Below are 288358 nucleotides of genomic sequence, written 5' to 3' on the forward strand. Positions count from 1 at the left end.
GTTCTTATGAAACAATATTCTGTACAATTGTCATTTTATAAATATAAATAATACAGGGCAAGGATCAACAAAACCCCGTCTCCCCTCCCCTTCACCTATATCCCCTCTACTATCAAGAAAACTGAATAAGCCAAATTATTACAGAATGCTACACAAATATCATGCTAACAGAATATCACAGTCACACATGGCAGGAATGGTGTTAGGGGGAGTGCAACTAGGGCAACTGCCTCCTGATCAGAGAGATCCCTAAGCCAGCTGGAAGCTAAAGATGCACTGCCTGGGCTTTGCACTCCCCAGTTATGTCTAACATCAGCTCTAGCAGGATACATATTTTAAATCTGATATATTCTAATCACAAGATAGAAATAAAATTATTTTTTTCTACCTTTTGTCGTCTCTGGTTTCTGCTTTCATCGTCTTTTCACTCTCTTCCATCCAGCATCTGCCCTCTGTCTCTTCAATCCAGCATCTGCCCCTTCCATCCACTGTCTGCCCTCTATCCCTCCCCCTCCCATATGATATCTGCATTCTTTCTATGCCCCTCTCTCCTACACCAGATCTAGCATCTTTGTCCCTCTTTCCTTATTTCTCATCTGACCACCCTTCCCAGCATCAATCTCTCTGTCATTCCTCTGTCTCTCCCCTTTCCCTCATCTGATCTCTCCATTCCATCCTGACTCCTTCCCCTCCTCTAATCTCCCTGCCAGCTGTTTCCTTCCAATGTTCCTCCTCCCCTGTCCAGCAGTACCTTTTCCCTTTCTTCCTCTCCTTATCCAACAGTAACTCTCTTCCCTTCCCCTTCTCCCCTGTCAGCAGTATTCCCTTCCCCTCCCTTGTCCAGGAGTACCCCTTCTCCTTTTCCTCCTCCCCTTATCCAACAGTAACTCTCGTCCCTTCCCTTTTCCTTCTCTCCTGTCAGCAGTACCCCCTTCCCCTCCCTTGTCCAGGAGTACCCCTTCTCCCTTCCCTCCTTCCCTCTCCAGCAAATGTTTCCTCTATGTAGGCTAACGGCAGCTCTGTGTGCTTTTAACTTCGGCACACAGCTGCCCCTAAGCAGTATTTTAGCCGCGGTTTAATGAGGCAGCCTCGGGGCCTTTGGTAGGCCGGCCCGCTTCGATGATGCGATGTGGGCCGGCCTACCAAAAGCCCCGAGGCTGCCTCATGAAACAGCGCTAAAATACTGCTTAGGGGCGGCTGTGTGCCGAAGTTAAAAGCAGCACTAGTAAAAAACCCTAACTGGATCGTAGCCAATAAAATCCAAAGAGTAAATAAGGTACAAAGAAATTGGCTAACTCACCTGATCCTTGGGGTGAAAAGTCTAAGGAGATGGGGCAAATCTGCAGATTAGTAAATGAATAATGGACATCAGTATGAGCCCTTCGTACATAAACGAACGTAAACCTCTGGCTCAGGCAATATTTCAAGAGGTGACCAGCACCAGACCACAGTCTAATTGAGAATAGCCTCATACATCATATAGTCCATATGTGTCTGAAAATGCAAACTGCATTACACAACCTCCCAAAACTGAATAGACTTTTTTACACCAAGGAAAAGGGGTTTAAATGGGCAACACATACATACTGTCCCTAAATACACACCTTGTGAAAAAACATATGCACACAATAAATATAATAAATACTATGAATATGCATATAAAAGAATATATATAATATAACAGTGTCTGTGTGTAAAGTGCGAATGAGAGAAATAAATACTCAATAATTAATAAATAATCATGCAAGGTGCTTCATAAAGTACAAAGTGTGTGGCTGGAATAAGACATAAAGTGCAAATGCAACCTATAGCACCATAATGAAAAATACCTGGTCAATAAAAGTCACAAAAATATATATAAAGTGCAAAAAATAATATGGCAAGAATGGAACATAAAGTGCAAATGCAGTCTATAGCACCAAAAAGCACTTATACATATGAAAAGGAATATAAATATAAAGTGCAAATGCAGATCCTACCGTTTAGAATGCAAGTGCAATTTCTCACTAACTATAAGTTATAAGCACCATAAATGCACACACACACGCACCAAGCAAAAATAATAAATGATAAATACTTAACTGGCAAATGCTAAACATTCACACATGTGCCACACGAATACACACGTACACTCACTCATACGCCGACTCAGATAGAGCCCAATCAAACAAATATATCACTGCTTAAGAAATCACTCATAAGTATCACCACTCGACAGAGCTCCGTTTCGCCACTTCGTCAGGAGCGGAGACAGGTTTAGATGAGTATATCTATATAAAGTAGATGAAGAGCCCGACATAAACTGTTTAGTTTGTCGGTGGAAAAAATCCTGGGGTTCCCAAGCGTGTTGCAATCAAAAACGCTGGGACCGAAAAATGAAACATGGCGGCTTCGGGCTTTAAAGACGCCCTGAAGATCCTGCATGGCCGATGCCCAAACACGTATCAGCGTGAAGACGTGATGACGTCAAAACGAAAAAATCCTAAAGAGAGAATATATGGTAATACGAATCAAGTGATAAATGAATGAACCAAAAAAAGGGGGAATAATTGTAAAAAAACTCGATACAAGGAAAAAATAAAGAAAGATATCAAATAACAAATGAAAACGATCATGTACCCATTGGCCACCAGCACCATCACACAATAAAACATCTGTCCACGTTTTCATTCAGTCCCATTGGAGGATAGGATCTGAGAGAAAAAATCCAGAAATTTTCACGTTTGAAAAGGTAGGACTGTTTGTCCCCGTCAAAATTTTCAGGAATCTGTTCTAAGATACACCAACGAAGCTGAGCAAAATCATGCTGATACATCATGTTATGGGGCACCATGGGAGCAATAGTTTTGCCAGTTTTTAAGCAGCTACGGTGTTCAATAAGCCTTGTCCTTATATTGCGAGAGGTACAACCCACATATGTAAGGCTGCAAGGACAAGTGATCACATAAACCACGAATTTGGAATCACAAGTGGTGCACGAGGTTAGATGATAAACTTTCTTTGTCCTTGGATGCACCCATTGATTTCCAGTCGTGGACATGTTACAAACGGAGCACTTGCCACAGGGAGAATGATGCCCTAAACCTCTACTATATAGAGGTCTGGGGTGAAAATCTGAGGACACGAGGTGTTCAGCCAAATTTTTGCCCCTCGAAAAAGCTATGCAAGGGCTCTCTTGAAAGATCTTATGAAGTTGTAAAACATGCCAGTGGGATCTGATGCTGGCAGCTATAGCCGCAGACTGCGTGGAGTGGGATAGGATACAAATTTGGTTAGAGGAACTTTCCTTCCTACTTCCCTTAAGCATCAGATCCATGTTTGGCCCTTAAGTAGGCTTTGTGGATGACATTAGTAGGATAACCCCTCGCTAAAAATTTCTTTCTAAGGATAGACGCTTCTTTCCTGAATTCCTCTTCAGTAGTGCAGATGCGTCTGATGCGTAGGAATTGTCCAATGGGAATAGCTGCCTTTAAACGCTTGGGATGACAACTAGAGAAAGACAAAAAGTTATTCCTCTCAGTTGATTTGTGATGAACCTTGGTCACTAATCTACCATTTTCAAAAGAAACCACCGTATCTAAAAAGTTGATGGATTGTTTATGATAGGTCAAAGTAAAACGTAAGTATTGAGTGAGAGAATTAAGCCAATCCACAAATCCCAAAAGTTGTTCTTCAGAATTAGTCCAGACGAAAAAAATATCGTCTATGAAACGCATCCACCCCTGTACGTTTAAGAATGAGGGACTGGAATATAAGTAGTCTTCCTCGAATTGACTCATGAAGAGGTTGGCAATGCTGGGAGCTGCAGTAGTGCCCATGGGCTGTTGGTAAAACGAGCTATCAAACCTGAAATAGTTTCTAGTAAGAACCAAGGACGCCATGCTCATAAGAAAAGTTGTAGGAACTCTGCAAGGACCCTCGTGTAAATCAAGAGTCTTTTTGACTACATTCAGAGCCTGATCTTGGGGAATGCTGGTGTAAAGAGCCACGACATCCAGGGAAACCAGAAAAATCTGAGATGCCGTAAGTTCCAGAGACTGAAGTTTACACAGGAAGTCCGTGGTGTCCTTAATGAAAGACCTAGCATTACATACATGAGGTTGGAGCCTTACATATGTGGGTTGTACCTCTCGCAATAGTTTTGTTTTCAGTCTGTATCTGACCCTTAGACAACTAGCTTATATTTTGTAGTTATTATCCCAAAGTACATTATGGTTACTCAAAATATCCAGGAAGGAGGAAGACTCTGCCCCAATCATAAGTGTAGTTTGCCTACTTGGGGGGGAGGAGGCCATATTGACGGTAGGAGAAGGGTCAATTCAGTATTCATAAATGAAGCATTTTGGAGGGGGGAGCACTGCCCCATTGCCCTCTTCCAAACCATGCCAAACTATGCTTAGTACAATAGAGTGTATTTGACTCATTTGAATGGCAGCAATCAAAAATTCAACTTGCTGAGAAAAATATGACAATTTCTGAGTATAGTTGAAATTGGACTGGGAGTTTTCGGTTTAAAAAAGATTTTAGCTGCCCATCAGACTTCTAGAATCCAATACAGAAACAGGGACAGACAGGGAAAAATGCTTGAGTACCTGAATAAATTTGTGTAAACCGTTCTGAGCTCCCCTGGGAGAAAAGTACAACTTTGCAGTTGTGGCTTCATTTGATTTCACTGAGTAGTATTTCAGTGGCAAAGACTCTTACACTTCTTCTGTAGCATTTTCAAGAATGATGCATGGCCACATTACGAACAGTGTGTGTGGTTGTGCATGCTGTACCTTAGAGAGGGAACACTGGTAAGGACAGTTGGTCCTTGTGTCAGCTGGGAGCAGAGGTAAGCTGCAAAAATCTTAAAATCTACAAGTTGTCAGTTCCATACAAATCCAACTTAAGAACAGCTTTAAAAACGTAACTCGTTCTTAACCCGGGGACTGCCTGTATCTGTTTAAATGACGTGAAATCAATAGAGATTAATAGTAAACCACAGTGAGCTTTTCACATTGTTTTCACTAGGCGCGGTAAAAACAATAGCATTAAAAGGGTATTATCTTGCGTAATGCTAGGAAAACTGACAAAGGATCATAGCGTCCTATAAGGGACCCGACACAATCGTATGTTTTCATAATAAGAAGTCAGATACAGGTTGTGAATAAAATGGGATATATGAAAACTGTCCATCCTCCCTACTGGCAAAAGAATCTCTTGTTTCTTTGAATTTGCTTGGATGTCAGGATTAATTATTTTGTTTTGACTACTGCTGCCCTAGGCAACTGTCTAATGGTGCCTATATCTCAAGCACTAGATGAAAACCACTCAGAACTAAAAGGCTGACTGACAAGAAGACCAGATATATTAAACATATATCAAGCTACAGTTTCTGATATGAAATCCATAATGCAGTCTCAAAAAAAATATCCTAATCAGGACTTGAGGTGTTTTGGGTTGCAATATTTCTTGTAGGATCTCTTTACACTTTTGCAAGCAAGTCATTTTGCGTGGTTAATGCTTTCACACCAGAACTGGGCATTCGGCAGATCAACACATTACTGACACCTGGGAAAAAACTACTACCCTGAAAATCCCCAGAAGAAAGAGAAAGTCAGGAGAAGGCTACAAATGCAGAATTGTAACCTCGGCAGGGAGAGCTGGGTGGGGAAATGTTCCTAACCAATCAGAGAGGGTGGAAACAGGGAGAGGCGGAGTCATCAGTCCTATAAGAAAAAAGAAAAGACCGGAGCAGGCGCTAAATCTGTGCTGGAAGACTGAAGAGTCAGGAGCGCATGAATGGACTGTACAAAACAAGCACAAGGTATAGAGCTGTTTGGGGACTTTGCTTATTTGGGGTCGTTATAGTGAGACTAAACTGGGGGTCAGTACTGTTGCGGAGAAGGAAGGCGGCCGAGCCTGTGGCGCCCGGCATCGCCGCGCCGTGCGCCCCTCCCCCTCTCTTCGCCGCTCGAGCGTCCCCCCGCCCCGCGAACCTCTTAAAATGTTCGCTGGCTGCAACTGGGTCCTCTACCTCCAGTTCGCGCCGGCCTCGGCTCCCTTCTGACGTCACTTCCTGGTCGCGGGACCAGGAAATGACGTCAGAAAGGAGCCGAGCAGGAAGTGGAGATGCTGCTTGTGTCAGCGGACGTTTCAAGGGGGGCGTGGCGCCACTCCCCCCGAGACTCGCCCCGCCCCTTTCACTATGCTACATCTGGGAGTTGCAGCTTGGCTAAGGTGGTGGAGGGCAGACTAACGACCTTGGGCTTTTTTTTTTTTTTCCCCTCCTTCCTTTTGCCTATTTGGAATATTTTTGAGGATTGCTGCCGCTGTTTATAGACTCTGAAGTGAGCGTCTTGAAGCCTTATTGATTAGATCAGGACTAAGAGTTTTTTTTTGCAAATCCAAAGGGACCTGTCCTACAAAGGGCCATAAACTCATGGGGTTATCAAGAAGTTTAGGGAACTATTTTTAATCCTTTTGTTTTCTGAACTAAAGCATCAAGGATCATCAACCATTAACCAATGGGATTCCAGCGGTGGGTCAAATGATCCTAAGTTCCAGGCACAGTTAAAGCCTCGCATATGGTGTCAGGAGTGAATTTTCCAAAACCAGGTATCAAATCCACTAACGGATCCAAGGCCAGAATGATTAACACATGGACCTTTGAAAGCACTCTTGAGAGGGTATTATGATTCTGTGAGGTGAATAATGGAGCGGATGTAAACTCAACAGGATGCCATGGAACATTGACTATGCCACACTCCGGAGTAACAAAGGCTTATACTGGTGGGCCTCATGCGACTACTGGGAGGCTCACATTTGGGAAGTATGTTTAGAACCTTGTATCTGGATTGCAAAGGGTAGAGGTGCACAAAGAAACAGAGATGGGAGATGGATATCATAGGAACTTGGGTGAATTGGACCAAGTTGGGTTCAGACCAAGTTGGGTACAGATGATCTACTGCTTTTTTTTACATTGAGCAGGTGATTCTATTTGAAGACTCAGGCTGGCAGATTGGCTAGTGGGCTACATGAACATAACAATAGCCTTCTGGGGTCAGACCAATGGCCCATCAAGCCCAGTAGCCCATTCTCACGGTGGTCAATCCAAGTCACAAATATCTGTCAAAAACCCATATAGTTACAGCATTCCATACCACTGATCCAGAGCAAGCAGTGGCTTCCCCCATGTCTATCTCAACAGCAGACTATGCACTTTTTCTACAGGAACTTGTCCAAATGTTTTTTAAAACCAACTACATTAACTGCTCTTACCACATCCTCTGGCAACACATTCCAGAGTTTAACTATTCTCTGAGTGAAAAAATATTCCTCCTATTGGTTTTTAAAGTATTTCCCTGTAATTTCATCAAGTGTTCCCTAGTCTTTGTAATTTTTGATGGAGTGAAAAATCGATCCACTCATACCCATTATCCCAGGACAAGCAGGCAGCATATTCCCACACATGGGTGACGTCACCGACGGAGCCCCGCAGCGGACAGCCTCGAAAGCAAACTTGCTTGAAGATCTCGAACTTTCGAGTGCTGCACCGCGCCTGCGCGCGTGCCTTCCCGCCCGAACTAGGGGGCGCATCTCCTGAGAGGATCCTCAGTTCGTTTATTTCCGCGGAGACAAGAAGACACGTTTTCTTTCTCTGCAGCATTGCCTTCTCATCACCGCGGCTGTTTCTTTAATTTTAAGTCGGTCGCTGTGTACATTTATTCTTTTTATTTTCTTTTTACTTATAAAAAAAAAAAAAAAAAAGTTATTCTTTTTTCCTTTCAGTTCGGCCGTCGAGCTTTGGGCCTAGGCCTAGGCTCCTTCGTTCGACACGGACTTTATTTTTTCCATGTCCCGGCCTCTTACCGGGTTTAAACGCTGTCGACAGTGTAATCGGGTGATTTCGGTCACCGATCCCCACTGCCGTTGTTTACAGTGCCTGGGTTCCTCTCATTCCCCAGAAGATTGTCATCGCTGCTTTACCCTCACTCCACGAGCTTTTCGGCGGCGTTGTGCTCAATTTTTCCAACTTTTTGGTATGGAGCAATCTTCGGAGCCGGCCTCGACCGGGGCGGCTGCACCGGTCTCGAAGGCCTCGACTCCGACGACTTCGACGCCTGTGGTCTCGAAGGCCTCGACCCAGACTCCGGCTGGAGTTTCGGTCTCGAAGGCCTCGACCTCTTCTCCTTCGTTGACTTCGAAGACGACGACTTCCACGAAGCCTTCTACGGGGGGTAAGTCTCCGAGTTCTCTTTCAGGTGCCGTATCCAAGAAGCCACCAGAGTCCTCGGCGCGACCATTTTCAAAGCGTACCTCCAAGATAAGGGAATACTCACCTTCGAGGTCGCCCTCTTCGGAGCGTACTGCTGCACATACGAGGTCAGAACCTTCTGTCTCGGTGCCGATGCTGGAGGACATGTTAAAATCTATCCTCACCTCTCAAATTACTTCTTTAGTGGCTCAACTGGTCCCGTCCTCGACCTTGCCTCGAGTTGACCAGCCTGTGACTCAACCGGAGCTTCCAGTCTCTCGAAGCCGATCCCGGACACCGAAAAACATTTCTTCATCGGAGTCGTCTCCGGGCTCACCTCCTCCGAAGCATCGGTCGAAACATTCGAGACATGGGACCTCCAAGCTTCGGAGGGAATCTTCGCCGTTGGATACCGAGGCTTCTTTGTCTCGTTCTTCGAAGACGAAGCAGGGTTCTCGACATCGAGCCTCCACTCGAAGCCCTTCTCGATCCAGAACCCCATCGAAGCCAGTCCGTCGGGACAGTTCTCCACATACCTCGACTCAGTCTGTGCCTCGTACACCGGGTACTTCTCCATCCAGGGGTCTGAAGAGAAAACATTCTCTTACTCCACTTCACAGTACAGCTTCTTCTCCCACTGTGCGTATGGAATCAGACATTTCCACATACTCTAGAGAGGATTCTCCATCCTACTCAGTACAACACAAATCTCGCAGTGGCTCTCCTGAAGAATCATCTGACCCAAAATCAGTTTCTTTTGCCAAATTTATCTTTGATATGGGCCAGGCCCTCAAGCTGGACCTTCATTCAGACTCTAAATATACTCCTGAGTACTTGGCGGACATGGAGCTTCCCCATCCTCCTAAAGAGTCACTCAGATTGCCTATGACTCCTGTTCTCCAGCAGACCTTCACTCGCAATATGGAGACTCCTTATTCTATCACTGCCATCCCATCTAAATTGGAATCTCGTTACAGGACGGTTCCATCTAAAGGCTATGAAAAGTCTCAACTCTCTCATCAATCTCTGGTAGTAGAGTCATCATTGAAAAAAGCACATCCCTCCAAAATTTATGCTTCTGTCCCTCCTGGTAGGGAAGGCCGTACCATGGATAAATTTGGGCGACGTTTATACCAAAATTCTATGATGGCAAACAGAGTTTTGAATTATAATTACATTTTTACGTCCTATTTCAATCACTTTTTAAAGATTTTGTCTTCCTTTTACCCAGACATCTCTACTAATCGTCTTTCAGAATTTAAAAATATCCTTAAGACTCTTTCACAATTGAGACTTTTCATGCTACAAGCCTCCTATGATGCCTTTGAACTCTCGTCTAGAGTCTCAGCATTTGCAGTAGCCATGCGTAGATTAGCATGGTTGAGGATAGTGGACATGGATCCTAACCTTCAGGATAGATTGGCTAATCTTCCTTGTCAAGGGAATGAATTATTCGATGACTCTATTGAGGCAGCTACAAAGCGTCTTTCAGAACATGAGCGTTCTTTTGCTTCCCTCATCCGTCCAAAACCTAAACCTGCACCAACTAGAGGTTTCAAACAAACTCCACGTCGCTATCCACTAAAAACAACTCCTGCTTTTTCTAGACCTCCTGCTCGTCGTCCTCCTCCTCAACAACGACAACAAAAATCTCAGACTCCTGCTAACACTAAGCCTGCTCAGTCTTTTTGACAATCTCAACTTGAGCATTCAAATTTCTCTATTTCCAAATTCTCCCCTCCCCATAGGGGGTCGCCTGTCCACATTTTATCACCAATGGGAGCTCATAACATCAGATCTCTGGGTCCTTACCATCATACGAGAGGGATACTCTCTTCGACTCCTTCAGGTGCCTCCAGATCGCCATCCAAGAGAGTGTCTTTCAAACCAGTCGCATCTTCCTCTTCTTCTCCAGGAAGCTCGAGCTCTTCTTTCTCTTCGAGCAGTAGAGGAAGTCCCTCTCTCCCAAAGGAACTCGGGATTCTACTCCCGTTATTTTCTAGTTCCCAAAAAGACGGGGGATTTGCGACCGATTTTGGATCTCAGAGCTCTCAACAAATTTCTAGTCAAAGAGAAATTTCGAATGCTCACTCTGCCAACTCTGTATTCTTTGATGGATCAAGGGGATTGGATGTGCTCCCTCGATCTCAAAGAGGCCTATACTCATATCCCTATTCATCCAACATTTCGCAAGTACCTCAGATTCCAAGTGGGAAATCTTCATCTTCAATACAGAGTTCTCCCCTTCGGACTGGCTTCTTCCCCCAGGGTTTTCACAAAATGCCTTTTGGTTGTAGCTGCAGCTCTTCGCAACCAGGGTCTCCAAGTATTCCCATACCTAGACGACTGGCTCATCAAAGCTCCCTCTCTTACAGGGGTTATTGCAGCGACCCAACAGACTATTCTTTTTCTACAAAGTCTGGGATTTCACATCAATTTTCCCAAATCTCAGCTGACTCCTTCTCAGTCTCTCCAGTTCATAGGAGCAACTCTGGACACTATCAATCTGAGAGCATACCTTCCGCAACCACGTCAGGATGCACTCATTCAAATTTCTCAACAATTTTTCCAACTTCCCACTGTTCCAGCAAGAAAAATGATGATTCTGCTCGGTCACATGGCCTCTACAGTTCATGTGGTTCCTTTTGCCAGGCTTCATCTTCGCATTCCTCAATGGACACTGGCATCGCAATGGCAACAATCAGTGGATCCACCAACTCGACTGATTTCCATCACTCCTTCTTTAAAGAAGTCTCTCCGTTGGTGGATGCTCTCTTTGAATCTTTCAAAAGGTTTACTGTTTTACCCTCTTCCTCATCAAAAGGTCCTCACAACCGACTCGTCAATGTACGCATGGGGAGCCCATGTGGACGGTCTTTGCACTCAGGGGCTCTGGAACCAAGCAGACCGGAGGTGTTCTATAAATCTGTTGGAACTCAGAGCGATATTCTATGCTCTCAAAGCTTTTCAACATCTACTTCACGACATGGTGATTCTAGTACGTACGGACAATCAAGTAGCCATGTATTATGTAAACAAACAGGGAGGGACAGGATCTCATTCCCTTTGTCAAGAGGCTCTGAAATTGTGGCAGTGGGCGATTCCCCGCAACATCTTCCTCAGAGCAGTTTACATTCAAGGTCAACACAACTGTTTGGCGGACAAATTGAGTCGTCTTCTACAACCTCACGAATGGACACTCAATTCTCCTACTCTTCGCCAAATCTTTGCCCGTTGGGGTACTCCGCAGATAGACCTGTTTGCATCACCTCTCAACTTCAAACTGCCTCAATTTTGCTCCCGCATCTACACTCCTCAACGTCTCGAAGCGGATGCGTTTCTCCTGGACTGGAGGAATCAGTTCCTTTATGCTTTTCCTCCGTTTCCTCTAATTCTCAAGACTCTGGTCAAGTTGAAATCAGACCATGCCACCATGATTCTGATAGCTCCTCGGTGGCCCAGGCAACCTTGGTTCTCCCTTCTACTTCAACTCAGCACCAGGGAGCCTCTACTTCTACCAATTTTTCCTTCTCTTCTCACGCAGAATCAAGGAGCTTTGCTTCATCCCAATCTACAGTCTCTACATTTGACAGCTTGGTACCTTTCTCTTTAACAGACTTTTCTCAATTCTCTCCGTCTGTTCAAGAGATTTTACTTGCTTCCAGAAAACCATCCACTAGACAATGTTATGGTCAAAAGTGGACAAGATTCTCTGCTTGGTGTTCTACTCATAATCTACCTCCCAAAGCTGCTTCATTGACATCAGTTCTGGACTACTTACTTCATTTATCACAATCTGGACTTCAGACTACATCTATCCGAGTCCACCTTAGTGCTATTGCTGCTTTTCATCAGCCTTTGGATGGAATATCCCTTTCTGCACATCCTATGATTTCTCGTTTTATGAAAGGCCTTCTCAATATCCATCCTCCTCGTAAACCACCTCCTGTGGTTTGGGATCTCAACGTTGTTTTAGCTCAACTTATGAAACCTCCTTTTGAACCACTTGACAAAGCTCATCTTAAGTATCTCACTTGGAAAGCTGTGTTCCTCATCGCTCTCACTTCTGCTCGTCGTGTCAGTGAGTTACAAGCGCTAGTAGCTGATCCACCTTTCACAGTTTTTCACCATGACAAGGTTGTTCTACGTACTCATCCTAAATTCTTGCCTAAAGTCGTTTCAGAATTTCACATCAATCAGTCCATTGTTCTACCTGTATTTTTTCCAAAGCCTCATTCTCACCCAGGAGAGGCGGCTCTTCATACCTTGGACTGTAAACGTGCTTTGGCCTTCTACCTGCAACGCACTCAACTTCACAGAACATCTCCTCAACTTTTCATATCCTTTGATCCAAACAGATTGGGTCGTCCTATATCGAAGCGTACCATCTCCAACTGGATGGCTGCGTGTATTTCTTTTTGTTATGCTCAGGCTGGTCTTCCTCTTCGAGGTCGAGTGACGGGCCATAAAGTTAGAGCTATGGCGGCATCTGTAGCTTTCCTCCGATCAACTCCTATTGAGGAAATCTGCAAGGCTGCCACTTGGTCCTCGGTTCATACTTTCACCTCTCATTATTGTCTGGATACTTTATCCAGGAGGGATGGCCAATTTGGCCAATCTGTTTTGCAAAATCTTTTTTCGTAAATTGCCAACTCCCTCCATCCCCTTTTCCTTAGCTTGGAGGTCACCCATGTGTGGGAATATGCTGCCTGCTTGTCCTGGGATAAAGCACAGTTACTTACCGTAACAGTTGTTATCCAGGGACAGCAGGCAGATATTCCCACAACCCTCCCACCTCCCCTGGTTGGCTTCTTGGCTAGGTATCTGAACTGAGGATCCTCTCAGGAGATGCGCCCCCTAGTTCGGGCGGGAAGGCACGCGCGCAGGCGCGGTGCAGCACTCGAAAGTTCGAGATCTTCAAGCAAGTTTGCTTTCGAGGCTGTCCGCTGCGGGGCTCCGTCGGTGACGTCACCCATGTGTGGGAATATCTGCCTGCTGTCCCTGGATAACAACTGTTACGGTAAGTAACTGTGCTTTCTGCTCCACTCTGGATTTTGTAGACTTCAATCATATTTCCCTTCAGCTGTCTCTTTTTTTCTAAGCTGAGGAGCTCTAACCTTTTTAGTCTTTCCTCATATGAGATGAGTTCCATTCCCTTTATCATCTTGGTCGCTCTTCTTTGAACTTTTTCTAGTGCTGCTGTATCTTTCTTGAGCTAAGGAAACCAGAATTGAACGCAATACTCCAGGTGCGGTCGCACCATGGAGCGAAACAGAGGCATTATAATATCTTTAGTCTTGTTAACCATTCCTTTTTAAATAATTCCTAGCATCTTTTTTGCTTTTTTGGCCACCTCTGCACATTGGTTTCATTGTATTGTCTACAATGATATCCACATCCCTTTCTTGGGCGCTAACCCCCAAGGTGAACCCTAGCATCTGGTAACTGTGATTTGGGTTATTCTTCCCAATATGCATCACTTTGCATTTGTTCACATTAAATTTAATCTGCCACTTGGACGCCCAGTCTTCCAATTTCCTATGGTATGCCTTCAATGTTTCACAATCCGCATGCATTTTAACAACTTTGAACAGTTTAGTGTCATCTGCAAATTTAATCATCTTACTCGTCGTTCCAATTTCCAGATCATTTATAAATAAGTTAAATAGCACCGGTCCCATTATGGATCTCTGCGGCACTCCACTGTTTATTCTCTTCCATTGAGAAATATGACCATTTAACCCTCTCCTCAGTTTTCTATCCAATAACCAATTCCTAACCCACAACTAAACTTTGCCTCCTCCTATCCCATGACTCTTTAATTTTCTCAGGAACCTCTCATGAGGAACTTTGTCAAAAGCTTTCTGAAAATCTAGATACACTATATCAACTGGCTCACCTTTATCCACATCTGTATTCACACCTTCAAAGAAGTCGAGCAAATTGTTTGTCTACATGTTCTACAATTTTATTTTTTATAATTGTTTCCACCATTTTGTCCGATACTGAAGTCAGGCTTACAGGTCTGTAATTTCATGGATCTCCCCTGGAACCCTTTTAAAAAAAATCGGCATAACATTGTCCACCCTCCAATCTTCAGGTACTACAGATTATTTTAGCAGCAGATGATTTTAGCAGCAGGTCAGCAAGTTCCATATTTTGAATTCCTTTAGTACCATGGGATGTATACCATCCAATCCAGGTGATGTACAACTTTTTAACTTGTCAATTTGGCTTAGTACATGGTGGGAGACCTGGCCTGTTCCTGAAGGAGAGGCAAAACACGGTGAAGAAAGTGCCGGGAATATGCAATTTTTCTCTGTAAATGCTTGGAATCAGTGATTTCTCTATGCAAGCTGATGTAATTTGGGGGGGAGGAGCCAGCAAGTTAAAAACCGTGAATATCGAAACCGTGAATGCTGAAACCGCGAATACTGAGGGCGAAGTGTACTGCTTTTGTGCTACATATTTGGGAATTTGATAGTTTATTTTTTCTTGCTGACTACGTAGTTATTAAACACTTTTTTTTTTTTTTTTTTATTCTTATGTGTGATGTTTATTTTTGGGTATCCTGTATTCGTCCAGGTACTGTATATTTTTTTAATCCACCGTTTTTCTTGTGCTGTTTTCTTACATGACCATCTCTGCTTTCAGTTTTAGCTGGAATTCCCACATGTTCCTCCTCAACTTAAGTACCAGTAAACAGAGTTGACTTGGAAAATGCCGTCTGAGATGTGCCTCAGGTAATATACATTGTGCATTGATTTTAGAATAATTCAGTCCTTTATAGCCTGCAGGTCACTGAGCCAATTGGTAGTTTATTAGGCATAAGTTGGCATCTTTTACTGATCTTCGGGGTTTAATATTTAGGCTAAGCTTTTTAAAAAATCACTGGCCACTTTGGTAAAAGTTGCAGTGTTCATAGTATTCTTCTGAGCATTGGAGGTTTTACTGCAGTGGCTAGCAGCCTGTTGGGGCAGGAGCTATTCCCACTCATTCTTCCTCCGCAATACAAAATGGCCACCGGGAGCTCATGAGATTGCTGCTGGAAGTCCCAGTGGCCATTTTTATTATGGTGTAAGAATGAGTGGGAATTGCTCCTGCCCCAACGCTCTGCTAGACCACCAGGAGATCGCTGTAGGCCTGGGGGGATATCTGTCTCGCTAGGGAGGGAAGGAGCCCCTGCTGATGTTCCGGTTGTGTGCAGATGGGATGCGGGCGCTCCTCTGGCTTGGAAGGGAGCAATAGCTGATGTACTAGTATCTGATATGTAGAAACTAATCTTATGCCCTAATCTTACGGTTAGGGCTCTTCAGATTGGAAAAGAGACGGCTGAGGGGAAAGATGAGTGAAGTAGAACAGGTACAAGTGGATCGACTGTTTTTGTTTTTTCTTCACTCCGTCAAAAATTACAAAGACAATCGAAGTTATAGGGAAATACTTTTAAAACCAATAAGAGGAAATTTTTTTTCACTCAGAATAGTTAAGCTCTGGAACACATTGCCAGAGGTTGTGGTAAGAGCGGATATCATAGCTGGTTTTAAGAAAGGTTTGGACAAATTCCTGGAGGAAAAGTCCATAGTCTGTTATTGACACCGACAGGGTGGAAGCCACTGCTTGCCCTGGATTGGTAGTATGGAATACTGCTACTCTTTGGGTTTTGGTCAGGTACTAGTGACCTGGATTGGCCACCGTGAGAACGGGCTACTGGGCTTGATGGACCATTGGTCTGACCCAGTAAGGCTATTCTTATGTTCTGAGAACCCACCTGACCATGCAATTGCTAGGAGATGTTTTGGGAAGCTCTAATATGGCTAAACTTGGGTAAAATCTAGGTCTAGCTCCACTTGCCCAGATGTGTAAATATGTATTTACTCTAGAGTCTTGACCAATGTCATTTTTTTAAATGTAAATTTTTTTTATATTGAAATGTGGTGTCAACAAACAAATAAACAGCGTGATACAAGTACATCAGTTTTAAGTAAGCCATCCACTTAGTCTACCCATTCCTCCTATTCAAAGTATGTACTAATCCCTCCTCCCATTGAAATCTTGGTACATAATATCAATCAACAAACCCAACAGGCACAATGTACTTTTGCGAGGATGGGGTGCAGGCAACAGACTGATTATGACCCCCCCACCAAAGAACCTGCCCCCTAAATCCCTACTCAAGGAGGAGTAGCAAGCCAACTTGATTATAAACTAAACTCAGTCTGGAACCTGGACTCTTAGGGCCCCAGGACTAACTAAGGACTCCTCCCTCCTCAAGCAATCTCCTCCCACCCCAACAAAAGATCAAGCTAATGAGCAGAGTGGCTCGGGCTGTTCCAACCTAAAGAGTTTACGAACCAGCTGTCATATGGAATGTGAAGTAAAGTTCAGTATAAGACTACGCCCCCTGGGATTTAGAGACTTTAAGTAATAATCCCAAATAAGGAAAGTGTCGCCTCTTTACTTGACCCTCTACTTCCCACACCTCCCAAATAACCAAAGTATGGACCTGGGCTCTCCAATTCCAAAAGGAGGGCGGGTCTGGGGAATTCCAATGTTGTAAAATACTTTTGCGCACCAGGAGACACACCTTATGACAGAAGAAAGTTCTGCCTTTGGGCAGATCACAAAATGACCTTGGGAAATCAACACTTAACTTCTACCATGCCTGCTATTGGGCAGCCTACTAACAAACGCAAGTACTGCACCACTTTAGTTCAGAACACCTGAATATGCCAGCAATGTCATGTTTGTTTGTTTTTTAACATTTTTTTAATGAGATACAAGGGAAGTAGTTGAGCAGTTTTATCCATGAATACCTGCATCTGAACCTTGCTGTGTTGATGTAATTCTTTGTTCCTTTGGTGTTTGCAGTATTCAGGAAATGTTAACAGGTCAGAGGCCTTGCCAGTCAAAGTCGCATAAAGATGCTGTCCTGGCAGCTCTGAACCAGCAGAGGAATGATGGAATACTCTGTGATGTCACACTAGTTGCTGAAGAACAAAAATTTCATGCCCACAAAGCGGTCCTGGCAGCATGTAGTGACTATTTTCAGGTAAGTTCAATGCACTTTTCCATGTTCATTATTTTGCAAAAGTAGCAATGTTATCTAGAGCAGTGATTCCCAACCCTGTCCTAGAGGAACACCAGGCCAATCGGGTTTTCAGGCTAGCCCTAATGAATATGCATGAGAGAGATTTGCATATGATGGAAGTGATAGGCATGCAAATTTGCTTCATGCATATTCATTAGGGCTAGCCTGAAAACCCAATTGGCCTGGTGTTCCTCCAGGACAGGGTTGGGAACCACTGATCTAGAGAACAGTTGTAACATATGATATGCATTATTTATAAATTATTGTAAAGGTGAGGGGGAAGTCAACATCTTTAAAGTTATTAATGAAACAATCTATTTGAAATACAATTTATAAGCAACCTTTTTAATGTTTTATTTTCAAAAGTGCTTTTATAAATGTCAAATCTCAATCATACCTGTGGTTTCTTCCTCTCTAGATTTTCAAAGTTGGGTTTCCTACCCAACCTTTTGCTATTAAGCTTCTAAGTGCTTCCTGGGTTGGAGAAGGCTGTCTGTGTCTTAGCTCTACCTATCAATTGGCATGAAAGATCAAAAACCCAGTACAAATACTTTCTCAAGGCTTTCCATCATGGATTATTGAAATATTTTGACTTTTTTTTTTTGCTTTTCCCACTTACCCTACCCAGCTCTGCAATCTCGAGTTGTGCTTTGAAAGTTGGCCAACAAGTGCTGCCCTATCAGGGGCTATCAGATCGTTTTAGAGATGGAAGCTAAAACGGAGGGTTTAGTCTGGCTCTCTTGCAAGATAGTATGCTACTATTAGAATGAACCCTTTTGTTTCCCATATTTCAGAGATCATCTTTTTTTTTTTTTTTAAATATCATGTTTATTAAGACAAGAAACAGTTGGACAGCCACTGCCGTCTACAGCACAAAAGAACATTACAGGTGCAAAAGAAACCATAGCAGATAACGTGTAAATCCAAACAGAGGAACAAAATGCGTTTTCAAAAATATACAAGAACATGTGGTTGGGATTGTAAGTATACAGGAATATGGGGTATCGCACACCTGTAACAAGCGTATACCAAGCAGGAAGAGAGGACAGTGGACGGACCAATGTCCCCCGTCTGTAATTTCTATTGAGAGAAAACAGCAAAAACTAGGATCCCAAAACGATCCCTCTTATCTTCATAACATACGTATCCCAATCAACCAATTATACCACCATTCATACCACATTCAACTCAACAAACACACATATAATTATGTTCCTTAAGAGAATATGAACAAAGGCTAAGCGGTATCCAAATATGCAAGAGCCAACGCAGGGAAGGGTACAAAATACAAGTTGTAAAATAAACATAGTCAGAAATGTTCAATGCAGGGTTCATGTCTACAGTTCAACTAAGCAACCTGGGCTAAGGTGTCCCTCCAAAGTGAGCAATAAAGTTTCCGAGGGGGCTGGGGTCGAGAGGCATAAGTGTCCAGTTCAAAACGTGCCTGCATATGCATCCGTGAGATCCACATACTGTATGTCGGTACTTCTTCAGCTGCCCAGTATTTCAGGATGAGTTGTTTGCCCAGAAGGATCGCGAGTAAGAAATACTTATGAGCAGGAAAGTCCAGGCCCTGTTGTTTGAGATCAGTAATATCTCCCATCAACAGTGCAGATGGGTTCCAGGGTATTGTGCACTGCATGATGTTCGCTAAGTAGAGCTTCACAGAGTCCCAGAAATGTAGTTTGGAACAAGCAAAGAATGAGTGTACATAATCGCCCCTATGAGAATTACATTTGAGACGAATATCATTGCGCCACAATCCCATATGATATCCCCGGGCTCTAGTGATATATGAGCGATGCAAAATTTTATATTGTGTTTCCTGCAGGCCCGAGGCCCTCACATATAGGTAAAGTGTTTGAAAGAGGAGCCGGAGGTCATGAATAGAAACAGATAGTCCAAGCTCTGTGGACCACTCTCTCCCGAGTTATCTCTCCCCATTTTATACCATGTAGAAATCTTATTGGAAGCAGTGGGTGTGGAGAGGAAAACCAGATCCAAAAGGCCGTAATTCCATCTATCCCCATGAGCATGTACTAAAGAGTAATAATAGTGGTGAATTTGCAGAAAAGTATACATGTGTGGGTGGTAGTCGCCAAGAGATCCGCATCTGTGCCAGACATGGAAACTCTCCCCCTCCCATAGCCAGGACATCTCCCAGTGTCGTGTTGCGTGCAGTGCGGTCTCTCAGGCCCGCCAGTCCTCCCACACCAGAAGCAAAATCAGGGTTACGAAGAAGTGAAAGAAACGGGGAAGCAGTAGGCAAACGATTCTGTAAGACACGCCACCATCGCCATGCCCGTCTGAATGGAAAGAGGAAGGGCAGAACAGCGGAACGAGGCTTAGCGCCCCTACTCCCCGTTCCATGGAGAAAGGAAGAAAAGGACCAAGGTAAACAGCAATCCTCAAGTAAAGATTCAGGGGAATAACGGCGCAAGGATACCAACTGCTCATGAATCCACCGAAGGAGCGCGGCTACATTATATATTCTGAGGGCGGGCAGGCCCAGGCCACCTCAGTCTCGACTCTGAAAGAGCTTAGTGGTGTTGATACGTGCTTTTTTCCCCCTCCAGACAAAGGAGCAAATAATGGTTTGATAGGCTCGTTCATCTGAATGAGAGATCCAGACGGGTATAGTCTGCAGGGGGTAGAGCAGTTTCGGGAACATCACCATTTTGACTAAAGCCACACGCCCAAAGAGTGATAGAGGCAGCGATTGCCATTTAAGACAGAGCGTTTTTATCTGACCAATGACTGCAGAAATATTAGCCTCGTATAGTTTGCGCGGATCCCTATAAAGCATGATACCTAAATATTTCAATTTTCCGGGGGCTATACTCACACCCAAGTCTCTACACCAGTGCTCCGCTGGCAAACCTCCCAGCAATAGAGCCTCCGTTTTGTCAAAGTTGATTTTCAGACCTGAGAATACACCATAGTCTCGAATTATGGACATCAAGGTAGGCATATTCTGGTCTGCATGGTTGACGTACAAAAGCATGTCATCAGCGAACATGCTTATACGGAACTCATTTCTACCCACCGAGAGGCCCTCCAGCTGGGTATCCTGACGAATGCGGGCTGCCAAAGGTTCGAGCGAAAGAAGGAAGAGAAGGGGCGAGAGGGGGCAACCCTGACGAGTTCCCCGACCCAAAGGGAAGGGTTCAGAAAGGTCGCCATTCACTAAAAGCTGGGATGTAGGTTGATGATACAGAGTCTGTAGCCATGCGAGAAAGTCTCCATGAATCCCGAAGCGAGCGAGCGTCCGAAATAAATGGGGCCAGGAGACCATATCGAAAGCTTTCTCTACATCCAGGCTGGTGATGAGTGCTCTATCCGATGCGACATGGGGATGTTGTAACACTGCCAGAACTCTCAAAAGATTCATAGACGCGTGCCTACCGGGTACAAACCCGACTTGATCTTCGTGTATGAGTGAAGGTAAAAATTTATTTAGACGCGCCGCCAGGATACTGGCCAAAAGTTTCACATCCTGGTTAAGAAGTGAGATAGGGCGGTACAATCCCAAAGCGTCAAGTGGGCGCCCAGGTTTAGGGAGAATGATTACGTGCGCCCTGTTATGGGAGTCACCCCGGGGAGTGGAGCTACGGAGTCCCATAAAGTATTGTTGTAAAGAGGCCAGAGCCGGAGGGTCTAGTAACTTATAGAATTCCGGGCCAAAGCCATCAGGGCCCGGCGCCTTGGCCAATTTAAGCTTTTTGATAGCAGCCTATACTTCCTCTCCGGAAATAGGACCATTAAGAGCGAGAGATTGGTCTTCCATCAGGGAGGGCAGACAAAGGCTCCGGAAAAATTTATCACTGGCATCCGCGTCATAGGGTTGCGCTGCATACAGGTCAGTGTAGAATTGCACAAACTGCTCTGTGACTGCTGATTGAGTGACATGCATGACGCCCCTTTTGTCTTTAATAGAAATAATAATGTGACGAGCCTTGTACGGGCGCACCAAATTGGCCAGCAACCTCCCCGTCTTGTCCCCCCAACGGTGTAGTTTATATTTGAACAATAGATATTACGGCTTGCCCTTTGCTCTAAGAGACGATTAATCTTTTCTTTAACATCGCACATGGCTTTTTTTGAAGCATCATCGAGTCGGGAAATATGAAGAGACCGAAAACCAGCCAGGTCCCGCGACAGAGCCAGTAGTTCCCCATCCCTTTTTTTCTTCAAGGACGCCGAGTAGGCCAGAATGTGACCTCGCATGACTGCCTTGGCCGCCTCCCAATACACAACGGGGTCTACATCCGCTGCTGAGTTAGTGTCGTGAAATTCGGCCCATCTCTTGTGAAAGAATTCTCGAAATTCCACAACCTTGTAAAGGAAAGGAGACATCCTCCAGATCCGGCTCGTAGCTTGGGACCCAAAATTTAAGTCTAGGCTCAAAAGGGCATGGTCAGATACTAATGGGGCCGATAGGCTCGCAGCCGATAGAGACGGAAATAGAGAGGCCGAAATGAGAAAGTAATCGATTTGAGAGTGAGACGAGTGGGGGTGAGAGTAGAAAGAGAAATCTAGGTCAGTCGGATGCAACGTGCGCCAGGAGTCTATTAGTCCTAGCTCTTTAAGAAGGAAATGCACCCCTTTGGTAAAATGTCCCTTTGGAGCTGGTTTAGCCGGTCTGTGGTCCCACTGGGGGTTTGCCACAAAATTAAAGTCGCCTCCCAGTATAATCGGCTGAGGTAAAAATGGCGCCAAATGGCCCACCACTGATGTGAAAAAGGAATGAGAGTAAGTGTTGGGTGCGTAAACATTACACAAAACTAGTGGCTTGCCCCATAGTTCCCCTACTAGTATAAGAAACCTCCCGCTGGGATCATCATGCTGACTATGTAGATGGAAAGGTATGTTCTTATGGACGAGTATAGCCACCACACATTTTCGTGTAGTAAACGGTGCAGAGTAAACCTGGCCCACCCAACCCCTATGCAGCTTCCCATGTTCCACTGCACTCAGATGGGTTTCCTGCAGAAATGCTATGTCCGTGTGTTCGCGCTTGAGATATGCCAGGATTTTTGTACGCTTAATGGGCGAATGGATCCCATCTACATTCAATGATTTAACATGCAATTGTACCATAAAACAAACAGCAACTCATATAATGTGCAGTATAAAACCATAGGGCGAGCGGGAGAGGCCGTCCCAGCCTATGCCTCTCCCCACTCAAAAGATACAGATCTGGCGTGCTCGAGCAAAAATAATGGTTCATCATGTGTATTCTCATACATACGCCCATACCTTCTTCAGACATGCCCCCCACACAAACCCGATACAACCAGTACAGCCATACACACAGTCCCCCAAACATTCTATCCCACCCTCCCTTACTCCCTCCCTCCCTCCTCCCATCCCCAGCACGGAAAGCCATGCTAATTCAGAAAATAGAAAACAAAAACATTGAAACAACTCCAGGCCATGCCCCCAACAGGTAAAGCCTGCAAAACAGACAGAAATACTAGCAATAAATTGTAGCCGTGGTAAGGCCCAGGAAGCCAGAGATCTAAAGTGTAGTGAGATATGCCTTAAGGGGTTTGCTGGCTCAGGCCGTCCCCTGATCCCTCCCTCCCCCCAATTCCGAAGCAGAAAACATTAGATTTTACAGGAATTAGGGGAGCAATGCTTAATGTTATATCCACAGTTTAGGAAAGCAGTTGGCACCCTCATATCAGCTCTCGCCACCTCCGACAGCAGGTCATTACAATAAGCAAATCTCCGGGAAGTCGGATAAGAGATGCACGTTCATAACGCTCCCTGGGGAGGGCGCCTCGTGCCCCCAAAGGCCAGATAGCCCCAGCAAGGCGCAGGGGAAGGCACACCACAGGCCTCAGAAATCCCGTTCATCCCCGCTGAGAGTCAAAATCCGGTCGCGAGTGACCAAGTGCGCCAAAAGTAAGAGGCTCCCACGGCACATCCGGGAGAGGTAGGTGATGAATCCTCGAGGAGCAGGATATAGATATACCCCCAGATGGTCCTTGCTTGTTCTCCACTTTGCTAGCAGCAGTTATAGCTCCATAGTTCCCCAGCATTGCTATTGCGGTTACCATATGTGAGACGTGTCAAGCAACAGTCATGCCGACCCCGGTTCCGCCCGCATGGGCGCCGGTAAACTTTGCATGAAATGCTCAAGTTCAGACGGTGTCTCGAAGTACTGGATCTTATTGTTGAAGGAGACACGTGCTCTGGCCGGGTACAGCAGAGACACCCATATGTTTCGTTGGTAGAGGGTGTTGCAATGCGGTGCCATTGCCCTGCGCCTCGATGAAACCTGTGGGGAAAAGTCTTGAAAGACTAGAATTTTCTGCCCTTCGTAAGTAAATCCTGTCCCACGGTGAAATCGGGCGAGAACGCGCTCTTTCTGGGCAAAATTGAGGAAGCGAGCGAGGACAGGTCAGGGCCGCTGTTCATGTTCTCTCCTGGTCCCCACCCGATGGGTGCGCTCGATGATCACTTTCTCTCCCGGGGCGTACATCTCCATTGCAGCCGTGAGCCATGTCTCCAGGCATGCTCGCAGATCGACTTCTCTGATATTATTGGGCATGCCGATAAATCTTAAGTTATTCCTCCGGCCCCTATTCTCGTGATCATCGAGTCGCTCAAAACATGCTGTTTTTGCAGTTTCCAAAGAGCGCAAACGTTCTTCAAAGTTTGCGATGCGATCTTCCTGCTGGGCCATTCTGTCCTCCACTCGCTGTATCCTGCCCGCGTGGGTTTCGAGTGTTTCCCGAAAATCCTCCATAAACGTTTGAATTTTTGCAAGTTTATCTTCCATTACAAGAGTAAGCGATTTGGTAAGTTCCTGTATAGCCGCTTCTTGAATTGTAAACATCGGCACCTCATGGCCCTCCGCCATCTTTGTGTCTGGGAGTTTTGCTTTACCCCGGGTGTCCCGTTAAGCTCTCGCCGTCATTCCGAGCGTGGATTTCCCAAAAAAAGTTTCAGGGGCGCCCGACAACCCCAAGAAGTCAGCGGGGTGGAGGGGAGGAAGATAGATGGGCAAGTTTGTGCTAGAATACAAAGTTTATGGCAGCATGGCCCGGAGCTGTGCAGAGGCACGTCCGATCAACGACTCGGCATCACGTGACCCCCAGAGATCATCTTTATTTGATATACTGCCAATCGGATCCAAATATCTTAAGTGGTTTACAAACTCATGGATGGGAGAGGGAGGAGACACAGCAGATGGCACAAGTTAAATACATTTTTTAAATAAAAAGAAAATGCAGACAGATACTTTACCTGCCTTACAGTGAAAGATTAGAGAAACTGGGCCTTTTCTCCCGCGAACAGAGAAGATATGATCGAAACATTCAAGGTACTGAAGGGAATAGACTTGGTAGATAAGGGCAGGTTGTTCACCCTCTCCAAGGTAGGGAGAACGAGAGGGCACCCTCTAAAATTGAAAGGGGATAGATTCTGTAGAAATGTAAGGAAGTTCTTCTTCACCCAGAGAGTGGTAGAAAACTGGAACGCTCTTCCAGAGTCTGTCATAGGGGAAAACACCCTCCAGGGATTCAAGACAAAGTTAGACAAGTTCCTGTTGAACCGGAACATACTCGGGTAGGGCTAGTCTCAGTTAGGGTGCTGGTCTTTGACCAGAGGGCTGCCACGTAAGTGGATTGCTGGGTATGATGGACCACTGGTCTGACCCAGCAGCGGCAATTCTTATGTTCTTAATACACACCACCTTGATAGCTTTTGAACTTGCAGGCAGTATATAAGAAGTTAAATATTTAGTAGTTTATTTATTAATAAACGGGCCCTTTTACTAAACTATTAGACACTAACATACATCTAATGTAGCAAGAAATGGAAGTACTATGGACATGCTGCAGCATCATGCAGTAATTTGAGTATGTATAAGTCCCAACCACATGCCAAATAACTTTTTGTATTTTATTTTGAGGGGGGTGTATTGGGGCGGAGAAGGGGTGTTTCTGCAGGGTTCTACTCAAGTATTTTTTTCATACGAAAAAAGACCAGAGAACTCCATACAATTCTAGACCTCTGTTCTCTTAACAAATATTTGGTAAAGGAGAAATTTCAAATTGTATCTCTAAGATCCCTATTACCTCTCTTGGACAAGAATGACTGGCTATGTTCTCTAAATCTCAAAGAAGCCAACACACATTCTTATCCTCTTTTTTTTTTTTTTTTTTTTTTTTGAGTGGGAACATTCCATTTCCAATACAGAGTGCTATGTTTGGACTGTCTTCAGCACCCAGAGTATTCACAAAATGCTTAGTAGTAGCTGCAACAGGTTTCAAGTATTCTCCTACCTGGACAACTGGGTTGATAAAGGCCCAAGCACCTCAACATGCTCAGCAAGCCTTGAATGCAACTGTTCAGCTCTTAGTTGACACAAATCTAATCTACAATCCATTCTCTTCATTGGAGCACTTCTGGACACAACCCAAGCTTGAGAGCGTTTCTACCACAATGACTCGACACTCTTGATTCATATCTGACAGAAGGTCTCCTTCCTTAGACATATTGCAGCACGTCAAATGTGTCTTCTAGGTCCTCTACAGCTCAGAATACCTCGGACACAGTAAAATTGCAAACCTATGCTTGTTTCTCTTGTGGTCTCTTTAATAAAAATGATGTTCAAAAAAAAAAGAATACCTCGAACACTTGACCCAGTGGTCTCAATCCACCGATAGGCTATCCCAGAAAATACAAGTGACCTTAACACTTAACCATCACTGAAGGGATTGATAACAGCCAATCTGTTACAGGGGCCTTCTCTTCCATACGCCACCACATCAAAATAATATTAATGGATGCTTTCATGATAGGTTGGGGAGCTCACCTTGATGGTCTCCATACTCGAGGCAACTGGAATCCGTACAAGAGAACTCTCCAAATCAATCTCTAGAACTTCGAGCAATCTGTGATGCTCTATGCATATTCCAAGATCGCCTTCTCAATCAAGTAGTACTTCAAACAGACAACCAAGTAGCCATGTACTACGTGAACAAACGGAGGCAAAGGATTTTGCCCACTTCACCAAGAAGCGATCAGAATTTAGTCTTGGGCAATCCTTTTGCAATATATTTCTCAAAGCAGTTAAGCAGGATCCTACAACCTCGGTGGTCACTCAACTTAACCATTCTAAGGGAAATGTTCACTCACTGGGGGACTCCAGAGGTGGATCTCTGCTTTTCCCCACAACCACAAACTTCCTACCTTCTGTTCCAGACTCTTCAGTCCTGATCACCTAGTCTGATGCTTTTCTCCTCAACAGGACAGATTCCTTTTATGCTTTCCTTTCAATACCATTAGTCAGGAAAACTCTACTCATACTTCACGAAGAACATGCCACCATAATCCTCATAGCACTATGGTGTCCACGTTAAACTTGGTTTTCTCTCATACTGCAACTCAGCATACAGGAACCCATCACGCTGCCACTTTTTCCAACATTGCTTACGCAGAATGAGAATTCTCTTCCATTCCAATCTACACTAGTTGGTGCTCACAGCATGGTATCTATTTCCTAACCGTTAAGATACTTTTGCATTATCTGTACCAGTGTCGGCCATCACTGAAGCTTCTAGATAATCTTCTATACAGCACTGCTATCATTTCAAGTGGACTCAATTCACAGTATGGTGTAATCTCCTCTCACTGGACCCAAGCACTTGTCCTCTCTCATCTTTTCTAGACTGTCTTCTGTACCTTTCCAGCTTGGGCCTCGAGACTAACCTCAGAGTTCCTCTTGGTGCTATCAGCACTTTGAATGCACTACTAGCTAAAAAACCACTGTCTGTACATCCTTTGGTTGCTAGATTCATGACAGGCCTTTACCATACCAAGCCACCTCCAGTGGCATGGGACCTTAACATTGACCGCTTCTCTCAAAACATCTCACTTGAAAAGTAATATTCCTTGTATCACTTACATCTGCACGCCAAGTAAGTGGGCCAAATGCTTGTATCTTATCCACCTTTACACAGCATTCTACCACGATAGGGTGATTATTCAGACACATCCCAAGTTTCTCCCAAAGGTCATTTCAGAATTCCACTTAAATCAATCAATTGTACTTCCTGTCTTTTCAAGGCCACACTTGTACCCTGGCAAAGGAGCACTCCATACTTTGGATTGTAAACGTGGCCTTGCTTATTACTTGGATCGGACCAAACCTCACAGGATTTCTACACAACTGTTCCTCTCATTGAATCCTAACAGACTTGGAGCTCCTGTCACCAAATCAAATTAGGATTTCTTGATCACACTTTTCAAGTAAAGGTTCAAGGCTGTTTATAAGACAAGTCTCTTGGGGAAATATCTACAATTCAAATGTAGAAGAGGGTTACACTATTATAGCAGGGAAAAGGTTACAAGACACTAAAGATGAGAGAGAGAGAGTATTGCAAAAGAGAAGTAGCCATCTCATATGGCTGGCAGACTATCTCCTTTTGCTATGCTCAGGCTAGGCTGATGCTGGAAGGCCGTGCCACCGCACATAAAGTTAGAGCAATGGTGACTTCAGTAGCTCATCTACGCTCTACTCCCATTGAGAACATCTGTAAAGCAGCTACCTGATCCTCAATACATACCTTTATATCCCATTATTGTCTGGAGAATCCTTCCTGATGGAACAGTCGGTTTGACCAAGCAGTTCTTTTTTTTTTTTTTTTTGTTCAATAAATTTTTATTCAGTATTTTAAAAAATACAAGGAGCAATTCAAATACATAAAAGTAGTATAACATTTTGCATTAATATACAGTTAATTATAAAGGCCCATATTATTAAGAAAAGCTTAGAGTATTGGATTTGTTTGTGGTGATGTATGACAATAGAAAGTGAAACAGGACAAAGTAAAAATTGAAAGAGAGAGGAAAAAAGAAGAGAGAAAGGAAAAAAAAAAAAAATTTTTAAAGAGAGGAGAAGACAGGAGTGTCTACATAGTAGAATGTACATATGAATCTAAAAATGACCAGGGTGATTTTTTGTTTTTCCAATTCATGGATTTACGGAGTGAAATTTTATTTTCATATGCATATGATTCAAATCTGTGGTACATACATAGAGAGTTCCACCAAAAAGTATAATCTAATAACGAAGATGATTTCCAATTTTTCAGAATATGCATGAGAGCAGTCACAAACATGGTATCAATGAGTTTAGGAGGACAATTTGATTGCGCGAAACAGGGGTGTTGAGATCGAAGGATTATAATGTCCATAGAAATCTCTTCTGAGCAATTGGTGATAGATTGTATGGTATTCCAGATTTTGGACCAAAAAGATCGGACCAGAGTACAATGGAAGAACATATGATCAAGAGTTCCTTCCTCTTTCAAACAGTTCCAGCAGATAGAATCTTGTTTTAATTTGGCTTTCCACATACGAAATGGGGTCCATATTGCATTCCACATTACAAAGAGCATTGATTGTGAAACTCTAGAAGATAAAAGTGGGCGGTTTGTTGAAGACCAAAAGAGTTCCCAGTCAATGTCAGAAAGTGGAATGGTTATTATATTATCCCAGTGTTTCATAGCATGATATGAGAAAGTGAAGGATTGGTCTCTTAGAATATTATAAAAAAAAGATATAGCTTTCCCTTTTGATAGAGACCGTAAAGACCAATGGTAGATAGTATTTTTAGAAGATATGAAGTCATATTGTATCTGTACAGAAGACAGTATTTCATCGAGTATGATCCATTGTGAATAAGCAGAGGATGTTAGTAGGTATGTGGAGCAAAGTATATCAAAAGGGATTAGTTTATTAAGAGTATATAATTGATGAACAAACCATATACCTGTCCGTTGCCACCGTTTCCATGAAAGGGATTTGCCTTGGTTTTGGATATTGGGATTGTTCCAAAGGGACATGAGTGGGCTAACACTAATTGAGATATCAGCTATTTTATCTAAATGATGGAGAGCATGCTGCGTTGAATTCAAAAGAGAGTATTTTCTCAAATGTCTGGGTATTGATATCGTTAATAGGCAAGAGATGTGTAAAGGTTTGCATAGAAAACATTCCATTTCATACCAATTAGGGGGGTCTTGAGAGAAGGAGTCATTGACCCAGTAAGCTCCATATTTAGTTAATGAAGCAATATAGTAGTGGTAGAAATCTGGAAAGTTAAGACCACCGTTAATTTTAGAGGCCTTCAGCTTGGCTAGAGCAATTCGAGGTTTTTTCTTGTTCCATATAAATTCAGATAGCTTCTTATTTAGCCAATGGAAAAATGATTTCTGGCATAAAAGAGGAAGCATTGAGAGGATGTAATTAATTTGAGGTGCTAGGGTCATTTTGATGGATGCTATTCTACCCCACCAAGACAAATAAAGTGGAGACCACCTAGATGTAGTGTTAAGAACTAAATTTTTGATTTTGGATATATTAAGATCTTGAGCAAAGTCTGGATCTTTGTGTATTAAAATCCCTAAATATTTCACAGCTTCATTTGACCATGTGAATGGAAAATTAGCCAAGTCTGATTGAAGAATGTTATTGTTCAGAGGAAAGATTTCTGATTTCTCCCAATTTACAGAATATCCTGAGAAGCTAGAATATTGTTTGATGATATGTATAAGATGAGGGAGAGAAGATTGAGGGTTCCTTAGAAAAATTAATACATCATCAGCATATGCTGCTAGTTTGAAGTCTCGATCAGAGGAGGGAATACCATTAATTAGCGGGCATTGTCGAATAGCAGAGAGAAGAGGCTCCAACACTAAATTGAACAATAGTGGTGAGAGAGGACAGCCCTGTCTAGTGCCTCTGTGAAGGGGAAATTTATTGGATAAAGAGTTATTAATTAGAATACGAGCATTAGGACTATGATATAATGTTTTTATCCATTTCGTGAAAAATGATCCAAAGTTATACCATTTTAGGACACTGAAAAGAAAAGACCACTCCACTCGATCAAAGGCTTTTTCAGCGTCTATAGCTAGGCCTATTATTGGGTCTGTCATTGTTTTAGCATGAGCATTGATGTGGTGAAAAAGTCGTAGGTTATCTCCTATATATCTTTGTTTAATAAATCCCGTTTGGTCTTTGTGTATAAGATGTGGAATCACTATGGTGAGTCTTAATGCAAGTAACTTTGCCATTATTTTATAATCTAAGTTAAGGAGAGAGATGGGACGGAAGTTTTTGACCAAGGTGGCGTCTCTGTCAGGTTTAGGGATTACAACGATGGTGGCTTCTGTGAAATTAAATTGTTTATCTGGAGAGGAGTGGAGGAAATCATAGTATGTAAGGAGATGAGGAGCTAAGATGTTTCGAAATAGTTTATAAAATTCGTTAGTAAAACCATCCGGACCTGGGGCTTTTCCAGTTGGTAGGGAAGATATAGCAGTTTCTATTTCTGTTATGGTTATCGGAGAATCTAGTTCCAATTTAACAGGCTCCGATATGGTCGGGTGAGATAAGGAGGAAAGAAAAGAGTCTATATCTGATTCAGGAGCCACAACTTCAGATTTATATAATGAAGTATAAAAATTTTCAAATTGAGAAGAAATTGAAGATCTGGTTTTGACTAATTGTCCTAATGAATTTTGGATAGATGTGATATGTAATCTTTTGGATTTAATTTTAAGGTATCTGGCCAGTGGACGACCCATAAGATTATCCCCCATATAGTGACCAGAATTGGAAATGAAGATATCTCGTCTGGCTGTGCATGAAACTAAAGTATTATATTCATATTTAAGTTTTTGGATATGTTGGAGAATAGTTGGGTCATGTAAGTGATTAGACATATGTTGTATTTCTAATGTTTTAATAGCGTTTTCTAATTCTTTTTCTTTTTTCATGGACTGTTTTTTTTTCCAAGAGGCAATTTTTATCAATTCACCTCTAAGGGTTGCTTTATAAGCTTCCCAGATTATGGAAGGGCAAACTTCAGGATCTTTTGAGTTATTTTTGAAGAATTCTAATGTAAATGAGTTGATTTTTTCAACAGTTTCTTCATCCAAGAGTAAGGCGTTGTTTAGTCGCCAAGAAGGAGATTCATTACGTGGAGCCGAAATAGAAATATATAAAGAAATGGCAGCATGGTCCGTAAGGGAGATTGGATGTATACTAGTATTAGTAAGGTCATGAATGAGAGAGGAGGATATAAGAAAGAAATCAATTCTCGAGTATGTATTATGTGGTGGTGAAAAATGTGAATATTCTCTACCTTTCGGGTGAAGTAGTCGCCAAGGATCTACAAGGGAGAAAGCATCTTTTAGGGCCTGTAGAGCTGTGAAAGACTTGGTCTTGGATGGTTTACAGGAAGAAGATCTATCAATATACAAGTCTTGGATTTGGTTAAAATCTCCACCCAATATCAGAGAACAAGAACTGAATTCAATTAGTGCTAGTTGAATGTCTCTAAAAAAATCCGGGTGATCTTTAACCGGGCCATAAATATTGAGAAGAACAAAGTCTATTGAGTGCAACGCAGCATGTACCAGACACCATCTTCCCTCCATGTCTGTTTTAATTGAATGAATAATGGGAGAGAGTTTATCTTTAAGAAAGATTGAAACACCATTTTTCTTTTGATAAGTCGCAGGGGAGTATATATGAGCAGAGTATCCCTTTAGTTGAAATTTCGTGGCGGCAGCAGATGGGAGGTGAGTTTCTTGTAATAAAATTACATCTGGATGTTTATTGGACACATAATTGGATATCTTTTTTCTTTTAATGGGATGATTCAGGCCATTCACATTAAAGGAAAAGACATGTAGGTCAGCCATAATATATGATTTGCGTTGGAGAGATATGCAGTATATCACATTTGTCGAGAGAAGATATCTGATATATTAGTGAGATAAGGTAGACACTCCTGTCTAATAAGAAAAGTAGAAAAGACATTAAAATAAGAAAGAAGAAAATAGTAATGACCTCATAATAAGCAGTTCTTAAAAAAAAAAAAAAGTTCCATTTTTAAAATGCCCCCTTCATTCAGCCCTTTCTGTTTCACTAGGCTAGCATGTGACCCTAGCAGCTAGGAAGTCCCATGTGTGCGAATATGCTACCTGCTTGTCTTGGAATAAAAGCAGCGTTACCATTTTTAAAAAATAAAAAAGCTACTGTTAGACAAATTACAGTAAACGAACTGGAGGAAAATAAACTGCAAAACCTCACCGCAGTATTGGAAGATTCAATGTCTGAAGTTAGAGAGAGCTACCATGATTGTAAATTTTGTCTTTGAGCAAGACTTATCGTTGGTTATGAAATTATACTTCAAAAAAGGCAGAACTCCCTTTTGTAGTCAGAAACTGTGGCTTTAGCCTGATGTTACCAAATCCACACAGAAACGTTGTGGAGAGTTTCTTGCTATGAGAGAAGAAATTGGGAGCCACTTATCTCTTAGCTTATCCCTGTAAATGTGTCATTAGATAATTGGATGTAAAATATCTTTCTTTCTTCCTGAACATTTAAGAACCTTTTTATTTGTCAAGGGGTTGACCAGTAGTACGGCTAGAGGCTCAAATTATAACCGTGGAAATTGGTCCGGACGGTTTTTCCAATGACATTTACCATATTCTTTCCCCCAGTCTGTGCGGTCCTTTGCTAGCCTATTATAATACTGCTATCACTTGTGGCTCTTTTCCTTGCTGTGCCAATGAGGCTCTTATTACTTTATTGTTGAAGCCTGGTAAGGGGGCTGATGACCCAGGCTTTTACCGTCTGATCTCTTTGATTAATGTAGATCTCAAGCTTCTTTCTCGCATGCTGGCTGACCTGTCTCGCTCCTCATCTCCCAACTGTAATCCATGAGGACCAGGTAGGTTTCGTTCGTGGTCGCCAGTTGTATGTAATGTGCGGAAAGTTCTTTTCTTTTTGCATTAGCCCATTGCCAGCATCACCAAATTCCAGCTTTGTTTGTTAGTTTGGACGCTTCTAAGGCCTTTGACAGTGTTCATTGGTCCTTTTTGTTTCGTACACTTGAGTACGTTGGGCTTGGGGGCTTTTATCTCAATGCGGTGTGTTCTTTATATTCTAATCCATGGGCATCTTTGTTGGTTAATGGAACATATACAGATTATTTTCCTATCTTCCGGGGTACTCGGCAGGGGTGCCCCCTTCGCCTTTCCTCTTTCCTTGGAACCTTTGCTCTGTACGCTATGTCTTTTTGATGAGGTGTGGGGCCTTAGTGTAGTGGGGGTGGGCTTGAAGACTCTAGATTTTGCTGATAGTATATGTTTTTGATCCTTACTCAGCTGGAGGTCTCTTTACTGTCTGCGTTGGATCTTATCTCTGAGTTTGGGTTTTATTCTGGTCTCTCTTAATTTCAATAAATCGGTCGCCTTACCTTCCAGTCCAGAAGTACGCACCACTTGGAGAGGTTCGTTTCCCTTGAGATGGGCTGTCCTCATTGAAATATTTAGGGGTGCTCATTCCGCTTGACTTATCTCGGTTGTATTTTTTGAATGTGGAACCGTTCTTCCAGGCGCTCATTAACAAATTGCAGTTGTGGAGTAGCCTTCCATTCTTGGTTGGGTGAGCCTCTATAATATGCTTATTGTTCTGTGTTGGCTGTATGTTTTTCAGGTGCTCCCTCAATATTTGACCTCTCGGGATGAATGACGGCTGGAACGCTTGCTTCAGTGGTTTCTTTGGGCGGGTAGATGAGCTTGCCTATCTAATTGCATTGTAGTGACTCCCTGGTATAAGGGAGGCCTTGGTTTGTTGAATCTTTTGTTTCTTGACTATTGGTTGTGGCATGCGCCACATTAATGATTTTTGGGGGGTTCTTCTACTTTCACTAACACCTCTTTAGAACTTTCCTGTTTTAAAACTACTCATTTTAGTGCGTATTTTCAATCTGTTCCTTCCACTCAGCCTAGGCTTCTTCCCCTCTGCAGTGTATCTGGCATCGGGTCTGCAAATTTCACTCTGTCAGTCCTACTATTTCCCCTTTTTTATCTCTCCATTTTAATGGCCATTTTCTTCCTGGGGTGGATGGGGCCAGTTTTGCTCAGTGGGAAGTGAAGGGAATTCATTACTTATTTCAATTGGTGGAGGACGATAGGACGATCAAATCCTTCGCTCAGTTGTTAGGAGGCCTTTGATCTTCCTCGCACTGATGTATTTGCTTATATGCAGATTTCCTACCCTCTTGCCGTTTAACGGCTTCTTGCCAGGAGCTGTTGTCCACAGCATTCACCATTGGATCTCGGCTCCTTGTACCTCTCAGATTCCACCATCGCCACCTGAAGGATGAGTCCCCTCTGCTTGACCATAGTAGATTGCGAGATGCTTGGGCTCGTGATCTCAATGTTGAATTACCTGATGATGTGATATTAAAAGCTGTCAAAGTTGTTTGTCCTTCGCAAATATACCACTTTTTGGGAACAACTTTATAAGTTGATCTTACGCTTGTACATTTCTCCTAAGAGGGCTTATCTCTCTGGGTTCCGAGCGTCAGCTGCCTGCCTTTGCTGTCAGGCACCTGAAGCTGGTTTGGGACATATGTTTTGCACCTGTCCTACTATTCAGTCCTTCTGGGATTCCTTATTTCTTTTTGTGGAGCACTTCTGGAACGTTACTATACAACTTCTCCACTATTCTTATTGGGTGCTCCTTTACACTATTTTCCCCACAGAAAGGGGGCTGCTACTTTCCTCAAGTGGACGGTCCTCTGAAATGCGTTCTGCTCAAATGGTTGGAGGTGAGGCTCCTGACTATGGCCTATGGAGGTGTCACCTGATTATGCTCCTGATGTGGGAATGCAGAGATGTGCTGGATATTTCCTCTCTACGGGGTGCTCTTTTCAATGCACTTGGGAGCCCTTCTGGAACACTGACTCCCTTAGCTTGTAGCTGCTTATTGAACTGTTGATATGTGGTTCTGTGCACCTTATTGTGTTCTTTGCCTGCATATGAATCTATGTATATGCCCTTTCCTGCAGTTCGCATTGTGGTATGTTGCTTGGAGGACTGGGGGCGGGGGAAGGAAGGTGGGAGAGGTGATGTGGTGTTGTGTTGGGGTTCTATCTACCAAATTGTGAGCTTGTTTTCTGATGTGTTATGCTATGATTTTCTCCTTTTCTTTGACGAGCTCAATAAAATATATTTGACAATAACTGTGGGGATTAATAGTCGTTTAAACCAATTTCTTTATGTATTTTTGATCTTATTTTGTTGTTGTAAATTCTCCCTTACATTTCTAAAGTCTTCCCTCCAGTAAGTTAAGGAGGCCTAAGAAAGACTTTGAGCCCATTAAAAATAATATTGATATTTGAATTTCTCTTTTTTTTCTCATTGGATCTCTTGTTGAAATGGGACTGATTTGTGTAACAAGTAGTTTTACTTGTAAATTTGGATAAATGAATAATAAAAAAAAAAGTAAGAGTGATGTCTTGCCTGGTATGTACCCTGCTTCTTATATAATACATTTTTTATTCACCTAGAACATAAGAGTTGCCGCTGTTGGGTCCAGTGGTATATCGTGCCCAGCAGTCCGCTCACGCGGCGGCCCTTGGTTGAAGACAAGCACCCTAACTGAGACTAGCCTTACCTGCGTACGTTCTGGTTCAGCAGGAACTTGTCTAACTCGTTTCAACTTTAGAGAGTTAAAGTGGTTTCAAAATATTTAAAATAAATATATAAAGTGTCAGAATATTGAATGGGATCCTAAATGCTATCGGTACCTAATGTTCTTGTTTTAATAGTGGTGTAACATGATCTCATTTATGTACCTATAATAGTGTGGTTGTTTTTTTTTTTAATTTATAATTTCAGTAAGATAAAGAAAAACTTTGAAAAGGAAACCTATGAGATCAGAAGATAAGTTGCAAACAAAAAATTTACTGAAAAAGAAATTGAATAATACCTTACATAATCAAAAAATCCCTAAAGTCCAAAAACCACCTCTTGTCATTGCTTGGCCACCCTAGTCATTGGCATGTCCAAGTGCTGATAAACAAAACCCTTTTCCTGGACATCTAGCGAGATGTTTCTCACGCTGGATACATCCAGAGTTCCAGGAATATGCTGGAAGGTGTATTGGGCCGGGCTTAACTTGGACATCTTCAGGTTACCTTGGGATGGCCGGGGGTGGCACTGGCAACTCATCCAACTTAGGACCTGCCATGGAAACCATCACGCTTGTGGCAGCCCTTAAAAGCCATTCACAGCTTGGTTCATGTGCACAAGAGACAGAGGTAACTTGCTCTCTTTAAAATCCCACCTACCAGGAAAGAGACTTTGCAGTTCTGATTGACAAGTTGATGAAACCGTCCGCACAATACACGGCGGCTGCGAAAAGGACGAACAGAATGCTAGGAATGATTAAGAAGGGGATCACAAACAGATCGGAGAAGGTTATCATGCCGCTGTACCGGGCCATGGTGTGCCCTCACCTGGAGTACTGCGTCCAGCACTGGTTGCCATATATAATGAAGGACACGGTACTACTCTAAAGGGTCCAGAGAAGAGTGAATAAAATGGTTAAGGGGCTGGAGGAGTTGCCGTACAGTTAGAGATTGGAGGAACTGGGCCTCTTCTCCCTTGACAAGAGAAGACTGAGAGGGGATATGATCAAAATATTCAAGATACTGAAGGGAATAGACTTAGTAGATAAAGACAGGTTGTTCACCCTCTCCAAGGTAGGGAGAACAAGAGAGCACTCTCTAAAGTTGAAAGGGGATAGAAACATAGAAGATGACGGCAGAAAAGGGCCACAGCCCATCAAGTCTGCCCACTCTGCTTACCCACCCCCTATGCCCCCTGCTTACCCACCCCCTATGCCCTAATGACCCAATTTCCTTATCTGTACCCTACATGGGTATCCCATTTATTCTTAAAGTCTGGCACGCTGTCTGCCTCGATCACCTGCACTGGAAGCTTGTTCCAATGATCAACCACTCTCTCTGTGAAGAAATACTTTCTTGTGTCGCCATGAAATTTTCCGCCCTTGAGTTTGAGCGGGTGCCCTCTTGTGGCCGAGGGTCCCTTGAGAAAGAAAATATCATCTTCCACTTCGACACGTCCCGTGAGGTACTTAAATGTTTCAATCATGTCTCCCCTCTCCCTACGTTCCTCGAGAGTGTAGAGCTGCAATTTGTTCAGTCTCTCTTCGTACGAGAGATCCTTGAGCCCCGAGATCATCCTGGTGGCCGTCCGTTGAACCGATTCAATTCTGCGCACATCTTTACTGTAATGTGGCCTCCAGAATTGCACACAGTACTCCAGATGAGGTCTCACCATGGCCCTGTACAACGGCATTATGACTTCAGGCTTTCGGCTGACGAAACTTCTATTGATACAACCCAATATCTGCCTTGCCTTAGATGAAGCCTTCTCCACTTGATTGGCAGTTTTCATGTCTGCACTGATGATTACTCCTAAATCTCGTTCTGCTGAAGTCCTAGTTAAAGTTTCTCCGTTCAAGAAGTACGTCCTGCATGGATTTCCGCTTCCGAGGTGCATGACCTTACATTTCTTAGCATTGAAGCCTAGCTGCCAGGTTGAGGACCAACTTTCCAATGTAAGCAGGTCCTGCACCATATAATTCTGTAAACTGCATTCACTTACTATATTACATAGTTTGGCGTCATCGGCGAATAGTGTTATTTTACCTTGAAGCCCTTGAGTCAGATCCCCTATGAATATGTTGAAAAGGAGTGGACCCAGGACCGAGCCCTGCGGCACTCCACTGGTCACCTCCGATGTTTTAGAGAGGGTACCATTAACCACCACCCTCTGAAGTCTGCCACTCAGCCAATCATTGACCCATGCAGTTAGTGTCTCTCCTAACCCCATCGATTCCATCTTGCTTAGCAGCCTGCGGTGTGGGACACTGTCAAAAGCTTTACTGAAGTCCAGGTACACGACGTCCAAAGACTCTCCCAAGTCCAACTTTCTTGTTACCCAGTCAAAGAAGCTGATGAGATTGGATTGGCAGGACCTACCCTTGGTGAATCCATGCTGACTGGGATCCCGAAGATTCCCTTCATTCAAGATCGTGTCCAATTTGCTTTTAATTAGTGTTTCCATGAGTTTGCACACTATTGATGTGAGACTCACCAGTCTATAATTCGCAGCCTCTGCCCTGCAACCCTTTTTATGCAGAGGAACGACATTAGCTAATTTCCAGTCCAGGGGAACTTTCCCCTTACTTAGGGAGAGATTGAATAGCTCAGCCAACGGTTTCGCCAGGACATCGCTCAATTCTCTGAGCACTCTTGGGTGCAAATTGTCTGGTCCCATGGCTTTGTTCACCTTGAGTCTTGCCAGTTCACTGTAAACTTCACCTGGTGTGAACTCAAAATTCTGAAACGGGTCTTCTGTGCTTTGTGTTGCCTTCAACTGCGGACCGTGTCCCGGTGCCTCACAGGTGAAGACTGAGCAGAAGTATTCATTCAGTAGTTCGGCTTTATCGGAATCTGCTTCCACGTAACTTCCGTCCGGTCTTCTAAGGTGTACTATCCCGCCTGTGTTCCTTTTTCTGTCACTAATATACCTGAAGAAGGATTTGTCCCCCTTTTTAATGTTTTTTGCCAGAATTTCTTCCACTCGAAGTTTTGCCTCCCTAACTGCCATTTTGACCGCTGTAGACCTGGTCCTATATTCTACTTTTGCCTCTCTTTTCTCCGTGCGCTTGTAGGAGAGAAATGCTTTTTTCTTCTCCTTAATGAGGTGTGAGATCTCCACGGTGAACCATTGGGGTTTATTGTTTCTTTCCATACAAACATAAGAAAGTTCTTCTTTACCCAGAGAGTGGTAGAAAACTGGAACGCTCTTCCGGAGTCTGTTATAGAGGAAAATACCCTCCAGGGATTCAAGACAAAGTTAGACAAGTTCCTGCTAAACTGGAATGCGCGCAAGTGAGGCTGGACTCATTTAGAGCACTGGTCTTTGACCTGGGGCTGCCGCATGAGCAGACTGCTGGGCACGATGAACCACTGGTCTTACCCAGCAGCGGCAATTCTTATGTTATGTTTTTATGTTCTTATTTATTGTAATTTGATTATTCTAGTATTGGAAAACGCTTGTGTTTTTTGGTTTTTTTTTTTCTGTTTTCACAGGCAATGTTCAGTCTCTGTATGGTTGAAAGTGGAGCAGATGAAGTGAACCTCCATGGTGTTACCAGCCTTGGTTTAAAACAGGCCCTGGATTTTGCCTACACTGGGCAGGTATTGTATAATTAGTGACCATACGTCCCATTTTGAACGAGACCATCCCGTTTTTGGATCCCCTGTCCCGTTGTCCCCACACGCAGCTTCGGGATGCCGAAATGTCCCATTTTCGAGGACAACGGGACAGGCGATTGCATCCTCTCCCTTCCTGCCGCACCAAAGCTAGCCTCCCTCCAGCGCTCGATTCAACCCCTCCCCTCAGTCTGCTGCTGCTGCTTACCAGCCTCCCTCCAGCGCCGATTGAAACCCTCCCCCTGGTCTGCCGCCGCTGCTTGCCGCCCAGAAGCCGCCTTCCCGACATCAATTCTGACGTCAGAGAGGAAGTTGCGGGCCAGCCAGGCAGCAATTGGCTGGCCCGGAACTTCCTCTCTGACATCAGAATTGATGACCAGGGGGGGGGGGGGTGGCGGAGAGAAGACATGTAGGCCTGGCGTTTGTGCAGTGCAGTTGATGCACGTGCCTTGATGCTGCTGGGTCAGGGAAGCAAGGTGCATGGGGGCAGGGGAAGCAGGGTGGCTTGGCTTGTTGGGGAAGCATGGTGGCTTGGCTAGGGTGCATCGAGGAAGCAGGGTGGCTTGGCTTGTCTTGGGGCAGGAAAAGCTGGGTGCTTCAGGGAAGCAGGGTGGCTAGACTTGTCGGGTGGCAGGGGAATCAGGGTGGCTTGGGGAGGCAGGGAGACGGAAAGAAAGAGAAAGACATGAAATTGAGGATGCACAATCAGAAGGAAGTGCAACCAGAAAGTCATGAAATCATCAGATAAAGGTAGGACAAATGAATTTTATTTTAAATTTAGTGATCAAAATGTGTCACTTTTGAGAATTTATATTTTGCACTGTATTTAAAGGGGGGGGGGGATATTTAAAGGGGGATGTATCCGGGGGTCCTGTCCCATTTTGAGGAAAAAATAAATGGTCACGTTGTATATAATCCATCACATACAAGGACTTATAACAAACCATGGAGGAAGTGCTAATCAGAGGTGATATAAAAATAAAAAAAGGAGTCATTCCACCATAAATATGTTCTTGTGGAACTTCCTCTCTGACATCAGAATTGATGACCAGGGGGGGGGGGGTGGCGGAGAGAAGACATGTAGGCCTGGCGTTTGTGCAGTGCAGTTGATGCACGTGCCTTGATGCTGCTGGGTCAGGGAAGCAAGGTGCATGGGGGCAGGGGAAGCAGGGTGGCTTGGCTTGTTGGGGAAGCATGGTGGCTTGGCTAGGGTGCATCGAGGAAGCAGGGTGGCTTGGCTTGTCTTGGGGCAGGAAAAGCTGGGTGCTTCAGGGAAGCAGGGTGGCTAGACTTGTCGGGTGGCAGGGGAATCAGGGTGGCTTGGGGAGGCAGGGAGACGGAAAGAAAGAGAAAGACATGAAATTGAGGATGCACAATCAGAAGGAAGTGCAACCAGAAAGTCATGAAATCATCAGATAAAGGTAGGACAAATGAATTTTATTTTAAATTTAGTGATCAAAATGTGTCACTTTTGAGAATTTATATTTTGCACTGTATTTAAAGGGGGGGGGATATTTAAAGGGGGATGTATCCGGGGGTCCTGTCCCATTTTGAGGAAAAAATAAATGGTCACGTTGTATATAATCCATCACATACAAGGACTTATAACAAACCATGGAGGAAGTGCTAATCAGAGGTGATATAAAAATAAAAAAAGGAGTCATTCCACCATAAATATGTTCTTAAGTAGTAGTCAGTTTATAAGTTTTATTTTTTAGCATGATATACATGAATTTACATTTGCAAAACTAAACTAGGTGGCATGTCTGAGTACTTTATAGATATGAAATGAGCTGCTTTCTATTTCCAAATAATTTTCAGCAAATTTCTGCCCTAACTATTGTAAAATGAGGAATACTTTGAAAGTCCATGTGCATCCATTGTGGCTCAGACTTATAAGGTCTTAAAAATTTGACCACTGATTGAACATAAGAATTGCCGCTGCTGGGTCAGACCAGTGATCCATCATGCCCAGCAGTCTGCTTACGCAGGGGCCCTCTGGTCAAAGACCAGCGCCCTAACCGAGACTAGCCCTATCAGCGTACATCCTTGTTCATCAGGAACTTGTCTACTTTGTCTTGAATCCCTGGAGGGATTACCCCTATGACAGACTCCGGAAGACCGTTCCAGTTTTCTGTCACTTTCTGGGTGAAGAAGAACTTCCTTACTTTTGTAAGGAATCTAACCCTTTTCAACTTTAGAGAGTGCCCTCTTGTTCTCCCTACCTTGGAGAGGATGAACAACCTGTCCTTATCTACTAAGTCTATCACCTTCAGTACCTTGAATATTTTGATCATGTCCCCTCTCAATCTCCTCAGTTTGAGGGAGAAGAGGCCCAGTTTCTCTAATCTTTCGCTGTACGGCAGTTCCTCCAACCCTTAACCATCTTAGTCACTCTTCTCTAGACCCTTTCAAGGAGTACCGTGTCCTTTTTCATGTACGGTGACCAGTGCTGGACGCAGTACTCCAGGTGAGAGCGCACCATGGCCCGGTACAGCGGCATGATAACCACCTCCGATCTGTTTGTGATCCCTTTCTTTATCATTCCTAGCATTCTGTTCGCCCTTTTCGCTGCCGCCGCACATTGTGTGGATGGCTTCATCGATTTGTTGATCAGAACTCCCAAGTCCCTTTCCTGGGAGGTCTCGCTCGTTGTACCAATGTCCAGATTGTTTATAAAGATGTTGAAGAGCATGGGTCCAAGCACCGAGCCCTGCGGCACCCCACTGGTGACGCTCTTCCAGTCTGAGTATTGTCTATTTACCCCCCACTCTCTGTTTCCTGTGCTCCAGCCAGTTTTTTTTTTTTATTTTTTTATTATAGCTTGAATAGTACATTATCCAATTATATAAAGGAAAAAGATTGTCTACATTCACATTACATAATTCATCATACATAAATCCTTTTTAAGCCCACTAAATGGGGAGACAAGATACTATATTCGACTAAACATAAAGAAAAGATAAAGGAAATAATTCAGCCAGTTTTTAATCCACGTATTTTACCCTCGCTTCCATGGCTCGCAATTTTCCAAAGTAGCCGTTCATGCAGAACCTTGTCGAACGCCTTCTGAAAATCCAGATATACAATGTCGACCAGGTTACCCTTGTCTTATCTGTCTGTTTACTCCCTCAAAGAAGTGCAGCAAGTTCGTCAAACACGATCTGCCTTTGCTGACTGGTCCTCATCAGTCCGTGTTTGTCAAGATGATCAATGATGGGGTCCTTTATCAGCGATTCTACCATCTTTCCTAGTACCGAGGTCAGACTTTCCGGTCTGTAGTTTCCTGGATCTCCCCTCAAACCTTTTTTGAAGATCGGCGTAACATTCGCCACCTTCCAGTGTTCCAGAATCTTTCCCGATTTGATTGACAGATTGGCTATTAGTTGAAGCAGTTCAGCTATGGTCCCTTTCAATTCCGTGATGACCCTCGGATGGATGCCATCTGGTCCAGGAGATTTATCGCTCTTAAGCCTATCAATCTGCTTACACACCTCCTCTAGACTGACCGTCAATCCTGTCAGCTTTATTAGTGAAAGTGGCACCTAGAGATTGACACAGGGACAAAGTTTGTCACCCTCCTTGCTCCCGCAAACTCCTATATAGATATAGGAGTTGCAGGATGCCAAAGAGTGTGCTCACCTGCTACATTACATTTGACAGCCACGCTATGGTTAGCCAGCTGCATTTCCTGCCTTCTCTTGCCGTGACAGCACCTGTAACTGGACTGCATGGTAACTTTCATTGCCGACCCCACCTCCACCTGCCTATGTCATGCCCAGATCCTGTCCGCTCCTATTTTAGGCAGCTAACATGAGATTTGACCACAATGAATGCACATAAAATGGTGGATGCTGAGAGCTATTCTGTTATAGAATAAAGCATAAGTTGGCATTTAACAATGGCGCTAAACAATCGTTAAATGCACTTTATTTTACCTCCTGATTCTCAAAATGGCTCAACAAGGTCTTTTCTGTGCTTTCTCACAATCTCCATTTGTATTATACAAATGTGGTACAACAAGGCCATTAATATTAAAATGAGCTCTCCTTGTGATTCTCAAAAAGGAATGCTCCTCTATTTATGAGGAATCGGGGTCAATATTTACCAGCAGGGTCTAAGCTGTCGTAGCTTTACTCTTTTGTTTGTGCCTAAGTGCTGATTAGCTCAGGCACTGACAGAAAAATAAAGCAGCTCAGACTTGCCACTGAAAATGAATGGCCCTCGATTCTCTCTCCCCCCCCCCCCCCCCCCACACACACACAAAGCCTAGAAACAAGCCTGGTGGTTTAGTGCCCCCTGAACCCCATGCGGATGATCAGCAGGAGGGAGGCCCATTGTACCTGCCAACAAGCCTCTCTACCTCACTGTACACAGGTAGGGCTAGTCTCAGTTAGGGCGCTGGTCTTTGACCAGAGGGCTGCAGCGTGAGCGGACTGCTGGGCATGATGGACCACTGGTCTGACCCAGTAGCAGCAATTCTTATGTACCAAAGATTGGCAGGAGGGATGCCCATTTCCTCTTGTTGAAAGGGTCTTCCACCCTGGTGGTCTGAGGGATACTCATTCCTTCCAGCTGGCAGGCCTGCCTCTATGAAATGGCAAGCCTACCCCTTCCTGGTTCATCCTGGGATGCACAAAGGCCCTGATTGGCCCAGGTGCCTAAAACCCCCCTCCCTAGGTTCACTACTACTACAGCAAACGTATAAATAGGACTTTTTTTTATATATAATTGTAGTCAAACAATACCCCTCGGGAAACTCCTTAGCTCTCAGATGCCTACTCTGATATAAACCAGTGTAAGCCAGGGGATGGTATCTTTCATTGAGCTTAGGAGTGAATTGGGGTTATTTTAAAGTGTTCTGTTCATCAAAAACTTCTTAACATGTTAAATATATAATGCAATAGTGTAGCTAGAAGACCAGCTCTTACCTTTTTGTTTGTTTTAGTATTATGCCGGTACTTCTGCTGTTTAGACATAGCCAGTGGCGTACCAAGGGAGGGGCGGTCCGCCCCGGGTGCCAGCCCTGAAGGGGTGCTCCTGGCCTTGCCGTTCAGTCCCCCCACACCCCCGAAGGACTGCTTGCCCCACTGACCTTCCTGCACCACCTGTGAAGCAGCAAGCAGCAGGATCGCGAGGTCAGCTATCCCTGAGCTGCTTGGGCGCTGCTTCCTGCGCCGCGGTCCCGCCCCCTCCTCTGACGTCAGAGGAGGGGCGGGAACGCGGCGCAGGAAGCTGCGCCTAAGCAGCGCAGAGATAGCTGATGTCGCGATCCTGCTGCGGCTGCTTCATAGGTGGTGCGGGGAGGCCAGGGGGGCGAGCGGTCCTTCGGGGTGGGGCGGGTGGGCAGGCAGGCAGGCATTCAAGGGGGAGGGGGGTGACAGGCAAGCAGGCCTTCAAGGGGGGGGGTGTGCAGGCCTTCAAGGGGGAGGGACAGGCCTTCAAGGGGGAGGGACAGGCCTTCAAGGGGGAGGGACAGGCCTTCGGGGGGGGGTGCAGGCCTTCAGGGGGGGATGCAGGCCTTCGGGGGGGGTGCAGGCCTTCGGGGGGGGTGCAGGCCTTCGGGGGGGGGTGCAGGCCTTCGGGGGGTGCAGGCCTTCAAGGGGGGGGACAGGCAGGCAGGCCTTCAAGGGGGTGGGACAGGCCTTCAAGGGGGTGGGACAGGCCTACAAGGGGGTGGGACAGGCAGGCAGGTCTTCAAGGTGGAGGGGACAGGCCTACAAGGGGGAGGGACAGGCCTTCAAGGGGGGGACAGGCCTACAAGGCGGTGGGACAGGCCTTCAAGGGGGGTGCAGGCCTTCAAGGGGGGACAGGCCTTTGGGAGGGACCCTGGTTTAGAAGTACACGGAGGGAAGGGGGTGTTCAAAGAGACGTGCATATGCCAAACTTTGGGGGGGGATGAAGAAATAATGGGTCTGAAAATAGAGGAGAGGGAGAGAAATGATGGACCATGGGATTTAGGAAGGGAAGGAACTGAAAGGGAGAGAAATTGGACACAAGGGATGGTGTGGAGGAGGGATAGAGATACTGGATAGGAGGGTAATTGGGAAAAGAAAGGGAGAGATGGTAGACTCTGGGGTGGTGGGGAAGGAGGGAGAGATGCCGGATGAAAGGGTAGTTAAGAAAAGGTGGATCTGTGGAGGGAGATGAAAAAAAGGAAAGATACCAGACTTCCTGGGGAGGGAAGGGAAATGGAAAGGGAGGACAGAGTTGGCAGATGGATGGTTAGCACGCAGAAAGAAGAAAGAAGGAGACCCTGGCAAGCAAGTTATCAGAAGAAAACCAGAGCCTTGGACCAACAAGATTTGAAATATAACCAGACAACAAAAGGTAGAAAAATTAATTTTATTTTCTGTTTTGTGATTATAATATGTCAGATTTGAAATGTGTATCATGACAGAGCTGGTGTTGGACTGCAAACGTGAGCTAGGATTTAACAGAGAGAGGAAAAGTCCTTTTTGTTTCTTTATTTTATTTACACCACAGCGCCAGTGTGGTTAGGAGAAGCCAAAGGGGGTGAAAAAGCTATAAAACCCACCAGGAGTTTTGAAAAAAATCACCGAAAATCGAATTGAAAAACCAATTAAATAGGCTGAATCGAATTGAAATTTTTTTTCTTGAATCTGGCAGCATTAATTTGCGCTACTGTCTTAGACTTTAGGACCTGGGATTGGGGAGAGATGGCATCCTCAGTACTTTATAATGCAAGTGAAACGAGGATTTGGTCAGACTTTTGAAGGGTCTGCAGAAAAAAAATATTGTATAGGCCGGGGACATGAAACAGCAGGAAATGGGAACTTTTCTTCCTTCTATTTTTGTGAATGGAAAGGCTGAGGATGTCAGAGAGTTCAGTTAAAATATGTGCTTTATAAGAAAATATAATAATGTGTTTTATAAAGTTTATAGCATAGCTGGCCTACCCAGTGAGGTGTTTCTAGTGGTGGTGGTGGCAGCGTGTCAATGTGTTGAGAGGAAGAGGTGGTCTGGGAAATTCTGCTGAGCAAACTCCGGGCCCATTTCTACCCCCCAGTTAGTCCACTCCACTCAACTGGTTCACACACTGAGTGGGTCTTTGGGTGTTGTGTTGGGATCTCTTCCAGTGGATTATCAGTATCTCCTTCTGGTCCAAGGAAGGAAACTTTGTTATCCTTAGCATTGACCTACAGAATATGTTTGTACAGCACTGCTTGTGTGGCATTAGGCTATGTAGTGATCGAAAGAAAAAAACAGACCTTTGCACATTTTTGCACTATATGGTGGGTGTATGAGGAGATTCACATTTCCTGCACAGCTAAGTCCATGTGAAGTTACCTTGTGCTGTATTTGACATCTAGCAAGGTCTCTGTTTGAAAGGAAAGATCTAAACTTAAAAATGAAGTGGCCAGAAGTTATGGTAAAAGCAGATAGTGTAGCTGGTTTTAAGAAAGATTTGGACAAATTCCTGGAGGAAAAGTCCATAATTTGTTATTAAGACATGGGGGAAGTGTCTGCTTGCCCTGGATCGGTAGCATGGAATGTTGCTACTCTTTGGGTTTTGACCAGGTATTAGTGTCCTGGATTGGCTACCATGAGAATGGGCTACTGGGCATGATGGACCATTGGTCTGACCCAGTTAGGCTATTCTTATGTTATGTTCTCATCTGTAGGGGCCTTTGTTTTCACTTCTTATTTTAATGTATTTTTTTTCTGGGAACTTATCAGTGTTTTTTATAATGGGAACAAAAATGGAAGAGAATTAATGTGTGTGGGATGAGGGGGTAACTAATTTCTTCAGCTAAATAATTCAATCCACTTCAAACAGACATAGGAGAACTCACGCACCATTCACACACCCTCCAACCAAAAACGTCAAAAGAAAAAAACTGTTCGACAACCTCCTAGCCATTCGAGCTGCAACACTCGACCCCCAACCCTACAACCAATTGACATCGACCACATATTGCAAAACCTTCAAAAAGAAATAAAAACCCTTCTATTCAAAAAACACATAAAACCGAACTAACACAATCAGAACTGTCCCAAGCATCACCTGCAACTACTCCATATGTACTTCTGATGTCATGACAATTCAGACATAATTTATGTTATGTTATGTTTGGAATATAAGAAAATTTTCACTGCCTGTTTCTATTCTGACCATTTATTCCGTTTCATGGTCATTACAAAAAATATTTTTTTACATGGGGGGGGGTGTCAAAAAATGATGGGCCCCGGGTGCCACATACCCTAGGTTCGCCACTGGACATAGCTGTGTTAGCTTATAGCAGCAGAGGGAAGACAGCTCCTGAAGCCTATGACAACCTGCAAGAATTGCTAAAGTACTGGGAGGCCAGGGAGAAAGCCGGACACCACAGCTGACTTCCCGACTGACCCTCTCCCCATGCCCTCTAAAGCAGGAGCGGAGGTAGCCAGCCAGCAAGAAGCAGCGTTGCCGATCCTGCTTTAGGGGGCGAGTGGGGGGAAGGTCAATCACAGAATTGGGAGGCCGATTATTATTATTATTTTTTTTTTTTGGGGGGGGGGGGGGTTTAAAATCGTATCGATTCACCCAATGTGAATCGATTCAAATCGGGCAGCACTAAGAAGTCCTCAGCTCTTACCTCAACAGGCTTCTTTCTCCTCTAGTGCGCTACCGACCTTCACCCTGCCCTGCCAGCACTCTGATTGGCTGGAATTCTTCAAGAGGCGGGCCAGTCAGGACGGGAAAAATAGAGAAGGGAACCAGGATCTGTGATCGACTAGGGTTGCCTGAGTGATCGACCGGTCGATCGTGATCGACCGGTCGATCGTGATCGACCTATTAGGCACCCCTGTAAATAAACTGTATTTGTACCCAGTAGTTATAACTAATAATGTCACCCCCCTCCCCCATTTTCTGTAGATTCTGTTGGAGCCAGGTGTGATCCAGGATGTGCTAGCAGCAGGGAGTCATTTACAGCTGCTGGAGCTCCTCACTTTATGTTCTCACTATCTCATCCAGGTAAGGATTAATGTCTGGATGCACTAAAAATAATCTGTAATACTGACTGGATTTCTTTTGGCCAATTCTGGATGAGCAATAGATGCGCTACCAAGTAGTGCAAATCATTTGCATGGAAACCCGACAGATCAGTTGTTCAGTGAGCGATTGATACATGCGCTGAGCCCTAACAGCAGTGACATGGGAAGCAGCTTCCTGTCACTGCTGTTAGGGTTTCTTTCTTTTTTTTTTTTTTAATAAATCTTTATTCATTTTTAAATCTTACATCAAGTGAATTATAAATAATACAACAATTTTCACAAATCACTTGTAAATACAATCACATATTCTTATAAAATAAAAATAGATACCCCCCTATTATCAATATTTCCATGACCATATAATACATGTTTCCCACCCTAACCCAAATATAAACTAACCATGTGCTTAAGACATCTGATCATTAGAGTAAGTAGACAATGGTCCCCATATTTTTTTAAAAACATTAAATTTTCCTTGTTGTAACGCTATCATCTTTTCCATCTTGTATATGTGGCAAACTGAATTCCACCAAAATGTATAATTTAACTTAGTATAATCTTTCCAATTTTGAGTAATTTGTTGCATGGCGACCCCTGTCAATATTAATAAAAGCTTGTTATTATTAGCAGAAATCGGGCTCTGAACTCTCATTGCTGTACCAAATAATATAGTATCATAAGAGAGTCCGACGTGGTTTTCTAATAATTTATTAATTTGGGGCCAAATTAGTTTCCAAAAGGCACACATGGACAGAAGAAAATTAAATAATCTAAAGTCCCCACTTCTAATCTACAATGCCAGCATCTATTGGATCGAGTGTTATCTAACTTTTGTAAACGTGTAGGAGTCCAAAAAACTCTATGTAACAAAAATAACCAAGTTTGACTCATAGATGCTGACCTTGTAGACCTTAATCTCCAAGACCAAAACCGTGGCCACTGAGAGGCAGAATCTTTTTTTTTTTTTTTTAAATCACACAGATATTGTGCATGTGTTATACACATACAAGCTATACCATCATAAGAAAAAGAAAAAAGCCTCTCAACCCCTCCTTCTGATGGCCATCCCCAATGACACCCCATGGTAGGGAATATGGCAGGAGGGATGCCTACTCTCTCCTGCCTGGCCAAATACCCCCTTGCCATGCCCTATCTGGTCCTGGACCCCCGGCCCATGCCACCGCCACCGGCCCCTCCCTGAACCAATCCCCTCCCCATTTCTAAAAATAGGCAAAGAGGGATAACCACTCCCTCCTGCCATGCAGAACACCCTCGCGCCATGTCCCCCCCCATGCACCAGGCACCCCTGAGCCTTCTCCCCCCCCACCCTCCAAACAAAAAAAAGAAAGAAGACATACCCGTTCTCTGTACCTTTTTGAAAAGTTGGAAGCAGGAAGCCAAACAGTCCAAAATGGTGGGCTTTTCCTTCCTCGGTGCTTCATGTGATGCACCGGGGAGGAGCCAAATTCCCTGATTGGTTCAGATGCATAAGGCCTCTCCCAAGGGGTGGGCCTTAGGTGTCTGAGCCAATCAGGCCTTAGGCACTTCCTGTATCCAGGATACTGAGGGAGGAGCCTAAATCCCTGATTGGTCAAGCCAACAGGGGTGTGTGTGTGTGTACTGGAGGGGTGTATTGGGGATGGCTGGCATGGAGGGGTGCATAGCGTGGGGGTGTTCTGCTTGGCAGGAGGGAGTGGGCATCCCGTGTGCCTATGTTTTGGGAAGGGGAGGAGATTGGCTCAGGAGAGTCGGTGGTTTAGGGGGTCCAGGACCAGGTGGGGACATAGCATGGGGTATTCGGTCAGACATTTTTGCTGCTGGGAGGGGGGGTGTCGTGGTTCTGGTTTGTGGGGGGCTTGTTGGGGAAGGCCATCAGCGTGGGGGAAGCTTTTTTTTTATGGGTGAAATTGTGCCTGTGTAACATGCATAATCTATGCCATTAAAAAAAATGAAACCCCCTCCCCAAACAAACAGGTCTGAACCAGTCAACTATTTCGGGTTGGTAAGAGCGATTGCAATTCTGTGTGGGATTTTAGGGCATCAATTGGTGGGCTAGTTTGTATGGGATTTTAATATTAATGGAGTAATTTGCATGGCTGGATCGGAGAATGAGTGAACGCTCGGAGAAACACAACACATGGCTACCAGTTATGTGCATCGGGTCGGTTAATCCATTCGCAAAAATGGGTCACACCAATTAGCAATGATCATTTGGTGCATCCCCTAGTAAATACCTGGCCTGAAATGAGCTCTGGCAAGAATTCATGCTATTAAAGAAAAGTGACATAAGCATTGCCGATTTTCCTAGTAGGAGCACTTCATCTGAGACTAGTGAATGGAATACAATCCTCCCGATATTCAGCTGGTGGCAGGTAGTGCTTTGATTGCCCACTAATGATGTTAAACCTAGACATTCAATTCCAGGCTTTTTCTGGTGACCAACATTGTTGAATATCCAAGTTTTTGAATGCCAGCTAGCACATGGTCAGTTAAGTCAATAGTCAGACTTAACCAGCCATGGCTTAGCAGACAAAGATAGGCCTGCTTTTTATGTGGCCTTGCTTGGCCACTTAAGTTCTAATTATCGAGACTTAACTGGTCATGCCCTGGAATGTCCCCAGCATCACTGATTTATTTTTCAGCGTTAACTGGGCATTATCCCAGGACAAGCAGGCAGCATATTCTTAACGTATGGGTGACGTCACCGACGGAGCCCCGGTATGGACACTTTTAACTAGAAAGTTCTAGTTGGCCGCACCGCGCATGCGCGAGTGCCTTCCCGCCCGACGGAGGAGAGCGTGGTCCCCAGTTTCTTCGTTTCCGTGGAGTGAAGAAGATGCATGTGTTTTCAACGGCTGTTGAAAAATCTAATTTTTGCCTTCCCGCTCACAAAATTTTCTTCTTTTTTGTTTTTTCCCTTCGGGTTCCTTTTTCGTTCAAAAAAAAAAAACTTTGCTTTTTTCTTTTTTCTTTATTTTTCAGGCCGGCCCCGGCGGGGCCTGTTGCCACCATACAGGCCTCCGGTTTTGATTTGCGGAGGCCATGTTTCCCTTCATGCCCCCTCAGCCGGGCTTTAAGAAGTGCCAGCGGTGTGCACGCCCGATCTCTCTCACTGACCCGCACAATTGGTGCCTACAGTGCCTGGGTCCAGAGCATCGGGCTGACACCTGCACCCGCTGTGCTACTCTTAAAAAACGTACATTAAAAAATAGACAGATCCAACAGAATATCCTTTTCGGTACCGGATCTGCCATGGAATCAGCCGCGCCGTCGACGGCATCGCAAAAGTCTGCACCGACTACTTCGACGACGCCTGATCTTTCCTCGGGGTCGCTAGCACCAGGTAAGCCGGCTAAGAAGCCTTCCACTTCCCTTGAGCGCCCTCCTGCCACAGCGGCGACGCCGATCCTCCCGGCATCACGCCGACCCCGCAAACGCTCCGCCCCGATTTCGGTGAGTGCCTCGTCATCAGCCTCCTCATCGCCGGGGCATGGAGCGTCACCTATGGTACCGAAAAAGAAAAAAGCGGTGCCTCCTCTGGACGACCGCATTGCGGCCATACTCCAAAGCCAATTGCAGGAGCAGCTAGAGCAGCAACTCCAACACCTATTACCAGCAATGTTGGCCCCACTGCTTCCGGTACCGGACCGGCCCGAGCCTCGCACCATACCACCGGTGTCGACCCCATCGGTACCGTTGAACACGTCCATGCCTGTGTTCTCGGCTGAACCAGTCAATCCTCCTGTGCAACCACGCTCTGATGCCGACCCTCCCCGACATCAGGAACGACACCGGTCCCCCTGAGACCGGGACCGGCACCGGTCTTCCTCCCCCGGTACCGTCTCGATGCGCTCTGGCAAATCTCTCTCTAAGACTCGCCACGCATCCACACCACCGTCCCGTCCTGCACACACCGACGTCAGGGACCCGGACTTATGGGAAGAATCCCCACCCGGTACCGATGATGAGGCTTCATCAACGGACGAGGAACCCTCGATAGTCGATACCGGTTCCAAACCTGAACAGTCCTCATTCACCAAATTTCTACGGGAAATGTCGGCGGCTCTTTCTATCCATTGGAATCCGACTCTAAGAAGTCCCAGGCTTTTCTCGACGCCTTAGACTTTGAACAACCACCCAAAGAATTTCTGAAGTTACCCGTCCACGACATCTTAAGGGAAACTTTTTACAAAAATTGGGAAAACCCTCTCACGGTACCGGGAGCCCCTCGAAAACTGGATAGTTTGTACAGGGTCATTCCTATCCCGGGGTTCGACAAACCTCAACTACCCCATGAATCTCTTCTAGTGGAGTCCACCTTAAAGAAAACCCAGGGCTCCAGTGTTTATGCCTCCACCCCTCCTGGCAGAGAGGTCAAAACGATGGATAAATTTGGCAAGCGCCTTTATCAAAATGCAATGCTTGCCAACAGGGCTAATAATTACACCTTCCACTTCTCCTTCTACATGAAGCATTTGGTGCAACAACTCTCATCCTTGCAAAAATATATTCCTGAGCGTAAGATCCCCCTTTTTCAACAACAAATTTCCAGCCTTCTTCAACTACGGAAATTCATGGTTCGCTCCATTTATGACTCCTTTGAGCTGACCTCTCGAGCATCTGCCATGGCTGTTGCCATGCGGCGTCTGGCCTGGCTGAGAGTTTCTGACCTCGACATTAACCACCAAGACCGCCTGGCTAACGCACCTTGTCTTGGTGACGAACTCTTCGGGGAATCCCTGGACTCAACCACCCAGAAACTCTCAGCACACGAGACTAGGTGGGACACTCTGGTCAAACCCAAAAAGAAGACTCCGCCTGCTCGCCCCTACAGAGAGCAGTCTTCCTACCAACGCAGGTTCTCGGCCAGACCTCTCAACCCGCCTCAACAGCAGCCTCGCCGACCTCGTCAATAGCACCAAACTCAGGCTCGCTCAGTCTCGCCAACCTGCCAAGCCTCTCCCTCCGTCAAAACCATCTCAGCCCTTTTGACTCTTTTCTCCAGGGCATAGCCAGTCTCCCACCATCGTTGCCTCTTCCTCAGCCTATCGGAGGACGCCTCCAACTTTTCCTCAGCCGTTGGGAGGTCATCACATCGGACCAGTGGGTCCTCAACATCATCCGCCACGGCTACACTCTCAACTTCCAGACTCTTCCACCAGACAATCCTCCCATAGAGTCTGCTTCTCACTCCTCCCAATCCCCCCTCCTCCTGAGGGAGGTCCAATCCCTCCTTCTTCTCAGTGCCATCGAAGAGGTACCCTCAGACCAAAGGGGTCAGGGATTCTACTCCCGCTACTTCCTGGTTCCCAAGAAGACAGGAGACCTCCGTCCCATCCTTGATCTCCGGGACCTCAACAAGTGTCTGGTCAAGGAAAAGTTCAGAATGCTCTCCCTTGCCACGCTTTACCCTATTCTCTCTCAACACGACTGGCTATGTTCCCTAGACCTCAAAGAGGCCTACACTCACATCCCAATCAATCTGACTTCACGTCGCTACCTCCGATTTCAGATACAGCACCGTCACTATCAGTACAAAGTGCTACCCTTTGGCCTCGCATCATCGCCCAGGGTGTTCACCAAGTGCCTTATTGTGGTGGCGGCCTTCCTCAGGTCTCACAACCTCCAGGTGTTCCCCTACTTAGACGATTGGTTGGTGAAAGCACCTATGTCTCCACTTGTGCTACAAGCCACTCAACACACCATCTCCTTCCTCCATCTCCTGGGGTTCGAGATCAACTACCCCAAGTCGCACTTAATTCCCACACAGCGACTTCAATTCATTGGAGCAGTTCTCGACACCACTCTGATGAGGGCGTTTCTCCCCTCCGACCGACAACGGACCCTGCTCCACCCCTGCTGTCAGTTGCTCCTTCATCACTCCATCCCAGCTCGGCAGATGATGGTCCTCCTGGGCCACATGGCCTCGACGGTCCATGTGTTTCCTCTGGGGCGACTCCACCTCAGGACACCTCAATGGACTCTAGCCAACCAATTATCGCAGACCACGGATCCTCTTTCTCATCCCATCTCTGTGACATTGTCTCTTCAGCACTCTCTTCAATGGTGGTTGAACTCCTCCAATCTTTCCAGGGGTCTACTATTTCATCTACCCCCTCACTCCATGATCATCACCACAGATGCCTCCCCCTATGCATGGGGAGCTCACCTGGGAGATCTTCGCACCCAGGGACTCTGGACCCCTCAGGAGCGTCAACATCACATCAATTTCCTGGAACTCAGGGCCATGTTCTATGCTCTCAGGGCCTTCCAGCACCTTCTCTACCCTCAGGTTCTTCTCCTGTGCACAGACAACCAAGTCGCCATGTACTACATAAACAAACAAGGCGGCACCGGATCTCCCCTCCTTTGTCAGGAGGCCATCCGCATCTGGACCTGGGCCACGGCCCACAGTCTCTTCCTCAAGGCTGTCTACATCCAGGGCGAACAGAACTCCCTGGCCGACAATCGCAGCCGCATCCTTCAACCTCACGAGTGGACTCTGGATCCTCCCACACTCCGCTCCATCTTTGCTCGCTGGGGCACTCCTCAGGTGGACCTCTTTGCAGCTCCTCACAACCATGAGCTGCCCCAGTTCTGTTCCAGACTCTTCTCTCCTCATCGTCTGGCCCCGGATGCATTCCTGCTCGACTGGACGGATCGGTTCCTCTATGCCTTTCCTCCACTGCCTCTGATGTTGCGGACGTTATTCAAACTCCGCAGAGACAGAGCCACCATGATTCTCATCGCCCCTCGGTGGCCTCGCCAACACTGGTTCTCCCTCCTGCTCCAACTGAGCTCCAAAGAGCCCATTCCTCTTCCTGTGTTTCCTACTCTACTTACACAGCAACATCAGTCGCTACTGCATCCTAATCTGTCCTCGCTCCACCTGACAGCTTAGTTTCTCTCGGCCTGACCTCTCCAGAGAATCTGTCTCAGCCTGTCCGTCGAATTTTGAATGCCTCCAGGAAACCGGCAACCCTCCAATGTTACCATCAGAAGTGGACCCGGTTCTCCTCTTGGTGTCTACTACATCACCACGATCCCACCTCATTGGCGGTGGAAACTGTACTGGACTATTTGCTCTCTCTGTCCGACGCTGGCCTCAAGTCTACCTCAATCAGAGTCCACCTCAGTGCCATCACTGCGTTTCATGAGCCTATCCTCGGAAAACCGCTCACGGCTCATCCCCTGGTTTCCCGGTTCATGAGAGGCCTCTTCAACATCAAACCACCTCTGAAGCCTCCTCCAGTCGTCTGGGACCTGAATGTGGTTTTATCAGCCCTCATGAAACCCCCGTTTGAGCCTCTTGCCACATCTCCGCTCAAATTTCTTACATGGAAGGTGCTTTTCCTCATTGCCATCACCTCTGCCAGGAGGGTTAGTGAACTGCATGCACTGGTTGCCGACCCACCTTTCACTGTTTTTCACCATGACAAGGTGGTTCTGCATACCCATCCTAAATTCCTTCCCAAGGTGGTCTCGGAATTTCACCTCAACCTCAATTGTGTTGCCTGTCTTTTTCCCTAAGCCCCATTCTCATCCTGGGGAACAGGCATTGCACACGCTGGACTGTAAGCGTGCCCTTGCTTACTACCTTGACCGTACCAGGGCTCACCGCTCGTCACTTCAGCTTTTTCTGTCCTTCGACCCTAACCGTCTAGGTCAGCGATGGCGAACCTATGGCACGCGTGCCAACTGTGGCACGCGAAGGCCTTGCAGCTGGCACGCGCAGGGCCGCCATCAGGGCAGTACTACCAGGGGGTGCACAGGAGAGAGAGCTGAACGGGGACGATGGGGGACCTGCGGGGTTAAATATAACTCGAGCCGCGAGGCTCGTCTTCTACTCCGACTGCCCTGCCGCTCACACAGCCGATCGGAAATCTTCCCCGACGTCAGCACTGACGTCGGAGGGAGGGCTTAAACAAAGCCCGCCCTCCGACGTCGGCGCTGACGTCGGGGAAGACTTCTGGTTGGCTATGTGTGCGCAGCGGGACAGGCAGGAAATAGAAGACAAGCCTACGCGGCTCGAGCTACATTTTGCTGAGAAAGTTGCTAAGATGGGCTGGGAGGCAAACGGGGAACACAAAAGGGGGAGGGAGTTCGTTTTGGACACAAGGCATGAACTTGGGAGAGAGGAAGGGAGGGAAAGAGATGCTGAGGTGAGGGAGGGAATGGGTTTGTTGCACACAGAAGGCATGAACTTGGGTGAGAGGAAGGTAGGGAAAGATATGCTGAGGTGGGGGAGGGAATGGGTTTTTGGACACAGAAGGCATGAACTTGGGAGAGAGGAAAGGAGGGAAAGAGATGCTTTTTTAGCAGAGACCACCTCGATACATCAATCCCCGGTTATTGTGCCAGATAGAGTACCCCCTCTCCTTATGGGTCTTGGGGGACGGAAGTTCGGGTAACCAATGATCTCAAACTCAGTTGGGCAGCGAGCTATATTCCTCCCAACCCAACCCCACCCCCCTACATAAACATTGTCAATCATATTTTCTCACGGAAGAAGAGGTGATAATCTGCAAGCAAACACAGGTAGCAAAGCATAATGCAGACCAACCATAGTAAGAAGTATGCAGTTTATGAATTACCAGCATCCGATGTGGCCACGTTTCGCTCTTAAGGCTGTGTCAGGGGTTGAAGCTGTGATAAAGACATTAGAAACTATAACGAACATACAAATCGTAAGTAAAGGTATGAAGCATATGGACATGTAAAAATCAAACTAAATAATAAATAAAATAGGATATAAACTATATCAGATATTTATTTATTATTTTAAGTAATTATTATTTAGTTGGTTCCAGGAAGGGAGCGAGGTGGTTGTAGAGCCAGCTGGGACAGAACCCAGCACCTCACCTCATGGGCGGGAGGGAGGGATGTCTTTTTGTTTCCTGGCTCACCATTGGGACTTAAGGTAGGCCCAGGGAGAGACCAGCACTGGCTCAGGAAAGGGGTATAATATAAACCAAAACTCCCCATTTTTGGACCATTTATTTGGCCCAAAAACCTAATTTTATGGTAGGACCAGCAAGAAGTTCTTCCACCTGGAGCTGAAGAATTTGGCAGCTCTGCCAACCCTAGTAGTACATGGGTCTCCTGCTCCAAAGAAGGTTTTAAATGTGTGTGTGTCTATTCTGTGTTTGGACAGTTTAAAAAAAAAAAAAAATGCATATATATCGCAACGCCAAACAAACTGTGTCTGCAGGAATTTTTATACTGGGTATGCATTGTTTATGATCCTCTTAGAGCACATACATGCTCTAATATCCAGGCAGTATAACCTTACACATCAGCATACATAAGTCGTCTCTGTTCTTTTTCTGGAATTTACTTTATTGAATAAATGTAGCTAATCTACTCAGTTGTAGATTCTCAGAAACTTGGTGCCCTAAGACAAGAGATTTCAAATTTCTTAAGGCTGTAGCTGGAGATGAAGGTTGAGTTATGAAAAGACCTTATGGCAGAGGTGGGAGAATTCATCTCGGAAAACGAGGTGGCAATAAGTATTATATCTTCTTCAAAAATGGATGGGAGGTGGGAGAATTGGTAGGTAGATGGAAGTAGTTTCAGAGGCGAGGTGCTGAGTTATGTAATAGCAGGTAGAAGGATGAGTTCACGTCAGGGCAGAGGTATCAAAGTCCCTCCTCGAGGGCCGCAATCCAGTCAGGTTTTCAGGATTTCCCCAATGAATATGCATGAGATCTATTAGCATACAATGAAAGCAGTGCATGCAAATAGATCTCGTGCATATTCATTGGGGAAATCCTAAAAACCCAACTGGATTGCGGCTCTCGAGGAGGGACTTTGACACCCCTGCTTCAGGGGAACAGAGTAGCACTTGTTCCTAAGGGAAGATAGATGCAACTAACTTGCAGGGTCAGAAGGGAGCAAGAATATCCACAAGGTTAGAGGGCATGGCGGAGGAGAATGACACGGGGAAAAATTCTGACCCCGTCACCGCCCCATCCCCAGACCACCATCCTCTGCACCGCCCCGTCCCCGTCTCTGCCGTCCCCTTCACCGCCCCGCTGTCTCTTTCACGTCCCCATCCCCATCTTCAGCGTCTTCTTCTCTCCATCCCCCCACCCCCAGCACCCTTCACGCGGTCCAGCAGCTTCCTCTCGCCGGCCAGCCGTGAATTTCCCTCCCTCCCTCCTTTTCCCTTACCTTTTCTTCTTAAAACTGGCGATTTCTATAAGGCTGTGAGCTGTATTACAGCCGGAGCCTTGAAGTCGCGTCGGGTTGCCTGCTAGAAGTCTCCTCCGATGCAACCGGAAACAGGAAGTTGCGTCAGAGGAGACTTTTACCAGCAGGCAACACGACGTGACTTCAAGGCTCCGGCTGTAATATAGCTCGTAGCCTTATAGAAATCGCCAGTTTTAAGAAGAAAAGGAAGGAGGGAGATGCATGGACGGCCTGCGGGAGAGAGTGGGCTGCCGGTTCGAGCGCTTGTTCACCGCCCTGTGCTACCATTCACCGCTCCACGGGGCGGTGAATGGCCTCGTCCCTGAACTCGCGATGACCATTTTTTTTTTGTCACTGTTTTGGCGGGTTACCCGCGGCTAAACGCGGGTAACCACCACCGTGTCACTCTCTACTAGTAGGAACAAAACCTGAGACCAGGTCACAGAGAAGGTTGTTCCCTGGCTTACTGAACAGAACAAAGATAGTAAAGATGATTGGGACATAGCAGCAATTAGACAAAAGTCTCAAGCTCAGCTGAGGGAAAGAGGAGGTTTTTGTAAAAGAAAAACCAAAAACCCCACAGGGGTAAAGTGTGTACACTAAGCAAGAGTGGCTGAGGTATGTATGGGACTACATTACACACAATGCATTGCTCACAAACCATGATAACTGCAGTACTGAAATCCTAAGAATAACATGAGACAGAGCGATCATATAAAGAATATTGCGAAGCTGCTGGGGATAGTGCACACATATAAAAAGGTGCAAATTTGTCAGTATTCATACTTATATGCATGCATTTGCCCACCACAGTTTAATTTATAGTTTATAAGTGGAAAATGCTTTATAGAAAAAAAAACTCCATTTACCCTCATACTCTATATACAATAGTAATTTTAAAAGACGATTTCTTTGCCAACTTTATTGCAGCCATGTTTGTAGTTAAGGATGTGCACTTTGAAGCACATGCTAAATGCCCTAGTTTTCCAAACTAAGTGTAAATGCAAAAGTTGACATTAAAACCCAAGTTGTTATGCACTTAAGCTATACTGTATCTGTGCTAACTTTATCCATTTTAAAATTTAGCACCTGACCTGTTTGAAATTGTATGGTTTAAGGGTTGTTCTATAAGGTTGTATGTTTGTGAAATTGTATGTTTTAAGGGCTGTTCTATAAGGTATTCCTAATTTTAAAGGAAAAGGATATGGGGCTTGATATACAGTGTTCCCCCTGCGAATTCGTGGTCGGCGGTTCGCGGTCATTAGTGGTATTTTCCGACCACGAATGATTGGGCAGGAGAGGGCAGCTGGAGCGCCGGCTAGTGAAGGAAATCACTCGCTGTATGCTCTGACTGCCTCTTCCTGTACTAAAGTCAGGCCTTACCAATCAGGAGCTGCGTGTCAAATTTCAGGGAAGCACTGTACTGCCTTTCTGTACTTACAACCAAAGAAATTTTCATATTATATACAGGTACTTATTTTGTACATGGGGCAATGGAAGGTTCAGTGATTTGGCCAGAATCACAAGAAGCATCGAACCCTGCTCCTCATGTTCTTAGGCCACTGCACTAACCATTAGGCTAAAGCATAGGCAGCGGTACACTTTTTCATTTGAGGGGGGGGAGACCAAAGGCTCCCCCCTTAGTCCCAGCAGGATCCAGAGGCATGATCTCTCTCTCGCTCTCTCTCCTCTCAGTAATAGCACCACATGCAGCCCCTTATGGCCCTGAACATATCCCCTCTTCCAGAATACATTTGCCTTCTGAAAATACATGTTGTGTTCGCACGATCGATGGGTGCAATGTTATACTATGGTTTCACTACATTTTTCTCGCACTGCTCCTTCAGTTGCATATCCTGCTCAGTGAAAAGCGAAGAGAATGTATTGACCCCCCTCTAGTGGGAAAAGGAAAGAATTGCATTTTAGGAACACTTGCTATTATCTGTAGAAGGATCCTATATCTTCAAACTGCTGTCTGTACTATTCTGGATTCATTGGTATGAATCTCACTTATCTGAACATGTTCCTGACCTTCAAGCCTTTACTTCTCAAGCCGCCTATTGTCTGGTGACTGCTAACTATTATTATTATTATTTACTTCCTTTTTTGAAGACATTCATCTAAGATGGTGTACAGCAGTGTTTCTCTTCTCGGTCTTGGAGTACCTCATTGCCAGTCAGGTTTTCAGGATATCCATAATGAATATGCATAAACTTGATTTCCATAAACTGCCTCCATTATGTGCAAATTTCTTTCATGCATATTCAAAACCTAATTGGCAATGAGGTACTCCAAGACCGAGAAGAGAAACACTGCTGTACAGCAAGAACAATCATCAAGAAGCATTTGCCAATTTCAGCATATCAATGTAATACACAATAAAACTTTAATAGATTATATAGGAGTAAGCAGAGCTGGAATTTAGAGACAGATAATGTAAAGCAACAGGACTTAGAAAATAAAGGGACTAACTTAAAGAAAATTGTAAATGAAAGAAGAAAAGCACATGAATATGATCTCTGCTAAGGTAGGATTGGATAAGCTACAGCGACTGTTCGTTCTTGTTGCTTCTTCCAATAAGGGGCAAGTTAACAAACCACATTAGGGCTTTAGTTGTATTATACACCCTTTAATGTGACTTAAATGGTCTTAATGTGGCCTGACATAATTTCCTGCAGCAATATTTGAGTCACTGTGGGTTACATGTTTGCATCTCATTACTATACAAATACCCTAATGCGACTTGTAGTGAAAAACTGAGTCGCATTGGAGCCATGAAATCATATTTTAATGTCAGCTGTTTGCTGGGGTTATTTCACCTCATGGGAGCATTGAACCGCAATGCCAAGGCCTGATGCTTTCAGGCCGGTAGAGCAGGGACCCCTGGCTGAAGCCTCACCCCCTCCTTTTTCCTACTAGCCATACCTCTCCCTATGCAACCTAGCATCCTTCTAGCTTTCGCCATCAACTTTTCAACCTGTTTTGGCCACCTTAAGATCATCACATACAGTCACGCCCAAGTCCTGCTGTTCCGTCATGCACATAAGTTCTTCACCCCCTAAACTGTACCATTCCCTCTGTTTTTTGCAGCCCAAATGCATGACCTTGCATTTCTTAGCATTAAATTTTACCTGCCAAATTTCAAACCATTCTTAAAGCTTCACCAGGTCTTTCTTCATGTTATTCACACCATCCGGCGTGTCTACTCTATTGCAGATTTTCATATCATCCGCAAAAATCTTACCTGACAACCCTTCAGCAATATCGTTTATAAAAATGTTAAAAAGAACAGGCCTAAAAACAGAACCTTGAGGCACACCACAGGTAGCATCTCTTTCCTCAGAGCGATCTCCATTGATCACTACCCTCTGTTGCCTTCCACTCAACCAGTTCTTGACCCAGCCCGTCACTTTGGGACCCATCCCAAGGGCACTAGGTTTATTCATTAGACATCTGTGTGGAACATTGTCAAAGGCTTTGCTAAATTCTATGGGCGTGGATCCAAGATGGCTGCTGCTAAGATGTGCTGAGAAGTATGCACCTTACTGCTCTGTTCTTCTTTCTTTTTTTTCCCTTTCACGGAGGCCTTGTGGTATGATTCCTTTACCATACTGAAGAGGAGAGGCAAGAGCGTTTCTGGCGCCTCGCAGCACTCTGTGGTGCCGACTCGGCAACATTGGAGATCTGTTGCGGCGGATGCAGGGAGTTACTAATCTGAAGTCAGCCTACTGAGGGCACCGGGGTTGAGTGAGACCAAGGTTGCGCCTCCTGGGCCGGATACCACCTTGAGCCCAGACGTACAAGCACCACCCTCGCAGCCTCGGATCACCAGTTCTCCAAGGGGTGAGGTAACCCCGGAGTTTGGGGGTGGACCTTACTCCTGAGGCAGTTTACAGCATTGTGGAGAGCATGGAGGCAGAACTCCCTGCACAGGAGAATCGGGGGCCTGTTCAACAAGAGGAGGTGGAATAAACCAGATGGAGCAAACCCAGGGAACTTTCGTTGAGGATGAGCATTTCTACACCAGCAAAAATTTCCTATATGGGAGAAGCCCACCCAGGTGACTGAAATTTCTTTGGGATTTAGTGGCTAATTTTGCTAACATAATTAGCCTCAATTTCCATTATATAGAGAATAAGTTGATTCAACACACTAAGGAGTTTAAAGACTTAAAAGAAGATCTGACTGTTTCAAAAACTTTTGTCCAAAAGCTTGACCAAGACGTTTTAGCTTCTAAACCACAGGTGTCAAAGTCGGTCCTCGAGGGCCGGAATCCAGTCGGGTTTTCAGGATTTCCCCAATGAATATGCATGAGATCTATGTGCATGCACTGCTTTCAATGCATATTCATTGGGGAAATCCTGAAAACCCGACTGGATTACGGCCCTTGAGGAGGGACTTTGACACCCCTGTTCTAAACAATTGCAAGAGGCCCTACTCAAGAATAACGTTAATCTTAGAAGGAAATTGGAAGCGCTTGAGAATACTTCACGAAATAATAACTTGAGACTTATTAACTTTCCAAGACTGACAATGGTAACTCCTAGGGAAATGCTTAGGAGATACCTGGTAGAAATCCTACAAGTTCCTGAAGAAACATTACCTCCATTTTCTCAAGTCTATTATCTTCCAAATAAAAATGGGCCTCAATTACAGAAAAAACCTGATCAAGCAATCCTAAATGTATCGGAAATTTTAGAAACGTCTGATAAGGACATAGTCATACCCTCCACATTGATATTAACTGTAGCTCTCTCGATTGATGAAGTATGGTTATTGAGGCTTTCTTCAAGAATAAACAGAGTTCCTAGGACTTAAATTTCAAATGTATCCTGACCTCTCAAGAGAAACTCAGAAACGTCGCTGAGAATTTCTTCTTTTGAGATCAGGGGTCATTCTGTTAGGGGCCACATTCTATTTGAGATACCCTTGTAAGTGTATTATATAACACCACTCGGTTAAATATGTTTTCTTTGAACTTTATCAGTTAACTGCTTTCTTGGCTTTGTCCCCAATAGATGGCGGAACAACAATTGATCCAGAAGTTAAATAAGTTACTCCTACCTCAGCACTATGCTTAGCATATTTCTAAATTGATTTAATTTACTTCTTCTCACTTATGTGAAATCTTGGATCTTAAGTTGCGCACTTGAGTTGTGTTAGCTGAAATTATTATTTTCTTGTGTATTTTCTTTTAAGGATTATACTTTGAGAGAAATGTTCTGGCTAACCAACTTTCTGAACAAGTGTTTACTTGATATGTAATTTGGAAACTTATAAATAAATAATATATATGAAAAAAATTTTAGCTGTCAAATTTCAGACCATTGTTCAAGCTTCGCCAGGTCTTTCTTCATGTTATTCACACCATCCAGCGTGTCTACTCTATTGCAGATTTTGGTATCATCCGCAAAGAGGCAAATCTTATCTGGCAACCCTTTAGCAATATCATTTATAACAAAACCTTGAGGCACACCACTGGTAACATCCCTTTTCTCGGAGTGATCTCCATTTATCAGTACCCTCTGTCGCCTTCCACTCAACCAGTTCCTGATCCAGCCCGTCACTTTGGGACCCATCCCAAGGGAACTCTGTTTATTTATCAGACGTCTGTGTGGAACACTGTCAAAGGCTTTCCTAAAATCTAAATGCACCGCATCTAGCGCACATCCTCTATCCAATTCTCTGGTCACCCAGTGAAAGAAATTGATAATATTTGTCTGACAAGACCTACCTCTAGTGAATCCATGTTGCCTCCAGTCCTGTAATCCACAGGATTCCAGAAACGTCACCATTCTGTTTTAAAAGTTTTTCCATTAATTTGCTTACCAGCCTATAATTCCCTACTTCATCCTTACTTCCACTTTTGTGGAGAGGGACCACATCTGCCTTTCTCCAGTCCTCTGGTACCACTCCCAACTCTTAGAGACTCATTGAAAAGGTCAGTCAGAGGAGCTACCAGAACTTCCCTAAGTTCCTTCAGCACCCCATTGCTTTGTCTACCTTTTATTTTAGCTAGCTCCTCACGAACACAACCCTCTGAAAATCGATCAAGGTCTATTACCCCTGCATCCCTATTCATGTTTGTCTTCTGCGGTCCCATTCCTGGCTCTTCAGCCGTGAATACAGAACAGAAATATTTGTTAAGCAATTTGGCCTTTTTTTTATCAGCTTCTACATATTCCTCCCTTCAGCTTTGAGTCTCACAATGGCATTTTTGCACTTCTTCATATCACTAATATATCTAAAAAAGTATTGTCTCCCCGACTTTTTGCACATGTGGGATTTTGGAAATGGTACAGCGACAATATTTTTCTGCTTTGGGATGCAACTATGGAAGAACTGGAGGAGTTTGTGTCTTACCTTAATGGATGCCACACTTCTATTAAATTTGAAATGAAGGCACATCAGGTGGAGATTGCGTTTTTTAGATGTAAAGATCTGTAAACAACAGGTATTTCTAATGGGTTTCCATTGCAGTTTTACCAAGTTTCCTTGCTGTCTCTGCTTTTGGGATAGCAGAGACACAAAGACACACTACCAAAGGAAGGATTTACCACAATGGACTGAGTTCTCTGTGGGGAGAAACAACATCAAATGGAAACTGCTGGTGAACTTCTGGAAGGTGCTGATGCCATCATTGCACATCAAATTGGGCCTAATGAAATAAATTGTCAGAGCTCTAGATAAGGAGTCAGCATCCTTCAAGTACCTTCCTTAATCTGTCTGAGGTAAAGGTCAAAGCTGATGTCTTCATTGGACCACAGATATAAGAAGATCCTGGAGTGCAAGGAATTTCCCAAGAAGTTAACTAGGAAAGTAAATGAATAAAACAGCTTGGAATAGCTTTGTTGCAGTGGTTCGGGCTTCCTTGGCAATCAAAGGGCCGAAAACTACATGGAGTTGGTTGAGAATTTGGTGAATTAAAGTAACATGGGCTGTAGGATGTCTCTCAAAGTCCATGTCCTTGATGCTCATCTTGAGACATTCAAGGAGAACATGGGAGCATGCTCAGAGAAGCAAGGTGAGCACTTTCACCAGGATATACTGGATTTTGAATTACACACACACTCACTCACTCTTACACTCTCTCAAACACTCACTCATACTCTTTAGAATTTAGTCACCTCTTAGAATTTGTTATCCTTGAGCGAGCCCTAGTACATACCTCCCTAAGCAGCGTTGGGTCGGCAGCACTCTAAACAGGCTGCTTCGGCCTTGTCCACCAGTGAATTCTCTCTGCTGCGTTACTGATCATCAATAATGTGGCAGAGTGAATTCATAGGCGGACAAGACCGAAGCAGCCTATTTAGAGTGCTGCCGGCCCAACGCTGTTTAGGGAGGTATGTAGGGCTTACTCGTGATCAGCAGAGTTCAGATGGGAGGGAGGAAAGGATAGGGGTTCGACGGGTGCTCGGGGGGGGGGTGCTCATTCAAGGGTTCTGCTGCACGAGGGAGGGAAGGGGAGGAAAGATACTGCACATGTGGGGGAGAAAAAGGAAAGAGGAAGAATTCAGGTGAAGGAGAGATGATCATGTACAAACCCCGAAAATAAGACCTAGTGTGTTTTTTGGGCCTAAATTAATATGACACTGTCTTATTTTCAGGGAAACATGGTAATGACTGGGTAGTCAATTCAGAGCGGTTTACATGAGCTAAAAAGGTGTTACAACACATGAGTAAATGATGTTAGAATACATGAGTTTCAGTAACAAGTTATAATTTGAGCTTCTATAATGTTACGATACACGAACTTCAGTAATGGTGTTACAATACATGAGCTACGATATATGTACTTTAGTACAGAGTTAGGGTATTTCTGTGATGGTTATGTATTTACACACCATCTTCACTCTATATGCATGTATTTTATATTACTATATTTATTCTATATCTACATTTATCCTACATATTTATACCATAAATTCAGATTATTGGGAACCACAAGCACAAGGGGGCACTCAGAGAAGCTGAAAGGGGACAATTTTAGAACCAATGCTAGGAAGTTCTTTTTTACACAGAGGGTGGTGAACACCTGGAATGCGCTTCCAGAGGTTGTGATAGGACAGAGTACACTACTGGGGTTCAAGGAAGGATTGGATAAATTCCTTAACGATAGGGGGATTGAGGGATACAGATAGAGGTAGAGATAGGTTTTAGACAGAGTATGGATAGAAGGATAAAAGGGATCAAAGGGCTTAGAGAAGGATCACATTACAGGTCATGGGCCTGATGGGCCGCCGCGGGTGCGGACTGCTGGGCACGATGGATCTCTGATCTGACCCAGCGGAGGCAACTTCTTATGTTCTTATAATACATTCATTTTATGTACAAGGTCTATTCAAAAAGTTACATGACACAGTTTGAATTGTGCGCCAATGGGAAGATTTTTGAGATGCGCTAGGCAGCGTTGAATAGCTTAAAACCTCATGAGTTACCTCCTTTTTTCTGTTTGTTGATATCTGTTTTTGTCTCTGAGCTACAGCAGTTTTTGTGAAAGTGTGTTTTTATGATCGGCTATTTTTCATAATGTGCGACCTCGGTGAACACCACTACAGCGTGAAGTTCTGTTTTAGATTGTATAAGATTGCTACAGAAACTTATGAAATGTTGAAAGTGGCTTATAAGGGACATCTTTCAATAATTATAATATATATAAAGAGAATCTCACTCTTTACCCCAAAACAGTTCACTCCAACTTAGATGGTAGCGCTAGATAATATATCAATGTTTTATCAATTCTTTCTTAGTCCAGTTTCTTTACAACAGTACATCTTAGGAATTCAGTTATCCACCCTTATCAATAGATACAGGTGGTGGGATTCTTCATGATTCCAAGTACTATTTCCCAAAGATTTACTTATTTCAATTATTTTATATAAATAACAAACTTAGCTTATTCAAAATCCCTTCCCCTTTCCGACGCGTTTCGCCGAACTTTCTCAAGGTCGGGGGAACTAAAACATAAAGGTTAGCTAAAGAGGGGGTTACTCTACAGGCATTAAAATCCCACTATTATTCTAATACTCTAATGCTACCTTATCTTTTTCATATGCTTAATATTTTATATTTTACCTGGACTTTACAGCTTCTCCTAATATTCTAATACTCTAATACTACCTTATCTTTTTTATATACTTTATATTTTTTATTTTACCTGGACATTACAGCATAGCTTCTCCTAGTATAACCAGCCATTCGAAAATGGCCACGACCTTCTAAACCAGCACTAAGATACCCTCCCCAATTATGACATCATAGCATCACATGATCTACTGAGGAGGCCTGATCAACTATCAACTTGGGCCATCCAGTCTGTTGTTCCATTCAAACCCTCCGGAGCCATAGTTTGAAGCTCAAACATCCATCTCAGTTCCCTAAGATTCAAGGTTTGTTCAATATTGCCTCCCTCCCACCCTATCTGTATAGCATCTAAGACCCTCCATTTCAAATCTATTAACTTGTGTCCGCACAGTTTCCAATGGCGAACCAGAGGGGACCTTTCATTTTGGGTATTAACTCTAGATTTGTGTTTGGTAAGTCTCACTTTTATTGTGCGAGTTGTACGTCCGATATATAGCTTGGGACAAGGACATTGTATCAAGTATATAACATGATGAGAATTACAGTTAGTAAAATGCCTAGTTTGATATGTTTTACCTGTAATCGGATGATTCCATATTTCACCCGCTAGAGTGTATGTACACCATTGGCATTGTCCACAGGGCAGATGAATTCCCTTGATGTGAGTTTTTGGTTCCCTCAGAATACTGTGATTTATACTTTCACCAATGCTCTTACCTCGCTTGTAAGAACATATGGGCTTGTCACTTATAGTTGAAATCGCTAATTTTACAATGTGCCAGTGTTTCAACACAATCTGAAATTGCTTGAGCATAAATAGAATATTGTTGAACAAAAGCGATAGATTCTTGAGTAGTATTATCATGTGAATCATATAGTAACAATAGTTTGCGCTGAGCATACTTCGCACGCTTGTATGCTCGCTGAACAGCATCCCGGGGGTAACCTCTTTGATGGAATCGTCTTTTCATATCCTTGGCTTGAAGCCGGAACTCTTCCTTTGAGTGACATATCCTTCTCAAGCGGAGAAATTGACTTATTGGTAAACTACACTTTAGCCCAGTAGGGTGGAAACTATGCAACCGAAGGAAACTGTTTCTATCAGTAGATTTTCTATATAGAGTTATTAGCAGTCTACCTTCTGCTTTTATGATCTTAATATCCAAAAATGCAATTTCATGAATATGAGTGGTAGCTGTGAATTGTATATTCACATCAATTTGGTTTAATTGCTCCACAAAACCCTGTAGTTCCTCCAGGGTTTGAATGAAATTACGGACTGGATGGCCCCAAGTTGATAGTTGATCAGGCCTCCTCAGTAGATCATGTGATGCTATGATGTCATAATTGGGGAGGGTATCTTAGTGCTGGTTTAGAAGGTCGTGGTCATTTTCGAATGGCTGGTTATACTAGGAGAAGCTATGCTGTAATGTCCAGGTAAAATAAAAAATATAAAGTATATAAAAAAGATAAGGTAGTATTAGAATATTAGGAGAAGCTGTAAAGTCCAGGTAAAATATAAAATATTAAGCATATGAAAAAGATAAGGTAGTATTAGAGTATTAGAATATTAGGAGAAGCTGTAAAGTCTAGGTAAAATATAAAATATTAAGCATATGAAAAACATAAGGTAGCATTAGAGTATTAGAATAGTGGGATTTTATTGCCTGTAGAGTAACCCCCTCTTTTGCTAACCTTTATGTTTTAGTTCCCCCGACCTTGAAAAAGTTCGGCAAAACGCATTGGGAAGGGGAATGGACTTTGAATAAGCTAAGTTTATTATTTATATATTTAGATAAAATAATTGAAATAAGTAAATATTTGGGAAATAGTACTTGGAATCATGAATAATTCCACCACCTGTATTTATTGATAAGGGTGGATATCTGAATTCCTAAGATGTACTGTTGTAAAGAAACTGGACTAAGAAAAAACATTGATATATTATCTAGCGCTACTATACTATCTAAGTTGTTATAAGGGACATGTCATGAGTTGTGGGAGGTGTTTGGAACGTGCAAAAATGTGATGACGGTTCTTCTCCAGCCGACTTACTCTCCTGATTTGGCCCCTGTTGACTTCTTGTTTCCTAAACTTAAATCCACGCCGAAAGGAAAGCAATTCGACACCATTGAAGACATAAAGCAAAATTCAAAGCAGCAACTTTTGACGATTCCTGAAGATGCATGTATGGACTGTTTCTAGAAGTGGAAATGACGTTGGGAAAAGTGTATACGTAGGCAAAAGGAGTACTTTGAAGGGGACTTAATAGAATAAGTTGTAAGATTGTTTAACACTTTTTATATAAAATCAGTCCTGGAACTTTTTGAACAGACCTCATATGTACATTATATACTTCTATTATCTGTGTTTTAGTGGAATTTCATGACAGATTGTAAACCGTTTGACTGTATATTATGTATGTTTTGAGCTTGTTGAAGATATAAAATGCTTTGACAGAGGCATGGGGCTTGAAAAGGTATGAAGAAGAGGACTTTGAATATGTAGAGCAGGAGTGTCAAAGTCCCTCCTCGAGGGTCACAGTCTAGTCGGGTTTTCAGAATTTCCCCAATGAATATGCATGAGATCTATTAGCATACAATGAAAGCAGTGCATGCAAATAGATCTTGTGCATATTCATTGGGGAAATCCTGAAAACCCAACTGGATTGAGGCCCTCGAGGAGAGACTTTGACACTCCTGATGTAGAGGGAAGGAATGGGCTGCTGGAATCTGGCATTAGCAGAGCAGGAGTAGGAAATATAAATTTTCCCCTTTCTTTTCTCTAATTAGCTTTTTAGTGGATGCCCTCCTATCTCATCAGCATTACTAAAGCCCTTTCTTCTTTTCTGACTCTGTCACCTGTTAATTAGGCAGTTCCCCTCCAAACATCATCTTCTATGTAGAGAAGAAAGCAGATTTCACAAGAGAATGCTAATGACTGGCTTTCCACAGCAGGGTGTACAAATAAGATTAAAAGCTGGAGATTTGTCCCATTCAATCAGCCTGTGATTCATTAGAGACAGGAGAGTGTGGGAACTTCAAGGGGGTGTCTCAAGCTCAGCAGAAGATGGAGATGCTTTCAGTCATTCTTTCTTATGGAGTTGTTCTTTCTCAAATGAGAGCTGTTGTATTTTAGAATGTCTTTATATGCTTCTTTCCTTAATATCTACTTTTTGGGCCAGTAATCAAAAAAAAAAAAAATCATTCATTGTTGATTTTTGTCATTGTGCTTCTTTTATTTATTTCCAACTTTTCAGTGTTCAAGGTGAGTTTTATATTCAGATATGCTGCATTTTTGCCTGTCGGAAACAAAACCTAATTTTGTACCTTAGGCAGTGGGATTTGAATGTGGCTTCCCTGTTTGCTAAGCGAACAACAAAGGGAAGAAATCTTATTGTTCATTGCTACTATTTTATCAGGCTAAGTTTTTGTTTTGCGGTTTTATCGTCAAATATATTTTATTGAGCACCAAGAAAAGCAACAAGAAGAAACAAGTACAGAGAAAAACCCATAGCTCCAAATTTTACACAAAAATCCAACAAACCCACCCCACCAACCCAACCCCTTCCCCCCCCCCCCACTGTTTTGCGGTTTTATTTGAAACCTTATCCACCTGGGACCCCTGATGAAGTCATGTTCACCGAAACACGGACCGTGTCGGGTCCTCTGGTTTGGTACAAGGTGGTAACATTAACTGCATTCATGTTTTTGGTTTAATAAATTTAGCCTGCGTCTTTGTACATTCGTCTGCAGTTCTCTTTTGTTTTGGATTTCCCTATTTGCCAGCCAGGTACTCTTAACTGCTAGCCTACTTCTCCACTCCTTTGTTGAAATGGTATTGGATATGCTTTTTTTTATTATTATTATTATTGCTCGTGCCAGTTATCTATTTCTGTATAGATATGGCTATAGAGAGATAATTTTGTCATACATAATTTGCTAGAGTACAGTAAGATTTGGGAGCTACTGCCTCTTAATTGCCAAAATTAGCACAAGGTAACTGCAAAACCTTCAATTTACCGGTTGGGGCAATAGCAGCAGGTTCCCATTCAGCTAATGCATGGCAAATGTCTTTATCGCATATTAACTGTAGTAAAGAAAGCATGACACAGTTAGCTTACATCCACATAGGAGATATTAAATGTGCAGTGTTAGTGGCCCCATTAGCAGCTTTGGTATGGTAGCTATTTTTATGTTAACTGTTAAGTATAGTTCCCGCCTATTCTCCACCTATGCCAGGCCCTTTCCCGTTAGGGTGATGGCCTTGCTTTTAGCATGCAGTCATGTGAACTGCAGCGGACACCTGTCTTGTTATAAAAACTTCATTTGCTCCATTTAACTTTCGTGGGACATTATCTACTGGGCTGAGTGTTCAAAAGGAGACAAGATTTACTATTACTACCATTTATTATTCCTATAGCAGTACCAGACTCATGCAGCGCTTTACATTAAACACACGAGTTGGTCCCTGCTCTGAGCTTACAATCTAATTATGAAAGACACAGTGGACAAAAATGCTAAATCAATATTTGCTCATATACCATATTTTTTGGTCCATAATACACACTCCCCCCTCCCCCCCCAAAAAAAAAAAGTGGGTGGAAATGTAGGTGTGTCTTATGAAGCGAATATGACACCCCTGCTACCTTTTTTTTAAAAAAAAATTCCAGCGGTCCAGCACTGTATTGGCAGGAGCTTCCATGCTCCTGCCCCTCCCTCGCTGGACAGTTGCCTCCGAGTCCTCATCTCTTGCGGCAGAAAAGCGCATAAGACAAGCACAAGCTTTTTGCTCTCCTGCCTGGCCTCGTGCCGCTCCTGCCGATACAACGCTGGACCACCGGAATTTTTTTTTAAAAAAAAGGTATTGGGGGGCGGGGTCCGGCCTACCTGCCCTGTCTAGGCCTACCACTAGACCACCAGAGGGGGGACAGGGTACAGGGCAGGGTGATGGGACAGGGTGCATGTACACCATTTGGTTCGGAATTTTTTTTCTTGGTTTTTCCTCCTCTACAGGTAGGTGCATCTTATGGTCAGGTGCGTCTTATAGAGAGAAAAATACAGTATGTTTATTACTGAACTATGCTAGGGTTTCAACTGCAATTCATAGGGGGCTGAATCTGGCATTGAGAATCTGCAGCTCTTCTGCATTTTCTACCTAATGCTGATCCAAACATTGTACATATGTTCTGTTTCTCTTAACACCAACCCTAGCTGCTTTGGTTACAACTACTGTCCCTGCAGTTTAATTTCTTGAAGTAAATAGGATGCTTTTCATACTACAGACTGTATTGTGGATCAATTTCAAAAATGTTCCTTTTACTTTTCATTTATAGAATTTAGTAACAAATTGACAAATATATCACTTGACACAAAATACAGAAAAAGTAAGGGAAACACACAGATCAATAGCAAACACCATAAGAATTAGTATATACTGTATTTTTCACTGTGTAAGATGCACCCACCTGACCATAAGACGCACCTGTAGAGGAGAAAAAACCAAGAAAAAAAAATTCTGAACCTAATGGTGTACTCTGTCTCACCACCCTGCCTTGTACCCTGTTCCCCCTCGGGGGTTCTTGTGGTAGGCCGGGACAGGGCAAAAGGCAGGTCTAGTGGTAGGCAGCCCCTCCCATGGGTACCTTCTTTTTACTTCTGTTGATCCAGCGCTGTATCAGCAGGAGCTTTCTGCGCTCCTGCCCCTCCCTCCCTGGACGGCTGTCTCCGAGTCCTCATCTCTTGTGGCAGAGCGGTACACAAGGCAGGTGCGAGCTTTTTGCGCTTCTGACTGGTCCTGCACCACTCCCTGAATGGCTGCCGTCAGTTCTCGGGAAAAGGATTGGGACTTGTATACCACCTTTATGTAGTTACAACCACACTCAAAACTCACAATCTATCTAATGTATACCTGTGGCAGTGGAGGTTTAAGTGACAAAGAGGCACCTAGAAACATAATGGCAGATAAAGGCCAAATGGCCCATCTAGGCTGCCCATCTGCAGCATCTACTATCTCCTCCTCTCCCTAAGAGATCCCATATGCCTGCCCCACATTTTCATGAATTCAGTCTCTACTACCTCTACTGGGAGACTATTCCATGCATCTTCCACCCTTTTTGTAAGAAAGTATTTCATAGTAACATAGTAGATGATGGCAGATAAAGACCGAAATGGTCCACCTAATCTGCCCAACCTGAAGTCCTCCCCAACCCATCCTCCACCAAACAGCCATATATAGACACAGACCGTGCAAGTCTGCCCAGTACTTGACTTATTTCATCAATATTTACTATTATTTTCTGATTCTAGATCCTCTGTGTTCATCCCATGCTTTTTTGAACTCTGTCACCATTTTCCTCTCCACCACCTCTCTTGGGATTCACTTTGCAGGAATGGTTCGTGGAGATATGTAGCTCGCTAATAATTACCCAGATGTTGGAAGTTATAGGTGCGATGAATTTTGCTCCTTGTCTACACGCCAGAGCCTGTTGTCTCTTAACCTTATTCTACGCCCTTACTCTGGAGTTTCCTTTCAATTGAAAGAGATGTGCCTCTTCTGTGTTTATGGCACATAGATATTTTAATGTGTCTATTATATTTCCCCTATCCTGTCTTTCCTCCAAAGTATACATACTGAGATCTTTGTCTGTTCCTGTATGTCTTTTAACATAGACCATCAACCATTTTAGTTGCCTTCCTCTGGACTGACTTCATCCTGTTATATCTTTTTGAAAGTGTGATCTACAGATTATACACAATATTCTAAATGGGGTCTCACCAGAGATTTATACAGGGGCATAAATAGCTCCTTTTTTCCTACTGGCCATTCCTTTTCCTATGAACCAAAGCATCCTTCTAGCCTTTGCCGTTGCCTTTCCAACCCATTTGGCTACCTTAAGATCATCACATACTTATCACATACTATCACACCCAAATCCTTCTCTTTCATGTTCAAAATTCTTCATCTCCTAAACCAAGGGTGTCAAACTCAATCACATAAGAGGCCGAAATTTAAAACGTAGGCTAAGTCTCAGGCCAAATTTTTTATTAAGATACTTAGGGGGTCCTTTTATTAAGGTACACTAACCGATTTAGCGCATGCTAAATGCGCATCTTAATAAAGACTTTTCCTCTCTCTTTTAGGTCCTAGTTCATGCTTGCTGTCTAACACCAGCTCTGGCAGGCTACACATTTCAAATCTGACATATTATAATCACAAAACAGAAAAAATTATTTTTTCTATCTTTTGTTGTCTGGTCCCAGGCTCTGGTTGTCTTCTGATAACTCGCTTGCCAGAGTCTCCTGCTCATTTGTCATTTTCTTCTTTCTCCATGCTAACCATCCATCTTCCATCTCTGTCCTCCCCCTCTGTTTCCATTCCCTCCCCCGAAGGTCTGGCATCTTTCTTTTTTTTTTTTTTTGTTTCCATCCCTGCAGCTGCAGCAATGGACCCCACCATCCCCAGATCCACCATCTCTCCCTTTCTCTTCCCAACTACCCTCCTATCCAGTATCTCTATCTCCCCCTCCACACCATCCCTTGTGTTCAACTTCTCTCCCTTTCTGTTCCTTCCTTCCTCCATTCCATTGTCCACCATCCCTCTAGTCTGTTTTAAGACCCATTATTTCTTCCCCTCTCCCACACCCTCATTCTGGCATATGCATGTCTACTTGGACCCCTTCCTTCCCTCCCTTTGTGTACTTCTATACCAGGGCCCACCACTGCTTCTACTAATTGGACATGACAAGCAGTTAAAACAGCCCAACCAGTCAACAGAAAAGAGCGACGGCAGCTGCGAGGATCAGGGTGCAGGCAGCTGGGAGGACCAGGTGAACAAGAGTGGCGCCGGTGCCGGGAGGTTCAGGCGAAGGAAGAGGAAGGTGCTCGTGAAGAGCAGCGGTGATTACACTAGCGGCAGTAGAAAGCGTACTCGTGCACAGTTGCTGCCCCGGTACTCGCAGTTAAGGATGTCTCGTCGGAGTGCTTGTACCTGATTGGATAAAAATGTCTGCCGGCGGGCCAGCTTAAGTGCAAATTTATAATTGTTTGGCAGGCCAAATTTTATTACACCTGGCCCGTGGGCCAGAGTTTTGACATCCCTGCCATAAACTGTACTGTTTCCTTGGGTTTCTGTAGCCCAAATGCATGACCTTACATTTCTTAGCATTAAATATTAGCTGCCAAATTTCAGACCATTCCTCAATTTTACTAGGTCCTTCCTCATGTTATTCACAGCATCTGGGGTGTCTGCTCTATTGCAGATTTTGGTATCATCCGCAAAGAGGCAAGTCTTATCAGCCAGCCTTTCAGCAATATTGCTTACGATAGAGGCAGTACTTGCAATTTCATCTCATGCAAATTCAGGATGTCAGGGGCAGTACTTGGAGAGACCTCCCAGGAAAGGGACTTGGGAGTTCTGATCGACAAGTCGATGAAACCGAAAAGGGCGAACAGAATGCTAGGAATTATAAAGAAGGGGATCACGAAAAGATTGGAGAAGGTTATTATGCCGCTGTACCAGGCCATGGTGCGCCCTCACCTGGAGTACTTCATACAGCACTGGTCGCCGTACATGAGAAGGACACGGTACTACTCGAAAGGGTCCAGAGAAGAGCAACTAAGATGGTTAAGGGGTTGGAGGAGCTTCCGTACAGCGAAAGATTAGAGAAACTGGACCTCTTCTCCCTCAAACAGAGGAGATTGAGAGGGGACATGATTGAAACATTCAAGGTGCTGAAGGGGATAGACTTAGTAGATAAGAACAGGTTGTTCACCTTCTCCAAGGTAGGGAGAACGAGAGGGAACTCTCTAAAATTGAAAGGGGATAGATTCTGTACAAACGTAAGGAAGTTCTTCACCCAGAGAGTGGTGGAAAACTGGAATGCTCTTCCGGAGTCTGTCATAGGGGAAAACACCCTCCAGGGATTCAAGACAAAGTTAGACAAGTTCCTGCTGAACAAGAACGTGCGGGGGTAGGGCTAGTCTCAGGACGCTGGTCTTTGACCAGAGGGCCGCCGTGTGAGCGGACTGCTGGGCATGATGAACCACTGGTGAGTATGTGCCTGCAGTATGATTTCAGTAGATTCTGATGCTTAAAGGGACCATCCTTTAAATGTAAGCAAGTCAGCAGAAGCAGCTTTACTCAGTTATGGTTTATAGATCAGATTGGAACAGAATTTCAATGTATGCATATTTTAATACTAAACAGAAGTAGATTATACAGTGCCTTAGAGAGGCCCACATAGGTGGAGGGAAAACACATATCTAACTATGAATTATAGTAGAATTAGTCTCATATTTTCATATATTTTATTGTGGGTTCTCGCATGAAGTATGGTTCATATTTTAAATATTTCAAAATTGCTGATAAAATCTTCCTGGTTTGTAACCTTTCAAATATTTCAGCCACTTGTGACGTTAAACCATATAGATTTGTTTATTTTAACTGGTACCATTCAGAGTATCATTTTATAGAACTTTTTTTTGGCAGGTATAGCCTATTTTACGCACGATAAATCTTTATAAAATAGTGCAACTGCAAACGTGTAAAATGTAGGGGCACGGAAAGTGCGTGCCTGCTTTAACATCTGCTTATAGGCATTATTGGAGGTATAGTTGGATGGAGTGGTGGCAATACGTGCGTATATTTTATAAAAAAAAAATATGCAGGTACACATGTACAGAACATGTGCACACATAAAACCATCGATGAAGCAGGTGAAAATTTGCACATGGGTGTTTTGCACACTATTGGGACGGTTAAGAACATAAGAATGATTAATTAATTATGCATACATATATACATACTAAAATCTAGTTTGTTTCCAAAATCACCATACATAATGCATACTACAAACAAAACATTAAAAATACAAAATACAGAAAGCTAACTGTAGATGAAAAAAATGCATTCCATATTGCTTCAGACCAATGGTCCATCTAACCCAGAATCCTGTTTCCATTCGCCAATCCAGGTCACAAGTACCTGGCAAATCTCCAAAAAATAGCTACATTCTATGCTACCGATCCTAGGGCAAGCAGTGGCTTACCACATGTCTGTCTCAATAATAATAATAATAATAATAATTTATTTTCTTATATATCGCCCTGCCAACAGTTCTAGGCGGTTCACAACAGGAAAACTGAGACATTTCAGCACGATACAGTTTCAAAAAAAGCGCTACAACATACATCAATCTAATATAGCATAGTTAAAATATAATTTCAAATATTGTAATGAATTAAAACATGAGTTAAAAAGATTTAAAAAACTAAGAACCTCAATAGCATCCTGAAGACTCTTTCGTACAAGAGCTTGACCAAACCTTTTTTAAAACCAACTATGTTAACTGCTCATACCACATCCGAGCTAGACTATTCTTTTGAGTGAAAAAATATTTCCTTCTATTGGTTTTAAAAGTACAGTCAAATGTCGGTTTACGAGTAACGCGGTTTGTGAGGGTTTTGCAAGACGAGCAAAACACTCCCACAAACCTTCACTCTGAAAACAAGCGTCTCGCTACATGAATGCATACATGTGCCATGCACCAGCACGTCAGTGAGCGTGATCATGCCCAGATTTCCCCCCCAAACCCTCCCCCCAAAGTCAAGGGAGTAGTGGTATTCGCGCACACTTCCTCCGCCGCAGCTGCTGGTGCATTGCCGAGAACTGGGAACGTGGAGAAGGTGGCCTCTTCATGGAGCAGTCCCAGAACTGCGTCCTTTGAGGCTCTCGCCATCTACTTCCTTTGCATGAACTCTTTCAACAAGGATGATGGGGGTGAGTGACAGGACCGGGCAGGTATTAAGAAACTGGCAGTGGTCTTTCCTACGAAAGTTATAAATACCCCATGTAGAATATTAAAATAGAAGGTATTGTACAACCAGTGCACATCTTAAGTTCACAACTTCTCCCTCACACCAGCCAGTTTTGGGGATGTGGAACGAATCGTCCGAGTTTTAGTTACTTCCTATGGGGAACTTTGCTTTGATATACGAGCGCTTTGGATTACGAGCATACTTCTGGAATGAATTATGCTCGCAAACCAAGGTACCACTATATTTCCCTGTAACTTCATAGTGACCCATAGTCTTTGTAAATTTTGATGGATTTAAAAAATGATTCATTTGTACCTGTTCTACACCACTCAGGATTTTGTAGACTTCAATTATGTCTCCCCTCAGCCGTCTCTTTTCCAAGCTGATGAACACACAATGAACCCTATGCAAAAACAGAACCACAAACTAAAAGTCCTAATATACACAATTGAAAACCATGATACCAGACTCTGCATTCAGTATACCACTGGAGAAACAGAAACACATTTCTTCCTGAACAGTACATAAGAACATAAGTTTCAAGTTTAATAGTTTTTTTGATTAATCGCTTAATCATACTTCTAAGCGATGAACAGTTTAAAATTACATTTGATGGGTAACAATACAATAAACGACAATATTTAAAAAACAATACGGGATTGCAATCAAATTTTAACATACTCATAACATTGGGTAAGGGGGAATGAAATACAAATCTATACAGTAAAGAAGAAACATTAAGGGAAAAATACAGAAGGTAAACAAAATGACAATAAAATATAATAAGATAAAATTTATTAGGGTTATAAGATATTAAAATTAGTTTTCAAAGGCATCCTTGAAAAGAAATGTTTTTAAATTACTTTTAAATTTTCCGAGCTCCTGTTCTTCCCTTAAAAACATTGGAAGGGCATTCCAAGTCTGTGGTGCAGTAACCGAAAAAATAAATTGCCGTCTTGTATTAATAACTTTCAATGAAGGAATAGTCAATAAGTTCTGTTCATCAGATCTCAAAACTCTATTTGAGGAGTATGGAATTAATAATTTAAGAAGTGCCACTGCTGGGTCAGACCAGTGGTCCATCGTGCCCAGCAGTCCATTCACGCGGCGGCCCTTAGGTCAAAAATCAGTGCCCTAACTGAGACTAGCCTTACCTGCGTACGTTCTGGTTCAGCAGGAACTTGTCTAATAATAGACAACAGCTGTAAATTCTCAAAACTGACATATTTCAATCACTGAATTGCAAATAAAACAATTTTTCCTATTTTTGTTGCCTGGTGATTTTATTTTTTCTAATCATCTTTTCCCAGGTTCTGACTGCATTTCCTTCAGTCTGCTCTTAACTGTTTCCAGGACCTTCTTATCCATTTGCCATTTTTCTCTCCACTTTCTGCCCTACATCCATCTTTGACATTAACTTCTTAACATTCAGCTTCCTTCTAAATCCGTCTTCCTTTTCCATGTCTTTCCCTCCTCTCCATCCATGTGCACTATGTCCTCCCTCTCTCTGCCCTTCCCCTTTCATCCCCATGTTTCTTCTCACAGAGGTTTGGCATCTTCTTCCCCTTTCCCTCCCCCCACCCACCCCCAATCGGGTCTGGCACTTTTTGTTTCTGGCAATGCAGACCTGCACTTTTGGACTACTGGCAGTGTGAATGAAGTAGACATGCTGCTTTTGGCGGCCCCGGAAGCTTTCCCTCTCCTATAGATTCAGAGAGAAAGTTCCAGGGCTACCAAAGGCAGCATGTTTACTTCATTTATGATGCCCATGGCTTCAAGAGTGCAGGACTGCAGCACCAGAAACAAAAAAAAATGACAGAACCTGACGGGGGAGGGGGGATAATATTCTGCACAAGCTTCATGGGCTGCCATTGGTTCATGGGCCTTTCAATGAGGACCACTGGTCTAGTGGATTTTGCTAGCAATTCTGTTGGTTGGGAAGTAGGGCCAATGCCAAACAGACTCCTCCTGTCCGTGGTCCAGGAATAGTGGGAACAGGATGAAGAACAAATATGCATATTTTATATTGCGTTCTTAGCATATGCTATGAGTATATCTCAAAGGGAGAGGGGAAGACACCTTAAGGTGGGAGAGTATGGCGCAGTGGTTAAAGATCCACCTCAGCACCCTGGAGAAACCTCCCAGGAAAGAGACTTGGGAGTTCTGATCGACAAGTCGATGAAGCCGTCTGCACATTGAGCGGCGGCGGCAAAAAGGGCAAACAGAATGCTAGGAATGATTAAGAAGGGGATCACAAAAGATTGGGGAGGGTTATCATGCCGTTGTACCGGGCCGTGGTGCGCCCTCACCTAGAGTACTGCGTCCAGCACTGGTCGCTGTACACAAAGAAGGACATGGTACTACTAGAAAGGGTCCAGAAAAGAGCAACTAAAATGGTTAAGGGGCTGGAGGAGTTGCTGTACAGTGAGAGATTGGAGAAACTGGGCCTCTTCTCCCTTGAGAAGAGGAGACTGAGAGGGGACTTGATCGAAACGTTCAAAATACTAATAGACTTAGTAGATAAAGACAGACTATTCACCCTTTCCAGGGTATGGAGAACGAGAGGGTACTCTCTAAAGTTGAAAGGGGATAGATTCCGTACAAACATAAGGAAGTTCTTCTTCACCCAGAGAGTGATGGAAAACTGGAACGCTCTACCGGAGTCTGTTATAGGGGAAAACACTCTCCAGGGATTCAAGACAAAGTTGGACAAGTTCCTGCTAAACTGGAACATCCGCAGGTGAGGCTGGACTCATTTAGAGCACTGGTCTTTGGCCTGAGGGTCGCCGCATGAGTGGACTGCTGGGCACGATGGACCACTGGTCTGACCCGGCAGCGGCAATTCTTATGTTCAAACCCATGCTGTTTCCTGTGTCCCTGTGCAAATCACTTAATCCCCCCAGTACCCCAGGTACATTAGATAGATTGTGAGCCCACCGGGACAGACAGGGAAAAATGCTTCAGTACCTGAATAAACTCATATAAAACCGTTCTGAGCTCTCCTGGGAGAACAGTATAGAAGAATGAATGAATAAAAGGTTGATAGTAAACAAAATATCAGTTGCAACATTGTTAGATTCCTGGTTTAAACATATATTGACAATGTTAACTATGCTGTAACCCAAATTGTAAACTACTCTTCCCTGATTGTATCAAATACTGTAGAAATCTCAAAATCTGGACCCCAGAAATCCAGACCAACCGAGAATCCAGACTATAAGTTCTGCAGGATGTTTCCCTCCTGCCTTCCCCTTCCTGCACAGTCCAGCATCTCTTCCTCTGGTTCCAGGCCTGCCCGCAGCTCTCTCTCACAACCCCTGGTATACAGTGCCTTTGCAGGATAAGAGAGTCTTTCATGGTATAGCACCAGTGGCTGCCTCTGGCCTGCGATCCATCCCACATTTTCTCGCATCAGAGTAGAGGGGTGGGGCAGAGGGAAAGGCATAGGCCAGAGGCAGCCTGTGAGACAAGCTGCTGCTGCTCCTCTACCACAGAAGGCTTCCTCACTCTGCAAAGGTACTGTACACAGGTTCGCAGGGAGAGGGATGAGAGAGAGCCATGGGCAAGGCAGGGACTGGAAAAAGATACTGGACTCTGCAAGAGAGTGGTGAGGGGGAGGGCAAAGCCGGGGGAGGGGCTTGGGGACCTGGGCCTTCTACTCTTGGCTTACTTTGAAAATATGCCTGAGAATCCATAAAATCCAGACTGATCCAGTCCCCCGAGCAGTCTGGATTTTTGGATTTTTACTGTATAAAATTTGTGGTTGATACTATGGCAATTTTCCGATTGCCCTGTTTGGTATGCCACTATGTGATCATGAAGGAGTGTAACCTTCAAACTAATACACAAAAGTCTTATCACAGCAATTATGCCCACAGCTTAGAAACATTCTATTATTTACCCTACGATTAAAAATAACAAAGAAAGTAATCAAGACTTCTCCAATTATAGACCAATCTCAACCCTCCCATTTCTTGCAAAGCTTATGGAAAAAATGATATGTAACCAAATCTCAGATTATTTCGACAAAACTCAAGCTCCACCCCAATCAAACTGGCTTTCTGAAAAACCACTCTAAAGAACATGCATTAATAGTTTTACTATATCTGTACAATATTTCCTGGATCAGCATAAATCAGTTATTCTCATCTCTTTAGATCTATCAGCGGCATTTGATAGTAGATCACCAACTCCTGCTTCAAAGGCTAGTTGCGGCGGGGATCTCTGAACAAGTCCTTGAGTGGTTTACTTATTTCACAAATCACACTTCCGTTGTGTCTTTCAATAACTCTACTTCGTCAGCTATCCAAAATAGTATTGGCATCCCTCAAGGATCTATACTGTCCTCTTTACTCTTTAATATCTATCTGGTCCCTTTATTGACACTTTGCCAATCTATTGGTCTTATCGCCTATGCTTACGCAGATGACATTCAGATCATCTATCCTATCGATGCCTCCAGCTCCGACAGTCTCATCAATTCTAAATTAAATAAAATTAGTCCATGGCTTCATGAAAATATGCTGCCACTTAGTATATCAAAAAACAAATGTCTTCTGTTTCCATGGAAAGATAATATACAGTTTACATCTCCTATCACTATAAATGATACTCCAATTATTTCTGTTAATTACATTACATTAGGGATTTCTTTTCCGCCATTACCTTGTGGTTCAAGGCGGATTACAAAAAAGTTAAAGAGGGTGTTTTACAAAAAGATTTCTGGTCCTTTTTGGGGGAAAAAAGAGTAGAGCGGATTGATTTGGAGGGTTCGGGGGGTTAGAGGGATGAAAGAAGGAAGCTTGAGAGGTTAGGACTTTTTCAGGGATTTTTTGAAAAGTATAGTCTTTATTTCTTATCTGAAAGTTTTGTAATCTGGGGTCGTTATCAGAAGGTTGGCGATTTGGTTGCCTATTTTGGCTGCTTGAGTGGCTAGGAGGTGTGTGATTGGCGGATGTGTGAATGGGGTGTGAATTTTCCTATTTCTGGTTCAGGTGGTTTGGATGAGGCGGTTGTTCAAGTAGGTTGGGCTATCTCTGTTTAAAGTTTTAAATAGTAGACAGTAGAATTTGAATAGTATTCTTGCTGGAATTGGAAGCCAGTGAGAGTGAGAGTTGATGTGGTCGTGTTTCCTCAATGAGAAGATGAGTCTTAGAGCTGTGTTTTGAATTGTTTGTAGTTGTTTAGTTATTGTAGCAGGGCACGGGAGATAGAGGATGTTGCAATAGTCTAGTAGTCCTAATATTAGTGATTGTACAATGAGCTGAAATTGTGTTTTCTCGAAGAATTTTCTGACTTGTCTTAAGTTTCTCATAACTGCGAATGATTTCAGTATTGTTTTATTGATTTGCGGTTGCATGGTGCAGCATCTGTCTATTGTTATTCCTAGTAGTTTTAGGGTGGGTTGTATGGGGTTGTTAATTGCGTTGATTTCTATGTTGGTTATGGTTGGGGTTTTGTTATTTTCGAGGAGGATGAATTTTGTTTTGTCTGGGTTCAATTTCAGTTTGTGATCTTTCATCCAAGTCGCTACTATTTCAAGTGTTTGGTGTAGTGCGTCTGTCATGGAGGGCTTTGGTTGATCAAAAGGTATGAGAATGGTGATGTCATCTGCATAACTGTAGGAAGATAGGCCTAGTTTGTCCAGATGGGCACCGAGGGAGGCAGTGTAGAGGTTGAAAAGAGTAGGGGATAGTGGCGATCCTTGGGGTACGCCGCAGGGATTTGACCAAGTTTCTGATTTTTCTTTATCTTATTTTACTCTGTAGGTTCTGGATTTTAGGAATCCTTCAAACCATCAGTATACTTTATCTGTGATACCTATTGTGTCCAAAATTTGTAGTAGGGTGTTATGGTCCACAGGTCGAATGCAGCGGTCAGGTCCAGTTGTATGAGCATCATTTTTTTCCCTGTACTGAGGTGTTGTCTAGCAGTGTCCATGAGGGATCCTAGTAGCGTCTCTGTGCTAAAGTTGGCTCTGAAACCGGATGCTATTAAAATTCTGGGAGTAATAATAGATAATAAACTGACCTACCATCCACAAATTAGTGCAGTAGTAAAGAATTGTTTCATTAAACTTAGGATGATTAGATCTCTTGCGAACATTCTGGACCCCCAATCTCTCAACATTTGAATCCACTCTCATTATATCCAAGCTTGACTATTGTAACGCATTATATAAGGGTATTTGCCAAAAAGATATTCGTTGCCTACAACTGATACAAAATACTGCCATAAAAATTATCACAAACAGGAAGAAATTTGATCATGTCACTCCCTTACTAAAAAGTGCACACTGGCTGCCAATCCTACACCAAATTTTTGTGGCACTTTCCGCTTTCAATAAACATATGTTAAAAAAAAAGCTATTCTCTCTTTCAAGTCCCAAAATACTAAAGAACCAGCATTCATTCACAAGCTCCTTATTCCACATGACCCTCTAAGAGTCTTAAGATCCTCCTCTTCATAAACCGTCTTTGAAAATCATTAGCATGCATCAAGCCTCTTCATTTGCAATTATGGCCCCTACAGTATGGAACTCCTTGCCACTCCATATCGGGGCCGAACAAAACTTAGAGATAAATTTAAGGGTAATCTAAAATGCTACCTCTTCCAAGATGCATATGATTTCTGAATAGATTTGGTGACTGCCAGGGTGGTTTAATTTCCTGTCCTATTAATTCTCTTTCTTCCTCCCCTCTTAAAGTCAATCAATTTGTTACCTTTGCTTAATCTTCTGTAAACCGCATAGAACTTCACGGTATTGCGGTATATAAGCTGTTATTATTATTATTTAATAATCTTAATTTCCTAGCTTCCCTATTGTTTTTTTTACCCTCTATGTTTCCTTTGCTTTTAAAATTGTAGTTCTCCCCACTTTCCTATTGTTTTTATGTTTGTCAAGTATTGTTTAGTCAGTACTTATCTGTTTAATGTTTTCCCCTTTTTAATATAAATTGTAAAATTCATGATTAGTGTTTTATCAAAATTTTAATAAACTTGAAACTTGTGAGGGCTGCTCTGGATGCTTTGCTGGGCAGATGGATGAACATATACTATCTTACTTTGGAAAATTATTCTCATGGGAATACTGAAGACAATAGGAGTTCTACCACAACCTAATTACTTATCGGGTTAGTGCAGTTTCAGATGTGGGTTTCTCTGTCATATAACCTATTTCCAATTACCTTATCACTGATTGAGGTCCCATAAGTGATGTTTCCTGTGCCATCGAATTTGTAAGGTCACACAGTATGAAGAAGGAACATATTATGTAGATCTGGAATGGATAAATCTCATGTTAATCCAGTTTAAGGAATGGCAACCTGCTGCACATCTAAGATGTTACATTGAAAGTCAGCTCACCTTATGTGTACAGGTCTCCCCTGCGAATTCGTGGTTCACGGTCCCGGTCATTCGCGTCAAAGCAGCTCCTGATTGGTGAGGCCTGACTTTAGCACAGGAAGAGGTAGCCGGAGCATACAGCGAGTGATTTCCTTCACTCGCCGGTGCTCCGGCTGCCCTTTCCTGCCTCTCCAGCTGCCCTCTCCTGTCTCCCCTGCCTAAAAACCATATTTGCGGTTTTTCGACATTCGTGGGGGTTCCTGGAATGGAACCCCCGCGAATATCAAGGGAGTACTGTACTTCTAATCTGGAAGATAAAGAATGTGTGCTCAGTTTATTCCTAAGATCAAAGAACTTGCTATACAGTATATTGCCTTGCGTATATTTCTTCATAAAGGTAGTTAATAAATCCCAATAAATAAAATAAAAAGGATCAACCAAATTACCAAGGGATCCTTTTACGAAGCCACTTTAGGCTTTTTTATCACCGGCTGTGGCAGTATTAGCTGCGACGCTCATAGAATTCCTGTGAGCGTTGGAGCTAATACCGCCGCGGCCGGCGATAAAAAGCCTAATGCGACTGCATAAAAGGGGGGTGGGGTTGAATGAGGGAATTTTAGAAACTTGAACAATGAGTCCTCCAGTCTTAACAATGTTGTATAGACTTGGATAGCCCAGATGAGGCAATCACCACCGACAGCTTGTTTGCTGCTTTGCTTCAATGCCTGAAATAAAATTGGAGACTAGAGTGCAACCTGCTGAATTATGACTCGGACATGCCACTGTCCACTGACAGCCACCAGATGGCAGTGTGTGCCTGCCAGCATCCTAATGCACTGGTTTCAAAACAATACTGAAGAAGGGGGTAGGGGGAATGGAAAAAGAAATTATTTATTTTGTTCATTATTAGTCTTCCAGCCTAATCAGTAGGAAATAGTCATTATTTGCAAAGTTGGCCAGTCTGCATTGTAATTTTTAGCAGATAGGGAGAAGCAGTGAATATTTTCACAGAAAAATGCAACCAGCTTTGTGCTGCAGTGGTCATTTATCACCGCATTTTGTGAAATCACTCATTTGTTCTAATTTGAATGTAAATGACTCCAAGGTTTTACAAATAAGGTGACAGGCTCACATAAATGTAATTGCAGGGTTCATCTCCCTCTTTTTATATATCACTCATTAGGTTATGAATTAAATACATCCTATTAAGCTAGGGGCATGTCCAAAGATGATATTGTAATGGCAAATTACCCTGTGCTATTAGAGGTGTATTTTTTATTCATGGACATTAATTTATCATTAAGTGGCATTAGTTTAGCACTTTTATGTGAAAGACGTGACATGAAAGAGGAGACTCGCTGCTAGAAAAGGAATGCAAGTGGCAAATACTGTTAGGTTATATTTATAGATGAGAGTAAAAAAACAGAGGCAAAAACAACATTAAAAAAACCCTAAAAAGCAAAATATAAAAAAGCTCAAAGCAGTCTTTTTATTAGGTCAAATGGTCGCAGGTAGGTACATACAGACTTAAAAAAAAAAGTTCTTTAAACACCCATGTTTCGGCACCTGTGTCAGGGGCATCGATCACAAATTATAATGAGTCTGATAAGGTGTAGATAATAACATATATACCTATAAGAGCAACAAACACATCTTTTCGGTAACGGCACTTTCAATTTGGAACTCACTTCTTTTATACTTAAGAGCAGAACAAAGTCTGGATAAATTTAAGAGTAGTCTAAATTTTTTTCTTTCTAAAGATGCTTACAACTGATTAACCCCTTGCCTTTTAAATTCATTTTTATTTTAAAAATTAAAATATTTCCCCATCCTACCCTTTTGTTTTATTGTTTTGTTGGTTTTTTTTTAAGAATTGTAATTTTTCTGTTCTAGCTTTTTGTTATACCCTTCCCCCCCCCCCAAGTCTGTTTGTCTTGTACAGTATTTATTTTTGTTAGATTTTATTGTGCAACGCTTTGAAATTTTATGTTAAGCGTTTAATCAAATTTCAATAAACTATAAACTAAAATTAAATTCTATTTTAAATAAAAGCATAGAAACATAAAACCATGATAAAAAAAATCAAGACATATTACACCCCCTCTACAAAGGCGCGCTAGCATTTTTAGCGCCAGCCGCCGCGGTAACTGCCCCAGTGCTCATACCATCATGGCCGGTGCTAAAATCACTAGTGCGGCTTTGTAAAGGAGGGGGGACAATGAAGTTAAATACTATCAATTGAAATTAATAACGACCAAAACTAAAAACCAGAGAAAAATAAAAGAGCCAAAAGATTTGTTGGTAAAATTACCTCTCAAATTGCACCACTCTAAACAATAGCAGAGCCTTTCAAAGTGCAAGAAAAAACACAAATACTTACCAGTGCCCTATCAGCTTACCCAAGTTTAAATATCCAAAGAATTAGAAGGGACTGCATAGTACAAAATTTTTTAAAAAGCTGCTTCTAAATGTGCAATACAGGTAGGAAACTTAAAATGTAAAATACAGCTAAAAATCTTAAAATTTGCAGGCATGCACATCAAACCCTGCTTCTAATACACTCCTCCTTTTACTAAGCCACAGTAGAGGTTTCTACTAGAGAATGACACGGGGACAAATTTTTCTCATACCGGCAAGCTCTTTACCTGTCCCTGCCCCGTTCCTGCAAGCTCCGTCCTCATCTGTACAAGCCTCAAACACTTTAAAATCATAAGTGTTTGAGGCTTGTGCAGTTAAGGTAGAGCTTAAAGAATGGGGCAGGGAGAGTGACCAAACTCACGTGGACAGGGAAAAATTTGTCCCTTTGTCATTCTCTAGTTTCTACCGTGGCCTGGAGTGCTAAATGATCCAATGTTGACAGGAATTCTATGAGCGTCGGAGCATTTAGCGCTTCGGGCCACAGTAGAAACCTCTACCGTGGCTTAGTAAAAGGTGTGTGTGTGTGTGGGGGGGGGGGGGGACAGGTAGAAGTTAAACATAAATCCTAGCCTAATTCTACATGAAAAAAAACCCGGCAGTAATCTTAATTTAAAAAGGTCCTATAACACATGCCAACGTTTTACATGCATACAATACCCCAGTATCTCTCAAATGTTCCTGACTATTGTACTAATTGACGATAAATTCACTTACCATGATCATATTTCTCTTACTGTTAAAAACTGCTTTTTTAAATTACGTCGTATTAGATCAATATCCAAATTTCTGACCCCTAAATCCATTACAATATTAATCCATTCATTAGTAATTTCGAAACTTGATTATTGTAATGCCCTCTTTCTTAACATATCATTGAAAGAAAAAAGGAGATTACAATTGATTCAAAACACTGCAATAAAATTAATATACAATGCAAAGAAATACGATCATGTTTCTCCGCTGTTAATAGATTCCCATTGGCTACCTATTGGTCATAGAATCACATTTAAAATAATGCTACTCATCTTTAAAACTTTAGCCTGTGACGAACCCCAATTCATATCCAGACTCTTGATACCTTATAATACACAACGCTCACTTCGCTCCACCAACCAAAATCTTCTTTCAGTTCCTTCCCTGAAAATCATTGGTACAAGAAGGGCTGACATTTTTTCTGTGACAGGTCCCCTATGGTGGAATGCCCTTCCCCAATATATTCGTAAAGAAAAAGATATATTAGTATTTAAAAAATCTTTAAAATCTTATTTATTTAGAGATGCCTTTAACGTTTAAAACATTGCTTGTTTATAATTGCTGAGTTTTTACGTCCCTTTACCTATTGTTATTTCCACTATTCTACCCCAAATGATAATTGTAACTTTTATCCTTTCCTTCCTAGCTATATGTTTGTTTAAGTTAATTGTTATTAAATTGTGAACCTCTTTTTAATTTTATTATATTTTTGTTATGTACATCGCTTAGTGATTATAATAGGCGATTAATCAAATTTTGTTAATAAACTTGATAAACTTGATAAACTATACTATTTATTTAGCAGTGTAATGAGACTTTTGATACAAAGAGTTGATGATGGGCTTAAGAATATAACTAGCCCCTTTTTAGAAAATGAACAAAAAATTCAAAATAAAAGAAAGAAATTAAAGAAAGAATAAATAACCTGAAAGGGGGTTTTGCCTATGACCATATTAAGAGCTAGGCGAATACATCACCTTTTGTGACCCGCATGGGTTAATGGCTCAAAAACTCTGAGGCTTTTTCCCCTGAAGAATTATAATATACATAGGGGAGGTGAGCTAACAAAATAAAGTGAATTGACATCTGAGATTAAATAGAACATTATAGTGGATTACATTAGTGTGATTAGTATAGGATATTGAACCACTAAGGGCTCCTTTTATCAAGCCGCGCTAGCGGTTTAATGCGCATAATAGCGTGCGTTAAACCGCTAGCCGCTACCGCCTCCTCTTGAGCAGGCGGTAGTTTTTGGCCAGTGCGGGGGTTAGCGCATGATGAAGAGTTGGGTGCGTTAACCCCGCTAGCGCGGCTTGATAAAAGGAGCCCTAAATCTTTTTTATATATAGGTTCAGGTTCAGCCATACTCCTAGGTTTTTCACCCCTTATGATTTTATGGTATTGCCATTCAGAGTTAGTTGGTGTCTTGGGCTATTTACTCCCCACTTGTTAATTAGAAATAGTTCCATTTTATCCTTGTTAGCTGCTAGTCCATTTGTTTGGAACCATCTGAAGATTTACTTTAGGCCTGTCTTGATCCACCATTTAGTCTTCATGTCCTGTTTCTTCAGCGGGATGATCAGTTGGACATCCGCGTAGATGTAACATTCCCATCCCAGTTTTCTGATGAATTTCCCCAGTGGTTGGAGGAAGATGTTGAACAGAATGGATGACATAGCGGATCCCTGCGGTACTCCTACGTCTGTTTCTTTCCAATTGCTTGTGTTTCCCTGCCATTCGACCCTCATTTGTCTTTTCGATAGAAAGGACTCTATTCATGCCATGACTTTTCCTTTCAGGCCCAATAATATGCATCTCGAGTTTAGCAGTGTGTGTTAGACCAGTGATTCCCAACCCTATTCTGGAGGACCACTAGGCCAGTCGGATTTTCAGTATAGCCTTAATGAATATGCATGAGAGAGATCTGCATATAATGGAGGTGTCAGGCATGCAAATCTGCTCCATGCATATTCATTAGGGCTATCCTGAAAACCCGACTGGCCTGGTGGTCCTCCACTGTGTTAGATTAGGTTGAAGGCTGTCGAGAGGTCCTGGAACCCCAGCAGTACGTATTCTCCTTTCGCATGGTGTTTGGGGACCAAGTCCTGTACTGCTACTAGCACAGTTTTTGTGCTCAGGTGTCTTCTGAACCCTGATTGGGCCTGCTCTAGCTTCGATGAGTTTTCTAGGAAGTCTGATATTTGTTGGCAGGCAAGTTTGTCTATTAGCTTAGATCAGGTGTCAACAAAGTCCCTCCTTGAGGGCCGAATCCAGTCGGGTTTTCAGGATTTCCCCAATGAATATGCATGAGATGTATGTGCATGCACTGCTTTCAATGCATATTAATTAGGGAAATCCTGAAAACCCGACTGGATTCGGCCCTCAAGGAGGGACTTTGGGGACCCCTGGCTTAGATATTCAGGGTTGGTTGGCTACTGGTCTGTAGTTGGAGGGATCTTCTAGGTATTTTTTTTTTTTTTTTACTCTTCAGGATGGGCCTGATGACTTGAGATTTTTCATTTAAGTGGAACATGTCTGGAATGTAATGATTCATTGGTAAGGTCCATGAGGTAGGAGAATCCCAGGCCTTCTAGTTCTCTCATCGGGTGTATCAGACATGTGTCAATGGATGGTGGGCCCGGTTTTGGTTTCACTCTTCTCAGAAGTTTTTTCACCTGGATCTCTGTGATGGGTTCAGACTTTTCCATTGTGTCTCCCTTTTCCCCTGTTTCTTTGTCTATTAATATGTTGTTATTTAGGCCATTGCCTGTCTGTAGCTTCATTATTTTCTCTTTGAAGAAGTTGCTGAATTCTTTACTGGTTGGGGAACATTTGTTGGTGATTTCTTTCTGTTTTTCCCCCCAACAAACCATACACTACCTGATATAGGGATTTTGTGGAGTTTCTGGCTTCAAGGATCTTTTTACAGTGGAATTCTTTCTTTTCTTATCTTCTTGATGTAAACTCTAAGCCAGGTTTTTCTGGTGTCTTCATCTTCGTCTGATTTCCTCCATTTCCTTTCAAGTTTTCTTTTCTCTTTTTAACTTCATGATTTCATCTGAAGGGGTGAACCCATCTTTTGTTTGTTTTTTTGTCATTTTAATTGGGCTACATCCTCTGGACACCGGTTCAGTGCCTCATCCCATAGTCTCATGTCTCTGATCTCGGTTTTTACTTCTCTGAGGTGTGCTCCAAACTAAACAGTTTGTTTTCAGGAATTAAATCACATTAGCAGTTTAAGTTTGATTCCCTTATCAGCAAATGAAAGAAATTTGAAATGGGGATTTTCTGTTATAGATGCTAGCTCTGGGGATGCCGAGTGGCCTAATTAGAGCAAGTGCCTTCATTTTACCAAGGGAGAGGTGTTTTGTGGTGTTCAGCATCCCTATCATTTTGAAAAGCTGCCGCTTATGCTTCCCATCTGATCCTTTTTTTTTCTAAAGAGTACTCTGATTCATTGTAGAATCATCTTGGTTGATAGTTCAAGCTCTATATATTATATTGTGTGTAGCTTATTGTGTCTTAGTACTAAAATAATATTTTTAAGCATAAGTCATACTTGTAGTGGCGCTAAAGTGGCCTTAACCAGTGTACTTTTTTTTATTATCAATTAATTACAAACAAAAAATTAACTTTGAAAAGAAAATGAGAAAAAATACCATCAATACCATTGAAACACAAAAAAATTCCCAAATTAATATATAGTCCACAACTGGGAGAACAAAGTAAGTAAATAATCCCTTCCAGGAAAAAGGGGGTAGATACAAATATATTATAAAGAATAGAGCAGTTAACCTCGGCTAAATATTAACAGACATGAGTGATCCTGTACTTCCTAAGGAGCATCGAAAATCCCTTTCGCTTCTAAGAAAAAACGTAACTGTTCTGGGTCAAAAAAATATACCTATTTTGTTGGTAATTTATAAGACATTTACAGGGAAACCTCAACTGAAAGGAGGCTCCTAAAGAAATAACTTTAGATCTATATTGAATAAATTCCTTCCTTCGGATTTGAGTCCATCGTGAGACATCAGGAAAGATATAAATTTTTCCACCCAAATAGAAAATCTGCTTTAAATTAAAGTATAATTTCAAAATCATGTCCTTGTCTTGAAGAAAAACGAAGGATACTATCAAAGTAGCATGACCCAGAATTTCAATTTCAGATGATTCCAGTAGCTCGGAAATTCCTAACTGTGCTTGTTCTTCCTCTTCTTTCTTTTCCGTCATAGTTCTTTTAAGGAAATAAAGTTTTTGTATCGGAGGGATGTTAGACTCTGAGATTTTCAATATGGAGATCAAAAAATTTTTAAAGATCTCTCTTGTAGTCATAAATTTAGGTATAGGAAAATTCGGTAGCCTTAAAACCAGTGTACTTAAGGCCTGGCTTTGCCTACACTGGGCGAGGGGGCGTCTGGAAGATTTCTGTTCCAGATAATTGCAGCCAGGGCAGAAGTGTGGTTTAGGTAAACTAGGCATGTGCCTAGAACCCAGATGACTAGGATGCATCCTCTAAGACATGACGTGACAACATTCAGCACAAACAGTGAATACATTTTTTTTAAAGTTCAAAAAGTTTTATTGAATTTTAAATAAACAATATATGTCAGAAAAAACAACAATTGCACACAGAAGGCATAATAGGAAAAAACACCTCTACATGTAGTATACATCAGGTAAGTTACATGGTGAGTTGATCTACAAACATAGTATGTGTATAATGAAAGAATAATTAACGAAGAAGTCTGTTTAGGAGATACAGTCAGCAATAGACAAAAAATACCAAGGACCACTCAAGGTGGTATATTACAATGGGAAAATAAAGGTTCCCATGTACAATTAAATAATTTTATAGTTAGATTTCTCTGCATTAGCCTTTTCATATTTTGCAGTTAAGCAAAGAGTATCCCCCCCATTTGGGATAATCTGTATTAGCAAGATTCTTCCAGTTATATAATATAATACATTTTGTAAAGCAAGAGTACTCATAATGTGAAAAAGTTTAAGACCACCATATGATAATGGTAAGGTCTCGTCTAAACCAATTTGCTGTTGGTTTCCTCTAAGACTGCTTTCCTATATGCGGATAAACTGATGGATACACCCTGGTCTGAATCAATTGAGGTACCCATATGGAACAATTCTAAGATCAAAATCTAAAATCGTACGATATCGTACGATATCAAGAAACTATCTTGTCCGCTTATCCCCCCTCCTCCCTAACATCCCCCTCCCTGCTTACCCCACCATATAACCAACCCTAATCTCCTCCCTCCCTACAAGTTTCCTCAAATGTCCCCCCTTCCTTAAATGTACCCTCTTAGCCTCCACTTCCTTAAATTCACCCTCTTATCCTCCACTATGTATCTAAACCTATCTCTTATTCTAGCATCTCTATGTATCTTTCCTTAAAATTTGTAACTTCCTGGAAATGTCCAGCCATCTTCAATTGTAATCCGCTTAGAACTGCAAGGTACAGGCGGAATAGAAGTCTCTAATGTAATGTAATATAATGTAATGTGGAGGTCTGGGCAACAATGTGGTATTTAGACATTGAAGAATTTACTTACTCAGCGTGGCTGGATGAGCTTTGCTGAGGTTACATCACTTTATTATCTACCCATTAGTCAACAATTTTGTTGGCTACAGCTCACACACTGTTTAAGGAAGGCATTACCAAATGTTGATGCATTTTCCATGCTTCCTGATCTATTATCCTATACAGACAGATTTTTTGCTTCGATAGGTATTGCTTCTTCCTGGTATAAGATACTACAAGCGAAAAAATACACAGAACTGTCTACTAATACTTCAAAATGGTTTGATGCTCTTAATAATCCTGCTGACGCTGTGTCTTGGTCTCATATATGGACACACCTCTTTCATTCTATTAAATCTGCATCCCAGCTTCAGTCCATGTACTTTCTTACTGCATAGAGCAACTTGGATGCCAATTCTCTCCAATAAAATCGATGTTTCCACTCCTCCTCAATGCTGGTCTTGCAGTGAGCAGTTGGGATCTCTGGAACATGTTATTGCAATGTCCTTTTCTTTATGATTATTGGACACGTACGTGTAATACTATAACAGAGGTGTTTTCCCTTTCAAGAAAAATTACTCAATCACAACTCAATTTTGGATGTCTAGAATAGTGAACACATTAACTTTGGTTAAAAGTACGTATTTCACTAATATTTAGCACAGGGGTGTTCAACAACAGTCCTCAAGGGTCACAGTCCTGTTGGGTTGGGCTTTCAGGATTTCCCCAGTGAATATGTAAGAGATCTATTTGCATGCACTGCCTCCACTGTATGCAGATAAATCTCATGCCTATTCATTGTAGAAATCCTGAAAAAACAACTTGGTGAAGGCTGAGGTTAAGTGTCCCTTGTTTAGCACAGTTGCTGAATCCCCTGCTATAAATGTCACCGCATTCCAATGGTTGGTGCAGAGCTTAGCTTCTTTGAAGGATAATAGTGATGTCGGTGTCCCAGGAAACTTCACCCTCTTGAAATAAATACGAGCCAGGCATTGGCATTCATTATTACAGTGGCCTTGTGCAAAGCTAATCGCTGTGCTCCCTCGCAGTCCTCTTTGCTCCAGAACTGGTGTTATGCCCCCACATGAACATCTTATAGGCCAATTTTGGAATATATTTCCTCATTTGCGATTAAGACATTCCATGTTCCTTAGAGTACATCTTACCAATATGGAAAGTCAGAATTTCAACACTGGTGGTGGATGGTGTGTTTGGATGACCTCTATTCTAACCTTTCTTCCCTTCACATTGTTTCCACCCAACTTTGGATATCAGCCCTTAATGTGAACCCCAGCCATGGCTCATAGGAATAGTACAGCACAGTGTACACCATAGTACATGTTCCTCACACCACACACACTGCAGATAGATGTCAGTGTAGAAGCAGGCCGCATATCCTCCAAATCCTGGGTGTTAACAATCTGAAGTCCCTTGATGGTTTCAGAGGCTCACAGCTCCCAAAGGATCATGACAGGTGGCTTCACTTCTCAATTTCCAGTTGCCTGTGAGATGGAAAAGTGCCAAGTTGAGCATTACATTCTACACCTGGAGTCATATGCCATAACTCGTGAGCTTCAGATGTGTCAGATAGCTACTTAGCAAGCAATGTCTAGAGTCATAAGAACATAAGAATTGCCGCTGCTGAGTCAGACCAGTGGTCAATAGTGCACAGCAGTCTGCTCACGTGGCGGCCCTTAGGTCAAAGACCAGTGCCCTAACTGAGACGAGCCTTACATGTATACGTTCTGGTTAAGCAGGAACTTGTATAACTTTGTCTTGAATCCCTGGAGGGTGTTTTCCCCTATAACAGCCTCCGGAAGAGCATTCCAGTTTTCTACCATTCTCTGGATGAAGAAGAACTTCCTTACGTTTTACGGAATCTGTCCCCTTTTAACTTTAGAGAGTGCCCTCTCGTTCTCTCTACCTTGGAGAGGGTGAACAACCTGTCTCTATCTACTAAGTCTATTCCCTTCATTATCTTGAATGTTTCGATCATGTCCCCTCTCAGTCTCCTCTTTTCAAGGGAGAAGAGGCCCAGTTTCTCTAATCTCTCACTGTATGGCAATTCCTCCAGCCCCTTAACCATTTTAGTCGCTCTTCTCTTAACTCTTTTGAGTAGTACTGTGTAGTTCTTCATGTACGGCGACCAGTACTGGATGCAGTATTCCAGATGAGGGAGTACCATGGCCTAGTACAGCGGCATGATAATCTTCTCTGATCTGTTCGTGATCCCCTTCTTAATCATTCCTAGCATTCTGTTCGTCCTTTTCACCACTGCCGTGCATTGCGTGGACGGCTTCATTGACTTGTCGACCAGTACTCCCAAGTCTCTTTCCTGGGGGGTCCCTCCAAGTACTGCACTGGACATCCTGTATAAGATTTTTGTTACCGACATGCATCACCTTACACTTATCCATGTTAAACCTCATTTGCCATGTTGCGGTCTATTTTTCGAGCGTGTTTATGTCACGTTGCAGGTCTTTGCAATCCTCCTGCGTCTTCACTACTCTGAATAACTTCGTATCGTCTGCAAATTTAATCACCTCACTCATTGTACCAATTTCCAGGTCATTTATAAATATGTTGAATAGCATGAGTCCAAACACAAAACCCTGCGGCACTCCACTCGTGATGCTTTTCCAGTCTGAGTATTACCCCCACTCTCTGTTTCCTATCCGCCAGCCAGTTTTTAATCCACGTGAGTATTTTACCCTCAATTCCATGGCTCGCAATTTTTCAAAGTAGTCGTTAATGCGGAACCTTGTCAAACGCCTTCTGAAAATGCAAATATACAATGTCTATCTGCCTGTTTACTCCCTCGAAGATGTGCAGCAATTTCGTCAAGCAAGATCTTCCTTTGCTGAAACCGTGCTGGCTGGTCCTCATCAGATTGTGTTCATCAAGGTGATCAATGATGCGATCCTTTATCAGCGCCTCTACCATCTTTCCCAGTACCGAGGTCAGACTCACCGGTCTGTAGTTTCCCGGATCTCCCCTCGAACCTTTCTTGAAGATCGGCGTAACATTTGCCACTTTCCAGTCTTCCGTAATCCTTCCTGATTTCATCGACATATTGGCTATTAGTTGAAGCAGTTCAGCTATAACCCCTTTCAGTTCCTTGATTACCCTCGGATGGATGCCATACGATCTTGGGGATTTATTGTTTTTAAGCCTATCAATCTGCCTGCATACCTCTTCTAGACTGACCGTCAACCCTGTCAGTTTCCCTTCTTCATTTCCTGCGTATAGCCTGCCGGTTTCCGGTATGTTGTGTATATCCTCTTCGGTAAATACAGACACAAAAAATGTGTTCAGTTTGTCGGCGATGGCTTTGTCCTCCTTTAGCACTCCCTTTATTGCATGGTCATCCAACGGCCCCACTGCTTCCTTCACAGGTCGTTTCCCCTTAATATATCGAAAGAATGGCTTGAAGTTTTTCTTTGCCTCCTTGGCTATTTTTTCCTTGTAGTCTCTTTTGGTTCCTCTTACCGCCTAATGGCTCCTGCTTTGATGTTTGTGCTTTTCCAGTTTTCGTTCATTTTTGACCTTATCTAGTCCCTTTCTCCTGATATAACCACTTTCAAATGCCTTACTGCGGCTTGTCACTTTCAGATGCCCCAATGATTATTGTCCAAAGCCACACAGTGCACTCTGGTTGACATATTGCAGCTTATCCTGTTAAGCTGTGAGCCTTACAATGAACTGTCAAGTGGCAAAGACAGTAGAAACATGTTTCGCCCAAATCCATTTATTGTATCGTGTAAAACCAATGCTATCATCTTTTGGTCCTATCAGGGCTTGCCTATTGTAATGTCCTGTACCTTGGAATAACTAAAACCAGGTGCAGGGCATTGCAAGTGGTACAAAATGCAACAGCCAGATTGATAACGTCGCGATATGAACATATTACACCTTATCTTCGACAGTTACACTGGCTGCCAGTTGCATTTAGAATTCAGTATAAAGCAGTGATGATTTGTCATCAGTTCTTATACGGTACGATCCCTGAATTCTTTAAGAACAAGATGACTAATTACCAACTGAAAAGATCAGTGCGCTCTGAAAATTCTGCGCTGCCAAAAGCGAAGGTTAATCAAAAATACGTGGGAACCAACGTAATGACCTTTTGTTGTGCAGGGGTAAGATTGTGGAACTCCCTTGTTGGGCAAATGCGGAAATGTAGTGATAGGGAGCACATTTAGAAAACGACTTAAAACACAATTGCTTGTAAACTCCTTTCTTTAAGTAGTGATTTTCCCTGTTCACTGATTTTCCAAAGGATTTGATTGTTTGTGTTCATCTATTTTATTTGTTGTAAAACTTTACGTATGTAACATTTTTGTAAACCGTTTTGGCTTAAAACGGTATAGAAATTTTTTAAATAAATAAATAGATAAAACTAGGTGCCAATATTCAGTGACTGCCAGTTAGCATAGCTGTAGCTACATTCTGAATATTGTTGTTTAGCACCTATTAGCCTCCAGAGGCGCGGATAAGCAGCTTCACCTGTGGCCAGTATTCAAACCTTAACTAAATATAGGCTGCCTAATTCCGACTAATTTAACCAAGCGTCTTCTCCACCGAGCTGGTGATATTTAAAACACTAATCAGCCGCTACTTGCCAGAATGCCAGCTTCTCGGAAGACAAACTTCAGCAACCAGGAGGCCACCGTGGTCACTGATATGGTCCTCCAACATCAGGACATTCTCCTTGGTCATGGAGATGTGCACCTGTAGCAGGACGAAACTGGCCAAATTAATGGAGTTCACAACCATAATAGGGAGGTGGAGAACATAAAAAAAAGTGTTGCATCGCAACAAATGCTATTAAAAAGAAGGATATGAATAACATAAAGCTGCCCCAGATGCCTGGGAGGTACTGACTGAGTGGGAACAGAGAGTTCTGGCCCCTAGAGAGGAAATAGCGGTGGTAGGATTCCACAGCCAGGAGAGCACACAGCCTCAAGAGGATGGTAAGTAATCATGAGCCATACTATTCTGTTTCATCTGCTTGCCCTGGATTGGTAGCATTAAATGTTGGCCAGGTACTAGTGACCTGGATTGACCACTTGAGAATGGGCTACTGGACTTGATGGACCATTAGCCTGATCCAGTAAGGCTATTCTTATGTTCTTAGTGGATAGGCCACAAAGTAAATACAAAATATACACAGTTAAAGTACTTATCTGCTGCTGGTCCACTGTTGCTCTGTATTTAAGACTGCATTCATACTGCACAACATTTTCATGCATTGGTTGTGCATTCTGACAATATTGACGGGAAACAAATAGAATTGGCCTCTGGTCTGTATTTCTAGACATTTCTTCACTTTCCTTTACTGTTAACGTTTTTGTCTTCTCTTTGTGACTTGTCGTCTGTTGGGGGAGAAAAGTACCTCGGTGGCGTGCTTTTCAGTGCCACAGTTGCGCACAGTCATATAATACCCAGATTTATAATAACTATGTTTTAAGCCAAAGACAAAACAGCTGGAGTCACAACTGGGTATGACACTTGGATATTGATGGCTCAGCTCAGCAGTGGAATTTCTAAAGCTGCGCACACTTTATTCCTGCCTTAATTATGCATTCATTAAAAGCTTTTATACTCAACAGAATAAAGTAAATATTTTCTTGATCTCTGTTGTGTGCTCCCAGACTGTAGATTTTCACAGCAGGGTCTTGATAATTTAAATAAATTGTATTTCCCCCAAGGATTTTCTTTCAAATAAGGTCATAAAGAAATTCAGGGTTTTTTTTTTTCCCAATGGAGTGGCTCTTGTGTTTCTTTGTACTTGGTTACAGAATGATCAAATCTAGTTTATCAAACTGTTTATTTTCTGTGGTATGTTCAATATCAATAGTGTATAAGGGAAATCTATAAAAATGAATTTGAATGAATACAGCATGCAACCATGCACTGGTATAGTAAATGGGGGGGGGGGGGGGCAAGGGAGAGTGGAATGCTCCAGGCATTGCCTTGGCGGGAACGCTGGCACCTCTCCTCTTCCCCTCTCCATGCACCCTTCCCTTTATCTCTTCAGATCTTTGCCAGCTGCAAGCAGTATCTCTTACCTGCTGCTCATGCTGGCCTTATATCTCTGTCTCTGATGTTACTTCCTGTTTGCGGGGACCAGGAAATGACATCAGAAGAAAAGGATGAGGCTGGTGCAAGCAGCGGGTAAGAGATGCTGCTTGTGGCTGGCGATGATTTGAAGAGGTATGGGGTAAGGGGAAGGATGCATGGGGGGGAGTTACGCATGCAGCAGGGATACTGGGGAGGGCAGGGAGTGGGGGGGGGGGGCACATGGCACAGCTATACCATGTGATACTTCCTTGCTTTGCCGCTGCATAAAACCTGTATGCTAAGGAGATGTTTATTTTTCTTTACATATTTTTATTGCAAAGCAAGCCATATTTCACTGTATAACCAGAAGCTCAGTTAGTCTGCTGCAAAGATGGAAAACTAGGACCAGATCTTGCCTCTGTCCCTTGAAAATGTTGCAGAGGAACCATTCACAGACTTAGGAACGTGAGAGGGAGAGAAACCTATCTATGACTCGCAAACTTTAGACTTGGTCTCTGCTTCAATAAGAATATAGTTGTTTAGAGTATTCTAAAGAAAGTAAAAGAAGTAAGAATAAGATTCAGGATGTTTTCTATCAGAGCAGCCAACTGGTGGAATTCTCTGTCTAGATAACTTAGGAGTCCTTTTACTAAGCTGCAGTAAAAATAGGCCTTAGCACCCTTAACGTGGGTCTTTCTCACACACTGTCATTTTTAACACAGCTGTAAAAACCCAGTTCTTCTATGTTTTGGATTAATGACCATACATTAATAAGTCTTTATATAGTGACATATATTTATATATATAAGAATGAGTAAGCAATTCAAGCATATGGAGGTTTTTGGACCGATGACTGAACTTTTTTGTAAGGTGGTTTCGTTCATAAGAACATAAGAAATGCCTGCACCGGATCAGACCTGGGGTCCATCTAGTCCGGCGATCCGCACACGCGGAGGCTCAGCCAGGCACACCCTGGTGAATACAATGGTCACTCGTATCCCTCAATGTCTTCTGCAAGAAAATGTGCGTCCAATTTTCCCTTAAATCCTAGAATGGTGGTTTCCTCCACCAGCTCTTTCGGGAGAGAGTTCCAGGCGTTCACTACTCGCTGTGTGAAGCAGAACTTTCTGACGTTTGTCCTGGCCGTGTCCCCTCTCAGCTTCAGGCCATGACCTCTGGTCCGAGACTGAGTTACATTTGCCAATGTGAATAACGCTGTTTATTGCTCACCATCCTTTCTCCCTGCTGGTGAGTGAGCTTGCTCCATTATGTCAATCCCTTTTAGCAATATTTAAGCTAATTGAACCACTACTGAGGTCTTTTTTTCCCCTCTGGCTTGATGGTGTTCCATGTTTGTTTGAATGAGTGTGTATCTCGTTTAGGGGGTTGTGATTACATACATTAATGTTGCCATTAGCACGTGACAATGTGCAGAATGAAACAGCGAAGGTAACTATACTTAGGAGTTGTGAAAGGGAAGTTGAAGGCTTTGCAAATGCTTATCAACTCCGCTGCAAGATTAATGAGAGGGGTTCCTAGGAGTAGCCCTATAACTCCTGTGTTGAAGAAAGTACACTGGTTACCTATGCAACAAAGAGTGCAGTTTTAAGATTGTGGCAATTATTCATCAGACATTATATCATGCTTCCCCAAAGATCCTACAAGAATCCTTCCAGAACTATAAACCGAGAAGAGAGCTTAGGGATGAAATTAAATTTGGAGGGTAGAATGTCGACTGTGCATGCTAGGATCGGAGCATCAATGATATCTGTGGCTGGCATAGAACTATGGAATGCCTTGCCTGGTATTAGAGAATGACACGGGGAAAAAATCTGTCCCCGTCCCCGGCCCACCATCCTCTGCACCGCCCCGTCACTGCCGTTCCCTTCACCGCCCTATCACCGTCACCGCCATCCCTTTCACCGCCCCGTCACCGCCACTGCCATCCCATTCACCGCTCCATCACTGTCCCCGCTGCATCCATATAAGCCTTAGTACTGTAATATATAACTTATTCCTTTCTTATAAATCAAAGTTCCTGCTGCTGAACTAGAGAAAGAGATGTTCAGCTGGCAGGGCTTTGTTTATAAATTTTTATCAATACAACTAATATACTACTTTATCCTAAAGCAAAAAATAAATAAATAAATAGAATTTTTTTTTTCTACCTTTGTTGTCTGGTTTCTGCTTTCCACATCTTCTCATTCAATTCCTTCCATCCACTGTGTGTCTTCTCTCTGCATCTTCCATTTGCTGTTACTGTGCCTCTCCTTTCACCCCCCCCCCCCCCAATTGGTCTAGCACCCATCTTCTTCCCTCCACTCCCCCATAGTCTGGCATCTGTCTTCTTCCCACTCTGTCTTCCACATTTCCCTTCAGGGTCTGTTCCTCTCCACCCTCCTTCAATGTCTGTCCTATTCCTTTCCACCATCACCCTTCCCTCCCTCCTTTACCATCTGTTCCTTTCTACCACCCTTCAGCTCCTCTCGCGTGGCCTATCTATCTACCTTCCTCCCTCTTATTTTCATGGCACGTTACAATGTAATTTGTGCAAGCCACTGGAGCCTGCGAGCTCGGTCCCTGTCTCATCCCCACAAACCATCTCGCTTCTGTGCTCCTATTTTCCCCATTTCTAATATCTCCCCTATGTATCTGCCATTGCCCCCCCCCCTGTGTCCATATACCATCTCCATGGCATATCCCCTTTATGTCTCTGTCCCTATGCCCCATGCACATAATTTCCCCTCTTTCTGTTACCTTCCTGTGTCCAGATTTCCCCTATCTTCCTCTTCCAAACCAGTGTGTCTCTTCTTTTCAACCCCATCTAGCTTTTTTCCCTCTTTCTTCCCCCCCCCCTGCTTCTAGCATCTGGCTCACCTGCCTGTCCTTCCCTTTCTTTCCTGCTGTGGGTTTTTCTTTCCGTCTTCATCCCCTTGGCCCAAAATCCTTTTCCCTTTCACTCCCTCCTTCCAGTTTGAGCCGGGAACACGGGCGATCGCACGGTCCCCGCAGCCCCCACCCGCCTGCCCAATCGATCCTAGTGATTAGCCAGCTCTCTCCCTTCTCCTCACCTTAGTTTGCAGGCTTTCTTTTTCGGCGACCTGCACGCTTCCCAAAGAGCCGCGCACTGAGCGGCTGCTCAGTGTTCAATCTTCTGCTCTGCTGCAACTTCCTGTTTCCGGTTGCGTCAGAGCAGAAGATCGAAACTGAGCAGCAGCGGGTGCGCGGCTCTTTGATAGTGTGCGGGTCGCCGAAAAAGAAAACCTACAAACTAAGGTGAGGAGAAGGGAGAGAGCTGGCTAAACACTAGAATCGATTGGGCAGGCGGGTGTGAGCTGCGGGGACCGCGCGATCCTTCATGCCTCACTGCGGGGACAAGACCATTCACCGCTCCACGGGGCGGTGAATGGCCTTGTCCCCGTCCCTGCAGCGACTGCTAGTTTTCGTTCCCCGTTTCGGCGGGTTACCCGCGGCTAAACGCGGTGGCCGCGGGTAAACCGCCACCGTGTCATTCTCTACCTGGTATCCTGCGGTTTTATATGGGGAGGATGAATTTTAAGAAAATGCTGAAAACTCAATTATTTGCCAATGCCTTCTTATGCTAAGGTATATTTCAGTTGATAATCGCCTTTTAGAATTTTTTTTAACTGCACTGTATGATTTAAAGCTTGCTTCTATTTCTGAATTGATTGAATTTGCGACCTATCTCTGTTTATAACAGGGACGATTAATGATGTTGCATGTTATATGTGATAATCGTAGGGAAACAAGATTTTATGTATGTGATATGGAAACCGCATAGTTGTATGTGGTATATAAATTTTTAAATAAATAAATAAAGATGCTTTTAGTCTTCAAAAAGATTTGATAAAAACTTGTTTTGGCCCTTTGGCCTGCATCTGTAGTAATGGATTATGAAACTAACGACAAATTATATGCAATTTTGTTATGAAAGGTCGGTTTATGTCGTCATCAAAAGCGTGTCCACTCACGAACTCGTTTAAGAAGTGCACTTAAACAAGTTCTTGAATGGACACGCTTCAATTAATTATTCACTTTTGCTGATGACAGACATAAACATAACAAGATTACATATAATTTGCCATCACTAGCGAGAATAGACTCCTGATGCAGGCCCTAGGGTTGAAACATGTTCGAATCGAGTCCTTTTAAAGAATAAAAGCATCTTAGCACATCCGGTCTCCTTCACTGTTTATTTCTTTGCCATTAGCCTGTGGCCATTTTTTTAAAATTTATCACAGGGTATGCATTACAAAACATAATCATTAAATATACGAGTAAAAATAAAAAAATTTTATGTGAAGTGCTCAGACCAACCACTTTCATGCTCAATAGGTTCAATCAACAGTGGCTCATGGGACCATCACAGTGCCCCAAACCTTCAAATAAAGCTAAGATACTTATCTTTGCCTTCTTGGCGGTGTTATTCCATTTCAGCCACTACTTGCTACCCCTTGTATGCTGTTACACCGTGCTACATTCCCCTGTGAAGTGACCCCCCAATCCGGAGTTTGCAAAATGCTTCATTAACAGGGGAAACTCTCGGAGACTGCATAAACAGGAAAGGACAACCAGCCAGACCCACACCAAGGAACATTTTTTTAATTACCATAGGAGCACTTACTGCCACCCATTTGGTAAGGTGGTAAAAACTGTGTTATCCATGCACTAACCAGTTAGCATGTGTAATGTACATGTACTAGCTGGTTAGCACAGGAATGCCCCCTTTCTATCCCCAACCCCCTTCAAAAAAAATAAGAAAAGTTAGCATGCAGTTAGTGGGACCTTTGCTAAAACAGCACGAGTTATTGGTAAAATAATATGTTTTAATGGTTGATAAATATGCCCCTTGGTTCCCATTTCATGACATAGACATTCAAATGCTGCTACAGAAGTTTGTTCCTTTGCCTCACTGATATTTGCCCCTCTGTTTTTCTAAAATAGATGTTAATGCTGAATGCCACCTGCAAATGTACATCTATTTCACCATGATGCACATTTGCAGGTACATTGACAGATTCTTTTCTAAGATAACCAGCAGATCTACAGATATCTGAGTTGAACCTCGAAATGCCAATTTGCATGTCCTTTCTAAAATGCCATTCCACAGCTCAAAGTATATTTGATATTAAAATGCTGTTTTTCTACTTTATCTGTATTGTTCCAGGAATTAAATAACTTTAATTACTTGGATCTCTACAAACTCGCTGACCTCTTTAACCTCACGTTGCTGGAAACGGCTGTAGTAGATTTTTTAGTAAAAAACTTGTCGGAGTTAGTGAAGGGTCACCCTGAAGAAGTCTTGGCACTCCCATATCGACTTCTTCGAGAAGTCCTGAAGAGTGATCAGCTAACTTCATTGAGTGAAGAACAAATATGGCAGGTAAGGAATTTGATTCAGCACTGTAGAGTGAAACTGTGAAACTCGCTACCAGAATATGTGAAGTTTGGGGTCATATTAAGCCCGGGAAGCGCTGTTTTGATGTATTCATGTATTTCTTTTGACACTTGACAAAATTATTCATGAGAAATTCCTGAGGAAATTTTTTTTAAAAACTCCACAGGATAGGCAATGAAAGAGTAGCCTAATTATCAGAGCACAGGGCGGAGAACTAGCAAAGCCAGGGTTGAAAGCTCACTGACACTCCTTGTAATTTTACGCAAGTCACTCAGATTGCTGTCTGGGGACAAGGAAATACCTGCTGTACCTGAATGCAGTGGCTTAGTAAGTGGGGGAGGGTGGCTTGTCCCGGGCATCATCTTTGGTGGGGGCGCCGATACCCATACTCCTCTCTGACCCCCTGCTCCTTCCAACCCACCCCCTGCCATGTGCATACGCCTTTTCCCTTCCCTCGTATCTCTTTGATTTTCCGGGTGCGAGCAGCATCACAAACTTGCTGCCCACATTGGTGTTGGCTCTCTCTGATGTCACTTCTGGGGAGCAGAGGGGGAGGGTGGAGAAGAGGGTGGGGGAGCGGCACCACAGTCCCGGTGCCTCTCACCTTCGCTATGCCATGCCTGAATACGACTTGTTTGAGCTACATCCATGAGAAAAATCCAATGTCCTAATGTGGGGTGGGAACTGATTAAAAGATAGAAAACAGAGACTTTGCATAAGTGGTTAATTTGCTCATTGCAAAAGGTGCCTAGTGGAGTGATTCTGGGATGTATTCTGAACCCAGTACCATCTTTCGTTATTTAAACGATCTGGATATTGGAACAATAAGTGAGACTGTCAAATTTGCAGATGATGCAAAATTATCCAAACGTAGTAAAATCATAAGCAAACTGTGAGTAATTGTAGGAAGACCTTGTGAGACTGGGCATCTAAGTGGCAGATTAATTTTTATACAGATAACTCCAAAGCCTTGCACTTAGAGATGAACGATTCAAGCTATAGGTTCCATAATTAGAAATCAACAATAAGAAAAATGATCTAGGCATCACTGTGGTCAAAACATTGACATTTTCTGCTCATGTGTGGTGGTAGTAATTAGGAAATAAATGAAGAATAAAACAGAGAATATCATAATGTCTATGTATTGTTTCTTGATGTGTGGCGAAAAGGGCGAACAGAATGCTAGGAATAATAAAGAAGGGGATCATAAACAAATCAGAGAAAGTTGTCATGCCGCTGTACCGGGCCATGGTGCGCCCTCACCTGGAGTACTGCCTACAGCACTGGTCGCCGTACATGAAGAAGGACACGGTACTACTCGAAAGAGTCCAGAGAAGAGCGACTAGGATGGTTATGGGGTTGGAGGAGCTGCCATACAGGAAAGATTAGAGAAACTGGGCCTCTTCTCCCTCGAACAGAGGAGATTGAGAGGGGACATGATCAAAACATTCAAGGTACTGAAGGGGATAGACTTAGTAGATAAGGACAGGTTGGTAGGGAGAACGAGAGGGCATAAAGTTGAAAGGGGATAGATTCTGTACAAATGTAAGGAAGTTCTTCACCCAGAGAGTGGTGGAAAACTGGAATGCTCTTCCGGAGTCTGTCATAGGGGAAAACACCCTCCAGGGATTCAAGACAAAATTAGACAAGTTTCTGCTGAACAAGGACGTATGCTGGTAGGGTTAGTCTCAGTTAGGGCGCTGGTCTTTGACCAGAGGGCCACCGCGTGAGCGTACTGCTGGGCATGATGGACCACTGGTCTGACCCAGCAGTGGCAATTCTTATGTTCTTATGTCTGTGTGCAATTCTAGTTGCTGCGTCTTGACAAATAATATGGAAGAATTTGAAAAGGTGCAAAGTTGAGCAAGTAAAACAATAAAGGGAATGGAGTGAATCTCATATGAAGAAAGGATAGAGATTAGAGCTCTAGATATCTGAAAAATCATGAGTGGAACGAACAGGTAAACACAAATCAATTGTTACTTTTTCATTAGTGTTGGTGACACAGCAGAAGAGAGTGGGCATCTATCCTTCTGATCTTCAATTTGGGTTTTTTTCTCTGTTTTTCTTATTATTTTAATTTGCGGGGGGGGGGGGCAGTATTAGCTGTCAAACCTTACTTTTCTGTCAGTGCCTGAGCCAATCAGAAAGTAAGGCAATGACAGCACTGACCTGTCAGTAAATTTTGGCTGCAAATGTGGCACAACGAGTTTAGAGAATCACTCAGCGATTACAGCGAATCGCTCAGAGTGATCATTTTGACCTTGTTGTACTACATATGCATGGCAGTATTGGAGACCGCTAGAAAACTCAGAAAAGACCTCTCTAAGTCGTTTTGATAATCCGCCGCTAAAATACATGCACACTAAATCAGCTAGGAGGACCGTTTAGTTTTGAGAATCTGCCCCTCAGTTTCTTCATACTTCTAGTCACTGAAAGGTATATTCTATAAGATAAACCTAAATAGGCACCTAAGGTTAGGCGCCTAACTTAGGGCTCCTTTTACTAAGCAGTGCAAGAGCATTTTACTGTGAGGTAAATGCTCTGACGCACATTGGATTCCTATGAACTTTGGTGCATTTTCCTTGCTGGCCCGCAGTAAAATACTCTTTCACTGCTTAGTGAAACCCAGCGTTAATTAGTAAATTGGTTTTAATCATGAGCCTTAACAAGCTCATAATTGAAAAATAAAAAAAAATTAATTTGGAAGTAGGCACAATTCTGTAAAAGATAGGTGCCTATCGCATGGCACCTAGCAATGCCCAACACCAAAGTAGGCGTGTTTAGGGGTGGAGAAAGACTTAGGGCTTCTTTTATCAAGGTGCGCTAGGGGGGTTAGCGCATCGGACTTTTCATCACGCGCTAACCCTGCAGCAAGCCAAAAAACTAACACCTCGTCAATGGAGGCGTTAGCGACTAGCGCGGCAGGCGGTTGAACTTGCGGTATTCCGCGCGTTAACTGCCTACCGCACCTTGATAAAAGGAGCCCTTAGGCGCTGCTAGTCATGATTCTCTAAAGCAGGGTTGCCCAATACGTCGATCGCGATCGACAGGTCGCTCGCTCAGGCGACCCCAGTCGATCGCAGAGCGGGTTCCCTTCTTCCCTTCTCTTTTTTCCCTTCCTGGCCCGCTCCTGAATTCTGCTGTTGCCGCCGCTGCTCAACATTTTTTTAAAAAACCGGCTTGGAGAACTTATGCTCCGGGGGCTAACGTGTGCTTGTACCGGCTTCCCTTCTCTTCCCTCTGAAACCGGAAGTTATGTTGGGGGGGGGAGAGAAGGGAAGCCGGCACGCACATGTTAGAGCCCCGTTCGCGGGCTAAAGCGGGAGACAGGTCAGTGAAGCTTGCGATTTGCTCTTCTTGCTGCCAGGTCCTGCCTACTTTCTGTTTCCTCAAAGGCAGGACACGGCAGCATTTTTCCCAATAGGTCGATCTTGGGCCGATCAGCCTTCCTCTCCCCAATGTCAATTCTCTCCGACGGCAGAATTGACATCGGGGAGAGGAATGCTGGTGGGCCCAAAGCAGGGAGAGCTTGGCCGGTGGCGGGCGGCTTTGGGGGCCTGTTATCCGATGGCAGTGGCAGTGGCTTGGGGGAGGGCAGGGAGGGAGAAAGAGGGCAGGAAGGGAGACAGAAGGAAAGAAGAGAAACAGAAAAAAAGAAAGGGGGCATGAAGAGAGAAAGAAAGAGAGGCCAGGGAGAGAGGAAGAAAACGTTGGGGGGGGGGGAATGAGGTCAGGAGGAGAGGAAGCATACAGGCTAAAAGCAGGGAAGAAAGATTGGATGCACAGTCAGAAGAAGAAAGTGCAACCAGAGACTCATGAAATCACCAGCCAAGGTAGGAAAAATTATTTTATTTTAAATTTAGTGATCAAAATGTATCTGAATTTATATCTGCTGTCTATATTTTACACTGTGGTCCCCTTTTACTAAACCGCAATAGAGGTTTTTAGCACAGGGAGCCTATGAGCGTCGAGAGCAGCGCTGGGCATTCAGCACAGCTCCCTGCGCTAAAAACTGCTATCGTGGTTTAGTCAAAAGGGAGGGGAGTATTTGTCTGTTTTTATATGGTTGTTGTGAGGTGCATAGAGTCATCTGCTTTGACCTCTTTGAAAAATCCTGGAATAGGAATGATGATTAACATTTTCTATGCATACAGTGTGCTTTGTGTTTTTTTTTAAAATTTTATTGTTGGTAGATCATTTTGACTTGGTCATTTTAAAAGTAGCTCGCAAGCCCAAAAAGTGTGGGCACCCCTGCTCTAAAGCAGTGGTTCCCAACCCTCTCCTGGAGGACCCCCAGGCCAGTCGGGTTTTTAGGATAGCCCTAATGAATATGCATGAGAGAGATCTGCATATAATGGATGTGCCAGGCATGCATATCTGCTCCATGCATATTCATTAGGGCTATCCTGAAAACCCGACTGGCTTGGTGGTCCACCAGGAGAGGGTTGGGAACCACTGCTCTAAAGGACTTAGGCGCCTATAATGTAGGCTTTTAAAACTCTGGCCTACATCAGGGGCACCTAAGTCCTTTAAAGAATCACACCTAGCACTGTGCCTAAGTTTTTCTCCAACCCCTAAACACGCCTACTTTGGTGTTAGGCATTGCTAGGCCCTTTGCGATAGGTACCTATCTTTTGTTTTTTTCACCCCCGCACACCTCCCTTTTTCAATTTTTTTTTTTTAAAATCTCGATGTATTTTTTACCTTTCTGTCCCTACATCCCCTTGTCTTGTCTGTCCTTCGTATGTTAACCATGAAACGTTCCCCTTTTTCTTTTCTATTTTTTAACTATATTTTTTCTTTTAAATTTAGTATTGTAAACCGTCTAGGTATATCAAGCACAGAATAAACTTGGAAACTTGTAAAATCGTGCCTATCTCCAAATTTTTTTATTTTTTTTCAGTTATTAGCTTGTTAAAGCTCACGATTAAAGCCAATTTACTAATTATATTTAGTTCTTTATTAAATTTTCAAAATTATTTTCCAAGCTTTAAGATCTTGTACAGAAAGTGTAATCTAAGACATAACATTTAAACAAAAATCATCAAAATAAGAACATTTCTTAATACACTCAAGTCCTCATAAGTGATCCAAGAAGTAAGAAAAGAGTAATTACTGTCAGCCAATTTACTAATTAAGTTAGGTGCCTATTTATTTAGGCACCTCTTATAGAATTTATCCCTCAGTGACTAGAAGTATGAAGAAACTTTAGGACCAGTCAGTAATGAGCGTCATGCAAAAGGTGCCTAACTGTAGACGCCAGTCTTTTTTTCGGCACCGCTTACAGAATCCGGCGCTGAGTGAAACCTTTTCTGAATACTGTAGTTGGGATTTTTCCTTTGGAAGTCCCTCTGTGTCTGCTCTGGCTTCAGACCCTGTGAGGTGCAACTCTAGACCCAAGGGAGCCTTTAGCATCAAGGCAGATTAAACTAAACTAAACCTTAAGTTTTATATACCGCATCATCTCCACAGAAGTGGAGCTCGACACAGTTTACAGGAATTAATAAAGAAAGGAACTCCAATGGAAAGAAGAAGGGCTTGGTAAAAAGGAAGGAAAGAGGGGACTTAGTATAATGGAGAGGGAGGGAGGAGTTACATTTTGGAGAAAAGCCAAGTTTTCAAATGTTTTCTGAAGCGTTGGAGGGAGGTCGAACTCCGAAGATGGGCAGTAAAGCTGTTCCACAGCTCGGTGATCCTGAAGAGGAGGGATGTTCCAAGTTTTCCTGTACGGAATATGCCTTTTAAAGAGGGGAAGGATAGTTTGAATTTTTGAGTGGATCTGGTGGAGTTAGGATTCGAGGAGAGCCAAGATAGTGGAAAGAGGGGAGGAAGGATGCCATGAAGAGATTTGAAGGCTAGACAGGCGCATTTGTAGTGAACCCTGAGGATGACTGGGAGCCAGTGAAGCTTAGACAGAAGTGGGGAGACATGGTCGAATTTGCTTTTTGCGAAGATTAGTTTAGCTGCGGTGTTCTGAATCCGCTGAAGTCTGAGAAGACTTTTCTTTGTTAGGCTTAGATAGATGGAGTTGCAGTAATCTGGTCTTGATAGAATAATGGATTGAACGAGGACAGCAAAATGTTGTTGGTGGAAGCAGGATCTGACTTTTCTTAGCTTTTCTCTCCTTCAGCAGTTCTGTGACCATTCAACTCCACTTTCAGATCTGGAAAACTTTGTGCATGCTATCTAGTCTAAATGCCGTGAACTTTATTGCCGCATCCCGGCTTTACCACCTCTATCCCCTCTCTGAGCTCACTTTCAGCCCTCTCCTTCCGACTTTCACCTCTCAACTCCCATATTTCAGTTACATCAGCCAGTCTCCAAGAGTTCAAAAAATAGCGTATGTCACTGCTGGTAGAGGCAGAGTGAGTCCAGCACTTTCTGAGAGTTTCCCTGGTATTGTTTAAAGCAGGGGTGTCCAACCTTTTGGCTTCCCTGGGCCACATTGGCCGGAAAAAATGTTTCTAGGGCTGCGCAAACGCTGCAGCAAGACAGAGGAGGGAGCTGGCAAGACGGTAAACACCTGGGGGCAGCAAAGGAAAACACTGCATCGCCCTCGACCGGGGTCGCACAAAATACTTCACGGGACTGCAGATTGGACACCCCTGGTTTAAAGGAATACACTCTATCAAGATAATGGAAAAAGTCCTCGAACTATAACGTGGAACAAAACTAGGACTTATAGTATTGTCCTCAAAGGTGATTAACTCTTAAGCTCTCAGACGCCTGCGTTAGCTACCATATTGTATGTTAGCCAACTTAAGCAGGAAAGTGGTATCTTTCATCGAGCTGTAGAGTATTCTAAAACTTTTTTAAGAATTTTATAATGCAATGTGCAATAAACTTTATGTGCAGATTAAAATGCTATTGAAATGCAACTGAAAAACCGGCACTTAGCTTATTTGATGTCTTTTGCCAGTATTGTATTTAGTTGCGAATTCCAACTAAATACAATACCGGCAAACTAAATACAATACCAGCAAAAGACATCAAATAAGCTAAGTGCCGGTTTTTCAGTTGCGTTTCAATAGCATTTTAATCTGCACATAAAGTTTATTGCACATTGCATTATAAAATTCTTAAAAAAGTTTTAGAATACTCTACAGCTCGATGAAAGATACCACTTTCCTGCTTAAGTTGGCTAACATACAATATGGTAGCTAACGCAGGCGTCTGAGAGCTTAAGAGTTAATCACCTTTGATGACAATACTATAAGTCCTAGTTTTGTTCCATGTTAAAGGAATACACTACAGGTTTCAAAATTAGCTATCTGCAGTCTATGCTTTGAGTCCCATCACAAGCTGGTTTTACTGTCGAAATCTGGTAGGTTTAATATTCATGTTCTTTATAAGCTCAAGGAATCCTCACATATCTTTAGCTTTTTTTAGATTTCATTCCACAGAGCTGGTTGCACATGCCATGCAACACTTACATGGCATTCCTTTAAGCTTAACTTATCAGTCTTTTTCTGTAAATGTGGTGTCTGCGGGGAGGGGATGGGGCGGGCTCACCAGAGACGTATTGTAGAAATAGCAATATGCAGCACTGGTAATATTGCTTTTGAGTGACAAATATTTTTATACCGTCCATCCATTATCATAATTACCTCTCAAAGTTACTAACAGTGTTTGTAAAAACTAGTCTTCTTTAGTGTGTAATCTCTGAGAATTAATCAAAAGCATACATAAATCTGCACCAGTTTAGGAATTCAGCAAGCAATAAGAAACTGTTTGGCTTTTCTTAGTAAATAAGTTATTCCCTCAGTCAGCTCAGTAAAGCCAAATCAAATAAGATTTCCTGTATTGCCTCAAGTGTAGTTAAGTTCATCATTTTTTACTAAGGCTATACTGGTAATGCAATTCACTATGGAAAAAAAAAAAATCTAATATTCAGCCAAGGGTGAAGATTGAGTAGGCCAGAGGATTAGTGTCAGGGTTCTTTACAGAAGCAAAACTTGATGGACAGACTGGAGACAGATCAAGGAAATCTCATTAAATTGCTGAATTGTTCATTACTGAGCACTCTCTCACTGTAATAAAGTGCTCATTGACTTTGACAAATCTCTATCCTGGTGCCTTAAAGAAGAACAGCAGAAATGAGAAGCATCAGGATGCTAAGGAAAGCTGGCGTAGAGAGGCAGAGCTAATAGAAGAACAAATGAGAGATACTACAGATCCATTAATACTGTACACATCATTAGGAGCCACTATGGTTTTTCAGTACTAAGGTATACTTGAACCCACATGCACCATCAGCTTGGTTTTCAGGCAGATGTACAAATAAGACTTCAGGGGCTTGAAATAATTATTGCTGGTTTCCTTCTAGCTGTCTCTCCTTTACCAGCGCATCATGATTTACTTCTGCTTTCATTTAGTGAGTCTAATCTAATCTAATACTTGATTTTGTATACCGAGACTTCAATCTAAGAGAGCTCGACTCGGTTTCCAATAGTTAGATTAAGCTGAAAGAAACATATTGAATGGATCTCAAAAAGGATTAATTACCAAAGTGTTTAGTAAACAGAATTGTTTTCAAAGCCTTACGAAAAGAAGAAAGGGAACCTGAACTTCTCAGGAAAAGTGGAAGATCATTCCAAAGTTGTGTGAGCTTGAAGGACAGAGAGAGGCCAAAAATCTTAGTTCTTTTGATACCTTTACTAGATGGGCAGGAAAGTTGTTGTTGATCGCCTCTTGCAAAAGAGAATCTATAAAGATTCCAAGATAAAGGAACTAAGGGAGTAAAAATACCAAGAAGAATTAAAAAAAAAAAACACAGGCACACTTGAACTGGACTCTAAAATACACCGGGAGCCAGTGAAGGTTGAAGAGCAGTGGCGTCAAACTTACACTTCCCAAAATCAGCTTGGCAGCAGTATTCTGAACCAATTGTAATCTGGAGAGACAGGTTTTAGTGATACCGAGGTAAAGGTCATTACAATAATCGAGATGAGATAGAATAATCTGTCCAGGCACATGGAAATTGTTTGCATTTAATGAGATTGATTCATATGATCTTGTATTCATAAGACAGGAATGCCCCATGCTAACATTCAAGGAGGGCCTAGTTGAGGAATGAGGTTCTGAAATCCTTGTCTGAATCAAAATTCATTAATCTGAATTCTGAATGAAGTACTAGCTTAGGAAGATGACATCTTATGAGTTAATTTACCTAGTCTAGCAATGGTCTGCTAAGCAGCCTTGTATTATGAGGTGAAGTGGGAGGCTTAAAAGCTGAGCCAGTGAAGCATTAAGCTTAAGGGCACCAAAAGCCTGGGTCATTGACATAGATACAGTATAGTGGAACCTTGGTTTACGAGCATAATTTGTTCCAGAAGCATGCTCATAAACCAAATTACTGGTATATCAAAGCGAGTTTCCCCATAGGAAGTAAGGAAAACTCGCTTGATACGTCCCCACCCACCTCCACCCCCCCGAGGCCAGCAGTGCATTGCTCACAAATGCCCTCCCCCCCCCCACCTGAACAGCATTCAGCCTTACCCCCCACCTGGCACCGGTACGCAGCCCACAGGACATGCCGGTGCCGGTGAAAGAAGTTCCTACCTCTTGCCTGGGCCTTGAGCATCTCGGAGAGAGCGAGAACCAGAAGGCCTTGAGCATGCGCAGATGTTCAAGGCCCAGGCAAGAGGCAGGAACTTCTTTCACCAGCACCGTCATGTCATGTGGGCTATGTGCCAGTGCCAGATGGGGGGGTAAGGCTGAATGCTGTTCAGGCGGAGGGTGCCGGTTCGCGTGCGGGGGGGGGGGGGTGTTCGCGAGCGGGGAGGAGCGATGCTGGTTCTCGGGGAGGGGGGGTGCTCGCAAATCGAATCAACGCTCGGTTTGCGAGACAAGATTTGCAAGAATGCTTTGCTCATTTTGCAAAACACTCGCAAACCGTGTTACTTGCAAACCAAGGTTTGACTGTACTTGTATTCTGCCAGCTCACAAAAAAGGTTCAAAACTCATCACAAGAAACTGTAAGAAACTCACAGAAGATCATAATAGAAAGTTTTTGAAGAAACAATTCTTTAAAATTCTCCTAAAAAATAGTAGGAGATTGAAAGCTTCAGATCTTTTGGGAGAGTCTATCATCTAAACAGCTTTATAAGAAAAGGGACCCTTCCTGTAACAAATTCCCTAGGGAGAGAGAAAATAGAGCAAACATAGCATTTGCTCAACAAATTCAATAACAAAAAGTGAACAATAGTAAACTAGGTAGATAGTTAATTAGGTAATGGCTTATCCTGGGTAATGGGAGCTTGTTATTTCCCTCCACTACTCTGGAATTGGGTGAGAGACCAGAAGAAGACAGACACTATGATTGGCTGGGTATTGGGAGCGTAAGTGAGTATTTAGAGATTGTGTAAAGTGGAGAATTGGGGATTAGGTAGGGGATAGTGGGAACTAAGAAACAGAGCAAGGATTAGGAGGACAACAGGGAATGCGTGATTGGGGAAGAGGTATGAGCAGTGCTGCGAGACAAAATACAGAGAGATGTAAAGGGGGGGGGACAATTTGAAGGATATAGAAGGGTTGGGAGGTAGTTGAAAGGGATGCATGGCTATGGAAAGAATGAAAGGAGACATGCTTTTGAAGGAGGTAAGAGAGTAGAAATAGGAAAGGAATATGAGGAATGGAAGACAAGATGGAGGAGTATGACATATAGGGAGTGGAGGCAGAGAGGGGATGAATGGCAAAGAAAAAGCTGGGACTGGTGAGGGGATGATATGCAGGAGACTGTAGATGAGAGTACGGAGGGGATGAGTACAGAGGGTGAAATGAGTGTGGATGAGAGAGGAAGTGTGGATGAGAGAGGAAGAAAACATTGCCAAATTCAAAACAAATTTAAAAACTTTATTCAAAGACGCATATAACTTATGACTTCCTGGCTGGCCTAGACCACTGATTAAGGGGAGAGTGTGGCACAGTGGGTAAAGCTACAGCCTCTGTGACCCTGGGCAAGTCATTTAATTCCCCCATTGCCCCAGGTACACTAGATATATTGTGAGCCCACCGGGACAGACAGGGAGAAATGCTTGAGAACCTGAATAAATTCATGTAAACCGTTCCGAGCTCTCCTGGAAGAACGGTATAGAAAAGTGAATTAAAAAACAAAAAAATCAATGCCAAAAATAATAAATAATTAAGGAAGAGCATAGCTTCCCTCCCCAATTGTGCTATCCTCATCCCCCTCTTTCTTATAAATGGTTGTAGTCCTACCTCTCTTCCCTTATCTTTCAGTCGGTCATTTATTTGTCTCAAGTATTAGTTATATTTTCCCAATTTTATATTTTTTAATGTAATGTACACCGCTTTGACAGTTTTTTAAAGCGGTATATCAAATTTTAAAAAACTTGGAAGTAGGAGGTCTATGGAGAGAAAAGTAGGAAATGGTAAATAGCTGAATGGTAAAAACAGACTAAAGACTGGAGGTGGGAAAAGGAAGAATTAAGTTTATCTAGAGGTAGTTTTAAAAAACAGATGAGAAATCTAGAGAAAGATGAAACTGGAGAATCAATGTGAGAGATTAAATATAGGGGATAAAGAGAAGAAAACAAGGAGAGTGAAGAAACAGCAAATGAAAATGGGATCCTATAGGAGAAAAATGACAAGAAGTAATAGAGGTAAAGAGAAACCAGAAAGTAAAAGGAACAGACAAAAAGGTTAGGGGGGGGGGTGTCCTGGTAGGGATGGGTCAAACTTTTGGGGGATCCCTCCTGCTGCATTCATTTGGGGGAGGGGGCTGCCGGGCAGGAGGAACTGGGCATCCCTCCTGCTGTGACCATTCGGGGAGGGGGTTGCCAGACAGGAAGGACTGGGCATCCTTCCTGCCGTGATTGTTCAAGGAAGGGGGCTATGGGCAGAAGGGACTGGGCATCCCTCCTGCCGCAACCATTCAGAGTGAGGGTGTCGGGCAGGAGGGACTGGGCATCCCTCCTGCTGGTAGTCTACACGGGGGTTTGGGATGGGTTGCCGCTAAACTTATCATGGCAGGGAGATCCCTTGCTGTGATAAGCTCAGCGGCAACCCGATTCTCTAAATGACATCTGTAACATGGACGTCGGTTAGAGAATTGGGTTCTTTTAGGCGGGCTTAGATGCGATTCTGTATAGGATGCCCATGCGCGATTCTCAAAAGCCGCTTAGGCGGCTTCTGAGATCATGGGTCCTATATAGAGTTAGAGTTAGAAGGTGCTGAGCAGCTCAACTTGACCCGACGCACGTGGGGGTGGGAGGAAGCTGAACGGAGTTGAGCTGCGATAGCAAATAGCAGCGGAGAGAGACAGATAGCAGCAGAGAGAGACTGAAAGAAGCATCGGAGAGAGACAGATAGCAGCAGAGAGAGGCAGTTAGCAGCGGAGAGAGGCAGAAGGAAGCAGATAGCAGTCGAGAGAGGCAGTTTGAACAGAGGGCCAACAGCGGACAGGAAAGAGCAAAACGAGCAGAGGGGAACCAGAACAGAGAGAGCGGAGTCGAGGGGAAGAGGCGTGAGATAACTCCGCCTACCCCCCGACGTCACCAGCTGAACTCCCCCCATAAAAGGGGAGGAGCCAACGGCGAGGAGACCAGCTCGTTAGAGTTAGAAGGTGCTGAGCAGCTCAACTTGACCCGACGCACGTGGGGGTGGGAGGAAGCTGAACGGAGTTGAGCTGCGATAGCAAATAGCAGCGGAGAGAGACAGATAGCAGCAGAGAGAGACTGAAAGAAGCATCGGAGAGAGACAGATAGCAGCAGAGAGAGGCAGTTAGCAGCGGAGAGAGGCAGAAGGAAGCAGATAGCAGTCGAGAGAGGCAGTTTGAACAGAGGGCCAACAGCGGACAGGAAAGAGCAAAACGAGCAGAGGGGAACCAGAACAGAGAGAGCGGAGTCGAGGGGAAGAGGCGTGAGATAACTCCGCCTACCCCCCGACGTCACCAGCTGAACTCCCCCCATAAAAGGGGAGGAGCCAACGGCGAGGAGACCAGCTCGTTAGAGTTAGAAGGTGCTGAGCAGCTCAACTTGACCCGACGCACGTGGGGGTGGGAGGAAGCTGAACGGAGTTGAGCTGCGATAGCAAATAGCAGCGGAGAGAGACAGATAGCAGCAGAGAGAGACTGAAAGAAGCATCGGAGAGAGACAGATAGCAGCAGAGAGAGGCAGTTAGCAGCGGAGAGAGGCAGAAGGAAGCAGATAGCAGTCGAGAGAGGCAGTTTGAACAGAGGGCCAACAGCGGACAGGAAAGAGCAAAACGAGCAGAGGGGAACCAGAACAGAGAGAGCGGAGTCGAGGGGAAGAGGCGTGAGATAACTCCGCCTACCCCCCGACGTCACCAGCTGAACTCCCCCCATAAAAGGGGAGGAGCCAACGGCGAGGAGACCAGCTCGTTAGAGTTAGAAGGTGCTGAGCAGCTCAACTTGACCCGACGCACGTGGGGGTGGGAGGAAGCTGAACGGAGTTGAGCTGCGATAGCAAATAGCAGCGGAGAGAGACAGATAGCAGCAGAGAGAGACTGAAAGAAGCATCGGAGAGAGACAGATAGCAGCAGAGAGAGGCAGTTAGCAGCGGAGAGAGGCAGAAGGAAGCAGATAGCAGTCGAGAGAGGCAGTTTGAACAGAGGGCCAACAGCGGACAGGAAAGAGCAAAACGAGCAGAGGGGAACCAGAACAGAGAGAGCGGAGTCGAGGGGAAGAGGCGTGAGATAACTCCGCCTACCCCCCGACGTCACCAGCTGAACTCCCCCCATAAAAGGGGAGGAGCCAACGGCGCACAGCCGTTCGGCGCGCGGCGAAGGCGTGTGGCAAAGGCGCTCGCCTTAGCGAGAGCGCCTTTGCGAAGGGCCTTGAGAAGGGCCTCAAGGGAGGGCTCCGGAACAACCACCAAGGAAAAACTCCACACACATCAAGCACATACAACTAATTACTTAACATTTAGACTATCTTTTCTACTTAACTCATTCCCTTCTATCCTTTCTATTCAACTCTCATACCCTTCTAGCTAGTAAACAAGCAGACAGTCCTCTCATACCAGACCCTACCAGTCTTTCTATCCCTTCCACTCTCACTCTCACACTCTGAAACTATCTTAAACAAAAAAAAAAAAAAAAAAAAAGTTTTCTTTTTTCTTAGAAATGGCAGGAAGAACGAGGAATGCAAGGACTACAATCAAGACCGACAGCCCAGTCACAGAAGGAATCCAGGGGATGGCCTTGGTTCACGTGCAGACAGAGGGAAAACCAGGGCAGAGAGCAGAGGTCTCTGTACAGACCGAGGCCCTCCCCATCCCCAGCCCCAAGCAGACAACTACAGCCTCCACACAGACGGACGAGATAGACCAACTAGACGGAGACAACTTGCGAGAGCTGATGAGCCTAAGAGAGGAGGTGAAGCGCTTGAGGAGCATCAGAGAGGACGAGACATTCATAGACGAGGTTATCCAAGAGCTGTCCCAGATCACCGAGCAGGAGCCAGGCAAGATCATCCTCAAGACGCCCAAACTGACCAAACCTACAACCTTGGCACCAACGACTGGGGTGCAGGAGGAGGATGGGGATGCTGACTCTTGGCAGCTGGTAACCTCCTCCACAAGAAAACACGGAAAACATTCTTCTAATTCTTCTTTTTCATCTTCTGTCTCCTTCTCTTGCACACAGGGCAGCCCTACATCAACCCCACTAATAACCTTGAGGAACAGATTCCAGATACTACAGGAAGGACCCGCGAGCGAGGCACAGGAGGTCAACATTCAGACAGCCCCAGTTCCAGAGACAACTGATCAGCTCCCCTCAAAGAAGCGCAGAGTAGTGGTCATTGGGGACTCCCTGCTGAGGGGCACCGAGGGACCAATCTGCAGACCGGATATGCAGTCGAGAGAGGTTTGCTGCCTGCCAGGGGCCAGGATCCGGGACGTGACCGCCTGCCTAGACCGACTCATCAGGCCCGAGGACTACTTCCCCATGCTCCTTATTCACGTGGGTACGAACGACACTGCCAGGAACACCCCAGAGAACATACCTAAGGACTTTGGAGCCCTGGGTGAGAGGCTAAGGCAGATGGGAGCGCAGGTGGTCTTCTCCTCGATCCTACCTGTAAGAGACAAGGGAAGAGCCAGGGAGGAGCGTATCCAGAGGACGAACGAGTGGCTACATGACTGGTGCAGGGACATGAACTTCGGCTTCCTGGACCATGGAGAGGCACTAAAGGGACTGCAGGGACCAGATGGACTCCACCTGACAAAGAGAGGCAAGAACGTCTTCGGACATCGACTAGCCCACCTCCTCCGAAGGGCTTTAAACTAGGTAAGTTGGGGGAGGGTACCCACTCATGTACTAGCGCAGTAAGTAATCTTCCAGGAGAGGTGAATCGACACTCCATTTCCGAGACCGAGGTAAGTTCACACAGTAAAAACAATCATGCAAAAGCCACCCAAACTCAGGCGGGAAATTCTACACAGGGTCTTAGCAATCATAAAGTATGGAAGGCTATGTATGTTAATGCACACAGCTTAGGCAATAAAATTCTAGAATTAGAGACAGAGATAACGAACGCCGACCTCGATGTAATAGCGATATCTGAAACTTGGTTCACAGACTCACATGGGTGGGACATGGCTATACCAGGATACAACTTACTTCGTCGGGACAGAGAGGGAAGGATAGGGGGTGGGGTAGCACTATACACTAGAGATAACATCAAAGTCACCAGAATCACAGATGTCAACTACTCCGGGGAATCACTCTGGGTGAACCTGGCCAGAGGAAACGAAAAATGCTTGTATCTGGGTGTAGTATACAGGCCCCCAAAACAGCATGAAGACAGGGATATGGAACTAATCAAAGACATTGAGAACCTTACTTTACGCGGGGACACGATTCTGCTAGGGGACTTCAATATGCCCGATGCTGATTGGAAGACACTTTCTGCTACTACCAGCAGCAGCAGAAGGCTTTTAACCTCCATAAAAGGGGCGCGACTCAAACAAATGGTGCTGGAACCCACCAGAGATCAGGCGACACTAGACCTGATACTCACCAACGGAGAAAGCGTTTCAGAAGTTTCGGTAGGCGATACACTAGCCTCCAGCGACCACAACATGGTATGGTTCAACATCAAGATAGGCTTCACTAGATCAAACACAGCAACAAAGGTCCTCGACTTTCGGGGCACTGACTTCAAACGCATGGGAGACTTCGTCCATCAGACGCTACAAAACCAAGCTGAAACCAATAATGTAGAGGCTATGTGGTCAATCCTGAAATGCACCTTGCATGAGGCAACAAACCGCTATATAAAAACAGTAAGCAAACGACGGAGGAAGAACAAGCCCCAGTGGTTCTCTGCAGAGATCTCAGATCTTGTTAAGGAAAAAAAAAAAGCTTTTATTTCCTACAAGCATACAGGAAACAGGGTGACAAAAGAAGACTATCTGACCAGGTCTAAAGCAGTCAAAGCGGCAGTAAGAGAGGCCAAGATTCAAACAGAAGAACAACTAGCGAAAAACATTAAAAAAGGGGATAAATCCTTCTTCAGATACATTAGCGACAGGAAACGAAACACAGATGGAATAGTACGTCTCAGGAAAACAGACGGGACCTATGCAGAAACGGATTCTGATAAAGCCAAACTACTAAATGAATACTTTTGCTCAGTCTTTACTTGTGAAGCGCTGGGGACCGGTCCACAATTGCAAGCAAGGCAAACATCGGAAGACCCGTTTCAAAACTTCAAGTTTACACCCAGCAGCGTCCATGGCGAACTATCAAAACTCAAGGTGAACAAAGCCATGGGACCGGACAATCTACACCCCAGGATTCTTAGGGAGTTGTGTGATGTCCTGGCAGAGCCGCTATCCGTGCTGTTCAATCTTTCCCTAAGTACCGGAAAAGTCCCCATGGACTGGAAAACAGCTAACGTCATTCCATTGCACAAAAAAGGCTGCAGAACGGAAGCTGCAAATTACAGACCGGTCAGTCTCACCTCAATAGTGAGCAAACTCATGGAAAGACTTATTAAACAAGAATTAGATACGATCCTGACCGAGGAGAATCTACAGGATCCCCAGCAGCATGGATTCACAAAGGGAAGGTCCTGTCAATCCAATCTGATCAGCTTCTTTGACTGGGTTACAAGGAAACTGGATATGGGGAAGTCTCTAGACGTCGTGTACTTGGACTTCAGCAAAGCTTTTGATAGCGTCCCGCACCGCAGATTGCTGAGCAAGATGACTTCGATGGGATTGGGAGTGATATTGACGACATGGGTCAATGACTGGTTAAGCGGTAGAATCCAGAGGGTGGTGGTTAACGGTACCCCCTCCAATACATCGGAGGTGACCAGTGGAGTGCCACAGGGATCGGTCTTGGGACCGATCCTTTTCAACATATACATAAGAGACCTGACTCAAGGGCTTCAAGGTAAAATAACACTATTCGCCGATGACGCCAAACTATGCAACATTGTAGATAACAGCACCTTACCCGACAGTATGGAGCAGGACCTGCTCTTATTGGAACATTGGTCCTCGACTTGGCAGCTGGGATTTAATGCCAAAAAATGTAAGGTCATGCACCTAGGCAGCAAAAACCCATGCAGAACTTACACTCTGAATGGTGAGACCTTAACTAGGACTGGGGCAGAACGTGATTTGGGAGTAATCATTAGTGAAGACATGAAAACTGCCAAGCAGGTGGAGAAAGCTGCATCCAAGGCTAGACAAATGGTGGGATGCATCCGAAGAGGTTTCGTCAGCCGGAGGCCCGAAGTTATAATGCCCCTGTACAGAACCATGGTGAGACCTCATCTTGAATATTGTGTTCAATTCTGGAGACCACATTATCAAAAAGATGTGCGGAGAATCGAGTCGGTTCAGCGAATGACTACCAGGATGGTCTCGGGACTCAAGAACCTCCCATATGAGGAAAGACTGAATAGACTACAACTATACTCGCTCGAGGAACGTAGAGAGAGGGGGGACATGATTGAGACTTTTAAATATATCACGGGCCGCATCGAGGTGGAAGACGATATATTCTTTCTTAAAGGACCTTCAACCACAAGAGGTCATCCGCTGAAAATCAAAGGTGGGCAATTTCATGGCGACGCCAGGAAGTATTTCTTCACCGAAAGGGTGGTCGATCATTGGAATGAACTTCCATTGCAGGTGATTAACGCCAGCAACGTGCTCGATTTCAAAAAGAAATGGGATATGTATGTGGGATCTCTAGCCGGGTGAAGTCTGGGGGTGGGTCATTAAGGTGGGCAGACTTGATGGGCTACAGCCCTTTTCTGCCGTCATATTCTATGTTTCTATGTTTCTATATATAGAATCTGGGCCTTAGTGTCTAGGCCCTGACCAGATGGAGTCCTGTAAGCACTCTGCCAGTTACAGAAGAGATCCCTGAAGGCTAGACAGCTCTAGCATGAAAAACACTCTTTCGTTTGTTGTTGAGAGCATTGAGGATGTCCGCCACTTCTGATACTGAGGCTCAAATACCTATATTGGCATCAAAGCTGGCACAGACGCCCCCCTAAATGTCTGCTCATTTCCTTTGCCTCCATTGGGGATGCCTAGTAAGAAAGTTAAGAAACATAAGCATGCTTCCCCTTCTTGATTAGTATCAGAGTCTTCTCAGGTGTCCACTCCAATGTGTCTACACCAAGAGACTTGCTCTCCTTCCCTACAAGTGGCATCTCTGCAAAGGCGTGCATCGAAGTCACCAATTCCTAGACACCGTCTGGCACCTACTGTACCAATGTCCATCACAGTACTGATGCTGTTGATCCAGGAGCAGATTCGAGAACTAGTACAGAGGGAGTTGACTTCTATGCTGCAAACACAGGCAGCTCATTCCACCACTGTGAACCACCACCAGCCCAGCCTGAGTATCGCTCCTCAAGGGCCTCGAGGAACAGGTCTAGGCCAAACTTCTAGAGCACTGACACTGATCAAGAACCAGAGTATTGTGACAAATCTAGCTCTCCATCTAGCTTTGGCACAGAGTTAGCTAGGAAGAGCAGTGAGCCCCTTTGCAGGAGAGCTGACCAGGTTGGCCCTGCCGAGTGTGATAGCGCTGACTTCCCTTGTACTGACATTGATGAGACAGACAGTGACTGCCAGGGAGAGTTCATTCCAGTTGCAGGTTACTCTCCCAAGCCTGCTATTAGAGCTCAAAGAAACTCAAGAGCCAGGGAACTACATCTCCCAGAAGGCCAGAGAAGCTGTCAGCTAAACAAACACAGCTGCAGAGGGAGCTTGCTCCCTTTCCCCTCTTCAGAGCAGGGAGGGGCGAATTGGAGCCTGTTAAAACAGGGCAGCTGAGACCCAGAGAGGGGAGGAGCAGGGACGAGAGTTACAGAGAGCACTGGACTTCAGAATGAGCGGGTCTGAGAGCAGGCAGACCAAGAGCACCAGACCAAGGCACCAGCAGAAGCTGCCTACTAAAATGAACCAGCAGCCTGGGATATGTAGGAGGTGGGTGAAATTCCTCCTAACCCAGCTACTGAATCTAACTCAATGCCAGAAGCTTTGGTAATTGGAGAAGGTATATTTAAGTTCCCTGAAGCTGTAGAGGTTATGCAGATTGATTGAGCCTGTAAGTTATGTTCCTCTCTCGTTCTACTGACCTAGATGTATCCCACTACACCCATTCTGAGGGATCCATACCTCCTGCAGGAGAATCATACGGCTTTTCTTCTGACCCATCTCCACCACTACCATGCAGAAGATTTGCTCCAAGAAGTCTGTCATTCACAAAATTCATATGACAAATGGGTCAAGATCTTCAAAAATAAAAAATAAAAAAAATGGAAGGCATTGAGGAGTCTGAACCCAGAGCAGAACTCCTCATGCCTTCGACTATGAACAGACACCAAGGGATTGCCTAAGGCTGCCCTTTCATAACTTAATGAAAGATGCCGTGTTCAAAAGCTGTGAAGCCCTACTTCTGGTTCCTGTGTCTCCTAGGGAATTGGATTCTCTATACAGAATACAATCATGTCCAGGGTTCAACAAGCCCCAGTTACAGAACCAATCTCTTCTGGTGGTCTGCTAAAAAAAAAAAAGCTAACATCTCTAGATGAACAACTTCCCAATTTCCAACACATTACAATCAATCTATTATTAACATGTAGAGATTGTTCTTTTGGTTATAGGATCCAAAGCCACCAAAGTTCAGCCTCCCAGCTATTACTTCAAGATGCACTTGTTCCTATACCAGAAGGAGATACATACCACCTGTTACTACATCCAGAACACCTACACAGATGTCCATGGCAGCAGACGTATGAAAAGACCCAGCCTCAATCACAACAGAAAACTTAATAATCTAGAAAGCTTAGTCAGCATCCTGCAGTCTCTACCCCATACTCTTCTCATCAGAGGACATCTCGCCAATTTCCACCAATGTTGAGCCCTCATTACATCAGACAGTTAGGTCTTACAAATTGTCAGGCTCTTCACCTTTGAAGCAAACCCCCAATTAATCCTCCAAAAGAGTCTTCTTTCAATTCCCAGCAGACTACCCTCCTTCATCAAGAACTCTCAGCCCTTCTGCAGCTCAATGCGGTCAAACCAGTACTCTTTCCGCAGAGAGGCCAGGAGTTCTACTCCAAATACTTCCTCATACTGAAAAAGACTGGAGATCTATGTCCAATTCTGGATCTTCATGTCCTCAACAAATACTTAGTGAAGGATAAATTCCGAATTGTCTTTCTGGGAACCCTATTTCCACTTTTGAAGGATGACTGGCTTTGCTGTTTGGATCTCAAAGAAGCCCACATGCATATTCCAATCCTTACAGTTCACAGAAACTATCTTCATTTTTAGATAGGAACACTTCACTTCCAGTACAAGGTGCTGCCATTCGGCAGCATTCGGAGTATTCACAAAATGTTTAGTTGTAGTGGCTGCTTATGACTTTCATGCATTCCCTTATCTCGACGAATGGCTGATCAAAGCATCGTTACCTCAAGCTGCTTGGCCATCAATTCAAACCATACATCTCCTGGGAATTCTAGGGTTTGCAGTCAATTACCAGAAGTTCCGTCTCCAATCAACCCGGAATTTACAATTCATTGGGGCTCTACTAGACACAACTCGGGCTCGAACTTATCTCTCTAGACTAGACACTCTACTTCACCTCTGTAAACACCTGTCTACCCTCCAAACCACCACTGCAAGGCAGATTATGCAGCTTTTAGGACACATGGCTTCAACAGTTCATGTAACTCAATTTTCACATCTTCACCTTAGAGAGCATCAGTGGACTCTTGCCTCTCAGTGATCTCAAGCCACAGATTGACTATCCCAGAAATTCAGGGTCACCTCCCCACTATGTCAGTCCCTTCAGTGGTGGTTGGTACCAACAAATCTGACAAGGGGCCTACTCTTTCATATTCCTCCACATCAGAACTAACACAGATGCTTCCATGTTAGGATGGGGAGCCCACCTGGATGGCCTTCACACTCAGGGCACTTAGAGTGTTCAAGAAAAATCTTTATATATCAATCATCTAGAGCTATAAGCAGTTCACAATGCTCTTCAGACCTTTCAAGATCACTTTCTCAACCAAATAATACTGATCCTGGGCAGACAATCAAGTAGCCATGTACTATGTAAACAAATAAGGGTGTATGGGGTCTCATCCGCTCTGCCGAGAAGTAATACAGATCTGGAATTGGGCAATTCTGCAAAACATTTTTCTCAAGGCTGTGTATCTTGCAGGCAAACAAAATACTCTGGCATACAGACTGAGTTGATTCCTTCAACTTCATGAGTGGTCATTCAGCTCGACTGTATTACATCAGATCGTCTCAATCTGAGAGTCTCCACAAATAGATCTCTTTGCATCTCCGAGCAATCACAAACTTCCTCACTTCTGTTTCAAACTACACTCTCATTGCCTAGAAACAGATGCATTCCTCCTGGATTGGATAAACAAATTTCTGTTTGTGTTCCCTCTGTTCAAACTGCCACAGGAATCAGTCACCATAATCATCATAGCTCCAAGGTAGCCGAGACAACCTTCAACTCAGTATAATAGAAGCTGTCTCAGAATGAACAGTCTCTTCTCCACCCCAATCTATGTTTTCTAACACTCTCAGCCTGGTACCTCTTTCCCAACTGATAGATGGATTTACTCTCTCTGCCCCAGTGTCAGCCATAATAGATGCTTCCAGGAAACTATCCACATGTAACCATTTCAAGTGGACTTATTTTACACTTTGGTGTCACCAATAAGCATTACCTCCAGACACATGTCCTCTGTCATCAGTTGGATTATCTTTTACATCTCTCCAACTCTGTTCTAAAGACGTCTTCAGTAAGGGTGCATCTCAGTGCCATTAGTGCTTTTCATATACCTCTGAACAATAAACCTCTGGCTACATATCCATTGCTTTCCAGGTTCATGAAGGGCTTACTTTATTCCAAACCTCTTCCAGTTTCTTGGGTCTGTCCACTTTGATAATGCCTCCATTTGAACCACTTGCGACTTTATCTCTCAAGCACCTCACTTGGAAAGTAGTTTTCTTAGTCTGCATCCTTCTATATGCCGAGTTAGAGAACTTCAAACACTTGTCTCAGATCCACCCTATACAACATTCTATCATGGTAGAGTTGTCCTTCGCACTCATCCCAAATTCCTACCAAAAGTAGTCTCGGAATTTCACCTCAACCAGTCTACAGTTCTGTCTGTCTTCTTCCCAAGAGTACATTCCCATCTTGGTAAAGCTGCATGCTACATATTGGACTGTAAACGTGCTTTGACTTACTACCTGGATCGGACCAAGCCTCATAGAACTTCCACTCAACTGTTTCTGTCAGTCGATCCTAACAAATTAGGAACTCCTATAACCAAAAGAACAATCTCTACATGGTTAGCGGACTCTATCTCCTTTTGCTATGCTCTGGCTGGGTTGCCTTTAGAAGGTCATGCCACATAGAAACATGATGGCAGATAAAAGCCAACCTATCACTTTGGGACCCATCCTGAGGGCGCTCAGTTTATTTATTAGACATCTGTGTGGAACACTGTCAAAGGCTTTGCTAAAATCTAAATACTCTACATCTAGCACACTCCCTCTATCCAGTTCTCTGGTCACCCAGTGAAAGAAATTGATAAGATTTGTCTGACAAGACCTACCTCTAGTGAATCCATGTTGCCTCTGATCCTGTAATCCACCGGATTCCAGAAACTTCACCATTCTCTGTTTTAAAAAACATTTCCATTAATTTGCTTACCACAGAAGTCAGACTTACCAGCCTGTAATTCCCTAATTCTTCCTTACTTCCACTTTTGTGGAGAGGGACCACATCCGCCCTTTGCCAGTCCTCCTGTACCACTCCGAACTCTAGAGACTCATTGAAAAGGTCAGTCAGTGGAGCCACCAGAATTTCCCTAAGTTCCTTCAGCACCCTTAGATGTGCACCTTCTGCCCCATCTCTTTGTGTACTTTTATTTTAGCTAGCTCCTCACGAACACAACACTCAGAAAATCGATCAGGGGCTACCATTCCTCAATCCCTATTCATGTTTGTCTTCTGTGGTCCTGCTCCCAGCACTTCATCCGTGAACACAGAACAGAAATATTTGTTAATCAATTCAACCTTTTCTTTATCAGCTTTTACATATTCCTCCCCTTCACCTTTGAGTCTCACAATGCCACTTTTGCACATCTTGCTATCACTAATACAGTGGTACCTCGGTTTACGCGTGCACCGGCTTGCGAGTGTTTTGCAAGACGAGCAAAACATTTGCAAAATCGGTGCCTCGGAAACCGAGCATGGCTCGATTTACGAGCACCTCCCCCGCAATCCGGCACCCCCCCCTGCGATCCGGCACCCCCCCTGCCACGATCCAACCCCCCCCCCCCCCGACACGATTGGGCACCCCCCCGCCACGATTGAGCACCCCCCTGACACGATCCGACATCCCCCTGACACAATTGGGCACCCCCCCGCCGCTTCTTACCCTCATCTGGGCTCTTGAAGATCTGCCTACTCATCTGCTGGGCCTTGAGCAACTGAGCATGCTCAAGGCCTGCGAGTTCACGTTCTGAACGTGAACGTGAACTCTCAAGGCCCAGCAGACGAGTAGCAGATCTTCAAGAGCCCAGATGAGGGTAAGAAGTGGCGGGGGGGTGCCCAATTGTGTCGGGGGGGATGTCGGATCGTGGAGGGGGGGTGTCGGATCGTGGCGGGGGGTGCCGGTTCGAGGCAGGAGGGGTGCCGGATCGCAGGGGGGGGGTGCCTGATCGCAGGGGGGGCCTTCGAGGGGAGCAATGCCGGTTCTCGGGGGGGGGGGGGAACGCATCAAAGAGAGTTTCCATTATTTCCTATGGGGAAATTCGCTTTGATAAACGAGCATTTTGGATTACGAGCATGCTCCTGGAACAGATTATGCTCGTAATCCAAGGTACCACTGTATATCTAAAATATAATCTTGTCTCCCTGTTTTACTGTTTCAGCTATTTTTTCTTCCATTTGCATCTTTGCTTTCCTGATTACATGGCCAATCTCTCTTAACTTTTCCAGATATTTTTGCCAGTCTTCTTCTTTCTGTGTTCTTTTGTAGTTTATGACAGTTAACCTCTTATTCCGTACCTTCTCAGCTTTTGAGAACCAAAGCGGCCTTCTTTTCCTCTTACTTGCCTCACAAAAAGGTTGTCGCCCTTACAATAACTCCTTTTAGTTTTGCCCACAGCATTTCTAATCCTTCCAAACGTTCCCATCCAAACAACAATTCGTTGACGTATTCCCCCATCTGAATAAAGGACTCTGGGATATTAAATAAATCTGACTCTGTGAGTGATTGTTAGTGCAGATAGACTAAATAAGCCTCCTGCGTATAATCCACATTGCTTATGCCAGAATACCATTGCTTGATTAGAACAAAATTCCATCTAGCAATCCTTCAAAAGAGCCACACTTTCCTTATCAGTTAAGGACCATTGTCTCAAACAAATACTAAATTATGGCACAGAGAAATAATATGTCAAGTTCAGTATCTAACAACAATAGATACTATTTTTAGAATAAGATTCTAACCTACATAAACACAGACAACCCCCCACCCCCACCCTCTCTCTCTGTATAGGCCCTCTCTTCTCTTCTCTCTCTGCCTACTCACTTCCCCATCCAGCCCCTACACAGACATACATCCATTCACAAGCTGTCTTTTATCTCTCATTCACCAAAAGCAAAGAAAGAGTTCTGTAGCACATTTTTGCTCCATAAGACGCACTTTTTTTCCACCCAAAAGTGGGCGGAAATCTCTGTGCGTCTTATGAAGTGAAGGTAAAAAAATTTAAATCCCCTACATAGCTGCAACACCCCAAACCAATGCGCAGCACCCGCACCACCCTGTTAAACACCGCCCGCCGGCCCCCCCTGTACAATTGAAAAAACACCCCCGCACCACCTTTCAGCACTGCTTGCCGCCCCCCCCCTCATACAATTAGAAAACACCCCCCGCGGGACTCGCGAGAACTGCTTGCAGCCATTCAGAAAGCAGCGCGGGCCCAAGCAGGAGTGTGTGCAGCTTGGCCCTGACCACCGCGCTCCTGACTTGCGTGCCTGCTGCCAGAAAATAAGGCAGACTCATGGAGGGAGGGAGGGAAGAATTAATTTTTTTTAAAGGCACAAAGGGGGTATGATATAAAAGGTACAAAGGACGGGATAAGATTAAAAAGGAACAAGGGGGGTATGATTAAAAAAGGTACTGGGGGTACGTGGGGGATGATTTAAGGTACTGAGGGTGGTACATGAGGGGTATGAGGTCTGCCTGCCTGCATGCCACTAGGCTTGCCTGCTCTGTGCCCTGTCCCTGCTCACCCTGTGCCCTGTCCTGGACTACCACTAGACCACCAGAGGGGGGGGGACAGGGGACAGAGTCTGGCCGTGGGGACGACAAGGTGCAGAGCCTGGCAAGGAGTGTGAAGTTGGGTGCAGAGCCTGGTAGGGAGAATTTGGTTCAGAATGGTTTTTTTTTCTTGTTTTCCTCTAAATATAGGGTGCGGCTTATGGAGCGAAAAATACGGTATCTTCTAAGCATTGTAGGTATGTAATAAGGTCCATCAAGCCCAGTATCCTGTTTCCAACCCAGATCTCAAGTACCTTCCTAGATCCCAAGTAGTAAAACAGATTTTATGCTGCTTATCCTAGGAATAAGCAGTGGATTTCTCCATGACATCTCAGTAATGGCCTATGGACTTCTCTTTTGGGAAATTATCTAAATGTTTTTTTTAAGTCCTGCTAAGATAGCTGTTTTCATCACATTCTCCAGCAATGAATTCCAGAGTTTAATTACACATTGTGTGAAGAAATATTTTCTCCAGTTTGTTTTAAATCTACCAAAAAAAACTGAGACAAGTGTACATTAGAAACAATTATAAAAATATCCTTAAATATGGGAATTGAACCTCAAACACCCAAACACCAGTAATACACTGGTGTTTTTACTGGGGTAATGAATATCATCACTGGTTCATAGTATTCCCATTGCAATTGTGCTGTAACATTCAAATCATTGAACTGTGATCAATTAAAGCCAATATTTAGCTTTCACACGGTGGGAGCTCTAGTCGTTTCGCCTTTTAAAGCTTTGTCTGGGGTTAAAGTTTTTAAGCCTTGACATATTGTTGTCACAGCTCGTTTAACATATGCACCACCTTTTAATAAATATCAAAAGTAATGTTTTAATTAAGACCAGTGTTTTACATTTATTTATCCTCATATTAAAAAAAAATATTTCAACTATTCTAATTTTAAATATGTAGCCAAACTTACCACACATAACCCTGCAGCATAATAGCTTGTTTCAATCTGTGTTGGCTTCCCCGATGCTAATGCATCTAGTTAAAATGGCAGTGGCTTATTTCAAACAGACGCCGTCATATTCACCAATCATCAAGCAACACGTCACTTCTGACCATTCTCAATTTAATTATACATTGTGTGACGAAATATTTTCTCCAGTTTGTTTTAAATCTACTACTTAGTAGTTTCATCGCATGCCTCCCAGTCCTTGTATTTTTGAAAAGAGTAAACAAGTGATTCACATCTACCTTTCCAGTCCACTCAGTATTTTATAGACCTCTATCCTATCACCCCTGAGCTGTGTGTTCTCCAAGCTGAAGAGTCCTAACTGCTTTAGCCTTTCCTCTAAGGGAATTTGTCACATCCCTTTTATCATTTTTGTTGCCCTTCTCTGAACCTTTTCTAATTCCACTATATCTTTTTAGAGATATGGTGAGCAGAATTGCACACAGTATAGCAATACAAGAGCATTATAACATTTTCATCTTTGTTTTCTATTCCTTTCCTGATAACGCTTAACATTCTATTTGCTTTCTTAGCTGCCGCAGCATATTGAGCAGAGGGTCTCAACATATCCTCAACAATGAAACCTAGATCCTTTTCCTAGGCATTGACTCCTAACGTGGAACCCTGTGTCACATAGCTATATTTTGGGTTTCTCTTTCCCACAAGCATCACTTTGCACTTGCTCACATTAAACATCATCTGCTATTTTGATGCCTTGTCTCCCAAGGTCCTTTTGCAATTTTTCACATATTTGGTGCACACAGACACAATTCCCTCAGAACTTGGTCCCAATTCCCTAAGATACATTGGACCGAATTCAACAAACTCTACAATAAGTACAGCCACGCATCCTGTGAACTCAATCACTGCCCACCATATCTCCTGACATCAGCCAGCACTAAGTTCCGTACCCTACTCTTACATTGGATACAAACCATGCTCACAGACGGCATTTTTCCGACTGACCTCAGCAAAATCATCATTACCTCAATCCTAAAAGACCCAAAAGGACCAACAGACCACCCATCCAACTATAGACCAATCGCCTCAATACCTCTATATATCAAACAAACAGAAGGACTAGTAGCCAAACTCCTCACCAACTATCTCGAAGACCATAACTTACTCCACCCCACGCAATCTGGCTTCAGAACTAACTTCAGTACAGAGTCACTACTAGGCTCCCTTATCGACACAGCAAGACAACACCTCAGCATTGGAAAAAAAATGCTGCTCATACAGCTGGACATGATGGTGGCATTTGATTTAATAGACCATAACATCCTACTGCAAATTTTGGACTCAATAGGCATCTCAGATAAAGTATACTCATGGTTTGAAGGTTTCTTAAAATCCAGAACATACAAAGTAAAATCAGGCAAAGAAAAATCCAAATCTTGGTCCAACCCCTGTGGAGTACCGAAAGGATCTCCACTATCCCCTACTCTCTTCAACCTATATACGGCCTCTCTCGGTGTTTACCTGAACAAACAAGGCCTAACCTCTTATAGCTATGCTGATGACATCACCACCATCAGCTATGCTGATGACATCAGCATCGACCAACCAAAGCTCTCAATGACAGACACATTACACCGAACACTAGTTACAGTTATGACTTGGATGGAAGACCACAAACTGAAACTCAACCCAGACAAAATTAAATTCATCCTCCTAGAAAATAACAAAGTCCCAACCACAACCAACTTAGAAATCAACTCTATCAATTACCCTATGCAAACCACCCTAAAACTACTAGGTATGACTATTGACAGAGGCTGCACCATGCAACCACAAATAAACAAAACAATCCAGAAATCTTTCGCAGTTATGAGAAACTTTAGACAAGTTCAAAAATTCTTCAAAAGAACACAATTTCAGCTCCTAGTACAATCTCTAATCCTAAGTATACTGGACTACTGAAACATCCTCTACCTCCCCTGCCCTGCAATAATGATTAAACAACTACAAACAATTCAAAATACAGCTCTGAGACTCGTCTACTCATTGAAGAAACATGACCACGTTACTGAGGCATACATCGATTCACATTGGCTTCCAATCCAGGAAAGAATACAATTTAAATTCTACTGTATACTATTTAAAACTATAAACGGAGACAGCCCAATCTACCTAAACAACCACTTCATCCAAACTACCTCTAACAGGCATAGAAAAACACACACCCCATTCACATGCCCCCCAATCAAAGAAGTGAAACGGAAAAAACTATATGAAGGCCTACTAGCCACTCAAGCAGCAAACATAGATAACCAAATCTCCAACCTATTGATAACAACCCCAGTCTACAAGATGTTCAGAAAGGAAATAAAAACTATACTCTTCAAGAAATCCCTGAATAAAGCTTAATACCATGAATACCTCCTTCTTACCATCCTCTCCCTAACCCCTGATCCTACCTAACCCTCCCTTGAAAACGATCTCTGATCTAACTTTGTTCCCCTCCTTCCTTAACTCTTTTTGTAATCCGCTTTGAACTGAAAGGTAATGGCGGAATATAAATCTGTAATGTAATGTAATGTAGTGTTTCTTTTAAAACCGTTGCTTATAAATGAGGAGTAGCCTCATGGTTAGGAGCAGAGGGTTGAGAAAGGACAAGCGTATAGGGGGCAGTGGCGACAAAATGGCTGAGGCCGTTGCCTAGGGGGGAAGGGAAAGGGAGGTAGGGAGGGGGAGGGAGGGGAAAATTGGGGTAGAGAGAAATAGGGCCAGGAAGGGGGGGCCAATCAGGGTCAGGGATGTAAACACGGGGGGCGGGGTGAGCAGAGGGAGGCGACCCAAATTGTAGCGGAAGCCGCAGTTTGGCCCTCGCCATGGGAGCGTCGTGGCATTCCCGCCCTCCCACCCCATAGGAAACCAGCCGTAGGCGGAAAGAATCCTAGTGGGGTCATAGGCACAGCATACAGATAAGAAAGAACACTGCGTTACAGTTGTTGATAGCAAAAGATATGGCTACATATAGCCTTGCAGAAGCAAGTGAGGTAAGCACTCAGAGGCTTTCTTGTCTGCCAGCTTGGACGGTGGGGAGGTCGTGTGACATGACTTCAACAACCGACAGGTGGAGGGCCCCTCCTTGAACGGGATGGGGAGAAGATGGGGCAGCTTGAATGGCTCTCCCACGAGAACAACGGTGGCCCAGCCAGAGATGCTGGGCAGGACACGGATCAGTTGATGGATGTAAGGACTGAGATGCAGCAATATGATGTGCCTTTGGTATATATATATATATATATATATATATATATACTAGTCTTTAAGCCCGTTACATTAACGGGTGCTAGAATATATGTATGTCTGTCTTTCTTTCTGTCTCACTCTCTGCCCTTGTGTCTTTCTTCTTTTCTTTCTGTCTCCCTCCCTCCTATTATTTGTCTTTCTAACATAGTAACATAGTAGATGACGGCAGATAAAGACCCGAATGGTCCATCCAGTCTGCCCAACCTGATTCAATTTAAATTTTTTTTTTTTTTCTTCTTAGCTATTTCTGGGCAAGAATCCAAAGCTTTACCCGGTACTATGCTTGGGTTCCAACTGCCGAAATCTCTGTTAAGACTTACTCCAGCCCATCTACACCCTCCCAGCCATTGAAGCCCTCCCCTGCCCATCCTCCACCAAACGGCCATACACAGACACAGACCGTGCAAGTCTGCCCAGTAACTGGCCTAGTTCAATATTTAATATTATTTTCTAATTCTAAATCTTCTGTGTTCATCCCATGCTTCTTTGAACTCAGTCACAGTTTTACTCTCCACCACCTCTCTCGGGAGCGCATTCCAGGCATCCACCACCCTCTCCGTAAAGTAGAATTTCCTAACATTGCCCCTGAATCTACCACCCCTCAACCTCAAATTATGTCCTCTGGTTTTACCATTTTCCTTTCTCTGGAAAAGATTTTGTTCTACGTTAATACCCTTTAAGTATTTGAACGTCTGAATCATATCTCCCCTGTCTCTCCTTTCCTCTAGGGTATACATATTCAGGGCTTCCAGTCTCTCCTCATACGTCTTCTGGCGCAAGCCTCCTATCATTTTCGTCGCCCTCCTCTGGACCGCCTCAAGTCTTCTTACGTCTTCTTCACTGCTCCCCTTATCCAGCAGCAGCCCTTCTCCCTTTGTTTTACCTCCCCCCTGTCCATCAGTACCTCTTCATGCTCCCCCTGTCCAACAATAGGCTTCCCTTCCTTTTTTCCCCCCTGTCCATCATCACCTCTTCCAGCTCCCTCTGTCCAGCAGTAGGCCTCCCTTCATTTCCCCTCCCCCCTGGTCCATCAGCATCTCTTCCTGCTCCCCCTGTCCAGCAGTAGGCCTCCCTTAATTTTTTTTCCCCTGTCCATCAGCCCCTCTTCCTGCCCCCCCTGTCCAGCATTAGGCCTCCCTTCATTTTTCCCCCCTGTCCACCACCACCTCTTCATTGCTTCCCTTATCCAGCAGCAGCCCTTCTCCCTTTGTTTTACCTCCCCCCTGTCCATCAGTACCTCTTCCTGCTCCCCGTCCAGCAGTAGGCCTCCCTTCATTTCCCCCCCTGTCCATCAGCAGGTCTCCCTTAATTTCTCCCCTGTCCATCTGCACCTCTTCCTGCTCCCCCTGTCCAACAATAGGCCTCCCTTCCTTTCCCCCCCTGTCCATCATCACCTCTTCCTGCTCCCCCTGTCCAGAGTTTTTTATTTACTCGGATAGAGTCCTTGCGGCCCCCCCTTCCCTTCCCTTGTAACTCGGCGATTCAAGCAGCCTGTGCAGCAGTCTTCACACGCTGCTTCGGGTCCTTCTACTGCCCTTATTTGCTCTGCCGCGTCTCTGATGACATCATATTATCAGAAGTAGGAGATCAACTGCTTTTACACCTAAGCAGCCTATAATAGGAGCCCTTGCCCCGATCCAACCAGGCATGTGAGCTCCTCCCCCTATATCCCGTTTAAGAGATCAATCTACCTGCTTTAAATATCAGCAGCAGTAGAAAAACAACTGCTTTTACATACAAGCAGCAGCGAGACCTACCGCAACCACCAAGAGCCCACAGACCCGATCCTGCCAGGAGTGTGAACTCCTCCCCCTGCAGACCATTGGAGAGATCAGTCTGCCTGCTTTTAAATATCAGCAGCAGTGGAGATCAACTGCTTTTACACCTAAGCAGCAACGAGACCAGCCACAACCACCGAGAGCACACAGACCCGATCCTACCAAGAGTGTGAACTCTTCCCCCCATGCAATCCGCTAAGAAGATCGACTGTCGGCTCCGGGCGGCTTTCCCGCAGAGGAGAGAATCCTGCATTCACCGTGGGCCTCATCTGGGGCAGCCTCCTTGGAGCGGCTGGGGCACGGGCAGTGTGTCTGGGAGGGAATGCATGGATGGGAGAACATCGCAGGGGAGGAGACATAGGCATCCTGGGACTGTCTGCCAAGTCTCTTCCCTGAAGAAGCCCTTTCTGGAAACGTCAATCGCTCCTCCTAAACTTACTTGCTCCACTTCATCACTGACGCTGAAACCGTGGATTGAAGACAAAGTTTTATTTTATTTTTCTTTCCAGCTTATGATTTATCTTTAATCTTATCTATTGTTTTGCCTTTTGTCTTTGTTTTGTTCTATTTCTATCATTTAAATTTCTCCAGAATTCTACTGTTCAACGGCTCCCCCTTCTGCTTCTATTCCTTTCTCTCCTCTCTTCTACCTTCCAAAGTATTTAGATCAATGCTGTCTTGTTAAAATGTTTATTTTATTTTTATTTTTCCTCTAACTCTACTTTTCACTTCTCTATTACCCTCCAGGTACTTTAGTTAGATTGTGAGCCTTCGGGACAGTAAGGGAATTTTTCAAGTACCTTTCTTATTTCTAATCTTAATGTATATTTTCTGTAAACCGCTTAGAACCTAACGGATGTAGCGGTATATAAGAAATAAATTACATTACATTACATTACATGTCAGTAAGAACATATAAATGCAACACAACAGATGACAGCCTCTAATAATTAGATTTTGCAGGAGTATAAAAGAATGAACATTAGAAATACCAGCAGGAAAGGTAACATAAGCCCCAAACATAAACAACTACACGATTCACAAAAATTGGTTAACGGTTCCCATATTCTATCATGACCACATTTCATAGCATATGTACGTTCAGATTTAGCAGTCGTACATACATTATGCCACCATAAGTTGTAGGATAGGTTATGGCTATTCTTCCAGTTAGCCAAAATAGTTTTAAGTGCAACGAGTAGTAAACATCTAAGTAGTTTACCCAGGTCATTAGTAAGTGTTAGTTTCAAACCATATTGTCCATATATGATAATGGCCAATGAAATGTCTTCCTCAATTCCAGTGATAGATCGTATTGTGGAACAAACTTTTTTCCAAAATTCTGTTGTAACCAGCTTCGAACTATTGACAAAGGTGTGAACTAAATCCAAATACTCATTTACACATGCAAATGGTGTTTTAAAATTCAAAATCCTTCAAAAATTGCTTTATCATTGGAAGGAAATCTTGCTCCTTATACAAGAAATGTTCTTAGTCTGAGGCATTAGATAATCTGTCAGTATAGTCTAGTGCTCTTATGCAATTGAGAAAAGGAAAAAGAAAAAGATGATAATAGTCATTAGAGTTAGGAAACATACTCCAAAGGACTGCTGCCTGCTGTTCTGGTCTTTGCAGTGGCTGAGCCTGAGCAGAGCCCAAGGAAAATCAAAAATAAATTGACTGCTGAGGTAGTGAAGCTAGAGAAAGTAGAAACGGGTGAATGCTCATAATGTTAACGCTACCGCGCCTGCCCTTGTCAGTATTAACTCCTGTGGTGCTTGTAATTGTAATACCAGACCCCAGTAGCTCACATTGTGATATGAATTGGCTTTTGCAATCAAAGGCTGATAATGAAGGCATCAAAGAGAAGTTGGAAACGGGAGGGACGCACTGGACAAAATCTTTGCTGTGTCCAGGATTAGAACCCTACGAAGCTCACGCAGCATGTCTACAGCCTTAATCCCCTAAAAAGACAAAAAAGGATTATTCATGAGTTATGATAGTACCATTAATAATGATGAGGCATGCTTTCCACTGGCCTTCGGTCAACTTTGTTTTAATGCCACAAGAGGACCTTAAACGAGTAAGGCTGAAGAACAATGCAGATGGCGCTGTATCTCTTATTATTTTTATTGAGATAGATGACCTGTCGATTTTAACAGGAAAGACAGTGTTCATACAGAAGAATTCTATAAACTGGTGCCTAGAGGCATATGCTATTTACATGCATGAAAGGTGCCATTAATTGATGTTAGACATCTATGTACACTAAGAGCTATTCTATAAGGTAATGCCTAAGTGCCATAGTTCCTAACTAGAGAATGACACGGGAACAAATTTTTCTCCGTCCCCGCGGGAACTCATTTTCCTGTCCCTGCCCTATTCCTGCAAGCTCTATCCTTATCTGCACAAGCCTCAGAGGTTATGGTAAGAGCGGATGGTGTAGCTGGTTTTAAGAAAGGTTTGGCCAATTTTCCGGGGGAAAAGTCCAGAGTCTGTTATTGAGAAAGACATGGGGGAAGCCACTGCTTGCCCTGGATCGGTAGCATGGACTATTGCTACTCCTTGGGTTTTGGCCAGGTTCTAGTGACTTGGATTGGCCACTGTGAGAACGGGCTACTGGGCTTGATGAACCATTGGTCTGACCCAGTGAGGCTATTCGTATGTTCTTATGTACAGATAAGTCAGAGCTTACAGGAATGGGGCAGGGACAGCGACAAAACTTGTAGGGACAAGACAAGGAAATTGAATTCCTGCAGGGACGGGGACAAATTTGTCCCACTGTCATTCTCTATTCCTAACTGCAAGGGGGACATATATGTGGGCAGAGCATACAGGGGACGCCATGGGTATGCCTTCCAGTTACACACTTACATTATACCATAAATTATGTGCATCATTTGGTGCACTTAGCTACACCAACTTATGTAAGCCATTGACATGGTGTAAATAGGTGTACTAGTGCTGACAAATATTTGTATTCCATAATGGAATCATGGTACCAAGCACTGTTCCCGCTAAGCTGAGCGGGAGTTCTCAAACTGCATTGCTGCCAGTGGCGGACAGTGCTTCAATATGGTGTTTTTAGCCACTAGGGGCAGACAGATGCCCTGGAATCCTGCAGAGGTGCCTGTTTCCCTCACTATTAAAAATGTGGTAGTGAAACAGCACCCACCAGTGGCAGACTGTAGATGGAGGACTCTCGCTTAGCTTAGAGGGAACAGTGACTTCAAAATACCATTACAGGTTTGGTGCTAAGTGCACAGCATTATGGCCTCTAAACTGAGGTGCCAATTTATAGAATTGCTCCAAAAGTCATTTATGTGGGCACAAAAATTTTTAATCTTGGTAGAATGATACTTTTGGAAACTGTGCCTCCATCCAAGTACAGCAGAGAGTATACCTTACAAGTTTTATTTAAAATTTGATAAAACACTGGTATAAAATTTTAAAAGCGATGTACATAAGAACATAAGAAATGCCTGCACCGGATCAGACCCGGGGTCCATCTAGTCCGGTGACCCGCACACGCGGAGGTTCAGCCAGGCATACCCTGGCGAATACCTTAGTCCAGGGGTGCCCAACGCGTCGATCGCGATCGACCAGTAGCTCAGGAAGGCAACTCGAGTCGATCGCACTCGTTTTGCCGTCCTGATCTACGGGCCGATCAGCCTTCCTCTCCAGTGTTCTCCCTAGGGCCTTTTAGCTGGGCGGTCCGCCCAGCTGTCATCTGCTGCTGCTGAACATTTTAAAAAAAAACCAAAAAACTGGCTTGGAGATTTCAGTCCCTAGCGAACTTATGCTCCGGGCTCTAACGTGTGCGTGCAGGCTTCTCTTCTCTTCCCTCCGAAACCGGAAGTTATGTCCGGGGAGGGGGGGGGAGAAGGGAAGCCTGCACGCACATGTTGAGAGCCCTGAAGCAAGCGTTCGCTACGGGCTAATGCGGGAGACAGGTTAGTGAAGCATTTGTTCTTGTTCCTGCCGGGTCCTGCCTACTTTCTGTTTCCGCAGAGGCAGGACCCGGCAGCATTTCCCCCAATAGGTTGATCACGATCTTGGGCTGATCAGCCTTCCTCTTCCCGACGGCAGAATTGACGTCGGGGAGAGGAATGCTGGTTGGCCGAAGCAGGGAGAGCTTGGGGCCTGTTATTGGTGGCGTTTGGGTCCTGGTCCCCGATGGTAATGGCAGTGGCAGTGGCTTGGGGGAGGGCAGGGAGAAAGAAAGAAAAAGGGCAGGCAGGGAGACAGAAGGAAAGAAGATAAACAGAAAAAAATGAAAAGGAGGCAGAGAGAAAGAAAGGGCAGGGAAGAGGAAGGAAAAGTTGGGGGGAAGGAATGAGGTCTGGAGGAGAAGAAGCATACAGGCTAAAAGAAGGGAAGAAAGATTGTATGCACAGTCAGAAGAAGAAAGTGCAACCAGAGACTCATGAAATCACCAGACAAGGTAGGGAAAATGATTTTATTTTAAATTTAGTGATCAAAATGTGTCTGAATTTATATCTGCTGTCTATATTTTACACTAAGGTCCCCTTTTACTAAACCGCAATAGAGGTTTTTAGCGCAGGGAGCCTATGAGTGTCGAGAGCAGCGCTGGGCATTCAGCGCAGCTCCCTGCGCTAAAAACTGCTATCGTGGTTTAGTAAAAAGGGAGGGGGTATATTTGTCTATTTTTGTATGGTTGTTACTGAGGTGATAGTGCTTAGAGTCATCTGCTTTGACCTCTTTGAAAAACCCTGGAATAGGAATGATGATTAACATTTTCTATGCATACAGTGTGCTTTGTGTTTTTTTTTAATTTTATTGTTGGTAGATCATTTTGACTTGGTCATTTAAAAAGTAGCTCGCAAGCCCAAAAAGTGTGGGCACCCCTGCCTTAGTCACTCGTATCCCTCAATGTGTCCTGCAAGAAGATGTGCGTCCAATTTTCTCTTAAATCCTAGAATGGTGGTTTCCTCCACCATCTCTTCCGGGAGAGAGTTCCAGGCGTTCACCACTCGCTGTGTGAAACAGAACTTTCTGACATTTGTCCTGGCTGTGTCCCCTCTCAGCTTCAGGCCATGACCTCTGGTCCGAGTCTGAGTCACATTTGCCAATGTGAATAACGCTATTTCTGGCTCATCATCCTTTCCCCCTGCTGGTGAGTGATCTTTCTCCATTTTGTCGATTCCTTTTAATAATTTGAAAGTCTCTATAAGATCCCCTCTCAGTCTTCTCTTCTCAAGGGTGAATAATCCCAGTTTTCTGAGGCGATCTTTGTAGCTCAAGTTCTCCATACCTTTTACTAGCTTCATCGTTCGCCTCTGCACCCTCTCCAGCAGTGTTATATCCTTCTTCAGGTATGGAGACCAGTGTTGGACTCAGTATTCCAAGTGTGGTCTGACCATCGCTCTATAAAGCGGCATTATGACCTCCCTTGATCTACTCGTAATTCCCTTCTTTAACATCCTGTTAGCTTTCTTTGCCGCCGCCACGCATTGAGCCAACGGCTTCATGGTACGGTCTATCAGTACCCCCAGGTCTTTTTCTTGTTCGCTCTTCCCCAATGTTATGCCTAACAGTTTATACTCATGCTCCTTGTTTTTGCTGCCCAGGTGCATCACTTTGCATTTTTCTACATTAAAACTCATCTGCCAATTTTCTGCCCATCTCTCAAGTTGTTTCAAATCTCTCTGGAGTTCCTCGCTGTCTTTTTGTGACCTGATTGCCCTGCATAGCTTTGTGTCATCTGCAAACTTGATGATAACACTGGTCGTTTCTTCTTCCATCAATAAAAATACGTAGGTTGAACATATAATAGACAAACTTTAAACATGACAAAACAGGATGGCAGGGCAAATGGGAAGAACAACAATTTTTAAAAGAAAAGAACAAGTAGTGGGAAAAATAGGGATGGGGTTGCTGGTAACCAAAAGTTTATTCCTTGGTATTCGTTAACAATGAGATGTTGGAAAGGATGCAAGTCTTAGGTTTAAATTCATTTCCAAAGGCATCATTAAAGAGGAAGCATTTCAGAGAACTCTTAAATTTCTCTAATATTGTTTCTTCTCTTAGATGGATAGGTAGATGATACCTTCCATTTTGCTATATAGATGTGTGGAGGAGTGTGTGGCGCAGTGGTTGGATCTACAGCCTCAGCACCCTGGGGTTGTGGGTTCAAACCCTGCGCTGCTCCTTGTGACCCTGGGCAAGTCATTCAATCCTCCATAGCCCCAGGTACGTTAGCTAGATTGTGAGCCCACCGGGACAGAGAGGGAAAATGCTTGAGTACCTGATTGTAAAACCGCTTAGATAACCTTGATAGGCGGTATATAAAATCCTAAGAAACTTGAAAAAGTCTGGAACCACTTGTGAATTTTGCATTCTTTCAACTTTGACTTTTTATTTTTAGTTAAGTTTATTAAGGTTTTGATATACCACTTATTATAAAACTAAGCAGTTTAAAAACAAAAAGTAAGAAGGAAAAATTTTTTTTTACATAAAATTACATAAATGTAGGGGTTGACATAACAGAAACAAAGATGTAATAGGAAAAAAGGTTAAAAGGGTCAGGGAGGAACTACAATATCTTGATAGGATAGAAAGTGATGGGAAGTTATGAGAGGAAAAAGGGTAAAGGATTTTTTTTTATAAATATTGCTTTGATTTATAAGTATATCTTTGTTTAAGTATGATACACCTTAGTATGCCAAATTTGTCTATGTACCACATTATAAGGGATTCATTTGGCTATTAGAATCAACTTTTTAAGATCACTTGTTTCTTGTTTTACAATTTTGTTAATACTGGAACAGAGCTACTATACCTTTTACCGATCATGCTTCAAAACTGGATTGAGACTGTCCAATCATCATGAGTTATTTTTGACCAATCAAGAAGACTGCTTTCATCAGCCGATCACAGTCCAAATGTCTAGGTAACAGGGCGACTATAAAAAGCATGGGCTTTTGGGTTTCATACATTTTCTGCATCGACCATGAATAATACTCAGAGCCTGACGTTGAAGGTGTGTATTCATGTGTTGGTGATAAGTGAGGAAGGATTTTCATGCTGCCAGATTGCCAGCAACACCAGCTGCAGTCACAGTGTGGTAGTAAAGATTGTACAAAAGAATAAAGTGATGGGTTCAGTGGTAGACAAGCCTCAGTCTGGTCATCCATGTGCATCAACATCACATTAAGACCATGCACATGATGCATTTCATTGACCAATCACAAGTTGACCTTACCTCGGCTACTGTGTGAGTGGTCAGACAAGTGTCACGTCAGTGTCAGCTCATCAACAGTTCATCGCTGGTCCCTCCAGTTTGCTCTGTGGGGCTGGAAAGCATGCAACAAGCCACTGATGACTAACGTCCAAAGGCACAACCGGATCAAGTAGATGCGGAAGCACTCAAACTGAACATGTGAAATGTGGGAAAAGGTGCTTTTCAGAGATGAAAGCACCTTCTGCCTGTTTTGTAACCAGGCCCACACCTATGTGAAATTTTCTGGAGAGGAGTTCAAGCCTGAGTGCCTCAACCTCACTGAAGTATCCTTTGAAGGTCATGATCTAGGGTTGCATGGCTGCCAATGGCATTAGACATCTGCACATCGTTGATGGAATGGTCAACGGGATCAAGTACATCACAATACTGCAAAAGCTTTAGCTCAGCTACTGTTTCCAGGCCAGTTCCTGTTTCAAGATGATGACACACCTTACCTTTGCTCCAAACAGGTGATCAACTGGAAGCATCAGAATCACTGGAGGATCAAGGAGCAAAAGGGGAGCTCAAGGAGGATAAGGCCATAGCGGAAAGACTGAATGAATTCTTTGCTTCAGTCATAAGAATATAAGAATATCCTTACTGGGTCAGACCAATGGTCCATCAAGCCCAAGTACCCTGTTCTCAAGGTAGCCAATTCAGGTCTCTAGTACCTGGCCAAAACCCAAAGAGTAGCAACATTCCATGTTACTATCCAGGGCAAGCAGTGGCTTCCCTTTTTTTTTTTTTTTTTAGTTCAAATAGTTTTATTGATTTTATAAAAGAAGAAATACAAAGCCAACAATATGAGTGCTCCAACAAGGAACACAGTATAACAATATCATTAACAAATGTGAAGTGCGTCCATAATTAAACAAGAATCACAAATTCCCTTTTTTGTTTGAAGGATTCAGGGTTTTTAGGTGTTTATCTCGGTCTCTAGGGTCAGAGCAGATGTGGTATTGTGTGGCTTGGCTGTGTATAATGGATTTTTAAAAAAAATATGTGGAGGGTGAAAGCTGGAATTGTGGAAGTAGCTGCATCCGTTTGTAGGTTTCTTGTTTGTATGTAACCACTGTTGATAGACACTATGGTGTTTAGAAAATTTACTTTTTCTGTGGAATAGTCAATTTTGAATTTGATTGTAGGACGGTATGTATTGAAAGAATTGTTTGAGAGTCTCTTCTCCCTCAGTCCACATCATAAACATGTCATCAATATACCAGTGGTATTTCAGGGATTTTGTCTGAAATGTATTTAGAAATGTCTCTTCTAGTTGTGCGATCCCGGTGCCCTTAGCTTTGCCTGTGATTTGCACACAGATATCATTATTAAAGCAGAAATAGTTGTGAGTTAGAATGAATTTGATTAATGTTGTAAAAGTTTCTAGTGAGTGTTGGTGGTCCAAGATTGATGATTTTAGGATTTTTTCACATGCAGGATGTTGCTGTATAGTGATTCACAAAGAAACAGTAAAGGTGACCTGAGGTGCTCAATTCTTTTATTACATCAGTTGAGACTCAACATTCTGTATTTTTCGCTCCATAAGACGCACTTTTTTCCCAAAAAGTGGGTGGAAATAAGGGTGCATCTTATGGAGCGAATACCACAACCCCCCCCCCCCCCACACACACAACCAACCTGTTTTTAATCGCTTTGGAGGCCTCATGCATGCGCGCTGGAGGGAGTAGGGGCTGTGGGTGCTTGGAACTGTTGCCTGGCCATGGCTGTGCTAGTGGTTATGGCGGTGAAGGTAATGGATATTGGCAACTGTCCTCAACCAGTGTTTTTCGGCCAGTGTTTTTCGCTCCACTATTCGGAGATGTCGGTCTTCTCCAAGGTGGCACTAGAGAAGAAGCTCTCGGAGCTGAGCAACTCGCAGCAGAGCAACTTGCAGCAGAGCGTGCAGACGCTGTCCCTGTGTCTCATCCACCACCGCAAGCACTCGTGGGTAATCATGGCCATCTGGGAGCAGGAGCTACACATAGAGAAGAGGCCTTTGGGGAGAAGAGAGGGGAGGGGGACTTCACTGTGAACTTGGCGAAACAGAAGAGGCTGAGCTTGCCCTACTGTTTTGTCTCTTTACTGCATGGGCTTGTTTTGCTTTGCTCCCCGTCCCCACCCAGGTGGAGCCAATGTGAGATAGACACGAGGTAATTGTCCATCGTAAAGGGTGTAGAGTTCTGTCCTTTCAAAATCTGCCCGTCCAACCTGCAGACACAGGATAAGGTAAGGTATTCTGTGTTTATATATACTTTTTTTCTTTTGAGTAATTTTTGAACGCTTGGCTCCCGGTTAACCAAGGTGATAGGATTTGGAGAAAAAAGATGTTCCAGAACATTTTTCATGCTTAACCTCAAGTGTTCAGAGTAAATTGGAGGTAGCTGCGTTAGTCCTCTGCCGAGTTCTCATATGCCTCATATGTCCTGCTTACCTTGTGCCCTGTCCCTACCTGCCTGCAAGCCACTAGGCCTACCTGCCTTGTGCCCTGTCCCTATCTGCCTGCCCTGTGCTCTGTCCCTGCCTGCCCTGTGCCCTGTCCCAGCCTACCATTAGACCACCAGAGGGAGGACAGGATACAGAGCTTGGTAAGGAGTGTGGGGTTGGGTTAGCCTGGCAGGGAGAATTTGGTTCAGAATGGTTTTGTTTCTTGTTTTCCTCCTCTAAATCTTATGGTCAGGTGCGTCTTATGGAGCGAAAAATACGGTATATGCTCTGAATTAGTTATTTAAAAAAGAGAAAATTTAAATATTGTTTTATACTTTTGAATACTGCTCTATATTTTTGATCTGAATATTTTTTCATTGAATATCTTTAAGTCACATATAAGAACAATACCAAGATGGGAGGTTTCTATGCCAATGACTGAAAAAGGGAGTTTGGAAGGATCTTATGATTTTTCTAGGTGAGGCTTTTCCTACCCTCTGGTTTACTTAAAAAAGGTGAAAGTGTGTTTACATATTACTTAAAAAGGTGACATATAATATATAGCTTAAAAGAAAATGAAAGCTTTTTTAGGCTTTGAATAGTAAGTAAGCTCAGTAAGAGCTTTTCTTTGAGGTGGTTGAAAGGTGGACATATACATGGGTTAAATCTGGATGGGCCATAGGTGGGGTGCAAAATTATGCAGAGGAAAAGTCCATAATCTGCCATTAAGAAAGAAATGGCAAAAGTCACTGCTTGCCTCAGATCAGTAGCATGGAATCTTGCTACTATTTGGGTTTCTGCTAGGTACTTGCGATCTGGATTGGTCACTGATGGACCCATTGGTCTGAAGTAGTATGGCTATTCTGATGTTCTTATGTGCATAAATTAAAAGATACTATAAATTTACATGTATTCTTTAATGTTCTAGGAACCAGCTCTGTGTCTGGTGTGAGTAGTCATGCTTAACATATATTAGCCCTGTTAAGTTAGTATTCTTTATTAGAGAATGACACGGGGAAAAATTTGTCCCCGTCTCCGCCCCATCCCTGTGAGCTCATCCCTGTCCCTTCACCGCGAACTCGGTCCCCGTCCCGCAAACCATCTGATCCCATCCGCACAAACCATCTCCCTTCTGTGTTCCTATTTTCCCCATTTCTAATATCTCCCCTCTGTATCTGTATACTCCCTCCTGTGTCTGGCATTGCCCCCCTGTGTCCATATACTATCCCCATGTATCTCCCCTTTATGTCTCTGTCCCTATGCCCCCATGTACATAATTTCCCCTCTGTTTCTGTTACCTTCCTAAATCCAGATTTCCCCTCTCTTCCTCTTCCATATCAATGTGTCTCTCTCCTCTCCAACCCCATCTAGCTTCTTTCCCTCTTTCTCACTCCGCTTCCAGCATCTGGCTCACCTGCCTGTCCTCCCCTTTCTCTTTCCTGCTGTGTCTTCATCCACTTGGTCCAGCATCTCTTTCCCTTTCATGGATCGCGTGGTCCAGCAGCCCCCTTCCGCCCGATCGCTGCGTCCCACCATCTCCTTCCCTCCCTTCTCCCTTACCTTAAGTGCGGAATTTAATTGTTCTTTTCCCAGCTGTACGATTTCAACAAGTCGCGCACAGCTGCTTCAGTTGAAACTTCTCTGACACAACTTCTTGTTTCCAGTTGCATCAGAGGAGAAGATTCAACAGAAGCAGCTGCGCCCGCATGCAACTTGTTGAAAGCGTGCCACTGGGAGAAGAACAATTAAATTCGGCACATAAGGTGAGGGAGATAGCAGGATATGGCGATCGGGCGGGAGGGGGCTCCTGGACCGAGCGATCTGTGACCGCACTTGTTCCCTTCACTGCGGAGACAAGACCATTCACCACTCCACGAGGTCTTGTCCCCGTGGCGACTACTATTTTTCACTCCCCATTTCGGCGGGTTACTTGCAGCTCTCCGCGGCTAGCCACGGGTATCAGCCACCGTGTCATTCTTTATTCTGTATAGAATAAACTCTAAATAGGTGCACAGTTATAGAGTCACCCACTATGTGGCTTGAAAATACATGCATAGTGGAGTTAGAAACTTACAGGCCATGGTAACCATTTGAACATTGATCCATAGATTTTTATTGGGAAATGCTTCCGTGAGTGTGTTCCTGTCTTGACTGCAGAAAAGACAAGGAACATGTAATTAGTAAATAGCAAAGCTTGTTTATTTGTATTTTCTCTTTTGGGTAACCAATAATTGCCAGAACTGCATTAATACACATAGCAATAAACCAGGAAATGTGTATGTCCCTACCTTCCTTCATGGGGACAGAGATATTTTTATATCACTTTGGAAGCAGTGAGAAATATTTTTAGATTTATTGGGCGGAATTGTAATCATGTTGATAATAAAGAATACCTTTGCTGCTATTAGGCATGCAAGCTATTAATTATGAAGTATATTACAATTCAGATTCAATTACTTGGTAGTTATTTTAAAGTCATTAACAGCTGGTGATAGTAGTGAGTCTGCACAAATTTCTCTTCCTCATCTTTTGTGTACTAAAGAGTTGATTATAATAAAAGTACAGTTTTTTAATAAAAGAAATTCTCAAAGTCTTCAAGGATATGAGAAAACACTGGAGGACTCAGGAGCAATATAAATATTTATTTTTAACTTCATGTGCTGTACTTTATTTTGCAAATCAATAACATACAGTGACAATGAAAACAAGCTGTACAGAGGCTAAATTTAGTTGCCTTAGGTGGTTATTTTAGAAGCTCTGTTCATGTTTTGGACATCTGCATAGATGGCCAAATTCCAATTTTATAAAGGCAGGGGGCATGGTCTTGGCGTATTATTGATGGCAATAGGGAGGGCCCACTAGTCCAAAAGTCAGGAAAAAAGATATCAGTACTCCATACCAGTGCATATCGGCAAATAGGCCCTCACCAGGTCGGGTTTTCAGGATTTCCGAAATGAATATGCATGAAATCTATTTGCATACAACGGAAGCAGTGCATTCAGATAGATCTCATGCAAGTTCATTGGGGAAATCCTGAAAACCCAACTGGAATACTGCCCTTGAGGACCAACATTGGAGAACCCTGGTATAAACCTTATATTAAATACAAGACAAGCTCCAGCATCTATCAAGCAAGACCAATTACAAATTAATGACAGTCTCACCCTTACCCATTAACTCATCAGTCAGTCGGGACTTAGACCCGAAAAACCAAAGGAAGGCGTCCAATACTTTTTCAAAATCTCTTGCCAGCTTTGTTGTGCTTGGTTCAGATTTTTTTGTTGTCGTTGGTGGGGGTGGATTCCATGCAAAGCCTATCCTTTTCTTTGGTGGGAAGCCCCGCCCCCTTCTTCCCCAGAGCCAGCCTTGCTTCACTTCAGCCCTTTAAAGGGTTTTGGGTTCCAGCGTGCAGCTTAGATCTTCAGCACAGTGAGGGGAATGGAGGCCAGTCATCCCCCTCACTGCACCATCTTGCAAAACATTTTTTTTGATGGGAAGCCCCTCCCTCCCCGGAGCCAGGCTTGCTTCTCTTCAGCCGTTTACCTAAACCATGCCGGAACCCCTCCACAAAAACTCCAGTCAGCCAAATACACCAAGCCTTATCACACTTATACTTCCCATGATGGCTCTTCACATCCCTGTTATCACAGGTCAGGGCAGCTGTGGAGACCTGACAAACTGATATCACATGAGGCAAACACCTGTCAGAACCCCTAATTTCATAAAAATTCTGACAAATACAGAACCACCCAAAGCAAACTCCATTGCAGCAGCCTTAGTAAACGCCAGATCTGTAAACGGCAAAGACCTCATCCTATTAGATGCCATAAGAGACAACAGATGGGACATCTATTAGTGACTGAAACATGGCTAAAAGACAACGACGGGGCCACCTTGGGTGCACCATGCTCTCAGGGCTACCAAGCACTGGCAAGTTCCCGCCCCAGAAAAAGAGGGGGTGGAGTGGCAACCATCACAAAATTCAAGTTAAATCCATGGAAAAGCATTCCGTCTGATTATACAGTTCTGGGGTCAGCCCCAGATGGACTTTATGGCATCATCAGAGAACTCGAAGGTGAGGCGTTTCTTCAGTGTGAAAGCCTAGGGCTGGACACCTTGGTTCAGTCTTGGCCGGCTCATGAGCTCCTTTATGTTTTCCCTCCATGGCCTCTGGTTGGTTGGGTCATCCGCTGGTTGGTGATGCATCCTGGCCTTGTAATTCTAGTAGCTCCAGACTGGCCTCATCGCCCATGATATGCGAATCTTGTATGTCTTCAGTGGAACAGGAAACTCCAACTCCCTCTTCATCGCTACCTTCTCAGTCTGGGGCTGGTGCCCATGGAGAACCCACCTTGGTCTTAAGGCATGGCTCTTGAGCATTCAGCCTTGATAAAACATGATTATTGCAGTCAAATAAACCCTCTATTATGGCTTTTTATGCCAAAGACTGTAAGGCTTTCCAACAGTGATGTGCTCAGGACCAGGTGGAGCCTGAGAGGGCTCCCTTTTCGGTGGTCCTAGCTTTTATTCAGGCGGGCCTAGAGAAGGGTTTAGCAATGGCCTCCCTTAAAATTCAGGTTCAAGTTCAATTTATTTGATATATCGCAAATATAAAACCAGGGTTAAAATTTAAGCAGTTTACAATGTCATTAAAAAAAGGAGGGATTGCAGACCTTTCATGCTTCAGAGCATGCAAATGGCTCTAGTTCATTTACTGCTCATCCATAGTCTGCTATTGAAAAAGACATGGGGGAAGCCACTGCTTGCATGGAATGTTGCTACTCCTTGGGTTTTGGTTAGGTACTAGGGATCTGGATTGGCCACCATGAGAACGGGCTGCTGAGCTTGATGGACCATTGGTCTGACCCAATAAGGCTATTCTTATGTTCAGATGTGACCAGATTGATAAGAGGAGTGCTTCATTAGCGGCCTCCCTTGCATCATCCTTTCCCTTTGTGGAATCTTAACATCTTTCTTCAGGGCCTTAGGGAAGCTCCATTCAAGCCACTGAAGAATGCTTCTCTTCTGGATCTACTCATCAAGACTATCATTCTGGTCACCATTGTCTCAGCATTTCATATTTTGGAGCTTCAGGCTCTTTCGTGCTGGGAACTCTTTCTCCGTATTACGGACACAGGAATTGTTTTCTGTACTGTAGCATCCTTTCTATGGAAGATGATTTCCGCCTTCCATGTCAACCAGAAGGTTTGTTTGCCTGCTCAGACTTGGAGCTCAAGGATCAGATCTTGAGCAAGTTGGATGTCAGGAGAATCTTGCTCCACTATTTAGAGAGGACTAATGATTTCCAGCTATCTGATCTCCTCTTTGTCCCGACTGCTGCACCTTGCCGTGTTTGGCCAGCGTCCAAGACCTTGATTGCTCGATGGATTTAAATGGCCATTTCCACTATTTACATCGCCCTCGGCAAGTAGCCACAAGTTTATCTTAAGACCCATTCAACTAGAAGTGTTGCTGCATTGTGGGCGGAGTCTTGTGCGATTCATCCTGATGAAATTTGCAGGGCGGCTACTTGGTCCTCTCTTCATACTTTTACCGAGTGGATGTGGTGGCATGTTCTGATACTGCTTTTGGGATATCTGCTACCATTGCTTTGGTACACCACCTAGCTATGGAATCTGGAAGGGATGTAACAGAATGGAAGATTAAGTTTTTACCTTTGATAATCTTCTTTCTGTTAGTCCATGTAGGATTCCATACAACCCGCCCTATCTGTGTACACTCAGTTGTTTGGAATAGCCTGTACACTCAGTTGTTTGGAAGAGACTACGAGGTGAAAAACTTTAAGCCGTTCTTTCGATATATTAAGGGGAAATGACCCGCGAAGAAAGCAGTGGAACCATTGGATGACCATGGAATAAAGGGAGCGCTAAAGGAGGACAAAGCAATCGCCGACAAACTGAACACATTTTTTGCGTCTGTATTTATTGAAGATCTACACAGCATACCAGAACCCATCAAGCTATATGCTGGAAATGAAGACGGAAAGTTGACAGGATTGACGGTCAGTCTAGAGGAGGTGTGTAGGCAGATTGATAAGCTTAAGAGCGATAAATCCCCGGACCAGATGGCATCCATCAGAGGGTCATCAAGGAACTGAAAGGGACCATAGCTGAACTGCTTCAACTAATAGCCAATCTGTCGATCGAATCAGGAAATATTCCGGAAGACTAGAAGGTAGTGAATGTTATGCCGATCTTCAAGAAAGGTTCGAGGGGAGATCTGGGAAACTACAGACCGGTGAGTCTGACTTCGGTACCGGGAAAAATGATAGAGTCACTGATAAAGGACCGCATCATTGATCACCTTGATGGACACAGGCTGATGAGGACCAGTCAACACGGTTTTAGCAAAGGCAGATCATGTTTGACGAACTTGCTGCACTTCTTTGAGGGAGTAAACAGACAGATAGACAAGGGCGACCCAGCCGACATTGTATATCTGGATTTCCAGAAGGCGTTCGACAAGGTTCCGCATGAACAACTACTTTGGAAAATTGCGAGCCACGGAATCAAGGGTGAAATACTCATGTGGATTAAAAACTGGCTGGAGCATAAGAAACAGAGAGGGGGTAAATGGACAATACTCGGACTGGAAGAGCGTCACCAGTGGGGTGCCGCAGGGCTCAGTGCTTGGACCCATGCTCTTCAACATCTTTATAAATGATCTGGACATTGGTACGACGAGTGAAGTGATTAAATTTGCGTACGATACGAAGTTATTCAGAGTAGTGAAGACACAGGGGGATTGCGAAGATCTGCAACGTGATATAATCAGGCTCGAGGAATGGGCATCAACATGGCAGATGAGGTTCAACGTGGATAAGTGTAAAGTGATGCATGTAGGTAACAAAAATCTCATGCATAAATATAGGATGTCCGGGGCGGTACTTGGAGAGACCTCCCAGGAAAGAGACTTGGGATTTACAATCGAAAAGTCAATGAAGCCATCCACGCAATGTGCGGCGGCGAAAAGGGCGAACAGAATGCTAGGAATGATAAAGAAGGGGATCACGAACAGATCGGAGAAGGTTATAATGCCGCTGTACCAAGCCATGGTGCGCCCTTACCTGGAGTACTGCGTCCAGCATTGGTCGCCGTACATGAAGAAGGACACGGTACTACTCGAAAGGGTCCAGAGAAGAGCGACTAAGATGGTTAAGGGGCTGGAGGAGTTGCCGTACAGTGAAAGATTAGAGAAACTGGGCCTTTTCTCCCTCGAACAGAGGAGATTGAGAGGGACATGATCAAAACATTCAAGGTACTAAAGGGAATAGACTCAGTTGATAAGGACAGGTTGTTCACCCTCTCCAAGGTAGAGAGAATGAGAGGGCACTCTCTAAAATTGAAAGGGGATAGATTTCGTAAACGTAAGGAAGTTCTTCTTCACCCAGAGAGTGGTAGAAAACTGGAATGTTCTTCCAGAGTCTGTCATAGAGCTATGAATAATAAGCAACATTCTTAAAATATTCCAAGACTGACTCATCAATCAAGTACTCCTTCTTCAGACAATCAAGTCGCCATGTTCTAGCTGAAGAAACAAAGAAGCATGGACTCTCACATCCTGTGCCTGGAAGCAATCCAGATTTGGATTTGGGCAATTACTCATGGCATACTTCTCAGGTCAGTTATCTAGCAGGAAGCAGAATGTGTTAGCACACAAAACTGGGCAGACATCTTCAACCCAACAAATGGTCTCTCAACACTACTGTCTTGTGTCAGATTTTCTCCAGATAGAGGACACTAGCCATAGATCCATTTGCTTCCCCTATTCTCCACCAGACTCTGTACCTCCACTCAGTGGCGTACCTAGGGTATGTGGCACCCGGGGCCCATCATTTTTTGACACTCCCCCATGTAAAAATTTTTTTTTTTTTTTTTGCAATAACCATGAAATGGAATAAATGGTCAGAATAGAAACAGGCAGTGAAAATTTTCTTTTATTGAACCTCATATATGTAACCATTATTCCTAACATAACATAAATTATGTCTAAATTGTCATGACATTAGAAGTACATATGGAGTAGTTGCAGGTGATGCTTGGGACAGTTCTGATTGTGTTAGTTCGGTTTTATGTGTTTTTTGAATAGAAGGGTTTTTATTTCTTTTTGAAGGTTTTGCAGTCTGTGGTTAATCAATTGGTTGTAGAGTTGGGGGTCGAGTGTTGCAGCTCGAATGGCTAGGAGGTTGTCGAACAGTTTTTTTCTTTTGACGTTTTTGGTTGGAGGGTGTGTGAATGGTGCGCGAGTTCTCCTATGTCTGTTTGAAGTGGATTGAATTATTTAGCTGAAGAAATTAGTTACCCCCCCATTCCACACACATTAATTCTCTTCCATTTTTGTTCCCATTATAAAAAAACACTGATAAGTTCCCAGGAAAAAAATACATTAAAATAAGAAGTGAAAACAAAGGCCCCTACAGATGAGAACATAACATAAGAATAGCTTAACTGGGTCACACCAATGGTCCATCATGCCCAGTAGCCCATTCTCATGGTAGCCAATAGTGCTGCTCGATTCAGAGAAAAATATTTCATTCGATTCGATTCACCCTGTTGAATCGATTTTTCGATTCGATTCACTGTTAATGACACTGCTTTTTAAGTTTAAACTAAGTACAACAATAAATTTCACAACAACAATAAATTTCACAAAGTACTTAAAAAAAAATCACATTTTTCCATTAAAGCAGTTCTGGAGACATTTGCTTGAACAGTCTTTTTTCCCAGTCCATAAGCAAGCAATATGAAAAAGATTTCCTTAATTATCTACTCAAACATTTTTGCTATTTACTTTCATTGTACCTAGACTATTATTCAGTAGAAAAAATTTAGTTTGTTCAATCAAGCAGAACATTCACTCATAGAAGTCCAATGTCCACACAGGATTTGATTGAACAAACCAAATTTTTTCTACTGAATAATAGTTTAGGTATACTGAATAGCAAAAATGTTAAAGCCACACAGAAAAGCAGTAAAAGTCAATAGGTTCTCCAAGTGGGAACAACCTGATGTCTCAGCACTTGAGGAAAAGACCACGTAATAATGTTTGTAAGATAAATCATATAAATGATTATACTGAAGCAAGGTGTCCTCAGCGAGAGAATTCTCCAGCGCTTTACACAATAAGGCACAGGTTAATCACCCTCTGCCTGCAGTGCACACCATCATAGGACACCTCAGGTGTGCTCAAATTAATGTGATAAATTAAACAGTGATAAACAATTGATCAATCACAAGAGTGCAAGATCAAACAGGTTGTTCCCACTCAGAGAACCTATTGACTTTACTGCTTTTCTGTGTGAGTAGATAATTAAGCAAATTTCTGATAGCCTACAGAACTGATTCTCACCTTCCATCCCCAGCCCCCAAGACTTACAGACCCCCCCTGCCGATGTATTTACTTACTGCCTGAACTGGATATTAAATCGTGGGGAAGAGAGGAGAAATGCGGGGAAAGAGTCAGCCAAAACTAGTATTTGTTGCTGCTGAGTGCACCAATCCAGGGCAAGCAGACGCTTCCCCCATGTCTTAATAACAGACAATGGACTTTTCCTCCAGGAATTTGTCCAAACCTTTCTTAAAACCAGCTACGCTATCTACTTTTAACATAACTTCTGGCCACTTCATTTTTAAGCTTAGATCTTTCCTTCCAAACAGAGACCTTGCTAGATGTCAAATACAGCACAAGGTAACTTCACACGGACTTAACTGTGCAGGAAATGAATCTCCTCATACACCCACCATATAGTGCAAAAATGTACAAAGGTCTGTTTTTTTCTTTCGATCACTACATAGCCTAATGCCACACAAGCAGCGCTGTTACAAACATATTCTGAAGGTCAATGCTAAGGTTGACAAAGTTTCCTTCCTTGGACCAGAAGGAGATACTGACAAATCACTGGAAGAGATTCTAAAACAACTACCCAGAAATAACACCCAAAGACCCACTCAGTGTGTGAACCAGTTGAGTGGAGTGGACTAACTGGGGGTGGAAATGGGCCCAGAGTTTGCAGCAGAATTTCCCAGACTACCTCTTCCTCTCAACACACTGACATGCTACCACCACCACCAACACTAGGAACACATCACCGAGTATGCCAGCAATGCTTATAAACTTTATAAAACACATTATTATATTTTCTTATAAAGCATATATTTTAACTGAACTCAGCCTTGCCATTCACAAAAATAGAAAAGTTCCCATTTCAAGCTGTCTCATGTACACTTTTCAAATCTAACATATTGTAATCACAAAACAGAAAATAAAATTATTTTTTCTACCTTTTGTTCTCTGGTCAATATTCAAATCTTGTTGGTCCCAGGCTCTTGTTGTCTTGCTTGCCAGGGTCTCCTTTCTCCATGCTAACCATCCGTCTGCCATCTCTGTCCTCCCCTTCCGTTTCCCTTCCCTCTCCCGGAGATCTGGCATCTTTCCTTTTTTTTGTCTCGATCCACAGATTCGCCTTTTCTCAACTACCCACCACCCCAGGATCCACCATCTCTCCCTTTCTGTTCCCAACTATCCTCCTATCCAGTATCTCTATCCCCCCTCCACACCATCCCCTGTTTCCAAGTTCTCTCCCTTTCTGTTCCTTCCCTCTCTAAATCCCATTATGCACCATCTCTCTCCCACTCCTCTGTTTTTAGACCCATTATTTCTAACCCCCAAAGTCTGGCATATGCACATATCTTTGAACCCCCCCCTTCCCTCTCTCCCTCTGTGTACTTTTACACCAGGACCCCCCTCCCCCGAAGGTCTGTCCCCCCTCCGAAGAGCTACACCCCACCCCTGAAGGACTTTACCTCCCACCCGAAGGTCTGTCCCCCTCTGAAGGCCTAAACCCCACCCCTGAAGGCCTGCACCCTCCCCGAAGGATTGTACCCCCCACCCGAAGGTCTGTCCTCCTCTGAAGGCCACCCATCCCGAAGGCCTGCACCCACCCCGAAGGCCTGCACCCACCCCGAAGGCCTGCACCCCCCCCGAAGGCCTGCACCCATCCCGAAGGCCTGCATCCCCCTGAAGGCCTGCATCCCCCTGAAGGCCTGCATCCCCCTGAAGGCCTGCACCCCCCCGAAGGTCTGTACCTCCTGAAGGCCTGCACCCCCCTGAAGACCTGCACCCCCCTGGAGGCCTGCACCTCCCCCGAAGGTCTGTACCTCCTGAAGGCCTGCACCCCCCCTGAAGGCCTGCACCCCCCTGAAGGCCTGCACCCCCCCGAAGGTCTGTACCTCCTGAAGGCCTGCACCCCCCCTGAAGGCCTGCACCCCCCTGAAGGCTTGCACCCCCCCGAAGGTCTGTACCTCCTGAAGGCCTGCACCCCCCTGAAGGCCTGCACCCCTCCCCGAAGGTCTGTACCTCCTGAAGGCCTGCACCCCCCCTGAAGGCCTGCACCCCCCTGAAGGCCTGCACCCCCCCAAAGGTCTGTACCTCCTGAAGGCCTGCACCCCCTGAAGGCCTGCACCCCCCCTGAAGGCCTGCACCTCCCCACCTGAAGATCTATCCCCCCTGAAAGCCTACACCCCCCCTGAAGGTCTTTACCTCACACCCAAAGGTCTGTCCCCCCACTTAAGGCCTACACCTCCCTCTTAAGGCCTACACCCCACCCCTTAAGGCCTACACCCCCCATCTAGTACTGTCTAATGCAATTAGGTACGGGTCAGGAGGCCAGAGGGGAAGCAGGACATTGCAGCAATTCCCAACTGACCCTCCCCCCTCGCCCTCTAAAGCAGGAGCCGGCTAGCAAGAGGAAGTTGCTGATCCTGCTTTAGGGGGGGGAGGGTCAGTTGATGATTCGGGAGGCCGATTTTGGGGTTTTTAAAAAATTGATTCGGGCAGAAAAAAAAAATAACAATAAAACCACCGCCAAGCAGCCCAGCGATACTCACCCTCAGTTCCTGCCTTAATTGCAGTGTCCCACGCGGCTCGGGATCCCTTTCTTGCTTCCACCCAGCCGGAAACCGGAAGTTGCTGACCAAGCTCCGACGGCGACGGGGGGTGTGGCTGTGGGGGAATGGAAGTTAAGAGAGAGGGCTCAGGCAGGATCACTTCAGGGACTCGTGGAAGCCTTGGAGTCGGGCCATAGCAGGGAAGTTCCCAGGCCATGACTCCAAGGCTCGAGCACCTCTAATGAGCTGGTACCCGGGGCGGCCCGCCCCCCCCCTAGGTACGCCACTGCCTCCACTCCCCTGGCATCAGTTGCTTTCCTCATTGATTGGTGGGAATAAGTAAACTTGGGCTTCAGTAGATTTATATCATTTTTTCTTTTTAGTTCATTACTCTGCTTTTTCAGCAAAATCAGTATAGGCAACAGTGTAGTCTTTAGAGCAGCGGTCTCAAACAAGCGACAGAAATAGACAAATATACCCCCTCCCCTTTTACTAAACTGTGATAGCGGTTTTTAGCGCAGGGAGCTGCGCTGAATGCCCCTCGCAGCTCCCAACGCTAAAAATCACTATTGCGATTTAGTAAAAGGGGGCCACAGTGCAAAATATAGACAGCAAATATAAATTCTCAAAACGGACACATTTTGATCACTAAATTGAAAATAAAATCATTTTTCCTACCTTTTTGTCTGGTGATATCATGAGTCTCTAGTTGCACTTCCTTCTTCTGTAAATCCAATATTTCTTTCTTTCTGCCCCCTCACCTTTTCTTTTTGTCCCTTTCTTTCTCTCTCCCCCTGCCCCCTTTTTATTTCTGTCTTTCTCTCTCCCCCTGCCTGCCTGTCTGTCTTTCTTTCTCTCTCCCCCTGCCCCCCCCCAAGCCATTGCTCCGATTTCTCCACTTCCCCGATTCTTTTTCTCTCTCCCTGCCGCCCCCTCCCCCCTAAGCCACCATGCTGATTTCTCCCTGCTTCCCCGAGCCAGGCCTGGCACATAAAAGCGCCGAGCCTACAAGCCTTCACCTCAAACGTCAATTCAGATGTCAGAGAGGAAGTTCCAGGCCAGCCAGAATTCCATTGGTGCCACAGGTTCTAAACCCAGTCCTTAGACTACACCCAACCAGTCAGGTTTTCAAGATACCCATGGTGAATATACATGATACAGATTTGTATAGAATGAAGGTAGTACATGCAAATTTATCTCATGCACATTTATTGCAGATATCCTGAAAACCTGTTACTACTTAATATTTCTATAACACTACTAGACCTATGCAGTGCTATACGTATTATATGCAAGTACTTTCTCTGTGCATAATGGGCTGCCAGTCAAAGATGTTTTTTTGTACCTGAGGCAACAAGAAAGTTAAGCGACTTGCCTAGGGTCACAAGGAGCTGTAGTGGGAATCGAACTCAGTTCCCCCAGGATTTCAGGCTACTCCACTAACCATTAGGCTACCCCTCCATTCCTCCAATGCTGTCTATGGAGAACTGGGTTGAGAACCCCTGCCTTAGGTGGTCTTTGAAAGGATTGTTTTATAAAGGCAACATAGGCACTTATGTGCCTTTATAAAATAGGCACCAGTAGCACTCAAATTCTTACACAGAACTGTATACTTGCTCCAAAGAAGGTGGAATTGTGTGCATGTATTCCATGAATGTACTTACATGTTTTACATAAGAATAGCCATACTGGGTCAGATCAATGGTCCATATAGCACAGTATCCTGTTTCAAACAGTAACCAATCCAGGTCACAAAAACCTATGCTTCCAATCCCAGGGCAAGCAGTGGTTTCCTCCATGTCTGTCTCAATAGGAGACTGGATTTTTCCTCCAGGAACTTGTCCAAACCATTCTTAAAACCAGCTACCTATCAACTCTTACCACATCCTCTGGCAACGCACTCCAAAGCTTAACTATTCTCTGAGTGAAAAAAAATTTCCTCCAATTGGTATTTAAAATATTTCCCTGTAACTTCATCGAGTATCCTCTAGTCTTTGTAATTTTTGATGGAGTGAAAAATCGATCCACTTGTACCCGTTCTACTCTGCTCAAGATTTTGTAGACTTCAATCATATCTTCCCTCAGCCATCTCTTTTCCAAGCTGAAGAGCCCTAACCATTTTAGTCTTTCCTCATACGAGAGGAGTTCCATCCCCTTCACCATTTTGGTTGCTCTTCTTTTAACCTTTTCTAGCGCCACTATATCTTTCTTGAGATAAGGAGACCAGAATTGAACGCAATACTCCAGATGAGGTCATACCATGGAGAGATACATGGGCATTATAACATTCTTAGTCTTGTTAACCATCCCTTTTTTAATGATTCCTAGCATCCTATTTGCTTTTTTGGCCGCTGCTGCACATTGGGCGGAAGATTTAATTGTATTGTCTACGATAACACCCAGATCCTTTTCTTGGGCGCTAATCCCCAAGGTGGACCCTACCATCCGGTAATTGTGATTCAGGTTATTCTTCCCAATGTGCATCACTTTGCATTTGTCCACATTAAATTTCATCTGCCATTTGGACACCCAGTCTTCCAGTATCCTAAGGTCCACCTGCAATTTTTCACAATCCGCATGCCTTTTAACAACTTTGAACAGTTTAGTGTCATCTGCAAATTTAATCACCTCACTCATCGTTCCAATTTCCAGACCATTTATAAATAAGTTAACTAGCATCGATCCCAGTATAGACCCCTGTGGCACTCCACTGTTTACTCTCCTCCATTGAGAAAATTGACAATTTAACCCTGCCCTCCGTTTTTTATCTGCTAACCAATTCCTAATCCACAAATGAACTTTGCCACCTATCCCATGACACTTTAATTTTCTCAGGAGCCTCTCGTGAGGAACTTTATCAAAATCTACATATACTATATCAACCGGCTCACCTTTATCCACATGTATAGTCACACCTTCAAAGAAGTCAAGCAGATTTGTGAGGTAAGATCTTCCTTGGCTGAACCTATGTTGATTCTGTCTCATTAAGTCATGTTTGTCTACGTGTTCCAGAATTTTATATTTTATAATCGTTTCTAACATTTTGCCCGGCACTGAAGTGAGGCTTTCCGATCTGTAATTTCTGGATCTTCCCTGGAGCCCTTTTTAAAAATCGGTATAATATTGGCCACCCTCCAATCTTCAGGTACTACAGACGATTTTAGCAACAGGTTACAGATCACTAACAGCAGGTCAGCAATTTCATTTTTGAGTTCTTTTAAAACCCTGGGATGTATACCATCCTGGCGATTTATCACTTTTTAACTTATCGATTTGGCTTAGTACATCTTCCAGTTTTGCCGAGATTTCTTTCATTTCCTCCGCATCATCACCCTTGAAAACCATTTCCGGTTCAGGTAGATCTCTTACATCATTTTCCGTAAAGGCCAAAGCAAAGAATTAATTCAGTCTCTCTGCTATGGCCTTATCCTCCCTGAGCGCCCCTTTCGCTCCTTGATCATCCAACGGTCCCACAGATTCCCTCACAGGTTTTCTGCTTCTGATGTATCTAAAAAAATTGCTATGAGTTTTTGCCTCTTTTACAAGTTTCTCTTCATATTCTTTCTTAGGTGTCTTTATCAGTGCTTTGTATCTAACTACCTCAATCGTATCTCATCTCAGCAATCTTGTTTCCAAGATGAAGTATCCTATTCTCCTTTTCTCATACAAGAGGAGTTCCATCCCCCCTTCCAAGTACATCCTACATCCTACATAAAAAGTAGTAACAAAACCCATGAATTGGTTGGATATGGATACAGTTTTCAAAGGGAAAGTCTACATGGACTTTGGATCCAGGAAAGCTGTTTTAGAAAGCGCCCCCTAAAAGTTACCTGGCAGAGCCATTCCCTTCTGTGTTTAAGGAAGGACTCTGGAAATCCATGTTTTCCTCATTTTGGTAACTTAGGGCCAGATTTTTGAAAAGCTGCCTATAGTTCGTTATCAGTAGGCACCTAGATCACGCCTACTGGTGATTAACCTAAGGGTTTTAATTGGTTACGCCATTTAAGATCCAATTAAAACCTTGACAAAACAAAAAATTAGAAGACACTAGGTGGACTCTGGGACTGGCATCTAGGTCCATGGTACCTAGCATTGCTTAATGACGTAGAATCCCTGGAAATGGGCATGTTTAGGGGTGGTGTCAGATTTTAGTGGCACTAGGCAATGCTAGCCACGATTCTGCCAGAAATGTAGGTGCCAGAAATGTAGGTCTGTAAAATCCTGAAAACAATGACTCCACAAGTTATTTTCTTCTATATTGTCCTATATAATAAAAGACTAAGCGCACATGCGCACTTAGGATTTTGTGTTCCCTGCCGCTGTGGTGTGTGACCCGTGGCAGCCAACCCAGCGGCAGGGAACATTCTGGCCACTCCCCTCCTCCCGCCCTCACTCACCCTGGAAGCCAGGCAAGCTCTCTCCCTGCCCGCGTCCTCGGCAGGGAACACACCTTGGCCCTCACTCGCCGCCGCCGCCGCTGCTGCTGATCCTCCTGTAAAGAGCAGCCTGCGATGGTGGCTGGCTTTAGCGAACCTCGCAGGCCACTCTCCAACCTCGGTAGCACGTTCCCTCTGACGCACGGGATCGCGTCAGAGGGAACGTGCTACCGAGTTGGAGAGCAGCCTGCGAGGTTCGCTAAAGCCGGCCACCATCGCAGGCTGCTCTTTACAGGAGGATCAGCCACCATGGGGATCGTCAGAGGAGCCGCCAGTACTTTGAAACTTTTTTTTAAAACTTCAGCCGCAGCAGGCCAGCCCGCGGGAAGGGAAGGGAAGGGGGAGGGGCCGAACGGAGCAGGACAGCTCACAGTAAGAGAAGGGAATGGGGGGGTGGGGGGAAATGCTGCTACTGCTTCAGCAGGGACCTGGAGGGGAAGGGAAATATCACTGCTGCTTCTGCAAAGGAAAGTGAGGGGGGGAGAGAAGGGAATGGGGGGTGGGGGAAAATGCTGCTACTACTTCACAGGGACCTGGAGGGGAAGGGAAATACTGCTGCTGCTTCTGCAAAGGAAAGTGGGGGGGGAGAGAAGGGAATGGGGGGGAAATGCTGCTACTACTTCACAGGGATCTGGAGGGGAAGGGAAATATCACTGCTGCTTCTGCAAAGGAAAGGGGGGGAGAGAAGGGAATGGGGGGAGGGGGAAAATGCTGCTACTACTTCACAGGGATCTGGAGGGGAAGGGAAATATCACTGCTGCTTCTGCAAAGGAAAGGGGGGGGGAGAGAAGGGAATGGGGGGAGGGGGAAAATGCTGCTACTACTTCACAGGGACCTGGAGGGGAAGGGAAATACCGCTGCTGCTTCTGCAAAGGAAAGTGGGGGGGGGGGAGAGAGACAGAAAGAAATACAGACAGACAAAGGAGGCCAGGGAGAGAGACAGACAGAAAGAAAGACAGAGAGGGGACCAGAGAGACAGACAGAAAGAAAGACAGACAAAGGGTGCCAGGGAGAGAGAGAGAAAAATAGCAGGAGGGAGACAGACAGAAAGAAAGGAAGAAAGAGACAGGAGAGGGAGAGAGACATAAATAAAGAAAGACAGACAGGCATATATTCTAGCACCCGTTAATGTAACGGGCTTAAACACTAGTAATATCATAAATGCTTAGCTTCATACATGCCAAAAAATATACCAGTGTATAATTGTAAATAGTGCTCAGTCACCAACCAATTAATGTCATAAAAATGCCAGCATAGCACTTCAAAGTCTCTTTTGCCGTCCTCCTGTTTGATCACATATTCTTACTTTAGAAAAAATATATCAAATGAGTAAAAAATACTTATCTGAGAACAGTGTAAACTTGCTGGAGGCGGGACACCAATGATTATGCTGGACAAATTAAGTGTATCTAAACCAAGTGCTGTGCCTTGTGTAACCCCTCATTCTTTAATCTACTGGCCTCCCTTCAACTCGAGTTTCGCTCAAGGCGTCATCAGGAAGGGGGCAACTAAAAAAACAAACAATAACAAAAAAACAAATAAAACTTATACTTAGACTTTTTGGCCCTGACATGCTTACAATACCTGGTCTACATTTCTGGTGCCTAGGGTCCTTGCTAGGCACCGACATCCCCAATTCTGAAAGCAGCGCCTGTCTGTGATTGACAGGCGACAGAATCAGCCCCTTATTGTTTTCTTTCTACTTGGCCCTAATAATCCTATTCCAGTTATCACTGTTGGAGGGGAAACATTATTTCAAATATATAAAAATCAGCAATTGCGCATTGCTTGGAAGAAAGAATTTATGGGACTTTGTAATCTGCCAATTTTACTGAAAATCATCATGCAGCATGTTGACAGTGATTAGATGCTCTGATAATCAGGCAGTGCTACAGAGGTTAGGTCATTGAAAACCATTAGTCATTCTGATCTTTATTTGAGTTTGTAAAAATTCTGCCAGATTACCATTTAAGAGCCTCAGATGACAGCCTTACATGTGTTTCTAAAGCTTTGTAGTACCGAAACTCATAGCAAGTCAAACATTCTTTTGGTGGTACTCATAAGACAGGAGAAAAGGCCCCCTCCTCCTATAAATTTAAGAGTAATTTCAGATTGTAAATGAAAAAGAAAGGCACGACTGTTCATTTGCACCAATCATGCCTTCCTTTCATCTACTCTGATTAGGCCTGGTGTGGTTTCATCACACTACTCCATCACCGAGCTGTCACTCCAGCCGTCTGTTGATTGAAAACAATCAGTGCTCTGATGGCACAATTATTCTGACCCTTTAACTGGAGGCTGCTGTGATAATGGAAGGTTGATTATGATAGTTTGTGCCTCTTTCAGTTTGCCAAGAAGGTTAATTTGGGCCTCAGACGGATGTTTAATGGGCGCTTGCTGGCTATACTGAGGTAAATGAGAACGTGCCGTCTTCAATATTGCATGGATATAGTTTGGCTGTCAATCATGGTCATTTGGAGTTTGTAACTCACACTCTGAAAATCACTTTTATTTCTTTGGGATTTAATTTATTCTCCACCCTGAGGAAGTTCTTTCACTCTTTGACCTTCACTGTGGCTTTTTTTTCTGTTTCTTATTTTCCACAAGCAGAACACAACACAACACAACACCTGGAAAAATAGTTCTGTATTTGTTTTTATACTAGAAAGTTGAGAATCTTAAAATCCTATTTATCTTGCATCTTGATTAGTTTTGATTAAAGGTAGCACAACTCAGAGGGGTTTGCCTGCCTACTTCTACAGTGTGTACAACTTTTGGGTAAATTATTTGTAAGACTGACAAGGAATTTAAAAATGGGTAGCAAAATATGGGCACAAGGATAGTAGAAGGAGGGATAACCATATTTTTCTTTCCAGATCAGTAGGTTTAAACTTGTTTTAAAAGAGGAGGGTTTATGCTTTAGATGCCTTCAAATCCTCGGTCACAATCATATCAAGATCTATCTCTTTGTGCTTGTCAGCTTCTCATCTCCCAGCACATATGGTTCCCTCGGATTTCTACCCCCAGATGCATCATTCTGAACTTCTTCGTATTGAATTTTAGCTGCCAGACATTAGACCATTCTTCTAACTTTTGAAGAAAGATCTGTAAAAGTTAGAAGAATGGTTTAAAGTCTGGCAACTAAAATTCAATGCGAAGAAGTGCAGAGTACTTGGGGGGGGGTGGGGGGTTAGAAATCTGAGGGAACCGTATATGCTGGGAAGTGAGAGGCTGATAAGCAGAAACGAAGAGAGGGACCTTGGGGTGATTGTGTCTGTAGATCTAAAGGCATCTAAACAGTGTGTTAAGGTGGTGGCTATAGCCAGAAGTATGCTAGGCAGTATAGAAAGACGAATAACCAGCAGAAGGGAGGTGTTTATGCCCCTGTATAGGTCATTGGTGAGGCCGCACTTGGTTGTATTGTGTTCAGTTTTGGAGGCCGTATCTGGTGAAGAATATAAAAAGACTTGAATTGGTCCAGAGGAAGGCGACGAAAATGGTAAGGGGTTTGAACCAAAAGAAGTACGAGAAGAGACTGAAAGACCTAAACAAGTATACTCTAGAGTAGAGGAGGGATAGGGGAGATATGATACAGATGGTGATGAAATACTTGAAAGGTATTAATATACTGTAGAATCAAATCTTTTCCAGAGAAGAGAAAATGGTAAACTAGAGGGCATAACTTGAGGTTGCAGAGAGGAAGACTTAGGAGTAATGTTAGGAAATTCTTTTTCATGGAAAGGGTGGTGGGTTCTTAGAATTCCCTCTTGAAGGAGGTGGTAGAGAAGAAAACGGTGATGGAATTCAAAAAAGTGTGGGATAAACACAGGGGATCTCTAATTAGAAAATAAATGGTATAAAGAACTAAGGCCGGTATTGGACAGACTTGTACGGTTTGTGTTCCATATATGATGATTCGGTGTAGGATGGGCTGGGGAGGGCATCAATGAGAACTCCACTAACTTGGAACATAAGGACATTACTGGCCAGAGTTTACAGTAGATATCCTGCAAACAACAGGATGGTTGGAAATACTGTAGTGAGCTTTGATGGCAACTTCTGCAGTTAGAACCTAGGACAATATCAGGTGGACTTTAGTCTATGGCCCAGAAATATCAAAGAAGAGACAAGTTAATTTAATCATGTATTTTTAATGAGAATAACTAATGGGGCAGATTGGATGGACTGTTAGGTCTTTATCTGCCGTCATTTACTATGTTACTATATCATGAGTCTGGTTCTCTGGTGGAATATTGGGATAACATTTGTTAGCATTGGAGATTGAAAACTGTGAGGTAAGAAGATGTTTTCATATACACTAGTGGGTAGTTTAAAAAGCAACATTTATTTTAACAGCTTCTAACAAAAGAAACAGCTTTGAAACAGTAAAATATTTAAAATATGTCAACTGCTTCATTTCTAATTTGAAATAAAAAAAAGAAAGAAAATGACTTTCAATCTTGGAGGAAAGGTTTTTCTCTTTGGGTACAAAGCTTCTGCCACAAATCTGTAGCTTATCTCCAGTCTAGTCAACATAAATTGTTCCAGTTTCCAACCTGGAGGCTGCAGTCCATTTCTGGTTCCAGTAACTTCAAAGCCTGCCTCACGGTCCTCTCCCGTTTAAGAGAAGGGGACTCCGGGGGATGCAGGTAAACCTACAAAATCCCCTAAAGGTCCCTCTATAACTAAACGACTTGCCTCCCGGGTTCCCCTAGAGCAAGATCCTATACCACCAAAACAACCTTCTATGCCTCACCTAGTATCAGCAACTTCTGGTTCAGGGCAGATATTTCTGCAATATTAAATTTTTTCTTACTGTTACAATGATTTATGCAGTATAGTGCTGCATTACTACAGCAGCCTTCCCCTGCTCCACTAACTCCCCAGGTAGAAACATGATGGTAGATAAAGGCCAAACGGGCCATCTAGTCTGCCCATCTGCAGTAACCATTATCTGTGCCTCTCTGTAAGAGATCCTACGTGCCTATCCCATGCCTTCTTGAATTTAGACACAATCTCTGTCTCCACCACTTCTTCCTGGAGACTGTTCTACCTTTCTGTAAAAAAGTATTTCCTCAGATTATTCCTGAACCTATCACCCCTTAATTTCATCCAATGCCCTCTCATTCCAGAGCTTCCTTTCAAATGAAAGAGACTCAACCCATGTGCATTTATGCCACGTAGATATTTAAATGTCTCTATCATATCTTCCCTCTCCTGCTTTTCTTCTAAAATATACATATTGAGATCTTTCAGGGGCTCATAATTTTTTTTAAAAAGTCCAAAAAGCAGCCTAAGTTGGTACTTATACGATCAGAAAGACCGTCCAAGTACCGATAATCAAAATTGGTTTTAGACATATCTAAAACCAGCTTAGGCCTTTTCACTGCCTCTGTATGCCCAGAGTAAAAAGGGGCATTTTTGGAGGAGTGGATAGGGTGGGAAGTGGGCCGATCTAGAATTAGTCATCTGGCAGCCATAACCAAAAAGATTTGACAGGTTACCAGATGGAACTTAAGTCAAAACAGGTGTAAGTTTTGAATCGGGCCGCTGAGCTGATCACGGCTGCTGCGATCAGCTCAGCGGCCCAGGCAACCCATCCCCCTGCACTGGTAACGATCACAGCAGGCGAGATGCCTAATTTCTGCTGCTGCGATCCCCCTCGAACCTCCCTGACAGGAGGGTCCCCAATCCCTCCTTCCGGACACCCCCTTTCCCCCCGACCGTGCTCCCACCCCTGGACCTCCCCTCCACAACAACCCGGACCCAAAGGCCTAAGCTGGTTTTAAATGCGTCTAAAACCAGCTATGATTATCGGTACTTGGACGATCTGTCTTTTTGATCATCCAAGTATTGATTTAGGCCACATTTTGGACGTTTGTTTTTTTTGGATTATGAACCCCCCAGAGCGTTGGAGTCATAAAATTAGTACATAGCAGATGTAGGTTCTCAATCGTGGCCCAGAGAGAGTCAAGTGTAACTACCAGCAGTTTCATGAGTGGTTTGAGTGTGGATAATGGGGGCTGATCTTGCTCAAAGATCTCGGTCTCAACCAGGCCTGGACTTCCTCTAAACTCACCACCTCTCGGTATCGCTATTCCAGCTCCATTGAGTTTCGATGTGGGGAGCGTTCTCAGCTTCCACTTCCAGATTTGCTATGGGTTCTACTATCCTCTCTCTTGGCGATTCCTGAGGACTCTCCATAGATGGGAAGCTTTCCCTTGCTTCTCCAGGAGCAGGAGATGGGTTAGGTCTGCCAGGGCTCAACGATAGATCGTTGTCCAAGCTGGGCATATCCCCAAGCCCAGCAGCAGATGTGCCCGATAATGCTGGAGAGACTGTATAAGCTGTAATTACAGTCTAGCGGGCTTGAATTTCTGAGCAGAACTTTAAGATCCTAAATTAAGATAAATTTTCAGCTAAAAAGTTTGACTGAAAATAGGGCTCCAGCTTAGGAGGCTAGCTCCCCTTTTATCAAGTCATGCGGCCGAGCAGCACAAGCTAAATGCTGAGCTACCCATAGGATTAGAATGTGCGGCTCGGCATTTAATTTAGCTTGAGCTGCTCAGCAGCGCAGCTTGATTAAAAAAAAAAGGAGGGGGTGGGGTAAGTTTAGAGTTCATATTGGGCTTCACATTGTGGCCACCAGCATAACCCCGAACAGGGCTTTGTTGCAATTCTGATGGCTACACTAAACAGCACCCAAGCGTGTGACCCGGCCTGGAGTCACCCTGCAGGATCGGATTTTCAAAAGTGGAAAACACCACAAATAAAGTTCCAACACAGGGACAGTTTATATCAATAGCTCTCTTTACTTAATCCTTCCAAACAGGTAAGTAATACTTTCATCGATTCAACATTCCAGACAGAAGTCCAGTAAAGAAAAGAAAAAAAACACACAACACTGTCAAAATGGCAGAGTAATTGAAGCAGGGCTAATTAACTCCAACTTTCCTTTTTCTTCCTGCTTCTTAAGTCTCCCCTATTGCTGAGACCTGGGCTCAGTAGAGAGCTCACTCTGACTGCTACCAAGCAGTCCTCTTCTTTACTCAAAAACAGATACAGTCCAGCTTTCAAGTTTTACTTAGATTCCAGTCCATAACAGAAAATAAGAAAGCCTCTGGCAATTACTAATTAAGGTTGCCAGGAAGAGGAGAGAGTAGTAGGTTTTGCAAAAAAAACAGTCTTTCAAACAGACTTTCACATTCCCTCCCAGGTGGAAGCAAAACCTCTCCCCCAATACTCTCTCTAAGCTTTCATACCAAAAATCAGCATTCAAAAACAAAAGAACAGCACACAAACAGTTTCTAAAACCCACTCACTGTTTGTGGCTCAGAGTCCAGTTCACCTGCATTGGTTCAGGTAGGTTAGCATCCTCACCAGCACAAGACTCTTGGAAGTCCATAAGTTCCTCAGAATGAGTCAAACCCTCTGGTTGTTCAACCTCATCCAGCTCCATAGGTTGGGGCTCTCTGTCCCTGTTTGGCTCGTCAGGGTCCCTAGGGAGGCAAAGCCTAAATTTCCTCCCTAACCGGCCTCTTTCCCTGTTGTCAGGGGCAGGCTTATATACTCTGGGGAAACGCCCTGTTGTATCAGCCCTGGCAGTATTCCAAGGGCCTCTTGGGCTCCCCCGGTGGTCCATGAAATTATTTAATTCAGATCCAACCTGTTCTTTACCAATTCCTACCTGGGATTTCGGTTTCACCTCTTTTCCCTTTATCTTGACTGGGACCTGCGCTGGAAGAATTCCTGGCTGGTCACATACCCCCACCCTTAAATGGAGCTTATCCCTATAAGCTCATGAAAGAGAGAAGATCAAAAGAGAGTAAACAAAATTTAGCATGCCAAATACGCTCACATATTAGTTGGGCGATCTTGTCTCCAGAACGAACCTGAAAATCCGACTTCGCATGGTTCACTAATAATACCATGATATTCCCCCTATAATCGGGGTCAATTACGCCTGCTGCCACATCCAACGAATGCTCTGCGGCTAAACCCGACCTAGGGCCTATTCTTATGTAAGAGCCTGGCGGTGGAGAAATCTGTAAATCAGTTTTTACCAGAGCTCTGCCTTTGGGGGGTAGAACCTGTCCATGCGCTGCATAGACATCAAAGCCTGCCGCTCTAGAATATGCCTGAGTGGGGGCCTTAGCACTCTCTGAGAGTGGGACCCACCTAAGTGTGGGGCGCCACCCCGGTCTAGCCGTTGCACCAGAAAACTGTCTTTTTCCCCATTTTTTCCTATCTGGATACCGACCTCCCTTAGTCTGTACTCCCAACACTAGTTTGTGCGAAGGTTGAAATTCTACTGGAGTTTTATTCACCCTGGGTCTAGTTGGCTTCACCCCCTTCTTCCATCCAGGCCAATCCCTGCCTAGAATCAATGGGAAAGGGCATGAATGCACCACCGCCACTTGAAGATTATATTTCTTCCTGTCGTGTTCGAACTCTATCTTAGCCAGTGGGTATCGTCTAGAGTCTCCATGCACACATCTCACAAACACTTCACCCAATTTTCCCTTCCTTAAGGGAAAGGCCTCACCCTGTTTACACAGTTGGCGTGAAATCACTGATTGTTCAGCCCCTGTGTCTAACAATGCCATTATTCTTTTCCCAGCCACCCATACCGGGACCTGGCACACTGACGTATCGGCTCTATTAGAGTCTCGATGAATCACAAAATCTCTCCTCTCCCTACAGAACTTTTGGGTATGTCCTACCTTCCCACACCTATAACACCTTCTTTCACTTCCCTGAGTGTTAGACCTAGGCATAGGAGAGAATGAATCCTTAGAGGGATTTTTTTTATTCCAGCCCTTACCCTGGTCCACTGGACTCTGTCTAAGTGGGTGTCCCTGTACAGTGCCCGAGCCTTCCCCTGTGAATTCCTGTGAGTCAAGGTATGCCTCAGCAACTTCCAACACTTGTCCCAGTGTTTTACAATTTTGCCTCTTAACCCATGATTTAATATTTCTAGGGACGGCCTCCAACAACTGTTCCTTTATAACTTCAGCAAATAGGGCCCTAGCATCATGCAAGACAGGTTGAAGCCACTTCTCTGCCAGCTTGGTGATTCGCTGTAATAGGGCTTTAGGTCTTTCTAAGGGTAACATGTGTGTTGCCCTAAACTTCTGTCTATAGTGCTCATTAGTATACCCAAGGTAATCCAAAATATGGGCTTTCACCGCGGGATAGTTGTTCGCATGCTCAGGGCCTAAGGTTTGGAATGCTGCTAGGGATTCCCCAGCCAAACAGGGCAACAGCCTAAATACCCATTGTTCCTGGGGCCACCCTGCAGCCACCGCGATCCGCTCGAAAGAGCAAAGGAAATCATCTGGAGCATCTCCCGGTGCAATTTTGCACAGGTTTAGGTTTGTCAAAGGATTCAATCCTACCGGTGCTGGGGATACTGTACTCGGTATCTCTGGCCGCGTTGGTTGAGTAGTCGTCTGCTGAAGGATCTGAGCAAATATCTTGGACTGCTCCTGCATGGTAATCATCAGTTCCCCATGCTGCCGCAACATGGTGTCTTGGCTGGCCTGCCACCGCTCCTCATTAGACCGCAATAGGCCTTTTAGTTCTTCAGCCTGTCTTTGTCGCTCTCCGGCCAATGCTGCCAATATCTGGGCTTGCTCCATAATCCGGACCTGAAAGGCAAACAAAAAGAAAAGGAACCCAAGTGTGGCCGCTTGGTAACCGTGTTCCTCCCCTTTACCAGACCCCCCAGCCTAGGTACTCTTACCGATAGCACTGGTGAGTCTGCGCCTTTGGTGTTTAGGCCTCCTTGGCCTCCAGTCGTTCTCCGCACGGCTTGTCCCTCTGGAATTCGGGTCCCGAACTGGAACTGTGTCTGGCACTCCGGTCCACTGGAACTGGGTCTGGGTCGTCCTGGCTCTGGAACCTTGGTCCGACTCTCTCTCACTCCGCACTCGAACTCCAACTGTCTCTTCACAGCCCTCCTCCAAAGGATATGCTGTAACCTTATCTGCACTTCCGGCTGAAGACTCCTCCTCCAGGCGGATATCAGGCAACTTCAAATAAAGCACTTTGGAAAGATATGTTTCTTAAACAAATAATTAGTCCATAGTTCACTTGATCCAATCCAAAAAAAAACAAACCAGAAAGCTAAGTATGCCTTCTCCAGCACAAGTTCAAAAAAAAAACAATGAAAAAGCAAAAGGAAAAACGTTTTTTTTTTTTGTTTGTTTGTTTTTTCCAAATGCAGTTCCAACAAGTGTCCTGCAGGAGGTGCAATATCCCACTCCTGATACCAATTATGTGGCCACCAGCATAACCCCGAACAGGGCTTTGTTGCAATTCTGATGGCTACACTAAACAGCACCCAAGCGTGTGACCCGGCCTGGAGTCACCCTGCAGGATCGGATTTTCAAAAGTGGAAAACACCACAAATAAAGTTCCAACACAGGGACAGTTTATATCAATAGCTCTCTTTACTTAATCCTTCCAAACAGGTAAGTAATACTTTCATCGATTCAACATTCCAGACAGAAGTCCAGTAAAGAAAAGAAAAAAAACACACAACACTGTCAAAATGGCAGAGTAATTGAAGCAGGGCTAATTAACTCCAACTTTCCTTTTTCTTCCTGCTTCTTAAGTCTCCCCTATTGCTGAGACCTGGGCTCAGTAGAGAGCTCACTCTGACTGCTACCAAGCAGTCCTCTTCTTTACTCAAAAACAGATACAGTCCAGCTTTCAAGTTTTACTTAGATTCCAGTCCATAACAGAAAATAAGAAAGCCTCTGGCAATTACTAATTAAGGTTGCCAGGAAGAGGAGAGAGTAGTAGGTTTTGCAAAAAAAACAGTCTTTCAAACAGACTTTCACATTCCCTCCCAGGTGGAAGCAAAACCTCTCCCCCAATACTCTCTCTAAGCTTTCATACCAAAAATCAGCATTCAAAAACAAAAGAACAGCACACAAACAGTTTCTAAAACCCACTCACTGTTTGTGGCTCAGAGTCCAGTTCACCTGCATTGGTTCAGGTAGGTTAGCATCCTCACCAGCACAAGACTCTTGGAAGTCCATAAGTTCCTCAGAATGAGTCAAACCCTCTGGTTGTTCAACCTCATCCAGCTCCATAGGTTGGGGCTCTCTGTCCCTGTTTGGCTCGTCAGGGTCCCTAGGGAGGCAAAGCCTAAATTTCCTCCCTAACCGGCCTCTTTCCCTGTTGTCAGGGGCAGGCTTATATACTCTGGGGAAACGCCCTGTTGTATCAGCCCTGGCAGTATTCCAAGGGCCTCTTGGGCTCCCCCGGTGGTCCATGAAATTATTTAATTCAGATCCAACCTGTTCTTTACCAATTCCTACCTGGGATTTCGGTTTCACCTCTTTTCCCTTTATCTTGACTGGGACCTGCGCTGGAAGAATTCCTGGCTGGTCACAACATTAACACACACTAGCTTACCACAGGTTTAAAATGTACTACCATGGGACACATGTGATAGTGCCAGATTTTGGGATCAGCGCATGCTTCCTACGCATTAAAATATAGATTATTTTTTTAGCACAGTGGTATGTTTGGGAGGGGGTGGGGGGTGGACTCCTGTGCAAATCGATTAGCAGAGCTACATTGTCTCAGCTTAGCGAGGATTAGGGAGTGGTTAGCACGGGAGCCCTTACCACCTAGTAAATAGGAATTTGCAAACTAGCAAGTGGCCATTAATTCAGAAAATGGAAAATGTGGCCATTTTACCGCAGTGCTAAAAGTGGCCTCAACGCATTGGAAACCCAAGCGCTAATAATAGCACAGGCCACTTTTTAATGCAGCTTAGTAAAAGGGCTCCACTATTTGCATGTGCATTCTTTGTACAAGAGCATTATCTAATGCCTTAATTCATAGGTCTGAAACAGTTCAGTAGTGACATTGAGTCCAGGATTTCATCCAGTGCCAGGCAATGTGCTGTTTACCCGATGCTGGGGCTCAACCTGGACATTCACTGCCAGGTTGTTTCCCTCAATCAGCACTGGATATCCTTTCTTTTTTTTTTTGGCAGGCTCTAACTTAACCAGCTAAGTGAATATTCGGTGCCAGCCTGTTAAGTTAACAGTAGGCAAAGATAGGACTGCTATTTATGTAGTCCAATTTGCTCATTAAACTTAGCCAGCCAATGTTTGAATAGTTGTGTCATAGTCAGCTAGCTGCTAACTATAAATATTCGCTGAATACAGGCCTCAAAATAACATCTGAACCATTGACGAAAACTGAATAGATAAAAGTGGGTAATAAGATGGTCAAATGTTTATTTCTAAACCAATTTATTAAATACTTATAATCGCTGATCAAAATTAATACTCCATCAACTTGACAAAAAGCTTTTGAATAACTCTCTCTATATAGTTGTACAGAAAATCCCCATCAAAAATTATAATGAATTGTAATAAACTTTAATGAACATGGGAGGTGAGCATATCATAATGTGAAAAAAGGTCAGTTCATAGGACCTCTTATGATTTAGATATCATTTCAAGTCCTTATTACATAATCATATATGCTCCCCCCTCTCCCCTCTCCCCTACCTTTGATCAAAAAACCTAAATACTAATCCCTTTCGTGGAAAAACTGTTTAACAGAAAGGCAACACTTATCTCAAAGCGGCTGTTTGCCACAGCCAGCACTGATGTAAAGTATAACATTTAACCATCTTATTACCTACTTTTTTCTATTCAACTGTAAATATTCAGCAGAGATAACTGGCTGTCTCTCACTGAATATTAGCAGTTAGCTGGCTGAATTCCTAGCTGGTTAAATAGAGCTGAATATCGGGGGAATTGATTTGATCACTGATTAGAGTTACTAAAGCGTACTGCCATACTAGCATTGTTAATGCTCATTATTGATATATATATATACTCGAATATAAACCTAGATTTTGTGGATAAAAAATGGCCCAAATATGGGGGTCTCGGTTTATATTTGAGTCTGACTATTACAGTGGTGCCTCACACAACGAACTTAATTCGTTCCAGGAGCAAGTTTGTTATGCGAAAAGTTCGTTATGTGAAACGCGTTTTCCCATAACAATACATGTTAAAAAAAATAATTCGTTCTGCAGCATAAAATATGCTAAGATGACATAAAAAAAGATAAATTTGTCAAAATGGTGAAAATGGTGGTCTTGCTGAGGCCAAACTCTTTGACGAGGTCACACTGTTTTACCCCACATTCACTCCTTCTAATTATTTCCCGTTTCATTTCAACAGAAATCACCTTCCTGCTTTTTTTAGAAGCCATGATATATAAAAAATATTGAGTTTATCTTAAAAGGACGACTGTATACAGTGAGAGAGGGCAGTTAAGCGCAGTGACTAACGACTGCCTGCAGTGCCTGCGCGGAAGGATGCAATACATCGGCAGCTCGGGCGACTTCGTTGTGTGAAACGAAGTTCGTTGTGTGAAACGAAGTTCGTTGTGTGAAACGAAGTTCGTTGTGTGAAGTTCATTGTGTGAAACGAAGTTCGTTGTGTGAATCAAGACATGAAGTTCGTCGTGTGCAGCGTTCGTTGTGCGAGGCGTTCGTTATGCGAGGCACCACTGTACTTCTTATCATTTCTATAACAATGCTAGATGTATGGAACGCTGTACATTAAACATGTAAGGGTCAGGGAGTTTCTCAGAGAGGAAATGATAAAATAGACATGGACCCATTGCAGGACTCTCCCTGGGCCTACCTTAAGCCCTCCTGGTCCAGTGGTGAGCCAGGGCAAGAGCGAACCTCCTATGCAGTCTCACTACTCATAATGGGTGGCATGAGTTCCCACAGTAACCTCGCGAGACTGCCGCGAGTTCAGTTTGTATTTGTATTTTCTCACCCTTTTGGGGGGGGAAAAAATGTTGCCTCGGTTTGTATTTGGATGGGTTTATATTTGAATATATATGGTAAGTAGGTTCCATTGAATTGAATTGAACCTGCAGTAAAAGAACACACAATAGTACGAATATGAGAGCGCCTGCTAGTAACTCTTAACAGATAGCCCTGCTGAATTGCAGTCAACAAGCAAATTCTGCTGTTTGCTTCTTTCAGCTTTCTCATCCCTCTACAAACATAGCCCCATCTTTATGCTTTCTCATTTTGCTTGCTAGTGAATTTTATATCGCCTAAGAAAAACCGAGTAATGTTGAGCCATGCCCATGCTTTCTAAATGTTTATGTTTCCTTTCCTCAGCTGGCTGTGACATGGTTAGAACACAACTGCCGCTACCAATACGTAGATGAACTTTTGCAGTATGTCCGCTTTGGCCTTATGAATGTGGATGATCTTCATAGGATAGCCTTGTCTAATCCCCTCATAGAAGCTAGTGAAATAGTTATACCGCTGATCAACGAGGCACTGGACTATCACCAGAATATTTATGCACAGCCGGTCTGGCAGACTATAAGGACAAAACCCCGCTTCCAGTCCGACACGCTCTACATTGTCGGTGGCAAAAAACGGGAGATCTGCAAAGTACAGGAACTCCGCTACTTCAACCCTGTGGATCAGGAAAATGTCCACATAGCTGGACTAGCCAATTGGAGCGATCTGGCCCCCATGCCTGTTGGGAGGAGTCACCACTGTGTGGCTGTTATGGGTGATTTCTTATTGGTAGTGGGTGGTGAAGCTGAGCACGCCAGTGGCCGCAGCTGTGCAGTGAGGACCGCCTGTCGTTATGACCCGCGCAGCAACACATGGGTAGAGATTGCTTCCATGAAGAACTGCCGGGAACACTTTGTGCTAGGAAATGTAGATGAATACCTGTACGCTGTTGGGGGCAGAAACGAACTGCGGCAGGTCTTGCCTACGGTGGAGCGATATTGCCCCAGGAAGAACAAATGGACCTTTGTGCAGCCATTCGACACATCCCTCTCCTGCCATGCTGGATGTGTAGCCGACGGCCTTCTTTGGATATCAGGTAGAGAAAACATTTCACAGATTTTAGGCACTTAAAAAAAGTTTCAGTGAAATTTTACTTTATAGTTTAATTTATTTGTAAAAGTACAATATGCTGTTTCCAAGAGTAATGTAATTGTATATCTATAACGATCTATGGGTCTCTTTTACAAAGCCGCCTGTTTTATGTTACTTTCCTATCACATTTGTAGTTCTACCCTCCTTCCTTTTTTTTCCTGTAAGTGATTGTCATATTTTTGTTTGATATGATTTAAGTGTTTAATGTAAATCGCTTAGAAATGGTTATAAGCGTTATATCAAATTTAAATAAAAACTTGGAATGATTGTCCTGCGGCAAATACACCGAAACCCATAGGAATTGAATTGGCTTCAGTGCATTTGCTGCAGGAGGGGCCCTATATGATTATACAGTAGAATATCAGTTAACCGGGTCTCAGTTAACCAGGACTCTCGCCCAACTGGCAAAAAAATTGCCAGTGAAAAGAAAAAAGTTCCCCAAAGCAACAGCGGCAGTGATCCTAAATTGCAAACCTCCTTTCCTCCTTCAAGTCCCGAAGAACTATAAGCGGCAGTTGCCACCTGATCCTGAGACACAAATCTCCACTCCCTCTCTCCCTCAGGCCCCCAAGCAGCTGAGAGACAACTCCCCCCGCGCCCCGAAGCACCAGCGCGGCAGTGTTCCTGAGCTGCAAAGCCCTCCTCCCTCCCCTCATTCAAGCCCCTTTGTGGCAGAAGCAGGCAAATCCTCTGACCTCGTCCTTGAGACTATCACCAACGCCTTCCTCAAATTTCAAAGACTACTAATCATTGGAGATATTAATCTTCACATAAACGACACCACCAACAAGATTGCTATTGATCTCAACAACTTCCTCACCTCCTTAGGATTCCCACCCCCGGCTCTCTCCCCAAACCATGAAAAGGGGCATACTTTAGACATCATCAGCTTCCTCGACCTCACTGACTACAAAACTTCGGTTGACGACACTCGCTGGGAACCTGTCCCCTGGTCCGACCACTTCCTAGGGGCTTTCTGCCTCCCCATTTTCATGTCCCACCTCGAACCACCACCACGCACCCCCAATCCCATTACCTTCCGCAAAAAAATTGCGAGCGACCTGTTCTGGAACAAACTCCTCAACCTACTTTCCACCACTCCCAATCCTCCAAGCCCTGAATCCAACTGGCTTAATTGGATCACCCTCTCGGAAACCACCTACCACTCCCTTGCTTCTCTGTCAACCAAAACTGTCTCCTACTCCCGCAAGGCCCCCTGGTACCTTCCATACCACAGACAACTAAAACAAAAATGTCGAATACTGGAACGCAAATGGAAAAAATCTAAATCCCCCTCCAACAGACAGACCTGGAGGGTGAATATTAAATTCTACAATACTGAATTAAAAAATCAAGGAAGAACTACTACGGCAACAAAATCTCCAGATCCAACAACCAAAGCAATACACTGTTCAACATTTGGCGTTCCATATCCTCCAAACACGATCCCGCCACACCCCCCTCCTCTCCATCTGCCGATGAACTAGCTAAATTTTTCAATGAGAAAGTCACCACCTTAAGATGCTCCTTCCCTCCAACACCCTCCTACAACTCTCTGGTGCTCGCCGCCTCCAACACTAATCCATCCGAAGCCAACCATATCCCAGCCGATAGATCCTGGACCACCTTCGATCCCGTCTCCGACTCCCAAGTTTCCAAACTCTGCCGCAAATTAAAATCCTGCAACTGTACCTTGGATCCCTTCCCCTCCTACTTATACGAAAATATTCCCACACAAGCCATCTCATCTCTCACCAAACTTATAAATTCCGCCCTACTCTCAGGCCTTTTTTCTGTAGAAATGGGACACATTGCATTATCCCCCCTACTGAAAAAAGCTGATCTAAACCCCTCCACACCGTCCAGCTACCGCCCAATAGCTAACATTCCTCTTCTGACCAAGATGCTGGAGTCCATCATAGCTACCCAACTCTCATCCTATCTTGAGAGATTCTCCATTCTTCTACCCTACCAACATGGCTTCAGACCCAACTTTAGCACTGAATCCCTTCTGGCCTCTTTAATTTCTAAAGTCCAACATCTTCACTCTTGCAACAAGTTCGCTGTCCTTCTTCAATTTGATCTTTCTGCAGCCTTCGACATTGTCCATCATGACATTCTTATCCTCCAACTTTCGGAAATTGGCATACACTCCACAGTCTTAGACTGGTTCTCGAAGTTCTTACGTTCGCGCTCCTACTTCGTTAACATGAACGGTACCTCATCCTCCCCTTGGAAACCGATTTGTGGAGTTCCTCAGGGTTCACCTCTATCCCCGATTCTTTTCAATGTTTATATGTCCTCCCTGAAACTCCTCCAACTATCCCCCTCTGAGACACTTTACACTTACGCCGACGACATCCTTGTCCTCCTTGAGACTGATCCCAACCTCACCAACCTCTCTGACAACATCTCCTCTTGTATAACGAATCTCCAATCCTGGGCTCTCACCGTTCAAATGAAACTTAATGAAACCAAAACTAAACTACTCTGGCTAGGCCCAAAATTGGATCAGCTGCCCACCGTCATCCCATTATCCTCTGGCACCAAACTGCAGCTTGAGCACTCAAGCAAAGTTATGGGAATCATCATCGACTCTACACTGTCCTTCAACGATCACCTTAACTCCTTAGTAAAAAAATGCTTTTTTAACCTTCACATGCTAAGGAAAGTCAGATCCTGCTTCCACCAACAACACTTTGCGCAGTGGTTGGATCTACAGCCTCAGCACCCTGGGGTTGTGGGTTCAAACCCCGCGCTGCTCCTTGTGACCCTGGGCAAGTCACTCAGTCCTCCATAGCCCCGGGTATGTTAGATAGATTTTGAGCCCACCGGGACAGATAGGGAAAATGCTTGAGTACCTGATTGTAAAAAACCACTTAGATAACCTTGATAAGTGGTATATCAAATCCTAATAAACTTGAACTTGAAACTCGTTCAATTCATTATTCTTTCTAGACTGGACTACTGCAACTCCATTTACTTAAGCTTAACAAAGAAAAGTCTTCTCAGACTACAGCGGATTCAGAACACCGCGGCTAAATTAATCTTCGCAAAAAGCAAATTCGACCACGTCTCCCCGCTTCTGTCTAAGCTTCACTGGCTCCCAGTGCTCCTCAGGGTTCACTACAAATGCGCCTGCCTAGCCTTCAAGTCTCTACACGGCATCCTCCCTCCCCTGTTTCCACTATCTTGGCTCTCCCCGAATCCTAACTCCACCAGATCCACTCAAAAACTCATACTGTCATTCCCCTCTTTGAAGGGCATCTCCCATACAGGAAGACTTGGAACATCCCTCCTCTTCAGGATCACCGAGCTATGGAATAGCTTATCTGCCCCTCTTCAAAGTTCGCCCTCACTCCAACGTTTCAGAAAACATTTGAAAACATGGCTTTTCTCTAAAATGTAACCACTCCCTCCCTCTTCACTCTACTTAGTCCCCCTCCTTCCTTCCTTTTTACCAAGCCCTCCTTCTTCCCATTGGAGTTCCTTTCTTTAGTAATTCCTGTAAACCGTGTCGAGCTCTACTTCCGTGGAGATGATGCGGTATACAAACTTAAGGTTTTAGTTTTAGTTTAGTTTAGTTTAGTCCTGAGCCACAAACCCCCTCCCTCCCTATCTCCCTTTCTTACTCGAGCGCAGCTGGTCAGCAGGAGGCAGCCTGAAAACATATGGCTAATGGCCAGCCCCAGCAGGGCCTTTCCTCCTGACGGATCATAGGAAAAGCCCTGCCAAGGCTAGCCGCAAGCAGGCTGCCTCCTGCTGACTTGTTGCGCTCGAGTAAGGAAGGGAGCGAGCAAGCAAGGGAGTCCATGGCTTAGGATGCCGCCTGTTTCTGCCACTTCGGGGTTTGAGGGAGGGAGGAGGGCTTTGCGGCTGAGGACTTCCGCTGCACTGGTGCTTCGGGGTGGGGAGGGGGAAGTGAGACTGTGTTAGACAAGGTTTCTAACACATTCTCAATTACCCAGAAAAACAGTTATCTCTATAGCTTTCCACTTCTTTCATTATGCAAGATTGTATTGATGACTCTGAATTGTGACCTCTTCGCTGATTGCCCAGCGCTTCTTGTTGTAAACCACCTCGAACTTCATGGCTTTGGCGGTATATAAGAATAAAATTATTATTATTATTATCTGGTATCCACCAATCCTCGTGGCTGCCGGATAGCTGAGATTCTACTGTAATTCTCTAAGAAATTTTTTTAATAGTTTAAGTTGTTTTGATTAAAGAGGATGTGTGGTACATAAAACCTTTACAACATGTCCTAATTAGAAAATGGTGTGCCACAGAATATTTATGTTCTAAGTAGCAGATGCTATATTATGGCCTCCAGTATTAGAATGAGGAGTCCTGTGCAGCATTTACACACCTTAGATTTTATACAGATGAAAATGGTGATTTCAAGATGCTGTTATTGTACTTGTAGATGACCCAAAAATATTCTTATAGTTCCCATTTTAGTAGCAGTAATAGTAGTACGCCAGTGTATTTGCACTGTTAGGGGTCATGCTCTTATCACATATCTTTCCAACTCTTTGCATGTCAGATATCATTCACAGTTTCACATTTTATCACCACTATTATTCATAATGTACATGCATTCTTAATGTACCCCTGAAGAAGCCTTTTTGTCTAAACGCGGACCATATTGGGTCCTGTATCCCTAGCAGACTAGATCCTTTAAGGCTCTTATGTGGATGATTTACTTTTATGTGGATTAAATTATTTTATGTGGATAATTTCAGTGTACCTTTGAAACTTTGACACTTTCAAATAAAGTCCATTTAGGAACATCGTCACTCCACAGGGTTTTTTTTTGTTTTCTCTTACTGAGCATCCACCAATGTAAGCAAAATACAAAAGACACCAAGAACTTAATGAGATATTCCATCTTTTCCAAAATATGTAAAGTTAAAGCAACCAATTTTTACACTTTTAACTTTTAAATTGGTACAAAGTACAGTATTGTAATAAATTGACAGATGCCTGCAATTTCAGAGTTCACCTTCCCTAATGAGTCTATGGGCTCCTTTTACTAAGGTGCGTTAGGGCCTTAACACGCGGAATAACGTGCACTAAATTGCCGCGAGAGTTAGACCTTAACACCAGCATTGAGCTGGCGTTATTCTAGAAGCGTACCGTGCGGTATAGCACGCAGTAATTTCGTGCGTGCGCTAAAAAACGCTAGCGCATCTTAGTAAAAGGAGCCCTATGTATCTTTTGTACCAGGGCATAGGAAATTCCAAAGAAAACTTTTCACAGTCATTTTGCTATTAAGGGAATCTCCTGCTGATCTCCATTTGACAAGACTTTTCATATTTAAGAAGTTGAAGGAGTTGCTCCCAGGAGCACCCTTTTAGCACATTGCTGCTCAGAGCTCTCGAAGACCTATCCTTGCTAGACTTCATGATATGGTAGTTCTCCATATGCACATGTACAAAATAAGTACCTGTCTATAAGTAAGCCTCTTTGAATGTGTAACTACAAAAAGGCAATATACAAGTCCCATTCCCCCTTTCCCTATGTCAACCAGTTTGCTTTTTTAATTACAAGGTTTCCAAATTTGGCATAGAGAAATGATTCTCATTGAATTTGTTAGGTTATCTCTAGTTCAAAAATATGTAGACATAAAACAAAAACATAAAGGGAAAAAATACCGTATTTTTTTGCTCCATAAGACACACTTTTTTCCCACCCAAAAGTGGGTGAAAATCTCGGTGCGTCTTATGCAGTGAAGATACAAAATTTGTACCCCCCTGTAGAGTTGTAAACCCCACCATCCCTTTTTAAAACAACCCCCCACTGCCGCCCCATTTTAAAACAAACATCTGCCCGTCGCTGCCGCCGGTACCTTTTTTAAACAGCCTGGTGGTCCAGCGTGTATCCCTCCTTCGCTAGATGGCTCTCATACTCAGCAGTGCACAGGTCAGGAGCACAGAGGTCAAGAGCAGGCTTTACGCGCTCCCGCTTGGGCCCGCCGCCACTTTCTGAATGGCTGGTGTCAGTTCTCGTGGGACTCGTGGGGGTATGATTTAAAAGGTACGGGAGGGGTTTAAAAAAGGTACTATGGGGATGTAAAAAATTTTTAGTCGGCTGGGACGGATCCCGCCTGCCCTGGTCTACCACTAGATCACCAGAGGCGGGGCAGGGTACAGGGCAGGGTAGTGGGACAGGGTACAGAGCCTTTCAGGAAGAGGGGCTGGCTTCCTAGCCTGGTAGGGCAGGGAGGGAAGGGGGCTGGGTACAGAGCTTGTCAGGGAAGGGGGCTTGGTTCAGAGCTTGGCAGGGAGAATTTGGTTCAGAATAGCAGGGACGTCCAAGTGCCAATAATCAAAAACAACTTTCTGGACATGCAGCAACACTTCTAAGCTGCTGTGTGTCCAGAGATCAAAGGGGCGTGTTGGGAGGTGTGTTATGGGTGGGAATGTGGCAGGCTTCAATCTGGATGTACCCCAGCCATAATCAAATATTTCCTAGAGGAAACTTAGACGCTGGCAGTTAGACCTGTTTGAGTTGTGTCTAAGTTCCACAAAGGTATCCAAACTGACAAGAAGACCACTGGAGGATTTAAGGCATGAACCCCCCTTACTCCTCCAGTGGTCATGACCCCCTCCCACCACCCAAAGAGCGAAACCCCCCCCCCCAAATCCATAAGTTTCCCATCAGCTGATCACTGCAATGGAATCCCCATCAGCTGAGCTGGTTTCGGGGATTCCTGGTGGTTCAGCTGATGGGGATTTCCCTTGCTAGGTTTAGCGGAGCCCTACACTCCTCCCTCTGACATCCCTCAACATCCCCCTCACATCCCGACATCCCCCTGACAAATTCATTTGCGTATGCAAAAACTGTAAATCCAATAGACTGCGCTAGAGTAAGAAGAGGAGCAAAAAGATTAAAAAGAATTGGAGATAAGACAGAGCCCTGATGCACTCCGAATGGTAGCACATTTCAGTAAATTTGTCTCTTTGTGATATGCTCTTACTTATTCACCTCCATTTACTAAAAGCATGATATTGAATGTTGAGGACTTGCCATCAAATAAGAAACAGATCAGAAAGCCACAATTTGTATTAATGATTAGGTTCCAAGAATGAATAATGCCAGTCCCTCAGTGTTTACAAAATTCCATTTTTTTGTATTATAAAAATATGTAAATAAAACATGACTAAGTTTAAACTATAATATGTAAATATATATGAATATTCATTGCAAATACGCTAATACCTAGACGTTTAACATTCTAAGACTCTGCTACATTTACTGTATTTCCAGATATATAGGCCGCGGCCTATACATGGGTTTTACAAACCCGTGTATGGGGCACGGCCTATATAAAAATTTTTAATCATCCCTCCCCACCCCCCGGTACCTGTTTCGGAGCTCCCTGGACAGCGAATGGCGAATCTCCAGCGATGCAGGGCAGCCACGATCCGTTCGACATCTGGCCTGCCCCGTACCGCTTGCTAAGTCAGGTCTCGCGAGTTTCGTGAGAGCTGATATCGGCCATTCAGCAGGCGGTGGGGGGGTAGGCCAGATGCCAAAGAGATCGCGGCTGCCATGCACTGCTGGAGATTCGCCGTCCGCCGTCAAGGGGGCTCTGAAAAAGGTAACGGGGGTGGGGGGGGAAGATTTTAAAAAGCAGGGGAGGTACCGGAAGATAATCTGCGGCTAATACCATGGAGTGGCTTATCTTCCAGTTTTTAAACATAGGCCGCCCTTTTTTGCGGCCTATATATGGCTGCGGCTTATGCAGCCTATACATGGGTGCGGCCTATGCGGGGAAATACGGTAGTCCTTATGGTACATTATTGCATGTGGTCATTCAGCTTCTATAAATGGGATATGCATTCATTAGCATACATTTAGTTCATTAGCAGTATTGTCCAAAGTACAGGTCCCGCATGAACATCTACTTCAAAAAATTGTGAGCCATGGAATCGAGAATGATTAAAAACTGGTTGGAGGATAGGAAACAGAGAGTGGGGGTAAATGGGACAGTACTTGGGCTGGAAAAGCGTCACGAGTGGAGTTCCGCAGGGTTCGGTGCTCGGGCCCGTGCTCTTCAACATATTTATAAACGACCTGGAAATTGGTATGATTAGTGAGGTGATTAAATTTGTGGGCGATACAAAGTTATTCAGAGTAGTAAGGACACAGAAAGATTGTGAAGATCTACAACGAGACATAAACGCACTTGAGGAATGGGCTGCAAAATGGCAAATGAGGTTCAATGTGGATAAGTGCAAGGTGATGCATGTCGGTAACAGAAATCATATGCACGAATACAGGATGTCCGGTGCTGTACTTGGAGAGAGCCCCCAGGAAAGAGACTTGGGGGTGCTTGTAGACAAGTCAATGAAGCCGTCTGCCTATGTTTCAGGTGCTTCATGGACGCTCGCGCGTGCTTTTTCTTCCTTTGCGGTGGCCGACTTTGTGGCTGTGGAGGAATAGATACAGGAAAAGTCTTAGGCAGGCGAGGCTCCAAGCGGCTTTCTAATGCGAAGAACGCCCTGGCGTCGTCACGAAGCCTGCGGAATCGGACGCTGACCACCTGGCTGGGATCTCGCACTCCGGTTTTATGCCATACCGAACGTACGGTACTTGCTGGTGGTGGTGAGTAAGGAGGAAGACAAGTAGGCTTCCAGTCCATGCCCATGTTCTTCTAGTAAGGCCGTTCGTTACCTCTTGGTTTGGTTTTGGTTTTTTTCTCAGTAAATAAGAAAATGGACTATTGTAACTTGTAAGCATAAGGTTTTGCTGATTCCCCCGAAAATAAGACCTAGTGCCTTTTTTTGGGGCCCAAAATTAAAATAAGACAGTGTCTTATTTTCGGGGAAACACGGTAACACTGTTCATTAGTAAGTTTTAAAACATGTGAGAGGGTAGTTTAATAAGGACTGCTTAGTTTAAAAGGGCAAGCACCTTTATAAAATGCATTGCAAGCATGTTGTCGAGCAGGTACAAATGTCCATTCTTCACTTTAAGAATGTGCATAAATTAGCCTATTTTATATTCTAAATACATACAGTGGTGCCTCGCATAAAGAACGCCTCGCACAGCGAACGCTGCACACAACGAACTTCATGTCATGATTCATACAACGAACTTCGTTTCACACAACGAAGTCGCCCGAGCTTCCACGATCGCTGCCGATGTATTGCATCCTTCCGCGCAGGCACTGCAGGCAGTCGTTAGTCACTGCGCTTAACGCGTTTCACATAACGAACTTTTCGCATAACAAACTTGCTCCTGGAACGAATTAAGTTCGTTGTGTGAGGCACCACTGTACTTATGAACTCTACCCATGCTCCACTCAAACTCCACCTCAGTACACACATACTGGCAAAGTAACATATGTACTTTTATGCCAGTCAGCATTTTCTGTAACAGGCCATTTTAGTTCTCCTAAGATTGCTAGTTATAATAATAATAATAATTTATTTCTTATATACCGCTATACCGTGAAGTTCGAAGTGGTTTACAATAAAGACATGTTTAGTCAGTACATGGGATGCAAGTGGTTTACAGTAAAGATATATTTTGTTAGGATGTTAAGATATGGCAAAGTTTTCATTTTTATTATTATTTTGTAATGTTGCAATTGGTATGTTACTCTCCAAGTATTTCTTAGACTATTTCTTAAGAGCTAATTACTTTTTTAGCCTTCTAATATGATGTCGGGATGCTTTCCCATACAGTCATAGGTAAAATGTTCTGTGTCCCTGCTCCAGAAAGGGCCCAAACCAATTTGAACAGGGGGTGGGTTGTTCCCAACAGAACTTGAACTTTAAAATTCTGAGTTCAAGGAGGAGCTTTGTCTTCCTCCCCCAAAGGAGCCCACAACAAAGGGAGAGGTAAACCTACAGGAGGAGATGGCAAAGGAGGAAGGCCACTTTGGTCCACATACTGAAAGGAGATAAGCTTGCCCTCAAAGATTAGAAGCCTGATTTACAAAGCTGCGCTAGTGGCTGCAGCGCGGTAACGGTCCCCGAAGCCCATAGAGATTTAAAGGGCTTTGTAAAACAGGCCCTAGGTGTTAGCAGTGTGATCTACAGTTGTCCTCTGAAGCAGAGAGTGCCAAGGAGAGGAGGGGAGGCCTGATCCTCAGCAGAGAGAGTAAAGCTGCTGTTGGCCCACAGTCCTTATCAGGCAAATGATTTGGATGCTAGGACTGTTTATTTATATATTTATTTATTCAATTTTCTATACCGTTCTCCCAAGGGAGCTCAGAACGGTTTACATGAATTTATTCAGGTCCTCAAGCATTTTTCCCTGTCTGTCCCGTCGGGCTCACAATCTATCTAATGTACCTGGGGCAATGGGGGGATTAAGTGACTTGCCCAGGGTCACAAGGAGCAGCGGGGGTTTGAACCCACAACCTCAGGTTGCTGAGGCTGTAGCTTTAACCACTGCACCACTCTAGAAATCAAAATGTAGTAAAAGTGAGCCAAGTGTAGGACAATCGAGCCATTGTGACATCACTGATGAGGTTGGATCTTATTGGTGGACTGAGGCATTAAGACATCACAATACCAGCTCTGGTTATCAGAGGCTGAAACTTTTTCACACTGTTTATTTATTCAATTTTCTATACTGTTCTTTCTAGGGAGCTCAGAACTGTTTACACGAGTTTATTCAGGTCCTCAAGCATTTTTCCCTGTCTGTCCCGTCGGGCTCACAATCTATCTAATGTACCTGGGGCAATGGGGGGATTAAGTGACTTGCCCAGGGTCACAAGGAGCAGCGGGGGTTTGAACCCACAACCTCAGGTTGCTGAGGCTGTAGCTTTAACCACTGCACCACTCTAGAAATCAAAATGTAGTAAAAGTGAGCCAAGTGTAGGACAATCGAGCCATTGTGACATCACTGATGAGGTTGGATCTTATTGGTGGACTGAGGCATTAAGACATCACAATACCAGCTCTGGTTATCAGAGGCTGAAACTTTTTCACACTGTTTATTTATTCAATTTTCTATACTGTTCTTTCTAGGGAGCTCAGAACTGTTTACACGAGTTTATTCAGGTCCTCAAGCATTTTTCCCTGTCTGTCCCGTCGGGCTCACAATCTATCTAATGTACCTGGGGCAATGGGGGGATTAAGTGACTTGCCCAGGGTCACAAGGAGCAGCGGGGGTTTGAACCCACAACCTCAGGTTGCTGAGGCTGTAGCTTTAACCACTGCACCACTCTAGAAATCAAAATGTAGTAAAAGTGAGCCAAGTGTAGGACAATCGAGCCATTGTGACATCACTGATGAGGTTGGATCTTATTGGTGGACTGAGGCATTAAGACATCACAATACCAGCTCTGGTTATCAGAGGCTGAAACTTTTTCACACTGTTTATTTATTCAATTTTCTATACTGTTCTTTCTAGGGAGCTCAGAACTGTTTACACGAGTTTATTCAGGTCCTCAAGCATTTTTCCCTGTCTGTCCCGTCGGGCTCACAATCTATCTAATGTACCTGGGGCAATGGGGAGATTAAGTGACTTGCCCAGGGTCACAAGGAGCAGCGGGGGTTTGAACCCACAACCTCTGGGTACTGAGGCTGTAGCTTTAACCACTGCGCCACACCTTCCGCTCACTGAGTGCTGAAATTCTGAGCGAGATAAGTGGTAAGCCCTAACTCTTGTGTGCTGCTTGAACTGCCAGATCTAAGAGAAAGGGAGTCCTGGGGAAAATAGAATCACCACAAAGAGGGAAAGAGTGGAGAGAAGTGGAATTGGAGCATAGAAAACCTATTTGTCTCCTAGAGAGGGAAAATGGAGAAAGGCAGTTGACCATATTAAAGAAGAATAAAAGGGACGTTACTGGGAAGTAGAGTTTGGAACAACTTTCGAGTCTGGAAAGAGGTGTGCAAGACTACGAGTTTGAATTAGAGCATACCGCTTAGAGAAGACCAAGAGCTGTAAATCCTTTCAAACATACTTTTTGTAACGATTTGACTTTATTCTAATGGATATTGGCCTCATTGCCATCTTTGCTATGCAATGGTCTATTTGAGGAGCCTAGCCATGTTTTTCCTTTGACCTATTTAATACGTACTAACTATTAACATTTAAGCCTAACATTAAGGGACCCTTTCATAACTATTGTGCATTGAGAGAGAAGGGTTTGGAAATCGAAGGTGTTCTAAACCCAGAACCTGCCTAACCTCCCCCCCTTTTACAAAACTGTAGCGCACTTTTTAGCGACGGCTGCGACAGTAACAGCTTTGACGCTCATAGAATTCCTATGAACGTCGGAGCTGTTACCACCATGGCTGGTGCTAGAAACTGCTCGGTGGTTTTGTATTCCCTCAGCCCCATTGATCTGGGAAGTCCTCTCCACCTATAATTACATTCTGCTGAACAGCTGAGCACTATGTTTAAGCCTTTGCTTTCCGTGTTTATTTTGGGTCACGTTACATTGCTTTAGAGATTTCTAGTCCGCCGTTACCTTGCGGTTCAAGGCGAATTACAAAAGAGTTATAGAAGGTGGGCTACAAAAGAAGATCGTTGGCTATTTCTAGTGAAGGTAAAGAATAGATCAGCAAAACAACAAAAGAACCAGAGGTCCAACTTCGTCTGCAGTGAAAAAACAGACCAGAGCAAACAAACCAAAACTGCAGACTTGTACACGGTGCAGGCAAATTTTATTTTGACAAATAAATCTTAACTAAAAACCTTTTACCAGACGGGGGACCCAACACGGTCCGTGTTTCGGACAACCTTCATCAGGGGTCCAAAAAAAGGATCCATTCCCAGCTGCTTCCGCAGACTCTCCACTACTGGGTGACCAAATGTGATGTTGGGAACAAAATGCACTCAGATCCGAGGCAGATATGATGTTATCAAGTGGAGAGTCTGCGGAAGCAGCTGGGAATGGATCCTTTTTTTGGACCCCTGATGAAGGTTGTCCGAAACACAGACCGTGTTGGGTCCCCCGTCTGGTAAAAGGTTTTTAGTTAAGATTTATTTGTCAAAATAAAAGAATAGATCAGGTCATATTGGGAACTCAGGCTGAAGATGAGAAGAAGGCAAGACTTTTTCATGGATTTCTTGAAGTGTATAGTCTTTATTTCTTTTCTGAACATCTTGTAGTCTGGTGTTGTTATCAGTAGATTCAAGATTTGGTTATCTAGTTTCGCTGCTTGAGTGGCTAGGAGGCCATCGTATAGTTTTTTCCGTTTAACTTCTTTGATTGGAGGGTGTATGAATGGGGTATGAGTTGTTCTATGCCTGGTTGAAGTAGCTTGGATGAGAAGGTTGTTCAGGTAGGTTGGTTGGGGGTTTTTTCCCCCAATGATTTATGATAAAGTAGCATACATAGTATGACTGAATACCTTATATTTTCTGTGTATGCATTTAGGACTCCTTTAACTAAACTGCGCTAGCGGTTTTAGCGCGCTAAATTACCGTGTGCGCTAGATGTTAACGCCTCCATTGAGCTGGCGTTAGTTTCTCCGCGTAGCGCGGTGGGTTAGCGCGCGCTAAAAACGCTACCGCAGCTTAGTAAAAGGAGCCCTTAATAGTATGTAGATTAGTCACATTACCCCTAATTGAGGTGCAAAGTACTGATGTCGGAGTTCTCCAGGGGAAGCATGGTAGTGCAGTACCCTAGCACTCTTGACAGCTCTTATGCCCGATCTCCTCTTTTGTATTGGAATGCTTCTTGCTAGATATTTTGCTTTGCGTTTATTCTATTGGTTAGAGCAGGGGTAGGCAATTCCGGTCCTCGAGAGCCGGAGCCAGGTCAGGTTTTCAGGATATCCACAATAAATATACATGAAATAGATTTGCATCTCAGGGAGGCAGTGCATGCAAATCCATCTCATACATATTCATTCTGGATATCCTGAAAACCTGGCCTGGCTCTGGCTCTCGAGGACCGGAATTGCCTACCCCTGGTGTGTACTATTCCTGCCTCAAGCACACAACAGTGATTCTTAAACCTGTCCTGGCAGACCCCCAGCCAGTTGGGTTTTCAAGATATCCCTAATAAATATGCATGAGGCAGATTTGCATATAATAGAGGTGACAGGCATGCAAATCTGCCTCATGCATATTTATTAGGGATATCTTGAAAACCCAACTGGCTGGGGGTCTGCCAGGACAGGTTTAAGAACCACTGTTGTGTGCTTGAGGCGGGAATAGTACACACCAGGGGTAGGCCATTCCGGTCCTCGAGAGCCGGAGCCAGGTCAGGTTTTCAGGATATCCACAATAAATATGCATGAGATAGATTTGCATCTCAAGGAGGCAGTGCATGCAAATCCATCTCATACATATTCATTCTGGATATCCTGAAAACCTGGCCTGGCTCCGGCTCTCAAGGACCGGAATTGCCTACCCCAAGATTAGTGCAATGCCTTTTTTCACATATATCATCTGGGTATGTTTATAGAGTCTGACATTCTGTAAGACGGTGGCGGTCTTGTATATCTTCTTTTATTGTATATATTCCTTTATAGACCCTCCCTATCTTTCCTTTAAAGAAAGAAAGGGTTGAAGATATAGAGCAAATGTAATATTTTAGACAGCATCAAGCCTGAACAAACACAGTGGGCTACTTAATGCTGAATTTCGGCAGAAAATTGTTTGCAACTTCTGCTTCAAAGCGACATCGAGGAAGTTTTGTGTTTTTTTCTCCTCCCCAAAACTGATGGTGCTAATATAAAGTAGCATATTTAATGACAGATGCATCTATAGAAAGCACTTAAGATGCAGATTATCTCCCTGGGGAGGGAGATCAAACCTGCCAATCTATAAAATATACTTGTTAGGGGGAAGGCGTAGAATCGGAGCGAGAGCTTTGATTGCAGGGGACAGTCTAGCAGCATGCGGTATCGCAACCGAAAGAGCGGAGAAATCAGCTTGATGACTTTCAAAGCTGAGAATACCGCTACAGGCAAGGGTACTCCACGCTAGAAGAAATTAAAACATATAGAGTGTTATTAATTCCATATCTATTTTTGTGTAGTCAAATCTGTATGCAAATCCTTTGCATCTCATTTTGGCAGATTAATCTAAAAATGAAGAGAGGGTATGTGAAGTGAATGCAATTATAAAGCACCCCATGTGAGCAACGTTTGCAAGAGAAAAAAAAAAGTTGTATGCCGTGAAATTTGAGGTCTACCAATGTATTTATTGTTATTTTACATTCTCTGCTCTAATAAATAATTATAGGTACCCAAACGGAATGTCAGATTTTTATAATTCTGGTTTAGTAAAATTAAACAAAATATGGAAAGGAAGCTTGCTAATTATTATGATATTTTTAAAATAATAATATTATTACATTGAGGTTTGGCTAACTGTACTTGGTTATTCAATTTTCTGGGTCTGTATAACCATTCATTGTTTGGTATGTGCTTAAGGGCTCCTTCTACAAAGGCGCGCTAGAGACTCAACGCACGGAATAGCGTGCGCGAAAATGCCGCGTGCGCTAGCCGCTACCGCCGCCTTTGGAGCAGGCGGTAGATTTTCAGCTAGCGCGCGCTGTAGCGCACGCTAATCCGGTGCGTGCAGTGAAACCCGAAGCGCACCTTCGTAAAGGGAGCCCTAAGATTATCGGTATTTAAAAGATTGTTCCTTGCTCCAAAAATAAATAAATAAAGGGATCCTTTCACTAAGCTGTGTCGAGTGGCTAATGTCGATTTTATGTCACATTAACTTCTCCTGTTACAAAACTGCGGCACGGCTTTTAGCACCGGCCTTGGCGGTAACAGCTCCGACGCTCATAGGAATTCTGTGAGTGTCGTAGCTGTTACCACTGCGGCTGACGCTAAAGACCGCGCTACGGTAGTACAGACTTGTGCTAACATTTAGCATGCGTTAAGACAGGGGTGTCCAATGTCGGTCCTCGAGGGCCGCAATCCAGTCGGGTTTTCAGGATTTCCCCAATGAATATGCATTGAAAGCAGTGCATGCAAATAGACCTCGTGTATATTCATTGGGGAAATCCTGACAATCCGACTGGACTGCGGCCCTCGAGGACCGACATTGGACACCCCTGCGTTAAGACAAACCACATGGTAAAAATGCCATGCTAACAGCTTAATGCAGCAGTGAGCAGGATCAAAGCGGAGTGGAGCGGGGCGTGGTATTTTCTGACAGCTAGCTTGCTAGCTGTCCCAACAGGCAATAGTGTGTTGGAATTCGCAGGGGTGTCAAAGTCCCTCCTCGAGGGCCGGAATCCAGTCGGGTTTTCTGGATTTCCCCAATGAATATGCATTGAAAGCAGTGCATGCAAATAGATCTCATGCAGATTCATTGGGGAAATCCTGAAAACCTGACTGGATTCTGGCCCTCGAGGACCGACTTTGACACCTGTGGGTTAGAGCTACAGCCTCAGCACCCTGTGATTGTGGGTTCAAACCCTGCACTGCTCCTTGTGACCCTGGACAAGCCACTTAATCCTCCACTGCCCCAGATACATTAGCCTATACTGAGCCTGCCAGGACAGAGAGGTAAAATGCTTGAGTACCTGATTTGTAACCCGTTCTGATCTCCTTTGGGAGGATGGGCTAAAAAAAACCCAAATAAATCCCCATATCCTTCGTCACCTTCCTCATGTTTGATCCTCCAAACAAGATTTGTCCAGTCAAATCGTGTCCCCCACAATCAAACCCACGCCCTGCCCCTTCCAACTAACTCAGCCCCCCTCCCCCACACACACTTTTTACCCTCCCTCAACCCCTTCAAGACTTTCCCAGGGGACATTGAAATGTTCCCCAGTGCTGAAGGGTGAAATGGTCCCCTCTGCTGCTATCTGTTCATCAAATTGGCACGTCTGCCCCCTAGCGGTAGTCTCACAAGATTAACGCTAGAGAGCAGCCCCTGCTTGGGGGCGGAGATGACATTTTGAGGGATGGCACCAACTAGAGAATGACACAGGGACAAATTTTTCCCCATCCCTGCAGGAACTCAATTTCCCCGCCCAGTCCCCATGAGTTTTGTCGCTGACCCTGTTCCTGCCTCATTCCTGTAAGCTCAGCCTTAACTGCATAAACCTCGAACACTTCTGATTTTAAAGGGTTTGAGGATTGTGCGGATGAGGACGGAGCTTAGGCATTGGTGGAATGAGGCATTATGACATCACAATCTGAGCTCTAGAATGTTGCTACTTATGATTTTATAGTGTTTGAGGCTTGTGCAAATGAGGACGGAGCTTAGGCATTGGTGGAATGAGGCATTATGACATCACAATCTGAGCTCTAGAATGTTGCTAATTATGATTTTAAAGTGTTTGAGGCTTGTGCAGATGAGGACGGAGCTTAGGCATTGGTGGAATGAGGCATTATGACATCACAATCTGAGCTCTAGAATGTTGCTACTTATGATTTTATAGTGTTTGAGGCTTGTGCAAATGAGGACGGAGCTTAGGCATTGGTGGAATGAGGCATTATGACATCACAATCTGAGCTCTAAAATGTTGCTACTTATGATTTTGAAGTGCTTGAGGATTGTGCGGATGAGGACAAAGCTTGCAGGAATGGGGCAGCGATAGGAAAAGAACTAGCGAGGATGAGATGGGAAAATGAGTTCCCCCGAGGAATATTGAGAGGTGTGACACTATGGAAAGAGCTTTCTTCTTTATTTATTTACCACTCCATAACTTCCTCCCACATTACATGCAGTGGTAGATAGCACTGGTACCTTTGCTATCTCCCACAGCATGTAACGCAGAGCCTGTGTTATGGCTGCACAAAATGCAAGGCGGATACTAGGCACAGTAGCATTATACTTCCTATACTCTGCTCTTACTACCATGCAGAACGTGCAAAACCTTATTGCACTTTTATAAAAGGGCCCGTAAGATTTATTGCACTGTACCAAATTAACAAGGCCTGGCATTTAATAATTAATAGTAACAACAAGATACTGCACAATATCTGTAATTCATTTTGGTCAAAGGCATTGAATGATGAAATCAATTGTTGTTAGACACCATATCTAATAAACAGGGATGTGCATTCATGAACCCATTCAGTTCAATTGAGTACCTTAAATATTTTGGTTGGGGCAAAATCAATATTTTGCAAACAAAAATTGCACAAACAATTAACTTCTACGTACCGTAGAATCTCAGTTTTCCGACACCCACGGGAATTGGTGGATACCAGATAACTGTTTTTCTGGTTAATTGAATGTGTGTTAGAAACCTTATCTAGCACACTTTCAGTTCTCCCCACTCCCACCCCAAAGCACCAGTGGGTCGGCGGTCCTGAGCTGCAAAGCCCTCCTCCCTTCGTCAAGTCCCGAAGTGGCAGAAGCAGACGGCGGTCCTGAGCCGCAAATTCCCTCCCTCCCTCCTTCTCTCCCTTCCTTACCTGAGAACAGCCTGTCAACAGGAGGCAGCCTCAAAACAGGCTGCTCGCGGCTAACCCTGGAAGGGACTTTCTTCTGATGCCTTGGAAGTGAAATGTCTAAGTCCGATTTACACTTAGGACGCTAGTCTTGCAAAGTTGGCAGCTGCAAAATGTCCATTCTCAAAGTACGTCCAGAATGGGTTTTTTTCCCCCTGAAAATCATCTGCTTGTACGTCCAGTCGTTTAATCGCCCAGACCGCCACTACATCTATCTTTATACCGCATTCTCGACCAAAAATTCGTCCAAGTCACAAACATCCAGAACAAGATCTTTTTGATGTGGGATGCCCGGTCCCTCTTGCCGGAACCCCCCGGGTCGTAAAGGGGCCGCAAACCGATCGGTACACCGTCGGTAAGCTTAGTGAATCTAGCCCTATGTTACTATTAGAGACCAATGAGATTGGCTGAACAGATTTTCCAGGAACATGACTTTTTATGCACATTACTTTCGACTGGACAGGGTTACTATGAAATGAAGATTTTCAATGGAAAACATTATGCGTGATGTATGTTTAGGAGTACAATGAGGGACCTCAATCGCAATTTTATGTGAATAATGGCATTGTAAAGAACTGGTATTATGAATGATGATCTCTCCTTAAATGTCCCTGGGGGGGATGCAAAAAAAGAAAAGGAAAATATATTTACCCTAATTAAGTGTAAAAAAACAATCAACAAAATAAATCAAAAGAAACAATCAGTATGGGCCCGGTGCCCTCGTTTCAACCATTGGCCCCGGGCAGTGTTTATGCAGTGACGAACACTTAGAAATGAATCTAAATAAACCCTGCCCCGTTCATCATATTGTTCCTTTGAAATATATAAAAAGTATAAAGGATATACTTTTTTCTTAGATTGTTTCTTTTGATTTATTTTGTTGATTGTTTTTTTACACTTAATTAGGGTAAATATATTTTCCTTTTCTTTTTTTGCATCCCCCCCAGGGACATTTAAGGAGAGATCATCATTCATAATACCAATTTTTTTGCATTTTGTATTGTTACTGATATTGGTATTTATTTATATTTTGGTATAGTCTTTTGGCCATTGTAAAGAACTGTCAGAACTAGATGAGAAAACCATAAACAGAGCCTCCAAATTCATGTGCTTCACAGTCCCAGAATGGATTTTTAATTTCTCCGCTCTAAACACATCATTTTCTTCATAGTGGCTAGGTTTTAGTTAGTGTGAATTTGTCAAATTTTATAGGAACTGAAAACATATCTGAATAAAAGGCACAATAATCCTCATCTCCTCTGACTTCCCATTTTTTGTGCCAAGTTTAAAAAGGGGAGAGAGTAGCGCAGTGGTTAAAGCTACAGCCTCAGCACCCTGAAGTTGTGGGTTCAATCCCATGCTGCTCCATGTGACCCTGCACAAGTCACTTAGGGCAGTGGTTCCCAACCCTGTCCTGGAGGAACACCAGGCCAATTGGGTTTTCAGGCTAGCCCTAATGAATATGCATGAAGCAAATTTGCATGCCTATCACTTCCATCCTATGCAAATCTCTCTCATGCATATTCATTAGGGCTAGCCTGAAAACCCGATTGGCCTGGTGTTCCTCCAGGACAGGGTTGGGAATCACTGACTTAGGGCTCCTTTTACGGAGCCGCATTAGCGGCTTTATCGCGCGCAACTTATAGCGTGCGCTAATCCCCGCGCTAGCCAAAAAACTACCGCCTGCTCAAGAGGAGGCTTGTAGCGGCTAGCACAGCCAGCAAATTAGCGCGCGTTAAACCGCTTATGTGGCTTCGTAAAAGGAAGCCCTTAATCCCCCTATTGCCCCAAGTACGTTAGACAGATTGTGAGCCCACCGGGACAGACAAGACAAAATGTTTGAGTACCTGAATAAATTAATGTAAACCTTTCTGAGCTCCCCTGGGAGAATGGTATAGAAAATTGAATAAATAAATAAATTTGAAAGGAGGGAATGTGAGGGGTGCAAAGAAATTAAAGCTATATAGCAGGAGTAGGGAACTCCGGTCCTCGAGAGCCGTATGCCAGTCGGGTTTTCAGGATTTCCCCAATGCATATGCATGAGATCTGTTTGCATGCACTGCTTTCAATGCATATGCATTGAGGAAATCCTGAAAACCTGACTGGAATACGGCTCTCGAGGACCGGAGTTCCCTACCCCTGCTATATAGGAATAATACCATAAATGCTTTTTGACTTTAGCATTGTAAATTAATTTGGATAAGGGAAAACCTAGCTCATAATATCAAAATTTATACTAAGTTCTGGAGAGGGGAGTTATCAACATGGGCTACCGTTACCATGGCTTGTTTTACTATTAACCCAGGTTTTTAGTAAATAGGAACCCTTTTACTAAGCGCATAAGATGCTAATGCACACTCAAACCTCTTCCCCCCCCCTGCATTAGGCTTTTTTATTGCCGACCGCAGTGGTTTTAATTACAAAGCTCTCAGGAATTTGTAAGGTTTTGATATGTATCTTGTCATTTGTATATTAAATTGTTGTGTACATTGTAACCCACATAGATACATAGATTGGTGTGATATGTGGGATAAAATTTTTTAATAAATAAATAATAATGTCACAGCCGGTGATAAAAAAAAAAAAAGCCTAACGCGGCTTCATGAAAGGAACCCTTAATGCAGCAAAATTAGCCTAATGGGGGGGATGTGCTGAAGTATTTTGCTTTAGTTTTGCCACTTCCATACACTAAGGGCTCCTTTTACTAAGCTGCGATAGCGCTTTTAACGCATGCGCGCTAGACGCTAACGCCAGCATTGAGCCGCCAAAATTCGCGGGCTAAAAACGCTATCGCAGCTTAGTAAAAGGAGCCCTAATGGCCCTGATTCTATAAAAAGCACCTAAAAATTAGGCACCAAGGAAGGCAACACATAGTGCTTGTCAGTCTTCAGTTAGGCGCCATTTATAGAATCGTGTCTAACAGTACCTAAAATGGACTTAGGCACCCACTATTTATGCCAGGGTTTTCTTGGCCTAAATACTGGCCTAAATCCATTTTAAGTGCCTACATGGAAAACACATCTACATTCCACCTTTAACCATGCCCGCTTTCTGGTAGGCGTCTTGGCCTAGGTGCCTACCTGAAATTAGTAGGTGCCCACTGGTATAGACACCTAACTACAAATTAATTTTAATTTAAGCCAATAAACTTATCAGCACCGATTTAAGCTAAGTAATAAATTAAGTTAGGTGCCTATGTACGTCAATCTATGCACCTAACTTCAGGTGCTATATAGAATCTGGGCCTCGATGCATTGTAATTATTATTTCTCTTTTTTTTGGGGGGGGAGAGGTCTAACATTAGTGTGATGCAGGCTCTGTCCCTGAGAGCTACTCCTGCTGCCTCTCTATCTCTGTAGTCATGTCACCGAGGGGTTTGTCAGTGGAGATTCTCCCAAAGAGGAAGCTGGCTCGACAAAATTTGTCTTCACCCAAGTAACCAACACCCCTACCCCTCCAAACAAATTCCATTTACCCTCACTCTCTGTCATCTGTCAGTCAACCAGTTTCTAATCCAGGTCCCCACTTTGGATTCTAACTTCAGTGTCAGGTCAAAAGCACGCCGGGACAAAGGCGCGCCCAGACAATTGAGCGCAGCGCAGAGGCGCGCGCCACTCAAAATTACTGTTTTTAGGGCTCCGACGGGAGGCGTGGGAGGGAACCCCCCACTTTACTTAATAGATATCGCGCCGCGTTGTGGGGGCATTGTGGGGAGTTTGGGGGGTTGTAAACCCCACATTTTACTGAAAACTTCACTTTTTCCCTGTTTTTAGGGAAAAAGTTAAGTTTACAGTAAAATGTGGAGGGTTACAACCCCCAAACCCCCCATAACGTCGGCACGATGTCTATTAAGTAAAGTGGGGGGTTCCCCAACAAAAACCCCTGTCGGAGCCCCTAAAAACAGTAATTTTGAGCGGGGCGCGCCTCCACGCTGCGCTTAATTGTCTGGGCACGCCTTTGTCTTTCGCGCCGTTGTCTATGAACCCTAACTTCAGCCAGTTAAGTTTATTGATGAGCCTCCTATGAGGAACCGTGTCAAATGCTTTACTGAAATCCAGGTAGACTACATCTAGTGTTTTCAGCCACATGTTTTGAGAACTATAACGGTTTGCTTTTCCTCAGTTGCCATTTTTTATAGCTCCTTTCACCTTGGACCAATGTCTTCCCATTTCTCTTAGTTCATTCTTCAGGATTGCTCTCATTTTGCTGAATTTAGCATGCTTGAAATCTAGAACTTTGAGTTTTGTGTGTCCACCATCCACTTTAGATCTTACATCAAACCATACAAAGAACTATGAGGATTTGTTAAACTAAACTAAACCTTAGGCTTATATACCGCATCTTCTCTATAACAGTAGAGCTCGGCATGGTTTACAAGAAATTAGAAAGGAGAACAGATACAATATGGATTTAGAATAGTATGGAGAGGAGCGGAATTTACAACTTTTAACATAGCCAAGTTTTCAGATGTTTTTGAAATGGTTGGAAAGAGCCCAGATCATGCAATTGAATAGGAAAATTATTCCACAGCTCAGTAATTTTGAAAAGTAGAGACGTTCCTAATTTGCCAATGTAGCTAACGCCTTTCAACGTAGGAAAGGACAAGTTAAATTTTTGAGTAGACCTGGTAATATCAGATCTTACAGAATTCCAAGACAGGGGAATTAAAAGAGGAAGGATGCCATGCAAGATCTTAAATGTTAAGCAGGCACATTTAAAATAAACCCTGGAAATTATTGGAAGCCAATGAAGTTTTTGCAGGAGCGGAGAGACATGATCAAATTTACTTTTTGCAAGGATCAGCCTAGCTGCAGTATTCTGGATCAGTTGAAATCTTTGAAAGCTTTTCTTGGTTAAGCTTATATAGACCGAATTTCAATAATCCAGCCTCGAAAGGATGATTGATTGAACAAGGACAGCAAAGTGTTGTTGATGGAAACAGGATCTCACTTTCCTCAACATATGGAGACTAAAAAAAACATTTTTTTTTTTACCAGAAAATTAAGATGATCGTTGAATGAAAATGTTGAATCTATAATGACAATCAGAACTTTACTTGAAAATTCAATCTACAGTGAGGAGGATCCTGAAGGCAACAGAATAGACAAAGGAAGCTGCTCTAATTTTGGGCCAAGCCAAAGTAACTTTGTTTTGGACTCGTTCAGTTTCATTTGTACAGTAAGGACCCAAGACTGAAGTATTGTTATACATTCTAATGTATTCCCAACGAGGTTAGTGAGGTTTGAGTCTATCTCAAGGAGAACAAAGATGTCGTCTGCATACGTAAATAGTGTTTCGCAGGGGGATAAATGTAAAAGTTTCAAAGTAGTCATGTAGATGTTGAAAAGAATAGGTGATAAAGGTGATCCCTGCGGGACTCCGTCTAAAGGCTTCCAAGAGGATGACATGGTGCCGTTCATATTAACAGTATATGAACGAGATCGTAAGAATTTTGAAAACCAGTCTGAGACTGTGAAATCTCTACCTATCTCAGAAAGTTGGTAAATCAAAATATCATGGTGAACGATGTCAAAGGCCGCCCGTCGATAGATCGAATTGTAGCAAAATTGCAAAATTATTGCGCACTTGCAATTGCTGAACCTTAGAGATTCGGTACTGAGATTAGGTCTCAGTCCATGTTGGCAAGATAAAAGAATGGAAAATCTCTCTAAATATGATGAAAGCTGAGCGGATATAATAGACTCTAACATTTTGGCCAGTGGAGGAATATTCGCTATAAGCTGATAGCTAGACACAGTGGCATACCTAGCATACGTATGCTATAGAAACACAGATATATTGAAAAACCAATGTATGTAAAACAACACTTTCAATTGGCGACTGCTATGGTTATAGGACAATGGAATAGTATTGTTTTGCAGAAACTATGTGAAACAGGTGCCAGCTCTAATTTCACTCAAAAAGAAGGAAAAAAGCCTCAGAAAAAGGCCCTCCCACCGCCACAAAGGTGGATATCAAGGTGGTTAGACGGTAACCTCACAGGCAAAACCTTCATTAAAATGAGTGATTTGAGCAAAGAAACTTATGCTTCACATATATACAATTGTGGACAGAGGAAAAACCACTTATCTTCAACTGATCGGCACACCGACGGAGGCCAGCGTTTCACCGACTAGCTGCATCAGGGTGTTACCCGACCGATCAGTCTGCAAAACAAAGAGAGATAAAACAAAAGGAACTTAGACAGTTTCTCATTAAGTTTTAACTTCTTGATGTTAAAATACTAACATGTACCTTGAAAGAGCGAAAACAACCGCTTCAACTGAGTCCAAAAAGATGGCTTCCATGGGGCGGCTCTGAAATTCTGAAATTTAAATACCCCCGGTAGGAACGTCACTACCGGAAGTGAGTCAGAAAAAGACATAACAGCTGAGAAATGAAAATAAACCGGCAAAAACAAAAACCAAAACGAAAAAGAAGGAACCATGCATTCTTTATTGTTTATAATTTTTGTATATATTTTATAGATATTTTTTTATGTTTTAATTATTTTGTTTTTCTTTTTTCTGCTATGTTTTTAAATTTTTAATATGCATGTTTTGTTTTCTTCTTTAAGACCTTCTGTGATTGAAAAGGACCACTTCCAAAAAGATGTAAAAACAGAAAAAGAAAGAAAACCTAATAAAAAGCATTCCATTCAAGTCTTTGATTTAACCCGACCATGGCTCCCTCTGTAGCCAATTTATTTATGCAGAACTTTGAAAACTTGTGGATAGTCCATGACTTTTATGTGTGCGGGAGTCAAGTTATGGAATGGCCTTGTTGGCCGATTAGACAATGTGGAGAGGGGAATTCCTGGAGGAAAATGTTGAAGACCCAACTATTCATTGAAGCATTTTTTATCTTCTTATTTTTGTATGGATTCTTAACTTTTTATGTATGTAACTCCTTGTAAACCATTTTGGATAAAAACGGTATAGAAATTAAAAAAATAAATAAATAACCAATAATAATAGAAAACAAAACAAGCCCTATTCACCTTTGATATGTGAATAATTTGGCACTTAAATATTTATCTTGCATAACCATCTGAGTCCCCATTTGACAAAGTCGTGATATTCACATCATAATCCCAAGTGCATGCAAATAGAAAGGGGGGGGGGTGTATATCTGGGTATATCTTAGATGGGACAAGAGCAGGGCAAGTTTATAGAACTTTATTTCCCCATTTTAGAAGGTCTAAATGTCTGTCCTAAAAGCTCGATGAAGTTACAGGGAAATACTTTTAAAACCAATAGGAGGAAATATTTTTTCACTCAGAGAATAGTTAAGCTCTGGAACGCATTGCCGGAGGATGTGGTAAGAGCGGATAGCGTAGCTGGTTTTAAGAAAAGTTTGGACAGATTCCTGGAGGAAAAGTCCATAGTCTGTTATGAAGACATGAGAGAAGCCTCTGCTTGCCCTGGATCGGTAGCATGAAATATTTCTACTCCTTAGGTTTTGGCCAGGTACTAGCGACCTGGATTGACCGCTGTGAGAACGGGCTACTGGGCTTGATGGGCCGTTGGTCTGACCCAGTAAAGCTATTCTTATGGGAGTTAAACCTGCTACCAAGGATTTGGTAAACAGCTGTTATTGAGCCTTCCAATGAAGGCATAAGGGAAAGGGATTGCTCCTTAATCCCGCAGTGGATTTTGCCTTCCTCAAATACCAAACTGTCCCCCCCCAAAAAAATAATGTTACTAAAAATGTTATGTTTCTAAGACTGCATACAGAACCAGTTATATCCCACCACATAATCATTTACATTGCTAATGCAAGTTCAAGTTCAAGTTCAAGTTCAGGTTTATTTTGATTAATCGCCTATATAAAACTTTCTAGGCGATGTACAATAAAATACAAGTTATAAAAACATATTATCATATTAGTAATATAAAACATCCAAAACATCAACATTAACAATTGTTAATTAAATTAAATAAAATGAAGAGAATTTCTCTTTACCTAACACTTAACAAGACATAAGAAGGGGCGGGAGGGAAGAATTACAATGTTTCTCTTAATAAAGGAAAGAACATAAGGAAGGGAAAGACAATATAAAAGAGGGAGAAAAGGAAGGAAGTTAAACATTAAAAATATCATTAAATGAAAAGGAAGGAAATTAATCATTAAAAGCATCATTGAATAAAAAAGTTTTCAACAATTTTTTAAAAGAAATAAGATCTTTTTCCTTTCTGATAAAAAGGGGCAGGGTGTTCCAGAGTTGGGGAGCTAGTACAGAGAACATATCATTTCTCCTTGTTCCAACAATTTTTAGCGAAGGGACCGATAATAAGTCTTGCTGGGAAGATCGAAGGAGGCGAGTTGTACAATAAGGGGTTAACATTCTAGATATGAATAGTGGCGTATTGAACAATAGTACCTTGAAAACTAAGAAAGCTATTTTAAATGTTATCCGGTGATTAATGGGTAGCCAGTGCGACTTGATAAGAAGAGGAGTAACATGATCGTATTTTTTTCTTTTGTGTATAAGTTTTATGGCAGTGTTTTGGATTATTTGAAGTCTTTTCTTTTCTTTTTGAGATATGTTATACAATAAAGAATTACAATAGTCTAATTTTGCGCAACGTAAAGGTTTGCGAGTGTGCTAGCTTTGAACCCGTCAATTTTTTATATGTTTTACTTTTTAAAATTAATATTTATGTTCCACTTGCCTGGTGCATAAATGTCTGTTTCTTTTCTGTTCTAAACTACTGATGAAACTTGACATGCACTGCTTTGCAGCGACTTTTTATTTATATGACCTGTTTGAACTGGGGTCGAAAACGAATGAATCAGCTTTTATTTGCAGTCCTAAGTCTTACATGTGGCTGCAAGAAAAATTGCTTTGCTGAAGTGTATGAATGGTTGAATTTAATATTTTTTGCCTCTTTTTTTTGTTTATGTTGTTAACTTATGATTCTTTGCTTTTTTTATTTGTACAAGTATATCTAGGGATTGCTGTAGAGCAGGGGTGTCCAACCTTTTGGCTTCCCTGGGCCGCATTGGCCGGAAAAAAATGTTTCTGGGGCCGCGCAAACACTGCAGCAAGACAGAAGAGGGAGCCGGCAAGACGGTAAACACCCGGGGGCAGCAGAGGAAACACTGCATCACCCTTGACCAGGGCCGCACAAAATACTTCACGGGGCCGCAGGTTGAACACACCTGCTGTAGAGATTCTTCTTATTTTTCTTCTTTCTGATTGCTTGATTTGTACTGATGTGATTCCAGTAGTGACTGAATCAGCTCTATTGGATTATGAATCACTGCTTGCAAAGTCCTCCTTCTTGATGCTTTTGTCCCTGTACTCTGAGATGTGTAACCATGTAAGCTCCTAACAAATAACCGTTGACGGGACAAAAGCGTGTGAGACAAACGCGCGCCGACATTTGAGAGCAGACAGTTGAGCGCAAAACTTCAGCACGCCGCTCTAAAAGCTTATTTTAAAGGGCTCCGACAGGGGTTGTGGGGGGGGGGAAATCCCCCCCCACTTTACTTAATACTGTTTGCGTTGCCGTTGGTGGTTTTAGGGGTTGTAAACCCCCCCCCCTATTATACAGAAAAGTTAACTTTTCCCTGAAAAAATAGGTAAAAAGTAAAGTTTTCTGTATAATGGCGGGGGTTACACCCCCCACACCCCCCAACACGGCAGCGCAAACAGTATTAAGTAAAGTGTGGAGGTTCCCCTCCCAAACACCCCTGTCGGAGCCCTTTAAAATAAGCTTTTAGAGCGGCCCACTGAAGTCTTGCGCTCAATTGCCCGCTCTCAAATGTCGGCGCGCATTTGTCTCGTGCTTCCGACTGTGAACCCAAATAACCTCATAGTTAGTTCCTAATAGTATGTTTAGCTTTCCAAGTATCCATTTTCATTCCTAACATGCAACAGATCAGTTTCTGCAGCATTTATGGAAACCTATAAAGTCTTTTCTGTATTGCAGGTGGAGTAACTAATACTGCCCAGTATCAAAACAGACTCACGGTGTACGATCCGAAAGAGGTATGTTTATGGAGGAGGATGAGTTACTTATATACAGCTCGATTGTGATGACAGTCAGTACCAAAAAATATCCATTGTTAACATAAAGGTCCCCTTTATCAAGCTGCATTAGGATTTTTTTAAAATCACCATCTGCTGTTTGTAAGAGCTCCGACGCTCAGCGTCATAGCTTTTACCGCAGCAGCTGGTGATAAAAACCCTAATGCAGCTTGAAAAAAGGGCACCAAAATATATAGCAGCAAAAATTAGTAGTGAGGAAAAATTAAGTAGAAGAAGCACCCAAAGCGATCAAATGACCAAACCATCAAACACTTTAAAAATCTCATTCATTTTTACATACATTTCAATGATGTTGTAATATAAGCGGACCAGAGAAGACAGAAAGCCTTCACTTAGGCTGTGTTTTACATATATGGGCTTCTTCAAAGAGAATTTGTTATCTAAAAAAGCCATGCAGATGGAGACTTATGCGTGTGTCTTTTAACGTTGTGTCAGGAACAGGAGACATGGGGGGGGAAGATCCTGTATGCCACAGTAGAGACCCTGTCATGAGAACTGAGAGATATCCTAAAGCCAGAGAAAATTCTGTGAACAGCCTTAGTCAGGTGCCTGCAGCAGGAGTGCAGGACCCTTTAAGAACTACTTTATTCCTGCTAGGAGTGGGCGGAGCTTTATTCCCAGAATGCCTTTTCTTGAGCCTTCCACTTTGTGCTTATCCTGTGTGGGAGTTTGTGCAGGCAGTTTTAGTAGGGGTGTAAAGGAGCAGCATTTGTGTTTTGCTGCTGTAATCCTGTTTAGAGCAGTGCACCAACAAGTCAGGGACTGTATTGCAAAGGTTTTTTTGTGTTGTTTAAAAACCTATGAACAGACTGTACTTGTTTGACAAGCTGACTGGTGCCAGAAGAAAAGCTTTATTTTTGGATTTTGAAAATTGTTCTGGACAGGCCGTTTTGGCTTTGAAAGTGTTTGAAGCCCAAAGGTTGCTGAGAGCTTTATTAGAAGCCTGGATGTTTTTTTCTTTTCTTGTATTAAAAGAACTGTGAGCAGCATGTGGAACCCTAAGGACACTTACCTGTACCTGAAGCTGAGGGTGGGTGGAAGTGAACACAGAACCAAAGAACTTTTATTTGCAATATGAAGCAACTGATTTGTGACAAGTGACTTTATTGCTTGAGCCACCTTATGCCATTCTGATCAAGAGCTTTTTGTTCGCCGATAAAGTGTTTTGGTTTAAAAACCAAAGGAGTCTCAGTGTGCTGTTAGGGAGGCACTGAGGGCTGTGTTCCACAAAACTTTATTCTGGGACAGGGATTCACAGGGGCAGCTAGGCCTAAGTGGGATCCTGTCCCACAATTTGTAGACTCAAACATCATTCTTCAAAAAACCTGAATAGCAAAATAGAAAAAAAATACAGTAGAGACTACAGTTCTGTTTTCATTTTTTTTTTTCTATACTGTAAATAAAGGTATGATCCTCGGAGATTACTTTTTGACTATAATTCCAAGGTACTCTCAATATAAAGCATCAGTGCTTTCAAACTAACCTTGTAGATTACAGATCTGCATGATGTCATAGGTTTTGAATATTAACTATCCAGAGCTCTGTGGCTTCAAGGAACGCGGCATTTGACACTGCCAGCAAACTATAAGACACATTTTGTGGACTCGTGGCTGGGAGCCTTCACTGTAGCACATCCTCAGCAGTGGAAAAAGCTGCCAAAGGAATTGAAATTAATTCCCATGGTGAATGCAATTCAAAATGTGCCTGAAGGCATATTTATTTATTCAGGCCTTTTCAGCAATTTAAATAGACTTTTTATTTCCAAGATTATTTGGAATATTTGTCATGTGTATTTTAAATTTGTGATTGCATTGTTTTTAAGAACATAAGAATAGCCTTACTGGGTCAGACCAATGGTCCACCAAGCCCAGTAGCCCATTCTCACGGTGGCCAATCCAGGTCACTAATACCTGGCCAAAGCCCAAGGTGTATCAATATTCCATGCTTCCCCCATGATTTCTCAATACAGATTATGGACTTTTCCTCCAGGAACTTGTCCAAGCCTTTCTTAAAACCAGCTACGCTATCCGCTCTTACCACATCCTCTGGCAACGCATTCCAGAGCTTAACTATTCTCTGAGTGAAAAAAATTTTCCTCATCTTGGTTTTAAAAGTATTTCCGTGTAACTTCATCAAGTGTCCCCCTAGTCTTTGTGATTTTTGATGGAGCGAAAAATCGATCCACTTCTACCCGTTCTACTCTACTCAGGATTTTCTAGACTTCAATCATATCTCCCCTCAGCCGTCTCTTTTCCAAGCTGAAGAGCCCTAGCCTTTTTAGTCTTCATCATATGAGAGGAGTTCCATCTCCTTTATCATCTTTGTCGCTCTTTTTTGAACCTTTTCTAACGTCACTATATCTTTCTTGAGATAAGGAGACCAGAATTGAATGCAATACTCCAGATGAGGTCGCACCATGGAGCGATATAGGGGCATTATGACATTCTTAGTCTTGTTAACCATCCCTTTTTTAATAATTCCTGTTTGCTTTTTTGGCCGCCACTGCACATTGGGCAGAAAGTTTCATCATATTGTCTACAATGATACCTAGATCCTTTTCTTAGGCATTAACCTGATGGCAGATAAAGGCCAAATGACCCATCCAGTCTGCCCATTCACAGCATCCGCTATCTCCTCCTCTCCCTAAGAGATCCCACGTGCCTGTCCCATGCTTTCTTGAATTCAGTCTTAGTCTCCACCACCTCTACCAGGAGACTATTCCACCTTTTCTGTAAAAAAAAAAAGAATTTCCTTAGATTTATCCTGAGCCTATCATCTCTTAACTTCACTCTATGCCCTCTCATTCCAGAGTTTTCCTTCATTTGAAAAAGACTTGCCTCCTGTACATTAATGCCACAGAGATATTTAAACATCTCTATCATATCCCCTCTCTCCCACCTTTCTTCCACAGCATACATATTGAGTTCTCTAAGACTGTCCCCAAACACTTTATGACAAAGACCACTAACCTCTGGACTGCTCCATCATATTTATATCTTTTTGATGATGCGGTCCCAGTATTCCAAATGGGGCCTTACTACTAACATGGCAATAGGGATGCCCAGTCCCTCCTTCCCGAACTTGCCGCAATCCCTTGCAATCTTCCTTGGCAAGAGAGATGCCCAATCCCTCCTACCGCGATCTCCCACAACCTTCCCCAGCATGATCCGTGCTTCCATGCCGACGCATGCGCAGTAGAGTAGAACTCTGCTTGCGGCAGTTTCCCCATCGCCCTCCCTCGGCGATGCTGCAAGCGTCACGCTGCCGACCGCATGGGTCCCTGCCCCACCCCCGAAAAGGCCCATCGAAGCACCTGCACACACGGGAGAGTAGTCAGAGGCAGTCAAAGGCCATGGCGCTATCCTGTCGGCTCCCAGACACAACCCACTCCTCCCGTGGCCTGGAACACCTACCCAACAACTTTGGACACCGAGCTCCACAGACACGCAGTGTGGGCAAACCAGCTCCCCACGACCCGGTAGAGGCCCCACACCAGAATGCGTCAACACCCGATGCACAAGTCAACTCCCCCTGAGCCCGAATCCCACCAGCACCAGAAGTACCCGAACTCACGCTGCTACCCTGAACTCCCCCACCTCTGCTGACCCGCACCCCAGTCTGTCCCCCAGGGCACCCCCGGCAATCCCGACCCAGAATAGCTGGCCCGGACCCAAGGCAGAGGAGACACTGGAACGCCAAGAATGCAACAGGTACTCTATTACCGACCAAAGTGGCCTCTGAGGAACAGGGAACCCTGCACCTCAGAAGCACATGTTCTATACATCCCCTACAAGGCTCCACCTAGCCCTGCGCATACACTTCCCATCTCCTGACAGGTAGCCCAGTTCTCCTTGCCTGCTGCCTCCCTCCCCCCCCCCCCCCCGAGACAGCAGCATACTGGATGGGATAGTAGAGAGAGAGAAGAAGATGAAATGATGCTGGATGGGGAGAAAAAGGTGGAAATAGGGAAGGTAAAAGGAGAAATGGGAGCCTGAATATGGGTAGGTAAAAAGAAGGGAGAAGGGCTACTGCTGGAGAAAGGGAGCAGAGAAAGGGTACTACTGGACAGGGAGGAGGTAAAAGGAAGGGAGAAGGGCTACTGCTGGACAGGGGGAGCAGGGAAGGGTGCTGCTGGACAAGGGGGAGAGACAGAAAAAGAGAAAGAAAGAAATGCCTAAGTTTACACATCTATTCCAGCACCCATTAATGTAACGGACTAAAAAACTAGTTTTCCCATAAAAAAATTATAAGGATTCTATCAATTGTTTTATAAAAATGGTTAGGGTATTTGAATGGTAACATACTTAAAATATAATTTATTTTAGGGGCTAAGGCCATTTTGGCAGTTTCTAGTCTGCCCCACAATTGTTTATGAGATTTTTTAATTGATAGTAATTCAATATTTTTATCAATGGTTTCTTTTAAGAAGTGACAGAAATTGATACCTAAATATTTAATTGAGGTTGGTTGTATATTGAAAGTTAAAACAGATAGCTCTTGCAAAGAAACCAGGTTAATGAGGGGTAAACATTCTGTTTTATTCCAATTTATTCCAAGTTATCTGGAGATAACTAAAAAAGAATCAATTAAAGCTAAAATATGTGAAATTGAATTAACAATGGTGTGTAGAGTAAAAGGTGATCAGTGTATAATGATAGTTTTACTTCATACTGAGCTATTTTGAATCCTTCAGTATTAAATAAGAGTGGAGAATCTCTTTCTTGATTGCTCAGTGGTTTATTTTAATTCATTGCTTGAAAACAGATGCATCTTTTTGGGAAGCAAAATTATTGGAACATGTATATGGAGCTTAGATCAGTTCAAGTGAAGGGGTTTTTCAAAAGTGTCATGTTTTAGTCCAGGTATGGAGCCCAAGTAAATCTGTCATCTGATGATATGCAGAAAGCTAAATTTTATTTTGATATATTGGATGAAAACAATTTATAGAATAAACCTATAACTCTAAACATAGAAACTATGGGGTGATTTTACTAAGCTGTGTTAGGGTACAGCAAAAAAAAAACCTAATATGGGACAATTGAATCCCCCCTACCATATTCAAGGCCTTTCCCCTTGTCCTTGGCCACCCTCTCATGTCCAAACTCCCCAAACATGTCTAGTTCTATTATGTCCTTTCTGGAGTCCATACTCTATTTTCTATTTTCAGGTTTTCTCTATTTTTGCTATTTTTGGTGCGAATTTGCTGGCAGCGGCTATCTTGGATTTTTATTGATTGTATTAGTTGTCACACAGATATTATAAATTTGCGCCCAAAAAAGACAAAGAAAATCCAAAATAAAAAATAGAGTACGGAATCCTACAGGGATTAACAGAAAGAAGATTATTGAAGGTAAAAACCTTCCACATCCAACTAACTCGGTCCTAAATCATTACTCTCCTCCCCTCTGCAGCAGGAGAGATGTCCACTCTCTCCCGCTGCCACGCAAACCCCAACCCCTAATGCCTCCGACGACCCCGCTCTCTCCCCCTTACCTTACTTAGATGGCTGGCCAGAGGGATGCCTATTCCCTCCGGCCATCAGACCTTCCTCTTCAGAATGGCTGACCTTCTCCTCCCTAGTGTATCCTTGGATGCACTGAGGAGGGGCCTGAGGCTCTGATTGGCCCAGGCTGCTTAAGGCCCTTCCTATGAAGAGGTAGCCCTTCAAAGCAATTTTGGAACTCTGTTCCTGGAATGGCCTCCAGAGCTGTCATCGTATTACCCTTGATGTCCTGAATATCATCAAAATGTCATCCTTTCAATATTTCCTTTATTTTTTGGTAAAGAAAAAAGTCATTGCGGGTGAGATCAGCTGTGCAGGGAGGGTGCTTCAGTACAGTTATTTGTTTACTGGCTAAAAGCTCCCTCACAGACAGTGCCATATGAGCTGGTGCATTGTTGTGAAGCAAGAGCCACGAGGGACCATTTATGCACACACCTTTCTCACGCCAAGATTTTCAGTTACGATTTTTCTAACTGTTTCTCTATCGATGGTTACTTGGTCTGCTAGGCTTCTCACAGTGAACCGACGATGTTGATGGACAATTTGACAAATTTTTGCAATGTTTTAGTCATTTCTGCTCTTTACTGGCCACCCTTAAGAACATAAGAAGTTGCCTCCGCTGGGTCAGACCAGAGGTCCATCGTGCCCAGCAGTCCGCACCCGCGGCGGCCCATCAGGTCCATGACCTGTCAGTGGTCCCTGAGCTCATCCTATAACCTATCTCTACTTCTATCTGTACCCCTCAATCCCCTTCAGGAATTTATCTAAACCCACTTTGAATCCCTGTATTGTGTTCTGTTCAATCACAGCTTCCGGGAGTGCGTTCCATGTGTCCACCACTCTGGATGAAGAAGAACTTCCTGGCATTGGTTCTAAATCTGCCACCCCTTCAGTTTCTCCGAGTGCCCCCTTGTACTTCTTGTTCCCCACAGTCTGAAGAATCTATCCCTATCTATCTTCTCTATGCCCTTCAGGATCTTAAAAGTTTCTATCATGTCTCCTCTAAGTCTCCACTTTTTCAGGGAGAACAGCCCCAGCTTTTCCAGCCTGTCGGCATATGACAAGTTTTCCATACCTCTTATCATTTTCATCGCTCTTCTCTGGACCCCCTCAAGTATTGCCATGTCCTTCTTGAGGTACGGCGACCAATACTGGACACAGATGCGGGCGTACCATAGCACGATACAGCGGCATGATGACTTCCTTTGTCCTTGTCGTGATACCCTTCTTGATAATACCCAGCATTCTGTTGGCTTTCTTTGAAGCTGTCGCACATTGTGCTGATGCTTTCATTGTTGTATCCACCAGCACACCCAGGTCTCTTTCGAGGTTGCTTACCCCTAGCAATGATCCCCCCTTTAGTGTCGTTTTCTCTCTTTTCACAAAAACGTTTAATCCACACCGTCGTTTTCTTCATGGCATTATCCCCATAAACTTGGACGAACGTGTCCCTGATTTCATTTCCACTCTTGCCAAGTTTGACAAGAAATTTAATGTTTGTTCATTGCTCTTATTAAAGCTCAGACAATTCTCGCGACGGCACCCAAAATCATGCAGCAACAATAATGAATGCCGCTCGGCATTCAGCACCACCACATGTTGATACGACCACAGCTGTGAGACACTGATAGGCCAAGGTTATGAAACCTTACCAAGCTGTTTGTACAATGCTGCCAATGTAAGTGCACGATGGCAGGTTCATGAACTTAATTGTCAGACCTCGTATATAGAATCCGGGGATTAACATATAATTAATACTGCATTGCCGTTAACATTTTTTGTGCTGTAGGTAACAGTGAAGGGATTAAAGAAGAATTCCAGTAAACCTGCAGTCTTTCTTTCATTGTCAGTCTTGTTTGATAATGATACTTATTATGACCAAATATGCTAATATACAATACAAACCTCCTATCCTGGAATAAGGCTATGATTATATTACCCTTCTTTCATTTTTTTAATTTTTTTTAATTTGGGAGCAAACTAAAATGTGAGCTAATATATTCTGTAGCAGATAATACTGCTGAGCTCTCTGGTGCATTGGAGGACCTGGGAATTACCTTTTCACCAGAGCAGTTCTTCAGGCATGTTCGTAAAACCACGTTCTGTATATTATTCTCTTTTTGGAAAAAGGAAAGTGATTGTTTATATTAGAGAATGACACGGTGACAAATTTCATCACCGTTCCCGTCCCCGCGGATAACCGCAGGAAATAATCCCATGTCATTTTCTAGTGTCTATTTCAATCTCAATCCTTCTACACCAGCATTCTTCATAGCAAAGCTTGTGGGTCAGTGGTTGTGGCCATTCATACTTTGATTCTTATGTGAGCCAAGGATAATGAAGCCATTGTGACATCACTGATGTGATTGGCTCTTAGGCACTGGTGGAATGAGGCATTATGACATCACAATATCTGCTCTGGATACCAGAGACTGTCATTCTGTAGTGTCTGTTTCAACCTCGGTCCTTCTACACCAGCATTCTTCAAAGCAAAGCTTGCGGGTCAGTGGTTGTGGCCATTCATACTCTGATTCTTCCCTCTCTCCTTAAAGAATGACATGAAGATGGTTTCCCGCGGTTATCCGCGGGGTCGGGAACGGTGATGAATTTTGTTACCGTGTCATTCTCTAGTTTATATCTTTAGTGCTCTTATGTCAAACATTACCAATATCTCCTTGATTCTTCCTTTTGGGTGCCTAGAATAAGTGGATAAGTCGCAGCCCTATGCTCCAGCGGAGAGTATACCATGCCATGGCAGCTGTCCAAAGAAAGCTTTATGTCTTGGGAGGGAATGATTTGGATTACAATAATGATCGGATTCTGGTACGGCACATAGACTCATATGATATCAACATGGATCAGTGGACCAGGTGCACTTTCAACCTGCTAACAGGCAAGTGTCTGTCGCTTTGTAAGGTATGAATGGAAAATTAAACTGCTGTGTTGGTCTAGATTAGTGTATTGCAAACGATGTGCCTCCTGCGATTTCCGGTGTGCCGCGACACACACTGGCGAGGAGGAGAGTCGTCCATGCCAGCTGCCTGCCTACAGGACGTGCCTCTCGCAGCGAGGCACGTCTGTAGGAAGTCAGCCGGCGTGGATGACTCTCCTCCTGGCCGGCGTCTCTCCTCCTCTCCCTACACCTCCCGGATCCCTGTAATGGCGTAGTCGTGGCAAGATGGGCCTCCGCACATGAACACAACGCCATTACGCATACGGGCGATGTCATCGAGTCGACTTCCAGCTGCCTTCTGGCCGGAGCACTGCATTTGGTGTGTCACCGGCCGGAAATGTTTGCAGGACACTGGACTAGATAAATGGAAACATGTGACAGATATGGTATGGTTACAATTGTGGATCAGTTCCAGGATTTCTGCTGGAGATGAAACTGACCAGGTCCCTTCACTTTGTCATATTTCAGTCAGATGCTCTTACTCAGGGCTGCCTAACTCCAGTCCTCGAGATCTACTGGCAGGCCAGGTTTTCTGGCTATCCACAATGAACATGCATGAGAGAGATTTGCATACCAAGAAGGCAGTGCAGGCAAATCTCTCTCATGCATATTCATCGTGGATATCCTGAAAACCTGGCCTGCCAGTAGGTCTCGAGGACTGGACTTGGGCAGCCCTGCTCTTACTTATTCCTATGAGCATCAAGGCAGTGTCAGAGCATTTATCACTCCTGGCCACGGTAGAAACCTCTATCGTGACTTTTTATTGATATGGCTTTCTTTCTTTTTTTTTTTATAGTAACTTTATTGACTTCAATAAAATGTTTGACTTAAAAAAAAATAACTTTTTTTGATAGGACAAAATGAATCTGGAGTTGGCATCCACAGTGGAAGAATATATTTAGTCGGGGGCTATTCTATTTGGACTAATGAGCCATTAGCATGTATACAGGTGAGTATCTTGGCACAAAAAATCCATCTCAGAGAGGTACACAAGCCTAACTTTTAAGTCCTAGCATAAAGCAAGCAAAATAAGTGCTTTGCAAGCAGAAGGAATTGGGATCGGTTTTCTCTTTATTTCCATAGAGAAGTTGCTGCCCTTCAGATCATGCTTCGGAGCTGGATAGGCCAGCACTTAAATATTTATCTTGCATAAATGTCTAAATTCCAGCTTTACGCTGAAAAATGTACATTTCAGAAGGGAATGAACACTTGCATCCTAAAAGATCGACCTCGGGATTTACAGCTGCTACCTAGCACATTTAAGGCCTGTTTTACAAAGCCGCACGGCAACACCCCCGAAGCCCTTTAAATCTCTATGGGCTTCGGGGCCGTTACTGCGCTGCAGCTGCTAGCGTGGCTTTGTAAAACAGGCCCTTAGATTTCAGAAAAGTTATTAGAGATTACCTCCTTAATCCCTCCCCTCTCCCGGGGCTTGATGTCCTCCCCTCCCCATGAAAGCCAATATATAACTCTGCGGCAGATTCAGGAAACATAAATGTTTCTAAGATTGCTAAGATAAAGGTTTGTGTTCAGGCAGAAAAAAACATTTATGGCGCTGTTCCACAACTTAAGTGTTCATGTGGCAATGTGTACATGTTTTGACCTGTTGACATTTTAGACATTTATTTTCGTAACGCGGATCTTCGTGCATAAATGTCCATATCTACATCTTTTAGAACTGGCTCTGTCAGAGCAGAACTTGAACAAAAACTTAACCCAATAACAAGGAAAAAGAAGATAGAGTAAGAAAAATTACACTGGGAGATCACCGTTGAGAATGAATATCAAAAATTAATAATAATAAATACTTGAATAAATTAATTAGTTAAATTTTGGTGATGGGTCCTCAGTTTACACAACTCAGTCAGGGCCAGGCTGTAATATAGAGTTGAAAGAGTGTAACCCAACAGGGTTTTTCACCAGTGTAACATCCCTGGACCCATTGTGAATTTTGTGAAAAATGTGCAAAAACAACAAACATTCATCAATTATAAACTCTCCAGTGTATTGTGTGCAGTAAAATGCTACAAAATCCTAAATGGCAATGTTCAACTTTCAAAATTATGTCCTCCTTCAATGTGGAAAGTATGTCCAACTTTTTAAAGAACAGAAGAGTACTTATCTCACGATTGCCGACAGTCCATTTATTCCTGCCACAATATTGTCCATGCCCCTCAAATTGAAAAGCTCTATGGGGCACCATTTGGGAGGATCTCAGCCTCCTTCGTCTGGAGCTGAACTTGACCCCTCAATTTTGATTTAAATGTCCTTTCTAAAATGCCGCCCTATGTCACCAAGCTGACTTTTATCCCCATGTTTACTAACTTGTTCAAAAAATGTAGCTGAATGGGAAGGTAAGACTTCCCTTGATTAAATTTGTGTCGACTCTATCCTGTTAAATTGCATTACATTACATTACATTAGGGACTTCTATTCCGCCTATACCTTGAAGTTCATAGTAACGTGGAAAAGTCAGAATATGGACACCTATCAAGAAATGTACAATGCAGCCACCCTTTAACAGAACTGGACATCCATATTTCAGCCATCCATTTGCGTGTTTGTCTGGATATTCGATGACGTCACTGGACATCCATCACATGGCACAGTGGTCCTCAAGGAGCTGTGATATGTAATTTCCGGCCCCTGTCACACAGCGGCCCCTAAAGCGCAACATGTCTGCACAAAGGGAGACCAACATTTCCCAAGAGGAGAGCAATCTCCTGGCAGTGTCGGGCCTCATACACAGGTGATGACTGTTTTACCATAACTGAAGATTCTCTTTCCATGACCCTGCACATGTGGAGGGATATCAGGCACACTCTTGCAAGGTATGCAGATAGCATAAAAATAATGGGCCCTGCACATGCAAAGTAACATCTCGGCACAATCCTGATAATGCACTCAAGGTGTCTCATGTATTTTATTTATGTATTTTAAAAATTTCTAGACCGTTTAAACCTAAACGGTTTTTCTTAATTTTGCATACATCTATATGTATAAAATCGGAGGTATGTATGTGTGTATGTATGTATGTGTGTGTGTATGTGCTGCGATCACGCAAAAACGGCTTGACCGATTTGAACGAAACTTGGTATGCAGATCCCTCACTACCTGGGATGATATGTTCTGGGGGAGCTACAAACAGAAAATCAGATTTCACCCATTCATGTCAATGGAAACAATGTAAAAAGCTGCCATTCTCACTGTAATTCAAAAACAGCTTGACCGATTTGAACGAAACTTGGTATGCAGATCCCTCACTACCTGGGGTGATATGTTCTGGGGGAGCTACAAACAGAAAATCAGATTTCACCCATTCATGTCAATGGAAACAATGTAAAAAGCTGCCTTTCTCCCTGTAATTCAAAAAGGGCTTGACCGATTTTAACGACACTTGGTATGCAGATCCTTCACTACCTGGGGTGATATGTTCTGGGGGAGCTACAAACAGAAAATCAGATTTCACCTCACTACCCTCACTACCTGGGGTGATATGTTCTGGGGGTCTCGCGGCTCACCTGCACACGTGGGCGGAGCTACAAACAGAAATTCAGATTTCACCCATTCATGTCAATGGAAAAAATGTAAAAAGCTGCCATTCTCACAGTTATTCAAAAACGGCTTGACTGATTTGAACGAAACTTGGTATGCAGATCCTTCACTACCTGGGGTGATATGTTCTGGGGTCTCGCGGCTCACCTGCACACGTGGGCGGAGCTACAAACAGAAATTCAGATTTCACCCATTCATGTCAATGGAAAAAATGTAAAAAGCTGCCATTCTCACAGTTATTCAAAAACGGCTTGACCGATTTGAACGAAACTTGGTATGCAGATCCCTCACTACCTGGGGTGATATGTTATGGGGGTCTCGCGGCCCACCTGCACATGTGGGCGGAGCTACAAACTGAAAATCAGATTTCACCCATTCATGTCAATGGAAAAAATGTAAAAAGCTGCCTTTCTCCCTGTAATTCAAAAACGGCTTGACCAATTTGAACAAAACTTGGTATGCAGATCCCTCACTACCTGGGGTGATATGTTCTGGGGGTCTCGCGGCCCACCTGCATACGTGGGCGGAGTTACAAACAGAAATTCAGATTTCACCCATTCATGTCAATGGAAAAAATGTAAAAAGCTGCCATTCTCACAGTAATTCAAAAACGGCTTGACCGATTTGAACGAAACTTGGTATGCAGATCCCTCACTACCTGGGGTGATATGTTCTGGGGGTCTCGCGGCCCTCAACTCTATGTTGCTTGCTCAAGGGTGGGTTCACCCAAGAATTTATATGTTCTTGCTCCAGGAGGTGAAACTAAAAATGTTGTTTCTAATCATGTTTTGCGTTAGTTGTATTGTATTCATTTTGTCAAATATTTCACATTATAATTTGAATATTGTACTTTTTATTAAGCTGTAAAAAAATAATTTCATTCACCACTATTAAGTATCTTTATTTGAATCCATTTACAGTGTTATTACTATAATTAAATACCTGTGCAACGCCGGGGCATCAGCTATTTAAATATATAGATGGACCAATGGTGTGAAGCTTGGAGAATGATGTCCCACAGTCAGATTGATGTCACAGTCAACAGTATATAAGGAAGTGCAGCTGTGGTGTGGTGAAGCCTAAACAGAAACTGAAAACTGAAAATTTGTGTGATATTAATCCTCAAGTGAATGGAAGCCAAAACCCAAGGGAATTTATAGCCGGGCAAAACCGCAAACAACTTCAACTAGAGGTATGGAGGAAGGGAAGGGGGCGAGAACATAGAGGGGAGGAATGGGAAGAGGTGGGTAAGGGGAAAAGAGGAGGAGAGATGCAAGCTTTGGGAATGATGTCACAGTCATTTAAGAGTATATAAGGAAATGCAGCTGTGGTGTGGTGTGGTGAAGCCTAAACAGAAAGTGAAAACTGAAAATTTGTGTTATGTTAATCTTCAAGTGAATGTTCCTCAAGGGAATTTATATCCGGGCAACGCCGGGTGATCAGCTAGTAATACTATAAAACAAATAAGATCAGTCAAAAAATCCTCAGAAAATCAGCTATGAAACTGAAAGCCAAAAAGGCTTATACAAAAAAGTCACATAAAAATTCTTCAACACTGGTCTCCATACCTAAAGAAAGATATAACCCTGCTGGAGAGGGTGCAGAGGTGGGCCACGAAACTAGTAAAAGGTATGGAAAATTTGAGCTACAAGGAACGCCTAGAAAAAATTGGGACTGTTCACCCTCGAAAAGAGGAGGCTGCGAGGGGACATGATAGAGACTTTTAAAATATTAAAAGGATTCGACAAAATAGACCAAGAAACATCATTATTCACTTTCTCAAATGTGACACGGACAAGAGGTCATGGACTGAAACTGAGGGGCAGCAGGCTCAGAACAAATGTCAGGAAGTTCTGTTTCGCACAGCGAGTGGTGGACGCTTGGAATGCTCTCCCGGAGGAGGTTGTGACGGAGACTACCATTCTAGGATTCAAGCACAAGTTGGATTCACACCTTCTTGGAAATCACATTGAGGGATACGGGTAATCAAGGTCTCCATCAGGGAGCACATTGCTTGGCCTCTGCGTGTGCGGGTCGCCGGACTAGATGGATCTAGGGTCTGATCCGGTGAAGGCGTTTCTTATGTTCTTATAAGCAGCAGTCATAAATGTGCGGTTGCAACAGTATGAATAACAAACTTGGCATCCATCATCCAGACATGGTGAGACATTGAGAAATCCCAAAGGACCCTCCCGCCCCCCCACTAAAACTTTCATACAGAATTCTGTTGAGGGTGAGTGCTGGTCAGCATAACACATTAAGCACAAGCGGAATACACTACTTATCCCCCATAACCTCTCAGATCTAATAGGCTATACAACAGATTACCACTGACATCTCTAATTGCTGAAATGGCCACAGGATAAAAGGAATGTTGGAACACAATAGTTATAGCACTAGCTCAGTCCTGAAGAAGGAATCAAAACGCGTAGATGGGAAGCAGTGCGCTATATAGCTGAACAAAAGCTGCATAAAAGCTAAGTTCATTTATGAAAATTAAGGATTGAAAAGCTGAAAAGTTCAAAAGAAAGAGTTTTACGATATTATATGAAGGTTGAATAACTGATAAGAATGGAAGATGTAATGAATATTAGAAATTAATAAAAGATAACAAACAGAGATAAAAAGTTTAAATTAAATTAGGTTTTAATATAAATTGATGATTGATATATAATAAGTGTGGCAAAAGGCTCTGATACACACAGGGTGAATTCAGTGAGGAGTGATGCTGCGCTGACAGGAATCCATCAGAGTAGCGTTCTGAGATATCCCCAGTGTGTCAACATCATTGAAGAGTTCTTTGCAATCTTGATTATATATGGCAAGACAGATTTTTTTGAACTTTATTTAGTTGCTCGCCATCAGCCCATTTAACAGTTGAATCTCTAATCTCTAGCATTTCAGTTTCCATTTCTGTTTTTTTGTGTCGATCTGGAACATGCTTGCTTTATGATGAGTTGGTTTCCTGGCTCCTCATCGCCACCACCTTGTGAGAGATTGAGTTATGGAGACCCTGTCTTATTATGTCCACGCAGGGCCCATTTGGTCCCAATTACACCACTGGGTCACTTTATATTTGAGGTGCGCTACACCATGGAGCAATACAAGAGCATTATAACATTCATATCTTTGTTTTCCTGATAATTCCTAACATTCTATTTGCTTTCTTAGCTGCCACCGCACACTGAGCTAATGGTCTCTTAAACTCTGAAAGCGTGTGCCCTCTTTGTAAAAACTATGCTTTTTTTCCTCCAAAGAAAGTGCACATTCCTTCCAAATGAGGGTGCATTCATAATGATATTGCTTCTATAATGAGAAAAAAAAGGGAAAAACCCCAGCCAAGATAAAAATTCTTATAAACAACACAGGAAATGATATGAAACAAACATTTCTGTGCTGCACACCCTTTACAGTCAGTAATTTTATTCTTTAGAATGGTTTCTACCATTGCGTTTCTATCATATCTCCCCTCTCCCGCCTTTCCTCCAAAGTATACAGATTGAGATCTTTAAGTCTGTCCCCATGCGTCTTATGACGAAGACCACACACCATTTTACTAGCCTTCCTCTAGACCGACTCCATCCTTTTTAGATCTTTTGGAAGTGCGGCCTCCAGAATGAGGTCTCACCAGAGTCTTATACAGGGGCATCAGTACCTCCTTTTTCCCTACTGGCCTTACCTCTGCCTATGCACCCTAGCATCCTTCTAGCTTTCACCATTTTCAACCTGTTTGGCCACCTTAAGATCATCACATACAATCACACCCAAGTCCCGCTCTTCTGTCGTGTTCAACCCCTAAACTGTACCATTCCTTTCGGTTTTTGCAGCCCAAATACATTACCTTGCATTTCTCAGCATTAAATTTTAGCTGCCAAATTTCAGACCATTTTTCAAGCTTCGCTAGGTCTTTCTTCATGTCATTCACACCATCCTGGGTGTCTACTCTATTGCAGATTTTGGTATCATCTGCAAAGAGGCAAATCTTACCCGACAACCCTTCAGCAATATCATTTATAAAAATGTTAAAAAGAACAGGCGCAAGAACAGAACCTTGAGGCACACCATTGGTAACATCCCTTTCCTCAGAGCGATCTCCATTGATCACTACCCTCTGTCGCCTTCCACTCAACCAGTTCATGATCCAGCCCATCACTTTTTGATCCATCCCAAGGGCACTCAGTTTATTTATTAGATGTCTGTGTGGAACACTGTCAAAGGCTTTGCTAAAATCTAAATACACCACATCTAGTGCACTCCTTCTATCCAATACTCTGGTCACTCAGTCAAAGAAATTGATCAGATTTGTCTGACAGGACCTGCCTCTAGTGAATCCATGTTGCCTCTGTTCTTGTAATCCACCGGATTCCAGAAACTTCACCATTCTCTGTTTTAAAAGGGTTTCCATTAATTTGCTTACCACAGAAGTCAGACTTACTGGCCTGTAATTCCCTACTTCTTTCTTACTTCCACTTTTGTGAAGAGGGACCACATCCGCCCTTCTCCAGTCTTCCGGTACCACTCCCGACTCTAGAGAAGCATTGAAAAGGTCAGTCAGCGGAGCTACCAGAACTTCCCTAAGTTCCTTCAGCACCCTTGGATGTACACCATCCAGCCCCATCGCTTTGTCTACTTTTTAGTTTAGCTAGCTCCTCATGAACACAACCCTCTGAAAATGGATCGGAGTCTCCCACTCCTCAATCCCTATTCACATTTGTCATCTTCAGTCTCACTCCTGGCGCTAACCCTAACCCAATCTTTTGTACTTTATAAAAGCTAAACTCTTTTCCTTACTTTCTCAGCTACTTCTTTTAAGAGCCAAAGCGACTTTCTTTTCCTCTTACTTACTTGCCTCACAAAAAGGTTTGTCGCCCTTACAATAAGTCTTTCACTAGAGGGGTCTGCTGCCTCCTTCAGTTTCTCCTTCTGAATGTGAGCCGGAAGGAGTTTTTCTGATCTGCTCTGTATATTTCTTTTTTTTTTCTTTTTTGTCTTTTTCGCAAATCTTTGATGGCTCTTGGTGCTCAGATCTCCCTTCATCGAGAGTTCAGCTCTGCCTGTGTGGAGGAGAAGTAGACTGAGGTCTAGAGCTGACAGGCCAATCCCTCTGTGGTACCTGTTGGCCAGCCTGCATAAATGTTTTTGGAGTTTGGGGTCCATTCCCCTTGTAGCATTTCTCACCTATTGTGTCTCAGGGGCTTGAGCGCAGGCTGTTAGGCATCTATAGGGGGCTAATCAGTGCTTTGCAGGATGCTGGCTACGTTTCACCTCCCCACTTTCACGTCTGCAGGGTTTCGAGGCTTAGTCAGAGATTGGTCTGACTGTCAGCCTGAACATTCAGTGTTGGAGGAGCGATCCAGTTGAGGCAGCTTTTTCTTCTCCCAGATCCAGCTACTTTAGAAACTGAGGCAGGCTGTAGACATTCTTTTCAAGTTTCTGCCCCTTCCCATAGGCTTCCCCATCACAAAATCACTGGGGGGGGGGTTGTTTTCGTTAAAGCATTTTGGTACTGTTTTTTGGTATCAAAATGCCGCTGCCACAGCCATCTTGAATTTCCCTAATTTTTTTAAAGTTCTCCAGAACCTTCAAATCACCTCGTTTTGCCTTAAAACAGGCAGGGATGCAGTCTTCAGGCTTCTTTACCACTAATTCATGCCAGGTGTGCGCTGGATGAGTGCCCAAAGAGCACCCTTGTGCCATGTGCCATTCAGCACATGAATAGCTTAACTTCCCTTTGCTGTCTAGGGCTGAGGAATGGTTAAGGGGGTCCATCAATTAGGAGTAAATCCCTTCTAAAGTCCTGAAATAATGATCATCCTGAATGCGTGGGTGTGGAGGCCGCAGAGCCCAAGAGACGCAAGCTAGAGTCATCTAAAGGAGACTCTATGCTGCCCAATATGGAATTTTCTCTGGAATTTGTCAATCTAATGTGGAGAGCTTATCTGGATGACCAATATCCCCAGGGGATGTCTGGCAGCGCATCAAGAGGCATATGGGAGGCTGGGGTTCTCAGAGCATGTCTGTCTCAATGTCAGAAGCTGGCCAGGATCTGGTGGGCCTTTCCAAGGGAGTCTAAGAGGATGAGGGGTCTATTTTTATGCCTTTACTGTCGCAGAACGAGCCCTCCCTGTCGGAAGATCAGGGTCGCAGGCAGATGTGAGTACGCAAGATACAGTGGTGGCCCTTGATCAAGTCCGCCATCTGTTCAGACCCTCGGCTCTGTTAGAGCTTATCACTGACTCTTTACAAAAGCTAAACCTGGACTTCTAGCAGGTACTCTCTGCTCCTTGCTCTATAAGGCTCAGTCTTCTTTATTTCCCTGGTATTCTGATATCAGCGTATTAGTCACAGATCACTTAAGCTAGCTAAGACAATGGTATGGCCGTATCCAATTACACAGTATATCAGCAGCTGTTCACTCAATCCAAGGTAGATTCCTTGGTAGAGCAGGTAACCAAACACAAGTCCCTACCAAGTGAGGGAGGTGTGGTATTAAAGGATATGCAGGATCACAGAACGGATGTGATTATTAAAAGACAATTCAAAGCGCTGGCCTTGGGAATCCAAGCAGCTGCAGCAGCTTCCTTTGTGACATATTCCTGTCATAACTGGTTGCAGGGACAGGAGCTGGCAGAGGGCGAGTCTTTACCCTAGCTCCTATTAGCTGGAGTAGATTACATGGCTGATGCTCTCTACGATATCAGAGTTATGAGCAAGGTTTTGACTTATTCTATCTGTCCACAGAATGCTCTGGACCAGGTGAGTGTCCGTCCAGAATGACACACCTATTGCACTAGAAAAAGAGATTAGGTTCTTACCTTGCTAATATCTTTTCTAGTAGATAGGTATGTAATTCTGGAGCTCCGCCCTGTCAAGTTATCCCCTGCGCCTGCCTACTGTTTCAATCAGAACATTTATGTCCAAACTGAAATTTGGATGTCAGACCTTAAAAATATAAAGAATAATCTATTGCTATAAAACAATGGGGTATTATTTGAGCACCGTAAATGTTTCTGTTTGGCATGATTGTTTTGATTGTTATAATATCAGAGAAGAACAAAGTACACGCAGCTGGATTTTGGTCTCGATTAAATATACTGAAGGATTCCTTGTTTCTTATTTATACCTAATTAAAAACAGAACATAACAATATGCTTGTATACTGCAGCTACCTCTCAGTTCTGTGCGGTTTACAGAGTAAAGATACTGGACATTCACAGTGAATTACAATCCATTCGTTAAAATATTTACCAAACAAGTATGTTTTTAACAATTTTCATGGTTTGGGGAATTTCCCATACCTCTCCTTCATATGTGTTTCTATCGTTATCGCTATCGTTTGCTTTGGTACAAACTGAAGGGGGCAGCAGAGCCCTCTAATGAAGCAGGAGGGATTCAAAAGCTGGAGTGGATTTCCTCTGCATGGCTCATAAAATTACCCCTCCATCCAGAATGACACATCTTTCTACTAGAAAAGATATTAGAAAGGTAAGAACCTAATCTGTTTTTAATTGTAGATACTCTAAAAAAATGACTGACTAGAGGGTTATCATGACATTGGATCACCCTGACTTAAAGATGCAAGGAAATATATACAGTAGTTGAAAATTAAAATTATGTTGATGTTTTAAACGCAAATGTGACATAGAATTCCGATGGAGTTCAGTTGTTTTATTTTCTTTAATGCTAAACAATATATCAGACAACTTAATGAAAACAAGAACACAACAATTACAATTTTATTTACAGAAAGGATAAAATTAATTGTAGCTAGCAAAGCAATTTGCTATGCATTTTTTACCAGAAACATAAAAGTCAGATTTTATTCAGAATGCATTACAAAGTACTGGGCTCTATAAGCAAACTATAGAAAGTAAATCTGGGAAATTTAAGCCAAGCTCTTCTTTTGTAAGACAGAGCTTTAATTTTAGGAATAATCAAAAGAACAATTTACATTTTATCCTGTTCTTTCAAGTGACATGCAGTGTACAGCAATCTAGGAGTCATATAATAAAATTACTAAGTAGTAGATTTGAAACAAACCAGAGAAATAATTGAATTCTGAAATTTGTTGCCGGAGAATGTAGTGAAAGCAGTTACCTTAGCAGGGTTTAAAAAGGGTATGGATAATTCCCTAAAATAGAAGTCCATAGGGCATTATGAAGATGGAGAAATCCACTGCTTATTCCTAGGATAAGCAGCATAAAATCTGTTTTACTCTCTTGGGATCTAGCTCGTTACTTGGGACCTGGGTTAGCCACTGTTGGAAACAGGATACTGGGTTTGATGGGCCTTCATTCTGTCCTAGTATGGCAATGCTTATGTTCTCATTGATGTATTTCAGTTGCTTGATATACTGCTGTTGATATTCAGAAGTGCATAAGGGTGTTAATCCCTAACACGCATTTAGCACATGCAAAAACACTTACCACAAAGTCCATTAAAGCGTTTAGTGGTAAATAACTTGCCTTGTGCTAACGAATTAGCGTGCAGTTGGCACATGAATTCATATCACCTACAAAACAGGTGCTGGTATAATACTAAGGCGAAAAGGTGGTGACCTTACCCAGAGGAATGCTGGACTGCATCGAGAAGGGTATAACCAGTAGAAGAAAGGAAGTGTTGATACCCCTGTACAAATCATTGGCGAGGCCCCACTTGGAGTATTGGGCTGTTTTGGAGGTCGTATCTTGCTAAGGATGTAAAAAAGACGAAGCCATTCAGAGAAAAGCGACAAAAAAAATGGTTCGAGGTTTGCACCACAGGACGTAAGAGGAGAGACTCGATGACCTGAACATGTCCACCCTGGAGGAAAGTGGAAATAGGGACAATATGATACAAGATCTGGCATGTTTTTCTGTAGCAGAACAAGTTGCCCCTAGTGGTAAACCCACAATTGAATGTAAAATCATTTAAATCAATACTAAAATGTCATTTATTTGTTTGTACCTCCCTTGACTCATTCTCTTGCTGCCCTTGTGTTTGTTTAATGCACATTGAATGTAGAATCAGTTATAAAATCTTACTTCTAACATTCAATATAAAATCAAACAATCAACCAGATTTCATCAACAGGCTTCTAATTCCTTATAACTCATTAAAATCTCTCCGGTCAATATCTCAGAATCTCCTAATTATTCCTTCATTGAAATCAATTAATACGCTGCGCTCCAATAACTTTGCTGTTACCGCCCCTACTCTATGGAATTCCCTACCTAACCACTTACGTAGCGAGTCTGATTTAAAACAATTTAAAGCGCAGTTAAAAACATTCTTGTTCCAAGACGCCTTTGGATAACAACTGTCCTTTTAAGGACAAAACTGAAAGAAAATTGTTACCATCCCATTCCTACTGTTTTTTCCCTTTTATGTTACACCTTTTCTATAATAATTGTAGTTCTTCCCCACTACCCTATTGTTTGAAGTAGGTCCGTACATTTTATCAGAGTTTTTACTTAGATTTTGATGTTATTTAGTATCCCATGTTCTTACGCGTTTATACGTAATTTTATATTGTAAACCGCTTAGAAACCTGAATAGGCGGTTTAAAAAAATCTTTTAATAAACTTGAAATGTATATGTTTTGTTACCTGCCTTGGATACAGACTGGCTATACCTATAAATAGTAAAACTAGCGGTGTAGCGAGGGGTCAGAGGTGCCCAGGGTGGTTGCACACCCCTTCCCCACAAGCTCTCCCCCCTCCCCACCTGTTCGCTGCCTCCCTTCCCCCATACCTCTGTAACATTCCTGGCGCGAGTAGCAGCCCCCAAGCTGATGTCGCGCCAGCGTTGGCTCTTCCTCTGATGTCACTTCTTAGGTGCGGGTCCAGGAAGTGACATCCGAAGAAGAGCCGATGCTGGCGTGACAGCAGCCTGGGGGTTGCTGCTTGCGCCAGGAGCGTTACAGAGGTGTGGAGGAAGGGAAGGGTGTACATGGCAGCGGGGGGTGGGGAAGATGCGGAGGGCAGAGAGGAGGATGGGTGCCTGTGCCCTCACCAAGACGGCGCCCAGGGCAGACCCTCCCTCTTACTATGCCAAGTTTGTAATCAAAAAAATTTTTTTATTAAAAAAATTTTTATTTATAAGTTTTAACAATTCACAATCGTTACAAGTCAATAATAAGAAAAATTACAAGGTAGGCTGAAATTAAAACTAACATTCCAGATTACTTAAAGAATATCACCTTATTACAATAATCGGAGACGTAGCTGAGGAAAAACTGAAATAAGACTAAACTAAACTAAACCGTAGGTTTATATACCGTATCATCTCCACAATCGTAGAACTCGGCACGGTTTACAGGAGTTGAGAGAGAAAGGAACTCCAATGAGGTTAAAGGGTATAGTGAGAAGGATATTTGGGGGGCTTAGGATGCCGAAGATGGGGTAGGTATTACATTTTTGAAAAAAGCCAGGTTTTCAGATGTTTGCGGAAGAGTTGGAGAGACACCAAACAAAATAAATATCAGGCAAACTAAAGAGGCGACCTGACTGCTCATGAACATTTCTTTTCAGAGCTATCTTGAGAACAGTAAAACTCATATAGTCTCTCTATCTGAAATAAACTTAAGACAACTGCTGTGGATCCTAAAACATGTATCTATTACCTCTAAATGTCATAACACACTTACAAGGGTATCTTAGAACAAAGGTTGCCCCTACCTGTCTCAATATAAGAAACTGCTTTCTTCTCCTCTGGGTTGAACGAGATACGTCAGGATACATTTTTATAATATTTGTCAAAAAGGGAACATCTTTATGCTTAAAAAAAGCATCTTTATGCATCCAATCCCTATCCGAATCAATGGCAAACTGTACTATTAATGTAGCAGGAACCTGAACCTCAGTATCGGACCTCTCCAGAAACTGTGTCAAATTCAAACTATCAGCAGATAAATTCTGCTGGGTAGGATTTTGAGATTTAACTCTCGTTGGGAGGTAATATATTTTTGAGAGAGGTGGATGCAAGGTTTCTGGTACTTTCAGAATTTCATTCAAATATCTTTTAAACATAGCTAAGGCAGTTATAGGTTGAACTTTCGGAAAGTTAAGAATCTGGAGACTACATCTCCTAATGAAATTTTCCATCATTTCTTGTTTAAAGTGCAAACTAGCACTGTCCTTAGCCCAAGTCAGAGCTTGTACTTCCAAAGTTTTTATCTTAATCTCAAAATCACCCATTGTATTCTCCAAACTTGATACTTTATTTTTAAGTTCCAAATTTTCTGAAAGCACGGTGGTACAACGCGTAGAAAGTTGTTGAATTTGATTCCCCAGTGAAGTTTACATATTTGATATGGCCTCCCATATAGATTCCATGGTAATTACCTTAGGCCTTTGTAAAGGAACAATCTCAGTTTCAGAATTCTCTGTAGCTCCCAAAGTACCTGTAACCACCTCAGTTATCAAGGAAACTTCTTGGGCTCCCAAAATACCTGTAGTCTCCTAAGTAATCAAAGAAACTTCTTGGACTTGCTGTAATCTCACTACCGACTGCTGCGATCTTGAAAGCTCCTCCTTCCCCCTTCCAGGGTTGGTCCTCCCACTCAGAGAGGCCAGCAAGAGGGCATCCCGAGCCGGCACGTTGAAAAACGACTCCTCCTTCGCAATGGGGCAGCTAGGCGGACTTTGCTCATCCGGAGATAGAGTGGCACCCTCGAAGGAGAAGTCCCGCGCCTCAGCTTGCGCGTTCTCTCCAGCCGTGGAAACCTCCGGTTGTGGGGTTCGTGAGCCGCGATCCACAAAGGCGTCCTTCGGGACAAATGGTGCTGCCACTTCCTCGGGGGAAAACCCAGATTTTTGACTTTCTTTTCACCATAGCATAAGAGGAAATACTCCACCAAAAGCACGACGGCGTCCCCGCAAATGCATGAGGCCGTCATCTCGGGTAAGCTCCACCTCCTTCTTGGTCTTCTAACCGTTTAATAAAAATTTGATGCATTTGCTTATCAAAACTACTAAGCGAGTTACAATTAAAAATTGGGGGAGAGGACAGACAAAAGTAAAAGATTTTTCCATAAAAAAAAAAAAATTAATAAAAATAAAAACAAAACTATAAACAAATGGACAAACATGACACAAATGGCTAATTGGGTGGAAATAAAATTTTAGATAGGAAAGAGAGACAATTAAAGGAGAAAACAGAAGGAACTGGGATGCGGAAAAAAAAATTAAAAAGAAGGAAAATTCTAAGCGACAGGAGATAGAACCTACACTTAAGGGAGATTCTAAAACTTTGGTAAGAAAAACCTAAGCTTATGGGATGAGTAAAACATAAACAAAAAGTTCATAAATGTTGGTGCTTTTTCTGTTCACTTTCATTTGCTAACAACGGAAATAGAATATGCTGTAGACATTTCCTATGTCATTTCAAATGAATGTACATCTTTATTACAGGGAGCCGCGCTGAATGTCCCACGCTGCTCCCGATGCTCATTGAGTTCCTAAGAGCGTCGGGAGCAGCGCAGACCATTCAGCACGGCTCACCGCGCTAGAAACCGCTAGCGCAGTTTCGTAGAATAGGGGGATAGTTAGGTTAACTTGAAAGTAGACCAGAGGTCCAGTGAGTTCGGTTTCTTCTCATTGCCTAATAGCTCTCTGGGCGTACTGTTTAATCTCACAGGTGGTCGATGTCAGCAGAGAAGGAAAAGAAGAAGTGTTCTATGGACCCACGCTTCCTTTTGCATCCAATGGAATTGCTGCCTGCTTCCTCCCGGCCCCCTACTTCACAAGCCCCAACCTCCAGACCTTGCAGGTGCCTCACCACAGAATGAGCAGTCTGTGACTGAAACGCAGCGCGTGCAACCATCCATCTGAGATGAACGACAAAACATGCAGCTGGATTTTGGTCTCGATTAAATATACTGAAGGATTCCTTGTTTCTTATTTGTCTTCAATTCAGAAAAAACAAGTTAATGGGGCAAATTTAATGCTATCGGTCTCATCCAGTGAACTCTCCTTATGTTTGGGACAGATTTTGTAAATCATTGTTTCAGTACTCTATGTTGAAAATTCATTTCTTGCCTGTGTAGTAAATCATTCTTTAAATGTCTTTAAAAGTACTTATTCCTGTTCCAAAGAGTATTTCTGTTCTGGGCTTCTGCATAAACCATCTCACCAGTAATTATTTCCAAGGGCAATATAACGCTCACACAAGAACACCTAATTAATAACAGAACATAACATGACAATATGCATGTATACTGCAGCTACCTCTCAGTTCTATGCGGTTTACAGAGTAAAGATACTGGACATTCACAGTGAATTACAATCCATTTGTTAAAACATTTACCAAACAAGTATGTTTTTAACAATTTTCTAAATGGAACTTAATATAAAATTACTAAGATGTTTAAACCATACTAGTCTTTAAGCCCGTTACATTAACGGGTGCTAGAATAGATGTGTCTGTCTATCTTTCTTTCTGTCTGTCTCTCTCCTTGGGCCGCTGTCTGTCTTTCTTTCTGTCTCTCTCTGTCACTCTCTGTGTGTGTCTGTCTTTCTGTGTGTCTCTCTCTCTGTCTCCTTGGCTGCTGTCTTGTCTTTCTGTCTCTCTCTCTCTTGGCCTGTGTCTGTCTGTCTTTCTGTCTCTTTCTCTCCTTGGCCGCTCTGTGTCTCTTTCTCTCTTTCTCTCTCTCTCCTTGGCCACTGTCTGTGTCTTTCTGTCTCTCTCTCTCCTTGGCCGCTGTCTGTGTGTCTTTCTGTCTCTATTGTGTTAATTTACTGAAATTTAATTTCCTTTCTTGATTCCAATAATGGTGGACTAAATAGTAGATTATATATTAGTTACTTGGGGGGGGGGGGCGGGGTCCAGTATTAGAACTTATGCCATTACAATTTACCTACATCCTTAGGATCAAGTGATCTGTCTGGAAACCAAGAACACCAACTAAGATAAAGTACCTAAGCCACGCCCACTCCTTCCCCCATTTCATCTGTCCTACCCACCTCAAACTGTCATCCTCTGCCCCTCCAGCTGTTTGCTCGCGGCCAGCATGACTTCTCCCCCTTAGCCTGTGGCGAGCACCTAGCTGCCTCCTCCCAGACGTGGGACGCAAGCGTGATGTGAGCAGTCGCCCCAAATCTTTAACCTCGAGGAATTCTTGACCCCAGCCAGTCAGGTTTTCAAGATATCCCTAATGAATATGCATGAGAGAGATTTGCATACCTGTCACTTCCATTATATGCAAATCTCTCTCATGCATATTCATTAGGGATATCTTGAAAATCTGACTGGCTGGGGTCCCCCAGGACAGGCTTGGGAACCACTGGTTTACATGAAGTTATTCAGGTACTCAAGCATTTTTCCCTGTCTGTCCCAGTGGGCTCACAATCTATCTAATGTACCTGGGGCAATGGGGGGATTAAATGACTTGCCCCGGGGGTCACAAGGAACAGTGTGGGTTTGAACCTAGAACCCCAGGGTGCTGGGGCTGTAGCTTTAACCACTGCGCCACACTCTCCCCTTCAGGGTTGCAGCCTGATGTTCCAGTCCACTCCGGTTCCAATGTCCCTCCAATACCTCCCTCTGATATCACTTCCTAGGTGAAGGACCCAGAAGTGATGTCAGAGGGAGAGCCGATGCTGGCGTGAGCAGCAGGTTGGTATGGGAAGGGGGGGGGGGGAGAAACGTGATACCTGGTTCACATTCTCTTTCATCAATCCCAAAAAACTCCCTGTGTTTCACCCATTATTAAACCTAGTACAATACCATCAATACCTTGTAGGAATAAACTCATGAGCTAAATCATTCTGAAAGTAAGCCACCAAAAACTTGCACTTAGCTTAAGATAGCTCTTATCACATATCACCCAACAGAACCCGTTGGACCGAGACAACCAGCTTCTTCAGGAGTCAGTTTCCTGCCATAAAAGGCAGGAAATGTCCTGGGCAATCCATAATATAAATTTGCTGAGGCTCCACTCACATCGAACTTTCAAAACGGAAGAAAATTTATAGTTTGGATTGCCCAGGACATTTCCTGCCTTTTATGTCATGGTGAAAAAGACTCCTGAAGGAACTGGTTGTCCTGATCCAATGGGTCCAGTTGGGTGTTACATGATAAGAGCTATCTTAAGCTAAGTGCATGTTTTTGGTGGCTTACTTTCAGAATGATTTAGGCTCCCTTTTATCAAGCCTCTTTAGGTTGGGTTTTTTTTTTTTTTTTTAAATCACCAGCCCCTGTGGTAAAAGCTCTGATGCTCATAGGGGGCATTAAATAAGTACCGTATTTTCACTCATACCGCGCAGCCGTGTATAACGCGCACACAGGTATAGCGCGTGGGAAACTGTAATTTATGTAAATAAATTTTTATATACCGCGAACATCCATATACCGCGCATGCCGCCCCGACTCTCCTTTCGCCCGCTCCGACTCTCCTCTGGCCAGCCCGATTCTCCTTTAGCCCACCCCGACTCTCCTCTGGCTAGCCCGACTCTCCTTTAGCCCACCCCGACTCTGACATCAGAGAAAGGGCGGGACCGCCGGAAGAGGAAGCAGCGTAGACGCAGGGCTAAAAGAAGGGGCAGGACCGTCGGCAGAGGAAGCAGCAGGATGACGGTAGGCAGCTTCTACATGATGGGGGGGGAGGCTGTGGGGGTGCGGGTGCGTGTTCGAGCGCGAGCGGTCCTTCGGGGTAGGGGTGTGAACGGTCCTGCGGGGTGAATCGGACGTCGGGGGGGGGGGGAACTATGTAAAAAAAGGGGATAACGCGCTCACACGTATAACGCGCATGGTTATGCACGGTTTGTAAAAATCGTGTATAACACGCGTGTTATATGCGTGAAAATACGGTAAGCACCTTTAGTGTTGTAATTTATTGATCTTTTTCATTTTGCTATGTCTGTTTTATATTCTAGATAGCATTGCCAGAGGTTGTGGCAAGAGCGGATAGCTTAGCTAGTTTTAAGAAAGGTTTGGACAATTTCCTGGAGGAAAAGCCCATAGTCTGTTATTGAAACACATGGGGGGAAGCCACTGTTTGCCCTGGATTGGTAGCATGGAATGTTTCTACTCTTTGGGGTTCCAGAGTCTTTGAGATTCTGGAATGTTGCTACTCCTTGGGCTTTGGCCAGGTACTAGTGACCTGGACTGGCCACTGTGAAGATTGGATACTAGGCTAGATGGACCATTGGTCTGACCCAGTAAGGCTATTCTTATGTTCTTACGTGAGCCAAGTATAGGACATTTAAGCCATTGTAACACCACTGATGAGATTGGCTCTGATGCACTGTGTGGAATGAGGCATTATGACATCACAATCTCAGCTCCGGAATGTTGCTCTCATTGAGGTTCCAGAATCTTGCTAGTCTTTGAGATGCTGGAATGTTGCTACTCCTTTGGTTTTGGCCAGGTACTAGTGACCTGGTTTGGCCACCATGAGCTTGATGGACCATTGGTCTGACCCAGTAAGGCTATTCTTATGTTCTTACGTGAGCCAAGTATAGGACATTTAAGCCATTGTAACACCACGGCTGAGGTTGGCTCTGAGGCACTGTGGAATGAGGCATTATGACATCATAATCTCAACTCTGGAATGTTGCTCTCATTGGGGTTCCGGAATCTTGCTAGTCTTTGAGATGCTGGAATGTTTCTACTCTTTGGGGTTCCAGAGTCTTTGAGATTCTGGAATGTTGCTATTCCTTGAGATTTGGCCAGGTACTAGGGACCTGGATTGGCCACTGTGAGAACGGGCTACGTGGCTTGATTGACCGTTGGTCTGGCCCAGTAAGGCTATTCTTATGTTCTTATTAATGCTAATATAATTTAATGACCCCAGAAGAAGCTGGTATCAGGCAAAATGGGTCCTGTCGGGATAGTCCATGCAGCAATATAGAGATAAATGTTGCAGTAAAATGAGTTATGCTAGTATTAAGCATACATTGATGTGTGACAGCAATGCATATAGGTTGGCTCTATCATGGTGTTTAGATATATGTTGTGTTAATCTACACAGCACAAAATATGGTTACAGTTAAGCTGTTATTAATTTGTATTGTTTGCATCACAATGCATGGTTGTTAAAAGTAAAAAAGATATTATATGCTAATGTATTCACACATTTTAGCACTTTATAAAACATTTTAATGTGTTTCGTATTGAATAGATGTTAGTGGGCACTGTGTAATTTTGAGAGTTTTTATTTTCTGGATCTATAATAGAAATCTGGAACCAATAAGTCTCAGGCAATTTCGGTTTCATTAATTCAATTTTCTATACTGTCCTCCCCAGGGAGAACAGTTTACATGAATTTATTTAGGTACTCGAGCATTTTTCCCTGCCTGTCCGGGCAGGCTTACAATCTACGTACCTGGGGCAATGGGGGGGGGGGGATTAAGTGACTTGCCCAGGGTCACAAGGAGCAGTATGGGGAGCTTTAACCACTCCACTGTACCACACTCTCTCCCGTTCTGCAGTGAGCAGCTTTCTGAGATTCTTTTTCCTCTCTCAACAAACAGTGGCTTGCTGCAGTACATTAAAGAAGCTTGTAGGTTGAGCAAGTTATGCTTTTTGGCTTCTTTTTGGTTCATAGACAACTCGGTGAAAGACAAAGGCGCGCGCCGACAACTGAGCGCAAGACGGAGGTGCGCGCCAAAGAAAATTACAGTTTTTAGGGGCTGCGACGGGGGGGTTTTGTTGGGAAGCCCCCCCCCAGGGAAAAAGTTAAGTTTTCAGTAAAATGTGGAGGGTTACAACCACCCAAACCCCCCCCAACGCCGGCGCGATCTCTATTAAGTAAAGTGGGGGGGGGTTTCCCCCCCACGCCCCCCCCCCCATCGGAGCAAGGCGCGCGCCTCCGCGCTGCGCTCAATTGTCTGCGCGCGCCTTTGTCCCGGCGCGCTTTTGACCTGACACCTCCTTTTTGGGTATTGAGTGGTATTATCTTTTCAGTGGCCACTCCTACATACATTTTCTCACTTAAATTCAAACTGGTTCAATCCAATCAAATGCTTTGGTTTTATATACCGATTCATCCCTCTTAGAGGACTCGACTCGTTTTACAAATATTAAGGATCATAACAGAGATAATCGTGATTAACAGATAAAAGATCATTAATTGGTTGCTGAGAAAAAGGCAAAAAGCCTTAGGGGGTTCATTTTTGGTGTTGTTTCACCCTGTGACAACTGCATAAACACATGCTATGATTTTACTTCTGGGCTACAGACGCAGCAGGAGAAACCCAACCGGAAACAAAGCTGCCCTGATCAATGCCTGTTGAGTGCTTTGATTTCCAATTAATTATCACTTACTCAGGATTTAGTCATCAATACTGACCTACATGTGAGTTGCTCTCGACTGGACACCGCATATGAATGTCTTGTGCTGTGAAGAAAACAGCTGTACTGGGTTGGATTTGCTTTTGAATATCTTTTTACCGTTCTTGATGCTGTGTGGACAATAATGTTCTATAACCAAAGAGAAACTTCTGGAAGTTTTTTCTTTAATCAGAATTTCCCTTCTAAGTGAAGTTGGAAATATGCACAAGGCCATTTTATTAACCCCCTCCTTTACAAAGACGTGCTAGCATATTTAGCACCGGCCATGGCGGTAAGACCTCCAACATTCATAGGAATTCTATAAGCATCGGAGTTCTTACCACTGCGGCCAGCGCTAAAAACACTAGTGTGGCTTTGTAAAGGAGAGAGGTAAGCCTTTTGAAACACTGGGTGTTTTTTAATAGGGGGGGGTATAGAACAGATGGAAATAATTTGGAGATATGGTGAATGCTGATAGTAACAATACAATGATTAAAGATCTTGAATAGGGTCTGCCTGGAGGTCCTTTGACCTATGATAAGTGTTCCATTATGCTCACTTCTTTTGCTCATTAAAAAACAAAACAGTATGGCTTTATTTACTATATAGTATGATGTAACAGTCATATGGTTTTCTGCTGACTTGAATTTTGTAGAGGAATAGGGCAGGCTGGGACAGTATGTAGAGAGAGAGAGATGAGAGAGCTGTGCTGGTAAGCTGATGGAGTGAGATCTAAGACATATTCCAGCTGTTAGATTTGCCAAATAGCAGAGATTACAGCTAGGTGGCACTCTTTAGCCACAAACATGGCCAGAGTGTGTGTGTGTGTGTGTGTGTATATATATTTCCAGCTGAAGGCATGTGCATGTCTGAATAAAAAATAGCAGTAAATAGAAACAAATCAGTTTAATACAGCGGTACAGTAGTAAAGATTTTTTTTTAAACTATACGTAAAGGATTATATTGCAGAATTCTGTAATAATGTTATAGATGATGGACAAATAGAATCATCTATCCTGTCCATTTATCAAACTTTTGCACCCACACATTTCGCATTTTCTGATTGTAAATGGGTACTATAAAATCTGAGCAGTCCATTATAGAAGCAGTTAAGTATATTTTCTGTAAAAAAAAAAATTTATATATATACATTTTGAAATATTGAGAAATTTTTAGAAACTGACTTTAGAAATATACTTTGAAATTATACAAAATAAAATATTAGACTGATCATTATAACTTATAAGGGAATATTTTAAAAATTTCTATACCGCTTTAAATCATGGTGGTCCAAAATAATATTTACAGTGATTTGTTGAGAGGGCTTATAGAAGATGTGCTATGCAGTTTACTGCAGAATAGAGTGTTGACTGGTTCATCTTTATAAAATAGGCATAAAAAGGAACATTTTGAGAATTGTTTATCAGTCTCCTTATAAATTTACCCACACACACTTGTTGGTGCTTAATGAGTGAATGATGGCATGTAAGAACATAAAAATTGCCTAATGGGTCACAAGGGCAATACAGGTCACAAGTAGTTGGTACAATCTTCAAAAGAAGCAAAATCTCATGCTGTTCACCTCCAGGGTTAAGCAGTGACTTTCATCTAGGTTTATAGTAATGGTTAAGAGACTTTTCCTCCAGGAACATGTCCAATTGTTTTTCAAACCTAGTTTTGCAAACTGCTTTCAACACATCCTCCACCAATGTCTTTGGGGGTATGGAGTGAAACAATATTTCTTCCAATTTGTTTTAAATATACTACAGTACTTATATCTTCATGGCATGTCCCTTAGGGACAGATCAACATGGCCTACCATTAAAAAACACATTTTACTATAAGGGGAGAAGTAATCATTATGGGTTACTGTTATGGGTTATTCTATCACAGTATGTTTTCATAAAATTGGACACTGAGCTAAATTAGCACGACTGTAGTTGATAACTTCCCCATAATCCCAACTCATAGTAACCTAGTAAATGACGGCAGATAAAGACCTGAATGGCCCGTCCACTCTGCTTAACCGTTCATGCTCTATAAATTATTAATTTAATTTAAATAGTCCTTTTTCTTAAATATTTTTGGGCCAGAAATCCAGATTTCTGCCCTGTAGAGTGCTTAGGTTCTATCTACTGGAGTCTCAGTCAAAGTTCACTCCAGTCCATCTAAACTTTGCAGGGCCAAGTTTTGGATTTGTAGGTACTTGGAGGGCCTCAGAAAAAATAGTTAATGTCTTATTAAAGAAATGACAATTTTGCAAGAAGTAAAATTCTTTATAGTTTATAAATCTTTCCTTTTGGCTAAGGGCTCCTTTTACGAAGGCGCATTAGGGCCTTAATGCGTGGAATAGCGCATGCTATCCGCTACCGCCTCCTCTTGAGCAGGCATTAGTTTTTTGGCTAGCATGCGCTATAGTACACGCTAATCCGGTGCGTGCGCTAAAAACGCTAGCGCACCTTTGTAAAAGGAGCCCCAAGTCTAAATAATAATATTGTCATTTATAGCTACAGAGACATATGATCAAGAAACTGTTTTATTTTACTTTTGTGATAATGATAACCATACCGAGGACCTCAACACAGTACCTGGTGGGCCGCGAGTTTGAGACCACTGATCTAAACCATCCTAGTCATTGAAGCCCTCCGCAGCCTATCCTCAACTGAATGGCCATATATGGGACACAGACTGTGCAAGTCTGCCCAGTACTGGCCTTAGTTCCTTCAATATATACCTATTTTCTGATTAAAGATCCTCTGTTACTGTTTTCTTCTTCAGCACCTCCCTTGGCCTACATTTCAAATAGACACAGCTGCTAAGCTGATTGTAGCAAGGATATTTTTCTGCTGCTATTAGCTGAGCAGCTGCAGCAGGGAGCCCTTCTGCGAAGTCCCCCAGCAGGAGCGAAGCCTACTCCCTCCTGCCACCCAAGAGCTTCTGACCCCCCCCCAGGTTCCTCACCAGGAGGGATGCCCTCTCTTCCCGCCACCTCCTGGAACAGCCACCCCCCCGGAACTACCAACAACCCTCCGCCAGAACCTCCTGACACCTAAAACTAAACCTCCCTCTCCCCATGTACTAGTATGTGGAATGTCCAGCAAGAGGAATGCTTACACCTTCTGGCCTGCAGGCTCGTCATTCCAAAATGGATGGCCTTCCCCTTCCTGATGCATTCTGGGAGGAGCCTTAGGCATCTGGGCCAATCAAAGCCTTAGGTCCCATGGGAGGGTCCTTGTCTATCTGACCAGTTGGAGTCTTAAGCCACTCCCACTGCATCCTTATGGGAGGGTCCTTGGGCATCTGGGCCAATCGGAGCCTTAGGCCTCTCCCCAGTGCATCCCAGAATGCACTGGGAAGAGGAAGGCCCACCATATTGGAGTCAGGTTTTCAGAATTGCATGCACTGCTTTCATTGTATGCTAATAGATCTCATGCATATTCATTGGGGAAATCCTGAAAACCTGACTGGATTGCGGCCCTCGAGGACAAACATTTGACACCTCTGGCCTAAGGCATTGCAAATAAACATTTTTTTTTTTTTTTTACTGTAGTGGGAGTATTTTTCTAATTTTTATTTTGATTGAAAGAATATCAATAAAATAGCAACTTGTGAGGCATGCTGGGTTCTGCATTGTGTACAGAAAACCAAACATCAGCTCAGTACCAGTGATATTTTAGCCAAGACAATAATTGTAGTTCTAATTATTTATGCGCAAAACATATCAAGAGCAGCCCTCAGAATATCACACACAAATATCCCGTGTAAAAGCAAACCAATAGCACATGGCTTAACACTTTTCTCAGTGTGAAGGCAAACCAAACACAAACAGAAAATGTCCATTTCCAAGCAACAAAGCAAAGACAGCAAATAAAGAAAAAAAAATAATAATCAAGAACAACCCTCAAAATATCACATGTTCTCACTGATGGTTCCAATATGGTGGAACTCCCTTCCAAAGGAATTAAAACTAAAAGAGGACATCCAAAAGTTCAAAAAAGGAATCAAAACCATCCTTTTCTTAAAGAAATGCTCAGGAGGAAATAGTGGGCAAATCCTCACTTGGAACACGACAGTGAGAACACAGGAAAATATATAGAAAGTTGAGTATATGATTTATTTATTTTATTAAAAAATTATATATTGCATAATAACTATGCAGTTTACAAAATTACATCCATACATATTTAAGAAATGCTAAACATATTTCAAGAAGACAAACACAAGACATTAACTAACGGTATCATTATTAAAATCTTCTTTAAATTCAAGATGGAAACAGATCCCATAAAATCATTTACACAGAAACTAGAATTATAATGTATATACATAAAATTAATGTATCATGGTATAAATATGTTGGATGAATGTACATTTAGGGTAAATATGTAAATACTTTATACTCAGTAAAGAATAAGCAAAAAAACTATGGGGTCCTTATATCAAGCCGCACTAGCGGGGTTAGCGCATCGGACATTTCATCAAGCACTAACCCCCATGGCCGGATAAAAAACTAACTCCTGCTTAATGCAGGCATTAGCGGCTAGCGCGGCAGGTGGTTTAATGCACATTATTACGCGCATTAAACCCCTACCGCAGTTTGATAAAAGGACCCCTATATTATGATGCTCCAAAGCACCAAAACCATTAAAGAACACTATTGGAAGCTCATGTATGGATAACCACCACAGGAACACTGTAATTCTGTAAAATAACACCATTACTAAAGCTCATATATTGTATTGTAACACTATTACTAAAGCTCATGCATCATTATAGAAGCTCACCCTAGCTCATGTATTATAACACTATTTTAGAGGCTCATGTAAACTGCTCTCAATTGACTCCCTGTCATTAGTAGCAGTATAGAAGCTTCAATAAACATAAACATGCAAATAACTTACTGCTTTTCTCTTACTTATTTCCATGAACCTTGAAACCTATGCAGTGTACTAAGGGGGGGAGGGGGAGGCGGTCTGCCCCAGGGGCCAACTTGGTGGGGACTCTGGCACCCATCCTCCTCTCTGCCCCCCGCCCCCACTATCGCACAAATATCCCGTCCTTGTACCTCTTTAACATTCGATGCGTAAGTAGGAACCCCAATCTGATGCGCCAGCGTCGGCTCTTCTGACTTCACTGCCTGGCCCCACTCCTAGGAAGTGATGTCAGAGGAAGAGCCGATGCTGATTGCGAGCAGCAGGTTGGGGATTCCTGCTTGCGCTGCAAACGTTAAAGAGGTACGGGGATGGAAAGGTGCACGTGCGACAATAGGGGGCGGGGAAGGAGCGGATGAGAGTGGGCAGAGATGAGGATGGGGAAGGGCACCATGCCCACCTCTCACCCTCGCTACCCACATGGCTTATTGCCTTTTAAATAATAAACCAAACAGAATATGATTCAGAAAAAGGAGGACAGACTGAGACATTCGGGTTTTACTTCCACTGAAAGCAATAGAAATAAAAACCAGATGTCTCAATCCATCCTCCTTTTTCTAGAGCCATGTGGTAACCCTAGGGCAGGGACCTCAAAGTCCCTCCTTGAGGCCCACAATCCAGTCAGGTTTTCAGGATTTCCCCAATGAATATGCATGAGATCTATGTACATGCACTGCTTTCAATGCATATTCATTGGGTAAATCCTGAAAACCCGACTGGTTTGCGGCCCTCAAGGAGGGACTTTGAGATCCCTGCCCTAGGGGATGGTCTCCGCTAATTTTTAAGTGAGGGCTTTTTTGGGTCCAAAATAGGGTTACCAGACATCCGGGAAAACTCGGACAACAGTCCAGGCTCCTGAATGGACTTTCTGAAACCCAGCAGTTTATCCAGGTTTTGGAAAGCCCCGAGCTCTGGCCGTGTCTGGAGGGCCTTCAACAAGCATACTCTCCCTTCCCTGGCCCGGCATCTAGGTCTACCAGTACCACTGTAATACCAGGTAATCTCCTTACATGGTCCCTATTACCAAGGTCACTCTCTAGCCCAGGGGTCTCAAAGACCCTCCTTGAGGGCCACAATCCAGTCGGGTTTTCAAGATTTCCCCAATGAATATGCATGAGATCTATGTGCATGCACCCTCCACCCCGCTGACTACGATCCGGACAGGTTGCCGGGCCGTGAGCTGATCGCACCAGCTGCGATCAGCTCAGCGGGCCCTTTTATCCCAGGACAAGCAGGCAGCATATTCTTAACACATGGGTGACGTCACCGACGGAGCCCTCGGTACGGACCTTTTTAACTAGAAGTTTCTAGTTGGCCGCACCGCGCGTGCGCGAGTGCCTTCCCGCCCGACGGAGGAGTGCGTGGTCCCCAGTTTCTTCGTTTCCGCGGAGCGAAGAAGACGCGTGTATTTTTTCAACGGCCGTTGAAATCACTTTTTGCCTTCCCGCTCGCGCTTTTTTTCTAAATTTTTCTCCTTCTACCTTCGGGTTTCCCTTTTATTTGAATTGAAAAAAAAAAAAAAAAACTTGGATTTTTTCCTTTTTCTTTCGTTTTTGCCCCGGCGGGGCCTGTTGCCATTATACAGGCCTCGGACTTCGATTTTGCGGAGGCTATCTTCCCCTTCATGCCCCCGCAGGTCGGTTTTAAGAAGTGCCAGCGGTGTGCACGCCCGATCTCCGTATCTGACCCACACAATTGGTGTTTGCAGTGCCTGGGTCCGGAGCATCGGGCGGACTCCTGCACCCGCTGTGCCACTTTGCAAAAACGAACTCTTAAAAACCGAAGAATCCAGCAAACTCTTCTCTTCGGCACCGAGTCGGCGATGGATTCCTCACCTTCAACGGCGGTACCGCAAAAATCGGCACCGTCAAGCTCGACACCGACCGACCCCGCATCGGCGCCACTGGCGCCAGGTAAGCCGGCTAAGAAGCCTTCCTCTTCCCTCGAGCGCCCTCCTGCTACGGTGGCGACACCGTCCCTACCGGCATCGCACCGGTCCCGTAAACGCTCCGCCCCGATATCGGTGAGTGCCTCGTCATCGGCCTCCTCATCGCCGGGGCGTGGAGCGGCATCCAAGGAACCGAAGAAAAAGAAAGCGGTTCCGATGCCACCCCTAGATGACCGTATCTCGGCCATTCTGCAAACTCAGCTTCAGGAGCAGTTGAAGAAACAACTTGAACAACTGCTACCCTCTATCCTGGCACCGCTCCTTCCGGTACCAGACCGGCCCGAGCCCCGCACCGAGCCCCCGGTGTCCACTCCTTCGGTACCGGTAAACACCTCTATGCCGATCCTTTCGGCCCAACAACTTCATGATGATCCAGTGGTTCATTCTCAACCCACAGTGGATCCTCCTCGGCACCAGGCGGTACGGCACTCTTCTCGGGACCGAGAACGACGCCGATCGTCCTCCCCCGGTACCGTTTCGGTGCGCTCTGGTAAATCTTTGTCCAAGACTCGCCACACCGCACCCTCCACCCCGGTGTCCCGACATGCACCAGAGGTCAGGGACCCTGATTTATGGGAGGAGACTCCCCTCGGTACCGAGGAGGATCCCTCCTCATCTGATGAGGAACCATCGGCACCTGACGCCACCTCTAAACCTGAACAGTCCTCTTTTTCTAAATTTCTGAGGGAAATGTCTGCTGCTCTGTCCCTTCCCCTGGAATCTGACTCCAAAAAGTCCCAAGCCTTTTTAGAAGCCTTAGACTTTGAGCAACCTCCTAAGGAGTTCCTCAAGCTTCCCGTGCATGACATCCTACGGGAGACATTCTACAAAAACTTGGAAAATCCCCTCACGGTACCGGGAGCTCCCCGTAAACTGGACAACCTTTACCGTGTCATCCCTATTCCTGGATTCGACAAATCTCAATTGCCCCATGAGTCCCTTCTGGTGGAATCCACCTTAAAAAAGACTCAGGGCTCCAGTGTCTATGCCTCTACCCCTCCTGGCAGAGAAGGTAAGACCATGGACAAGTTTGGCAAGAGGCTTTACCAAAATGCCATGCTTGCCAACAGGGCAAACAACTATTCCTTCCATTTTTCCTTCTATCTCAAACACTTGGTCCAACAGCTGTCTGCCCTCCAGAAGTACCTACCTGAGCGCAAGGTCCCGCTATTCCAACAGCACATCTCTGGCCTTCTCCAAATGCGCAAGTATATGGTCCGCTCGATATACGACTCCTTCGAGCTCACCTCTCGGGCCTCTGCCATGGCCGTAGCCATGCGTCGCTTGGCCTGGCTCAGAGTCTCCGACCTGGACATCAACCACCAGGACCGTCTGGCCAACGCCCCCTGTCTCGGGGATGAGCTTTTTGGAGAGTCACTGGATTCCACCACCCAGAAACTCTCTGCCCATGAGACCAGGTGGGACACCCTGATCAAGCCGAAAAAGAAGGCACCGCCTACCCGACCTTATCGGCCACAAACATCTTATCAACGGAGGTTCTCAGCCAGGCCACTCAATCCGCCTCCCCAGCAATCTAGGCGGCCCCGTCAACAGCAACATCACGCTCAGGCTCGATCTCAGGCCTCTCAACCCTCTAAGCCTCCTCAGCCTACTAAACAAACTCAGCCCTTTTGACTCTTCTCTCCAGGGCATAGCCAGTCATCCACCCTTGCTACCTCTTCCACAACCCATCGGAGGTCGTCTCACCATTTTCTCCAGCCGTTGGGAAATCATTACATCGGACCAGTGGGTCCTCAACATCATCCGCCACGGCTACTCTCTCAACTTCCAGACTCTACCTCCGGACAACCTTCCCGTAGAGTCTGCTTCAAACTCATCTCAAACCCCCCTCCTCCTGAGGGAGGTTCAATCCCTCCTCCTTCTCAATGCCATCGAAGAAGTACCTCCAGATCAAAGGGGGCAGGGATTCTACTCCCGCTACTTCCTGGTACCCAAAAAGACGGGAGACCTCCGTCCCATTCTCGATCTCAGGGACCTCAACAAGTGTCTGGTCAAGGAGAAGTTCAGAATGCTCTCCCTTGCCACGCTCTACCCTCTTCTTTCTCAACACGACTGGCTATGTTCCCTGGACCTCAAAGAGGCCTACACTCACATCTCCATCAATCAAAATTCTCGCCGCTACCTGCGGTTCCAGGTACTGCACCATCACTATCAGTACAAGGTGCTACCGTTCGGCCTCGCTTCCTCACCCAGGGTCTTCACCAAGTGCCTTATAGTGGTAGCGGCCTTCCTCAGGTCTCACAACCTCCAGGTGTTCCCCTACTTGGACGATTGGTTGGTGAAAGCACCTTCATCTCAACTCGTGCTACAAGCCACTCATCACACCATCTCTCTCCTCCACCTCCTGGGGTTCGAGATCAACTACCCCAAGTCGCACTTGCTTCCCACCCAGCGACTTCAATTCATTGGAGCAGTTCTGGACACCACGCTAATGAGGGCCTTTCTCCCCTCCGATCGCCAGCGAACTCTGCTCCATCTCTGCCGTCAGGTACTCAGGCACCCCTCCATCCCTGCCCGACAGATGATGGTCCTACTGGGTCACATGGCCTCGACGGTGCATGTCCTTCCTCTGGCACGCCTCCACCTTCGTACGCCTCAGTGGACTCTCGCCAACCAATGGTCACAGACTACGGACCTTCTTTCTCATCCCATATCTGTGACATCATCTCTTCAGCAATCTCTCCAATGGTGGTTGAACTCCTCAAATCTTTCCAGGGGTCTGCTTTTTCATCTGCCCCCCCACTCTATGATCATCACCACAGATGCGTCCCCCTACGCATGGGGAGCTCACCTAGGAGATCTACGCACCCAGGGTCTTTGGACCCCACAGGAGCGTCGTCATCACATCAATTTCCTGGAACTCAGAGCCATGTTCTACGCCCTCAAGGCTTTCCAACATCTCCTCTGCCCTCAAGTCCTCCTCCTCTGCACGGACAATCAAGTCGCCATGTACTACATAAACAAGCAAGGCGGTACCGGATCTCGCCCCCTTTGTTTGGAGGCTCTGCGCATCTGGACCTGGGCCACGGACCGCAATCTCTTTCTCAGGGCGGTCTATATCCAGGGCGAACAGAACTCTCTGGCCGACAATCTCAGTCGCATCCTTCAACCCCACGAGTGGACGTTGGACCCCCCGACTCTGCTCTCCGTCTTTGCTCGATGGGGCACTCCGCAGGTGGACCTCTTTGCAGCTCCTCACAATCATCAGCTGCCCCTATTCTGCTCCAGACTCTTCTCTCCTCACCGTCTGGCCCCGGATGCATTCCTGCTCGATTGGAGGGATCGGTTCCTGTATGCCTTCCCTCCACTTCCTTTGATGTTGCGGACCTTGTCCAAACTCCACAAGGACAACGCCACCATGATTCTCATCGCACCTCGGTGGCCTCGCCAACACTGGTTCTCCCTCCTGCTCCAACTCAGCTCCAGGGAGCCCATTCCTCTTCCTGTGTTTCCTACTCTACTTACGCAACAGCATCAGTCTCTGCTACATCCCAATCTGTCTTCGCTCCACCTGACAGCTTGGTTTCTCTCGGGCTGACCTCTCCGGAGAACCTATCTCAACCGGTCCGCCTCATTTTGGACGCGTCCAGGAAACCGGCCACTCTCCAATGTTACCATCAGAAGTGGACCAGATTTTCCTCCTGGTGTCTCCGGCATCATCAGGAACCCACCTCCTTAGCGGTGGAAACTGTCTTGGAATATTTGCTCTCTCTGTCCAACGCTGGCCTCAAAACTACCTCCATCAGAGTCCACCTCAGCGCCATCACTGCGTTTCATGAGCCTATTTTCGGAAAACCTCTCACGGCTCATCCTCTGGTTTCCAGATTCATGAGAGGCCTCTTCAACATCAAACCGCCTCTCAAGCCTCCTCCTGTCGTCTGGGACCTGAATGTGGTTCTCTCAGCTCTTATGAAACCTCCGTTTGAGCCTCTTGCCACAACTTCTCTCAGGCTTCTGACCTGGAAGGTGCTTTTCCTAATTGCCATCACCTCTGCCAGGAGGGTTAGCGAACTACATGCACTGGTTGCCGACCCACCTTTCACTGTTTTTCACCATGACAAGGTTGTTTTGCGTACCCACCCTAAATTCCTTCCCAAGGTGGTCTCAGCTTTTCACCTCAACCAGTCCATTGTGCTGCCCGTCTTCTTCCCTAAGCCTCACTCGCATCCTGGGGAACAGGCGTTGCACACGCTGGATTGTAAGCGTGCCCTTGCTTACTATCTTGATCGTACCAGAGCTCACCGAACAGCCCCTCAGCTCTTTTTGTCTTTCGACCCCAACCGTTTGGGTCGTCCTGTCTCCAAACGGACACTTTCAAATTGGCTTGCTGCCTGTATTGCTTTCTGCTACGCTCGGGCCGGTCTCTCACTGGAAGGAACTGTCACGGCCCACAGAGTCCGAGCTATGGCTGCTTCCGTGGCTTTCCTCCGCTCCACGCCCATCGAGGAAATCTGCAAGGCGGCCACTTGGTCCTCAGTTCACACGTTCACTACTCACTACTGTCTGGATGCATTCTCCAGACGGGATGGACACTTCGGCCAATCTGTGTTACAAAATTTGTTTTCCTAAATGGCCAACCATCCCACCTCCCTCTTTGTTAGCTTGGAGGTCACCCATGTGTTAAGAATATGCTGCCTGCTTGTCCTGGGATAAAGCACAGTTACTTACCGTAACAGGTGTTATCCAGGGACAGCAGGCAGATATTCTTAAGTCCCACCCACCTCCCCGGGTTGGCTTCTTAGCTGGCTTATCCTAACTGGGGACCACGCACTCCTCCGTCGGGCGGGAAGGCACTCGCGCACGCGCGGTGCGGCCAACTAGAAACTTCTAGTTAAAAAGGTCCGTACCGAGGGCTCCGTCGGTGACGTCACCCATGTGTTAAGAATATCTGCCTGCTGTCCCTGGATAACACCTGTTACGGTAAGTAACTGTGCTTTTCGGCACTTATACCTGTTTTGACTTGGTCTAAGTCAAAACATATAAGTGCTGACTAGGCAACCTGTCAAAAGGTTTGGTTATAACTGCTGTACGCCTAGTTGTAGGTCAGCCCACCTCCCGTCTTTTCCCCTCCTCTAAAAATGCCTCTTTTTGCTCTATGCGTTTAGAAGCAGGGGAAAGGCCTAAGCTGGTTTTAGATACGTCTAAAACCAGCTTTGGTTATGGGTACTTGGACGATCAGGCTTTTTGATCGTTCAAGTACCCATTTAGGCCACTTTTTAGACGCCTTTTTTATTATTATTATGAGCCCATAGTTTTTAAGCTGTATTTAAATTTGTCTAATGAGTTAATTTCTCTAATATGAGCTGGCGCTGAATTCTATAATGTGGGGGCGGTGACAGAGAAAATGCAATTTCTCATAGTATTAACCCTTAATGATAGGATTATGAGCAAATGTTGATAATTTGAACGTAGTGTATGTTGGGTGGAGTGTTGTATAAGGAGTCTATTAATGAATTCTGGTCCCGGTTTGTCTAGTTTTAAATGTTATTAGATGGAATAAGAGGCAAACGCACAACCTGCCTAATCCAAAAGAACCTCTTATGGTGCATCAAATATCAGTTGTGAGAGAGGAAAAAGATTTCAGAAACCGGCTCAGATAGTAAATGAAATGTAACTCTGAGACTTCTCGGTTACCAATTTCTATCATTGAACATTTAGAGGGATTAGTATGCCAGAGATGGAGTAAGTATTACATTTTTGAGAATAGCCAGGTTTTCAGATGTTTGCGGAAAAGTTGGAGAGAGCTCAGGTTCCGAAGAGGGGAGGTAAGGTTGTTCCAGAGCTCAATGATTCTGAAGGGGAGGGAGGTCCCTAGTTTTCCTGCATGGGAAATGCCTTTTAATGAGGGGAAGGATAGTTTTAATTTGTGGGTGGGTCTGGTGGTATTAGGATTTGAGGAGTTCCAAGAAAGTGGGATAAAAGGAGGGAGGATGTTGTGTAGGAATTTGAAAGTTCTTAATGTGATATTCACTGCAGTATCCCCTAGAGTGCCTCTCTATTTTGCTGAGATGTTCTGTGTGGTCAGCTGAAGCAGTTATACAGGCTGGAATGTACTGGTAGGTGTGACCACTGGGATAGTATGGATATGTCATGTCTTAATCTCTCCTTTGGTCGTCTGGTCAATTTGGGTACCTTTTTGGTCCTTGTTTTTTGTTTTTTTTTAAAGTCTAGCCCCAAATGTCTAAATGGTGCCCTGGACATTTTGGCACATGTTTACCATTGTGCAACAGGAAGAGAAAAATAATAAATTTGGAATATTTATAGGGGAGAGGCAGGAAAGAAATGCTGAGGGATGCTCAGGGGATGGGCCCATGCACAGAGCCTGTGAGCTGCAGGGAGGAAGCTGTACATAATAGCAGCTTTATTATTAAGAGGACCTTTGCTGAGCTACAGGAAAGCAGAGAGCTTAAGACAGCACAAGTTATTGGTGAGGAAATGGTTTGTATCTGCTGGGTGAAGGTTTCTATGTCAGCACTGGAGTTTGTGTGTGTGTGGAAGGTCTGTATAGTTTTGAAATGATATTTCCTATAAATGTTGGATTTCATGAGAAATGCTGCAAATAAAACCTGCTTATGGGTTGTTGAGCTGAGATGTGTAATGAGAAGGTTGTGAAGGAGATTTCTAAATTAAGTTTGGAGTTATATTTCAAATAAAGTGTGTTTCAGAATTTAAACTGAATTTTTGTTACTCCTGTTGCTAAAAAAGAAATATTAAGTACTGAAAAATTGAGAATTTTAATCCCTTTGCTGTGTAAAATCACTGATTCAACTCAGATTGCCTAATATTATTGGTGTTTAAAGCAAATGTTTTATATTTAATTTGGTATTCAGCTGTTTTCTGCTGCAGTGATGGAGTGCATTCCTGCAAACTTTTCTGATTGCTAATCTACTCAGTCCTCGACCAGTGTACACAGTTGTGTGAAGTTTGGAGAATCTGAATCTATTTTTTTGAAAGCTAAGGGGTTCATAATAAAAAAAAACCCTGTCTAAAAAGTGTCCTAAATGTCTACTTGGACGATCAAAAAGCCTGATCGTCCAAGTACCCATAACCAAAGCTGTTTTTTAGACGTATCTAAAATCAGCTTAGGCCTTTTCCCTGCCTCTAGACGCACAGAGAGAAAAGAGGCGTGTTTATAGGAGGGGAAAGGGCAGGCGGTGGGTGGGAGGTGGGCCGACCTACACCTAGGCGTACAACACATATAACCAAAACAGTTGACAGGTTGCCTAGTCGGCACTTAGACCTTTTTGACTTAGACGAAGTCAAACCAGGTCTAAGTGCCGAAAAAGGGGCCGCTGAGCTGATGGCCGCTGGCGTGATCAGTTCAGCGGCCCAGCAACCTACCCACCGTAACCATCGTGGCAGGAGAAATGCCTCATCTCCCCTACCGTGATGCGATCACCCCTCTACCCGAACTGCCGCAACCCACGGCAGGAGAGATGCCCAATCTCTCCTGCTGCGGGTTGTGGCAGTTCGGGTACAGGAGTGATCGCATCGCCCCCTCCCCCCCCGATGATATCGGGGCAAGAGGGAGCCCAAGCCCTCTTGCCCCAGCAATCGTGCGCCCCCTCCCGACTCGATATGGCCAGGAGGGAGCCCAAGCCCTCCTGGCCCCGGCGACCCCCCCCCTCCGACACAACGGGCCAGGAGAGAGCCCAAGCTCTCCTGGCCCCAGCGACCCCCCCCCCGACTGGATTGGGCCAGGAAGGAGCCCAAGCCCTCTTGGCCCCGGCGACCCCCTACCCCCCACACTCCACTACAATACGGGCAAGAGGGATCCCAGGCCCTCCTGCCTTCAACACAACCCCCTTCCCCCCAACGACTGCCCCCCCCAGAACCCCCGATTGGACTCCCCCACCGACCCACGACCCCCCCGGCCGACCCCATGAGCCCCCCACCCCCACCCCCACCCTTTCCCGTACCTTTAATGTTGGCTAGACGAACGGGTGCCAAGCCCGCCTGTCCGGCAGGCCAGCCGGGTCCAGAATGGGGCCGGATTGGCCCAGGCGGCAGAAATCCCACCCACAGGTGGAGCCTGAGGCACCTGGGCCAATCAGAATAGGAAGATCTGTAGTGCACAGCTGTTTCTAGCCAGTATTCCTGATATACAGCATTATCAAGCACTATGTGAGAAGACTGTGAGGTAATTACTGAGGGGTTTCATTATTCCTGAATCAAAGATACTTGAATATTCAGATAAAGCTGAGATGACTGAGATATTTTGTGATGTGTGTGTTGAAACTCTGAACTGATTTCATAACAGAAGCATTTTTTGAGTTTTCCTGGAAAAATCAGCTTTTGCACATGTAGTTAGAAATACTTGGCCTTAGCCTAAGAAGACTCTGACTTTAGCCTGAATTCATCTAGGGAGATTAGGGTTTTGCTTCCTTTCATTTGTTTCAGATAGGATAGTAGCAAACATCCGGATCTTCAGAGGAGCTGCTGGTTTCAGACAGGTGACAGGATAACTATTCAGTGGTACCCAATGCAAGAAAGCAGTGATACTGGTGAAAAAACAGGTTTTAAAAAATTCTTTATTTTTATGTGCACACATATATACACTTTTTGTATCGTATTGAACTTTGGGACTGAGAAACACTCTCTGGTTTCAAAAGAGCCACCTAGTCAATACTTACCTATGGTTCTGGATATCCTAGAGCAAAGATGGTATTAAGTTGAAAAACATGACATGTTTGTTTGAGATTTGAATATTATCACTAACTAAAATGGTGTGGTTTCCTGATGTATTCACCTTTCTGGTTGATATCTGATGTTTTGTTTTGTTTTTTGGCTGGCAATATTGGCATGTATTTACATTGTAATATGCTTGTTTCTCTTGTTGACTCCTTAATAAACATAATTTTCAAAAAAAAAAATTGGTGTCATTTGATCACATACAAATGGTAAATTAGCTTTGCTATTCATTTATATTTAAATCTAATTTAATTTGTTTAAACAACATCTGACAATAATTGTTGTACATACCTATTTAGTTTCCCTTCACCCTCAACTGTTATTGTGTTGTTGATTTTTCTAAGTTGCAACAAATAAATACAAATATTTAAATGTTTAACCTCTGTGTTGGTGTGAATTGGAGAGGAAACCTATTGAAACATCTAACCACGATTATAACATCTCAACCATCTAACTGACTTCTCCTTTACAAAGCCTCGCTAGTGCTTTTAGCAACAACCACAGCGGTAACAGCTCGGATGCTCATAGGAATTCTATGAGTGTTGGAGCTGTTACCGCAGCAGCTGGCACTAAAAACACTAGTGCGGTTTTGTAAAGGAAGGGGTGTAGTAATTAAATTGTAATGTAATTACATCACATCTCCACTAGGTTTTTTAATATTTTTGGCATCACGGTGACAGAATCCGAATTCTTAAGTCCCAAATTGGAATTTGAATTATTAATGTAACCTCGGCTCCTCCTGGGGTAGAATTCCTCAAGGATACTGGGGTTGGTTTTTTTTTTTAGTAGTTATGAATCTGAGTGTTTTTCAATGAGAATTCCCATTAGAAGGAGACCAGGGTGACATTTAAATTGATCTCACCCAAAACAATTTGTACACCTGGATGAATTTAAGTTAAATAAATCAGATTCTTGTATGGTAAGTGCAATAAAGAGTTTTATTTTTCACTTAAATATAAATTGTCAAAAAATTTATATTTCTATGGCAAATCTAAAGCAATCATCAAATGCAACAACAAAGGTGACCAATTGGTGTTCAGTCTCTTTTATTGTGATGGACTCGACACGATCGTGTTTCGGCCCACAAGGGCCTGCCTCAGGAGTCATACTGAATCAATACGAGCAATTTCCATGAACCTTTGAACACATGTTAGTTCTGCATTCAGGAATGCAAATGGTTCCCCTTTTGCCACTTGCTTCCTCCTGCAGCTCCAACAGCACTCCCTGGCCTGGGGCTGCAAACGGTGGTGTGGACCCATCTTCTTCCATCACAATAACAGAGACTGAACACCAATTGGTCACCTTTGTTGTTACTTTTGATGTTCACTGGTGTTTGTTTCCACAAATATAAAGCATTCAACATTGGCTCGTTCATTTCTTACAGTTTAACCAGATCAACATAGCAGTTACAAAAACCAGCCCACCCCCAAAAGACTTATCAGATCAATGTAACTTTTTCTCTTTTAATCTTACTAACTAAACTCTAAAGTCAAGTTTAAGTATAGGTCTTTTATAAAGAATTGATTCTTTGTGATTTTTCTCTTACAGGAGCACCAGGACCTTCTTTTTGAGAACCAGGTAAGTCTGTGTTTCTTCCTGTTCTGTGTTTTCTTCCTTTTTTCCTTCTGTCTTCCTCTTCTTCAGCATAGTGGGTACCTTAATTGCACGCTCTTGCTTGAAGATCTTTGACGTTTCCTACTGCCTAACTTTAAAAACTAAACAATATAGAAACTTATAACCTAAACCAGTTATAATAAATTTATTTATTTTTCTTGACTAACTCACCAAAATAAAATAATTGATAGAACCCTAAGCTAAAGCCAGTTCATAGACAACCCCGTGACAGACAAAGGCGCGTGCCGACAACTGAGCGCAAGATGGAGGCGCGCGCCGAAGAAAATTACAGTTTTTAGGAGCTCCGACGGGGGGTTTTGTTGGGGAGCCCCCCCAGTTTACTTAATAGAGATCGCGCCGACGTTGTGGGGAGTTTGGGGGGTTGTAACCCTCCACATTTTACTGTAAACTTAACTTTTTCCCTAAAAACAGGGAAAAAGTGAAGTTTTCAGTAAAATATGGGGGGTTACAACCCCCCACACCCCCCACAACGCAGCGCGATCTCTATTAAGTAAAGTGGGAGGGTTCCCCCCCCCACGCCCCCCCGTCGGAGCCCTAAAAACAGTAATTTTCTGTGGTGCGCGCTTTTGACCTGACACCACTAAAGCCAACCCATAATTTTCCCACAATGTAGTATAGATTATAAAATGATTTCCTTTTAAAAATACACCTCGCAAAACTTAATATTGTTTTGACAGACTGTAATAAATTGCAATCACTTTACTGAAGTAAGGCACAGGTAACCAAGTTACAAAAATTAAATGGTTCAATTTCTAATTACAAATAGAACTGGCTGACAGATATAGATTCTATTATAGCAGATGACAGATAACAAACTCTACTATAGCTGCACAGCAGGTGAAAGATAAACGTTCTCAGCAAGAATTTAAACAGCTGTAACTCCTTTATAGCAACAGTCCAGACACGGAGAGAGAAACTCTTCCACCGAAGTTCCATGTTTCTCACAGTAACAAGTTCAAAGAACTACCATAGTCAGTTCACTAGACTAGCTGACAGTAAATATTTCACGTCATATTACACTTCTCCTAACGTATCTGGGGTTTCAGCATTCGCAGTTTTTTTAGCATGCTGGCTCCTCCCCCCCAAATTACGACAGCTTGCATAGAGAAATTGCTGATTCCAAGCATTTACAGAGAAAAATCGCTGAGTCCCAGCACTTTCTTCATCGTGTTTTGCCTCTCCTTCAGGAACAGGCCAGGTCTCCCATGTTATTCACGGTTTCACCATCTTCACAATGGTTTTGAATAGAAAACAGGGAATAATATATGAAAAAATTATTTGCGGTTTTTCTGTATTTGCGGTTCTGTTAATCCCCTATCACAGCGAATACGGAGGGAGAAGTATACCTGAACAGGCACCAGAACCAACTCAATTAAATAACTAGGGTCAACTCAAACCACAAACCCTTGTACAAGTAACTACCAATATCTTTCCCTCTTAAAACAGTACAATTCACCTTTGAAACCGAGATAGCTCTAACACACAGCTATCTCCTTTAAACAAACCCACCCAGCTGTCACAGAGACAGTTTAGAATCCTGCCCAGCATCTGCTGATTTCTGCACGAGGAGCACACACACCCGTTGCAGAAAACAGCAGCTTGCAGTTCCAAAAACTGCTCACCTAAAACCAAAATTAAACCAGCAACAATAAAACATATAAAAAGCCACCCTTCCTTATCTTTTGGTGACTTCTTTTCACCTTTAAAAACTTCCATTTCTCTTCTTTTTGTCCCTCGCAGCAACCTCCATGAGCCCGAATAGGAGTGGTTACTATGGTGACCACCGATGCCAGTCCCTGCATCTCTACCTGGTTGCCACTATGTCTGTGCCAGTTTAAAAATAAAAACACCCGCAGCAAAACTGCGTTGAAAAATCGTCAGGGAAGGCTCTCTGGAGCTCTCGGAGAGAACATGAACTCGCAGGCCTTGAGCATGTGCAGATGCTCAAGGCCCAGCACAGAAGAGAAGGCCGATCTTCGGGCACCGGCACCAATGCACAGGACATGCCGGTGCCGAGGCCAGATTAAAGTAAGAAGCGGGTTCGGGTGGGTCTAGGGCAGTGTTCTTCAACCTTTTTACACCCGTGGACCGGCAGAAATAAAAGAATTATTTTGTGGACCGGCAAACTACTAGGACTAAAATTTTAAAACCCCGTTTACGCCCCATCTCCGCGAGCTCGGTCCCCGCAAACCATCTGATCCCATCTGCACAAGCCGTAATTATGATTTTATATTGAACGTATTTTATTAAAGTATAAAAAGAAACAATATCCTGAACAATTGTGATTTTATAAATACAAATATACAGAGCACGGACCAACAAAACCCCTGTCTCCCCTCCCCTTCACATATATCCCCTCTACTATCAAGAAAACTGAACAAGCCAAGTTATTATAGAATGCTACATAGAAATATCATGCTAACAGAATACTTCAGTCCCCAGTTATGTCTCTAGCAGGATATATAATTCAAATCTGATTTATTCTAATGACAAAATAGAAATAAAATTATTTTTTTCTACCTTTTGTTGTCTCTGGTTTCTGCTTTCATCTTCTTTTCACTCTTTTCCTTCCAGCATCTGCCCGTTCCATCCAATGTCTGCCTTCTCCCCCTTCCATATGTATCTGACTTCTTTCTATGCCCCTCTTCCTTGTCCATCCTCCTCTCTCCTTTTTACATCATTCATTCCAGCTTCACTGCCTTCTTCATTTTTATCTCTCCTACACCAGATCTAGCATCTTTATCCCTCTCTCATTTCTCTGCTGACCCCCTTTCCAGCATCAATGTCTCTCTACTTTCTCATTCCTCTCTCTCCCCTTTCTCTCATCTGATCTCTCCATTCCACCCTGACCCCCTTCCCCTCCTGTAATCTCCCTGCCAGCTGTTTCCTTCCTTTTTTTCTTTCTCCCTACCCTCCTTCCTTTTTTTCCTTCTCCCTTCCCTCCTCCCTCTATCCAACATTAACTCTCTTCCCATCCCTTTCCCTCCTCCCTCCCAGCAGCATCTCTCCTTCTTCTCCCTTCCCTCCTCCCTCTATCCAACATTAACTCTCTTCCCATCCCTTTCCCTCCTCCCCTCCCAGCAGCATCTCTCCTTCTTCTCCCTTCCCTCCTCTCTCTATCCAACATTAACTCTCTTCCCATCCCTTTCCCTCCTCTCCTCCCCTCCCAGCAGCATCTCTCCTTCTAACTCCCTTCAAGTCCAGTAACAGCTCTCCCTTTTCCAGACCTTCCCAGCCTCCTACAGTGGCTTCCTCCCCTTCCAGCAGCTCTCGGTACTTGCCTGCAGGAAGTTGCCGGTAAATCACTTCCCTGGCAAATTGGAGAGCTGATGGGAGGGGAGACAGCCACTGTGAAGGCTCCCCAGGATCTTGTTCGCACACGCTGACCATCTCCCTCCACCTGCACCTGAATTTGCAGCTCTCTCCGGTCTAATCGCAAATTCCCCGCGGCCCTCTTCAGCAACTCGGCAGGGGTGGCGATCAAGACACGCTGCCGACGTCGGGACCTTCCCTCTCTGAGTCCCGCCTATTTTGTTTCAACTTCCTGTTTCCGAACAGGCAAGACTCAGAGAGGGAAGGCCCCGACGTTGGCAGCCTATCTTGATCGCCTGAGGCTGGGAGAAACATTAGTCGGGAGGAACTGCAGTCGGCAGGAAATTTAACTGCCGACTTGATCTCGCCGGCCCTGTGTGGACCGGCAGAAATTTTCTGCGGACCGACACCGGTCCGCGGACCGGCGGTTGAAGAACTGTGGTCTAGGGGACTTCAGGTCGCGGCGGGGGGGGGGGGTGCCGGATCACGGGGGGGAGGGTGCCAGATCGCGGGGGGTGCTCGTAAATCGAGGCACGCTCGGTTTCCGAGGCGCCGATTTTGCGAATGTTTTGCTCGTCTTGCAAAACACTCGCAAACAGGTGCACTCGTAAACCAAGGTACCACTGTATATATTTTGTGAGGATAGTAATGACAGGAGTTGCTACTACACAATATCTATCTCTTCTCAAGACAGTGTGGTACAGTTTCAATAACAAAGTCAATTTCTTTCGATTCCTCTAGTACTATTCTAGCTAGTTAATCTAATTTGGAAGTTGTGACTTTCTAGGGGTTTAATAGAGATATGTCTGCAGGGAATCAATGTTCCCAAAGAAAAAAAAAAGCATTAACAAATTTGTCTGGCAGAGTTGGATAGAAGGCATCGCTGCGTCAGACTGATCAGCTAAATAACATGCTTATTAAAAGCAATCTACAAGAATGCACCATCTTTCCTGTTTCCATTTATCTTCTGGTCAATTCAGTTGAGATTGTGTATTAAAGTGCAGGCAGTCTTATTACATTTGCTTTATTAAATTCTATAAACAGCCCTGTAGAGTCACAGTGTAGATGCTTATAAGATAAGCAGTTTGCTAATACAGTGACTTGCCTGTACGTACTTTGAGGACTGGAGATCTGGGAGGAGTGGGGGTGGGGGGAGATACAGGTCACTGCAGAGAGCATCAGATCCTTATTTGAGTTGTAATCATTTTATCTGGCTTTGCTTTTCTTCTGCTAGGGAGAGTTGGGGAGAGATATTACGGTGGTATCAGGCATTTGCTCCTGTGGAAAAGTGGTTTTCAGTCATCAAGAAACACAGAATAAGGGTTTATTATGCTTCTTGACCAATATTCCCTCTAAGCCAGGGGTGTCAAAGTCCCTCCTCGAGGGCCGCAATCCAGTCGGGTTTTCAGGATTTCCCCAATGACTATGCACGAGATCTATGTGCATGCACTGCTTTCAATGCATAGTCATTGGGGAAATCCTGAAAGCCCGACTGGATTGCGGCCCTCAAGGAGGGATTTTGAGATCCCTGGCCTAGACCAGACATGGGCAACTCCGGTCCTTGAGGGCCGCAATCCAGTCGGGTTTTCAGGATTTCAAGAGCACTCTTTAAAGTTAAAAGGGGATAGATTCCGTATAAACGTAAGGAAGTTCTTCTTCACCCAGAGAGTGGTGGAAAACTGGAACGCTCTTCCGGAGGCTGTTATAGGGGAAAACACCCTCCAGGGATTCAAGACAAAGTTAGTCAAGTTCCTGCTGAACCGGAACGTTCGCAGGTAATGCTAAACTCAGGGCACTGGTCTTTGACCTAAGGGCCGCGGCGGGAGCGGACTGCTGGGCACGATGGACCACTGGTCTGACCCAGCAGTGGCAATTCTTATGCTATTTGCATGCACTGCTTTCATTGGATGCTAATAGATCTCATGCATATTCATTGGGGAAATCCTGAAAACCCGACTGGATTGCGGGCCATCGAGGAGGGACTTTGACACCCCTGCTCTAAGCTGTGCAGGAGTCCTCCAGCCACATTACTGCTAGGGAAAGGCAGGTGCTCAGGAGTCTTGCAGAACTTGCCTGTCTCTTTCTATTGAAAATGTAATATTGAAACAAGCACTGCCATTGGCCTTACTGGGTCAGACCAATGGACCATCTAGCCCAGGGATCTCAAAGTCCCTCCTTGAGGGCCGCAATCCAGTTGGGTTTTCAGGATTTCCCCAATGAATATGCATGAGATCTATGTGCCTGCACTGCTTTCAATGCATATTCATTGGAGAAATCCTGAAAACCCGACTGGATTGAGGCCCTCAAGGAGGGACTTTGAGATCCCTGGCCTAGACCAGACATGGGCAGCTCCGGTCCTTGAGGACCGCAATCCAGTCGGGTTTTCAGGATTTCCCCAATGAATATTTATGAGATCTATGTGCATGCAATGCTTTCAATGCATATTCATTGGGGAAATCCTGAAAACCCGACTGGATTGCGGTCCTCAAGGAGGGACTTTGAGACCCGTGATCTAGCCTAGGGTTACCACTGCCAGGTGTCCAGATTTCCACGGGCATGTCCTCCTTTTGAGGACATGTCCGGGGGTCCGGACGGCTTTTCAAAATCCGTCACTTTGTCCTGGTTTTGAAAAGCTTGGAACAAATTGCCGTCAGGCAGGAGGGCACACGCGGGTGGATGCCCTCCTGCCTGATGAGAGCAGGCAGCAGGGGGCTGGGGCGGGACTGCGGCATAACAATGCGGGGCTGGATGGAACTGGGCGAGCCTGGGAGCGGGTCTAGGGGGTCCGGATTTTCTAAACAGAGAATCTGGTAACCCTAATCTAGCCCAGTATCCAGGGCCAGTTGTAGACATGCTGGGGCCCAGGGCAGAAATTAAGGAGGGGGGCCACTCTTCTACCTGCCCGTCTCCAAATTTCCCCACCCACCTTAAATAACTTCTTCACACACAAAACACAGGCAGGCCTTCACCAAATATAGAAATAGAAATATGAATACCAAAGCTGAACTGGAAATCCCAATGTTAAACTCAGCAAGTACTGTAGTTCATTTTGAACACAATCTGTGGCATAACCATGAGAGGGGGGTTGTACTTCCCACTTTGAGCTGAGGTCCCCTCAAAATGAACATCTCCCTTGCTGTAGCTGGTGGGGATCCCCAAGCCTCACCAACTGATGGCCGTCCCTTCCCCCCCCCCCTCAGGGCCAGTGACCAGAACTTTCCAAGTTCTGCAGCTGGCAGTAATATTGCAGAGTTATTGCTGCTGTCTTCCCTCCTCCCTGCCCCCACTTGGCTTTCACGCATGCATGAAAGCAGTGGCAGCTTGAGGATATTGCCATTAGCTGCAAAGCTTGGAGATTTCTGGTTGCCGGACTGGAGGAAGACGTCTTCAGTTGATAGGGCTTGGGAATCCCTACTAGCTCAAGTATTTATATATTGCACTCAGGCCAGGAGAAATTTTGGTGCCCATCCACTAATTTGGGGTCCCAATCCCTCCCTCAAATCAGCTGTATGACTATGCCACTGAAAACAATACAAAAATACTTGTGATGGACATATCCCAAAGCTAACATATTCCAATTAATCAGGTTTCAAGTTTTATTTTGGTTTGATATACCGCTTACAATTTATCCTAAGCAGTTTAGATACAAACATAATCTAAAAAATTAATTTAGAACAGGGAGACTAACATAGACAATTTGTTCTATCTTGTTGTCTGGACATTTTGTTTTTCCAACATCTTGGTCCCAGTTTCTCTTTCCAGTCTATCCTCTACTAATTCTCTTTCCAGTGTCTGCTGTCCATTTTTTTTCTCCTCTTCTCTCTTGTTCCATTCCCTCCTTAACCCAGTTTACAACATATTGATTTTTCCCTTTCAGCTTTCTTAACTCACTGTTTCCAAAAATACTAGGAATAGGGGACATGCGATGAAGCTATTAAGTAGTAGATTTAAAACTAGAGAAAATATTTCTTTACTTAACGTGAAATTAAGCTCTGGAATCTACCGGAGAATGGGGTGAAATCAGTTAACATAGTAGGGTTTAAAAAAAGATTTGAATAATTTCCTTAAAGAAAAGTCCATAGGCCATTATTGTGTACGAAGAGAGACTGAACAAATTGCAGCTCTACACTTTCGAGGAACGTAGGGAGAGGGGAGACATGATCGAAACATTTAAGTACCTCACGGGACGTGTCGAAGTGGAAGATAATATTTTCTTTCTCAAGGGACCCTCGGCCACAAGAGGGCACCCGCTCAAACTCAGGGGCGGAAAATTTCATGGCAACACCAGAAAGTATTTCTTCACAGAGAGAGTGGTTGATCATTGGAACAAGCTTCCAGTGCAGGTGATCGAGGCAGACAGCGTGCCAGACTTTAAGAATAAATGGGATACCCATGTGGGATCCCTACGAGGGTCAAGATAAGGAAATTGGGTCATTAGGGCATAGACAGGGGTTGGGTAAGCAGAGTGGGCAGACTTGATGGGCTGTAGCCCTTTTCTGCCGTCATCTTCTATGTTTCTATTCCTAGGATACGCAGAATAAAATCTGTTTTACACCCTGGGATCTTGCCCGGTACCTATGATCTGAATTGGCCACTATTGGAAACAGGATACTGATCTTGATAGACCTTCGGTCTGTCCCAGTATGGCAATTGTTATGTTCTTATGTTCCTAATCAAAGAAAAGGGTGTCCCTTAGAGAGAAGGTTGAAACCTCAGTGTGAGGGAGTCTATAGGATGCTACCACTCCCCCTGCTGGATATTACCTTACCGTGTTAGAGCCATCTTAACATATGTAGCTTCTTCCTAGGGATAAATGACACGGGAGGAGCGGAGTCAGGGAAGCAGTTACCAGGAAGTATAATTAGGGTTACTAGATGTCCGGGTTTTTCCGGACATGTCCTCTTTTTGAAGACTGTGTCAAGGGTCTGGGTAGCTTTTTAGTTTTATAACTTTTGTCTGGGGAAACCGGACATCTAGTACCTCCTACATAAGCTCACACAGCTATCTGGAGTCCTCCCTCCCCCTTCCTCCCCCCCTCCCCCCAGGATCTGGTGCTTGCTCACCTGGTGCTGCTGTTGGCAGTGTGACTGAAGTAAACACATTGCCTTTGGCAACCCGGAAGCTTCTCCTCTGCTACTGCTTCCTGTTCCTGCATAGATGGAAAGCAGTAACAGAAAGAAGGCACCGAAGGCAGAGTGCTTACTTCAGTCACTTTGCTGATGGGCCGAAGATGTACAACAGCGCTTGGGAGGGAGGGGGGGTAGGAGGTGAATAGCACGGGGAGGGTAAGAGAGATGCTGGACCACGGGGATGGGTAGGGTAAGAGAGATGCTGGATCACGGGGATAGGGACTATGTTTAAGCCTTATTCTGAGGTCCAGCTGGGACCAGACCTTGGAAGTAGGGTTACCAGATTTTCCATTTGGAAAATCCGGACCCCCTAGACCCACCGCCAGGCCCACCCAGTTCCACCCATCCCTGCCCCCTTACGCCCCCAGTCCCACCCCCAATTCTGCCCTAGCCCTGCCCCAGCCCCTTCCCCCGCTGCCTGCTTTCATCAGGCAGGAGGACATCCGCGCATGCGCGAATGGGATGTGATGTCACGTGCACGCATGTCTGCATGTGATGTCATTGAAGGAGTCTAGGACTGGTTTTCCCAAGTGTTGAACTAAGTTTTCTCTTTAATAAAATGCTGAACTATGTTTAGCTGCAGACCTAACTTATCTCATGTTCTAGCCTTCCTGCACTGGGTGTTTTAGCTTGGGCATTCTAGCTTCTTATGGCTATCTCAGCATACACGATATTGTATTTCGCCCTCTGTAACAGAAAGACTGCAGGGCTTAGATAAGTGACCTGCTAGTGTGAGCTTAGGACCAATGATTGTTAAGAAAAGTAACACGTGAAAAGTTTTTTCTAGAATTCAGTTGTATAGCCAGAAGAATGTATAAATATCTCTGTAACTTCCTGGTTTCGGGACTTCTGAAGCCAGCTTGGGGCTCAGGGGTCCGCATATGCTGAATAAAACATCTGTGCTTTCTTCAAGTCTCTAAGTTTTGTGGCTGACCAAAGTGACCTTTCATCATCGCGTGGCATTCGCGCATACGCTTCTGTCTGACAGTGATTTGTTCCAAGCTTTTCATAACCCAAAACAAAGTGCTGGGTTTTGAAAAGCCGTCTGGAACCCCAGACATGTCCTCAAAAGGAGGACAATGTTTGGGGAAATCCTGGTAACTCTATGTGGAAGTCACAGGCCATGGACAGTGTTTGGGCCCTGAAAGCCACAGGCCAAAGACCTTTTGCTTTTGAATTAAAGGATTTTTTTCTTTTCGTGCCTGGTCCTGTGAAGTAACAGGACTTGGGTTTATCAGTTTAATAAAGAGTTCTTTTTGTGTATCTGGCTGTGTTTGCACAGGCTCACTCCATCCCTCAGTTACGCTATTACACCCAGTTGGCTAAAAAGGAGGAGACAGAAGGGAGAAGAAAATCCAAGTTACGGGAAGAGGCCTAGCTGTTGAACTAGATCCTACAACTCACAGGCTGAGGAGGTGCCTGAAGACATGGATGTGGAGGAGGTCAGCACTAGTGGTTTTGGAGGAAATAGTCCTAAGCGGGCAGAGGAAGACATGGACATGGAGCTAAGACTTTGAGCATTTTCCTTTGTCTACTTTGGGTTCCAGATTTTGGGAACCCCGTATGAGTTTTTTTGGAAGCAGACTGATGCAAGGGCTGTTGTTTCCTTTTGGTTTTATACCATATTGTGATTGAAATGAACTATAGATCTAACTGTTATAAAAGACTGATTAAACAAGACCTGAGAATAAAAGAGAATGAGAGAGAGCTGGGATTGAAGGCTTTTTAGGGGGAGGGCTTCCCACTCTAAAGGGACCTCCAAAAAGGAGACGTACACAACCAAGTTGAGACATGATGCTGAACAAGAATCAATCCTAGTGGAACTTAAGGACTTTTGCGAGAGTACTGCAGAAAGAATAAATCGACCTAGGATAAAGTTGTGTTTGCCACATGAATTAACATTTGGACTTTTATTAGCCATTGGCTGTGTGGATTATAAAACCCCTAAAAAGGGATATATATTATCATAATAACAGATTTTTGTTGTTTGAAGAAAAGGTCTTACTTTGTAGGGACTACATCAGTGTGGAACGAGGATCTAGGAGAAGACTTGACACATACACCTGTACTCATGACAACGTGTTTGGGAAAGATATGTGGAGCAATTTTATAAGCAGGCACCTAGAGAAATGCATTAGTTATGTGGCAAAGGCACCATTAAGAACATAAGAACTGCCATACTGGGACAGACCAAAGATCCATCAAGCCCAGTATCCTGTTTCCAACAGTGGTCAACCTATGTCCCAAGTTCCTGGCAAAAACCCAAAGAGTAGCAACATTTCAGAACTGAGACTGTGATGTCATAAAGCCTCATTCCAACAATGCCTAAGAGTCAAACTCATCAGTGATGTCACAATGACTTGATTGTCCTATACTGGGACAGACCAAAAGTCCATTAAGCCCAGTATCCTGTTTCTAGCAGTGGCCAACCCAGGTCCCAAGTACCTAGCTAGATCCCAAGTAGTAAACAGATTTTATGCTGCTTATCTTAGAAATAAGCAGTGGTTTTCCCCAAGCTATCTCAAATGGCCTATGGACTTCTCTTTTAGGAAATTATCCAAACTTTTTTTTTTGTAAATCTTTATTGATTTTTAAACTTTGATAGTGCAATACAAATGGTAAATCATACAAACTGCATAAAAACACACTATTAACTATACAATTATTACATTAAACAATCATTTTCTCCCCTTCTTATCTTAATTATTAAAACAATAATACATATAATATGATTTCAATATTATAATGACTTTTATTATTATAACTTTTTTTAAAAAACTCCGCTAAGCTAACTGACTCCAAAGTTTAACTACATGTTGTGTGAAAAAATATTTTCTCTGTTTTTTTTTTTTTTTTAATCTACTAATTAGTAACTTTATCACATGCCCCCCCTAGTCTTAGTATTTTTGTGAACAAGAGTGAACAAGCGATTCACATCTATCCTTTCCACTCCACTCATTATTTTGTAGACCTCTATCATATCCCCCCTAAGCTGTCTCTTCTCAAAGCTGAAGAGACCCTGCTGCTCTCATTTCCGTGAGCAATATTTTATTTGTGGAGAGGGCAAGTCAGGAGAGGAGAATGTGTACGGAAGCATTATTTACCTAGTGGACTGATATTAGCAAATAGCCCGGATAATGTATAACATTGTACATACAAGTTTATTAGGATTTTTATATACCGCCTATCAAGGTTATCTAAGCGGTTTTACAATCAGGTACTCAAGCATTTTCCCTATCTGTCCCGGTGGGCTCATAATCTAGTTAACGTAGCTGGGGCTATGGAGGACTGAGTGACTTGCCCAGGGTCACAAGGAGCAGCGCGGGGTTTGAACCCACAACCCCAGGGTGCTGAGGCTGTAGATCCAACCACTGCGCCACACACTCCTCCACAAATCTGTGCACAGCAAAGATCTGTGTGTGCAACGAAATTAACAAGCCAATCGGCGCTGATCATTGGCACTACTTTGAAGTTATCGTATCTAAAACTTTTTTTATACCGTTTACAAAAAAACGAAACGGTTTACATCAATTAAAACATACATAAAATAAAAAAACGCCAGGTGCACAACTTGTAGTCTTTAAAATGGTGTGTATAAATTCTAGTGCACACATTTCAAGAGGGGTGTGGCCAAGGGAAAAGCATGGGCAGATCATGGGCGTTCCTAAAAGTTAGGTACATTGTGCTGTTCTATAAGGTAGTGCCTTAGCGCCAGAGCTCCTATCTGGAAGGGGACATACATGTGGGAGGAGCATGGGCGGGCCATGGCTGTGTCTCCAAATTAGATGCATAGTTTATAGACTACTATAAGTTACATGTGTCACTTTTTGCACTTACACCCTCTTGTACTAAGGCGCGCTAGCCAATTTAGCCCAAGCCCATTATATTCTATGGACACGTTAGCATTTAGCGTGCGCTAATCATTAGCATGTGCTAAATCAATTAGCGCGCCTTAGTTAAAGGACCCCTTAGATACACCACCTTACACCTACCATTGCCATGATGTAGGAGGACACACCTACATATGGGTGCGTCGATGCCAACTTATGCTAGTATTCTAAAATTGAATATTGACGCCAAGCTGCCATTACAGAATTGATGCTAAGTGCATGGTAGTGGGGCACCTAGACTGAGAAAAAAGGCTTGCAAAATCAGATAGGGTTAATTACTCGAGCCAGAGCTCATGTTTATGCCTCAGTTCGTCAACTCAAAACTTATGAAATTGTACTAGCTCTTTGGTTCTCAACCTTTTGGTGTCATGACATACCTGATTGATCAGGCTCATGTGTGTGACAAACAGTACATTAGATCAAAGGAGGAGAACTGCCTCAGAAGACATGACTGGCTTGCTTTCTCTCCACTCAGTTGAAGAAGATGGGGATCTTGCATGAGAAGGATGCTATGATAAAGCCTTGTTTAGAGAAGAAGCTCAAAATTAACGGAAGGAAAAGGACCAAGTGCTGGCAGGTCCCGTTTTTTCTCATGCCCTTAGGCTCATTCCCTCTTACATTTCCTCAAACAGAGGTTCTGGTAAGAGCGGATAGCGTAGCTGGTTTTAAGAAAGGTTTGGACAAATTCCTGCAGGAAAAGTCCATAGTCTGTTATTAAGACATGGGGGAAGCCACTGCTTACCCTGGAATGGTAGCATGGAATGTTGCTATTCCTTGGGATTCCGGAATTTTCCTATTCTGAGATTCTAGAATGTTGCTACTCATTGGGCTTTGGCCAGGTACTAGTGACCTGGATTGGCCACGGTGAGAACAGGCTACTGGGCTTGATGGACCATTGGTATGAACCAGTAAGGCTATTCTTGATGGACCATTGGTATGAACCAGTAAGGCTATTCTTATGTTCTTATACTCATTCTCAATCTCTCACTCGCTCAACTCAAACACCTCCTCTCATGCTCAGACACATCCCCTCTCTTTTAACCTCAACCACCACTTTGCCAGACTCCCTTTACGAAGCTTACCAGAGCTTATCAGAGCCAGCAAGGGGGGCCTTAGGCCATCTTCTAACCCTCTTCTAGTCTGTTACTTCCATGAGCAGGGCTGGCACGTTGGTTTAATTTTCAGCCTGAAAACCAAAACATTGCACATCTCCTTTAACTAAATTGCAGAGTATAGAAGATTTAAGAATACTGCTCATGTGCCTCCATCTTTCCAGAGAATGGGACCTTATTGAGTTGCCATCACTCCCCAGTTTTGATTTGTCCTAAAGCCTCTGTGATTTGTGCAGTTTCTTCCTCTCAGTCAGGAACAAGTTCACTTTCTGGAACTTTTTTTTTATTTCATTGTTGCTTTCAAAGCACAGTGGGGATCACTCTTTGAGCCAACAGTTAATTTGATAGGAGACACCATCTAGAATGTCAGCTCCGCCTGGTCATGTTAACTGGAAAATGTTTTATGAGCGCTGCTGCTGGGCATCAATTTCACTTCCAGCACCTTCTACACCGTGAGCCCATAAAATGTAATTCATTTGGTGACCTGCATGTGTGGAAAGCAATATGTAGACAGACTATCTCGCAGTCTGATAATGCTTTGATTTGTACCATCTGGATGATTGTACAAAAGAGTTTAAGTAATCGTCGCCAATAGCCTTTCTTGCAATACACTTAGAAATTGCATTTCAGTGTGAGCCTCCTACTACTCGGGAGTCTGGCTTGATGGAATGAAATTGATTGAGTAAATATTACATTTTCAGCTTAGATACAGATGTCTTGTTAGGTTTAAAATGCCATGTTTTAAGATAACAGTCGTGTTTTAATAGGTTCCGTCATTTCTCCACGCATAACCATGATAACTGACTTATGCTTAAACAGAGCCAAACTTGTGCAGCCATTCTCAAAGGACTTGGAGTGAAGGAGGCAGCAGATGAACAAAATATAAAGACCCATTACCATTGTGCTCATAGAGAAGGACTTTGATAGCTCGGAATGGTGAATATAAGAGACAATTCTATAAGTTGGGGTCTAAAAATTGTGGCCAATAGCATGCACATGTTTACAGAACAGTAGTACCTTAATTCACCCAAAAACATTCACTCAGTATAGGCCAGAGAAAGGGAAAAAAAACATTTTACTAATAACTATTCAGGTAAATGGAGAAAAAGACTTCAGTATCTCCATAAGCTTCTGGTAAACCATGGACCCAACAAGGACCGTGTTTTTGCTAGGGTGTCTGCATCAGGGGTCCTAAAACACATAATAGAAGAAAATATGACAGAATTAGTACAAAGATAAAATCCAATAGTGTGAAGCATGAGGCGTGTAAAAGGGTTGGAACACTGCCCATACGCCGAGAGGTTGGATAGGCTGGGGCTCTTCTCTCTGGAATAAAGGAGGCTCAGGGGAGATATGATAGAGACCTTCAAGATCATGAGGGGCATAGAGAGGGTGGATAGGGACAGATTCTTCAGACTGAAGGGGACAACAAGTACGAGGGGGCATTCGGAGAAACTGAAGGGAGATAGGTTCAAAACAAATGCAAGGAAGTTTTTTTTCACCCAAAGGGTCGTGGACACTTGGAATGCGCTACCGGAGGAAGTGATCAGGCAGAGTACGGTACAGGGACTCAAACAGGGATTGGACGGATTCCTGAGGGATAAAGGGATCATGGGATCTAACACAAGTATAGAAAGCTAACCAGGTAATAAGTATAGAAACCCAACCAGGTCGTGCATGTGCAAGACCGGAGGGTTAGGACTTCGATGGGAAGATAGGACTTCAATGAGAAACCAAGGTGGCAAGGGAGCCCCTTCTGGTGATTCAGACAGGTCGTGACCTGTTTGGGCCGCCGTGGGAGCGGACTGCCGGGCAGGATGGACCTATGGTCTGACCCGGCGGAGGCACTGCTTATGTTCTTATGAAAAGGAGCTCCGGAATAGTAGTACCTTTGCATGTGATTGGTTCCAAAAAGTGCTAGGTGCTATGCTGTAACATACTTATCCAAGTTGTTTAAGGTGACCCTTGGTAAAGAGGAAAACACAGTGGCAGAGCACAGGCATGTCAAGAAAGGACACACAACTTACAGAATGCTTAGTTGCACATGTAAACATTGTGCATTTTGGTATACACCATCCATTGACCTATCATAAGTTGGTGCACCTAAATTTCAAAGAACAGTGGAGATGTCCAAAGAAACCAGGTAAGCAGGTGTGTCTCACGACTACTTTATTCATTCAAATGACTCGACATGCACATGTTTCGGCCCAATCGGCCTGCATCAGGAGTCTTATGCTTAGTAAAAGTACCAATTAGGTCTTTGGCCCACTCTATGTGCAAAGCATGAAGAAAGGCAAATGCTGCGCTCAATTGAAGAAACTCAGGATGATAATCCAGCCGTCGTGAGGTACATAGAGTGGGCCAAAGACTTAATTGGTATTTTTACTAAGCATAAGACTCCTGATGCAGGCTGGTTGGGCTGAAACATGTACATGTCGAGTCATTTGAATGAATAAAGTAGAGTTGTGAGACACACCTGCTTACCTGTTTTCTTTGGACATCTCCACTGTTTGTTCTTTGTGATTGGCTCATGGAGGTGACTCTCCTGTTCTGTGCACCTAAATTTCAACATGCCTAAGTGGCTCTCAAGAGGATCAATCAATTGCACAAGTTGCACTTTCGTTATTTAAAGCAATTGACAGCCTCTTGCTCAAGTTACATAGAAAAATGAAGGTAGATAAAGACAATATGGCCTATCTAGTTTGCCTAATCATGCCATCTTCTATCCCCTCCTCTCCCTTAGAGATCCAACATACTTGTCCCAAGCTTTCTTGAATTCAGATACACTTTTTATCTCCACCACCTCCATCAGGAAACCGTTGCAAGCATTCACCACCCTTTCCATGAAAAAATATTTTCTAATGTTACTTCTGCAACTATTCCCTTTCACCTTTATCCTATGCCCCCTCACTCTGGAGCTTCCTTTCAAATGAAAGAGACTTGCCTCATGCACATTTATGCCATGAACATCTCTGTCATCTCTCCCCTCTCCCGCCTTTCCTCCAAAGTATATATATTGAGATCTTTAACTCTATCCCCATATACCTTATGATGAAGATCACCAACCATTTTCGTAGCCTTCCTCTGAATTGACTCCATCTTGTTTATGTCTTTTTGAAGCTGTGGTCTCCAGAATTGTACACAATATTCTAAATGAGGTCTCACCAGAGTCTTATACAGGGGCATCAATGGCTCCTTTTTCCTACTGGTCATATTTATTTATTCAATTTTCTATACTATTCTCCCAAGGGAGCTCAGAACAGTTTATATGAATTTATTCAGGTACTCAAGCATTTTCCCCTGTCCATCCTGGTGGGCTCTATCTAATGTACCTGGGGCAATGGGGGGATTAAGTGACTTGCATTTCAATAGAGAGCTATCAACAAACTTCCTCTCTCAAGGAGGATATCTCTAGATGCTGTGGAGACCTTCAGGTATTCATCAATCTTCAGATCTATTTGATAGGCGAAGGTCAAGCATGTAGAAAATATATACTTGTCTGAGACAGTCAAGCAGGCTAAATTTAAATCTATCACAGAGAAGATCTAATATAGATTTATAACAATATTTAGTACACTCGCAGACCTCAGTGATACCGTCTGTATGCCACTAGACTTTAGAACATACAGACATCTCAGTATCCCTAATCGTCATTGGTCTTGTTATTATTTGCAATACTTTTTCTTTTTCTTTTATATTAAATAGTAAAATGAAATACTCATCTTGTTTCATACTACGCGGGTGGGGATACGCACTCCGACGTAGTCTACGTTTCGCCCATACGGGCTTTATCAAGGAAATCCCCCTCAATGTTAGCAATTCATGCTCCCCGCGCTGTAAGTTTAAATCAGGAACAACGCGCGGGGGAGCGCGGGGAGCATGAATTGCTAACATTGAGGTAGATTTCCTTGATAAAGCCCGTATGGGCGAAACGTAGACTACGTCGGAGTGCGTACCCCCACCCGCGTAGTATGAAACAAGATGAGTATTTCATTTTACTATTTAATATAAAAGAAAAAGAAAAAGTATTGCAAATAATAACAAGACCAATGACGATTAGGGATACTGAGATGTCTGTATGTTCTAAAGTCTAGTGGCATACAGACGGTATCACTGAGGTCTGCGAGTGTACTAAATATTGTTATAAATCTATATTAGATCTTCTCTGTGATATATATACTGTTTGACCTGAAGGAAGATTAAAAACCAATAGAGCCTGAATCTAGGTTAAATTTAAATCTGACAGTGCGGGCCTCCAAGACTTATATGTCTTTCTACTCCTTTGCACATCGCTTAGAATTTTGAATAAGCAATTAATCAAATCCATAATAAACTTGAAAGAATAATTATTGAGGCAAGAACCTAATTTTTCCTTCTAGTGCCTAAGGCATATGAGTCTTGAACCAGTGGGACGTACCAAAGCAGTCCCCTGAGTCTAGGGCGGGGCAGATGAGCCTGCTGCTAGCACCTAGGACCCAAAAGTGGCATCCAGTCATGCCTCCATGTCCACCCTGTAAAATTTTGTGAAAGTATGGAGGGTGGACCACTTAACCACCATGCAATCTGCTTGGGTGGAACTGCCTAGGACTCTACCCATGAAGAAGCCACACTCGTAGAGTGTGCTCACAAAGAAATTGGTGGTTACTTACCACATCAGATATACGACCCAAGCATCCTTCTAGCTGCTGCCATCACCTTTTCAACCTATTTGGAAACCTTAAGATCATTGCATACTTTCACATCCAAGTCCCACTCCTCTTTCATGCTAAAAATTCTTCATCCCCTAAACTGTACCATTCCCTCTGGGTTTTGCAGCCCAAATGCATGACCTTGCATTTCTTGGTATTACATCCTAGCTGCCAAATTTTAGACCATTCTTCCAGCTTCACTAGGTCCATTCTCATGTTCTCCACACCATTAGGGGTGTCTGCTCTATTGCAGATTTTGATATCATCTGCAAAGAGGCAAATCTTACCAGAAAGCTCTTCAGCAATATCGCTTAAAAAATATTAAAAAGAACAGGCCAATGAGGCATACCTCTGGTATTATCCCTTTCCTCAGAGCGATTTCCATTGATCACTACCTTCTGTTGTCTTCCACTCAACCAGTTCCTGACCCAGTCTGTCACTTTGGGGCCCATCCTGAGGGCATTCAGTTTATTTATTAGCTGTCTGTGTGGTACACTGGCAAAGGCTTTGCTAAAATCTAAATACACCATAAGAACATAAGAACATAAGCAGTGCCTCCGCCGAGTCAGACCATAGGTCCATCCTGCCCGGCAGTCCGCTCCCGCGGCGGCCCAAACAGGTCACGACCTGTCTGAATCACCAGAAGGGGCTCCCTTGCCACCTTGGTTTCTCATTGAAGTCCTATCTTCCCATCGTAGTCCTAACCCTCCGGTCTTGCACATGCACGACCTGTTGGGTTTCTATACTTTTTCTAGCGCTGTCCCTCTATCCAATTCTCTGGTCACCCAGTCAAAGAAATTGATCAGATTTGTCTCATAGGACCTTGCTTCTAGCGAATCCATGTTGCCTCAGATCCTGTAATCCATTGGCTTCCAGAAACATAAATAATCTCTGTTTTAAATGTGTTAACATTAATTTACTTACCAGAGAAGTCAGACCGGGTTCCCTACTTTTTCCGTAGTTCCGCATTTGTGGAGGGGGGGGGGGTCACATCTGCCCTTCTCCAATCCTCAGGTACCACTCCCTACTCTAGAGAAGCATTGAAAAGGTCAGCCAACGGAGCTGCCAGAATTTCCCTAAGTTCCTTCAGGACCTTTGGATGTACACCATCCAGCCCCATCGCTTTGCCTACCTTTAGTTTAGCTAGCTCCTCAAGAACACAATCCTCTGAAAATCGCTCAGGGCCTACCTCACCTCCAGCCCTATTTGTGTTTGTCTTCTGTGTTCTCACTCTTGGCGCTTCAGCTGTGAACACAGAACAGAAATATTCGTTAAGCAATTCAACCTTATCTTTTATCAGTTAGTACATATTTGTCCCCTTCACCTCTAATGCCACTTTTGCATTTCGTCCTATCACTAATATATCTAATAAAAAGTCTTGCGGGAGTGTGAGGCACAGTGGTTAGAGCTACAGCCCCAGCACTCTGAGTTTCTGGGTTCAAGTCCTATGCTGCTCCTCGTGACCCTGGGCAAGCCACTTAATCCCCCATTGCCCCAGGTACATTAGATAGCGTGTGAGCCTGCTCGGACAGATAGGGAAAAATGCTTGAGTACCTGAATGTACACCATGTAGGTTATAAGTGATATAGAAGGGCTTTAAACTAGGTAAGTCGGGGGTGGGTACCCACTTTTACACCGGAGCAGTAAGTAACAATCCTGATGTGGCAAACCAAAACTTCGATTCTAAGTATAAGGTAAGTACCCTTACTGCAAAAGAATCGCTAGGGGACACTTTAACTCAAATGGGTTGCTCTCTACATGAGCTAAATAAACAAAAAGAGTGGAGAGCTATGTATGTTAATGCACGCAGCCTGGGGAACAAATTTCTAGAACTGGAAACAGAAATAGTTAATGCAGACCTAGACATAGTAGCGATTTCCGAAACATGGTTCACAGACTCTCACGGGTGGGATATAACTATACCAGGATACAACCTGATTCGGCAAGACAGAGAGGGTAAGTTAGGAGGAGGGGTAGCACTTTACCTCAAAGAAAATATCAAAACAACCAGGATCACGGATGTCAAGTATACTGGGGAATCCATCTGGGTAAACCTGGCCAGAGGCGGAGAAAAATGCCTGTACCTTGGTGTAGTGTACAGACCTCCAAGACAATCGGAGCTCAAGGACGCTGATTTAATTGATGACATTGAAAATATCACCTTACGGGGGGACGTTGTTCTATTGGGGGACTTCAACATGCCTGATGTAGACTGGAACACACTCTCAGCGACAACTTGTGATAGCAGGAGGATATTGACGTCCATAAGGGGAGTACGGCTCAAACAATTGGTACTAGAGCCCAGGCCATCCTGGACCTGGTACTTACGAACGGGGAAAGTGTCTCAGAGATCTCGGTGGGAGAACCGCTAGCCACCAGTGACCATAACATGGTATGGATTAACCTTAGGAAAGGCTTTCCTAGATCACAAACAAAAACAAGGGTACTCAACTTCCGGGGTGCTGACTTCGCACAAATGGCAGACTTCGTCCATCAGACGCTTCAGGTTCAAGAAAGAACGGATAATGTGGAGGTTATGTGGTCAACCTTGAAATCGACCCTTCATGAGGCAACTATCCGCTACATAAAATCAGTAACTAAACAACAAAGAAGAAAGAAACCCCAATGGTTCACTGATAGGGTCTCGCGCCTCGTCAAGGAGAAGAAAAGAGCATTTCTCTCATACAAACGCACCGGGGAAAAAGAAGCAAACATTGAATACAGGACAAAGTCTGCAGCGGTCAAAACGGCAGTTAGGGAGGCCAAACTTCGAAGGGAAGAAACTCTAGCGAAGAACATCAAGAAAGGGGACAAATCATTCTTCAGGTACATTAGTGACAGGAAAAAGAACGCAAACGGGATAGTACGCCTTAGAACGCCAGACGGGAATTATGTGGAAACAGATTCTGAAAAAGCCAAACTACTGAATGATTACTTCTGCTCGGTCTTTACCTGCGAGGCACCAGGACAGGGGCCACAGCTGGAAGCAATGCAAAGCAAGGAAGACCCATTTCAGAATTTTGAGTTCACACCAGCTGATGTTTACAGAGAACTGTCAGGACTCAAGGTGAACAAAGCCATGGGACCGGACGAGTTGCATCCAAGAGTGCTCAGGGAACTAGGCGATGTTCTGGCAAAACCGTTAGCCATGCTCTTCAATCTCTCCCTAAGTACAGGGAGAGTACCCCTGGACTGGAAAACAGCAAACGTCGTTCCTCTGCACAAAAAGGGTTGCAGAGCAGAGGCAGCGAACTACAGACCTGTGAGTCTCACATCAATAGTGTGTAAACTCATGGAAACTCTACTCAAAGGTAAATTAGACTCGATATTGGATGAAGGGAATCTAAGGGATCCCTGTCAACATGGATTCACAAGAGGCAGGTCATGCCAATCTAATCTTATAAGCTTCTTTGATTGGGTGACAGGAAAACTAGACTCAGGAGAGGCTCTGGACATAGTATACTTGGATTTCAGTAAAGCTTTCGACAGTGTCCCACACCGTAGACTATTAAACAAGATGAAATCAATGGGGTTGGGTGAGAAACTAACTGCATGGGTCAATGATTGGCTGAGTGGAAGACTTCAGAGGGTGGTGGTCAACGGCACCCTCTCTGAGACTTCGGAGGTGACTAGCGAAGTGCCGCAGGGCTCAGTCCTGGGACCATCCCTTTTTAACATATTCATAAGAGACCTAACCCGGGGGCTTCAGGGTAAAGTATCACTGTTTGCCGATGATGCCAAACTGTGTAACATAGTAAGTGAAAGCAACCTCAAGGACAATATGACGCAGGATCTGATCACGCTGGAAAACTGGTCCTCGACATGGCAGCTGGGCTTCAACGCTAATAAATGTAAGGTCATGCATCTCGGCAGCGGAAATCCATGCAGAACATACTCCTTGAATGGAGAAACGCTAGCTAGGACGTCAGAGGAACGGGACTTGGGGGTAATCATCAGTGCAGACATGAAAGCTGCTAAACAAGTAGAGAAGGCCTCATCTAAGGCAAGGCAAATGATGGGATGTATCAATCGAAGCTTTGTCAGCCGCAAACCTGAAGTCATAATACCACTCTACAGAACCATGGTGAGACCTCATCTGGAATACTGTGTGCAATTCTGGAGGCCACATTACCGGAAAGATGTGCTTCGAGCTGAATCGGTCCAGCGGATGGCCACCAGGATGGTCGCCGGACTCAAGGGTCTCTCATACGAAGAAAGACTGGGCAAACTGCAGCTCTATACCCTGGAGGAGCGCAGAGAACGGGGCGACATGATTGAGACATTTAAGTACGTCACTGGTCGCGTCGAGATGGAAAACGATATATTCTTTCCCAAGGGACCCTCGGTCACAAGGGGGCACCCCCTCAAACTCAGAGGGGGGAAATTTAGTGGTGACACAAGGAAGTATTTCTTCACGGAAAGGGTGGTAGATCACTGGAACAAACTTCCGGTGCAGGTGATCAAGGCCACCAGCGTGCTTGATTTTAAGAATAAATGGGACATACACGTGGGATCCCTACGAGGGTCAAGTTAAGGAACTGGGTCACTAGCACTCAATGGGGTGGGTCAATAGAGTGGGCAGACTTGATGGGCTGTGGCCCTTTTCTGCCGTCATCTTTCTATGTTTCTATGTTTCTAACAGCTAATGCTTGAATAGGACATAAGAAGCCAGACACACTGATTCCATCTACTAGAGCCACACCTTCTCTATCAATTGAAGGCCATTGTCTTAAATAGATACCATATTATAACAGAACAGTTACTGGAAGATATTATTCAAGCCTATATAAAGACAGACCCTCCCCCCATCCTCCACCCCCTCTCTCTCTTGACTTTCTGGCCCAGATGCACTAAAATTGTCATTAAAATCCTGTGGGTCACTGTGGGGCTGACAAATTGTCTAATATGAAAACAGCAATCAATGTTCAAACAACTTCGCTTGCAAATGAGTTTTGCGGAGGTCTGCCTTAATCCCATCCGATCAGTCGTTGGAAAAGTGACTTTGACACATGTGCAGAGCCAGCAGGGGAAGCCCCAAAGCAGCCTCCTGCTGCTCAGCTGTTTGGGGCAGGAAGACTTTTTTAAAAAAATGGGCACAGATGTTGTGCGTGTGTTACAAACGCACAATAACCGCTCCCGTTAAAAAAAACAAAAGTCATGCCGGCCCCCCCGACGACGTTCCCCCGAACAAAAAAAAAAAGGAGAAGCAGAAGGGATGTCCACTCCCTCCTCCTTCAGAAAACTGAACTCTCCATTCTTCCACCCCCCCCCACCCCCCGAAAATCATCAGCAGAAGGGATGCCCTCTCCCTCCTGCCTCAGAAACCTGACCAACCCACACTCCCAACCTCCCACCCACAAAGTTCATTGGCAGGAGGGATGCCCACTGCTTCCTGTCTTGGCCACCCAGACACCACCACCCCATCATCCCAACTCTTCCACAAAGATCACAGGCACCTGGAACCCCCATGCTCCCAATCCCCCGCAAAGATCGTCAACAGGAGGGATGTGCACTGCCTTCTGTCTCAGCCACCTGGACTCCCCTACGCCCCCTGACCCACCCCATATCTTATACAGAAGAAGACAGCAGGAAAGATGCCCAGTCCATCCTGACAGCAGGCCCACCTCTTCAAAATGGTGGGCGTTCTACTTCCTGGTGCATCCTGAGATGCACCAGAAAGGACCTAAGGGCCTGATTGGTTCAAACACCTGGGATACACTGGGAGGAGCCTAAGGCCCTGATTAGCTCAGGCATTTGAGGCACCTCACCCAGGGAGGGGCCATAGGCACCTGAGCCAATCAGGGCTTTAGACTCCTTTCGGTGCAGAAAGGACTACAGGGTGAAACTGAAAGAAGCCAAGAGAGAGATACGTTTGGCGAAGGCACAGGCGGAAGAACAAATGGCTAAAAATGTAAAAAAGGGAGATAAAATTTTTTTCAGATATATTAGCGAAAGGAGGAAGATAAAAAATGGAATTGCTAGGCTAAAAGATGCTGGGAACAAATATGTGGAGAGTGATGAGGAGAAAGCAAATGTGCTAAACAAATACTTCTGTTCTGTGTTCACAGAAGAAAATCCTGGAGAAGGACCGAGATTGTCTGGCAAAGTTACACGAGAAAATGGAGTAGATTCTGCGCCGTTCACGGAGGAGGGTGTTTATGAGCAACTTGAAAAACTGAAGGTGGACAAAGCGATGGGACCAGACGGGATCCATCCCAGGATACTAAGGGAGCTCAGAGAGGTTCTGGCGAGTCCTATTAAAGACTTGTTCAACAAATCTCTGGAGACGGGAGTGATTCCTGGGGATTGGAGGAGAGCGGATGTGGTCCCTATTCATAAAAATGGTCACAGGGATGAAGCAGAAAACTACAGGCCGGTGAGCCTCACTTCAGTTGTTGGAAAAATAATGGAAGTGTTGCTGAAAGAAAGGATAGTGTACTTCCTTGAATCTAATGGGTTACAGGATCCGAGGCAACATGGCTTTACAAAAGGTAAATCGTGCCAAACGAACCTGATTGAATTTTTTGATTGGGTGACCAGAGAGCTGGATCGAGGACATATGCTAGATGTAATTTACTTGGATTTCAGCAAAGCCTTTGATACAGTTCCTATAGGAGGCTGTTGAACAAACTTGAAGGGCTGAAGTTAGGACCCAAAGTGGTGAACTGGGTCAGAAACTGGCTGTCGGACAGACGTCAGAGGGTGGTGGTTAATGGAAGTCGCTCGAAGGAAGGAAAGGTGACTAGTGGAGTCCCTCAGGGTTCAGTGCTGGGGCCAATCCTGTTCAATATGTATGTGAGTGACATTGCTGAAGGGTTAGAAGGAAAAGTGTGCCTTTTTGCAGATGATACCAAGATTTGTAACAGAGTAGACACCGAAGAGGGAGTGGAAAATATGAAAAAGGATTTGCAAAAGTTAGAGGAATGGTCTAATGCCTGGCAACTAAAATTCAATGCAAAGAAATGCAGAGTAATGCATTTGGGGATTAATAATAGGAAGGAACCGTATATGCTGGGAGGAGAGAAGCTGATATGCACGGACGGGGAGATGGACCTTGGGGTGATAGTGTCCGAAGATCTAAAGGCGAAAAAACAGTGTGACAAGGCAGTGGCTGCTGCCAGAAGAATGCTGGGCTGTATAAAGAGAGGCGTAGTCAGTAGAAGGAAGAAGGTGTTGATGCCCCTGTACAGGTCATTGGTGAGGCCCCACTTGGAATATTGTGTTCAGTTTTGGAGACCGTATCTGGCGAAAGACGTAAGAAGACTTGAGGCGGTCCAGAGGAGGGCGACGAAAATGATAGGAGGCTTGCGCCAGAAGACGTATGAGGAGAGACTGGAAGCCCTGAATATGTATACCCTAGAGGAAAGGAGAGACAGGGGAGATATGATTCAGACGTTCAAATACTTGAAGGGTATTAACGTAGAACAAAATCTTTTCCAGAGAAAGGAAAATGGTAAAACCAGAGGACATAATTTGAGGTTGAGGGGTGGTAGATTCAGGGGCAATGTTAGGAAATTCTACTTTACGGAGAGGGTAGTGGATGCCTGGAATGCGCTCCCGAGAGAGGTGGTGGAGAGTAAAACTGTGATTGAGTTCAAAGAAGCGTGGGATGAACACAGAAGATTTAGAATCAGAAAATAATATTAAATATTGAACTAGGCCAGTTACTGGGCAGACTTGCACGGTCTGTGTCTGTGTATGGCCGTTTGGTGGAGGATGGGCAGGAGAGGGCTTCAATGGCTGGGAGGGTGTGGATGGGCTGGATGGGTCTTGGTGGAGATTTTGGCAGTTGGAACCCAGGCACGGTGCTGGGTGGAGCTTTGGATTCTTGCCCAGAAATAGCTAGGAAGAAAAATAAAATAAAATAAAAAATTTGGGTTGAATCAGGTTGGGCAGACTGGATGGACCATTCGGGTCTTTATCTGCCGTCATCTACTATGTTACTATGTTACTATCCTGTCAGTAATTTTGGGACGTAAGAGGTCGGTGCTAGATTTTGTGCATGCCTAAGTGTTGTTAGGGCATGGATCAGAGTGCTAGTTTTAATACTAATGAGCTCGTTTGCAAAGCAGAGTTGGAGGCTGCAACAAACAAACGAAAAGCCCAAGGTGAGCCACTGTGTGCATCAGTCAGTAAATTACTTTGACGCCATATGTTAAACGCATGGTATGTTTAGTGCATCCGGGCTTCTCTTGGCTCTCTTCTTCCCCCCTTTCTGCCTCTTCACACCTAAATACCCACCATTCAGAAACAAACGCACACCATTCATTTAGGCAGGACATAGAAATGAGCACACAGAAGCAGCTCTAAATCTGACTGTACTGTATACTCTATATAGTTTGCGAATTGCGAGTAACGCAGTTTGCGAGTAACACGGTTTGCGAGTGTTTTGCAAGACGAGCAAAACATTCTCACAAATTGTGCCTCGCAAACCGAGCATTGACTCGATTTGCAATTCTCCCCCCCCCCCCGCAAACCGGCATTGCCCCCTGCCAGATCGGGGTAAGGGATTGTGTTTGGGTGGGTGGGGGGGGAACGATGCGAGCGGGGGGCAATGCCGGTTCAGGGGGGTGATGCCGGTTCTCGGGGGGGGGGGGGGGCGTTCACGGGCAGGGGAGCGATGCTTGTTTTTTTGGGGGGTGGAGCAGCGCTGGTGGGATCAGGGGGGGGGGTGGTAAGGTGGAGTAGCACCAGTGGTCTTAGGGGGAGAGGGGGGAATGAATCAAGCGAGTTTCCCTTACTTCCTATGGGGAAACTTGCTTTGATATATGAGCAATTTGGTTTACGAGCATGCTTCTGGAACGAATTATGCTCGTAATCCAAGGTTCCACTGTATTTGTAATAGTAAGCCTATAAAATGTACTTTTTATGTACCACCTGGCTGTTGTTTCATAATTCTACTTCCTGCTGCCTCATTGAGGTCTGAATCCATGGCTCAAAAACAGAACAGAAAACACAAAAGATTACAATGACGTTTAATGTGAGCAAGTGCAAAGTGATGCATGTGGGGGAAGAGGAACCCGAACTATAGCTACGTGATGCTGGGTTCTGTGTTAGGAGTCACTGCCCAGGAAAAAGGATCTAGGTGTCATCACTCAGTTCAGGGTGCAGCGGTGGCTAAGAAAGCAAATGATCCCTAACATTCGAGCAGAAAAGGAAGGAGAAACCAAGATGAAAATGTTATAATGCCCTTGTGTCGCTCTATGGTACAGCCGCGCCTCGAATACCTTGTGCAATTCTGGTCGTCGGATCTCAAAAAAGATGTAGTTAAGTGGTAGTGCCACTGAATATACGTGGTTAGGCCTCGATTCTATAAAAGACGCCTACCGTTATGTGCTTAGACGACTGTGCTTAGCCAACCTAGGTGCCTCACTTGCATTTTGTAATTGGCTTTATCAGCACGGATAATTGAAGGCACTATTAAGAAACAATTAAAAATGATTGAGGTTAATGCACCCTTTCTTAAACTGAGCACTCATGTTTCATCTTTCTCCAGACATGAAGTTGAGAGAAAGGCTGTCAGCTGAGATGGCTCAAAGAAAACAAATTTATGTGAACGATGGATAATTAAGAGCAAACAAAACAAAACTGCAGATCTGTACAAAACGTAGGCAAAATTTATTGTGACAAAATAATTGTATGCAAACCCTTTTACCAATAAAGGGACCCGACACGGTCCGTATTTCGGACAAACCTTCGTCAGGGGTCCATGGTAAAAAAGGATAACAAAAAGTCACAAAAAATTGTAGAGTAGCAGCGAAATGTTAGCGACGTCAAGATACATCGACGTCGCTAACATTTTGCTGCTACTCTACAATTTTTTGTGACTTTTTGTTATCCTTTTTTACCATGGACCCCTGACGAAGGTTTGTCCGAAACACGGACCGTGTCGGGTCCCTTTATTGGTAAAAGGGTTTGCATACAATTATTTTGTCACAATAAATTTTGCCTACGTCTTGTACAGATCTGCAGTTTTGTTTTGTTTGCTTTTGGTTGTTTTTTTACTGCAGTTTAGGTTGGAACCTCTGTTTTCTCCTTGTTTTGTTGCTTCGAACGATGGATAATTACACATTTACACGGGTGTCGCAAGCAAAAAAGTCGCCCCCAGGGCTATAACACCGGGTTTCCTTAACAAAAATTCACGTCTCCTTCTCTGCGTATCCCTAGCCAAATCTGGGAGCATCTGAATTTTACAACCTAAAAATTCTTTTTCTTTATTTTTAAAGAAAAGTCTCAGCAACCAGTTCCTTGTTCAACTAATTATTACTTTGGTAAATGTAATTTTCTTATTATTCGCCTATTACCCACCTTGGATCTTTTTGAGGACTTGAGTTGAAATGTATGCTTATATTTGATATTTTTTATATCGTTATGCTGTTATATTAATTTCTTGCTGAATTTCCTTTCTGTACAAGTTAATGTTTCAAGTTCAAGTTTCAAGTTTATTTGTTCTTAACAAATCGCCTATTTAAATTGCTAGGCGATGTATAACATAATAAAATATACAAATAAAATATTGGTGTTAACAGAAATAACTTTTGTTATGGGTTAAAACTCACAAGAATTGTGTGGGTAAGTGGGGGAAAAAGTTGATTATATTGAAAAATTCAATAAATAAAAAAAAAAGATTTAACCCCCCCCCCCCAATAATTTTGCTGGTAGGTGCCTACCACTTCAAGGTAGACATCTGTGTCGCATGGTTAGGGGTGGAGTTGGAGCAGATTTGGTTATAGGATGACTTCGGCACTGACAGGTTAGTTGAGCTTGTTATTCAATTTAGATAGGCGCCGATCTGGCCTCCAAAATAGGTGCCTAACATTAGTCGCTGGTTACAGAATTTGGACCGCAATGTCTATTGGCGCCTAAGAATGCTTAGGGGCTGCTAGGCATAATTTTATATATGGCGCCTATCAGTGGACAACCGTACCGAACAGTGCCTAGAAGGCAGACGCCATTTATAGAATCTGGGCCAGAGTGCCTAAGCCAACACCAGCTATTTTATTGGGTGGACCTAATGAGATATATGAACCAGATTTAGAGCACTGTATAAAACAGGCCTATCGTTATGCGATTTTGCCCGGTGGCATAGTAAGAGGGGTGTGGGGGTTCATGTGCGGTCTGCCCTGGGCACGGTCTTCTTAAGAGCGTGGTACCCTCTCCTTCTCTCCCCCCCCCCACCCCCGATCCTCTCTTTGCTGCTTGCGCCTTCCCCCATACCTTTTTTACTCCCCCGGAGCGAGGCCGCTGCCTGCGTTGGCATCTGAATTCACTTCCGGGATCTGGGTCTAGGAAGTGACATCAAAGGGCGAGCCAACACCGATGCGGGCATGCTGCTCACGCCGGAGAAGTTAAAATGATACGGGGAAAGGGAAGGGAACGTGTGCGGGGGGAGGGGCACCGCTCACTCTTACTGTGCCACTGGTTTTACCTTAGCTGGGTAAGTATTGAATGTTGCATTTAACCTCCCCCTCTTTTTTTTTTTTTTTTACAAAACTGTAGCACAGTTTTTAGGGCCAGCCTCGGTGGTAGCAGCTCTGAAACTCAGAATTCTTTTGAGCGTCGGAGCTGTTACCGCCACGGCAGTGTTAAAAACCATGCTACAGTTTTGTAAAAGAGGGGTGGTGGGGTTAATTGGATAAATGTCATCCGGCTATGCATAACAGGAAATACTTCTAAAACCAATCGGAGGAAATATTTTTTCACGCAGAGCCTAGTTAAGCTCTGGAACACTTTGCCAGAGGTTGTGGCAAGAGCAGATAGCTGGTTTTAAGAGGACAAGATCCTGGAGGAAAAGTCAATAGTCTGTTATTGAGAAAGACATGGGGGAAGCCACTGCTTGCCCTGGATCTGTGGCATGGAATGTTGTTACTTCTTGGGTTTTGGCCAGGTACTAGTGATCTGGATTGGCCACCGTGAGAACGGGCTATTAGGCTTGATGGACCATGGGTCTGACCCAGTAAGGCTATTCTTATGTTCTTATGTAAGCCAAGTATAGGACAATCAAGCCACTGTGACATCACTGATGAGGTTGGCTCTGAGGCACTGTGTGGAATGAGGCATTATGACATCACAATCTCAGCTCTGGAATATTGCTCTCATTGGGGTTCCGGAATCTTGCTATTTTTTTGAGATGCTGGAATGGTGCTACTCTTTGGCTTTTGGCCAAGTACTAGTGACCTGGATTGGCCACCGTGAGAACGGGCTACTGGGCTTGATGGACCATTGGTCTGACCCAGTATGGCTATTCTTATGTTCTTATATTCAATGCTAGTGGTCCAGAGATGGCCCAGCATTGAACATCTGCAGACACTTCCCAAAGCCCAAAAAATTGCTGACCACTGCTGACTGAATATTGACCCCCTTTGTGTTTACTTATTTCCTGATCATTTTTTTGCAAAGAGTGTATGCTTTTTTCATGACAGCGCATGCATGAATGAGTTTTCTATTGCACATGTGTAAACCATCGTACACGTAAGCACAATCAGGAAAGAATATACACTCTTTTCCCAAAAAAATAAAAGCGTGCCATTTTACAAGCGTGCCTTTAATGTCATAGTTTGTGCAATCACAATATATAACTCCTCTAGTGAGTACTGAGTAGTGCTATGATTTTCCAATGGTTCAGTGTATTATATCCAAAATTTACTTCAGATTCAGCCTCAGAGTTTAGAGCCTCTTATATCGTTACTCGATGTCACATGGTTCAGCAAGATTGCTGTTTTTGGCTCACCTAGACAGTCACTGGCAAGAAAAAAAACCCTCTTGTTTTTTTCCTTTTTTCTTTATTGAATTTTGAATTCTACACAATACAAAATAATAAGCTTTAAATACAGCGGGTGGAGGTTTTTTTTAATGGCCTATGACCTCCCCAGTCATTCTCTGGCTTTAACTGAGGCCTTTTTTTGCCACCTGTTCTGCATATCTGCTGGTATTGTGTGTCACTGTTACTTGCTGTTCCCTAGAAGAGAGTGGACTTTGGTTAATCTAATTTTGAGTGTTTTCTACTCTGTCCTTTGTACAGTTTCCTAGATGTTTTCTTTGCAATCCTAAGTAATAAATTATCTTATATTCATTTAAAACTGTGTCCAACATTGTTGTGGCAAATGCTCTCAACCTTTGGCATCTATCGGACACATGTTTTGGACCTGCCCGCTCGTGTCCTCCTTCTGGATCCAGTTGGTGTCTTCTGTGGCACAGCTTTGGCGCTGCTCCTGCCGCCTGCATCCGAGTTTTCTCTTCACCTTGCAGATTCGTTTTCATCCTCCCCCGACCGGGATGTTCAGCTTTTCTTCGGAGGACTGTGTTGCTGGGACGGAAGTGTATACTGCTACAATGGCTTTCACCTCAACCTCCTACCATTTCCCAGTGGAGAGCATTAATGTTGCAACAAATGTTACTGGAACGCAGAGACTTTGTTGATATATCTTCTAAAGCGGGACGGTTGTTCCGCCAATGTTGGCAGTCCTTTAGTTTTACTTTTACTTCTTATGTTCAGCGTCAAATTTGGGATACCTAGTGTTGTTCCCTTATTTGTTTACTTTCTGTTTTTATTACCATTGCTTCTGTACTCTGATTTGGTTGCCGTTGCTGCTGCCCCGGGGGGGAGGGGAGGGGGATTTGGGGGGAGGGGGGATTGGAGTTGGCTTATGATTGCAAATCTGATTCTTGTTGTATTGTATATTGCTATTTGTTGTACTTGACCCTTAATAAAAATGATTTAAACATAAAACTGTGTCCAAAATTTCCTGTTTTTTTTCAAAGCTAAGGTTAGCACTCCTCGTTCAGCATTTGCAACAATGTAACTTACTGTATCTTGACCACTAGATCGGACATTATTACGATAGTTTGCGCAATGACAAATGGCCAAAAAAAAAAATCTGAATAAAATTAAAATTCCCGTAAAGGACACAGGAGACGACACAATTTCTTTCCGAATTTCCTATCCCTACTGTATTATGCGTATCTCCAAAACTAACTTAGCAAGCTTGTTTGAAAGAATACAGATCTAATAACCACAGCAATAAGGTTTCTGCCAGATGTCTAACAAACACTGACATATTTTGTTACAACATTAGGGTCCTTTTATGAAGGCGCGCTAGCCGATTTAGCGCACGCGAAAAATTAGCACGCGCTAAACGCTAACGCGTCCATTATATTCTATGGACGCGTTAGCATTTAGCGTGTGCTAAATCGGCTAGCGCACCTTCGTAAAAGAGGGGGATTGTTTGTTAAACAAGATTAGAATACAGTATTTAACTAATGAAGAGCAGCTTGAAAGGTAGTTTTCCTCCTGCATTCTTTTTTTTTTTTGTAAATCTTTATTGATTTCCAAACAACAGTGCAAAACATATATACATATTGTGGCGGGGCCGGGAGTAAGCCTAGCACTGGCAACCCCTCTCCCGCCCCAGGCGTAAGGACGGAGCGCTCCCAAGAGGACTCCCACTGGATAAGCAGTAGAATAATTAGTGGAGACTGCGTTCTTGGTAAAGTTCAGCTTTTATCTTTATTACCCCTAGTTCACCGCACTAGGGTTCCAGTAGTCCCTCTTGTCGGAGGAGACTTAAAACAAATCAAATATTCACAAGGTTTCTTCCTTACAACACAGTCCAGCCTGCTACCCAGGCAGAAAAGCCAAAAAATAAACCAAAACGTTTTCTCCTTAATTTTGCTCCTTTTGTTTGGAAATACTTTAGGAAGCTCTGTGACCTAACCCACCCGAAGTCCAATGCCCCCCACTACCCTATGCTCCTGGGTAGGGCTAGGGAACTTTATATAACCCAACCTTTTATGACTGGTGTAAGTTCCCTCCCGAAAGTTCCCTGCTTCAGGGTTACACAATGTCAGGTCTCTGAGTTCCGTTACACTTCGCGGGGAAGTTAATTAAAGGTTCTCACCTCCTTCCCTTTATCTACATGGCCTCCCTCTCAGGCTCTAAGTGATTCATTCACACATGCTTACAGTTCTGCTACGGGAGAAAGAACGCTACACAAAGATACATTCACTTTCATTCCCCTCCCCCATTCATACCTTGTTAACTGTGATTCTCGAGAAGATCCCATACTGTGAGACTGCACTCCATCTCACTGCTTTCAGATAGCTCTCCCTCTAATTCCATTAGGGCAGTGGTTCCCAACCCTGTCCTGGAGGAACACCAGGCCAATTGGGTTTTCAGGCTAGCCCTAATGAATATGCATGAAGCAAATTTGCATGCCTATCACTTCCATCATATGCAAATCTCTCTCATGCATATTCATTAGGGCTAGCCTGAAAACCCGATTGGCCTGGTGTTCCTCCAGGACAGGGTTGGGAATCACTGCATTAGGGAATCTCCGCTTTCTGAGACATGGTAAGAACTCCCTTCAGGGACAGCTAACGGCCAGCCCTGCCCTGGAAGTCTTTCTACTCCCCTGCACTTCTGTTTAGGAGT

General features: G+C 43.9%; 1 protein-coding gene across 6 annotated transcripts; it reads left to right on the plus strand.

The window, feature by feature from the left end:
- The first annotated feature begins 5664 nt into the window (after positions 1 to 5664).
- Positions 5665 to 232468, plus strand: KLHL32 (kelch like family member 32). Of its 6 annotated transcripts, none has more exons than XM_033939690.1 (11): positions 5677 to 5809; positions 14894 to 14982; positions 17108 to 17288; positions 39340 to 39447; positions 48344 to 48442; positions 105860 to 106075; positions 178119 to 178845; positions 207190 to 207248; positions 215512 to 215704; positions 216619 to 216713; positions 231938 to 232464. In XM_033939690.1, the coding sequence occupies exons 2-11, from the start codon at positions 14960 to 14962 to the stop codon at positions 232097 to 232099; spliced, it is 1863 nt and encodes a 620-aa protein (XP_033795581.1). In that variant the 5' UTR covers positions 5677 to 5809; positions 14894 to 14959; the 3' UTR covers positions 232100 to 232464. The 6 variants fall into 6 exon arrangements, with proteins under 6 accessions (XP_033795580.1, XP_033795584.1, XP_033795581.1 ...); XM_033939692.1 differs by lacking the exon at positions 5677 to 5809 and adding an exon at positions 6330 to 6814 and having other exon boundaries at positions 231938 to 232466; XM_033939689.1 differs by lacking the exon at positions 14894 to 14982 and having other exon boundaries at positions 5665 to 5809; positions 231938 to 232468.
- Positions 232469 to 288358: the final 55890 nt, after the last annotated feature.

The sequence above is a fragment of the Geotrypetes seraphini genome, chromosome 3 (genome assembly GCF_902459505.1).
Source record: "Geotrypetes seraphini chromosome 3, aGeoSer1.1, whole genome shotgun sequence".
In the NCBI taxonomy this organism is placed as follows: domain Eukaryota; kingdom Metazoa; phylum Chordata; class Amphibia; order Gymnophiona; family Dermophiidae; genus Geotrypetes; species Geotrypetes seraphini.

Coding starts and splice junctions, on each gene's coding strand:
- KLHL32 (XM_033939689.1), top strand. CDS start 5,781: ATGAATGGACTGTACAAAACAAGCACAAG. Junction 17,289..39,339: donor CATGTAGTGACTATTTTCAG/GTAAGTTCAATG, acceptor CTGTTTTCACAG/GCAATGTTCAGTCTCTGTAT. Junction 39,448..48,343: donor ATTTTGCCTACACTGGGCAG/GTATTGTATAAT, acceptor CATTTTCTGTAG/ATTCTGTTGGAGCCAGGTGT.